Genomic DNA, 268,482 nt, shown 5'->3' with positions numbered 1-268,482 from the left:
TAATTGAAGTGCACCATAAAGGTTCAAGGAACACTGATCCGTCGGGAGTTAGGTCCTATTTTTCTTGTACACTGAAGAAGTTAATTAAGAGCATGAAGGACATGGGGTAAAGGAACCAGAATGTTATTATTTTTTTATTAATCCACCAATCCTAGCATTCTTAACGTCTGCCCTTTTCCTCAGTTATCTTGAGCAATTCTGAAGTGCCTGCAGAGGATGGTCTTTTAGGAAGGAGCTGATAGGAAGGAAAATGGAGTGAATCAGGATAGTATATAAAACCCTGTCCTTCTGGGGAAATGCAGTAAATTGGCCCATTCTGTGCAGCTCCCAAGAACCTAGGTTGAAGGAAACAATTGTATCGTTGAGTGTATTTGAAATCATGCTAAGTAGATGCTCTTTACACTGAAGGGCCAATACGAGAATAAACAAGCCCATAAAACATTCCTCGGTGAGAATGTCAAGTTCTATAGGCCAGGTATCATGTAGCCAGCAGAGCATAATACAGAGCTTCTGTGAAGGTTGGGAAGGGTCAGCATAGACCAATGGCCAGCGTTCATATTCTCCAGTCCTCAGGTTTTCAGTTTATTCAGTTCAATAAGCTTACAGAAGACCAGTTATGTGTTCGTGACAGGAGCTGATACAGGACACAAGGCAAGGGTTCCTCCTGCCGACAGCGTGGCTCTTAGTCACCTGATGAACTGAATCCTGAATTCTTCCCAATTTGACTGTCAGCCGCCCTGGGTTCACGTGGAGCCTTTTGCTTCTGAAAAGAAAAGAGATTCAGTTTTTTACCTGGCAAATGGTTTGTCTTACTCCTTTATTTGCATAATTCATTGCCGGGGGAGGCAGAACAGTTAATGAATATTTATTCTAAATATATGAGCTCATTTATTGCCATTTCGCAAGAGCAAGTTTGCTTTCCATGAGCCTCTCACCCTTAAGATGGTATCCCTGGGTTTCCCAAATCTTACATTGTTAATTTCCTTCTCTCTTGGTCCCTGGTCCTGACGCGTTTCTCTCTCCCTGTCTCCCATTTCTCATTTCCCCCTCCACATCCCTCTCTCTTTTCCCTTTCCAAAGGCAGAAGGCAAAACCTTACTGCAAAATTAAAACTAAGGCTAAAAAACATTAAAATATTTAACACACACTGTATATAAACTCGATGATATATTTGGCTAACATAATAGGAATGAAAGATTATGATACTTAAACTTCATTTGTAAGAATTCATCCCTTTAAAAAAAAAAAGAATTCATCCCTTTGAAAAACTCTAAAGTAACTGTTCAGAGAATGTGAACATGTTTGTTTCAACAGGCAGATGAGTTTTTATTTTTGCTATCCTTGGAACATTCTGATTTTCATTTGTAGATGAACCCATGTGCTCACACGACACACACATGACTTTACTGCTAGGATAAAGCAACAATTTCTTTAATGCCCTATGAAATAAAATACAAGTTCTTAACCTTAGAAATTATGGTCATCCCTAACTTTTCTGTAACTTGCCCCTCCAATCTTTTTCTCCCTACCTTCCTGGCATCTTCTGCTTCCATCTTGCTGCCTACTCACTGCTCTGCACCTTCCTGCCATTACACTTTTGTTCACCATCTTTGCCCACAACTTCATTGCCTCGAAGCCTACTCTGCCTTCAGTGTCTTTCTCATCCATGAAGCTCTGAAAACACTTCATACCTTTGAGAATGATAACAAATATTAATATTATATTATAATTGCAACCTTCTGTGCCTACTTTGCATCAGCCAATCACCATGCTAAGCGCTCTGCATATATTATCTCATCGCATCCTTCCAAGGTTGAGGAGACAGGCGTTTAAAAGCTTACTCAAATTGACCAATGTCAAAATAGAATTGGATCTCAGGTATACATCAGTCCAAGGTTCAGATTTGCAGCCTGAGGAAAGAATAACTGAAAAAAACTGAAGGAGAAACTTTAAGCAGTGAGGTTAGACGTTGACAAAAATAATCGAGGTGAAAAGTAAAGGGTGGATTAATGGCAATCGGGAAAAGGGGAAACTGGTAAAAATATTACAACAGAACTAACAGCACTTAACATTTGATTGACTATGAAGGCACAAGAAAGATCAAGAAATGTCTTGATTACCAGTGTTGGTGGCTAGAGCGAATGAGGGCTCCATGGAGCCTGGTTGGGATTGAAGCCAAGCAGAGCAAAAACATTTACTTTGAGATAATAGCTTAAATATAACCTGTCACATTTTTTTTCTCTGAGTAACTGAGATTTGTCCCTGGCAGTCCTTCTGCAAAGAAGCTTAAGACCTAAACCTGATCTTACTGCCAAAAGGTAGCAGAGGGTAGGTCCAAACAAAGAAATTGTTCAACAGTAATCATTGTTCTGCTTTGAATTTCAAAGAGAGATTTTTGAAGTCCGTAGCGAGATAATGGCTTGAAAAGAGGCCTTTTGATTTGTAAGAGCTTTCCTTTATTGGAGAGAAAGAGTTTTCTTAGAATTTCCAAAGCTAGGCTTTGAATATTAAGAGTCGTAAAAAGAGGGACTGTAGCATAAAGTTTTAATATAAATTATAGAACAAAGAGCGATGGGGCTGTGGCACGAAGGCAGTTCCTGTTAGGGAGGAAAAGGAAATAAAAATCCTTTACATGTCTAAGGAGAGAAACAGGAGTGTGAAGGGCAAAAAAGAAGGTAGAAGAAAGAAAGAGAGCACAAGAACACAATGAGGCATGAAGAGCAAGAGATGAACCAATTGGGGGATCTAGTCCATGTCCATTGCTACCTCACCAAGGCAAAGGAGGAGAGGATTTGTTGCTAGGTACTGTGGTGGAAAAACCCCAGCAGGTTTGGGAAAATCCCAAAGAAGAGGACTTGTTCCTTCTTTCCTATGGCATGGCCCCTTTGAAAAGGCCTCCATTCATCATGATCCCAGAGCAGCATGCCATCTCAAGAATACAGCAGTGAACAAAAACAGTAATTATCACTGATAAAAGGGTTTAGGTGGATGGGCCTTCTATGTCATTCCTGGCTCCCAAGGCCTGTATGTAGATTGCAAAGTATCCAGAACTTTCTATATATCTTGGAAAGGAATGGGGAAGTGGTAATAGAACCAGAAAAAACCAGGGGTCAGGAAGCAGAGGCTAAAGGATGAGAGAACAGCAGCACCAAAGGCTATTGTTGAGAAGTAACATGGGAGAGGAATGGAATCTGAAAGAACAGGACGGGCCTACCTATGCCATCTGGTGTGGATGGCAACCCACATACCATATTAGTGACCAATGGGATCAACCTAGAGCATAGAAGAGGCCACTAGGGCAAGGGGATGCTGGCACAAGTTGTACTTCCTCCCTCTTCATGCAACATAGACTGTGTGACATTAAATCATCTCTGGAGAAGCAGATAGGGGAAGGTGGAGAAACAGTTGAGGGATGAGTATTTATTCAAAATTTATTCTAGGATTTTAACTGGAAAGATGTTAATGACTTTAAATTGGCAAGCAGAAAAGGCAGGAGGTCTTGTCAGGTTATCTTCATGTTAGGCAGTGTAGATAATTTATAGAAAAATTAGTTTAAAGTTTCCTGAATCTAAATAAAAGTGGGTCCACTTTGATGTCTCCATTATAGATGATCTCAAATCAACTTTGTACTTTATGGTGTGGTGCCCAGATTTGTGTCATTAACAAACGGAGGCTATCTGGCAGCTTTCTATCTTAGCTATTTTTTTTTTCTCAATATGTAGGTGCTAAACTCAGATATTAAATTTCAAAACTAATAAAACATTCACTAAAATCTGTGTGCCTTATAACTGTGGATAGCTGGGGCAACATTCTGGTTGTCCTACCACAGTTACACAGACAAAAATAGGGAACATAAGAAAAAAATACTTGGGAGGGAAAATTATGAATTTGTTATTTTAACACTTTTATTTTAGAAGAGTTTTAGATTCACAGAAAAATTATAAAGATTTCACAGAGAGTTTTCATCTACTCACACTAAGTTTCCCTATTCTTAGCCTCTTAGTGTGGTACATTTGTCACCATTAATAATCACGTATTTATGTATTATTGTTAACTAAAGTCCACACTTTATTCAGATTTTTTTTTTTTTTTTTTAGTTTTTATCTAATGTCTTCTTTCTGTTCCAGGATCCCTTCCAGCTTACTACATAGCATCTAGTTGTAATGTCTCCTCAGGCTCCTCTCAGACCTTCCTGGTTTTTGATGATCTTGTCCATTTTGAGGAGTACTGGTCAAGTATATTGTAGAATGTCCCTCAGTTATTATTTGCCTGATGTTTTTTTATGACTTGACTAGGGTTACGACTTTTGGAAGAAAGACCACAGAGAAAAAGTACCATTTTTATCACATCATATTAGGGGTCTGTACATGGTGGTTGATCATGATTTTTCTGGCTGAGGTAGTGTTTGCCCAGCTTCTCCATTGTGAAATTATCCTTTTCCTACAATACTCTTTGGAAAGAAGTCATTATGCACAGTTCACACTTAAAGGAATGAAGAAATATGCTCCACTCCATTGAAGGATAAATTTGTACATACAATGAATTCATTTTGACACAAGAGTTTGAGATGTCTTAGAAACGAATTGTGGAAACTCTCTGGGAGGGTTGAAAATGCAAAATTGTGGCTCCATAGAAAAATAATGGTGAGAAAGAGAGAGGAAAGGCTATCAGGGTCATAGAAAGATGTTATTAAGCAGGTATCTAGAAGGTGAGAGAGAGAGAGCTGGAGGGAGAGAAGAACTAATGTAGAACAATGGACTAGAAGACAATGGAAAACAGTTTCAAAAGGAGAGAAGATTTTAAATGCTCCACAAAAGACAAGAAATTTTGTGTCCTGCTAATTAACAGAAATTGGAACATATTCTTTTGAGTTTATGTCATCATCACCTCTTAGCCATTCCAACAGTTGATGTGCCTGCCTCTTCATTAAACTCTGGTCATGTGCTATCTTGGTTTTCCAATGAATTTTTTGTTACTGTTATTACAGAATTGCATTCCACAGTATCTGATGGAAGACGGAGATTCCTGACATAGCAAACTGTCAGTATGCTTTTATATTACAATTGGGTATTGTCTTATGAAAAACGATTTTCTTAACCTTCTTTTAAGTTCAAAGGTACTTAGGAGAAATAATGGATGAGTAGAAAAATAACGTACCAAAATGAAAATGATACACTGGGAGAGCACTCCTTGGGAACTTTGCACACGAATATGCCAGCAGCAAGAGATGCAGAGGTTCAATGGGAGAGGCAGGGAAATGAGTGAGGAGAAGTGCATTTTATCCTGACCTGCATTTTTCTTCAAGCAACATGTCAAGGGAGACTCCTCATCTTTGAGTTGGCTTCCTCATTTATGAAGTGAGCAGCCTGGGTTAGCTGTACCCTACATGTCTGTTTGCATTATGTGATCTGAAGTGTACATGATTTGTTTATGAATAAACTTAAGACATAAAGAAATATTTTATTTAATATGATAGCAAACATATTTCTCCTTACTACTTTTAGGTAGAGGAGAAGAGCATAGTTAGACTTAGGTGAAAGTCATTTCTTTATAGAGTCAATACTATCCTGAGAGCCTCAAGACTTTGGCAAATATTTCAGGTAGAGCCACACTGGAATTTGGCTCGCTTAAGGTGTACTGTAGAAATGGTCAATTCTCAACCAAATATTTGTGATCCCACACAGACCAAAAATCAAAAGGAAATTAAGCATTTTAGGGCCTTGCTTTTCAAACTCTGCCCTTGAAGCGGTATTTGGTAGATGAACAGAAGGATGTTCCTAGAAATCAAAATATTGTTGGGAAGAGTAATTCAGGGCTTTAGGATATAAATTTGTCTAAGAAGACTATTCTGAGAAAAAGAAAGAGAAGAAGAAGAAAAAAGAAGAAGGAGGAGGAGGAGGAAAAGAGAAAGACGACCATTATTCTGGGGAATTCTGACAGAGATAATATATATAAATCACCCAACACCATCTCTGGCTCATGACAGTAACTCAATATATTTAACTTTTTATAAAACAAGGCTTTACTTTCACCAGGCACTAATTAATTACATTAGCAACTGGCAGCCAAAGTACATTTCTTTCTCTCCCAATGCAAGATTAAGTGATTTTTTTCTTTCAATCTTTGGCTTTCTCAGGAGAGTTATGTGTAAATCTTTTGTATTTTGAGCCATTTTTAAAACTTACCAGAGGAGATAATATCTATAGGAAACATGAGCTTTGAAAATAAACATATTATTTTTTAGAAATTGGGCTGTGGAGAAAGATTTCCTGGATCTTGTTGGATTAATGTCCAACAACCCCAATTACGGAAAGATTACCCTGCTTATTATGGATGGAAACCTGATTTCCACCTCATTTATATTTCCTTGGAAAGAATGAAGTCCAGATGAATGCTTATCACACAGCTGTACTTACTAATTTGGGGGTCTCTGTCCCTTCAACTAGACCCTGAGCTCATTGGGAACATATTGTGACTTTGCCTGACACTTGGTACAGTCCTATAAAGTACTTAATATATATTAAAAAGCCAGACATTATCTCTAGGTTCCAAACGTAAGGATAAAACCAGTTCTACAACCCAAATTTCTGAGATGCTGCTAAGGGATCCCTGAGTCAGAGACATGGGTAATGGTTGTGGTTAAACATTCTCCATAATCTTCTTCACCGCCACCATAGGCACCCTAAATAAAATCAGAGTACAGGTCAACCAAGCTTCGAAGCAAATCTGTCTGGTTCTTCCAACTAGATGGCCTCTAGGCCCCAACTACATAACGGTTTTGGAGCTGACCATGCTGAGTTTAATTTGAGTGCTTCCTCCCTCTAGCAAGTATTCCATTTATGTGAAAAATTTTATTCATAAGCTTTGTGATATATTTTCTTGAGCCTAGAGTCAATTGTGTTTTTTGAAAAACACTGGGCCTATCGCATGTTCATTTTATCCTCCTTTAGAAGTGAGCTCTTTAGAAATTAGGAATAGCAATTTTTGCTCCTTTTATCATTTATACTTCCATTTTATCTGAGTCCTTTGCATTTTATGGCTAGTATGATGCTTTTTGCATAGTGAGAGTTCAGTAACTATTTTTAGGTGAACATATATGCAAACTCACCCTAATGGAATTATAACCTCATTGCTTTGTACATAGACAAATTGTTCAAACTGCTCTGGGCTACTGAGCAGCCAGTGCACACTGTGATCTTATGTTTGTACCTGGAGAAGCCTCTGCATGTAAGACCAATAAAATGTTTAGCAAGAATGGTATTCAGACCATTACTTTCACCTTGTCTCAGTGACATACTCCTCTACCAAAATGAATAAATAAATATATGAATGAATATGAATGAATGAATAAAACCTCATAAAGCATTACACTGAGCATCTATTATGTTGAACATCCATCCACTCCATGTAGTAATCAAGCCAGGCATTTTGTATACATTATTTTTGGTTGTTTAAACAACTCTTCATTGTTATTTCCCTCTGCAGCTAAAGAAATTGAGGCTCAGAGAAGTTAAACAACTTTCTTTCAGGTCTTAGAAGGCAGACCCAGGTTTGTAATACATTGACTGCAAAACTCTCATTTTTTCTATTACACAACTAGCTTCCTATAGGGCTTAAGGGAAAAACTATTATAGCTAACTTTTTAGATGATGTTCAGTGTGATAGTTTTTTCCCTTACTAAATTAACTTATTCCTTAAAGAGAATTCCCTCAATAGGTTATATACCTTAGATGATACCTGTTCAATTTGTGTTTCTCACCTGATAAGTAGCAGTGTGCCGGGAAGCTCTCAAATATATACAGTGCACCTTTTCACTGAGATTTTAAAATAATAAATATAAAAAATAAGATGTAGAATTTAACATTTCTACAAATCATAAGTTACAGCTGATTTCAGAGATATATCATGTTATTCTGCTCTTCTCCAGAGCATCTGGCAGGTGTCTATTCATTCTGTCTTCTGGAGAGGAACATTTGAGAAGCATTGATTTCCTCTATTTCAAAAAAGTAATTCCCTGTCTTTTAGGAAGTATGCCTCTCAGTTTAGTTAGACATTCTTCATATTTTAATATTTTTTTCTTAAGCTACTAGAGTTTTGAATATATCAATTTTTTACCTTGAGTGGGGAGGAAGTGGATTTTTGGTATAGCTTTGCCACTATGGCTCATTGCTGTGCTTTTTCTTCTCACTGAGAATCAGATTCAGAAGATGTAGGACTTTTTTCACCACCATTGATTAGGACTCTGCACCATGTGTTGATTCATAATCAACTTTAATGTCCAGAGGTAGGAAAAGTTGATAGGCCCACCTGCATGATTCATCATAAGCATGGACTGAAACACTTCTGTATATAATTACACAAGACATCACATAAATGCTTCAAAAATATTCTATTTTTATTTAAGCAAAGCTTATGTGGTATGTACTAGTATCTCCACCATTTCATAAGAAAGGAAATAGAAGTTTTGTCATTTTAAGTAACTTGTCCATGGCAACATGGCCAAATGCTGAACCTGAATTTATTCTGGTGACCAAACTTCAGGGCCTGTATTTTTATTATTTATTTATTTTTCCCCATGAAGAGGTAACCATTAATACTTAGCATACAATTCTTTCTTTTTTTTAAGATTTTATTTATTTATTCATGAGACACACCCACACACACACACACACACACACACACACGAGAGAGAGAGACAGAGACACAGGCAGAGGGAGAAGCAGGGTCCGTGCAGGGAGCCTGACATGGGACCCGATCCCAGGACTCTAGGATCATGCCCTGGGCAGAAGGCAGGCTCTAAACAGCTGAGCCACCCAGGCATCCCTCATACAATTGTTTTTATTTACAATCTATTTGATATCAAACACAAGTGAGACTGAACAAGGTTAAGTATGGAATGAGGTTGAGGGAGAGAATATTTCTAGATAAAGCTTCACTATATGTGAAAGTCCTGGGGCATGACTTTGGAGGACCTATAGGAAGCCTAGGGTGTCTTAACACAAAGAGTGAGGCGGAGAGTGATATGAGGCCCACCAGAGGCAGGTATGGATCAGATGGCAGAGCACCTGAGAGGCACTGTGAAGGATTTTGGTCTTCATCCAGAGGGCAATGGGCTCATACTGAGGGTAAACAGTGATACAGAAGAATCAGATTTAAGGTTTTAAAAAGTGATATTGATTTTGGCAAAAAGTGGACTAATGAGGGAAGGACGGAGAGCATGCAGGGAGAATCATTGGCTTCTCCAGATGAATCCAGGTGAAAAGTCCAAGTAAGAGAACCGTAGCTTGGATTAGCATTATGGTAGTAGAGATCAAAGAACATGCTATTCACCAATTGGATAAACACAAGGTTTGGGAACTGGACGTGGGGAATAATGCAAAGTAGGAGTCAAATGTCACTTCTAGATTATACAATTGATTGAGTAGAAAGTGTGGCATTCCTTGAGACATTGGTGAGGGGTCAGGTGGTGGAGGGTGTAAGAGTTTGTTTAGTTTAGGGCATGTTTGTGTACCTTTAGAATCACCCCAATAGAAATGTCAAGTGAAGTTTGGAATACAGAAGAAAGAACTGAGTCTGAGTAACACAGTTAGAAATCATCGGCAAGTATGTGGCCAATTGAAGGTTGGCTCACAGATGAGACAGGGTGGGGAGAGAGGTATTAGAGCCCAGAGCGGTGCTGTGAGGCGCTCCACTTTTAATGGTTGGGACAGGAGGATCCTATTGAGGGTACCTGATTTTCTTTCAATCTAAATAATTTACCAAGTATTTACTGCGTGCTTACAATGTATTAGACACCTGTCTAGGGCCTGGAGATAAAGCAGTGCAGGAAACAGAGTCTTTGCCTTCATGGAGTGATAAAGCATCTGACAATAAATGGTGAACAAAAGTCTGAACTAGGGCAGCCCCGGTGGCTCAGTGGTTTAGCACCGCCTTCAGCCCAGGGTGTGATCCTGGAGATCTGGGATCGAGTCCCGCATGGGGCTCCCTGTGTGGAGCCTGCTTCTCCCTCTGCCTGTGTCTCTGCCTCTCTCTCTTCCTCTCTGTATCTCTCATGAATAAATACATAAAATCTTAAAAAAAAAAAAAAGTCTGAACTAACGAGACAAGTAGACCTCTCTCCCTCTGCTCAGCAAGTACTGCTTCTTGAGGCCACCAAAGTGCTCCCTTTCTCCTTGTGTTGGTTTTTCTTCTTGTGGGTCCTGTCAGAGGACCCCAATTCCCCCAAACATTGCAGGAAGTAACCATCAGATGTAACTGACGGTGACATCCTCCAAATTCAATGCAGTGGTTGGATGAGGGTGACAGGTGGCCTCACGGGGAAGAGCTGAGATAGTGGTGCACAGTGGGGATTATGGTTTTCATGATTCTTCTCTATCCACAGTGTTAGGAGGCCGGAGAAAGAGGAAGACAGATCAGCACAGATAAAAGGAATTTCATTAAGAAAAGCAGGCGGGGCAGGAGGTTTTGTCATGCTGTTTCTACATGGATATAGCTTAAAAATACACCAGACATTGGGATCCCTTCTTACACACAGAGATGCAAAAAGATGTGCATGGGTGAGGTGAGGGGAGAGTTGCCAGTATTTTCTGGGGAGCAGGGCTTTTCTTTTTCAAAGTCTCCACCCCATTCTTTGGGAAGCTGTGAGCTGTCCCCAGGGTGCGTCTCCTACTGTCCCTTTGAGGACTGCAGTCTGGTTGGCCGTGGGGAGCCTGACTACTGAGCATATCGAGCTGCCTTTTCTCCTCAGTGTCTGAGAAGGGTGGTCACTGACCCTTCTCCCAATATATTGGGGGAAATTTCTGAGCATGGTGGGATTATGGATGATTCTTATTACTTATGTATTTTTCTACACTTAATTTTCTGAAATGAAAAACGTCTATCTTTAAAATGAGAAAAAGCCTGTTATTAAAAAAATTCACCCAAAGCTTCTCACTATCTAAAAGGACAAAATGGCTAAGCTGCCATAGCTTTTCAGAGAAATCCAATCTTATATCTCAGAAGACAAAAATTGTTCCTGAGACTGATGACCAGGAAGTATCAATGACAGCATGTGACAAGAGTGCAGAGTGCATAATAGTAGCGTTTAGACTTTGAAGTCACAGGGACAGGATATAAATACCACCTCATGTCTTTATTAGCTGCACAGCCTTGGTCACTGACTCAATCTCTTTGGTTGCAGTGTCCTCTGATGTAAAAAGGAACCAGCACACAGCTTGCAGAGTTACGGTAAGATTCCACAGCATGCTCTTCGCTGAGGGCCTGTCACAGAACAGCCCTTAATAGGCAATTCATATTATAGAAATAGACTGGTTTCCTGCAGGCTTTTGATCCAGGATGTCTTGTGCTGAACACTGAAAAGAGGAAGAGATACTTATTTCACAAATAAGCCATAATGTTTTAGAAAAGTCAGAGATCTCACTGAATCTCATGCACCCTGAGGAAACAGACACAGGGAGCTTCTGTCACAGGCTAAATGGTGGCACAGCCCGGAGTACGAAGGATAGGTCTTCAGACTCCTAGGTCAGTGCTCTCCATCACAGCATTTTGTGACAAGGTGATACATGGACTTACTGTTTGCAGAGAAGCAAGGATACCTATAATTCTTTGAATTCTTTTAGTTATTAAAGTACATTAGCATAACTAGAATAAAGTAAATTAGCACAATTATAATTATGGATGCTTTTATGAAAAGAAGTTTTCTTTCAAATTGTATTTATTGAAACATTTGCTTATTTCTTTTTTTAAAGATTTTATTTATTTATTTATTTATTTATTTATTTATTTATTTATTTATGATAGAGATAGAGATAGAGAAAAAGAGAGAGAGCATGAGCAAGGGGAGTGACAGAGGAGAGGGAGAAGCAGACTCCCTGCTGAGCAGGGAGCCCAACAGGGGGCTCTATCTCGGGATCCTGAGATTCTGACCTGAGCCGAAGGTAGACACTTAAACCAGCTAAACCACCCAGACACTCACGTTTGCTTATTTCTTGAGTTTGGTTTTAATTGCGTCTCATAGTTAAAGGAATCCACAGGGGAAGTTATTAACTGAGAATATCAATAGAAATAAATGGGTGTGCATGGATTGACTGTTCAAAATAGATCCAAATATACTTGTGTTTTATATACCTAATATAGTATGGACTCTTGTTTACAAGTATTTACTCTTGTTCATGTTTACCATCATCTTTATTAAAGAAAAGTAGCACGCAAATAATACAAAAGCTGTATTTTATTTCGTAACTAATACGTCATCAATTCAAAGAAAGTGATCAGTGAAACTGGGATGTTGGACCTTATGTAAACAAACAGTAAACTGAGCCCTGACATTGTTCCCCAGGTCTAATTTAATAAACTAGTTATTAGCTTTAGTCTCTCCTTTCCCAGATGTTCATTGGTAAAGCAAATGAAGAGTAAGCACTTAGGTCTCTTATTTTATTCTGGTGTTGGGATTCAACTAAGTTTAAATAATGAAACATCAGAATAAAAAAATCTGTTGTGGTGAATATTTTTATAAATTTCATTACAGAAGGCTTTCTGGGGCACCTGGGTGGCTCAGTGGTTGAGTGTCTGCCTTTGGCTCAGGTCATGATCCCGGGGTCCTGGATTGAGTCCCACATCAGGCTCCCCATGAGGAGCCTGCTTCTCCCTCTGCCTATGTCTCTGCCTCTCTCTCTGTGTCTCTCATGAAGACGTAAATAAAATCTTTAAAAAAAGTAGGCCTTCTAAGCATGTCATAAAGCCTGGAAACAATGAAGAGAAAGTAAAAATAAATTTGGCTCATTCAAAACTTTTTTTTTTTCTGTTAACTAACTAGAATTTAAAAAGTCAAAACAAAGAAAATTCCATTTTTTCTTATGATGTACATATAAAAGCGTAGATAAGGCTGACATACACACTGGAAACATGTTTGTAATATATATGAAAGACAAAGACTTGATATCTCTGTACAAAGAGCATGTGCAAATTAATATAACAAAACTAAATCTCTGTAGGACAATTGACAATGAACGGTAACAATTCATGGGACACAAAAGACAAATATGGCTCCCAAAGAACTGAAAATAGTCAGCTTCACTAATAATATAAGAAATGTCAATTAAAAATGAAATATACTTCACTTGTCATGTTGCAAAGGTAAAAAAAGTATGAATAATACCAAGTGCTGCCCATCTGGGAAATTGGCTTTATCACATGCCCTGGTGGGATTGTAACTTGATATCACCTTTCTGGGAGCAGATAGATGATATATTTAAAAACATAAAATGCTCAGTTCTTTGAGGCGTGAGGCAATATGCATGTATATATATTCCACATATAAGAGGGATCATATAGTATTTGTCTTTCACTTAGCATAATGCCTTTGAAGTCCATCCATGTTGTCACAAATGGCAAGATTTTATTACTTTTATGGCCTAATAATATTCCAGTGTGCATATAGATACTACAGTTTCTTTATCCATTTATTCATTGATTGATTGTTTCCACATCTTGGCTATTGTAAATAATGCTGCAGTGAACATGGGGATGCATATATCTTTTTTTTTTTTTTAATTAGTGTTTTCATTTTTTTTTTTTTTTTTTTGGCTAAATACATAGAAGTAGAATTCCTGGATCATATGGTAGTTCTATTCTTAATTTTTCAAGGAGCCTCCATATTGTTTTCCAAAGTGGCTGCATCAATTTACATCCCCACCAACAGTGCAGGAGGGTTTCCTTTTTCTTCACATCCTGGCTGACACTTCTTATTTCTTGTCACTTTGATTTTAGGTATTCTAACAGGCATATAAGGATAGCTCATTGTGATTTAGATTTGCATTTCCCTGATGATTAGTGATGCTGAGAAGCTTTTCATGTATGCATTGGCCATCTGTATGTCTTCTTTGGAAATATGTATATTTAGATCTTCTGCTCATTTTTAAATTAAGTTGTTGGTCTTTTTCTTTCTTTTTCTTTCTTTCTTTCTTTCTTTCTTTCTTTCTTTCTTTCTTTCTTTCTTTCTTTCTTTCTTTTTTTTTTGGCTATTGAGTTGTAGGAGCTCTTTATTTATTTTTCGATATTAGCCCCCTACCAGATATATGATTTGTAAATATTTTCTCTCACTCAGTAGGTTGTCTTTTCATTTTGTTGATAATTTACGGGGCAGAAGCTTTTTAGTGTGATGTAGTCCCACTTGTTTATTTCTGCTTTTGCTGCTTTTGCTTTTGGTATCAGATTAAAAAATTATTGGCAAGACCTATGTCAAATGGCTTACTGTGTATGTTTTCTTTTAGGAATTTTATGGTTTCAGGTCTTACATTCAAATCTTTAATCCATTTTGAGTTAATTTTTGTGTATGGTGTATGAGAGTGGTCCTGTTTCATTCTTCTGCATGGCTGTTTTATTTTCTCAACACTATTTATTGAAGAGATTGTCCCTTCCCCATTGTTTGTTTGTTTTTTTAAGATTTTATTTGTTTATTCCTGAGAGACACACACACACAGAGGCAGAGACATAGGCAGAGGGAGAAGTAGGCTCCCTGCAAGGAGCCCGATGTGGGACTCGATCCCAGAGCCTGGGATCACGCCCTGAACCGAAGGCAGATGCTTAACTGCTGAACCACACAGGTGTCCCTGTCCTTTCTCCATTATATATTCTTGGCACCTTTGTTGTAGATATATTGACCATAGGGGTGCCTACCTGGCTCAGCTGGTAGAGCATGTGACTCTTGCTCTCTGGGTTGTAAGCTTGAGGCCCATGTCAGGTGTAGAGATTACTTTTAAAAATTAATTAATCGAATATATGTAGGCTTATTTCTGAGCTCTCTATTCTATTCTGCTGATCTTTGTGCTTGTTTTTATGCCAATACCATACTGTTTTAATTGCTAGATCTTTGTAATATCGTTTGAAACCAGGAGTGTGATGCCTCCAGCTTTCTTCTTCTTTCTCAAGATTGCTTTACCTATTCAGGGTCTTTTCTGGTTCCACATAAATTTTAGGATTATGTGTTCTGTGGAAAATGCCATTGAAATTTTGCTAGGGATTTCATTGAACCTGTAATTTTGGCTAGTATGGATATTTTAACAATATTAATTCTTCCAATCAATGAGCATGGGATATCTTTTCATTTGTGTCTTCTTTGATTTCTTTCATTAATGTCTTGTAGTTTTCAATGTATTGGTCTTTTAATTCTGTGGTAAAATTTATTCCTAGGTATTTTATTGTTTTTGATGCAATTGTAAATGGGATTGTTTTCTTTCTTTTTCTGATAGTTCATAGTTGTACAGAAATGGGACAGATTTTTGCATACAGATTTTGTATCCTACAACTTCACTGAATTTGTTAATTCATTCTAATAGTTTTTTGATGGAATCTTTAGGGTTTTCTTTATATAATACCATATCATCTGCAAATAGTGACAGTTTTACTTCTTCCTTTCCAATTTGGATGACTTTTGCTTATTTTTCTTGCCTAATTGCCCTGGCGAGGACTCCCAATAGTAGGTTGAATGAATGTAGTGAGAGGAGCATCTTTGTCTTGTTCCTGATCCTAGAGGAATAACTTTCAGCTTTTCACTGTTGAGTATATTAGGTGTGGACTTGTCATAAATGGTCTTTATTATGTTGAAGTACAGTCCTTCTATATCCGTTTTCCTGAGAGTTTTACTATAAATGGATGTCAAATTTTGTAAAATGCATATTTTGCATCTATTGAGATGACCATATAACTTTTAGCCTTCATTTTGTTTATGTGGTATATCACATCGATTTGTGGACCATGAACCATCCTTGCATCCCTATCCTACTTGATTGTGGTCTATGATCCTTTTAGTGGACTAGTGAATTAGATTTGCTAACATTTTGTTAAGGAGTTTTGCATCTGTGTTTGAAGATAATGGCCTGTAATTTTATTTTCTTATGGCATCCTTGTCTGGTTTTAGTAGTATGCTGTTTCTATGAGATAAAAATTAATTAAAAAAATCAGAGCTGTTAAGTGCAAACTGTTTGCAAACCAATATGTAGTTTCTGCCTTTTGTCACTATTTACCATATGATACACAAGCATTTAGGAAGTGTGTAGTTATATGAAAATACCAATAAAATGCTAGTCCTAGTTGAGGATTGCTATTAGAGATATGAGATGTTTTTGAGGTGTGAAAGTATGTAAATGCTTTAATGAAAAAACTTGTTATGAAGCACAAGTTAAATATTTATGGATTTTAAGTGGGATTTTAGCATCACTTTACTTTTTTACTTTTTAGAAAACTCTCTGCAAGGCAGTCTCAAAATCTTCCATGTAAAAGTATAGAGTATTTAACACAACTTTATGTCCCTGAGGCCAGAATGACTATGCACCTTTAGTCCTGAGAAATATTAGCTTTGAATTCCTGAGAATGTATTAGGACTCATGAAGTATGGAAAGCAGATGTATCAACTAAATTAGACCTTGCACAGTGGAAAGTTGGCAACATTCTAGTTTTGGCATTACATTTTGTCCAAGGTCCAGATATCATACTTTATTATATACTGTATGTACTTGACCTCAGCAAAACTAGCATGTCTGTCTTTAATTACTCGAAGGAGCCAGTTCTGGGAAAGGAGGATTAGATTGTTTTATGTGTATTTTCAAAAGCAAATTGATCAATAATTTAGAATTTTGTAATGTTTGCATTGTCAGTTTTAACTCTTTTTTATTTTCTTAGGATCCAAATGCACACATTTAGCAAGACTGTTTGTAATAAGAGCAGGTGGACATGCTGACAAGTATGTTGCAAGTTATGCCCAACAGCAGACAGATCATGCTGCTGTCAACAAAAGCAAACTCATGTTAGTTACCTCATGTGGTTTTCTATGAGGGAACAAACACCTCTTTTGGAATTACAAAGAAAGATTTTTTCTGATAGACTAAAAACATTGATAAAAATGCGTTGGTAGAATTATATCAGGTACTTCCCCAGAACTTTACGGAACCCAAACATCATTACCAATTTTAATTAACCAGATACTTCAAAAGGTGCCATTTACATTGAACAAGTAGGATAATGGAAACTCTTTTGTAAGTCATTTTTGCATTAATTAACATGTTATAGCACATTAGGAATTGATCCCAAGAATTTCAGTAAAGGATTATCAGAGACTCTATCATCACTGGGAATGGAAAACACATCTCCTTTGGCATAGTACTTCTTTATTGATTTTCATTTTCCTACAACAATTCCCTAGCATGATATTTTAGTAGCTGCTGGGTTCACTTGGAAGCTCATAAAGTAATAATGCCTATTAAGTGGATTAATATCACTCCTCCCTTGGCTTTCATTCCTGCATGAAAGAGTAGCATATATGAATGTAATCCAGATTTGGAAATGGCGGAAGCCAGAAAAAATAAGAACCCCTAAGAAAGAAGGTGAGAGGAAAAGTAAAACTTGATTAAGAAATATAGTAGTGATTTTGCTACAGAAGTTTTTACTGGAACATTTGGACAATAGTCCAAAAAATATGATTTACCTTGGGGCCCCACCACATACTGACTGTTGTCATTGTTAGAGTACCTAAGGTTTTCCTTTTCAAGTAGCAACAGACAGTGATAGGGAGGAGTTTTCAACCTATTTTGTGCGTGTATGTCTTTGGAGAAGTTTCTCAGAATGTTATTTTTAAATGTGTAAAATAGTGTACTTTTTTCCTATTGCTGCCAAAACAAATATCCACAAACTTAGTTGGCTTAAACAGCACAAATATATTATCTTAAAGTTCTGAAGGTCAGAAGTCTGATAGAGGTCTCAGTGGGTTAATATTAAGGTGTTGACAGGGCTGCACTTCTTTTTGGAGAATCTAAGGGAGAATCTGTGTTCCTTGTCTTATCCAGTTTGCAAAGCCATCCATATGCCTTGGCTGCTGGCTTCTTTTTTCCATCTTCAAACTCTGCATAAGCTAATATAGTGCTTTGTACATTCTCCTCTCTGACCACCTTGGGGAGGGTTCTCTGCATTTAAGAATGCTTCTGGTTAGATTGAGTTTACCTGATAATCCAGGAAAATCTCCCCATCTCAAAATCCTGAACCTTAATCTGGAAAGTCTCTTTTGCCACATATAGTAACATATTCACAAATTCTGGGGGTTAGGGTGTGAGCATTCTTGAAGGCCATTATTTTACCTAATTAGGGTTATGGATGAAATAGTATTAAAATACAAATTTGCAATACAATAATATATGGTTGTATTTAGTAAGACAATAATATTTAGAGCAAATCACATTATGTCCATAAATTCAAAATAATGGTAACCACAAATGACTTTTCAGTATATCAGTAACAACTGCAAAAGCTGTAATGAAGTAGGAAAACATCTGTCATTTTTATTGGTAACAGAGTCACAAGAAGCACTAGTACTACTGTGGTTTGTTGTTTATATTCATAATTGTAGGAAATGTGACATGTCTGCTAGACATTAAAATAGTAAAGACATATATTCTTTTTCTCTCACCCTAAACCATAGATTCTTTTTGGGGTTGAAAAGCTCTGTTGTAAGGAGATGTTAAGAAACGAAAGGGAGACAGAACGTAAAGACTGCTAACTCTGGGAAACGAACTAGGGGTGGTAGAAGGGGAGGAGGGCGGGGGGTGGGAGTGAATGGGTGACGGGCACTGGGGGTTATTCTGTATGTTAGTAAATTGAACACCAATAAAAAATAAATTAAAAAAAAAAAAAAAGAAAAGAAACGATAACCCTGATGTTGGCCTGACAGTGGCAGGAAGACCCTCCTGCGGCCACATAATGATCCTGAGTAGTGAGCCTGAGTGAAGATAACAGGTAAGTGAGAGTTTCAATAATGCCAGAAAAATCCTATCACCTTCAAGCTCTGCTTTCTCAACAAAGCCTTCTTGGACTTTTCTAGCTTCTCTTGGCTGCTCTCTCAATTCTGGTTCTCCATAGCACATTTCCATTGTTTCCGCACAAGGTTGCTAGCACCTTGTTCTTTCCTCTCTCATTAACTTGGCATTTTGTTATGCATGGCCTTGGGATGCTGGCCATATTTTCAAGTGCATGTTTTCTATCACCCTGAACCTCCATAAGTAAAAGTGATACACATCTTCATTCTTTGGTGTAGCAATAAGGACTTTTCACGGTAATAGTGAGTGAATATTTACGATGAGATTGACCAACTCTCCAATTAATATTCCCCACTGAACTTACATGTATATTGTGGTGAAAATGTGCAAATATCAAGAATTTGCAGAGTCTTTTTCAACTAGCCTTCAGAACAAGATACATGATAGAAAAAGATCCGTAGTCTGAGAATTGGAGGTTTGTTTTTGTTTGTTTTCTTTTTCTTTTCCTTTCCACTGATTAACCAGCTTTGTGATCCTGAGCATGTAGCTGCATTTCTCCTGGGCCTCAAGTCCAACGTTTGTAAAATGGAGGGATTGGATTAGATCATTTCTAAGGGCCTCCCATCTTTCAGAGTTTGTGAATCAAGAGTTACTGTCACTTTTTAACACTTCATTAGGACTGAATTCAAGTTTCCAGATTATTCCGTTTCCCCAAGCAGTTTAAGAATTTAAATGTCTAAAGACTGAGGCTTTCCTGAGAAGATAAGTTGTGACTTTATCAAACACACTCCTAATAAGATTTATTCCTTCTGGTCAAAAGACTCATTTGAAGTGACATGCTATCTCCGATCCTACAAAGATTTTTTCATACCCAGATGAAAGGGGGATTAGTTGGTAAGGTCCTCAGAAACCTTTTTATGAGAGCATGCTGTGAATTTTTCCAAAACTTTCTTACAAAAACTTAAGCATCCTGATAACTTACCATAAGCACTTACTGGATAGACAGTTATGACAGTAATAACCACCAGCAATTCTCCAAGCTGGAATTCAGTGACATTTCCTGTAAATTATTGAGTCTGAGTTAATGCCTTACATTTCTTCTGAAGATCTTAAAATACCTACCCCTTAACCTGCTTTCGATTTCCCTCCCCACCTTTCTCTCCCCACAGCCCTGTTCTGTCCCTTCTGCTCCACAGCACTGTCCTCCTTACGATGAACTCTATTTCACTTCCATCCTAGGTCTCTGAGATGTAAGGCATAGAGCAGGATGGATGATGATCATTAAGAGGACTGAGGCTTATACAGAGTTGGGACCTACAAGTAAATGCACATTCAACTTCAGAAAGAATAACAATAGCTTATTTAGATGGATTTAGAATTTGCTTGGGCAGCCTGGGTGGCTTAGCAGTTTAGCGTTGCCTGCAGCCCAAGGCCTGATCCTGGAGACCTGAGATCGAGCCCCATGTCGGGCTCCCTGCATGGAACCTGCTTCTCCCTCCGCCTCTCTCTCTCTCTCTCTCTCTGTGTGTCTCATGAATAAATAAATAAAATATTTAAAAAATAGAATTTGCTTAGGATTTATATAGAAGGAAAGGATTTAGACTCGAATCTATTCCATCTTTAAGAGATCGCTATCAATCTCATTGGGACAATGTGACCTATACTCACTCAGTGTGATGATATTGTTTAGCCAGTTTCTCCTTATGACTATTTTACTATAATTGAAAACAACTTATCATGCACTTTCCCACTACTATATCTTTCCTTTTATGCTTCCCCTTTGCCTTAGTTACCCACTTCATTTTATTGCAATAAGCTGCAATTCAAATGTCACCATCCCAGGGTAATGTCCTATTCTAGCTTCCCCAGTTTTGGGGGAAAATGTTAACATTTCAATAGCAATTCATGAATGTTTTCATTATGGCACTTAAAACCATGCCTCTAGGGATCCCTGGGTGGCTCAGCGGTTTGGCGCCTGCCTTTGGCCTAGGGCGCGATCCTGGAGACCCGGGATTGAGTCCCACGTCGGGCTCCCGGTGCGTGGAGCCTGCTTCTCCCTCTGCCTGTGTCTCTGCCTCTCTCTCTCTCTCTCTCTCTCTGTGACTATCATAAATAAATTTAAAAAAATTTGAAAAAAAAAACATGCCTCTAGTTATGTTTATCTGTGCACATCTGTGTCCTACATAGATTTTAAGCTCCTGAACAGCAGAGGCTTCTGATGAAACTTTGTGCCCTCAGGTTACAATAATAGAAAATAAATTACCTTATAATCTTCTTTGCTTTTTGTTCCACATAATTCTAGAGTATTTTTCAAAAGGATTACTACTATCTGATACATAAATATATGTATGAATGATATATATATAATGTATATAATATTTTATACACAAACACATATATAACAGGATGCTTTGCATTATTCTACCTGCAATGCTGCAGTACTAGGATATTTCTCAAAAATGATAGCAATAAATAATAAATTAATCTGACAGTTTTTGCTACGGTGACTTGGAATAAATTTTTTCCCAAGCTGACTGCAAAGCTCTCAGACTAATTCATTTTAAAAATACATAGAATATCAGGGGATGTTTATAAGCAGTATCTCAAGACAATATTAAAAAAGGAATCAATAGCAGGAGATTGGCAAAATGGCAGAAGAGGAGGGGTCCTCAACTCATCTGGGCCCACAAACTTACCAAGATAACTTTCAAAACATCCTGAACACCTATGAATTTGACCTGAAATGTAAAGAGAGAACAGATAGAATGCTACAGAAAGAAAAGTTTTCGCTTCTAACAAGGGTGTATTCTACTTAGGTCGTGCTTGATATTTTTGACTCAGCTTGCTCATAGAGCCACTCTGCACTGGACAAAATGACTAGAAGGAAGAATTCACCACAAAAGAAAGAACCGGAAGCAATACTCTCTGCCACAGAATTACAGAATATGGATTTCGATATATCAGAAATTCAATTCAGAAGCACAACTATAAATTACTGGTGGCTCTGGAAAAAAACATAAAGGACACTGTTAGGCAGAATTTAGATCTAATCAGGCCGAAATTAAAAATAGGTTAACTGAGATGTAATCCAAACTGGATGCTCTAACTGGGTTAATGAGGTGGAAGAGAGAGTGAGTGACATAGAAGACAAGTTGATGGAAAGGAAGCTGAGGAAAAAAAGAAAAAAACAAGTAAGTGCCACGAGGAAAGGCTTAGGGAAATAAATGATAGCTTGAGAAGTAAGAATATACATTTAATTGGCATTCCAGAAGAGGCTGAGAGAGAGAGAGGACCACAAAGTATATTTGAACAAATCATAGCTGAGAACTTCCCAAATCTGGGGAAGGAAACAGGCGTTCAGATCCAAGAGATAGAGAAGACCCCCCCCCAATCAATAAAAACCGTTCAACACCTCAACATTTAATAGTAAAACTTGCAAATTTCAAAGAAAATTCTTTTTTTTTTTTTTTTTAATTTTTATTTATTTATGATAGTCACAGAGAGAGAGAGGCAGAGACACAGGCAGAGGGAGAAGCAGGCTCCATGCTCCGGGAGCCCGATGTGGGATTCGATCCCGGGTCTCCAGGATCACGCCCTGGGCCAAAGGCAGGCGCCAAACTGCTGCGCCACCCAGGGATCCCTCAAAGAAAATTCTTAAAGCAGCTCGAGACAAGAGATTCTTAACATATATGGGGAGAAATATCAGATTAACAGAAGACCTCTCCACAGAGACCTGGCAGGCCAGAAAGGACTGGCATGATATATACAGGGTACTAAATGAGAAGAATATGTACCCAAGAATACATTATCCAGGAAGGCTTTTATTCAGAATAAAAGGAGAGATAAAGAGCTTCCAGGAGAGGCAGAAACTGAAAGAATATGTGACCACTAAACTGGCTCTGCAAGAAATGTTAAGGGGGACCCTGTAAAAGAAAGAGGGAGCCCAAAGAAACAATCCACAAAAACAGGGACTGAATAGGTAATACGATGACACTAAATTCATATTCTTCAACAGTTACTCAGAACGTGCATGGGCTAAGTGATCCCAGCAAAAGACGCAGGGTATTGGACTGGATAAAAAGGCAAGACCCATCTATTTGCTGTGTACAAGAGACTCACTTTAGACCTAAGGACACCTCCAGCCTTAAAACAAAGGGATGGAGAACAATTTACCATTCAAATGGTCCTCAAAAGAAAGCTGGGGTAGCAATCCTCATATCAGATAAATTAGAGTTTATACCAAAGTCTGTAGTAAGAGATGAAGAGGTACAGTATATCATACTTAAAGGGTCTATCCAACAAGAAGGCCTAACAGTCATGAATATTTATGCCCCTAATGTGGGAGCTGCCAAGTATATGAATAAATTAATAACAAAGTAAGGAGATACTTAGATAATAATACACTAATACTGGGAGACTTCAACACAGCACTCTCAGCAAATGACAGATCTTCTAAGCAGAACATCACCAAAGAAACAAGGGCCTTGAATGATACACTGAACCCAATAGATTTAACAGATATATGCAGAACATCCATCCAAATGCAACTGAATACACATTCTTCTCAAGTGCACATGGAACTTTCTCCAGAATAGACTACATACTGGGTCACAAATCAGATCTCAACTGATACCAAAGGATTGAAATTGTCCCCTGTATGTTTTTAGACTACAATGCTTTGAAACTAGAACTCAATCACAAGAAGAAATGTGGAAGAAATGCAAACACATAGAGGTTAAAGAACATCCTACTGAAACATGAATGGGTCAACCACAAAATTAGAGAAGAATTTTAAAAATTCATGGAAACTAATGAAAATGAAAAAATAATCATTCAAAATCTTTGGAATACAGCAAAAGCAGTCCTAAGAGGGAAATACATTGCAATACAAGCGTCCCTTAAGAAATTGGAGAAAATTCAAATACACAAGCTAACCTCACACCTAAAGGAATTGGAGAAAGAACAGCAAATAAAGCATAAACCAAGCAGAAGAAGAGAGATAAAAAGATTACTGCAGAACTCAATGAAATAGATACCAGAAGAACTGTAAAACAGATCAACAAAACAAAGAGCTGGTTATTTGAAAGAATGAGATAGATAAAACCCTAGACAGCCTTATTAAAAAGAAAAGAGAAAAGACTCAAATTAATAAAATCACCAACAAAAGAGGAAAGATCACAACCAATACCCAGGAAATACAAACAACTTTAAAAATGTTTTATGAGCAACTATATGTCAACAAATTAGGAAATCTAGAAGAAATGGATGTATTTCTGGAAAACCACAAATTACTAAAACTGGAACAGGAAGAAATAGAAAACTGAACAGGCCAATAACCAGTGAAGAAACTGAAGCAGACAAGACACAAAAGTCCAGGGCCAGACGCCTTTCCAGGGGAATTCTACCAAATGTTTAAAGAAGAAATAATAACTATTTTACTAAAGCTGTTTCAAAGGATAGAAAGGGTGGGAATACTTCCAAACTTGTTTTCTGAGGCCAGCATTACCTTGATTCCAAAACCAAAGACCCCACCAAAAATGAGAATTATAGATCAATATCCCTAACGAACATGGATGCAAAAATTCTCACCAAGATAGTAGCCAATAGGATCCAACAGTACATCAGGAGGATTATTCTCCATGGCCAAGTGGGATCTATCCCCGGGATACAAGGGTTGTTCAACACTCATAAAACAATGTGATAGATTACATCAACAAGAGAAAAAACAAGAACCATATGATTTCTATACACTAACAATGAAACTGAAGAAAGAGAAATTAAGGAATCAATCCCATTTACAATTGTACCCCAAACCATATGATATCTAGAAATAAACCTAACCGAAGATGTAAAGGATCTATACTCTAAAAATTACAGAACACATATGAAAGACATTGAAGAAGATGTAAAGAGATGGAAAAACATTCCATGCTCATGGATTGGAAGAATAAATATTGTATGCTACCCAGGGCAATTACATGTTCAATTACATGTTCAATGCAATCCCTATCAAAATACCATGGACTTTCTTCACAGAGTTGGACAAAATAATCTTAAGATTTGTAATGGAATCAGAAAAGACCCCGAATAGCCAGAGGAATGTTGAAAAAGAAAACCAATGCTGGGGGGATCACAATGCTGAATTTCGAAGCTGTATTACAAAGCTGTGATCATCAAGACAGTATGGTACTCGCACAAAAACAGGTACATAGATCAATGGAACAGAATAGAGAACCCAGAAATGGGCACTCAACTCTATGGCCAACTAATATTTGACAAAACAGGAAAGAATATCCTGGAAAAAGGACAGTCTCTTCAATAAATGGTGTTGGGAAAATTGGACAGCCATGTGCAGAAGAATGAAACTAGACCATTCTTTTACACCATACACAAAAATAAACTCAAAATGGATGAAAGATCTAAATGTGAGAAAAGAATCCAACAAAATCCTAGAGGAGAACACAGGCAACACCCTTTTTGAAGTTGGCCATAGCAACTTCTTGCAAGATACATGAATTAAGGCAAGGGAAACAAAAGCAAAAATGAACTATTGGGACTTAATCAAGATAGAAAGCTTCCACACAGCAAAAGAAACAGTCAACAAAACTCAAAGACAACCTACAGAATGGGAGAAGATATTTGCAAATGACATATCAGATAAAGGGCTAGTATCCAAGATCTATAAAGAACTTATCAAAGTCAACACTCAAACAAAAAATCCAATCATGAAATGGGCAGAAGACATGAACAGAAATTTCTCCAAAGAAGACATACACATGGCCAATAAGCACATGAAAAAATGCTCTGCATGACTTGCCATCAGGGAAATAGAAATCAAAACCAAAATGAGGTATCACCTCCCACCAGTGAGAATGGGGAAAATTAACAAGACAGGAAACAACAAATGTTGGAGAGGCTGTGGAAGGGAAAGCCTCTTGCACTGTTGGTGGGAATGTGAACTGGCACAGCCACTCTCGAAAACTGTGTGGAGGTTCCTCAAAGAGTTAAAAATAGAGTTACCCTGCGACCCAGCAATTGCACTACTGGGTATTTCACTATATACTGATGTAGTGAAATGCCGGGACACCTGCACCTCAATTTTCATAGCAGTAATGTCCACAATGGCCAAACTGGAAGGAGCCTCGATGTCCTTCCACAGATGAATGGATAAAGAAGATGTGGTCTAAATATACAATAGAATATTACTCAGCCAACAGAAAGGACGAATACCTACCATTTGCTTCAACGTGGATGGAACTGGAGGGTGTTATGCTGAGTGAAATGAGTCAATCGGAGAAGGACAATCATCATATGGTTTCACTCATATGTGGAATATAAGAAATACTATAATGGTTTATAAGAGAAAGGAGGGGAACTGAGGGGGAAAATTAGAGACAGAGACAAACCATGAGAGACTCCTAACTCTGGGAAACAAAGGGTTGCAGAAGGGGAGGTAGGGTGATGGGCAATGAGGAGGGCACTTGATGGGATGAGCACTGGGTATTATACTATATGTTGGCAAATTGAATTTAAATTAAAAAAACATAAAAAAAAAATAAATGAGTCACCGTCAAAAAAATCAATGTATTTACTCAATAGATTTACATACTCATTTATAAATGCACCTATTTTAATTCATCACTCAAAAAGACAGACATGTTTGGAGTCTTCACACATGTAGAAATAAAGTCTTCAATCATGAGGAAAACAGGGTTGGAAGATCATTCTCATATCATCCCAAAAGAAGAAAAGAAAAAGGAACCCACTGCAAAAAGAAAAAAAAAATGGATTGGTTTTATTCTGGTCATAAAGACAAATTTTAAGGGTTCAGTATACCAGTCATATTTTCTTACTGTTCTATCAGTTATTGCAATGGGTATTAAAATCTCTGATTATAATTGTGGATGTATTATTTCTCCTTGTGATTGTTAGTTTTTGCTTCATGTATTTCGAAGTTCTCTTGCTAGGCACCTAAACCCTAAGAGTTGTGATGCTCTGTTGATTAATTGACCACTTTATCATATCAAAATGACTCTCTTTATCCCTGGGAATATTCTTTGCTCTGAAATCTTTGTCAGATTTTTGCTCACTGGCGATCTTCACATGAGCAGAAATAAATTTCCTACCTAAAGGAACAGTAATTATTTTGCTGTCCTGGTCGTTGGTTTCAGCTTTATTCAAAGGGATGTATTTACTTAATTATTGAAATATTAACATAAGATATTTAGGCAATGTTTATTTATTAAATAGGATGGATGTTAGGCTTTGAGTTTTGAAACCATAATGCAAGCATGCATCTAGTTCAAACAAGAAGTGATTCAAGGACCACAGACCTCAAATGGTGTTTGTAGAAATCCAAGGATTATTCAGAGACTTGAAGAATCTTAGACCTTCAAAAGATGTTAGCTATCCAGCCCTGCCTGCTTGTGCTATCTGTGGGAAAACCAATGCTCAGAGGAGGGTCAGGAAGGGCACATGTTCTTAGTTGATAGACTATGACAACAAGAGGACCAGAAACCCAGTTTCCTGACTCAGAAAAGTACACTCTACATTATGTCACCCTATGCCCGTGGCTTAATAATCTTCACACCTTTTCTTCAGTTGCTTGTCACTGGAGCAATGGACAGAAGAAAAGAGTATATGCATGGAGAAAAAAATCAAATCAGTTCTGACTTTCCCCAAAAGTGCTCAGGTCTCAGTGGGAGCTTCTGTAATTTTAAACTTCCATCTATTTTGTCAATTCACCTATAAAAATTATCTTTCAGTTACAATTTCCTTAGACAATAATTATTTTCAATTTCAATGTAGTCTGGATATTTTGTTCCTGTTTTTAACATATACAGGTTTTTTTTCTTAAATCATTGCTGTGGGTTGAACATATTAATCTAAGAGTATGGATAGACCAGGAACACATAAGCTACCTGCAGAAAACATGTATGTTGTCACTAGGATGTGATTTGTGGATACTATAAGAATGTTCTGAGCAGGGACGCCTGGGTGGCTCAGCGGTTTAGAGCCTGCCTTCGTGACCTGGAGTCCTGGGATCAAGTTCCGCATCGGGCTCCCTGCATGGAGCCTGCTTCTCCCTCTGCCTGTATCTCTGCCTCTCTCTCTGTGTGTCTCTCATGAATATGAATATGAATATGAATAAATAAATAATCTTAAAAAAAGAGAATGTTCTGAGCACACTTGATCCTCTGTTACCCTTCATGATTTTAGCAGATAAAGAACCATGTACTTGAATTAGGAATCAAGACCCTCTAGGTAGTGTGGTTAGACTCTACTCAACATCCCAGTATTCTGAATGTTGTGGAATAACTTTTTTCAGACAAGAATGATTAGCAAATGATTTCAGAATTTTTCGATGCAATTATCATTATGGTTTTATCTCACACTACAATATTAGAAAACAGAGTTTTCTGAACATAATTAATCTTTATTTGATGATTTCAGTATTTCTTCAGTCCTCACCCAGTCATTTATTAATTTTGCTGGTTAGAGATACTTAGTCTGCATCAGGCATCACACAAAGTACTAGGGATTTGCAGATTTATTTTATTTTATTTATTTTATTTTTTATTTTTTTGGATTTGCAGATTTAAATAGCTCTCACTATTAAGGAGCTTAGCATCTTCATGAAGGGAGATTTGTATAAATAAAGCTTAACTTACATGATATGTAAAGTGAAGAGGTAAATTGTAATTTTGCCAAGTTACAGTTAGAGGGGTATAATTAGTTTTAGAAAGAAAGCATAGAAGCATGGCACCACAGACAGAACTAAATGTCCTTCCTTTTTCGTAAGGGACTCTGAATGGCCCTCATATCACAACACAAATCTCATAACTGAGGAGTCTAAAAGACAAAAAACAATTCTCTGGGTTACCAACGAAGCAAGCAATCAATTTGGTCAAGGGCGTGTTTGAGGGCATCAAAACCTTCATAGAGATACATGGATAAAGTTAATTTTTAAACATGCAAGTGGAGCCAGAGATTTTAAAGGAAATTGATAATTGAAATCATACTTTCAAAACGTTAATCTCAATTCTTTGGCAGGACTAACAGTGCCTTTATCCTCTTGCCTCCTGTCTTAGTCAGCTTGGGCTGCCATTATGAGATACCACAGATGGCGTAAGTGATGGAAATTTATTTTCTCATGGTTCCACAGGCTAGAAGACTGAGATCAAGGTGCCATCAGGGCTGTTTCTGGTGAGGCCTCTCTTTTCTGGCTGGTAGATGGCTGCCTTCTTGCTGCATCCTCACTTGACCTCTTTGTGTGCTTGGAGAGAGAGGAGGGAGGGAGAGAGTGTAAGGAGAGCGAAGAAAGAGAGTGGGGTATTTTTGTGTCTCATCCTCTTCTCATGAGACCAGTGCTATGGGACTTGGGCCCCACATTCCCTTCATCTTACTTACCTCCCGAAAGGCCCTATCTCCACAGCCATAGTGCGGGTAGGGGGTTTTCCATGAAGTTTGGCGGGACATGATTCAGTCCTAAGCACCTCTCCACCATGTAATCTCACAGTTACAACTCCTGTTCTTGATAGGCTTTCTGCCATAGCAACACTAAATTATTCAAATTTCCCTAGTTTCCTACATTTTTTTCCCTCGTGCTCTGCTTGCTTTATTTTTGCTCATTTCTCTATTTCTCTGCCTGGCAAACCTCCAGTTCTAACTCTTCTTCAAAGCCTTCCCTGATTTTTCCCAGGAAGAATTACTATGTCTTGTATATAACCTCCAATAATATAGCATTATTCTGTAAAGTTTTGACCATGGATGCTCAATACATATTAATATTTTTGAACATATGAATGATGTTAATACTTTTACAAGATCTCCTAATATTTCTGAACTAAAAAAACTAGCTCTCCAGGAAGTTATATTGTAAGTGATTGTTATACAATCATCTCTTTTCCCCCAGACCTCAAGAGATTTCTGAAAGGACAGGAGTTCTTGCTTCAGGTAGTCAGATGGAAGTTTGAGGAAATAACTAATTATAAAGATTATTGTTAATTTTATATTGATGTTCATATCTCAATCTGATTTCCTGAAGGTACAGCCTAAGGTATTTTTAAAATAAAAATACTTAAGATAAACATTGCATATTTGAAATGAAAACTGTAATGTTACTTAAAATATAAAGAATGGGAAACTCAGGTCTCCCTAAAGATGTGGGACATCCTAAAATGATATATTAATCTACTGCACCATTCAAATCCTGCTTCTCTTCTGACACAGTCCATTCACTGCTGGGCCATCAGCTCCAGAGTGTGTGTTCACCTCCTTTATTCACTGCCTAGCACCACAGTTAATTGGGACACACTGCCTAGATAACAGAAAAATCTAGCTGATACACCTCCCACTAATAATACGGATCGTGACCTTAATTATGACCCATGATGTTGATAATGTGGAGTTCACTTAGAACATCTCACTATACTCACAATAATTTAACTGATCATTCATCTAAGTGGATGATACATATTGTCTTATATAGGTAGCCTGAGATTGTAAACTTTCAGTATTAGCTGTACAGCCTCATGCACATTTATTATCTGGTGGCTATTTCCTCACCTGTAAAACAGGGACAACATAGGACCCACCTCTTAGGATCACTGGCAGGATTAAATGAATACACGTTAAATACTTCGAATGGTGCCTGGTACTTAATAAGCACCTGTTAGCTATTATTTTTTCTATTATTAAAGTACTTACTTTACTTACTTCCTTACTTGGAAATAGTCCTACTGTTCAATACCTTCCAGTGAATGAGCTTTTGGTCTTAGAATCCTATACAGACATCAGAGATTATAACCAGCCAGGTAAGCATGCCTCCATATGAGGGATGTCGTAAAATTGTGTGAACTCTTCTAACACAACTTTCTACTGGTGGAGGTTTACTTACGGTCCAAAGTAGATGATCTGATCCAATTGCTCTGATACTTAAAATGAGTAAAATTAAAAAAAAAAATGGGGATGAGTAGGGGAAGCTCTGCAGATAACCAAAACTCTTCAACTCCCAGTCAGTTATTGTTACTGCAGAGCTGAATATATATATATATATATATTTTGAGCTGAATATATTTTTAACAACACTATTAGGGTGTAAGTTTCTTTAGAAAGAATAGCATATAACCTAATTTTAATGCATACACAGTAACCTCAAATTTCTAGAAGTATAAGTCATATAGATAGATAAATAGATAGATATAGGGAGAGAGATCAATTTATATGAACACTAGGCTGCTAACTTACAAGACCTGCAGCTGGGGTCTTTTTCTTAGTGTAATCTTGAAGCCTGCATACTTCCTGGGCCATGCTAACCATGGGGACTATCCTTGGCTTCCAGCACCAGCTCAGCAGCAATTTGGTGAGACGTCTGTGACAATCATTGTAGACAGGACTTTATCTTATTTTTCTTCCTCCTCTGTCTGGACTGGCAAAACAATGTTATCAGATAGTTTTACTTGGGATAGTCTCAAGAACCTGGAAACATTATAGTTCAGCCTAAACGTTAGCAGAACTCGGCAACGATATATCCCGGTGGCAGTTAACAACTACTTTCTTTCCAGGCATTCAGGTTAGAAACTTGTGAATCAATCTTTACTCCTCCTATGCACATACCTTGTATCCAGTTTATCAGAAATACTGTGCCTCTACTTAAAAAGTAGCCAGAAACCAATGACATCCTAGTACCTCCCCTGCTACTCCTGGTCTAAGCCTTCGTATCTCAGCTTCATTATTGCAATACTGTTAACTGGTCTCCCAGCTTCCACTCTTACCCCACCTGCTGGTTTAGTCTCCTCCGCACAGTAGCAAGTATGATGATCCTTTTAAAAGTTAAGTCACAATCAGGCCACTCTTCTGTTCAAAACCTCTCAACAGATCCCCATCTTGTTCGGAGTAAAAGTCAGGTCTCTTACAAAAAGCCTGTATGTGGTCCTAAGCCTGTGGCTCCTTTCACAGCCTTCCTCACTTCTACCTCTGATCTTCCCTGTCTACCTCCCTCTGCTAGGGACTCTCTTCCTCCCTCTTCCTTCTTCAAGCAGCCACCTGTCAGTGAGGCCCATCCTGACTATACTAGTTAAAATATACAGGTCTACCACACCTACGCAGAATTTATCACTAATACAGAAACTCCTAAAGTATAATTCCCAGAACTTCCGGGCAAGTTCCCAAGTGATGCTAATGCTGGGTGTCCAGGAACCACACTGTGAACCATTGCTTCACGAGAATCTCTCCTCCCAGATTCTCATTCTTCATGATTTGGGTAGGGCTAAATTACTTCAACTTCAGGGACCCCCAGACTACCTAAAGTGTCTCTTAACTCAGAATGCTGGGCCCATTCCTTAAGAGCTTTTTCTGATTGGGTAAGACTGGGGCAAGAACCTGAGATCTGCATTTCTAACAGTTGAATATATGATACACTTTTCATTTAGTTTAACTGTTTCCTTTCCATAAGAGTATAAACTCAACGAGGCAGGATTTATTTTCCTATTTTCTGCTGTTTTCTCAGGACAATACCAGGTAAATAGTAACTGCTCAATAAATATGTTGAGTGACTAAATGAAAATCACTTATCCTATTGTTACATAAAAAAATGTCTAACTCTATCTTGCCGAATTTTATATGAAGAAATACAAAGCTAAAAATCTTTACAGTTAAATCCTCTTAGGCAAGAATGCATTTTAAAGCACTAGGCCACAGAGACAACTGAAATTTCCTGATATTTGAGAAATAAATTATTAATAATTAACATTATCATCTTTATTAACAACAATAAACATTTGTGGTCTGCTACTGGCTGCTGAGAGCATCATGTAAAGTATCTCCTAACAAATTCTGAGGGAGCCAGTGAAGTTGCTTCCATTTTATAGATAAATGCTGTTGTTACACCACAGCCCACTTATCAGTGAACTCCAGAGTTTCCACATTATCTTTTTCCTTCAATGTGCTCTCCCAATTGGGAGCAACAAAGTAGGGTGTAAAATGGGAGGTGACAATTTTCTTTCTAGTGTCCAGACATGTTAAGATCTGAATTAAAATTTGCTATATTTACCTCTTGTAACATTAAAGATCATCCTAGACTCTTTACTACTACAATAAAAGTCTAGAGAAATGCAGCAGAGCACTGGAGTTCTAGATGCAAATGCTGAACTCTATAAATGCTATAGGAATTTAGTTGTGAAAGACATGAAAATATTTTTCAGGAGGCATGGTTTGTGGGGCTTGTTTTTATTTGCAATACTTTAGAGTAGTTTATTCTGTCTGAATATTCATTCTATCAAGCCCTATGCAACAGCATTATACTTAGGCAAAGAAAAAATCGAAAGACAAATGATTATGAGTTAATGATTCATTTTTGTTCAAATAGACTATTAGAACAGGGGTCAGCAAACTTTTTCTCAAAAGGTCAAATAGTAATTATTTTAGACTTGCAGGCCATCTAATTCTGCAGTCAGGGAAAGCAACCACAGGCTAAACATAAATGAAGGGTATGGTTTTGTTTCAATAAAACTTTATTTACACAACAGGTGATCTGCCCATTGACTCTACATAGTTTGTGGACTAAGATGTTAAATGACTCCAATTTCAAGTGGGATGAACAAAATGGAAACAGATAAATTTCAGGGAAATTTGGCCAATTTTCCTCTTTCCTTTTAAAAACTGTTTTTTACTATAGAAATATCCATATTCCTGTAACTAAACATAATGACTTAAAAAAAATGACAAACTCTAGCATGCAAATTAAAACACATTTGCTTCTGTAATAAGCTGAACAAGTTAAAAGAATCCTTGTATTTATTTTTTACACAGCACAAATGCAGGTGACACACAGTAAGTCTGTAATTTCCCACAAAACGTACAAACTTAACAACTGAGAGTCTAAATTTTTATAATCTTCTGCATCGCTCCTATCTATACACCATATGGAATCCACTCCATAGCAGCAGAGGAGAACCTTCACTTCAAGCACCAAGTTTGCAGGCATTACTACAAATGTCTTTTTTTCATTCCCTAGTACATGCAGTCAAACTGCCTATGAATAAATACCAATTAACTTTAAGCTTCAATGGAAAGAGAAAGCAGCTGGGAAACCAACATTATTCTTAAGTCTAAAAAAGTGATTCTACCTCTTTACCTTGTATCTTCTTCCATAAAAATTTTAACTTTTAATGTAGTTACAGTAAACATGAACATAAATTTAATTCTGAACATAATCCCTTTTAGATTCATCTAACAGTTTAGGATGTTCATATTTGTTTTATAAACCCAGAGGAAAACAAAAACATGATCATTAATCTAATATATTCTGGCAATTTTTATTAAAGTTGAATTTAGAATTTTTATAGCAAAGTAATATAGTCTGTGTCCTAATTATGATTTTAAAAAATCCTTAATTTATTATGTATATTAAGATACAACATGAACTCCAGTAACATTTTATAGAAGCGTGTGTTCATTTTCTGAATCAGGAATCAATGGGCATTTTTAGGATTTTGCTCACATCAGCCCTATATACCCAGAGATTACTGGATCCACTAAATGGACAATGAAAACTGGTTGAGGCTGCTGCTGCTGAATGCTTCAACAGGAATCTGATACACAGACACAGATTTCATTGTTATAGTCAATGCAACTGAAGTCTTCCTTAAAACTGTGCTCCTGATAGGCTGAAGATCGAGTAATGGACTGTTAGTTCTTTAAGCCAAAAATGCATGGATCTGCTGTACAAAGGCTTCATTCTCTGCCTGTAGTTAGTAACTTGAGGGCCTTCTGTAGATTCTGCACAGCAGTGCTGACATCTTCATATTGCAAAGCACTGCCAGCATATTTGCAGTATTTCTGGGCTCTAGCAAAGTCCTCTGGTGTTAGACGGATATCCCCTAGAAGAAAAATAGAGTAATTAAGATATCTGAAAGAAGAGGTTAGGTAAATACTTACATTGAAGATTACAGAAAATATTTAATGTTACATAAAAACATAAAGGTTTTTTTTTCAACCCTAGGTGTATTTAAATAAGTTTTTTCATGCTTTTTTACTTTTTTCTTACTCATTTAAGCCATACATATGCCAATACTAATAACACTTATGAAAAGATTTTTCTTCCAGATGTAATAAATTAGAAGCCTTTGTATTTTGGTAAATTGCGAAAAAATTATATTCTGTGTAAAAAAGGACAGAAGCTTTTGTGTTTACACTAGAATTGCTGAGCCTCTCATGGAACAATACACATAGACTAAACCATTCAAACTTCATTTGAGCTAGAATATAAATACAATTCTCAATGAAAAAATAAATAACATTATTTTTTAAAAATTACAAAAGTCATTTAACTTTTATTTAAGCATGCAAATATTTTGCCCTTTTGTGCCATCCATATAAAGATCTCTACACTTCAAATAAGATTATCATTAAATTACAAAATTAAACCTGTGAACAACCTTCATAAATTATGTTCAAAATTTATTCTCAGCAAGTTTTCCAGTTCACATATGATTAATATGGGTAGAGGTCAACTAAATAATCTGGGTAAAATAAAAAACACCAAAAACATTTTATTTAATCTAAAATTTGAATATACTTGAATACATATTTCTAAAGATGAAATGAAAAGCTGACCTTTGTCTTGACTTTTGAAATACCATTTTATTTAGAATTCTTTATGGGGATATTAAGAACTGATGAGAAGGCTGGGGCACAGAATATAACAAATAATACATTCAAATTCTGTTTATAAATGAACAGATAACATATTTCAATTCTGTTTATAAGCATGTACTTATATAAGTAGACTACCTTTTGTTTAGTTGCTTTTAATTTTGCTATATATATGAATGTAGGTGTTTGTGTTATATATATGGCATGTAATGGAAACTGACATTACCTAGGTAAGGACTTCAAAGTAGGCAGTGATTCCAGATATCCAGATACTAAGTTGTGATCCAAATTATTATTTTCTAAAATTTTTGAGAGTTCTCAAACAATGTATTCTAGTTTCTAGGCCAATGCCAGGCACCCATAAGTACTGATTAACTTTAAAGAATGAATGTAAAAATGCTGTCTGTACATTATTTCCTACATTTTACAATAAAGTTCACACAGAATTAAACATTAATGAAATTCCAGATTTTAAGATAATACACATAGATGTACACCTTAATTGGCCCAGTGTGTTATGTATAAGTCTTCAAATATTTGTTGAATATTAAAGATCACAATGGTTATAGTCTTTACTGTTGTGATTATACATTCTAATTTAAACAGAACTTGTTTCAATTTTCTTGAATTTCAGCCTTGCTTAAAAAGCAAGAAATACAAATCAATAAACTAGTAAAATGCAACTATATATATAAATTTTTTTTCCTACAAACTTTTAGTATTTTAGTATTTGCCAGTAGACCTGGCATTTGTTACCCATTAAACTTCAAATACAATTATCCTGCAGTTGTTCTGTTGACAATTTAGTCAGGACATTTTAGGTTGTATTTTTTTTCTTGAAAATACCTACTAGATTCTTGAGTGGTTTTTCCACATATATTAAAAGGCTCTAGTCATCTAGAGCTCTACATCCTATCTAGGGGAGGGAGACACCTTTGAAAATTGAGTTTACCCCACTACTCATTTTGTGCTTTAATAGCCTGTCTTCTTCTCTCAGGGCAATCTTTAAATATGTAGGGTAACCATCCAGAATTTACCGGGCTTGCCAGAAGAAAGCCCCAATGCTCACAACTAATCTTATTTTTACAGCATTAGCCTTAGCACTGTTTTGCTGATTTATCACTTATTTATTAATGAGATGTATGTAGTGGAAGAACTCTGTTACTATTTTAGTTTTTGTAAACTAAACTTATCCACCAATGATAAAACTGTTTTAAACAAAAATATTGAATTTTTTCATGAAATAACAATTTAAATATTCAGAAAATGTGAATGAAAATATTTTAACAGAAAAATATTACAGATATGTAATATATATAGCTTATAAACATGTATGAAATTATATAACTATCATATAAAATATTACTAAATAATAACCGACTTACAGATTCAGATACAAAATGTAACTTATAGATTTAAATAGAGATGCTAGGTTTATTAATTAAAAATAAGAAGAATTTAAAAACCCATGTCAAATAGTACTTTTGATATTTTGTAACATTTCAGGCTTTCCTTAACAAATATCACCTAAGAGTCATAAATAATAAAATGTAATTAAAATTTTAAATTAAATAAAAAGAAAATCTGCATATAATTATGATTCTTTCAGCTTAGCATTTGTTTTAATTAAACCAGATAAGTGGAAAATACATAAGAGAACAATTATTCAATTTCATATCTGATGTTATATACAAAATAGTAAATACTACTTAATGCACACAAATAAAAGCTGTTTTTTCTATTACTAAAACTTATTAGAGGTCATAATCAGACCAGAGAGAGAGCACATAGTGGAACTAAAAGGTGTTTAAAGGATTAAAGAGGCTATCTAATAGAATAACTCTTTTCTGAATTCTATGCTAAATATGTTGCCAATGGCTTCAGAGACCATCCTCATCACAAGGCTGCTCTTCTTCACAGGGCAGTACAAGAAAGCAGAAGACAGCCGAAGCTATTAGGCAAGTTCCCTATTACAGCAGAAAGAGCCTGGCTCAGCACCGGACCAAAGATAACATTTCTAAGGTTGATTTATCTAATGTCATGATAGACAATAGAATACTTAATTGTAAACATTTCCAAAATAGGTCTTTAGATGCTCTTCCCTATTTACCCAGGTAATTTAAAAAATTCATGCCAGAGGCCTTGGACAATCTGATATGTAGTAAATATTGGGGGTAAAGTCCAGTACTGAACCCTTATATCCAGGCATTGCTAAGATATGTTCCTTAGAAATGGTAATTAGAATTAGAGGTAGAATTTGATTAGGTTAGGCACTGTGCTACATACTTTTCAGACACTCCATTTAATTCTCAAAAAAATTCATGAGGTAAGTGGTTATTCTACTACCTAATTCAGATATTCTAATACAGATATACAAGTTCAAAAAGGAAATGTTCTAATACAGATATACAAGTTCAAAAAGGAAATGTTCTACTTCAAATACTTACCATCTTTCCAATTCCATTCTCTCTACAGCCAGCCACAGATTCACTACAGGAATGTTTAATATATTAATACTAATACACATATACCCATGTGTATAAGAGGTGATAAGTACTAAGCACTAAAGAGAAAAATATAGCAGGCAAGGGACTATTAGAGGTGGTAGTAAAGACAGTGATGGCTATGATACTACTAGTTTTAGTCTGTGTATTCCGTAGAATTTTTCTATGTACTTAAGCACACAGGTACATGCAGGAAGATACAGTTTTATTTCAATTTTTATTTTCCTAAGCAGGGTCATACTATACACAGTGTTCTGCAACCTGCTTTTTAAACTTTGTATGTTTTTTAAACTCAGTATGTTTAGGAGACCTTTACACGCCACAGTTACCGTATTTTGTTTTTAATATCTGCTCAGTATTCCAATGACGAATGGACCATAATTTCCCATTAATAAGTACTTAAAAGATTATTTTCTACTATTACTATGATGTTAAAATAAAATATCCTTGCAAATTTTGTGCTCACGTCTGAGTATTTCTTTAAGTATTCCTAAAAGTGGAATATAACAAGTTCAAAAAAATTACATCTGCAATTCTGATAGTGACATAATGCTGCTGAAAAAAACTTTGCTGATGTACATTTCCTATCAGGAGCATGCAAGAGTCATTCTCTAGGTCTTCAATGATACTGTAGATTACCAGTCCTTTAAAGTATTTTTTTATCTACTGATATAAACCGAACTAATTCTAATTCTCAATTTCCCTGATTATTAATATGGTTGGGAAAGCTTTCATGTGTTCATTGCATATCTGCATTAACGTATCATATTCTCTGCCTGTTTTTTCTACTGAATTCAGTTTCAGTTAGTCATTCAGAAGAGTTCTTTATATAAGCTGTGGACATTACTCTTTATTTTTAAATTTCAATTTCCTCCTGGTGTATTAGTAGCATTCTAAAAATGTAGCGGGGAAGAGGGAGTCTTTTGTGGTATGAATTTATTATTTTTCATTATTCAAACCTGTTATGGTGAGTATTGAGAGATAATATCTAATATATATTTTTTCCTCATAGCCAATTGTTCTTTTCAAGACCTTATTTACTTGAGAAAGAGACAGAGAGAGAGAGAAAGTGAGGGGAAGGGCAAAGGAAGAGGGAAAAGCAGACTCCTGCTGAATGGAAGCTTGACATGGGGCTCTATCCTAGGACTCCAAGATCATGACCCTAAACAAAGTCAAACACTTAACTAACTGAGCCACCCAGGAGCCCCCGATAACCAACTGTTCTAACATCACTTTTGAATATATATTCTTGCACACTAATCCAATGCTGCTTTCATCATTAATTCCTGTAACATGTAGCTTGATTTCCAGATTCTCTACTTTATTTCAATGATTTATTTCAGATATTTTCACATCAGATTTTAAGAGGAGCTTTTAAAATTGGGTAGGACTATAGAAGGAAGTCTGGAAACCAAGTTTAAGAGGAATATAGTATTCATTGGGCAGGTTATCTGTCTAGCAGCATATAAATATTTTCCACTGTACTGTGGGGTAATTTGTCAGTTTATTATAGGTTCCTTTTTATTTTTGTTTTCAATTATGGTCAGTTCCGTTTTTTTTGGAAATCTAATAATTTAGTGTAAATAAGGAAGATTATAATCATAACACATGATAATTTTGAACTAAATTAAATCTAATATCAGCTTTCATGATAGTTTTAGCTTTATGTTTGTGCCACTATATCCAGCAGTATACAAAAAAAGGAACTGTAAAAAACCAAAAAGGGAATGTCTTCAAATTTAGATATTTTTGATAATATGAGACAATCTTGGTTCACTGGAGGATCTAGTGAACACAGACATTCAAAGAAATGTGTAAACATTCTAATATATAACACTTTCTTAAGGTAAAATTACAAAACAACACCCGAGGACAGGAAATACACTATATCTCAAAAAAAAAAAAAAAAAAAAAAAAAGCCAGCTGACTTACCCTGAGAAACTGTACTGAAAAGTGTGGGATCAATCGCTGGAATAGTTTGTGGAGTAGGTTGGATAGTATTACTTGCTACACCTGCATCAGAAAACCACAAATGGGTATAAAAGTTAGAATTCTTAATTATATACTAGGAATACATTTATTTATTTATTTTTTCTAAAAAGCAAATATTTATTTTTTTTAATAATAAATTTATTTTTTATTGGTGTCAATTTGCCATCATACAGAATAACACCCAGTGCTCATCCCATCAAGTTCCCCCCTCAGTGCCTGTCACCCATTCACCCCCACCCCCTGCCCTCCTCCCGTTCCACCACCCCTAGTTCGTTTCCCAGAGTTAGGAGTCTTCATGTTCTGTCTCCCTTTCTGATATTTCTAGGAATACATTTAAAAATAATCATGAAAGAATTTCATTTCTTAATTACTTTTTTGAAATTTTAAAGAATTGTAATTTGACATAGTTATTTGATGTCAGAGGCTGGTATGGAAAATATGAAGGAAAATATATTTTGAGTGTTTACACACACATGTCTAATGGAGATGGTAGTACGCCTGCATCCTATACTATTTCGTGCATTTTTCACTTAATTTTTTTTTAAGATTTAATTTATGTGATAGAGAGCATGAGCCGGGGGTGGGGGGGGTAGGGGGGGGGGGGAAGAAGGAGTGGAGAGGGGCAGAGAGGGAGAAGCCAGACACCCTGCCAAGCAGAGAGCCCAATGCAGGAGCCAAAGGCAGACGCTTAACCAACTGAGCCACCGAGGTATCCCTCACTTAATATGTTTTAGCAATAGTTCTAGATTCATTTATATATATATATATATATATATATATATATATAAACCTACACTGTTATTTTACATTGCTACATAGTGTTCCATTCCGTGTATTAATCACAATTTATAGAGCAGTCCCTACTGATGGGCATTTAGGTTGTTTCCAATCTTTTGCTACTATAGATAATACTACAGTGAATAATCTTACATATTTTGTACATAAACACACATATGTATGAATTTATTTATAGGAAAAATTTAAAGAAGTGTAACTAAAAGTCAGGTGACATACCAATTTTAAATTGACCACTTCAATGAGTATATTTTGCTTGATTTTGATAAGTGTTAACCAAATATATTGAAGTATCAACATCCAACATAACTGTCCCCACAAAAATTGCTAACTTTTAAAGACACATAATTTGATTAAAAAAAAAAAGGAATGCAAATTTGAGAGGGATTTTCAGAGACTATCTAGTCAAGTCTAGTGCTTTGAAGCAGCTGTACCTAAAGCACAGGTAGGTGATTATGTAGTTTTCACATAATATTAAGAGAAAAGGTAAGTCTATGTATAACCTGCTCACGGATCAATCTAGGTATCAATGCCATTCCTACTAAGTAATTTGTATTTTTGCCTAAATTGAAATTCTCCAAATTCCTTTCTCTATGGAGAAGGAATACTTTTACTGATCAGCATTTTGTATTAACTTTTAAATGCAAGATGTACATCTTCATACAATTTGTACATCCTCATATGATTAAGTAGGCAATATTAATTAATAAAACAAAACAATTTAATTTACAGGGAGAAAATTTAGTCATGTAGTAAAATTTTATTTGAGCAATATTAAAAAAATAAGGTAGTCTGTATTATATTAAGAACTTCTGGTCATAGTCATTCAACTAAGACTTGGACTGACAACACAGGCTGTTCAACATGCCTCAGGCAGCAGTAAGAAGATGCTGCTACCATTTGTCTTGACGCACATGAGCCAAGGCCTGTCCTTTGGACAGCCATCATGACATGTTCCCATGGGGGCCTAGTGTACATGCCCAACACAAGCTTATAAATACTTGTTAAATTAGTAAAAATAGCTTCTAATTTATGTTACTTATTTTTTGAAATGCTCAAATCTATTTTCCTTTCTTTCTGGATTTGGAAAGGTCTCATTTGTCAATTCACCAATAGACTGCAATCCTCAAGACTACAATGTCTTGGGAGTGATGTGACCATAAAAACATTCATGGGGGAAAGTAGAACTGTGTTGTAAATTTCTTCCTTTCTATTATTTATCAAAAAAGAAGTATCAACAAGTAACTTGTGGTTTTCAAGTAAGTAGATGGGTACATATAGCCTATTAAATGGGATTAATACACATTCAAGAATTAGACATTACAAGATTTCTAATTAAGTACTGAATTGTTCTATTGTCTACCTGGTCTGGGGATTCCGAAAAGGGGGAAACGGGTGTTAGTCAGAAAACCAGAGAAGATTACCCAAAATTATAAATAAACAGAACCCTTAAGGGAGTAGCCTTTGGTGAGGCAGAGAAAAAGAGAGAAAGACATGTTATCTAAAAGGAACACTAGAAGCAAAGTTAAGAAAATAGGACTGGGTTGAGTAAAATCTCAGAATAATCATGGAAAATAGCATTGATAGAAATGGTTAGGACAAAATGTTAACAACTTGGAAAGTATACAGGATAACTCAAATGCAGGACTTCTCATACGTAAAAGAACAATAAAAGAGCTAAGTTTGTGAGATGAGCTGCGTTTATAATCAAAAGGCAAGCATTAATTATAACATAACTCTAATATTTAATCTATTTAAATTACTGAGATCTTCTTCATCAGTATTTATAGGCTGTATAAGCATATGTTTCAAGAGAACGAAAAAGCTGTCCACTCTATCACATCCATCTGATAGTCCACAGTGGTTGCAGCACAAGAGGCAAACACTCTGCCTTGTTAAACAATTGTTCTAGCTGCCCTCCTTGCACCCCCTGTGCTTTTTTGTGGAAGAACTAAAAACCGTATATTAGTACATACTATTCTTTTCAGCTATCTTGAGGATTTCCCTTTGATAAAAGTGCATCCTGGATCTTTATATGAGGGAAAGTAAATCAATCTTAAAGTGAGTAAGAGGGGGAAACATCTGCTATATTTATAAACTAAAAATGTTATTTCATTTGCTATTCGCTAACTATGAACTGATTTTTTTTTTTTTACCATTTTATTTTATTTTATTTTATTTTATTTTATTTTTTTTTTACCATTTTAAATATAATAGAAAAAAAATCTGCCAGCTAGGAGGAGATTCCAATATCTCAAACCAATTTTAAGGGGCAAAATACTGTGAGAAAAGTAAATTTTGTTTTAATGGGGTTTTATTTCCTTGGAGGAAGAGACATAGAAAGGAGATGCCAAAAACATGAAATCAGAAAGACTTGAGTTCAAATTCTAGTTCTGTCACTAATAGATCTGTTTATACATTTGCATGGGAAAATTGCTTAATTTTTTTTAGTGTGTAAAGTAGTGACAGCAATATCTAATATAGTTAATATAGTTGCTGTAAGAATTAATTTATAAAACATCTATGATAATTATGTAAATGCTAAGTCTAAAAGAGTGTATATAAAAGTAACATGATAGGATCTCAACAAAGTTCCAATGTGCTCATTTGGAAGAACGAAAGGGGAAAAAAAAAATAAGGCTCATGCCAGAGTTAGGTGGATCAAGATGAACTGCTCATGCCAGAAAACTTTCTAATAGAAGACTACCTCCTTAATATCTGTGTTTATGTCTGTCAAGGATATTCTAAGCAGAAGATACTGTTAGTTTGAACATATGAAACTACTCAGATTTTATCATTTATGTTATACAGAAATAGCAATTTCATATGGTTCAACCTAATATAGCCTTCCTAGTAGAAGTAAGCTTTCTCTCTTCTATATACACACTGTATGACTATATAAAATATATGTATATATGCCTGTACCAGAACTCTGCCCTAAGATATGTTGTCTAACATGGTACCCTTTAGGCAACTTTTTTTAAGGTCAATATTCTACCCTCAAAGGTGACACTTCCCTTGATTCACAAAATGATTTTAAGTATTCATTAGCTTGCTCTTAAATACCCTGTCTTTGGCACAGAGATAGGAAGGAAGAGTATAAAAAAAAGGAAAAGGAAGCTAATTTGCTGAACACTGATTTTGTGATTAGGCACAGTAATAGTGAATTTTCAAACTTTTTCTCCTTTGATAATTAAAATCACTATGAGAAGTATGATTGATTTCATTTTAGAAAGAGGCAAAACCTAGGCTGAGAGAAGGTGAATAACATCTGAGTTTGTGGTTTAGTAAGTAGTAGGAACTAATAACCAATACCATAGGACTTCAAAATGCATTTTATTCTCACTTCATCCTTTATAAAAATGGCACATCAGAGGCTGCTGGTTGGTGTTTAAATTCACTTAGAATAGTTACAGTATTTATCTAAGGCAAATACATCTAAGTACCTGGTATTGCTTCTATTATTCTACACTGGAAATACGGAGTATTTCTAAAAGAAAATATCTCCAACAGTGTTCTGTGAAATTTTACTTACAAAACAAATTCAAATTGGTTTGTCTATTAAAATAATCATACAGACTATAAAGCAAAGTCAGAGTAAAATATACAGAATAATGACAACAGAGATCAGTGTTAAAAAGATCACATTCATCAATATTCTTCAAGACAAAAATAATAGCAGTATTGGTAGATAATATAAAGTTAAAAGTTTTAAAATAGGAGGAAAGAAACTAATAATAATTGGTGCTATAACGGTCAAATAGAAAACTTTTAAATGTTAATGCAATTCGTGCAAAATAACCTAAAATGGTTTGGGTAAACTGAGGCTGAAAAAAAAGTCAGTGAAGTAATGGTGTGTTACTTAATAGAAACAGTAGAAATTAGGGTTCCAAGGATGACTTTCATCCTATGAATTTATTATTTTGAAATGTTTGTACAGTTTACTACCACAGATTACATTTATGCTGAGATAAGGGAAATATTGTAAGAACAATTTTTGGAAAAACTTCAAGATGTAAGTTATGGCTTTAAATGCCCTTCCATTTGAAGGTAAGAGTGACACTTTGTCAACAATACAAGTAAATGGAAGAGTATCTGCCTGCAATTTTAAAAATTATCTTTCATTTACTGACACTGACTCATTACTGGAAGATTAGTGTTATTAGATCTTTTCCATGTAAACACAGACATAACAGTTCTGATTTATTCAAATACAGTAGCTATCATTTCCCCTTCTTTAGGCAACTGTTTATAATATGAAAAGAAATAACCCGCAGTTATTTCAGTTGTCTATGATTCCACTGCTACTGAGATTTTATGCCTCAATGCCCGCTCCCTTCATCAATAATATCTATGTTCAAGGCAGAGGTCGGGTCCTAAGGAAATAAGGCAAGAAAAGTTAAATCTTGCTAACACAGTGGGACACTGACCAACACATCCTATAATAGACCCGCACACCTCAGTGCTAGTCTTGAACAACAATGAAGAGCAAAGAAAAGGGGAGGAGGGAGAGAGAATAGCATCACACATGAAAAGCACAGAAGATATTCTTAGTAATAAAAAGTTAATAGTAACATATGTAACAGATTTTGTCCTTTCTCAAAACAACTAACAATTAACCTTAAAATTTCAACAAAAAAGATTTAACATTTTTTTTGTGTGGGTTCAAATAGAATTTAAAGATCTTATGTTCATGCCTTATGACCATCACTTTATGCTTTATGACCATCACTATGAGGCATAAACACAATAAAAAGTCCAGTTCATATTTATGAAAGGGGATCAAAACTTGTTAAACTTAATTTCTTACCTGTGCTATGAGGCACTTCTGCTGGCGTATTTGCTGGAGCATGTGCACCGGGAGGAATCTGTATTCCAGTGAAGCTGCTCGATGGCATGCTGCTTGGGTCATAAGTTGAAGATGATGGCTGAGGTGGCTGAGTAGGCAGGGATGTTGCTCCAGCATCTTCATTTTCTTCAACATCTATTATATAATATATATGTAAAGTTAAACAAAGTTATTTGAAATAAAAATGCCAAACATCCTTATTTTGCTATACAGATATGAGGAACAGACCCTACAATGCAATTCTATTTAAAGCAGCTTTGATAAGCAGGCCCTAGCTCTTAAAATAATAGTTTTGTTTTCTTTTCTTAAATCACTTAATTGCACCTGACAATATGATTGTCTTCTTTTAAGTTACTACAATTCTATAAAGTCTTTGCATATAGTACATTTTTCTTAAAAACAAATTTTCTTTAAACTTTTAAACTTATGAAAAACAGTATTTTTGGTAAAACATGTCACATCTATGCTATCCCTAAGAACTTAATTTTTCTGACAGCTGCCTTTTAATCAGCATTTATTGTTCACACCAGCTATTAAATGATTACCTGTGTGTTAGTTGTTCAAAGTATTAGCTTAATCAATAAAAACAAAGGAATGAAATTTCACATTGAGCTACCTGCACAGAAAGGAGTAATGAGTTTGTTTTGATAAATTTTGAAATACAGACTTAAAATACAGTATATTAGCTAAATTTGAAAGCTACTCTGGGAAAATTAAATGTTGATAGTTTATTTAAAATGACAATTAAAAAAAATAAAAAAAATAAAATGACAATTAGCCACCTTTGGGAATCTGCATAATTTAAAATGTAGGCAAATGCAACAGATTTCTGAAATTATCAAATTTTTAGATAATATTTTTGTCTGATCATAGCCATATGACACATTCAATGAAGCTAATTTTATTTATTCATTCATTTATTCATTCATTCATTCCCTGAATCATCATTTTAATATCTCAGTATTGGCAAGTAGGGATTTAAAACAGTAATAACCATTAATTCATTAGCTGATCCAATTCCAGATCCCCCTCTGCCCAGAGTATAGCAACAAGCAATTTACACACCACAACCCTTAAACATCAAATCCTTCCTTTTTTTAAAAAAAGATTTTATTTATTTATTCATGAGAGACACAGAGAGAGAGAGAGAGAGGCAGAAACACAGGAGGGAGAAGTAGGCTCCTTGCAGGGAGGCCTGATGCGGAACTCGATCCCGGGACTCCAGGATCACGCCCTGGGCCAAAAGCAGATGCTAAACTGCTGAGCCACTCAGGGATCCCTCAAATCCTTCCTTATGAGAAAAAGTCATATTTATAAGTGGAAATGACAGGGTTTATTTTTTTTTTCAACAAAGATAATTTTAAACATCAAAAAAAAAAAAAACCTACCTACTCTGAAATACACATTTTAGTAAGTAACCTTGTAGATGTATTTATATTTTACATACACTAAAGTAATTTTGCCTTATATTAGGGAATTATAACACTTACACATCTGGGGAAGGAGCCCCTCCCTCCACTGTTTAAAAGCACTAGAAGGTGACTAAAAGCTGGTAGAAACTAGAGTGAAGATGGCCCTTTTGAGAAGAAATCTCACCAAGTAAGGTTTGCTTTCATGAGGCTTTTCACTTGCAGTGCACTCAACAGTCTGTGCAAAAGAAACAGTTGCAGAGAAGTGAGCCTTGAAACCTGTGTCTAAACTGCAACTAAACACTATGATCCTGAACTATGCATGCACACTCTGGGAAGATTCTAAAGGGTAATAGTGAAAGCAACAACCTTAAAGCTGAAAGAAAGGCAGAGTTTGAGTTCAGGTATGGTTATTAACTGCCTGCTAGAACAAGAATCAAGAACTTGCGAAGAGAATAACAAAATGCAGAAGAGCTACATAACGTTATTAACGCTAAAAATTATTAGAAATAGGAGAGGGGAGAAAATTGACCAGATTTAGGCGAACAAGAGAGTCTATAGGAGACCCCCGAGACCCAGATATCAAAATTAGCAAAAAAAAAAAAAATAATAACATTAAAGTTGGTGCTATAAATATATTCAAAGCCATAGAGAAAAATGTAGCCATAATGTATGAATGAGGAAAAACCCACTAGAGAAAAAAAACTATAAGAGGGGACAAAAACAAGGCAGCCCCGGTGGCTTAGCGGTTTAGCGCCGCCTTCGGCCCAGGGAGTGATCTTGGAGACCCGGGATGGAGTCCCACGTCAGGCTCCCTGCATGGAGCCTGCTTCTCCCTCTGCCTGTCTCTCTCTCTCTCTCTCTGTCTCTAATAAATAAATAAAATCTTAAAAAAAGGGTGGGGGGGGGGACAAAAACAGATGGGACTAATGGAAAAGAAACAATAAGAATAATAGGCTTAAATTTAGCTAAAACAATGATTACATTAAGTGGACCGAAGACTATTTTGAAGACTGATGTTGACAGACTTAAAAAACAAACAAATAAAACCAAAACCAAAAAACACCTATATGCTTTAAGACTCAGGTATGTTTATACTATAAGGATAAACAGAGATATACTGTGTAAATACCAAGCAGATGAAAGCTGAAGGGTTAAATCCAATAACGGACACAACAGACTTCGTTTCAAGGAATATTAGCAGAGATATAAGGAGAGATGTTTCAAAATGATAAAAAAGGTCAAGTTATTAAAAAATTAAACAATTATAAAGGTGTATGTGCCTAATGTACATAAATAAACATAAATAACAAAGTTTCTAATGAAACAAAAACTGATAGACCCAGTAAAATCCCCACAGTTGGAGATTTTAATATGCTTCTATGATTCACATTCATGCAACACCACAAGTAATAAATGCAGAATACATTCTTTTCAAATGTACATGGAACAATCACCAAGACAGATCATACTCTGAACCATGAAACAAATCTTAGTAAACTCTGAAATACTGAAATCTTGCAAAGTGTGTTCTCTGACCAAAAGAGAATTGAATTAGAAACCAATAGTAGTAAGATAGCTAGAGAAGTCCCAAGTATTTTTAAATTAAACAATACATTTCTAAATAATCCCTCAATAAAGAAATCACAAAGGAAATAAATATTATGAATTGAATGATATAAATACTTGTGAATGCCATCAAATCAGTGCCTACAGGGGAGGAAACTGATGGCTTTAAGTGCTTACATTAATAAAAACCTAAAATAAAAAGTCTATTTCCCGTTAACAAGTTTAAAAAAAAACTAAGAGAAAATTAAACTTCAAGTACAAAGAAAGAACTAATAAGGATAAGACCAAACATAATGGAAATAGAAAATAAAGAAGAAAAATCTTGTTAAAACAACAAAAAACCTGAAAAATAACCAGACAGATTAGAAAAAGAGAGAAATGGATATTACAAATATTAGTAAGAGGTGCTATCAATACACATTCTACAGATATTAAAGGGATAATGAGGATAATAAGGAAATATTGAGCCAATAAATTGAAAAAACCTAAGGGAAATATCACTATCTTTTCAATGTCTGTGGGATTAGTATCATTATGAAACAGATATAAACTACCAAAAATTACCCCAGAAGAAAGAAAGAACCTGAGTAGTTCTATGTCTATTGAAGAAATTTAATTCATAGCAAAAAAACTCCCTACAAAGAAAATGCCTGACATAGATAAATTGAGTGGCAAGTTCTATCAAATATTTAAGAGATAATATCAACCTTATGCAAACATGTAGAGAAAACAGAAATAACCACTGTAGGTATTTAAAAAAATAGCCAGCTGGAATTAGGACTGATACTGCATTGAATTTATAGATCAATTTAGGGAGAATTTATACCTTAACAAAATTGAGTCTTTCATTACATGAATATATTATTCCATTTATTAAGCTTCCATTAATCTTCATCACCAGTATTTTGTATTTTTCAGAGTAGAGATAATTGTGCCTCTTTCATTAAATTTATTTTCAAGTATTTGGCTTATTTTCATTCCCTTGTTTACTTCTAATATATGAAATACAGTTGATTTTTGTATAATGATGTTGTATTGCACAACCTTGTTAAATTTACCTCTTCTGGTGGTTGCTTTATAGATTCCTTGGGAGTATAATCATGTTATCTGCAAAGAGAGACAGTTCTGCTCCCTTTCCAATCTTTATATCTTTTTTTTTCTTGTGTTGCACCAGCACTGATATTTACGTCCATTGTTTTGTTTTGTTTTTGGCCCTGTCTCATACTAAGGAATTGTTTGTTTGGGTTTTTTTTTCCTAGGGAGCTGGATTCTTTTGTCATAAATGAATATTAAATCTTATCAAGTGATTTTTATACATATATTGAAGTTATCATATAGTTTTTCTCCTTTATTCTATCAATATGAGTCACACTGATTTTCATATGTTAAATCAACTCTGCACTCCTTGGTAAACCTTATTTGGTCATGATGTATTAAATATCCTTATATATGGCTAGATTTTATTTGGATACTAAGGATCTTTGTGTCTCTGTTCAGGTTTATGAGGTTTTGCCATAAGAGTTACACTGACCTCATAAATTGACAGCGGTTATACAGAGACATAGGCGGAGAGAGAAGCAGGCTCCATGCAGGGAGTCCAATGTGGGACTTGATGCTGGGATTCCAGGATCATGCCCTGGGCCAGGGGCAGGCACTCTACCACTGAGCCACCCAGGCATCCCAGCAAACAGTAAGTTTAAACTGGTATCAGTAGATGCTAAAGACAGTGGAGTAATGTTTCATTCAAAATAGGATATTTACATGGTCTCAAAGGGACCTATTCCACAATAACTTATTAATAACACAAACAGCTTATTAATAACAAAGGAATATTGTTTTAAACAGTAATAAGCCAATATTTCATCCGTATTATATACTCCCATTGTGAGATAGAGGACACAATCTCATTCTGGGGTACTTCTGTTAAACATGTATAACTGTAATTATAAGGCAACATTAGACAAACCCAAGTTGAGGCACAGTCTATAACTAACTAGCCTATACTCTTCAAAAAACATTGGGCCAAGAAACACCTAGAAAGGTTGAAGAACCATTCCAGGTTAAAGGAACTAAGGAGACATGAAAGTTAGATGTAGGGGTTGATCCTGGACTATACCTTGGACAAGGGACAAAAAGCAACAAAGGAGATTATTGAATCAATTTATATTTGAATGAAGTACTTAGAAATAAAAGAGCATATTTCCAATTCATTTTCAAATACTTCAAAAAATGTATCTACGCAAAATTATATCCTTTCATAGAACCATAAACCAATTCTGAGGAAATACTGTTAAAAGTTATGACATTAACACTAGATTAGGGCACTTTAAGATTACATTTTAGATGAATAATGTATGGACTTATTTTACATATCCTATGTTCTCCAACTGCAGGTCTTAATTAGCAGCAAATATTTAATGAGAATAAAAAATGTTGAAGTTAACTGTATCTTACAGTTTCCCGAAAGAGCGAAATTTTAATCAGTAAATATGAGATAAGAAATTACTTCTTTAGTTTTTATTGAATATAGGTTAATAACAACTACTTAAAAATAATGCCATTTTCAGATACAGAATTGAGACTGACATGTGAACCCAGAGTTTGAATGTTAGAATTCCCTTCATTTGAGCCTTATTTTTTTCTTAGAACACTTCTTTTGTACTACTCATAATGGCTTCCTTATGTACTTTTTGACAATATGACTTAATTTCACAGAGCAGTATTTTCAGGAATAAGTGTATTTCTCTTTTTTCTTACTGTAAATTAACTAAGGTGTGATAACTATTATTTTTTAATGGAAATTCAATTCCAGAGTAAAAGAAAATTAGAGTTTTGTTAAACATAAGACTTTTTATACCTTGAGTTAATTTAAGAACACAAAAGAATATAATGGTATTCTGAGAAAAAAAATTAAGGTTTTAAAGACTACTTTTCTCTTATATATTCAGATTTAAGGACATCCTCTTAGACCATAACCACTTGATTAAGTTACCAGGTAATATTTTAGGTTATTTTGAAAAAGCATACAGTGAAAACATTCTCTTTTATTTTTAAAAGGATTATTGGTATTCTGTAACTCCAATTTTTTACTACCTAGAAGCTCTATAAAAACTGAATAAGGAACACAAATTATAAGCTCCACTTAAGCAAATATTTGGAAAACAAAACAAAAATTATATATATCTTTATATATATATATCTAATCATCTATTAAGTTAGTATTATAAAGAGCCTGAAATAACCATTTTACAACAAAGCATGATAATAATAAAAATGTAGTACTTTCAAGGGCAAAAGTTAAAAATGTTGATATTAAAGAAGTCACTGATACTGAATGTCTAAAAAAAACCCCACTGATTAATTAGGTACTTCAATGTCCCTAAAATGACACATCTGAAATGCTACTGAAATGTAAAATATGTTTAAAACAAAAAAGGTATTTTCATCGCATATTTAAAAATATACACATAACCATATATAAGAAGTATCTTCCAAGTCAGATGTTTAAAGGTAATGACAGATCTAACATTATTATATTTATTACAAAGATGTAAAAGTCATCTTAAATATAACCAGATAATAGAAGTGGTTCAGCTTCAGTTTCCAATGTAATGTAATTCCTAAATGTGAAAAAAGGTTTTATCTTTGGCTGTCGTTTTGTTTTTTGTTTTTTTCTAAGATTTTATTTATTTATTTATTTGTTTATTTGTTTATTTATTTATGAGAGACACAGAGAGAGGCAGAGACACAGGCACAGGCAGAGAGAGAAGCAGGCTCCATGCTGGGAGCCCAATATGGGACACAATCCCGGGACTCCAGGATCACGCCTTGAGCTGAAGGCAGGCGCTTAATCACTGAGCCACCCAGGCGATCCTGGCTGTAGTTCTTAAGCTATCCATCTTCCCTGGTTGAAGAAACATTTTACTTTGGCTTCATCTCTTGCTTTTAGGCTGACAACTCCCAAGTTCTACTTTTAGCCCAGAATTTTCTCCTGTCATCTTTGGAAGGAGACCTTGCCAGTTGGGAGTTCTACAAGTAGTAATCACAGGAGCATCTCAGTATCTTCTCTTAATTTTTCCCACCAAACTTGCTCATCTTAGTCATTTCTTTGAAGGGCTGGAAACTTAGGGACCATCTTACATTTCCTCCCTTATTAAAGTGTTCTGTGTTCTACTGATTACACTTCCTTTTCTTTATCCCATGGCCAGTGTCTCACCCAGGCTTTTGTTATTTATAATTTGGGGGGGATCCCTGGGTGGTGCAGCGGTCTGGCGCCTGCCTTTGGCCCAGGGCGTGATCCTGGAGACCCAGGATCGAGTCCCACATCGGGCTTCCGGTGCATGGAGCCTGCTTCTCCCTCTGCCTATGTCTCTGCCTCTCTCTCTCTCTCTCTCTGTGACTATCATAAATAAATAAAAATTTAAAAAATAAAAATATAATTTGGGTCATAAGGACGCCTGAGTAGCTCAGCAGTTGAGTGTCTGCCTGCCAGGAGTCTGGGGATTGAATTCCACATCAGGCTCTTCTCATGGAGCCTGCTTCACCCTCTGCATGTGTGTCTGCCTCCCTCTCTCTCTCTCTCAATCTCTCTTTGTCATGAATAAATGTATAAAATCTTTTTAAAAAAAATTGAGGTCACTAGTAGCCCCTGAATTCATCTCACAATCTACAGAATTATCTTTCTCCAATTCATTCTCAAAGATTCACTCTCCCCACACACTGACCTTCCAGTCTTAACCAGTCCTAAATCTGCCTCCCTGATGCTTTTGAAGATGTGTTTTGTTTTGAAATTGTAGCATCCTTTCTTTTTGTTTACCTGACTGAACTCAACTTCTCTTTTGAGGCTCAGCTCAGGAAAAATCTCTTACTACCATGTATTATAACTGCTTATTAAACCTATTGCTCCCCAGGAGAATATAAGTTCTTGTAAGTAAAGGATTGTGTCTTTTATTCATTCCCGGTACCCAGCTAACGCTGACAAATGATATTAAAAAAAAGTTTCTTTAAAAATGAATGAAAGACAATTACATTTTAAAAATCCAAGAAGAAAGGCATGTCCTGGGAAGTGGGAGTTCATTCCAAATTTAGGGCTCTACCATCATGTGTACAGCACAGAACTGTTCCTCATAACATTGATTCTCTGTTCTCAAGAGAATGTGAAATTATAATAGTTATGTCGACTAGTCGAGAAATTTTCTTATAATATTCAATGGGGTAGAAAATATGTATTAAGTCTTATAATCAAATGATGAACTTGTTAAAGGAAAAAAATGAATCTGTTTAAATGCAGAACAAGAACACAGACTTTAGAACTAGAAATATATGGGTTCAAATCTTGAGTTTCATGAACTAGTTATCAGCGCTTGAATAGGGATGCCCAGCTATCTTCAGAAGTTATGAGAATTAAATTAGCTAATATATATGTAAAATATTTAGTATAAAGCATAATACCAAGTACAATGCATAATACCAAGTGCTCCATAAATTATAAATATTAACATGAATTATTTAAGTGCTATATGTTTTATTATAAGATTTTATATACATACATAAAATAGCTCTGCAGAAATTCAGATGAAAGAGAAAACATCACAGATAGGCAGCATTCAGATAGGTAGAAAAAATGAACAATTTAGGAAGGGGAGATGGTTTTATAATTAAAGAAAGAGACAAAGGCACTTTCTGGCTCTTAACACCTATGACTATAATAAAGGGAATATATATATAGGTACTATGAAATGAACTGTGTCCCTCTAAAATTCATATGGTCAAGACCTAATCACCAATGTGACTGTATCTGGAGATAGGATCTTCAGAAGGTAACTAAGGTTAAATTAGTCATAAGAGTGGAGTCCTATTCTAATAAAAAATGTAGCCTTATAAGGAGGAAGAAAGATCTGTCTCTCTCTCCATTATATGAGAACAAAGAGAAAGCTGATGTCTGAAAGCCAGAAGTGGGCACTCACCAGCACTGAACAGATCTTGGACTTTCCGCCCTCTAGATCCCTGAGAAAATAAATGCTACCCCAGTCTATGGTGTTTTGTTGTGGCAGCCTTACCCACATAACACAGTATGAAACAGAAACAAAATAAAAATGGTGAGTAGGTTGATGGCACACTGTGGTGACACTTGCTTGGTAGCCTGACGACCTTGGATATTTTTTTGTGGACACTTGTTAACAGGACAGACATAAAATATTCCTGATTATGGTCAGTATTAAAGTAGGAAAGGAAGTATGTAGAAAACACATGCATTGGGTATTAAACAAACAAACAAACAAACACCCCAAACACACACAGGACTCAAGAGTAGGAGAGCCAGGACTCAAGTTCTAGTTCTCATTTGTGGTTCTATATCCTTAGGCAATCACTAAGCCACATGGAACCTCAACTTCCTCCTTTGTTCAACTGTAATGACATAATCTATTCCCAAGGGATTTCAAGGATCTGAGATATGTGAAAATGATTTGTTACTTTAAGGTGCTTTATGAATGCAAGGTATTTATTACAGAAAATGACTGTAAGAAGAATTCCATGTGAAAAAGGCTTAAAACATTAGATAAGGACATATCATGAAGTATGTTTCAGCAATAGATAGCAAAAGGTTAGCCTAAAATGCTGTATAAAAGCTTGCAACTTTAGAGGCTAAACTGCAAAATAATTTACACAGAGTATTCATATATAAAACTGCATTGTACCTTTTTCACCAAATGGCACTGTAACATTCCAAATAGTCCTCTGGTTAATAAATAAATAGAACAAAACGGTTCTCTTGTCTTCCCCACTTGTTCTCTCCTCCCATCCCCTTTGGTCTTTTAAAGGCAGGTTTACTGAGGTATAATTTACATACAGTAAATTTCATACTCCTTGGGTATACAGTTTTGACATAAAGCTTATATAATGTATAACCACTACTTCTGGCCATTCCCAAACCTTTCCCATGTTCCTTTATAGGAAATCCCTTCCTTACCCCCGAGGTTTCTGTCCCTAGAGCTATGCCTTCTCTAGAAAGTTATATAAATACAATAATATAGTATATGTAGCCTTCTGGGCCTGGCTTTTTCAGTTAGCATAATGCTTTTGAAATCGGTCCCTACCATATTGCTGCAAATATCAACAGCTGAGGGCATGTGAATTATTTCTAGTTTTTGCCAATTACAAGTAAAGCTGCTATAACAGCTATGTACAGGCCTTTGTGAGGACATATGCTTGCATTTCTCTGGGGGGTAAAAAAATACCTAGAAGTGGGGCTGCTAGATATTATGTCAAGTGTATTTTTAATTTTATGTAAAACTGCCAAACTGTTTTCCTTTTCTTTTCCCATGAGTAATGTATGAAAGTTCTAGCTACCTGGCATTCTCATCAGTACTTGGGAGTATTAGCTTATTCAATTTTAGCCCTAGATTCTAGTGGTATGATGCATCTTGCTATAATCTTAATTTATTTTTCCCTAATGACTAACAATTTCAGCATCTTTTCATGTGCTTCTTTGCTACCCATTCATTCTTAACTGATCTATGGCAACACTCAACTGTTACATTTTGTTGTGGACACTTGAACAACGCGTACATATAAATATACCACTATGCAATATAGTTGGCATTTGGAAAATAGGACAGCAGATATATGCAGAAATCACCAAAATGGCCTAAAACAACTAAAATATTTATTTCACCAGCACATTCATTCACTGGGCATTGAGAAAAAAAAAAAATCTAATAAGATTAATTCCCATAGAAGAGTAGTGCCAACAAGTCATCTCCAGTACCAGGGCTGGTGGGCTTTCACGAAAAAAAAATCTAGAAAGCATTTAAAAGAAAAGAAAATTATAAGGCAAATCAAAATGTCCCAAAGCATAAAAACAACCCACTAGAAATCTTCAGATTATACTTATGAAGGAGAACACTGACATCAAAAAATAAAACTGTAGACCAGTCTTACTTATGAATGTCAAAATACTAAATGATATAGTAGTAGTGAACTGAATCCAGCAATATAACAATAAAAAAACCAAAACAGAGCCAAGTGAGGATTACACAACGTAAAGGTGGTTCAATTTTAGGCAATCTTTTAATAGAATTCACTATAATAACAGATCTAAAGAGATGGATTAGACTGGAGTCCAGCCAATAGGTTGGCTGCCTGTTTTTGTAAGTAAAGTTTTATTGGAACAGAGACATCTCATTTGATTACATATTGCCCATGGCTACTTTTGCACTACAAAAGCAGCTGAGAAGTTGCAACAAAGACCTTTTGGTCTAGAAACCTAAAATACTTACTATCTGACCATCTGAACAAAAACTCATGCATTTAGTGATCATTTTCACAGATGTCTAAAAGTTGTATAACAAAATGCAAGGATCACCTAGAATTTTAACTTAGAATACAGTGGTTATTCTCCTAACAGTCAGTTTCCTATTTGTCTAATCAATAAAACAAGTGAAAAATATTTTTCATTTTCTTTTCAATTACATATTAACTAAAAAGTGAAGTGAAATGATGAGACACTTTTTTTCATGATACAATTTTATAAACTAATTAATGGTGAAACTTTCATGCATTTATTAAGTCAAAACAAAACTGAGGTGCAGAAGTATGTATATTACCAATTGTATAAAAAAAGGGAGGATGTGTATTCCTATTTATTTGTAAATTCAAAAAAAAAATCTGTAAAGGGACAGGAAATGCTATAGAAATAGTATTTACTTATTTGGGTTTTGGTAGAATCTGGGTAAATCAGGGATGTGGTGGAAATGAGAAATTCATTTCTTATTTTTTTATATTCTCTATAAATTTTGAACTATGTGAATGGACTACCTACCCCTCTGACAAAAAAGAAATCCACCTCAAATAGATATGTAAAAATAATAGTATTCTATTATTTTGGAAATATTTTATAAATTATAAATGGATTACCTGTTCCATATAAGAATGAAATCTGATTACAGGTAGAAGATGGCCATGCCATCTTGTTGACTAAGAGCAATTTGGCCTTAATCTCTTACTGTCCCTGAATTTATTTTACACTTAATTTTCATGGATTTTGTACCTGATGGGACAAATGAAAATATATAGTTTCTTCCAAAAACTTCAGATGATATTCTAAACAATTATGTTTCTACTAAATCATTTTACTTAAATAAATACATACCATTATCTTCTTCAATTCCAACAGGCCCTGCTTGAGGAGTCTCTCCATTCTTTAAGCAATTATGGATATATGTTGCCTTCCACCTTGCATATTTTCTGTGTTTCACATTCTAGAAAGAATATTTTCATATCAATATTACATTGCAGTATAGAAATCAAATAAAATATACACTTATGATAACCTACATGATATTTCTGAGATAAAACCCATTTCTGCATGTTATATCTCTGAAAGAAATCTGGCAACCTCCCCACTACCACTGGGTTCTACTAACTGTCCTCAAAACATATGCCTAGTTCTCTCTTACAATTTTCTATCTCAAAAAAGGTCTGCAATGGAAATACGGGAGTGTCCTTCCAGCAAAACTTGTAATTTTTATGCATAGGGGAGAACTAGACTAAATGGAATTCTAAAATTAAATATAAAAGATAGTAAGAGTAGATTGAGCTATTTCCACCAAAGAAGAAAAAAACTGATCTGTACACATCTATGAAAACACGTTTGTGAAAACAAAAGGAAAACTAAGGTAATGTAGTGGTTAAAACAAACAAACAAACAAACAAACAAACAAACACTAGACAGCTAACTAGGCAAGCCCATAGCATGCTATTTATCAGCTCTGAATGTCAGTTACCCCAATTCCAAAAAGGGGAAAATAATACCTCATGGGGTTGTTTTAGGAAATGAAAATATCAGTAAAGAATCTGCTAGAGTTGCCTCTTCTTTCCTGCCTTAAACTTTATGCTGTACACTATAAAATTAAGACAACGATTTTCTTTAAATATAAAAGTAAAATAAGTTAGAATTTTGGATAGGTTAGTAATTTTTAGTGTATATTTCAATTGACCTTTATGACACTCACAGACCAGTGGTACTGGTATCTACTGGCAGCTTGTAGAAATGCATAATCTTTAAACACATCCCAGACCTCATGTATCAGAGAATCTGCACTGTAACAAGATCCCCAGGTGATCTGCATGCACATTAGAGTTTGAAATAACACACTTTTCACTATGTTGAAAACAACTGTAATGTACCTTTGCAAAGACCAACTGACAAATACAGTATACAGCAGATACTTAGTGGAGTATTTTACAAAAAATTATCTATATACTACTACAAATAAGTATATAGGAACCTAAAAGAAGTAACCCCCAAATTACCTACTTTGTATCATATTTAATTTCCCTTTTCATATCAAACAAGCTCTTCTGTATTCCACTAAAAACAACTTTTCTACATTGATTTCCATTTTCTTCCAGGTATGATTTTAATTTATTCTACTACACAAAATGCTTTTCAAAAAAAGCATCCACATTTAATGTTTTCACTTCTTCACCAGTTAATTCACTCTAGAGAGAAAAAAGTTTCTTTCTTTTCTGTTTGGTTATTTTCATCACATAAAAGGTCAGAGAATATGAATATGCCATGCCTTTTAGTGGCAGTGAGCCCAAATGTGCCAGCCCACAGTTCACTTAGGAAGGAATGCACTCACTGTCACCAACAGCTCTTTCCACGCTGGTAAATCCAACAGACACTTGGAGGCATCATCTTACCCAAACGTCTCAGCAGCATACAAAACACTGAACCATTTCAAACTTTGTGAAATATTCTCTATTCTTATTTTTTAAAAATATTTATTTATTCCTGAGAAACAGAGACAGAGAGGCAGAGACACAGGCAGAGAGAGAAGCAGGCTCCATGCAGGGAGCCCAATGCGGAACTTGATCCTGGGATTCTGGGATCACTCCCTGAGCCAAAGGCAGACGCTCAACCGCTGAGCCACCCAGGCATCCCATATATTTCTGGTTTTTGTGACACTCTGTTCTTCTGCTTTCTTTCCTATGTTTGGCTACTAATCATCTATCTCATCTCCAAATAAATTTATGCATCCTGTTCTAACAGATACTGTAAACTTGGGAGGAGGGGAGAGGTTCAATCAATGCTGATTCATATGCAATTTTAAATATGAATTATGTTTCAGTATCATTAAATACTAGGAAAGCCATTTACTAATGAAGGCAATTTACTTCAAATTTCCAGTGATTTAAAGTTTCCCTGTTTTGGGGAAAAACCTAAGACATAAAACCTCAACATTTTTTAGGCTTCTGAAATAATGGCTATCAGGACCTTCAGACAGTCAATAGGGGAGAAGTCAGTTAATACACTGACTTCTGCCCTTAGAGAGCTGATCATCTTGTTATGGATATACATCTAAAATACAAAAGAATATTGCTATAAAAATATAGTAGGTAGAAAGTATTGAACTTGTTTTAATACTTGTGGACCAACATCTTTATATCACCCTATAAGTTATGAAGCACTTAGACATTTTTCTCGTATTTGGTCCTGACAATAACCTTGACAATGAGGCAAGTCACATTTTACTCCAAGGCTCTGAGACATTAAAAGACTGGGTCAATGTTAAATACAGTTTAGCCTGGCATTCAAGGCCTCCCACATTGTGGATTCTGCTTTAATCTACTCTACTTCCTACTACGCAGATGAGATTCTGTCCTCATCTGCAGTCTTTTCTCATGCTAGTCTTCCTCTTCTGACAAAAGTCTTAAGCTCGGTTCAAATGTTCACTCCCTTATCAACCTCCTTGACTACCATCAAGTCAATTAATCATTTATTCAAGTCAGTTACAGATGTTAAGTGCTGGGGATGAACAAGGTAGGTCTGAGCTTTGGAGTCCAAAGTGAAAGCTAGGTAATAATTTCCATCACTAAATGTGGCATCTGTACTACCTGAAGTCTATATTTTCTTCACCTTTCTCTCTTTATGATTCTACAATCCCATTATTAGAAATATGAGGAAATGGCAGTACAAAAGTAAATGACTTATCCAAAGTCACACTATTTTGCAGTGAAGCTATCCACTCAATTCAGGGCTGCCTCAATAAGCTACAATTAGCATACTACACTTTGCAACTTAGATGGGAATATATGAATTAAGGGAAAACTGGTTTAAAACTGGTTTAAATATTTAATACATATTAGTATGGGTTATAATGTGGTATACATAAAGAGGACCCTTTTGAAAGAAAATGAATAACAGATTATTCTTGGCCTGAAATAATTTAACACTGTCTAAAGACTAAGTTGGGTTAAGTTGTATTGTGGTCACTTTAAGAGGTTCCTTCATTCCTAATTTCATAATAAAAAATAGTGTAAAGATGTTTAAACCAGATTGGGTTCCTTCATTAGTATGTGAAGCTTAAAAACATGACTCTAACCTGAGATGGCTTCATTTTAGTAAATACATTTTACAAAATTTCCTCTGAGCAGATAAATCAATACAACAGTTTATTTTTTATTCCGCGCTATTTTCAAGACACCCCTGCAAACTGGAGCCTATAAAACTTCACAGAAAATTTTGGCAGTTGTAACTCAAAATTAATTCGCTTTTTAATTTTGGCCTTGAATCTTTAAAATAAAGGATGCTTGATATCCAACAATATTTTAAGAGGAAATTTTCAAGATGTCAATATTTTTAAGATCTTTTAACTCCTTTTGGCTGATTAGACATCCTTTCTGGGAAACAGGAATTACAAAAGGAACTTTTACTTTTGTCTCTGGCCTCTAAGTTCCTGTTTTGTAACTGGATTTATGAGAATCACTGACAACTGCACATTTTGGCCACTAGAGTCAGCGGTGCTAAGAATTTTCATTCGTCTTAAATTGTTTGTACTTGTTACACCGAAGAAGGATTGGTTAGCAAACACCAACCACAGGCTACACCAGGGGTTCTCAAATCTGGTGCATATAAAAATCACAGGAGGAAAAAATAATAAAAAAAATTCTTAGCACAAACTATAGGAAATCTAAACTACAAAAAAATCTATAGAAAAATCAAACTATAGAAAATCAAACCATTTTCTATTGTCATGCCAAAAAGCCACTTTGAAACAGAATGCTCCAATACTTCCTCTTAGATTTTGTCTTTTTTAAAAATATTTTATTTATTTATTCATGAGAGAGAGAGAGAGAGAGAGACAGACAGACAGAGACACAGGCAGAGGGAGAAGCAGGCTCCATGCAGGGAGCCTGACATGGGACTTGATCCCGGGACTCCATGATCGGCCCCAGGCTCAAGGCGGCGCTAAACCGTTGAGCCACTTAGGCTGCCCTTGGATTTTGTCTTGAACCTACCTAGTCAAGTTTTTATCCCCAATAAACATAATTGCTTCTGTCAGGTTGCAGATTATTTCTTTCTTGCAAAATCCAAAGCTTAGAGGTCATTTGACTTGACTTTATCAGCATGAAAAGTTGAGCACTTGCTCCTCCTTGCAAGGTCCTTTTACTTCCTTTCCCAGTAGCAAGGTCTTGTGATTTTGCCTTGTGTGGGTGCTCCTGATTCTTCCTATCGACAGGGTGGGGAATGCCACAGGCTTCAGTTCTTGGACTTCCAGTCTTCTCTTCTGACACTTCACCTGGGTGATACCATCCAGTCTAATGGCTTTAAATATCACCTTCTGCTGTCAACTCCCAATTCGTATCTTCTGCTCAGTTCTCTCTTGTGAACTTCCAACTCACCTCAATATTTCATTTGTACATCTCATAATTCAAAGCAATCAAAGTTCAACACCAACTTCTGATGTTCTCCCATTAAATTTGTTCCTCCATATGTCAGTAAATGGCAGCTTCATTGTTTAGTTGTTCAAGCCCAAACCACTGGAGTCATTTTGAGTCCTCTATTTCTCTTACAATCTACCAATGAATCTTTTAAAGTCTGTGGGCTCTCCATTCAAAATATATTCAGAGTCCAACCACTTCTCACCACCTCTTCTACTGCAAATTCTTTTTCTGAGCCAGAATTACTTCTCACTTTGATTATTTAAAAATGAACTAATGGGTCTCTCTACTTCCATCCTTGATCATTAGAATGGAAGAAATACTTATTTATGAAACATTTTAAAAACAGCATTTAAATCCCATCAATTCTGGTTGAACTCTTCTTCCTTACCCTTACCTGCTATCAATCTCTTCTCTCACTCCAGATTCAGCTACATTATCTTCATTGATACTTCTTAAACTTGAACAGACCCTCTTTACTATCTCAAAAGGTTTGCATTTTCTCTTGCCTCTTTCTGAGTATCTTTACATTTCATTCCCTTACCTTCTTCAAGGCATTGCTAAAATGTTACTTCTCAGCGAAGCCATCCCCAACCACTTTACGGAAATGAACCTTCCTATCCCTACCTTCAGTTTTGTCATGGTACTTGTCATCTGACATACTACATATTTTATTTATTAATTTGTCCACTGTCTGTCTCTACCAGAGAAATATGATTCCCACGAGGGCAGGGATTTTATTCACTGCTGCATGACTTAGGCTTAGAACCATGCTTGATATATAGTAGAGCTTAACAAATACTTGATGATGAAGGAAAGGATAGCAGATTCTGGAATCCATGTTTTATAAAATCAAATACCCCAAATGATTCTGGAGGTGGTTGTCTTGGAAGCATACTATGAAAAACACTAAGCTGGAGTAAAACATTTCTGCTAATGAATAAATGTGAATATTACATTTGAGTACACAGTTTGACTTAGACTTGCAAAGAAGGATCAGTGGCTAGGCTTGAGGGTATCTGTGAAACCTGAATTTTATGCAAAAATGTAATACATAAAATGCATGGGAGAGAATCCATAGTTTTCATAACATTTCAAAGCACTTAATGATACAGATGAAAGGAATTATCTCTAACTTGGTGATAACATCACAGATAATACTTTTATATATCTAGGCTCTCAATTCTCCCAAATATTGTATATAAACAACAAGGGCTCTATTAAGCCCCCAGAACACTAAAGAGAATATAGTGAGAAATACTTGAAAAAATACATATTCAACAAATTTACTACCACCATGACTCAAATACTAAAGTATAGTAACAAATTCCATGTATTTCCTAATGGAGATTTACTCAACATTTTAAAAATATATAAAATGTTTTATATATATACATGTATATGTATATGTATACACACACACACATACATAGTTCTGTGAAATAACTTATTTTATATAGTTTTATCAAGCTTAGAACAAAGTTTTACAAATACTACAAGTTTCTCCCATATTGCTTTCACTTATATTCCCCAGCTGTTTACATTTTTATCAACCCATTAATATACACATATGTATGCATATATTTATTAATATGCAAACTGCTTGTCTATAGATATGCATTCCTTTTCTGTACCATTTAGGAGTAAGTTGGATGTTAGGTACCCCCTACCTTTTCTTTATGCAATTTCTAAGATCAAGGACAATACCATACACAATGGTTATTAAAATCAGGAAACTTAACACTTATTCAAGAATAATCTCTGATCCGCAGTCCCAACAAATTCTGTCAATTGTACCAATAATGTCCCCAGCAACTGATTCTTGCCTGGCTTTATAGAATTTAAGAAGCTTGCATTATTTAGTGTCATGTCCTTTTAGTCTTTAATCTGGAACAGCCTTTGTTAGTTTCTTGACCTTGACATTAAAAAAAGAAAAAACCAGCCTAGTTGTAAAACATCTATTTTTTAGGATGCGCCTGATGTTTCCTCACGATAAGGTTCAGGTTATGCCTTTTTAGCAGGATTAACACTGAAGCAATGTTTATCTTTCTCATTTCATCTTATTAGAAGGCATATATGGTATTGGTTGGTCCCAATAATGGTTGTTATGTCTGATGACTTGGTTAAAGTGGTGTCAGACAGGTTTCTCCATCAGACTTAGTATTTCCCCTTTAAAATTAATAAGCAATTTGAGGGAAGATATTAGAGACTAAAGTAAATACCTACTCTTCAACCACTTTCCCACGCATTAGTTATAAACTCCAATACTGATTTCTACCTTCATCATTATTTCTATATCTATCAGAATTCTATTATAAAAGGCCTTCTCTATTTTCCCATTATGTTCACTCATTCATTCAAATATTTCACTGTATGTTTCAGTACAGACCCACTGATTTTTATTTTATTCAATGAGTTTGCATCTATTAATATCTTTCTTATTTTGATGTTCAAATTGTCCCTGGCATGGACAAGTGAAAATCCTTTCCAACTAGCTTTCTGGATCCTTTTGACATGTCCTCATGATCATATGAACATTTTACTTTCTGACACAAGCTGAAAGCCCAGCTTCATCTAGTACCTTCCCTGATCCAGTCCTAAATTCAGCCTTTTCTAAAAAAGTCCTTTAAGATTCATCCATGTTAGGGGAGGTGGGTGGGGGGGATGGGGTAACGGGGTGAAGGGCACTAAGGAGGGCACTTGATGAGATGAGCACTGGGTGTTATACTATATGTTGGCAAACATAATTTAAATTTAAAAAAAAAGATTCAACCATGTTGTAGAATGTATCAGTACTACCTTTTTAGATCTCAGTACAGCACAATTCATTTATCAAGTCCTCTGTCGGTAGACATCTGGTATGTTTCTAGCTTTGGGCTATTATGAATAAAGGTCCTATGAGCTCTCTTGAACAACTCTTTTTTCTGGACATAGGTATTCATTTCTCTTGGATAAACACCAAGGAGGAATTGCTGGGTAAAAAGGTAGGTGTATATTTAACTTCATAAAAATCTGCCAAATCTTTTCCCAAAGTGGTTATAACATTTATCATTTTCACCAAGCAATGTATGAAAGCTCTTGTTTTTCCACATTCTTGCCAATGTTTGGCTAGTCTTTATTAACTTTACTGTTTTTAAACTATTTATTCTAACTATGACTGGAGGAGTGTTAACATCTCAGACTATGATTATGAATTTTTTCTGTATTTTTATTTCTATCAATTTTTGTTTCATATAACTCAAAACTGTTATTATGTGCACATCTATAACTATAATATGTTGTTGATGAATTGAATTCTTTATTGCTAATGTCTCATTTTACCTCCACTAAAACATTTTCTTAAAGTTTTACTTTGTCTAATATTAGTACATTCACTTGAAATTTTGTTTACTTAGTATTTGCATTGAGTATTTTTTCTCTCTTCAAAATATCTGTGTTTCTGTACATAAAAGGTATCTCTTGTAAACAGGATAAAGTTATAGCTTGCTATTTTAATCTAGCCTGAAAATCTCTATTTTTAGACCATTAGTCTATTTAAATTTATAATACCTATTGATATAATTGTATTAGGCCTAAAATTTGTTGTTTCATATTAATCACATCTGTTTTTGTTACCTTCTCTTCCCTTTTCTGCCTTCTTTTGGGTCTACAAACACATATATTTAGTTACAATAATTTGTACTGAAGTAGGCATATATCTTTTAAAGAAATGAAGGAAAAAAGCAAATATATACTTTTTAAAAAAGTATATCTACCTACATACTATGTCCGGTGTACTTCACTCCTTCCTATAAATCCAAGTTGCCATATGGTATCATTTCCTTCATTCTAAAAAACTTTGTTTCTGCTGTTCTTTAGAACGGATTTGGTAGCAATGAATTCATTTGCCTGAAAACGTCTTTTATTTTACCTTCATTTTTTGAAGGATAGCTTTGATCTATATAGAATTCTGAATTGACAAGGAGTTTTTTTTTTCTTTCAGTACTTTAAATACATCAATTCCATTATCTTTTTGTCATCATCTTTTTTAAAAAATGAGAAGTCAATCACCCTTCCATGCACTGTTACCTTGTATATAATGTATTGCTTGCCAAGAGGCTCTTTTTATGTCCACATTCTCTTCCATCATTGAACTTCACTGGTTTATCATGTTCTCAGGTGTGGTTTCTTTGTATTTATTTTACTTGGGGTTCTCTGAACTTGCTGGATCCAATTTAGAAAATCTACAGTCATTATTTCCTCAAATCTTTTCTTCTATATTTTCTTTCTATTCTCTTTCTTGGGACTCCAACTGCATATGTAGGACCTCTAAATCTAATAGTAATTATATAAATAATGTCTATTTTTGAATAGATTCATCTTAAGTAAATACATAACTGAGTAGTTTAGGATAGTTTCCATTAAAGTTTTCATGTATTTGCTGATGCCTTTTGTAAATACAGTACATCATCAGAACATTATCCACCTACTAGTAAAAACAACAACTAGTGTTTTTTAAGCATTTACTATTTACTAAAGGTTTTACATACATTTCTTATTTGAAATCTAGGAGGACCTGAAGAAATAGGTAATTATAATTCTCTTTACAGACATGTGAATAGGCTTACATAAGTCAAATAACTTACTAAAGTCACAGTTATGAAGTGGCATATGGAATTTTGAGGTCAATGCCTGTAGTATTCTTAGTCACATTATCCTAACACTGCATGCAAACATACCTCACTCATTCACAATTAATTGTTAGGGCAAGACACTGTTCTTGGCAATTATTACACAGAAAGGAATTCAAAGTACGTGGAATTATTACTTTAGTATGAGAGATACTACCTTCATATTTTTCTGTTATTGTAACTGCTAAGAAAGAGATCTTCAGTGTATATATAGTAAAAGCATGAAAACCTGAGGTATGGTGTATGTCCTGAACACATGCTTTTGTAATCAGATGAATTTATCCTGCTCTGCCATGGTTTCCCTAGGTTAGCAATAAGATACTGCTTAATTCAGAACCTTCCAGTGCAAATGGATACTTGTAACAGACTACTTCCTTCCCAACCTGCTATTCATATAAATAGTCACTGCAGAGATGTTGCAAAGCTCCTGTTTTCTAACAGGGAGAATCAGATTGGGATATAAACAAGACTCCCTGGAGGCTTCCAGAGAGCCCTCTAGATCAGCGCCAATCAAAATGTGGTCCCGGGGATCCCTGGGTGGCTCAGCGGTTTAGTGCCTACCTTTGGCCTAGGGCGTGATCTTGGAGACCTGGGATCGAGTCCCACATCAGGCTCCCTGCATGGAGCCTGCTTCTCCCTCTGCCTGTGTCTCTGCCTCTCTCTCTGTCGCACATGACTAAATAAATAAAATCTTAAAAAAAAATGTGGTCCCAATCCCAGTGTGTAAACCGTTTACGAGTCTGTGACAAGACAGTACAGAAACTGAGAGTTATTTAGGAAACTTGTACCAAAATTACTCTTTTATTTTACAGATCTTAAGTTTCATTTTTCTAATAATTCAATAATTATTTTTATTCTACAAAACTATCAGTCTGCCACAGAATGGAAATGACAAAGAAAAAAAAAAGCTGGATGTTCATCACACAAGAATTTGAGAATACAGTTCTGGGGCACAGCATCTGGGGACAAGGTACTTTATTTTCCTGACTCTTGGTGTTTTTCTATTTTTGTTTCGTTTTTCGACTCTTGGTTTTCTTACTGTGTTTCAGAGTTGTAAAAGATGAAATAAGGTATATCTAAATTGTCCAAACATAGTGCCAGGCAAATTGCAGGAGTGAAACGTCTTTCCTGTATTCTATCATTACTATACCATATGTCCTTCTAATTAGTTATTTTGCTTCTCTTCCCACACGAGAACACAAGCTCTGTGAGGGCAGGAAAACATACCATATTCACTTGATTCCCCCCAAATTAGCAGAAACTCAACAGATTAACAGTATTATCATCTTTTATCTGTGATTTTTATGTTCTTCTTAAATTAGTGGAATTAAACCTAAACAAAAGACTACAAAGGCAAAAAGGCAAAATGATGTCTGCTCCTCAACATGCTAGAAGTGAAACAAATCTAAAATACAATAAAAGTCTATCATTAATATTAGCCATGAACAGAGTGTACAAGATGCCACAGTAGGAAAACAAAATATTTATGTTTTGAACATCCCCTCCTTTAAAATACAAAATTAAAAATTTTAATATATACTCTGGTGATTCTATCCCTGATCTGGGACATTGATTTCTATATAGCTACAGAAAGCTAGAAGTTTATATAACAACAAGTTTAAAAAACTGAGATGGAACTATACAAGGCACAGTTAAAAGAGTTAAATAGGTATAACTAAAACAAAGATAGTAGAATTAAAAAAACAGAACAATGGGGCAGCCAGGGTGGCTCAGCGGTTTAGCGCCACCTTTAGCCCAGGGCCTGATCCTGGAGACCAGGTATTGAGTCCCATGTCGGGCTCCCTGCATGGAGCCTGCTTCTCCCTCTGCCTCTTTCTCTCTCTCTCTCTCTCATGAATAAATAAATAAAATCTTAAGAAAACAAAACAAAATAGACAATGGCAGATAAAAATATTTTTTTAAAAAGTTGTTGACTAAAGAAAATATAGACTTTATTTTTGTGCAACTATAAATAGTGATGTGAATGTAAAAGAAAAAATATCAGGAAATAACCAAGAAAAATGCTGTGACTGAATGAGATCTAATTACATTTTAGAAGACTTAGGAAAGAAGTTCTCTGTAAAAAAGTCTGAACATTATCTCCATCTACAGACAGAAAAATGAAAAGCTGAACTGTAGCAACATCTGAAATATCACTGATCAGCCAGTTTTTTACTCTGAGATTTTACTCAGGGTGAAAATTTATACCTAATGCCGAAGAAGATATAAGAGTAGAAAGAAGCAAAGTCCCCTCTTGCGAGGACTTGCAGTATAATTTATTCCAACATATAAACAAAGTCCTCTCTTGCGAGGACTTGCAGTATAATTTATTCCAACATATAATCTATAAAACTTAAGGCAATACATCATAGTGTAATATTCATACAGTTAAGACTCTAAGGTTGGAACAGTTGAGAGATGGAGGAATTCATCTAAGGGCAAGAGTACTTCAGCTGGCCCCAAGAGAAGGTAAGGCTTAGGCAAGCAGGCTAAACACACAGTTATCCATGGTAGAAAGTGAGCAGGCAGTAAGGAGACTGGTCTGACAAACGTACACAGGATTGGTATGAAGGACCAGAAGTAGGAGCCTGGACATGCAATGCCAGGAACTGAAAAGCCCGTTATTTCTGCCAATAAACAGTAACAGAGGAAAATATGTTGTAGAGAAAAGGGGCCCCAAGTAGGAAAATTAATTAGGTAAACTGCAGTAATGTAGCTTGTGAACCAGCAGGCTTTTTAAAAAAAGACTGGCATGTTAAATTAAAAGAATTTAGTTAGAAGACTCAAAATCTTCACATACAAATGTCATACAGAAGGCCCCAGGTTTTCAGCTTGCCTACTCTCTGTGTTGCAATACTAGCTTTCTTCTCTCTTCCTCCTACTAAGAATTTGCTCTCTGCTATCACATTTTCAGTAGGTCTACTTTTTACTTTCGTTTATATAACCTCCTCTAGAGTTCTTTACCCCTCCTTTTGCTTCTAACCAACAACTATTTTTGATTCTCTCCTCTTCTTTTTCTGTTTGCTTTTTCATCTTTGTTTTTTTGTTCTCCTTTTCCCATTACCTCTCCCACATGTGGAACATATACTCATCGAGACTGGTGGAGCTGCAAAGGACCTCAGAGACCTGCTCATCTAGGCTTCCCATTCTACAGAGGAAAAGCCACATCCAAAGAAATAAAATGACTTCTTGGTTTGGAGTTGAATGGGGCTTGTCTCTGACAACCTTGATCTCTTTTCTTCTGAAATACATTTTCAGAGCTGATAGTGAAAAAATGTAGTATTTTAAAAACTTTAGAAAACATTAATATAAAAGCCACCATTCTCTTGTTTTTATAAAGATGATAAAAAGATAAAAACACAAAAATAAAAATTATGAGACATTTATAATGCCATCTCCCCTCCCCATTTTCTGTTGTCACAGATTGTAGTGTTTCTCAAAACAGCACTGAGAAGCAAGGAAAACAACTGCTTTTGAGGAAAATTTTAGATTTGTTAAAAAGTTCTGGCATATTATGTAGTTAAATGCAGCACTGCATTTAACTTACAAATGAACATATAAGTTATAGAGTCCTGAACTATACCTACAGGAATATATATTAAAAAAAAAAATCTGCCTACCTGAAATCCTTAATTCATTCTTTTCCCACCTTTGTTTCCTATCTGTGTCTCTGCTAGTGTTTTACCAGTACAGGATGTAACTATGGTGGAAATGGAAAGGAGGGAATGAGTTAAAACTGCTAATTTTATTTTTTTTTTTTTTTAGATTTTATTTATTTATTCCTGAAAGACACAGACACAGAGAGACATAGGCAAAGGGAGAAGCAGGCTCCCTGTGAGGAGCCTGATGCAGGACTCAATCCCAGGATCTTGGGATCACAACCTGAAGCAAAGGCAGCCACTCAACCACTGAGCCACTCAGGTGCCCCAGTAAATGCTTGGAGTAACTAATTTATATCCATATTTGTGAAAACAGCTCAACTTTTTTTTTTTTTTTTTAAGATTTCATTTATTTGAGAGAGAGCGAGCAAGCATGGGCATGAGCAGTGGGGAGTGGCAGTTGGAGAATCAGGCTCTGCACTGAGCAGGGAGTCTGACTCAAGGCTCCATTCCAGGGATCATGACCTGGGCGGAAGGCAGACGCTCAACCGACTGAGCCACCTAGGTGCCCCTGAAACAGCTCATCTTTTTAACAGTTATTTTGAAATAAGAAATGTTGTAAGAGTCTGTGCCTTATTTTAGGCATATCAGACTTCAATCACAGTAAGTACAAGTCCTAGATTTTCTTAAGATAACAAGAAAGACTTAGAGGAGAGCGTTGAGGTCGATCACCATTCTGCTACTCTGAAACGGTGACAAGCTGGTAAAGCCACGGCTAGGGTGGATTCCTCCTTATTCCACTCAGTGGAGCTTCTTTATTTACAATTATCTGATGTTCAAACAATCATTCTGAAAAATCTAAATCTCAGTAATGACAATGAAGATGCCATTCCTAGATACAGAAATGATGGAACAAAACAACAACATTAAACTTAAAAGAATTCATAACTAAGCTGATAAGCTGGTTGGCCTAGGGATTATGTCAGTAGCAGATGAACAGTCTCACCCATATTTTACTTTTCTTGTTGGCTGGCTTTGTGTTATTTAGTCAACCTCAGTTCATGGGCAGAAATCAGTTTCAAGTCACAGAAGGGTAAGATCACTGAATGATTATGAATAAGAAACATCAGCCCTGCATATCATGCAGTTTTTAAATTTTGATATGCACAACTTTGCTGGATGTACAAACTTTGCATGTTATAACTAACATATTAAGTTAGAGAAAAGCACCTACATATAATTACACACTAATTGTGCAGACACACATTTATTGATTTAAATCTGCACAACTTATATGATGAAGGTCCATGGAATAACCTCAGCCCCATCAAGTAACTAGGACTTCCTTTCCAGGCTGGCCTTAAAATGCCTAACTTCTTTTCTCTGTACCATTTCAGACCCCTCCTGCTAGCTGAATCATTTAACCACCAACACAGATGCTATTTCCTACTTAAGTCTAGTACCAGTGAAAGGCAAGAAGAGCTCGGGTAGCAGGTTGGGTGGTGAGACAGGAAAAGAAAACAGTGCCAACATTCTGGGAAAATGTCCCTTTACTCTGTTGCTATATATATATATATCCTTTAACATCCTCAGTCTCTAAACAATCTCTCCCACTCCTTCTGAAGCTCTCAATTTGCCCTATTCAGAGTCCCTGCCCTTGTTGCTATGTTCAAATAATTAAGGAAGCTGATCTTTGTTAAGGATACCTAAATATAAACCTATTTTTTTTCCTAAAATGCAGATGAACCTCATGCTACATGTGCAAGTATTCATGTATCTTTTAGGTTAAAAAAAAAAAAAAAAAAGCAAACCCTGCATTACTCACCCAAGACTTCTGGGATAATTTGTTTTTTCCTACATCTACTACACCTATTAACTGGGGTCCTCCCGGTTGGCATCTGTAAGTTCAAAGGACTGGTCTTCCTTCTGAGACAGGGGAGCAGCTTCTCTAAATATGGGCAAGTGGGAGGGGCAAGGAGAGTCCTCTTGGAAGCACTGGGCAAATGGATCTGCCACTCTGCCATACAATGTTCTTCTGATATCATGAGTTTCCCCACTTCCTTATTTCTGTATTCATGTCTTCCTCTTGCATTTTCAATATGAGTTTTTATGAGGATGTTTACTTGATCATCTTCTTTCAAAACTATCCTCTCACCAGACGGTGTCTAATCCAACTTGAACTGTCATGTTTTGCGCATTTATTATTTCCTAGAGTCCTGTGCTTATTTTTGGATGCCATACCTATACCACAAATTTTATAATCTGTCTGAACATATTCTTCCCCAAATAAAAAATTGACATTGTACAAAGTTCAATAATCATTAACTAGTTCTTTTGTCAAATGACTTGTAGTTCTTCCTAACCCTACATTCTACAGATTCCTATCATACAAAGCACACCACAGTATAGTTCTTTATTCAAAAAACCCACTAATTGAAGATTCCAGGTCTTCTATCATCTGTCTGATCTGTCAGATCAGACTTAATAAATATAATAAATAATAAATATAAAAATAAATATAAATATATTTATAAAATATAAATATAAAAATAAATATAAAAATAATAAATCTGACTTATTTTTTAATCTGAAATCTCATTATTCTCCTTTACCCTACCTGGTACTTTCTAAAACTATACTGAACTATCTAAAACGTTAAACTGCACTTCTCTACCATCATGTTTAAACCACTTCTGTATCCCCGAGTAGCGAGTATAGTGCTGCACACTGGAAAAATAACTCCAGGTCAGCAATAACAGAAAATGGGAGTAGAGAGGGAGCCAAACAGAGTGGATCCATAGAGCCTTCAGAATACAAAAGCGGCATACCCACTGGAAGCACTTTAGGTTTCATGATCTAGGTCTGTTTTCTCTTATACTAACTACGCTGTCTCAAGGCAACTCACAAACACTGACTTTTGATGGGCATTGCCCCATACCCTAGAGGCTGTTTTTGAAATATCTGGGGTGGTTTCCGGTTAGCGGAATGACTGGGAAATGCCGTGTGGGCAAGGCCGGGGAAGCTTGATGTTTTGAAACAAAAGGGACAGTCTCACATAATAAAAATGTTCTTAATTGAGCACAATCTTCAAATGTCCTGCACATCTCCTTTGCAGTAATGCAAAAACCTAGTTCATAATCATCAAGCCCAGAGCTTAACTTTGTTTTAAATATAAAGCCTTTTTTGCAGTTTTGCTATACTGTTTTATGAAAATGCACACCTCTCATAGATAGATTATACTTTGTTTTGTTTGGAGCTTTACTATGAGCTGCTCACCATTTAGAAAAACATGTCACAGAAAGCAATACTCTTCATAAATTTCAAATCACTATTATAACACACCTATATCAGTCTCATTTGTGGCTCTTTTACTTTTCTGTTTCTAGATTACTATCTCCCCTCCCAAAAATCACATTTTCCATGCCAATAGTAAGGTGTGCTACAGTGAAAACAACACAGAACTCACATAAACTCACAGTTTGTCACTTAGCCTCAATTTGCTCATGTATAAAATGAATATATACTCTATCTTGGAGGTTATGAAAAACAAAATGATAAAATAGAAAGTACCTCAGAAAATATCAAGTTCTATGTGTATTTTACAATGAAACAAATCATCATATTTCTGATTAGAAATTAAACAGAAAAAAAGTCCTAAAATGGCTCTGCCTCCAGTATATTTACCAAATAACAGTGCAGAAATTTAACAGCATACAGGATTAGGAATATTTAAGCCCTTAATAAAATCAAACCCTAAACTTGGGCTGCCCAACACAGTAGCTGTATATTTGCTAAACTAAAATTCATTCTAGATTTAAAGAACATACGACAAAAAATACAATTTCTTATTAAGAATTACTTCATCTTACTTTTACAAATGTGGCCAATACACTTTTTACTTACACTAGGTTTCTGATAGGCATGCTGTTCTAAGTAAGCAATGCAATTACAAAACTCATAAAGAGCAACAATACTGAGCCTCAGCTAACAAAACAATAAAAACTGTATACTTACTTCATCAGTGAGTTCTCCAAACACTGTTATGACATCTATTAAAAGACTTGCAGTATAGAAGGATTTGATCATGTTTCTAAAAAAGAGAAAGCTGATTTAGTTAAATAAAAAACATTAAGTTGCAGAATTAATCATGGAACTATGAGGAAAAAAAAATTCCAGTGTTTACAAAAGTGAAATTAATGTTTTAAATAAAATCAGATTTAAAAAAAATTTTTATTTATTTATTCATGTGAGACACAGAAAGAGAGGCAGAGGGAAAAGCAGGCGACCCATGGGGAAGTTGATGAGGGACTCAATCCTTGGACCGCAGAATCACAACCTGAGCAAAGGTAGATGCTCAACCAACTGAGCCACCCAGGTGCTCCATAAAATCAGATTTCAAGAACACAATAAAGCTACTTCTTTAATTTGTATTAGGAGAAAGCAACAACATTCATATTACAAATAAATATACTATAACAAGGTTTTATAGTATACTTTTTATTAAAAAATGCAATTATAGGGGTGCATGGGGGGCTCATTCGGTTAAGTGTCTCTTGACTTTTGCTCAGGTCATGATCTCAGGGTCGTGAGATGGAGTCCTGTGCTGCACATGGAGTCTTCTTAAGATTCTATCTCTCCATCTGCCCCTACTGTCTGCCCTAACCCCCACCAGTGTACACATAACAAAGCAACTACAGTGTTATCTCAATCTATATCAAGCCATGTGATTTCTTTGCATTTCAGCATTATTATAATGATCACAAATCATTTGAATTAGCAGGTTGTGATAATTTAAAATATCAGTATCGCACTAGGTTGTTGCTGGCTAAAATCAACTCTCAGATTTCACCAAATGTTAAAGAATGACTACTTAGGGTATAATTACTGAAAAAATAAATCTCCCCTGGCTAGTCTTCTGTCAGCCATTTTCTCTAAAAAGACAGTATTGCTTTTGTAACCTAAAATCATTCTGACATTCTACAAGGAATTACCAAAAAATCTAAATCATTTATCAAGTCTAAAAGTGTTCAATGGAAAACTGGATAATTCCAGTTACACAGTAACTAAACTTACAATTTTAATTTTTCTTTTACTTTACTTACTTGTGAAATCGTCCAGCACGATCTTCATTATCTGCATACAAAAACATTTTCAATGCATAATTCTCCAAATGAGCAGAACCAACTATTTCTTGAGTAATAGCTTCATTATCACCCAACTGTTTCTTAAGCTAAAATTAAATCAGATACAAAGCTTAAGATTTTGGACTCTCAGAAATGTATGCTTAAGTACAAATAATCCAAAAATCATTTTAAATGATTATTTAAAATTATTTTACATAATTATTTTACGTTATTTTATCATTTCAGGAAAAGATATATCAATGAAATCTTGCAAAAATTGCTCTGCTTCAACCCAAGGTTTTTTTGAATAAAACCCAATGTATACAAACTTTGAAGAAACACACTCATGATAACCTGAAAGGATAAGTTAGCTTTAAAACTCAAAATAACCAAGAATAAAATGATAACACATCCAACTATCTATATAAAGCATTAGACAAATATTCTAAAATAACAGCCAATATATCAGCAGATATCCTAAAAATGGAATTAGGAAAACTTATGATTAGGAATTCCTAATCATAATTTAAAATATAAAATCATTATATCCTAAAATAGTATCTCCCAGAGGATAATATATAAAAAAAAATTAATTCTACAGAATGAGATCACAAACTCACTAGGATTACAGAGTTTTTAAAATTTAGACAAAAATACACCTCAAGTTAACACAATTCACAACTGTAAATTTTTAGTATATCCTTTTCCCACACATATGATAATTTAAAATATTTTAAACACAGCAAATTAAGTTCCTATAGCTTACAGACTGTTGCATTGGAATGAAAGGACTCTGGAATATTAGATCTGAGTACCACACTACCATTTAGAAATGGCTTTTCTCAAAAATGTTATAAAGTAAGAAATTTAAGAAAGGCTTCAGGATTTTTCACAAAATCAGCAAAATAAATATTCTCATAATTACAACAGAATAATGTAAGTTCCAGAAGAGATTTAATGTTGGAATTTAAGGATGTGTTAGCTACATTTATCTTAAACAGAAAAAAAAATTGACATATAACACTAGTTTACTATATCCACACTATGAAGTGCTTTGATTCTAGATTCAATTCTAGGAGTGGATTTAATTCTAGAAAAAAGTAGGAGTATGTCACTTCATCTCATCTTCAACATGAAATATCTGGCAGCAAAAACATAATATACTCAGTTTTCCAACAGAGTAATCTAAACATTATAAGGTGTGATAGACTCACCATGGAATAGACGTATTCTACTGTTATTTAATTTAAATAATAATAAACTCCTGCTGAGTCCCTTTACAAATGTGATTTTATACTTTGCTTATTATAAATAACTATTTTGAGTTCTGTCTTATCCATAGCTAATGTAGTTATCATTGCTATATAGTGAAATTAATAGAGATAATTCTATATAAAATCTCTGCTAGCAATACGATTTTATAAATATATGGATATGTGTGAGACACATTCCTCCTCTCATCCCCTACCCCACCTTGCAAAAAAGGGTGCTAAAGGACTCCATGGTGGCTCAGCAGTTAAGCATCTGCCTTCGGCTCAGAGGGTGATCCTGAAGATCCGGGATCAAGTCCCGCATCGGGCTCTCTGCATGGAGCCTGCTTCTCCCTCTGCCTGTGTCTCTGCCTCTCTCTCTCTCTGTTTCTCATGAACAAATAAATAAAATCTTTAAGAAAAAAAAAAGAAAGAAAGAAAAGAGTACTCAAATTTTTCCGGTACCTACAGAAACCAAGTTAGAAATAGAAACAACAGACAGGCTTCAAGGGCAGCTGGATTCCCAACAGTGGTCCCACCAGATCTACCATAGGTAGTTAATGGTAGCAATGACAGAGACTCTGGGTCCAAAGGCCAGACACCCATATTCAGTTAGTACCCAACTGCCTATGGCTGTTTAATGTAATTAGGTTTTGATCTGAATAACTTTCAACATTTATAAAAGCTCTGAACTATTATACGTTTTGATTTTTAATATATCTAAAATTTTGTCTTTCTACACAAAATAACACAACTAGTCAAATATTTAGGTTTCTAATTCTCTTCATATCTTCAGGTCACATAACTAAATAAATAAAGAGCTACAGCTATTAAGCTTTAACTTATGCTTACAACTCCTTTCGCAGTAAGATATAAATTTAAAAAGTTGTGTCTAATTTTTCCTCTGCTGTAATGACACTGATTGTTGCTAAGGGGAAGAACTAAAATGGCAAAATATATATACAAAAATGCAATAAAATGCGACTTAAAACATTAATCAGAAAATAAATGATCAGTGTTTAACTTACAGCTTCTAACTGATCCATCAGCTTTGATAAAAATTTACGACATTCAGGAGTTTTACTATCAATCTTCATTCCAGTTTGCATTGCATATAAACGACCTACAAAGAAAAGTGAGATGACTTCAACAATTTCCATTACTAAATGTTTAAAATACATGTTCTGTCTAATAAATAATTTAAAATTTAAGTGAATTTAGAAATAAAACTCTGATTTACTATGGATTTTATTTACAAAATAAAGAACACACAAATATTAATCAAAGAATGTAACAGATTCATGGTAATACCAATTTTTCTTCTTTCTTTCTTTCTTTCTTTCTTTCTTTCTTTCTTTCTTTCTTCTCTTTCTTTCTTTCTTTCTTTCTTTCTTTCTTTCTTTCTTTCTTTCTTTCTTTCTTTCTTTCTTTCTATTTTTTTTTAACCAAGTAAGGCCCTCTCTTTTGGCATTATGTTAAAAAAAAAAAGGAAGAAAGAAAGAAAGAAACAAACAAACAGACAAACAAACAAAAGAGATTAGGTCCTAAGCTGTCAAAAAGACCTGTAATTTAATTGCAAGTTAAGGCAATCAGAAAAACCAACACATGTACAAGAGCACTCAACAAATGCTTGATAAGTGATATTGATAAAATATATAATAGGAGTTAGAGAGGAGCTACAAGACTGGTAAACATAAGTTGAGCTGTGGCTAACATTTTTATATATAGTCATTTTTTTAATATAGCCATTTTTATATATACAAAAGAATACACACCGTTTTTAAAAACTTAATAAAACATTAGAGATAAGGCTAATGCTAAAAAACTTCTGTGACACCATGACCCTAATAGTTTTCCCAGTGACAGGAGTTGTAAAAGGTTTGGTGGCTCTTGTTACCATTGGTGTGTATATATACTACCTGAAAATTTTCTTTTACATTCTCCAAATATGTTCTGGAAATCTGTGACAGTGCTGTAGACACACCACTCTAAAGAAAGCACACTTAGGTAGTTCTCAGATGTTCATTACTACAAATCATGTTGTAGTACTAGATCTTCTTGTATATACATTCAAGAGTTCCCTGAGGCAAATACCAAGAAACAGAACACTCAGGTCATAGTATGTGTATCTTTTTCATTTTTGAGAGCTACTCTTAAACTGTCCTCCAAAACAGATTATGAATATGCAGTTCTATCTCTAACAGATGTAAGCACCAGTTCCTCAAGCCCACAAAAAGTAAAAAATAACCAGTATTATTAAACTTCCTATCAGTTTCAAGATTTTAAGTGATTTTCATTTTCACTACTAAAAAAGTACTGCATATTTTACTGGATATCTCTATATCCTCTTTTACGAATCAGGAGTAGTTATCAAAATAAAAGAAAAAGATCTGCCAAATTTTCTATTGGGTTGTTTGCTTTTTAACAAATTGCCTTGCGGCAGTTCTTTACACAGCGTACACAAGGGATACGTTTTTCCCCTCAAATGGCATCTTGTGAACACTATCCCCCTTCCTTGCTTTACTTCTCTTCCTCAGCACATAATTATCTTCTACTTATTTATCCACTGCCTCCACTCAATTCAAGTTTAAACTCTGTCATGATGGTGATTTTATTGTATTTGGTTTGCTGATGTACCCTTGGCATATAGGATAGTGCTTGGCCTTCAATAAACATTTTCTGAATAGAAAAATACATGGATGAAAGAATAGCTCATTCTACGCCACTGATTTAAATGCCACTTTCATCATTCATTATCATATATTAAGCTTCCATGGGATAAAAGGGCCCAATTCTGTATACTGTCTATCCTGCTTCATTAGTCTACTGGCCTATTGCTGTTTTAATCACTAGACCTTTGTAAATGGCTTGGTATCTGTTAGTTACTCTCAGGATTTCCAATTCAATTATGTCTACTTGATGTTATCTTCTTTAAATAGGTATTAAGATACACATAATATGCAATTATTTATTCTGTGTTTTTAATTTTAAAAGCTTTCTCTGAAGAAACTGTTTTAAGATTAGGCTTTTAAGGCTATCTCATGTTATAGAGTTTGATGTTTTATTTATTAATGTATTTATTTTCATATATCAGATTTCAGGGTTTGGTCCATCTAGTTATTAACAAGAGAAAAAAATGGAGTTCCAAAAGTACTGTACAGATTCACATAGCCACACAGTATAAAAAGCACAGGGCTTTTGTTTTCACTGCATACCAGCTAGCACTGGGTATCACTTTGACCCCAAACCAAATTCTAATTTGAAAAACAAAAAACCCCACTTATTTTCAAGGTCTATTGCTTTGATAACAAATGCGATCAAATTTTCTTTTTCTTTCTTCTTTTAACTAGTCATATTTTTTTTAGCAACATGGCTAGGTTTTCCCTCTACCCATTCGTCTTTAAGGTTTTCATCATCTCTCCCCTCCCTCCACACCTCTTAAAGCATGGTTAAACAACCTCCTTTTAAACCAGTCACATCTCTTTTGAGCTATTCTAGAACTCTGCCTATCTTAGCTCCTTCTCTTCTTAAAACTGACCAGAACTCCCAAACACTTCCTCTTTGAGAGCTGTTCAGGTTTCTTCTTCCAGTGTTTTTGTTGCATTTCTTCTTCTACAGTACATCACATGAGCTCTTTGGAAAACAAACATATTGGCTGCAAATATCATGCCACCTTTCAATTTCTGAATGCTGTTTTAAAATAAAACACAGAGGCTTAAAATATTTATGTACTCAAACCAATTATTTACCTTTTTTTTTTTTTTTTTTCCTGTCAATTCCAAGCTTAGGAAAGTTCTTTTATCTCTTAAGGGACTTGATATTCACTCTCATGATTTTTCTAGTTTTTCCTTTCAAACTTAACGCTCTAACTTGTATTTCCTCTTCTCCCCAAGTGACTGCCATCTATCTCAAATACACTTAATAAATGATCCTTCCTTTCGCTAATGATTTTGTGGTTCTCTATTTTTACTTTTTTAAAAATCATTTTTAAAAAGATTTTATTTATTTATTTTAGGGAGAGAAAGAGCACACACACACAAATGGATGGAGGAGCAGAGGGAGGGAAGACAAGCAGACTGTGTTGAGCTCGGAACTTAGTACAGGGCTCATGGGTCTCACAACCCGGAGGTTGAGCTGAAATCAAGAGTCTGACACTTAACTGCCTGAGCCATCAAGGTGCCCCTGCATACTTTTACTTTTTATATTTACTGGCTATTTGATTTTTTGAGATCACAGATCAAATGCCATTTCTACACATGACAGTATCTCTAACTGATAACTGCTTTTTCTTCCTCCAAATTTAATCTTGCTATGTCTTACTGTATTACCAAAATTTTACCAAGAGTTTTAAGTGTTCTTGTTCTTATTTTTAAGAGGAAGGCTTCTGCTTGGGAATAGGGACCAATTCCATGCCAGGCTGCTCATATGTCCCCTAACAGAGTCCCTACCCTATGCTATACTGAAACTGTGGCCTTTGGGACCTAGGACCAATCCCAGGGATTGGCAAGATAACTGCCTAGAGTGTGGAAAAGAAAATCTTTAGCATTTCTACTGATGATTTTTTAATAATTCTTTAAAAATTTCTATGTTTCGGGGCACCTGGATGGCTCAGTGGTTGAATGTCTGTCCTCGGCTCAAGGTGTGATCCCAGGGTCCTGGGACTGAGACCTGCATTTGGCTCCCCGCAGGGAGCCTGCTTCTCCCTCTGCCTATGTCTTTGCCTCTCTCTCTGTGTCTCTTATGAATAAATAAATAACATCTTAAAAAAATTCTATGTTTCTACAACTTTAATAATACATGTATTTTTATAATATAGTATTTGTACATCAGTATGTAATTTGCATAATATTTGAGATTAATTTTTTAAAACTCATAGATAGGTGATCAAAAGGTTTAGAAATCACTACTAGCTACATCCTTGCTCCTCTCAATTATAAACTATATTTTCTCACCCTACCCTAGCCCATACCTCTTCCATAGAACCCCAATTCTTTTACCATAATTCCTGGAACTATGGCTTTATAATCAGCAAAATCCCCTGTGTCTCCTCAGATTCCTTCTCCCTCTTTGTCTTAACTAAATCTTAGATGTCACTTTAAGAAATTCTCTTACATTCTTCCTATGTCAGGACTGGCAAGTATGATTTGTTTGTTTTCATCCTACTGCTACTTCTAGTATTCTCTCAGTGTCTTCTAAACACACTGGTCTACAGTTCAAGTCCCTCTCTTCTTCTTGATCTTGCTAATGCTTGTAACTGACCAAGAACCTCAAGGTCCTTCCTTGTCTTTCCATCATCTTGAAAATCTGGCTGTTCACATGGATAATAAACACTTGTGGCAGAGACTACTAACTGCCTACCCACATTCTTTCTTCCTATCTTTTTTGCTAATGAGAGTCCTAATTATTAAGGGGGTTGTAATGTACCTAGCCAAAATAGTACATTTTCCCAATATTCCTCAAAGCCAGATGTGGCTGTGTAACTAAGATTGGTACCGTGTTATCAGAAGTTCTTGGGAGAGAATACTGGAAGTCACCTTAAAGGGGAAATGACAGCAGAGGAAAGATCTTACTGTCGCTTTCCCTCTTCTCCTTCCTGCTGCCTAAAACAGAAATGGTATGACTGAAACACTAGTAAGACATCTTAGATCAGAAGGCAACCTTGGAAATGGTAATCATGCACTGGTTTCCAGATGTGAAATTGGAAAGTGCTTGGGTCCTGATAACTTCATGGAACTGGCACATGCTGGGTACTGCCAACATCAGAGTTTGTTTTAAATGAGGGAGTAAGGCACCAACTCTAAACACAATTTCTTTTTCTTCCAACTTGAAATTATGCTTATTACAACAGGTGTTCAGTTCACTGGCATCTATTTCATTACAATTAGTCTTTTCTCCTTTAACTTCTCTCTGCAACCAGCTTTGAATTTATAAGATATTCTTCTAGAATTTTACTGTTCTATCTCCTTCTACTCCTTAATCATTTTACTGTATTTCTTTGGCAAAAGGACACTCATTTACAAACCCATATGCCTTTCTCTATGTCTATATAGAGATCATGGCAGATTACTGCCATTATAAATATAATTATCAACCTGAAATGAGCTTCACGCTTGCCTTTCTAACCTCCCAAATGACTATTTCAAACACATGCCAATCTCTTTAAGATAACACCTCACCCTAAAATATGCACAGAAAATTTAAAGGATGTTAATTAATTATTCACTACTTATACATACTATTGGCCAACATGATGTCATGATAATGTGAGGAAATACAGAACAGTTTTATTTTCCTACGATGTCTTTCTCCTATCTTCCTAACAGAGTAGTGAATACTATATGAATCCTACAATCCATGAAGTGTAGGTTGTAGAATGTGGTTGGTGAACCAATTTTAGGAATAATTGGCTATTCGGCATAGACAGAAAAAATGAGGTTGATTCCTATGTTCACGTTGGCTTTAGTGGCAGCCATCCAGGACTTAACCATTAAGCAAACATGCAGAAGTTAAAAAAAAAAAAAAAAAAAAAAAAAAAAAAAACATGCAGAAGTTAAATTGAGCAGTTTTCTTGTCACCATGAGAAAGTGATTTATTCATTTGTAAAAAGTACAACTCTCAGTTTTTATTATTTGTAACTATTTCTACTGTTGTTTACAATAAAAATGGAGAATATCTGTATCTCCTTTGAGACAAAAATCAAATTATTCCCAATTCATATTACCACAGACATTATCCTACTTCACAACAAAAATTAAAATATCAGCTTCTATCCTTTAAAAGTTAACCTTAACTCAGATGGTTGGTTGTTACTTGAAATACAATGTAATGATAATATAGTTTATTGGCTTCACCTGCATTTTCTTTCTTGGTTAGCACACGTACTTAAGTCTTTGCAATTACCAGGGTATTATTACATAATAACACCTTTAATTGAAGAACTGGGAAGAATCACCTCAGAATTGGAAATATTTGGATAAAACAGGTCTGGCTTTTACATTTTTGAATATTTCATACAGTTTACTTCTTAAATAACAGTTTACTTCTTAAATACAGAAAATTATCTTGTGGTACATTTTTAAACATTAATAAAAGCAAAAAAGACCTTAAATCTACTTGTGAAAATTAGCAAGTGCACCAGAAGATCTTTTTGCCATAAAGGATGAAAAAAGGAATTACTTTCACATAGAGCTTAAGACAACTAATTCATTGTAGCAGCAGCAGGATGATGAAAAATTAACGTCTAACATGGAAAATTACCTACTAAAACAGAATATGTAGCTAAAATCATCTATAAGAAAATATATTTGATTTATTTCAAGGAAATATGTTTATTTTTATGAATAAATATTATTTGAAGATGAGTAATGAGGCACATTTGCAAAAGGATTAAATACTTTCCAACCTAACTGTAATTTAATGTGAGGCATTTAGGAGATAAACAGTTAGTAATCCTGAAGGTATGTGTAATTCAAAGTTCCATAAAATCTAAACACTAACATTCTAACACATCCTTGCTTATACATGAGAACTATAAAACTACAAAATGCATGATAAAAACACAAAAAAAAAGATACATAAAGCAATTATGAAGAGTGACGCTTTGATAGGTTAAATTAACATGGCACTCAATTAGGAGTCATTATGATATATACTGTTTAAAAGATTTTATGCCAATAAATAGAATATACTACTCTATTCATAAGTATATTGTCAATACTGGCTACATGGTTAGTATTAGCTTTTATGAAGGCATTTCTGAGCCAAAGATAAAAAGGAAAGTATGAACGAGTACCTACTAATAAAAGGTATTTACTTTGTATATTCCTTCACTAAACAAATATTTTTGGAGCTCCTGTCATAATATAGTAGCTTTAAGAAAAAGTGAGCTACTCCTGAATTCTTACGAAAAGATTGTGCTGGCAAAGAGCAAAAACTAAGTGACTACTTGATTACTAAAATGAGACCAGATTCTAATCCTGGCCATGATGGAGTAACTAGACTTGACATTCCACCATAAACAACAAAAAACTAGACAAAATATATGAACCATTTTTTCACAAATGGAAACAGATGGAAAGACCATGACACCTGGAGAAAAAACAAATGAGATGACTCCACCAATGATCAGTCCAGCATTCTTCCAGGAAGCACATTCTAAACTAAGGAGTGGGGAGAGGGAGCCCTAAGCAGAATACAGTCTAGTAGAGTTGAGAAAACAGACTAAAGCTCAGATGACTGAAATAGCTCTAAGTGGAGGGGCAGAGTTCCGAAGATGCGAAGCCATGCAGAAAAGAATCCTAGAAATCTGTACTGGGATAAACTTGAGGCTAAACTGAATAGTAGGATGTGCATATGTAGATGAAACCCACAAAGTCAAGAAAAAAAAAAACAAGATCTACAGAAACTGTGAGCTGGATCATCCCTAAAGCACATTTCCAAAGCTGGGATGCATTCAAGTTCCAAAAAGGATGGAGAATCCTAAATGCTTACCCAAGATATTTAGTAGAGACCTCAAATGGGATACCCTTTGGTAGTAGGATCATCCGGTCCTTAGAACTACTTTAGACTTGCCCCAAACTAAAAACAAAGACACAAACATATCATACTTAACTGCATCTAACTTAATTGTTGGCCAGATCAAATCTGTTCAAAGGCCATAATAACCAGACATGCAAGAACTTAAACGTCCTGCAACTAATCCAAAGTTACTACAGGTGGCAATAAGCAGGAAATATGAACAGCCCAATTAAGATTGAGCAATGACAAAACAACAGAAAGAGCAGAGAGTGATATTAAATTACTGGGAAATCATGATGAAGTATTTAATGGAAACTATGAATAAAATGAGGAGAGAAAACATGCACAAATGAACACAAATGGAATGTCTGGATGAAAAATATCTGAAATGAAAAATCTGCTGGACAGAATTAATAGTAGTTGAGACATCACAGAAGATTAAATGAACTCAGAACACAGCAATAGAAACTACTTGAAGAGAGGTAAAAAGGATTGAAAAGAAAAAGAAACAGAAACCCAGAGTCTCAGTGAATTAGGAAAAAATACCAAGTGTTCTAACATATGTGTAACTGGATTCTGCAAAGAGGATAGGTGGGGAGGTGTGGCACAAAAAAAAAGAAAGAAGGAAAGAAGGAAAGAAGGAAAGAAGGAAGGAAGGAAGGAAGGAAGGAAGGAAGGAAGGAAGGAAGGAAAGAAAAGAAAGAAAGAAAGAAAGAAAGAAAGAAAGAAAGAAAGAAAGAAAGAGAGAGAGAAAGAAAGAAAGAAAGAAAGTAAGTTAGTTCTGATGAAAACTGAAAAGTTAAAATTCCTTACCCAGCAAAACTATCTTTCAAAAATAAATATGAAATAAAAGCTTGTTTCACACAATAGAAACAAAAAGAATTCACCTGCAGCAAGCCTGCATAAGAAATGATAAAACTTTTCAACAGGAAAGAAAATGATACCAGATTTAAAAGTTGGATCTAAGGAGAGGAGTAGCAAGTGTTGAGAATGGTAATTATGTGGGACAATATTTCAAAATTTTATTTCCTCATTTTATAAAATTCTTTTAAAAAATGACAACTAAAGAAATTAAAATATAGTGTAGGGTTAATGACATATTTATAAGTAATACATGCAACAACTTTAGCCAAAGGACTGGAGAAGGAAAAAAAAAAAAAAGTAAAGTTCTTACCTTGAATGTGAGGCAGTATATTATATGATAGTAGGCTATGATAAGGTTAGTAAACACTAGAGCAATCACTAAAAAAAATAAAACAAAAGGGAATATAATAAACCCCTAGTGGAGACACAATAGAATCCAAAGTGCTTCCAAAGAGAAGCAGTAACTAAGGTTTAAAAAAAAAAAAATCTAACCAAAAAACCTTGAGAACCCACAGAAAAATAAATGACAAATTGAATGAAAACAGGAACTTAAGCAATGAAACCTCTTTTATATTATAATGCACTGCTCAAGAGTTAGTTTTCACTCTGAACATCAAACATAACTGTCATAAAAATGAAACTTACAAAGATGCTTTAAACTTGCCTGGGTGCCAAACAAAGACAATGACAGTTAAGGACGAATTACTTGACACCACTGACCCCTCCCTTTAACTTCAGGGACAGGCTGAGAGTCTAAAAACTGATTTACTTCACTCAAAAAAAGGAGTAACTATTAAAATGACCACTTTTTACAAAATAAAATTCATGTTAGCAGCACGTCTACAAAAACAAACATATGGTAAATAAATGGAATGTTAATGGATAAACCAGGTATTCAACTTTGTGTGTTTTCATTATTAACCTGTCATTGCTACAGTAAAGTATACTGAGTCAGCCTATAATAAAAAATAAGTATTTAAACAACAGGACTATGGGCTTCAATTAATCACACCAGTAAAAAAGGAGAAAGAAATGTCTCATTTTTATTGGTTTGGGTAGTATGTCTCACTAGCACTAAAAGATCCAATCCCTGCATGATTAACAACAGAAAAAATAGGCAACTGATTATTAATCCTAAAATCCATCATACTTAACACATAAGTTTAAAAAATCCAATATTATTTAGTACACTAAATTAAATTTTTACACCTGTAACATCTCAGAGTTGAAACATCCATACGTATTTACAACTTCCTGAACGAGTGTATTTAATTTTCCTGTAATCATATAAACAAATTACTCTGAAAGAACACTTACACACTTTCACTGAAAGTCTGTTAATTATACACCGTCACCCCCTAGAGGAAACTTTAAAAAATCACACTTGAAACTATGCTTAACTACTTAACTAAATTTCAAGGGAAGGAATATTTATGGGTTTAACTTTATCCATAACACCAAATCTGAAAGAATCAAAATATTTACCATATGGTGTTCAATTTAGTAGAGACTCAAAAATTTTCTGGCTTCATTAAAGGGGGAGCAAAAACAGAAACACATGTTGCTCAGAGTTATGTTAATAACATCAAGCCTGTCCTCCATTTCTACTCTCCACTTATTAGAAATCTCCCAGATTACTGCATTGCCTTTCTGCCCTCCTTTCATTTTTCACCAGTATGACTAGACCCTTTACTCTCTCTCATTCACTCCATAACTAGTTTTCTAATTACTACCTGCTATCAACAATTTTACATATAACTATTTCTCATCTAGCATGCCATTCAGTTCCTGGTTCTATCACTTACTAATAGAAGAACTGGAATTATTATGGGGTTCAAATCAGATATCCTGAAAGAAAGCAAATGGGAAGAGCTACAAGAATGTTAATTGTCTTCTTTATTCAGTGACAACCCTGTGTCCCTAGTTCCCTTTAGGGAACAGAACACTGATGCCTTAAAATCCTGGTCAATTTAACAAACATTTTTTGAGCACGTTTTCTTTTTTATGTAAATATCTTTAGTGGCCTAGCACTGGGAGGCACAGTAAATAAATTAAAAAGCACCTACAAGGGTGCAAGCCTGAAGTTTAAACCCTGAAAGCACAATTAGATAAATGAAAAGCAATTAATGTAAGACACACAAGACACAGAGAGAACACAGAAAAAAAGCACCTTAGGAAGTTTAGGAGGTCTCCCTGAAAAAGTGACATTCAAGTTAGTGCCTAAGGATAAAATCCAGTGTGTTGGGAGAACGAAAGAGTTGTGAAGCCAGAGGAGAATACAATGTTGGAAGGCTCTGAAGACAACAGAAAATGAGAAAGGTTCCAGAAACAGATTAAAATCCACCTTGATTAGAACTGCTAAAGGGGTATCTTGGGTGGCTCAGTCAGTTAAGCGGCTGATTCTTGACTTCACTCAGGTCATGATCTCAGGGTCAAGGGATTGAGAGCCCCACACTGGGCTCCCGGCTCAGTAGGGACTCTGCTTGTCTCCCTCTCCCTCTGCTTTCTGTCTCTCCCTCAAGTAAATGAATCAATCTTTAGGGATAAAACAAAACAAAACAAAACAAAAAACCTGCTAAAGATGATTCAAGTTCAAATCACTAAGAGCACTCATATATGGAGTTACTATATAGGTGGCTTTCAAAAATGAATTTGTCTTTAATAAATGCTTTGTTTTTAAACTTATGGTATGGAAAAAAAAATAAACCTATGGTATGGAACATGTTCACTTATAGAACAGAAAATAAACAAAAAATACAGAAGAAAAACTCACCTTGAACCTAAATGTTACAATCTCTTTCTCCAGATATACACACAATAAAACCTCAATTCATATTGTGTGTTTGTGTATATATACACACACACATATATATATAATTTTATATCCTGCTTTTTCACATAAACTTCTTCCCATGTTACGAGATGCTCTGTAATTCTTAACTGATTATATTACCTTCCACCCAGTAAAAGTGCCAAAGTGCCATAACGAACCATTTCCACAATGACATGTATTTTGGTTGTTTTGCATTTTTCACAAATGTATAATCATCCAGAGGACTCCACATAAAGCTCTCAATATATTTGTGATTATTTCCTAAGCACAAGCTTTCTAAAACCAAAATTACTGAATTACAAATATTTTACAGCTCCATTCATTCTGCCAAAATGCTTTCCAAAACTTTGTACGAACTCACAAGGCCTTGTCAATGGGAATTTCACCATATAATCATCCGCACTGAGTTACAATTTTACAGCCAAAACAAGTGATTTTAATTTATATTACTAATTAAGCTCAATGTTAATAATTAGCATTCCTTCCTTTAGTAGTCATACATACATGTTCTTTATCCATTTATCTATGGGGATCTTAGTTTTTATGAAATAGTTTTGTATGAGTGTTTTATACCAGCCCTTTGTCTCATCTGCTGGAAAATTTTTTCCCTTGCAATGTTTTTTAAATTAATTATACTGTTGGTGTCATGCAGAACTTCTAAATGTTGATACTCAATGTTATCATTCTTTTACTTCTTTTCCTTTTTAAACTAAGCACTTAAAGCAGATCTTTCTAGTGGCTAAAGAGCTTACCTGTTTGAAGTAGAAACCAGGAAGCTCTGTCAGTAGTTTGGGTAGAGGATGAGGATATGATATACCAAAGAAACTTGAGGAGATAAGTAAATTTTTAAAAACTTACTGACTGACTGATTGTGAGAGATATGAGGGAAGCAAGAAAAGGTTAACTTTGTAATTTGGGGCATCTGGGTGGCTCAGGTATCCAACTATTGATTTGGGCTCAGGTCCTGATCTCAGGGTTGTGGGGAGTCTGCTTCCCTCTCTCTCCCACCCCCTGCCACACCCTCCCCTCACACTCTCTAATAAACCAATAAATCTCTTTAAAAATTTGTAATTTCTACCTAATACATTTGTAAATCTGACAGAAATGGGAAATATCCCAGAAAACTTTAATATATCAATACTGGTTAAAACCAAAAATATTTCAAATTGAATAAATTGATAAGTAAATAAAATAATCCCCCCCCAACAGCACAAAGTTCTGCTTTATTTATTTATTTATTTATTTATTTATTTCAGACAGAGAGAGAGAGGCAGAGACACAGGTGGAGGGAGAAGCAGACTCCATGCAGGGAGCCTGGCGCAGGACTCGATCTCGGGACCCCAGGATCACGCCCTGGGCCAAAGGCAGGCACTAAACCGCTGAACCACCCAGGGATCCCACTTTTTTATCATTTTTTAAAGATTTTATCTATTTGACAGAAAGCACAATCGGAGTGGGAGGAGGCAGCAGGCACAGGGAGAAGGAGAAGCAGGCTCTCCTCTGAGCAGAGAGCCCAATGACGGGCTCTATCCCAGACACAGGACCCAAGCTAAAGGCAGACACCCACTGACTGAGCCACCCAGAAACCTCTCAATTACTTTTCCTTAAGCTAAAGAAAGAGATAAACCTACTGTGTTTTAATCCACATCAGATACAAGGACCATCTTAACGATATTTAGTAAACTAGCATGACATCGTTTCGTTACTAAAAATCTGACAATGATAATACTTAAAAAAATTAAAAGGCTGAATCAGTATTACTTAGGAACTCTTCTTGGGAGAGAAAAACAGAACAGACTAGGATGTTAAGAAAAATACACAATAAAATACAAAGACCTGACACCAACAGCATGTATTAAGAAAAGAAAAGCTGGGGAGCACCTGGGTGGCTCAGTGGTTGAGCGTCTGCCTTTGACTTAGATTGTGATCCTGGGGTCCTGGGCTCCCCACAGGAAGCCTGCTTCTCCCTCTACCTATGCCTCTACCTCTCTGTGTCTCTCATGAATAAATAAATAAAATCTTTTTAAAAAAGAAAAGAAAAAACAATAAACTGGGCACAATCAAAATTAAAACTTTGTGAGACCCTGTGATGAAGACAAAAGAGAAACTACAGACTGGGAGAAAATACTTGAAAGCATGTATCTCAACAAGGACTAGTAACTACAATATATTAAGAACTCTCAAAACCAAATAAAGGCAAAAGGGGGGAGGGGCAAAACCAGACATTTTGCTGAAGGTGATACACAGTTAATAAGCACAAGAAAAAATATTAATTTCAGTAGCCATCAGGTAAATAAAAATTAAAGCCATAAGTATTAGAACTTTTTAAAATAAAAAAGAGTGAAACACCAAATACTAAATGATAATGTGGAGAAACTGGGTCACTCATCACTCATGTTGCTGACTGAAATGTTTAATGGTACAGCCAATCCTTTTAAAAATAGTTTGCCAATTTCTTATAAAATAAACACTATGAAGGTAGGGAGCTCTGTGTAGACTCTCCTAACAGTACTAATCCCATTCAGGAGGGCTCCACCCTTATGGCTTAATCATCTCCCAAAGGCTCACCTACTACTTTACTACTCATCACTTTTGGGGATTAGGATTTCAACATGAATGGGGAGGGAGAAGGCAAATATTCAGACCAAAGCACAAGCCAAATGTCCTTCAATGGCTGAACTGTTACTCTGATACATACATACCAAGGGATACTACTGAGCATTAAAAAAGAAACAAACTATTGATACATGTGACAACTTAGATGACTTTCCAGGCAATTATTACTTGCTGAGTGGAAAAAAAGTCAATTCCAAAAGGGTATGAAATGTATGATTTCATTAACATGGGATTTTTTTAAGTGATATAATTTTAGAAATGGAGACTAGGTTAATGGCTACCAGGGGACAGGAGTGCGGTAGGGTTGAGGAGATAGAGGTGTGGCTACAAGAAAGTAAGGAGGGTTTCTTAGGCAACTGTTGTCTATTTTGACTGGTGATATAGGAACCTATACCTGACCAACTGTTTAGAAATTAACACACACATACACACACACACACACACACACACACACACACACACACAGGAATACACATAAGACTGAGGAAGCCTGAGTAAGATTGGTGGATTTTTGTCAGTGTCAATATACTGACATAATAGTATAGTTTTGCAAGTTATTACAACTCTAAGACATGGGTTAAAAGGCAGAGGATCATTATTTCTGACAAATGCATGTGGATTTAGAATTACCTCAAAATAAAAAGTTTAATAAAAAACAAACAAACAAACAGGATTCTTACCAGGAAATGGAGGAGTGTTTCAAATAAGAGGACATTTACTATTTTATTACGCACTACATTAATAAGTTCAAAGAAGCAAGCATAAGCATATTAGCACTTGTACAAATAGTAAAAAAAAAAAAAAAAAAAAAAAAGTAATTTATCTATAGCATTCCAAATACATTCCTGATTTAAAAAGAAAACAAAAGACCAAACAGAAAATAATACAGAAATATTAAGGTAATAATTTAAAAAATGATAAAACACTAGAGTATTCACCCTAAGACTAGAGAGAAAACATTTTTAGAAATAATACTGAAATGGAGGAGGCACACACAGTAGGTATGTCCTGTGAGAACATACCTATGACAATCTAAAACATAGTAAGTTATAAAATCCAGAGCATTGGAATTCTTTCCATTACATTCCATTACTGTAATTAGAACCTGTTAAAAGACATAAATTACCATAGCTACTATAAAGTTCATTTATTCAATCACCAGACAAAATTTGCACACATCCATCACATCTTAGGCACTATCTTAAGAGTTAGAGATTCAAAGATCAACGTAAGACATACTTCTTGCTCTCACAGAGCTTACACTCTAGGGAAATATTAATAACATTTATAGAGATGGCATTTATTAAATATTTATGAATGTCAGTTATGTATCCAGTGGTGAGAGAAAATAAGACAGTAATTCCTGTCCTCTGGGAGAATCCAGAAGATCAAAAGGTAAACAGGTGTTTCTAACACAATGTAACTCAGATGAGGGGCACATAGGAACAGCTTCTAGACAACCCTTAGCAGGTAATGGAAAGCAGCTTGCAAAAACTGTAATTTGTACTGAATCAGTAAGTTAGCCAGGTTCAGAGGAAGTCAGAGATTCCAGGCAAAGAACAGCATATATAAAGCCCCAGAAGTAAAAAAGAATAATGGAGCTTTACACCAGTCAGCAAGTACTTCAGCATAATAATCTTGATTTTTCTCATCAAAAATTCTTTGCTCTAGGAATTTAGAAAACTGTTTGCACTAAGATTATAGAAATGTTTCCCTTCATCCATTTTTAAGTTGGTATCTACCACTTTTCATCAGATGGTTAAAAATGGTTAAAATGGTATAAAAGATGCAATTTCTGTATATGAAATAGACATCTAAAAATTGTATCACTTTCAACCGTATCATAACAATTTGATTATCATAATCTATTTTAGATCACATAAAGCTCTTTAAGAGTCAGAAATAATTCATTTTATTACTTTTTTTAACCTTTTCCATTTACTTATCCTATAGAATTATATTATAAAAGAATGTATTTGTATGCTCGAAAAGTTCTAACTTGATTATCATATTTCTCTGCAACAAAAAAGGCATTGAAATTGAAGTCTAAATTTATGAAAATTTCCTGTGAGATAAGATGCTAAGTACGAAAATTTTTCCTATGGATTTCCTCTAAGTGTTAAAATTACGTGATTACTGTAATGAGTAATTGATCAAAACAATGGCAACATTACATATTACAATACTCATTAAAAAAAAAAGGTAGGGCAGCCCGGGTGGCTGAGCGGTTTAGCACCACCTTCAGCCCAGGGCTTGATCCTGGAGAATGAGGGATCAAGTCCCACGTCGGGGTTCCTGCATGGAGCCTGCTTCTCCCTCTGCCTGTGGGTCTGCCTCTCTCTCTCTCTCTCTCTCTGTTGCTCATGAATAAATAAAAAAAATCTTAAAAAAATAAGAAGAAATAAAAAATAAAAAGAAAAGGTAAAATTTATTGGAAATGCACCTTATAATGAGCTAAACTGTGTATCTAGGAATCAATATGATTTACTATCATACAGAATCATTGTTTTTTTTTTAATCATTGGTTTTATTCCCACTTTAATTTTTAGAAATTTAACACAGGAGAAACTTGATTCACATAAAGCAGCAGATGAGAATGGAAGTTTCATCACTGAATTCTTTTAATTCTTTCTGGGTTATTGGCTTAAAAGCAGATAATCACTTATTATCAAATATTATTTTTAATAATCCCTTAGCTGACATTTCATATAGGTCAGCCTCAAAATTTGTTTTAAAGCTAAAAAAGAATTTGTCACCCCATCATTAAAATCATTAATTTTTTTTTAATTCTGTGAAGCATACAAAAAGAAATCTTAGAAAGATTCATCATTTTCTTTTATGACACTGAGACAGGATTATTTTAAGAATAGTGAATAAGTGAAAATAAATTTCATGAAATTAAGTCATTTCATGAAAACTTTTTTACATTTTGTGAATTCAGAACGCTGCAATACTGGCCAGGTTTTAACATGAAGCTTTACCCTTAACAGATATATTTCTAAGTGTGAGACCTCTGAAAGAGACTTTTTCATTGTAGTCCTTCCATGTCCTCGCCTCCACAACTAAAGCTTTTCACACTCCTACATGACCTGTACCAAACTGTTCCCCTGTCCACCCCTCTGGATAAAGTCCCAAAAGATCAAATAATGGCTACTAATATCTAAGGACGATTCTTCCTCTTCCCCCTTATAAAATGTTCCATCCTCATTCCCCAAATTAGAATGTTGCTTTTGACATCCCTTCTCATGCCCAGCATTTTCAAATAAAAGCTTATTCTTTGCTCTGATGTTCTTCCACACAAGACAGGGAACGACAGGAAGCTCTCCTTAACACCGTAATTAAGAGACTTCACTTCACCAGTAATTTAAATTGTCCCTTTTTTCTGGACACCCTGGAAGGTTTTTCACCTTCTTTCCCAGGGCAACATACCATAAAAATATTCATGATACATGAGAGTATGTCTTTCTTCTTTAAAGTAGAAGGGCAATTGTGAACAGGATGTGGGAAAAAAAGAAGCAGTATACTACTTTGCTACCCTGATCAAAGGAGCTTTGTCAGAGAAGAAATACAGAGGTTAAGAATTGGGGAGATGATTCCTGTAGAATTTCTTGCATACCAAAGTTTGAAGAACACTGGCTGGTATGTGTAGAGCACAAAACACAAGAAGTCACACAATGAGCAGTCTTCTGCTACATAACAGAATCAGACCCACATATATAGCAGCTACAGGAATTATGAGATAGCAAATATTAAATATTTTTAAAGTGTTTAAAGAAATAAGAGTGTTTAAAAGATAGTAACAAAAGGCTATCAGAAATGGCTAGGCTGATTTAAAAACAACAACAAAAAAAGAGAACATCCAGAAATAAAATATGAAGCTAGAAATTCAATAAATGGATATATGAAGTAAACACAGACCTAAAGAAATTATACAACAGAATGCAGCACAGAGACAAAGGGATGCAAATCATGAAAACATTAAGAGACAAAAAAGGAGAAAAGTGCAGCCCGTCTAATGAAAACTTCAGAAGAAAATTCCTCTAGAGATAATAGTAGAGAATTTTCCAGAATTTATCAAAGACACCACCTATAAATCCAAACAAGAAAACAAATCAAGTCCTAGAAAATCAGAACATAAGTCATGAAAGTGATAAATTGGCTATATTCTAAATTAAGAACTTTTGAACATCAAAGGACTTCATAAATAGAGTGAAAAGTCAAACTATGAACTTGGAGAAAGCATTTGCAAAGCATGTAACAAATGAGCAGTATCTACACTGTTAAGAAAAAACAAACACTGAAATTTTAAAAATGGACAAAAACAATAAATAGGTATTTCAAAGGAGAAATCACAAATAGTAATTAACATATGAAAAGATGCTCAACCTCATTAAGACTCAGTGAATTGCAAATTTAGCTTGAATTTCATGCTCATCAGATTGGCAAAAATTATAAAGTCTAATAACTTCAAATACGGTGGGTATCTTGATGTTCATTTTATTATTCCTTAAACTGTATATACATATTGTACTGTTCTTTAATATGCACACGTTTCATAGCAAAAATATTTTGTAAGTACCACTTGGATTTAGCAATGAAAACGTTTGTCCACGGCCCTGCTGAGAGCAGTTTCAGTGAAATAAAGGGCATGAAAAGCGTGCTGCAATGAGCTGAAAAGGCTCTATGAGATAAGGAGGTAAAGACAACACCGACAACTATTTTAAGCTAACCTTGAAGTTAGGCAGACAGGATTATAACTTTAGGAGAATGTCACAGTGAGATCTTTTTATTTTAGTCTATTTTTTAAATAAGGGAAACTGGGGCAAGTTTAGAAAGAAACAGCAAAAAGGAGAGGATGATGACACAGAAAATAAAAGTCCCTCGCTAATCACAAAGGTATATAATACTGAGCTCATGAATAGGAATTAGTTTCAGACAAGAACAAGGGTTCCTACTTCATTGTAAGAAATTACCTCTTTGACCTACTGCTCTATCCACTGTAGTTACAAAGGGCTCCTTGATCCTCCTTCAAGCCCCAGCCTTGTGACTTTTGCATGTTATTCCCTCTACAGAGAATACTCTTTTCCAATGATGCAAAGCCTGCCTTTCATGCCTTTCAAGTCCTTGCTCAGCAGTGAACTCAGTGAAGCATTCCCTGAGTACCTTGAAAGTGTAATCCCCTCCTTACTCCCTGACACCTCATTCCTAGCACTCCCTATTCTTTCCCCCTGCTTTTTCTTCAAAACTTTCTAATATTCCATATAATATACTCATTTTACTGTTAATCTCCCCCCTCCTCCCACTTGTGTATAAGGTCCATGGATGCAGGAACCGCCGCCACGGTGCCTGGTAATACTTGATACAGGAAGCAGCTCAATAAAGACAAGGTGAATACATGATTAATAGTCCCTACTTGAGGAACTGGAAAAACAAATATGGAAATAATACTGTATGTATGATTGAACAAAATGAGGTTCAGCCTAAAGATAATCAACTTACTGCCTATAAGAAGGGGTTACATCTGACTTCGATCTTGAATCATGAGGCGTTTGACAAGTGGGAAAAAAATAGTAGACATTCCAAGAAACTGAAGAACAGGGAGGTTTGAAAGGGCCTTGTACACTTGAGAAATGAAAATGGGGTCCTGGAGTATGGTAGGGAAGACAGTAGACCAGATTTTAGTGAACCTTACAATATTCGCAACGGAGGACACATTATATTGAACTTTTCGATGCTAACAACCCTTTACAGAACATTACGGATGCTTGGTCACTTGTTTATTTGCGGTCAAGTTTAAAGTTTACATAAAATTGCTGGACTTACTGCAAAGGAAAAAGTCTGAACAACCTAATCTGTTCTCCATCATCTGTGGACTGTATGTCTCATAATCAACCAAAGTGACAGTATTTCTACCAAATGTCTCCCCTCCAAGTATCATTCAGAGAAGATAAAAAATTTTCATTGGTGGGAAAATGGTCAAATTCAAGTGCTAAGTTTCGTAGCAACTACTATTTATGAGTTTTTTGATGGGCGTGCATGTTGTTACAATTAATCCGCACTTATTACTACGTTTTCAATTTAGTCTACCTTCCTTTGGTCCACATCTTTACTGTCTTGGGGACACTCACCTTCGTTTCAGCCCCAACACAATGACTTAATTACCCAGGTTATTTTCGAGACAGGAGCCTCTCTCGAGTACACACGGAAAACCTTAATTAAGATCGTGTTAGCTCATGAGCCCATTTGCCAGTTTCGGAAGTTAAGCGCAAGACCAGGAGGCGGCGAACACCAACTGTTCTTTCTACGTTTTGCTACTCTGGGGTTTGCGAGGGGGCGGAGAGCAGCTGAGGTGGGGCGATTCCTGAAAAGGGCGGGCCCCACAGTGTTCCCAGGGCAGGCGAGAGAGGTCAGAGCTCAGGTCTAAAGCTGAAGGGGCGGGGCCTGGCTTAAAAACAGGGGGTGGTGTGTGGGCCCTGGAGGGTAAGGAGGGGCACGGCGACTCGGAAAGACTCACAGTAATAAGCCACCACAGGGTCCCGCTTGTCATGCTCCTGAGCCGTCCTCAGATGATGCTGTATGCTCTTAAACTGGGGGGGCAGTGGGGGCAGCGGAGCAAGCGCGGCCATCTCTATTCCAGGAATCACCACTTCCTACTCGCGCGCCACCGACACTTCCGCTTCCGTCTGGTAGGTCGCGCGCAAGAACGCGAGGGCAAATCCCGCCCACTTTCCCGTTGCTAAGCGACGGCAAGTCAACGACGGGCTGCCAGCAGGGACAAGCTCAGCGTACCTGGCTCTTGGCGGTTAGAACCCAGACAAGGCTAAGCGGCTCTGCGGTGGTGGCGCTTGTGGCATCAGCGCTCTCTGCTGGCTGCGGGTGGGAGGGAAAAGCGTTTCTGTTTTACTTGGTAGCGCCCTTCTGGCCTTTCTTTCGTTTCTTCTTCCTTCCTTCCTTTCCCCTCCTTTCCTTCCTTCCTTCTTTCCTCCTTCCTTCCTCTCTTTCAGCGAAATGGAAGGTAGAAAGGGGGAAAACACACACACAAAAAAGAATAGTTTGTTGATTGGGAGGAAGAGTAAAGGTGTGAATTGCCTTTGACATCTTTCCGAAATTATCACTTCCAATTTCTCAGATTATCTTAATAGCATCCTTAGAAGCCTTACTGATTTTGGAAGCTTTAAATTCAGCAATTGTGGAAGATGAAAGATGGTCTGTTGAAATTTTTATATTGAATTCTTCTATCTTGACATATTGGATAAAATAACCAGAATTTTTTTCAATACTAAGCACATTAGGCTTAAAGCAAAATGAATTTTTGTTCGAACTGGATAGGTAGACACTAGTGAGTGAGTAACCTGAAGATCATTTATTTCAGGAGAATGATCAATAATTTGCCCAGGATTTGACTCATACCACTGTAAGCATCAACTTTTCCTTTCCGTCAGTGACTTCAATTCTTTTCCTCTTACATCCCATTATGCCATTTTCCAGGACTTTATTTACACTTATTAGCCGCCTCTAATAACCATCTTTATTGCTTTTTTTTTTCTCACTGACCAATTTTGAAGGTTCATCCTAAAACTAGTTTTCATTGACATCACACCGTCTCCAAGGGAAAAATATCTCAAGCTCTGAAATTTGCCCTGCCTGCTATTCCCTAATTATCAGATCGTCCTCCCCACTCCCCCCCACCCCTGCAGAAACTGCTCTATTTTTATTATTACCTCAGCTGCACATCCTTTACTTTACTCTGGGTCTGCTTTTTTTTTTTTTTTTTTTTCCACCTGACAAGAAACAGAGTCCTCTATTCTCCCCAATCTCAGGAACACATTCACTACCACTTGAGAATGTATGTGCTACAGACTGAATATTCGTGTCTCCTTAAAATTCATATGTTGAAACCTAAGGCCCGATGTGATGGTATTAGGAGGTGGGGTCCTTGAGCAGTGATCCTGGCAGGGCCTTTATACATGGGATTAATGCCTTTATGATAGAGACCCCAGAGACTCAGAGGGCCCTTTCACCCGGTGAGGATACAAGAAGAAAGCAACTTTCTTAGAAGTCTCCACCTTAGGAGAGGGGTCTCACTAGTACCTGATTTTGAACTGGAACCCGGATTTTGAACCTCCAGCCCTCCAAACTGTAAGAAATCAATTTCTATTGCTTATAAATTACCCAGTCTGTGGTATTTTGTTATAGCAGCCTGAAGGGTCAAAGACAGTATGATTTCTCTTTCCTCTTATTTTCACTATCCAAACTTCCAGTCAGAATAGTTGGATTGGTAGAGGAAATAAAGTAGAGTGGGATAACCATAAATGTCATCTCTCTGTCCTTATGACTGATCATTTATTCTTTTCCTGTTCTTTTTTTTTAATTTTTATTTATTTATGATAGTCACACACACACACACAGAGAGAGAGGCAGAGACACAGGCAGAGGGAGAAGCAGGCTCCATGCACCGGGAGCCTGATGTGGGATTCGATCCCGGGTCTCCAGGATCGCGCCCTGGGCCAAAGGCAGGCGCTGAACCGCTGCGCCACCCAGGGATCCCCTTTTCCTGTTCTTGACTGTCAACTGTGGTTGTCCTTGAAGTTCACCTAAGAAGTTGTTGTTTTTAGTCTCATATACAGGCTGCCCCGGGCACCCATATACAATTGTTCTGGGTTGGAGTCTAAATATTAGTTCTTTTAAAAAATCTTCAGGAAATATGATGGTATATCCAGGGTTGAGGACCAGTGCCCTAATACAGCATCAATATGTAGCTGATGTTTCAAGCCTTCTTCACTCTCTTTAAGTTAGATTGCCTGTCCTGATTGCCTTGACCAGAAACTGCAATTGATCACAGGCTATGAATCCTTTTACCTCACCTCTGCCACAACAAAGTAACAATAACTAGCTAGCTTTTGCTGAGTATCTATTACATGTATGTTTCTAGGAACTTTACATCAACTGATTTAATCTTTACCACAATCCTATGAAGAAGGTATTATCATTTTCATTATTTTACGCATAAGAAAAATGAGGCACTTAGAAGTTATGTAACGTCAGATCACAGTCAGTAAATACGAGTGTTTGGTATTAGAATCCGTGTGCTTTGGTTTCAGAGCCTATGAATCTAACCACTAATGCTTGACTTTAATGTCTCTCTAGACCAATATAGCCTTGTATTTTGTATTTTTCCAGTTGAATGATCCTATGTCTGAAAATCATGTGTTCCTAGTCCTAGAGAGAGCTATATCTTCCTGTTATTCTTCTGATCTTTCCTTTTGGGACTGGAGGTTTCTCAGGTCTCTTTCTCATTTGCAGATATTCTAGGAAGAAAGGGGCAAAATAAGTAAAGTGAAATAGTTAAAATTGGATTTTAGTCCATCTGCCAACACACGCTCTCTTCTTTTCGAGCCCTGTACTCCTATCAAAAGAGGAGTATTGATGTGAGGAAGAAAACTAATAGAGACCGTTAGCAAAACGGCACATTAAAATTATAGTGTAAAAGAAAATAGATATTAGTAACATGAGGTTGTTCCTTCTTGTTAATGTTTTATAATAAAGAAATTACTATGAAGAAAGACGTAAATTCTCCTCTCTCCAGCTCTGAACAATTACTGAAGGATAACACGTCATCCTCAAGGTTGGGGCTTGATCTTGGCAAGTTAGGGGAAGGCATGGATAGAATTCACCAGTGAAACTGTCTGGGTCTGTCATTTTCTTTGTGGGAAGGGCTTTTATTTTAAAGGTGATTTCTTTAATAAGTATAAAGATATTCATATTTCTGTTTAATTGTTAAGTTTTTAGTAATATGTGCCTTTCAAGGAATGTGTCCATTTTATGTAAGTATCAAACTTATTGACACAATATTGTTCCTGATGTTTCCTTATGATCATTTAAGTATTTGATTGTGATGTCTCTTTTTTTCATTTATGATGGCGGTCATTTTCATTTTTTCTTCTATCATCCCAATCTGTCTAAGCGAGAAATGTTATCAATTTTACAAATCTTTTCAAAGAACCACTTCTTGTTTCATTGATTTTTTTCCCTATTGTCATTCAGTTTTCTATTTCAGGGTTTTTGTGCTTTTATTTCTATTTTGCTTCTGTTTAATTTGTATTTAAGCTATTCTTTTCATAATTTCTTAAGGTGAGAGGTTTAAATCACTTTATAACTTATTTTTTTCTAACAGAATATTTATGCTTTCCACATATGTGCTTTCCACAAATTTTGAGAAACTGTGTTTGCATTAGCATTTGTTTATAGTGGTTTTCAATTTCCACCTAATTTCTTCCTTGATCTATGGGCCAATAGAATTGTATTGGTAGTTTCTCAAATATTTGGATATATTCCTGATATCTTATTTTTATTGACTTCTCATTTAATTCCATCAACTAACATATTCTGTATGATTTCATTCCTTCAGACTTTCCTATGACCCAGCAAAGAGTCTCTCTTGGTGAATGTTCCACATGTACATGAAAATATATAAATATATGATCTGCTGGGGTGAGGTGAAAGGTTCTGAAAATATCAATCAGTGCAAGTCAGTTATCAGTAACGTGTAAATCTCCCATATCCTCTCTGATGTTCTTTCTAATTTGTGAACTGATTAGTGAGAAAGGGGTGTTGAAATCTCTAATTGTAACTGAATGTATTTCTCTTCCGAATCTTGTCAGATTTTGTTTCATGCATTTTGCTACTCTGTAACTGGTGACAAACATTTAGAAGTGTTCTGCTTCCTGATGAAATTATACTTTAATCACTATTAAATGTCTTTTTTATACCTGCCATTCTCCCTTGTCCTGAAATCTACTTGAGTTTTCTCATATTATAGCAACTTCAGCTCTCTTATGCTTTTGCATGATATATCTTTTTCCATTTTATCTTATTATCTATTTGTAAAAATATTTGAATGGTTTAAATACTAAATCTTTAAATATTCAAAAATATTTAAAGTGGTGTTCTTGTTGTTTGGTCTAGTTTTTTAAAAAAATGCATCTGGACAATCTTTGCTTTTGTTTAGGGTGCTAATACTTTTTATATTTATTGTTACTATTGATATTTTTAGATTTAGGCCTACTGCCTTGTCATTGCTTTCAATTTTCCCTATCATTTTTTGGTTTCCTTTTCCTCTTTTCTGCCATCTTTTGGATGAATTGAATGTTAATTAATTTTATGATTTTATTTAATTTCCTTTGTTGGCTTTTAGCCCAAATTTTGTTGTTTTGTTTTACCGGTTATCTTATATGTTACAGTATACATCTTTAAATTATCACAGTCTACTTCAAGAGATAATATACAGCTTTACATATGAGAATCTTTTAATAGTATACCTCCGTACTTAATTTGATTCACCATGTTTATCTATTTTATTATTATTTTCCATTACCATTTTGTATATATTTTATAATTGTTTTCTTATATTTTCTAATTTATTACTGTACTTTCTGCCTTTTACCTTATTAAACTATTTTTGTATTTTTTAGGTTTACTTTCTAGTTCTTATTTTTACTTTTTAAATTATATTTAATATTTCTTTTTAATAATAAATATATTTTCAGCTGTCAATTTTCTGTGTACTACAGACTTGGTCCTATCTCATGGGTTTCAATATGTAGTACTCTGACTGTTGTTATTCATTTTTATTTATTTATTTTTTAAAAATATTTTATTTATTTATTCATGAGCGACAGAGAGGGGGAGAGAGAGGCAGAGACACAGGCAGAGGGAGAAGCAGGTTCCATGCAGGGAGCCTGATGTGGCATTCGATCCCAGGTCTCCGGGTTCATGTTCTGGGCTGAAGGCGGTGCTAAACCGCTGAGCCACCCAGGCTGCCCTGTTATTCATTTTTAAATACAGAAAAATTTCAGTTTAAATTACCTTGTTTGATCTATGAGCTGTTTATAAAATACTGACAGTCTTATTAATTTTACTACATTTGCATTTTGGTAGAAAAATCTTTTTTATGAATACTTTATATTTACACTGTATAAATGCCATATGTATGTTTATCATTTGTTATTCAGGAGTGTATAACTGTGTGCTAACAATCCTGATATAGTTACCAACCAAACAAAATCATAAAATAGTAGATCATTAAATAATTAAAAAGCTTATCCAAACCAACTCTCTCACTGGATCTGTATCTTGAAACATAACAATTTATACTATTTGCTGAAAAGAAGCAGAGGCAAGTAGGGTTTCTATGGTGGCTTAGAAATGCCATCACCTGTCTAGTGAGGAGATGGGGGCGGGGGGGGAGGGCAGCTGCCAAGGAGGTTAGATTTTGCAGGACAGACTACCCTAGAGGAGAGAATTGCAAAGCGAGACCGCTCCAGAGATCTGTAAAGGGTCTCCAACTGAGTCCTGCTCAGTGAAACGTCTTTAAATATGTTTCAAGGAAAAGAACGACTGAAAACATTGAAAGAAACAGTAACCAAGATACTCACAAGATTGAGACCTGTTGCTTTTCACAACAGGCAAGATAGAAAATCTCTTTACAAAGAATCATACTTTAACAATTTACTAGAGGATGAATCAGAATAAGAATAAATAGGTGTTCGCCTATGAGTGGGCAGTAACATGAAGGGGGAGCCTGTTGTTTTGTTTTGTTTTTTTCCGTTGCGGGTTGGGGGGGGGGGGTTTGAGGAAGTCTTTCCTGAGAAAAATCCTAAGAGGGAGGATGTCCTGTGCTACCCTCTCCCTTCTTTCTTTTGCTACCTCAAAGACCTGTTTCCTGTAGCCACAGCAATTTATGTAGCAATCAGAATTCAATAAACAGAATGTTTGTGCCCCTCCTCAAATTCATATTTTAGAATCCTAACATCTAATGAGATGATATTAGAAGGTTGGACCTTTGGGAGGTGATTAGGTCATGAGGGTAAAGCCCTCATGAATGGGATTAGTGCCTGATAAAAGGAACCCCAGAGAGTTCCCTCACCTTCTTTCAACCATGTGAGGACCCAGGACAAGATTGTAACTCTGGAAGACGGATCTCACCAGAACTTGACTGTGCTAGCCTCCTGGTCTCAGACTTCCAGCCTCTAGAACTGTGAGAAATAAATTTCTGTGTTTATAAGCCATCCAATCTATGATATCTTGTCAATAACAGTCTAAATGGACTAACAGGAGTCAACCCGCTTGAGGATAGAATTTTGAGTGTGGTGGAAAGATAACATTTCCAAAATACCAAAAGGTTATCTTATAGAGTACTCAGCAAAGATTTGCCTTAGTAGGGTGGCAAAATTAGCCCTTCAGAGAGAGCTACACTGGTTCTATCTAGAAAACTTAAAAGGAAGCACAGAGGATCAACCATTTGCAAGTAACGTAACTGTGCTCCAGAATAAAGTTTAAGAATCTTCATGGGAAGGGACGCCTGGGTGGCTCAGAGGTTGAGCATCTGCCTTTGGCTCAGGGCGTGATCCTGAGTCCTGGGATCTAGTCCCACATCAGGCTCTCTGCATGGAGCCTACTTCTCCCTCTGCCTATGTCTCTGCCAATCTTTCTGTGTCTCTCATAAATAAATAAATTAAATTTAAAAGAAGAATATTCATGGGGAGACAAAAATATCTTGTATCCAACAAAGTAAAACATATAATATCAGGCATCGAGTAAAAAAAATTACCAGCCTTCCAAAGGTACAGGAAAATAGATCGAAGATAAATGTGTTTGTGGGACGATTGGTGAAAGCAATCCACCCTGAGTGTAGGCAATAAAAGGTGTGTCATCTACAGAGAATTTAAAAATAATAACAAAGTGGAATAAATATTGCTGCTGTTTCTTAGCACATAGGGCCAGAGATTCTAAACAAAGAAGGTGAATCAATACTTCTTGCTTTCAGGGTAGGCTATTTCCACAGTCCCTGCTCTTTAGGGTGCCACCAGACCACTCACTAAATATCTCATAAAGGCACTAAATCTGGGTTATCTTTGTATATGAAGTCTTAATGCAGTACATGTTAAATAACAGCAAATTCTTAGCAGCTCTTTGCTAAGTGAAAATAACTTGGCTCTTCTCCTGTGCTTTCTTTGTGGAGAAAAATCTCAATGCCTTAAAATCCTAAATCTAGAAATACATGGTATTAAACATAGGCTAAATAATGCCTAAGAAAAAAATTGAAATCCTCAAGATTTGACTAACTATACTTTCTTTGCTAATAAGGCATCAATACAAGGTAGTCATACATAAAAATTTTAAATGATATCAAATAGAGGTGATTATTGGTAAGGCAGGCAGATATAAAGAATACGCTGAACTGGTACAAATTTCTCTGAGATAATTTTATAGCTCTTTAGGAAGTCTAATTCAATATAAATATAATTTTCCAGTTCAAAAATCTTGAACGTAAAAGCTATAGTTATTAGGGTATCTGTGAGAGGATTTTTTTTTTTTCAACAAGAAACAAGGAAACCATTCACAATATTTGCCATAGCATTTTTAATTTATTTGCTGGCTATATTACCATATCATTTAATGTTAAAAATTTCAAGAAAACAGTGTAATATTAAAAATGTAATTATTCCATTTCTTTAAGTTAGTGATCAAACTATAGAATGACTTTTAATGATTAATTTACAACTTTGGTGCTTAAATAAGTTACATTTTACATGAATGCAAATAGAATTAGACCCTCAAAGTTTAGCCAAAAGGGTTAGGCCTTTCTATCTAGTTCTAATGTGGTTGGATGACTTTGAGCATAAATATTAATCTCCCTGAGACTCAATTTTCCACTCTGTGTAAAAGAGATAATCAAAGTTTCTCTGGCCACAAAACACTAATTATTTAAGATGTTTCATGTGAGAAAACTCTGTAAGAGTACTATTTAAAAAAGAGTTAACATTAGTTCTGCATGTATATTCTAACATCTGACAAAATTAAAATAGAATGAAATGTTTGTTCAAGAATACCTGCCTTAGAACTTAGTATAATATTTTATATTAAACATGAAGCTCAGACACACTGAGGTAAGCTTTAGGAACAGATATTTATGCTTGAAATTGAGATATTCACTGAATAAGATGAAACTAATAAAAATGATTGATGAAGAATTGTGGCCTGACAGTAGGTAATTAACCTTTTGGTCATTGCCTGATTAGAAAGCATAATCTTCTAAATATGATCTCAAAAACTTCAGCAACACATAATACCACTGTAATCACAGTAAATGTATACATTGCAATGAGAAAAATGGTCTTCTCAAAGTGTTCTGGCACCATGCATTTTATAATAGTAAATTTTTTCCCAAGAGATCCAGCATCACACAGGTAGAGGGCTTTAACTTGGAAACCAAAGAGGTGAATCTGAAGCCAAAATGCTATCACCTCTAGACTAATTCTTAATAAAACAGAGAGGATATAAATTACAGTGTAGATAGGCTTTTGAAGAATGCATTCTTGATTGATGCTTTTACATGCAGCATAAAGATGGAAAATAGCTCCAGGAACCAGGACAATCACTAGTTGTAACGCCCAGAACACCTAAAGTATGTCAGAAATATCTTAGTCAAATCAATCAACATGTTACCAAAAACACATCAAAGAGAATGACTCTCAACAGAGGCAAACTTAACAATTCTAAGTTTCATAAGTCTCAATTCTAAAACTAATATAATGAAGATAGTCATCTTGAACATATTCAATTACTAAGATAATTTAAAATTGTCAACATCTCAGTTATCATGAAAAGATAATCCTATTTTTCTGTCATCAGCTACCAATTACTAATAATAATGAAATATTTTATTTAGTAGCTACCCAAGTTCCATTTACTAACTATAGGCCTAGAGTACAATTCTAACATCAATAAATAACAGAATTCTGGAGATGGAAGAAACTCTTGACCAACTCAAATTAATTTACCTGAAATATACAGTCAGTTAGAGAAAAAGTATATTTCTAGAAATAATACCTGTTAAAGCATTCTTCATTGTCTTATGACATTATTTACATTTAAAAAGTCAATTTTTTATCTGGTGTAGAGGAAGGTTTATGTGCACACAGAAAAACTTACTTGTGGAGTGATTGGCCTGAACTGATTGTAACAAAAGAGATTTATTTCTCTTTTGTCTGGATCACAACTGAAGTGCAAAGCCTCATTCCCATAGACTGCAAAGCCTAATACCCCAAGGAAGAACATTCTTACTGATCCAAAGAAAAGGGTGTGGAATTGACCGATCACGGTTGGAGGCTTCACCTGTTAATGGTTTTAGGAGAAAAAGATGTTTTGAAAACAAACATTAAATATGTACATTTTAAAGGATGTTTTCATTATTGTATTTAAAAATATTTAAGATTCATGAATTTTTGAGGCAAGATATAACTTTAGACCTCATCAAGTCCAATGCAAATTCTTCATCATAGATTGCTCACTCCTTTCCATTCCAAAAATATGAAATGCAACAAATAGGGACATGTTGCTAATCACATGTATAATTTTGGAAATATTTAAAAAGCTCTGCATTCAATGACTTTCCCTACCCCTGTAATCCTTTTGCAATAAAATCAAGAGAATCTTAGAATATCTAAGAGCTCTTTTAGAAAATTAGATAACAGATCTAATATTAAACTCATTGGTATGCACACTGTCTTAACAACCAAATTATGTTTATTTAATTGTCATTACAGCTTATTTTCCACTTCTTACGTATCGAATTGAGAGTGAGCTACTTTAAAACACTAACAGCTAAAAGTACTTCCTGAATTATTTTACTTATAAGTTTTAAATTCAGAATATTTTGAAGTATATGGTTGATATTTATATTATTCTCCATATATGTAGAGGTTCTTATTCATCAACATTTATGCAAATCAGGTTAAAATACAAGACAAGACTCAAACAATTGTTGGTTGTTTGCTTGTTTGTATAATACTTACACATCCTTCATAGAAGTTTCTGATGTAATTTAGAGACATGTCTCAGGAGTAGTTATCCTGGCATCCCTGTGGGTTAATTTTTGACCCACATTGCCACTTCGCCTCTGTCAGACTCAAACTCATATTCTCTCATGACTCTTACAGCAGAAAACACTTATCACTGCAAATTTCTCTCCCATCCTCCTTTTCTGCCTTTTTTTTTTCATAGATCTCTGGGGCCCCAGTCAACTTTCCTATCTCTCTCCCAAAACAAAACAAAACAAAACAAAAACAAAGAAAAGCAGAGGGCATGTGGTCAATCTAATAATCCCTTGACTTACACTGTCAGCAGAGCCAGCCAGACAGACAGGAGTGCCAGCAAAGCAAGAAGCCAATCCAACAAGGGCTCTGAGTACTCAATGCCTCTCAATTACCTGAGAATTGCCTATATGTAAATCAGTGGATTCTTAAGCTTAGAATTTTCGCCAAAATGTACAGTGATCTTTTCCCCGCATTCATTTAGGTATGTCTGAAAAGAGAAGTACATAGGAAATAGTTCTGATTATTTCTTGTTTACTTTTGCAAAATAGCTCTAATTTCTGGGACATTTAAGAAACTGCAACACAAGGACGCCTGGGTGGGTCAGCGGTTTAGCGCCGCCTTCCGCCCAGGCCGTGAACCTGGAGTCCCAGGATTGAGTCCCACATCGGGGTCCCTGCATGGAGCCTGCTTCTCTCTCTCCCTATGTCTCTGCCTTTCCCTCTCTCTGTGTCTCTCATGAATAATTAAGATCTTAAAAAAAAACTGTAACACAGATTATGATAGCTATTACAACATCAAATATTACTGATATCTTGCTATATTTGTCTTTTTGCTGAATGCTTACTATGGACATGGAAAAATCTGTAGTTAGATCTCCATTCTGAGTAAAAACATAGTGTACTGCCAACCAAGATGAGCTCAGGATCTGGCAAAAAACATGTGAATAATCCTGCCTTTTCTTTCTTTTGTCCTTCAATAAATACATCAAGTGCTAGATAGATATTGATATGGGTGTTGGGATCAGCAGGGGACAAAATAGACAAGGAGATGCCTTCCAACTAATACATCTGTAGAGTATCTTCCACCTACCCATACTTCCATAGCTAATGGCAGATCACATCTGTTTTTTCTTCACCTGCCTTTCTCATTTTTGTTTTGTTTGTGATCTGTGAAAGTTGTAACTCTAGACAACTTCACTGCTCTCCTTAGCAAGTAGAGATGTGATTGTATAACACATGCAGTTGCAACCAATGGGTAAGGGGCAGTGGCCATGTTGAATCAGAGTGTTGTACTGAATACGGAAAATAAACATGGACAATGTAATGATAACTCAGAGCTGTTGGATGAAAGAAATTGGCATATATTCTCCTCTTCTCAGAAACAGAATTCCAAGGCAGTGCCGGGTGGCTCAACGGTTTAGCACCGCCTTCAGCCCAGGGCCTGATCCTGGAGACCCGGGATAGAGTCCCATGTTGGGCTCCCTGCATGGAGCCTGCTTCTCCCTCTGCCTGCATCTCTGCCTCTCTCTCTCTCTCTCTCTCTCTGTATCTCTCATTAATAAATCGTTTTTTAAAAAAAAAAAAATCTTAAAAAAAAAAGAAACAGAATTCCAGGTTTGCTATGTATGGATCCCTATGAAAGGGCATCCAAAAACCAAAACTATCTTTTGCATGGGAGGAATTCTGCTTTGACTCCTACCATGTACAATTATGAATGTGTTTATTTAGCCCATTATATGCTAAGGTCAGACATGTAAAAATCATCAAAGTCTTCTTTGTTTTTTCAGAGAGGAACAAAATTGGCTTGAACCTTAATTGCATGTGTAAATGGGAGAAACACAGTATCATTTTTATTGTTGGGAGCTATGAAGGACCAAATGAGTAATACTTTTCTTCCCTTTATAGGTCATGATCCAATTGAGTCATAAGACAAAGGAGTAAAGCATATGGCTGCTAAAATATCACCCTTATTATACTCTTATTTCCATAAAGATTATGTTGGATGAGGGATGTGGTTTTTCTCTTTGGGAAAGTGTGATTCTTAGGTAGACACAAGTGCAGGCCTGGTTAATACTGTATCATGCCTGTCTTTACCTCCCTGCCTCTTTAAGATTTATACATGGGAAGAGCAGAGTAGAACTGCTAATCTCTGTGGACAACTGGCTTCCAAGGGGGAAAATGCTAAGAAGTAAATGATGAATTCTCAGTTTTGCCTTCCAAATATAAGGTAAACTCATCAGATAAGATAGTGACTATAGTTACTCTGGCCTCATGTGTTTGGCAATTGATGGGGCTATTAATTGGGATGACAACCCGAACTTCTTTTCATGCTAACAGTTGAGGATAACAGAAGCAGCAAAAGACGGCAATCCCCAACCTGCAAGCATTATTTAGTCCTCTGCTTGATTCATGTCTGCTAATGTTACATTAGGCAAAGCAAGTTACACGGCCAACACGGATATGAGAAAGAGCTACAACTGCTTGATGGTTCTGCAGTCACATGGGTGCAGAAATAGGAAAAATTTGTGACTAATTTTATATGCTACCACAATATGCCCTTTGATCACATATATTCATATTTCTCCCACATGTCGTCACACTCATTCCAAAATGGTGAAAGTCTCATCTAATAAGGGTTGAAATGCAATGTTCTGTGATTTGCATCATGTACAAATCTGGGTATGGCTGATATATGGCTCCTTGTGATCCAGAATCTAATGAAACAAAAGGAAACATTATCTTCCGTACAATGTTAATGCACGATAGAGATACAGGGGTAGGATGACTCTAACAGATACCTCCACTTCCAAAATGGAAGAGTAGGAGGCATACTGTTGTCACTGGTCCATAGTAATTCTGAAATTCTGCATGGAACATATTGCCAGTTCTCCCTATTCTGAAGGCAGAGAATATCCCCTGATTAAGACATAGTACTACTTCTTGAAAGATGCTCCCCAGTCTCCTATACTGTACTTCTTAATTGAAATGGTTTCCTGCTGCATTGTTGTTAATAGTCTGTGACTCCATCCTTTATGTTCTTAGCTGAAAAAAATCTGACCTTTTTCATTAAAACATGATTGCATTTGAAGCAGGATAGCTTCCTCAGACTGCTCCCTACTAGAAATTTGGAGGACCATAAGTCTTTTTTACAGTCTGACTAATATCCATTTGATTCAAACTAGTAGTTTTGTTTTGTTTTGTTTGCTGGTACAACTCTCTTAATTGCATTTTTAGTTTTCAATGTTTTGGTTTTAATGCACTTAGTTTGAATAAAAGTTATACCTACAATTATTTTAAAGAAATACCTCTTTCTACATATACATTTACTGCTATTTTAGGATTAGGCTTATTTGAGACAATGCTTTTAATGATTTTTAGAAAATTTTTGTCTAATTGAGATGGTCAATTAGTCATATATTAAATATACTGAGTTTTATCAAAGGATGTTATAGTCATACTGTTGATTTGCTTTTTAACATGTCTTGCACTAGGAATTTTTACCTGCCAGGGACACTAGAAATGAAAACAAAACAAAACAAAACAAAACAATTCTCATGTAGCAAATCCTGATCTCTCTATATTTTCCCTGAAAACTCATTTCTAGGCCCCTTAGTAGGTCATTGGTCTCCTCTTATACCTTATCAAATGTGACTAGGAGTACCAAACTGTTACTTTTAGAATTCCTTCTGGATTGCTTCTTAGCCAAGTCCAAATTTTCATTAGTACATGTTTTATCTTCCAAGTTATTTCAGATGACTTTTATGCCAATTGTCTTGGTATTATGTCATAAGAGTTACCATATTTCCAGCCTGCTACAATTGTTTTCTCAATGCTTTTCCAGCTTCCACCAATAGTTTCACATTGCTTTTCCTGCCTTTGGTACTAGTTTCTTGTTACTTTTCCACCTTCTGCCTACTGCTTGATTCCAAAGATGATGCCACATTTTTAGGTTTTTATTAGAGAAGCACCTGACCCTTGGTACCAATATCTGTATCAGTTAAGAATTTTTTCATAGCAAGCCACCCTCAAATTTAATGGCCAAAGCAAGCATTTATTTAGCACATGGTTTAGGTGGTTATTTCTCCCTATCTGGGTTGAGTAATGGTCTCTGCTGGGTTTTTGCATGCATATGTGGTCAGTCAACAGATCAGATTGGATTGATTGATCTGTTAATCCAACAGATCAGATGGATTATCTAGGATGACTTAACTCACATATCTGGAGGTGGACAGACTTGGGCCAGAGTGACTAAAGCACATATCTGTTGTCATTCTGGAAACTGGCCCAGACTTCTGCTTATGGTGGGGATTGCAGAGTTTCCAAAACAGAAAATAGTTGAAAAGGCCAATAGTGCAAGAGTTTTTCAAGCCTCTGCTTGCTTCAGAATTGCTAATGTCCCACTGGCCAAAGCAAGACTTGTGGCAATCTTGGATGGGTTCCAGCTCTGAGTAGGAAGATCTGCAGCTGCATTCCAATGGCAGGGATATAAAGAGGTGAAGAACGTGTAATGGTTTTACAATCACCCCCATGACTAAGGGCATCAAATGAAGAAATCTAATATCCAAGAGTCTTTGTTTTAAATTGCAATTTGGGAATCAAGAATATGTGTATTCTTCCTAGAGAAGCCTAGAGTCAATTAATGAAAACTAAAGTTTGGGGCCATGCTTTTATACTGTCCACTCTGCCCTTCTTTCCTGATGTGAAAAGGATGTGAGAAGAGCTAGAGCAAATGGGAAAAAAATCTCCAAAATAAAAACCCAATAATAATATATTAGCCTGTGAAATGGTTTCTATTTGCTATTAAGAATTTTAAACAAATTATCTCCCTGAATTCTTACAACTCTGTTTTAGGATATGTTCTTGTATAGGTCTATTTTACAGATGAAGCTTAGAGAGTTTAAGTAAGTTACCCAATATTACAATTAATAGGTGGCAAAACCAGGTGGTGAAAGATAGTGAATGAATTGCTTGTTGTTAGCTGGTAAACTGTAGACAGATGACAATATTATTAAGCCAATTGCTAGGACCCTGAAACATGAGGAATTAAGAGGAAATAAGTCAAGATTTTCTTATTTTCTCCTGAAAAGAGCTCAGGAGTTACTGGTGCTGTGGAGGCTGGCTATTTCCCCACACTCCTGGATCTCAATGTGAAGAGGAAAAGACAAGCAGAGAACTAACCCAATAAAATACATGCCAAGGGAGTACTTGAGAAATATGAAGGACTCCATAGAAATGAAGTCAGCTTAATTTCTCTCATTTGGTAGCCATGTGAGGAGGAAGGACCACATTGGTATCTATGATCATGGGCTCTGGAATTAGAAAACCTATCTTTGAACTCTGGTTTTACCACTTGGTTAGATCTGAGATCTCAAGAAAATTATTTACCATCTCTGAATCTCAGTTTCTCCAACTGAGGATGATTATAGTATTTATCTCACAGGGTTGTTGTACGAAGATTATTAAAGTATTTGGAAGCATGTTCCTCTTGCGCTTAATGAAATCCCTAATCACCTGTTGTTTTCTATTAATTTTTCTTTGTTATACAGACAACAGAATGTTAAATTAATAATCCTTTTTAAGCAAGGAAGAGTCACTACTTTATTCAACATAAAGAACATCTGTATTGGCCACTAAGAACATTTTTAGGAAGAATTAACAACATGAAAATCCCACAGATTTTTAAAAAACATTTTTGTTGATGTATAATTGACGTATTATATTGGTTTCAGGTATACAATATACTGATTTGATGTTTGCATCAAATGATATTGATATTGCAAAATGATCCCCATAATAAGTCTAACTAACTAATGTTTGTTACCATGCACAGTTACAAATTTTTTTTCTTGTGATAAGTACTTTTAAGATTAACTCTTTCAGTAACTTTGAAATATGCGTGTTTATTTTCAATGTTTATCCTCTATTTCTGTTTAATCCTTTTGGGATAGAGTGTCTCTTTTTCAGGATCTACTAAGATGCCAAGACATGGACTTCTTCTCAGCAAGACCAATGGGATTGAACCCCAGGGAACTTTTGAGTAAATTTAATCCCTAAAACATATCTTTGCTCTCCCAGCTCTAAAGATTTTTGAAGTGACCAGGTTGCCTCCATCAATTTCCTGAGTAAATGGCTTAAAATTTGACACAATAGTACCAGCTTGCTTGCTCAAACTTGCTCGAAGCTTTTAACTTTAGCAGAGGAGTGAAGACAGGCTTAGATCTTTTTCTGCTGCTGCTGCTGCTGCTACTACTACTACTACTGTAACTTCTACAGTAACTTCTGCTTTCACACACACACACATATACAAATGCATATACAAATTGCTGACATTTATTGATTACTATTTTCTGATACTGTTCTAAACTACAGAACTAATGTATAGTTTTTAACAGATATTCTTGGAGTCCTAAAATTTCTGAGATTGAAAACGTTTAAGACCTGTGTAGTCTAGCCCAGAAAGGGCATAAACCTCTAATTTTGCACAGAACTCAGGACAGGATTGATGAAATAACAGTGTAGAAAAGCACTAGTCAGGATAGTTAACATCCACAAATACTCTTCCTTATTATTATTTACAATCTGCTCTAAATTAATGCTTCAAATCTAATCACATGTATTGTTTTAGAGCTATGATTTTCTATGTGTTTGTGCTCATTCACTTTCATTTTTTTCGTTTCACCAATTAAATACCTACTATATCAACTGCTATGTACATTGTTGGGAATATGTGAGAATAATATAGCTCCTGCCTTCATTGGGCTTAAGGTAGAACATGTGTGTTTGTATATACATCTACAGTTACGTATATATATATGTATATATGTTACATATATATGTATAAATGTATGTAATTGACATTTATAGTGCTGACAATTTACTTAAAATAAAGCATGATTTATATTTAATCTTTCAGAGTATGGTCACAAACTATCTTGGCTTATTTTACATCTGGCAATCTCTTTTTTTTTTTTTTTTTTTGGCAATCTCTTTATAAAGTTTCCTCTCTGGCATTCTTTGATTCTTAGAATTTTGCATTTCATTACAGTAATTTACCCTCCTCTTCATGCGATATCCAATGATTGTTGAATGGGATGAAATAGAGATCAATTTAGGTACTCCCAGTAGTAGATTTCACAGAAGGACAGCTAAGATAAGGCAATCTGGACAGCTGCCCCAATTCATAAATCACAATCCTTAACCAATTCGCATCTCACTGAAATCTCTGACCTGCCAAAATTGGGTTTGTCTTTTTGTATGAATAATTTATATTCTCTGGAAAGGAACTGTGGATCCCTTAGCAGAAAGGGTCAATAACCAATCATGTTATTTTAGGCAAATGATTTAACTTGCTGAGTTGCATTTCCATTTCTCCAAAAGGAATAGACTGGATTCCACAACTGTAAATAATTTCACAATTCTCTGGTTTTATGATTCTAAGTTTTATAACCATACTTGGAGCTTTATCAATCTCATACTTGCTATGAGATTTGTTGTGAGTAATTTGTGTGCTGCCAGCAATTGCTTGATCTAATAGTTAAATTAAGTCCTCATTTTTCTTTTTTATCAATGGATTTGTACATTTCAGATATTTCCAATATGCCTATATTGCATGGTTTCTAGTTGTAAAACACATAGGTCTTATTTCTTTTCCAGATGCCTCATCCATATAGTCAAGCCCTATAGGAGATTACAGTCTATAAATCCAGAAAACCTGAATTTGTGTGTGTGTGTGTCTCTCTCTCTCTCTCTCTTTTTTTAAACCATTACTGGTTATTATTTAAGGATTCTCTGTTAACTCTACAAGTTTTAGTTTTTCTAGTGGTAAAGTGAGGAATATAATTCTTACCCAATAGATGCTGTAATTAAATGAGAGAATATGTGAGGTAATATCTAGCACACTGCCTAACACATAGGTGATTTCTCAATAAATACTATTTTTGCTCTTATTATGGAGACTAGACTCATTGTATCAAACTTGAGAGGAAGTACACCAAATAAGTAAACACTTGGCTTCTTAAATCAGTGAACATAGATTTAAATCACAGCTTGTAATGAAAATGCCTCAGGAAATTTAGCTAATAACACTAAGCCTCATTTTCCTCAACTGCTGGGATTTGTTGAGCTCTCTGGATCTGTGGATTTGTTTTCAACAAATTTGGGGGGGGGGATCAGCCATTATTTCTTCAAATATTTTTCTGTCCTTTTCCCTCTTATTCTGGGACTCCAAATACATACATGCTAGAGTGCTTGATATGGTCCCTGATCCTTCTCTCTTCTCATTGTGAGTAGTTATTATGTTAATATCACTGATACTTTCTTCTACAGTGTGTCATTTGAAGTTAATCCTACACAGGACATTTTTCATCTGTGATATTGTATATTTATCTATAGGACAAAGGTCAGTGAACCATAGCCCATGGATCAGCCACTCTTTTTATAAAACAAGGTTTTATTGCAACTTAGCAATGATCATTCATTTATGTATTGTCTGTGGTTGCTTTTGCTCTACAAGGTCAGCGTAGTTGCAACAGAGATATATGGCCCATAAACCTAAAATATTTACCATCTGGCTATTTAAGAAAAAAGTTTGTTAATCTTTCTAGAGCTAATCCGGCTCTAGAATATGAATGTGGGTCTTTTTTTTTAATCTTCCAATTTTTAAATCATCATGTTAGTATTTTTCTCTGCCATTTTAAAAGTAGATGGGATATATTTTAATAGCTGTTTAGTGTCCTTGTCTGTCTATTCTAATGATCAATTTTTTCATTATGGGTTTTATGTTTCTGTTTTCTGTATGCCTTGTAATTTTAAACTGGATTACTGACATTTTGTTGTTTGCTCTATTTTATTGATTCCCTTTCAATGGGGTCAGAATTTGTCCTGGCATACAAGTAGCTTACTTGAATCAGTTGGATACCTTTCAGGCTTGATTTCAGCATGTTAAGATGGGTTTAGATTAACTTGTAATGGGGCAAATCTAGGCTCACAACTAAAGTGGTATGTATGTATCTTCTGTATTCTACAGGATACACATTGCATTACAAAGTCTTTCTACTCTGGCTGTGGAGACACAAAATATTCTTAACTCAGTTTGCCTTGTAACTACTTGTGAGTGGTTTTTTCTCTGACTTTGGGAAGCTTCTTCTATGCTTGAGGAGATCAGTACTCAGAGCCTCAAACGGACCCTCCTGTTCTTCTCTAGGTTTCTCTTTATTTACTCTGACATCCAAATTCTAAGCCTCTTTGTCTCTTCAAGCACTGATTTCTGATTCCTCAATTCAATGAGGCCGCTGAATGATGTTAGGGTTTCCACTTTCTGAGCTAGGGACCTGAGCTGCCTCTAGGGAATAAGTTTATGCAGCCTGGGCTTGCCTGGTTTATTTCTCTCTTTGCAGTGCCTTCAGTTCTGTGCTGCTTGTTTTTCAATGGCTGCCTCATATTTTACAATGATTGTTTTCTAGTTGTTTACAGCAGAAAACAGGAAAAAAACCATCCAATTTGTATCAAACTCTTTCTACTGTAACATAAAAGTCTTTAAAACTAGTTTCACGGTTCTCAACAATATTCTGAAGAGTAAAGATCATGGGATCGCTGAATAAATATAATTCAATTTTGCAGTATTTGTAATGCGTAGATCTTACTTTACACTTAAAGCTAAAAAGTCAACAGAATTTGATCCAAGTACCAAGTAGTATAAGGTCAGCAATAAGTCAGGCTGTGTTGATAGTTTAGTACAGTCGCTTAGAATGAAAGAGTGTGAAATGCTTTAAGTTCTATGATCACTTGTGTCATTTTGGATACATTTCTGCTTTTATTCCTGTTTCAATTTCCCATCTATAACAAAAAATAATAATAATACTCACCTCACAGGGGTGCTGTTAGGATCAAATGAGATAGATTATATACTTAACATAATATCTAACACTGTAAGTACTAAATTAACATAAAGTATTATTGTGGTGTTGTTGATACGGTATTTTTGAGAAGTTGTTCATTTGTTACACTGAAGATGAGTCTGTAAGCCTTCAAGTACCCACCATGCTACAGTCCCTGGAGATTCTTTGCTTTTTATCATTTGGATGAAAGCAGACTGGTTTACTTGGCTGCAACTGCCTGGACCAGTTCTTAGGGCACCAGCCAGAGCCATTCATGAATTGGCTTGATTCAGAAAGCTTGATGAGGTCTTCTTATTTAGATGTGGTTAGCCTGACTGAATCACATCTCCCTTTCTGGTGTCATAGAGGCTATGATGCCTTTTGTATATACCATCACCCCACTGCTAGGAATATTGGCTGCTGGCAGTGCACAACTACATCCTTCACTGAGCAGAGTCCTCTGCTGCAGGGAAATTTCTCACCTGAGCATGTGTTTCTTCCCAGAGAGTGACACATGGCCAGAAACTGGCCAATGCAGAACTAAAAGGCCTGTTCCCATTCCATTTCAGAACAGCTCTGAAGGGCATTCCAGCTACTGGAATGATAGAGCCTTCAGGAGCAACCACTTTGCAGGAGCTTCTTCATCTGCTCAATCCTACTTTCCTCATTTCCTTATGGGGTCAGTTCCTAAAAGCACTCTTCAATAAACCTCCTGCATACACGTTGTCATCTCAGAATTTGTCTCTATGGAACCCAGTCTAAGACACTTGGGGAACACGAGTGTGAAACACACACAAATGAGTGGATGTTGTGTTCTCAATGCAGAAAACTCATTGCTCTGGTGCTCTCTGAGACCTGACATAGGCTTCTGAATTGAGAGCACTGAGGGCAAGGATTATTGTATGACTGCTCTGATGGTTTCCTATGCCTTTCTTCCCTGGGGTTCTTCACTATAATAATCTGCCACCCACATGAATGTGGAAATGTTTTATCCTTTTAAACTGAATGTGCACTCCTGAGTACACCTGATGCACCTGATCTTAAAGAGGAAGGAAGTATACTGAGAAAATGTAGAAAGGAAGACAGTAGTCAGACCAACTGGTCTGATGTTAAAAAAAAAAAAAAAAATTACCTTTAGGCAGCCTTGGTGTTTGTCCTTCAGATGTGCCAGAAGATGGACTATTTCTTGGTCATCAAATTCACATCAACTTCCCAAAAGCTTCTAGGCCCCCTGACACTTTTTAAATAGTCATTATATCCCCAAAGATCTTTAGATATAGGAATTTCTCCCAAGAGCGATTCCTGGATAAACCTGAAGATATATTATGGTAATTTATCAATGAATAGATTCTTCATTATGAAACAACCTGCATCTTACAAACACGATTTTGGAGGGCTCTTATCTGAACTTACCACAAATTGCCATTATCAGATGAAAAACTTTGGCATCAAGATTGATTATGTACAGATGATTAATATTCTTAGTAATAACTTGGTGAGGTCTACAAATATGAGTGTTTTAGCATAACCTTTCAACGTGTTCAAGTTTTCATGTTATTTTAAATTATTTTTTTTAAGATTTCATTTATTTATTCATGAGAGACACAGAGAAAGAGAGAGGCAGAGACACAGGCAGAGGCAGGCTCAATGCAGGGAGCCCGATATGGGACTCGATCCCGGGTCTCCAGGATCATGTCCTGGGCTGAAAGTAGCGCTAAACCACTGAGCCACCTGGCTGCCCTATTTCAAATTATTTAAATGCTAAAAGAGTTAGTGAGCATTATAGCACTGTAACTAGATGTTTTAGATTTATTGGTTGAAGGGTTATTTTCATCTTTCTGAAAAATACTGAATTTTTAAATTTGTGCATTCTAAGTTTTTAAAAAATTTTTTTTTGTGAACCAGGTGTCTGTAGGGAGGTACATATCTGACAGCAAATGGTTTTTGTAAAATTGTTTGCTGTAGAATCAAACTCAGAAAGCTCAGGCTTAGTAGTACTCTGTGTTGGTGTTTATCCCTGATTTCACTCTAATTTTCATCAACATAAGATCCATAAGTCATCAATTTGTTATAATTTTTCAGTGTTGGACATATTGAGAGATTATAAATACTTCTGTCATAAGCTTTAGTTTGGGAAAAATAAATAATTCTTCTATGTTTGATAAGGTAGTGTACTCTAACTGCTGCTTAATTTTAATATATGTTGAATCATATTTTGTATTTTTGAAATACATAGATTCCTTTAATTTCTGAAATGCTTATAGAATCAAACTTTAGTGCATATATTTAGTCTTATGTGCACAAATTCCAGATTACTGAATTTAAACCCTGTGCTAAATTGCTGGGCTTTCATTAGACTTTCCATTCCTTATTCCCTCTGTGACATGTTACCAGGGAAAATTCATTGCTTTGAATAATAATGAGCTTGAGACAAATTTAGCTTTTGAAAGCTGATTAAAACCTTTCTCTGTTTTGAACACCTCATATATAAGCCACCTTTGCTCCTTTTTATAAAAAAATTAATGGCCACTTTTCTATGAATTCCTACTTATCAAGTATTGGAATGTGGTAATTTATCTTTAAAATGTTAATATAGATCTTGGGATGGAAATGTACTGGAGCTAGTAAAATATGAAAACATATGTGAGATGACTTTATTAATATGCTACTGACTATAATTATTTGAATTTTATGTGTCATATGAACTAAAACCATTTACATATTTTCTGGTAGTTTCAGATGGAGGCATTTTTTCCAGCTTTATATGTAAGGGGTATAAACTTTTCAACCTGTGTCAAAAGATCCTATGAATATCTAGTGAACTTGTCATCATAAGCACTTTTGGACACTCCAGTGAATGGAAACCAATCCTATTTTTTATTGTTTGTTATTGAGACACAAATAGTTTAAGATGAGTTTTGTGCTGCAACTTTCTAATAGCACTTTTTATCTGTAAAACTATTATGGGACTATTTAACCTATTTTGGGTGAGGTGACAGGTTTCTAGTAATATTAATCATGATAATCTTAGAAATTAATTTATTAAAAGCAATTATGTTAAGAACAAAGATTAAAAAAAGAACAAAGATAATTATGGAGTTATTTGGGTAGCAGCAGTTAAAATTTCCAGTAACAATAAGCTGAAAGATGATTTTGTGCCAACAGGTCTGTTAAAAATATGTAATACTGAATGATGAATAGAAACTTAAGTAGATAAGAAAATAAAAGAATGTCTCCGTAATACCCAGTGAAAAATTGCTCATCAGTTATCAAATAACACAAAAAGATCTTGTGAAAAATCAGGATCCTGCTGGGGTAAATTCCCTGGAGTTCGTAGACAGAGCAATTTGGAATTGAATGATATCACAGATGTGCTATAGAGACCTTCCATTGATTGCTGATTTGTCAGAACTCAAGAGCATCAACAACCTATTAGGGTTTCAAGACTGTTAGTGGATATAAGGTTCCAGTAATTTATCCTTGAGTCCTTTATAAAATCTTCTAAATAAAGAAATCCTTGTTCTCTGTATCCAAACAAGAGTTTATTTTTTAAAGATTTTATTTTTTTATTTATTCATGAGAGACACACAAAGAGAGAGAGAGAGAGAGAGAGAGAGAGAGAGGCAGAGACACAGGCAGAGGGAGAAGCAGGCTCCATGCAGGGAGCCTGACATGGGGGTCTCCAGGATCACGCCCTAGGCTGAAGGCAGCGCCTAACTGCTGAGCCACCCGGGCTGCCCTAAACAAGATTTTAATAACTTTCAACGCCCCCTTGGAGCCAAATATTCTATGTACAGCTTCTTATAGTAAATGTAGGCTGAAGTTATATTTTTGTGTAGATATAGATATGTGTTTGGGTAAGTGTGTTTTTTGTAAGATTAAGAGATTACAGAGAGCGATGGGTATTAAAGTTATTTCTCTGATTTAACATTTCTGTGAAATCACAATTCAAGGTCTTTGGATAATTTTTCACAACCATTACCCCATGTCAAATTCCGAAAGAGCTCAGTGTTTTAACTTAATGCCTACATGAAAAATATTAGAACTAAGAACTTAAAAAATAAAGTGTTCATAGGAACAAAGAACAATGATGCATTTCTAGTGATTGATTATCTCTTCTCTCCTGTTCCTTTACTTCTACTAGTGTAGTTCAGGTCTGGTATTAATAGTTTGAGACTGTCTTCTAATTGCCATATTACTGGCTCAAACGCTTCTACACCCACTGCCAGGATAATTGCTCAATATACGGTTTGGTTGCTTCCTCCCAAAGTCATCTTTACTCTCCAAATTTTAATGATCATAGATTACACATCTTAATTTAGTATTTTGAGTATTCTCAAGTTGGCCTTTTTCAATCTGTTCTCCCATTCTAGAAAAATCTACTTTAACCATTCTAGACCATCTCCTATACCTCAAATGTGTCTTATTCCTTTTCCGTGTGTAGACCTATTGCATTTTCCAAAAATGCTTTTATTTTCCCACCATACTGTTTACTTTCCTCACTAAAATCCTACCCATTTGGGGGCTAAATTTAAATTTCTTATATCTATGAATCCATCCCTGATCAACTGAACTATCAACAATTCTTCTCTCTGAATTTTCAAAACATTTGGCAATGTACAGGGCTAAAACTAGGCCACTTGACATCTTTGAACAAATTAGAAAACCCATTCCATTTTTTTAAAGATTTTATTTATTTATTCACTAGAGACAGAGAGAGAGGGAGAGAGAAAGAGGCAGAGACACAGGCAGAGGGAGAAACAGACTCCATGCAGGGAGCCCCAAGTGGGACTCGATCCCCGGACTCCAGGATCATGCTCTGGGCCAAAGGAAGGTGCCAAACCGCTGAGCCACCCAAGCATCCCAACCCATTCCATTTGGACAGAGGGTGCCATAGGCACAAAAAATGGTGAGCAGACTATGACTCTAAGTGAATTAGGAAAAACTACCTTTTAATCCTTGCAGACGTAGCTACTTGCCAGATTTCAGTTCAGTTTTTTTGTCATTATCTAGCTGTTTGACCTTGGATATATTATTTTACCTCTCTAGATTTAGTTTTCTTGCCTGGAAAGTGGTGATAATAGTATGAAATTCATATTATTGCTAATAATAATATATAAGATAATGAATGTAGATTGTCTAGCTGGATATTTGGCATATAAACCTTAATCAGTAAATTGTCATGACCTTTATAATTATTATGTTTTATGCTACCATCATCCTTAGTTTCAGGGATGGTCTGTTTTTCTCCTTGAATTAAAGTTTCAGGTATGGAAATTAAATACATTTGTAGACACAAATGCATTTTTGGTTTTTTGACTGAAATGTTTACTGATGATCATTATCAGATCAGTATCTCTTAAATAAATATTAACAAGATTATATTTCTTGAACTAAGATGTTATTTTCTCCTGCTGTTGACATTATCTGGATACATATGGAAATATAAGACCAGAGACACAAAATAAATATGAGGAAGGTAGTAGTCTTATTAATACACTGACCTTGTTTAAAGTTATGATACATTTTGAGAAAGACATTTGTTAGTATGATCAAACATTCCCACTCAACTCATGAGAACACTTTCCATTTTCAAAAAGACAATTTGTGAAAAAATATCAGATTACTGACCACAAAAATGTCAAAACCACCTAGTTATCTGGAAAAAAAACAGCAATAGAGATGATTCTCCATACAACACTGAAGAAAAAGGCCTTAGCCTTGACCCATGGAGATTGCCTTCAAGGCGACAAAGTAATTTATTTTTCCAATGGAGGCTCATTCAAATTCTTGTCTTCTCTGGCAATATTGCTGCAGGTTATATTCCGTGGACCAAATTCATATCAGTCTTTTAACCTCTCCAGAGCACTTTGTAACTGCGTGTATCGGTTTTGAGTGGAACTTTTCCTACTTCATAATTGGGCTCTTCATGCTGAGAAACCTCTGGGGGATCTGGAGGGATAGCCAGGAAGATGTGAATGGAGGAGGGAATTGTGCCAAAGGAAGGTATCTATCTGTTAAACATTCATATATTTGCATTTGGAGAGTGTAAGTGACTTCAGTATTTCAGCTATGTTTATATTTATAAAATATGGAAGCCTCCATGTGAAAAGGAAACATTCAGGTAAAAATGACAAATACCTGAATGTTTGCAGATATTAGATGCTTCCAAATTCAGTAAGCTGCTTGTAATATAAATGGATACTGTGGATAAGAAAATAAGCAAAATAAGTATTTGTTGATTCTTCAATCCTGGTGTCTTACCTGTACTATGTATACAGTTGAAAAAAATGAGTGTAATGAATACATTTAATCAGATATATGGAATTATTTCATTTCTATTTTATTAATTGCGACTTTAATTGTTTTGTTTACTATTATTATTTTATTACTTCAGACATGATCCATAGGTAGATGGTGAAAGAACTAAAGTTTGTGAGAGGAACTTTTCTTAAATGAAATCATTCTGTTTCATAAAACTCAACAGCCATCAAAAGTCAATGTAGTTGATAACTACAGTCTTAGGTATCAGATAACTTCATGCACTTCATAACTCAGCAAAATCACAAGTTTGAATTACCAACTCCATTTTGGTTAATAAAATCTTCTTATGCATGTTTACTGTGTGAGATTCAATGCATTTTCAGAACTGAAAAATAAATACGACTGAGCTATAAGACTAATCCCTTTACTTTTTTTTTTTTTTTTTTTTTTTAATAAATGACAAGATATAAGAAAGGGGTTCCAAACCATCAAATGTAGGAAATCTCTTTCCCGGGAATTGAAATATTTAACTTTTCAAATGCTTAAATAAATGGAACCTAAAGTAGTAGCCTAGCTTGGATCATAAATTCAGCTATGGCATTTTAAAAATTTTTGAAAAAATTAAAATAAAACTGAAAATACCATTCCATTATGGATTAAATTGTATAGAGTGTTTCACATTTTTAATGTTCTGTGGTTTGCAAAGATTTTTTGCACGAATTATTTTATATAATTTGTATTATAAATTCATGACATGGGTAAGGCAGCTATGGCTTAATAACATTTGCTTTTGCCAAGGTAAAGCCTGTATTAATAAAATTAAGTATCATATTTATATAAATAAAATGTAAAGCCAATTCTTTTTTCTGATCTGAGACTGCTCTGGTTATTGCACCTATTCTCAAGTAGCACAGATGAAAAGAAAATGCTGGAGATATAATAATTCTATTGTCATTCTTTTGTTATTTTGATTTTGTTCTTTTCGCGTACAAGCAGTTGATTTGTGACTACATTTTACGAAATGTGAGCAGTACTCAGCAGGTGGCGCTAATGAGACACAAAATATTGAATCGCCAACTCCTACAGCCAGAGATTTAGTAGTGTATTAATAAGTTTGTTGGGGGTAAGGACAATCTGCTCGCATTGTTTCTCCGAGTGCTAATGCCACATGGAATGATTTTAGAGATTTATTAAGTTCCTACTTTATATTGAGTCTGAAGTTAATGTTTATTCTTTTTTGCTTACTTCATAATATTTAAAAAAAACCAGAGTACCTTCTTTCACTTGAAAACTAAGCCTGGCCATTTACCTGTATGAACTTCCATTCATATGCTGGAAGAGGGAGGGGAGTGAATCACATAGTGGTTATTCCTTTAAGGACAAAATATGGAAATCAAAAGAGATTCTTAGGAACTACTAACTCCCATGGAAATTATAATCCTATTTATCTTTGAGGGATACCTAGCAGATTATTTACCAGATCAACATTTAGGCCAAGTGTTCCAAAGTGAAAATTTTCTTTTGTTTTGTGGTTCTACTAAACATTCAGAATGAATGTTAGTAGACTGTGGCATTAAATGAAAATGAAAATGAATTTTTTGGGATAAGGGAATGTTACTTAATTAGAAAGAATAGAAGTATTTGCTTATTTTGTCAATTTAACAATTAAGCTACACAAATAACATCTGCTCATGTATTAAGAAGTGCCTTGGTGGCTTCTGAGCAAGTTATTTGAGAGGTATCTCACCAAGAAAGAAAGAGTTGCATTTTAAATGGGGAATTCAGCGGAGTTTACTAAGAATGTACTTAATGCGTGTTCTCTGAAGTCACATTTCTAGTGGACTTATATGGGCATTGACATTTCTGGTATCCTCAGTTTTTCAAAGTTCAATTTTCTTCCAATAAAATCCAATATCATCCCAATTTTATGTTTTAATTTGAATAAAGTGATCAATTTCACATTTTTGTGAATCCTACTTGAAACTAGCAATGCATAAAACTACTTCAAAAAACTTCCCTTTACATAACTAAGGTTTAAGAGACTACTACATAAGGGACAATTGAGTTTTTTTTTTATAAGTAACGTTAATGATTGGAAACTCATAGAAATCACATTATTATATAGCCAGAGCATTGTTTTCTTCTCCTTAAGAAAAGTATTTAACTTTGATTTTTATCAACAAATCAGAGATTATGACTCTTGTATTCACTGACTTTTCTCCACAGAGATGACCTCTTCCCAGGTACCAGTTTTTGTTGTACCCAGTGATGTAAACCGAAGGCCATGCATCAGTGAATTCAAACATTTTGTGCATAGGTACAGATCTTTGATCATTTTAAATGGTTTTCCAATGGGAGGAGGCTGCTGGAATAGCCAATCAACTTCTTAGCAGGATTATCTGAGAAAAAATTAATATATTTCCTGTCCCCACAAGTTTCCTAATTGAATGTGACTTATTTTGATCCATCCATAGGAGCAAAGTTGTCATGAAGATTGATGTGAACTACGTGCTCACTTTAGAAACTTCCATAATTTACAGGGTCCATAGATTTTCTATTCATGGTTAAGCATTAAACATGATAAGATAGAGTCAACTCTTCTACTTTTTCCTCTTCTTTAGTCTTCTTCCTCTTAGTACCTTTATTGATATATATTCGCACCATATAATTCATTCATTTACAGTGTACAATTAAAGTATTAATACATTCACAGTTGTGTAACCATCACCACAATTTGAAAATATCTTGTCGCCCTCAAAACAAACTGATACCTGCTAACATTTCCCCACATCTTCTTCCAGCCCCCTCCCTCTACTCCTCAGTCCTAGGCAACCACTAAAGTATTTTCTGTTCTTATAGATTTGCCCATTCTGGACATTTCACATAAATTTTGTACACTTCATTTCATGTAAGTGGACTTATATAGTATATGGTCTTTTGTGATTGGCTTCTGCACTTAGGGTAATATTATCAAGGCTCATCCATCCTGTGGCATTTATCAGTGCTTGATTCCTTTTTAATACCAAACAATACTCCATTATATGGATATATTATATTTTATTTACCCATTTATCAGTTGAGGGACATTTGTTTCCACATTTTGGCTATTATGAATAATACTGTGATCATAAAGGTTTTGTGTAATATATGATTTTGTTGAACACTTAGGAGTAGATTGCTTGGTAATATGGTACTTCTTTTTGTACCCTTTTGAGGAACAGCCTGATTGTTTTCCACTAAGGCTGTCTCATTTTTCATTTCTACTAGCAACGTATAAGCATTTGGATTTCTCCACAGCCTTGCCAACATTTGTTTTTGTCTGTCTTTTTGATTATAGCTATGTAGTAGATACAAAGTGGTATCTTATCTTATCTTCTTTTGATTTGCATTTCCCCAGTGGCTATTAATATTGAGCTTCTTTTCATGTGCTGATTAGCCATTTATATCTTCTTTGGCGATCTCTTTGGATTTATATATTTTCCTTGGATTTATTTAGATCTTTTGTACATTTCTATATTGAGTTGTCTCTACTTCTAGATAAATGTACCTTATTAGATATATGATTTATAAATTCTGTTCTGTGTATCATCTTGACACTTCCTTGATGGTGTCTGAAAAGCACAAAAATGAAGCACTTCTTTCATACTTGATTTTAGCAATTTGAGTCTTCTCTCTTGTTCTTGGTCAGTCTAGCTAAAGTGTTATCAAGTTTTTTTGATCTCTTCAAAGAATGAAGTTTTACTGTTTTTGATTTTTGTTCTCATTTTTCATTTTTTTTCATTTATTTATGATAGTCACAGAGAGAGAAGGAGAGAGAGGCAGAGACAGGCAGGGGGAGAAGCAGGCTCCATGCACCGGGAGCCCGATGTGGGATTCGATCCCGGGTCTCCAGGATCACGCCCTGGGCCAAAGGCAGGGGCCAAACCGCTCGCCACCCAGGGATCCCTGTTCTCATTTTTCTATTTTCTATTGCATTGATGTCTGCTTTAATTTTTATGATTTCTTTCCATCTGCTTGATTCAGTTGTTCTTTTCATTGCTTTAAGATGAAAGATTAGGATATTAAATTTTTCTTCCTTTTTAATATAGGTGTTTAGAGCTATAAATTTCTTTCTAAAAACTGATTTGATTGCATTCTTGTAATTTTGGTTTGTTATATCAATATTTTCATCCTAAAATATTTTCTAATTCCAATTGTGGTTTCTTATTTGACACATTAGATACTAAGGAATACGTTGTTTAATTTCCATATATTTGTGAATATCCTAAATTTCTCATTATTGATTTATAACTTTATTCCATTGTGGTCAAAAAACATTTTAATGTTTTTAATGATTTTAATAATTTTACATTCATCGAAGATTGTTTTATGGCCTAGCTTATGATCTATCCTGGAGGATGTTTCTTTTTCTTTTTAAAAATATTTTATTTATTTATTCATGAGAGACACAGAGAGGAAGAGACATAGGCAGAGGGAGAAGGAGGCTCTCTGCGGGAAGCCCGATGCAGGGCTGGATCCCAGGACCCTGGGATCATGACCTGAGCCAAAGGCAGACACTCAACCATTGAGCCACCCAAGTGTTCCATGGAGAATGTTTCACATGTACTTGAGAAGAATATGTCTTTTTCAGTTGCTGAGTAGATTGTTCTAATGATGTCTGTTAGGTCTAGTTGGTTTATAGTGTTAAGTCTCGTTACTTGTTGCCCCTTTGTCTAGTTGTTCTAGTCATTATTGAAACTGAAATATTAATATCTCTATTACTCTTGAATTGTCAGTTTTTCCCTTAAATTCTGTCAATATTGGCTTCATGTAACTTGAGATTTGGTTATTATGTACAGATGTGTTTAGTATTGTTAAATATTCTTGATGAATTGACCCTTTTATCATTACAAAATGTCTTTTATCTCTAGTAACCTCTTTGTTTTAAAGGCTATTTTGTCTGATACTATCATAGCACTACAGCTCTCTCATGGCTGCTGTTTGTATTTGTTTTTCCATTCTCTTCCTTTCAACCTACATTTACCTTTGAATCTAAAGTGTGTATCTCTTACAGAGTTAGATCTTTTTTTCTTTTTTTAAAGATTTTATTTATTTATTTGAGAGAGAGAGAGAGAGAGCACAAGCAAGAGAGGGGGGTGAAGGGAGAGGGGCCAAGGGTGAGGGAGAGGCAGACTCCTCATTGGACAGGGAGCCCAAAGTGGGGCTCCATCCTAGGACCCCGAGATCATGACCTGAGCCCAAAACAGATGCTTAACAACTGAGCTAGCCAGATGGCCTTGATCTTGTTTTTTAATGCAATCTGCTGATCTCTGCTTTTTGCTTGAATTGTTTAATCCACTCACTTTTTATGTTATTATTGATAAAGTTGGATTTTGTGTGATAATTTTCTCTGTTTTTTGCATGTCTCAAATCTTTTTTGTTCTTCTGTTCCCTTTTTATTGCCTTCTTTTGTATAAAGGAAATATTTCCTAGTTTAACATTTTAATTCTTTAGATTTATTTTTACTATATGTTTTGTGTTATTTTCTTAGTGGTTGTTCTAGGGCTTATCATATATATCTTATCAGAATCTACTTCAGATTTATACTAAATTAATACCAGTTTATGTGTGATACAAGCCCAAGAATACATTGTTATAATTTTTACTTTATATATAATTAATCCTTTTAAAAGATGCTGGGAGAAAAAGAAAGAAAGAGGAAGTATATATTTATTGTTTGTTAAAAATAACTTTCCTATTTACTATTCTTGTTTCTTTCCATTTGTTCTTCTGGATTCTCTTTATTTGTTCGTAAGGATTTGTCTAGTGTCTCTTTCTTACTCCTATGTAGTTCTGTTCCCACCTGCCTACTTTATGCATTAATTGTCAAATATTATTATATCTGTATATATTATAGGGCCAACAGTAAATTTTATATGTATTGGTTTATAACAATTGCTTTTTAAAATAAGCTAAAAGAAGAAAAAGGAAGAAATATGCATATACTGTCTTTTCTAATTAAATGTACTGACATACTTTGGTTTTTCAAAGTCGATTTGAACTACTGTCAGGGTTACTTTCATTTGTTTCATTGTTTTCAAGAGTGCCTTTCAGCCTGAACTTCCTTATACTCTCTTCCTGATTCAGTTAGTTCCCTTGCAGAGAACTTTAGAACTCTCTGTTTTCATAGCTTACCTTTTCCTTGTGCAAAATCTCTTATTGAATGCTGATTTGATTATGATATACCTTGGAACAATTCTTTTTTTAAGCCATAGGTAGATTTTATTTAAAAAACAAAAACAATCCCAAATAAGACTCCTTTTGATATTAAAATATAGAACAGATAATTCTATCAAAGAGTTCTAATAGACATAAATATCTAGGTAAAATATAGCACCTTATAACTAACTATGATTTTATCCTATTTGTCTTTTTAAAAAAAGACTTTATGGTTTAGAATAATTTTTTAAAATATTTATTTTCTTTATTTTGGAGAGAGAGTGAGAGTGTAGGGGAGGAGGGATAGAGGAAGAGGAAGAGAGACAGAGTCTCAAGCAGGCTCCCTGCTGAGTGTGGAGCCCCATGTGGGCTCTATCTCATGATCCTCGAGATCATGGCCTGTGAGATCACAACCTAAGCTGAAATCCACGGCCGGATGCACAACCAGCTGAGCCACCAAGGAGCCCCTTTTGGAGCAATTTTTAAAGTGGCATTAGGTTCACAAAAACATTTGACTGAAAACTACAGATATTTTTCTTTACATCCTCTCCCCTCATATTTAACAGTCTCACTATCAACATCTTGCATGGGCTGGTACTTTTGTTATAATTAACAAACTTATATTGGCAGATCATTATCACCCAGAGTCCATAATTTACATTAGAGTTCCCCCCTGGCCCTGTATTTTCTATGGCTTTTGACAAATGGATAATGGCATGCATCTGCCATTATAATATCACACAGAGTAGTTTCACTGTCCTAAAAAGTCTCTGTGCGCTGCCTCTTTTCCTCTGCAACCTCCCTAAGGTGACCCCTGGCAACTACTAATCTTTTAGTGTCTCTGTAGTTCTGTGTTTTCCAGAATATCATATCATTGGAATCCTATAATATGTAGCCTTTTCAGACTGGTTTCTTTCACTTTGTAACATGCATTTAAGTTTCCTCTACATCTTTTCCTGGCTTAGTAGCTTGTTTTTTTAATGCTGAATAATATTCCACTGTCTGTATTTACCAAAGTTTATATGTCTACTTACTGAAAGACATCTTGGTTACTTCCAAGTTCTGGCAATTATGAATTAAGTTGCTATAAACTTCCATATACAGGATTTTGTGTGGACATTAAGACTTCAATTCATTTGAATAAATATTAAGAAGCATAACTGATATATTTCATGATAAGAACATAGTGGGATGCCTGGGTGGCTCAGTGGTTGAGCATCTGCCTTTGGCTCAGGGCATGATTCTGGGAACTTTGTGTCTCTCATGAATAAATAAATATTTTTTCTTTTCTTTCTTTTTTTTTTTTTTTTTTAGAAAAGCACAGGTGCTTAACCGCTGAGCCACCCAGGCATCCCAATAAAATATTTTAAGAAAAGAACATATCTAGTTTTGTAAGAAAGTCCAAACTATATTCCAAAGTGGCTATATCATTTTGCACTTCTAGCAGCAATAAATGAGAATTACTGATGTTCCTTATTAGCATGTTGTAAGGCTGTTCTAATACATTCTAAAACTGTTGTTCCTCATTAGCATTTGATGTTATCAGAATTTTGGATTTTGGCCATTCTAATAGATGTGAATTGGTATCTCATTGCTGTTTTGAATTTAAGTGCTTTTTATTTTTTGACAACTACATGACATGGTTTTTTTTTTCTTAAAAACAATGACTCTGCTCCAATAAATCAAGGTCAAAATAAACGAAGAGTTCAAGATGACAACAGTCCCTTTGTTAAGTTCTGGTGCTGTGTGGATGAAAAGCAGCAGCCAGTCATGGCAATAGGTGATAACATCCAAAGTGGGACATTAATAACATCCAAATGCGTTAATACTCTTTCACACTAAACCAGCCTTCAAATAAATCACATATGAGCTCACACCATCTTCATGGTAGTCCAGGATAAAAACCATGTCATCTGGATTCATGTTTTTACCAAGAAAGAATTGGTAGTTTTTGAAATTAGCAAGCATGTGCTTGATTTTTTTCTGTAGCCCCGTCATAAAAAATTTTACTCTTTTTGATACTGTTCTTTAAGTTTCCCTTTGATTGATTTCATACAATCTTTGATGTACTACTTGTAGGCTTCTTTTATGAATTTGGTCTCTTACAAGTGATAGTTCATGACAATATCAACACCAGGGATGACTGTGTGTTGGATACCTTTCCCCCAGGGCCTTCAGTAAAGGCATTTTCAGCAATGAGTGGCTCATCAGTGTCTTACTGGCTATATTCCCCTCCATCTCCAGGCACAACCGAGCTCATCATGGCTGATGAGGTCCCAGTAGATGATCATGACAATGGCTGGAAAGAGTCAATGGTACTCTAACCTAGCAGGAACCCAGAGCTGGAAGTAAGTGGGATACAATCAGAAGGGGATGCTGGGGGATGGGGTAGTAGGTGGAAAAGCTCACTATTGTTTTAATTTGTAATTCCCTAATGACAAACGATGTTGAACATCTTTTCATATTCTTATTTGCCGGCTGTGCATGTTCTTTGGTAAGCTGCCCAGATTTTTGGCCTATTTTTTAAATGGTTTTGTTGTTGTTGTTGTTGTTGTTGTTGTTGTTGTTGTTGAGTATTAAATGTTTACATTTTTGAGTAACAGTCATTTATCAGCTATATATTTTAGAAATATTTTTTTCCCAGTTTGTGGCTTGTCTTCTCATTTTCTTGACTGTATTTTTGCAGAGCAGAAGTATATAATTTCAATCTCTTAATTTAGTCAAGTTTATCAATCCTTTATGCGTTGGGCTTTCAATAATGGATCTAAAAAACCATTACCATCCAAGGTCATCTAGGTTTTCTCCTATGTTTTTTATAAGAGATTTATTGTGTTATGTTTTACACTTATATTGATGTCTAATTTTGTGTAGAGTGTAAGGTCTGTGTCTCTATTATTATTATTATTATTATTATTATTATTATTTTGCATGTGGATGCTTTTTCTAGCACCATTTGCTAAAAGACAATCTTTGCTCCATAGTATTCTTTGCTTCCTTTTCAGAGATTAGTTGAATATATTTATGTGAGTCTATTTCTGCACTCTTTGTTCTGTCCCATTGATTTATTTGTTTATTCTTTTGCCAATACCATACTGTCCTGATCACTGTAGTTCTATAGTAAATCTTGGTCAGATAGTGTAAGTTCTCTGACTTCATTTTTTTTTTAAAGATTTTATCTATTTATTAATGAGAGACACACACAGAGAGAGGCAGAGAGAGAAGCAGGCTCCATGCAGGGAGCCCGACATGGGACTTGATCCTGGGTCTCCAGGATCACGCCCTGGGCTGAAGGCAGATGCTTAACTGCTGAGCCACCTAGGTGTCCCTGACTTCATTCTTTTTCAATATTGTGTTGGGTAGTCTGGTCTTTTGCTTTACCATATAAACTTTAGATTAACTTTGTCAATATTCACAAATAGACTTAAGATTTTGATTAATATTGCATTGTAGGTCAAATTGGGAAAATGTGATATCTTAAAAATATTAAGTCTTTCTATCCACGACTATGGATTATCTCTCCATTTATTTTATTCCTTTATTTATGTGATTTCTTTTAACAGAGTTTTATGGTTTTCCTCATATAGATCTTGTATATATTTTTTCAGATTTGTACAAGTATTTTATTATAGGAGTGTTAGTGTAAATGGTATTGTTTTTTATTTCAAATTCTACTTATTCATTGCTGGTATATAAAAAAAACAGTTAACTTTTGTAAATTAACCTCGTGTCCTGCAACCTTGCTATAATAACTTTTTAGTTGCAGGAGATTTTCTGTTGAATTTTATGGATTGTTTACATAAATAATCATGCCATGTTTTGGAACAATGACAGTTTTATTTCCTTCTTCTTAATCAGTATACCTTTCATGTCCTTTTCTTGTCCTATTGCATTGCTAGGACTTCCAGTAAAATGTGTAATAAAAGCAGTGAAAAAACATCCTTTCTTGTTTCCGATCTTACTGGGAAAGCTTCCAGTTTTCCTTCTTGGTAGAATTTTCTTCATGTTTCTTCTACCTGGGATTTGCTTTCATCAAACTTGAAAAAAATGCTAGGCCATTACTTTAATTTTTTCTTTCTCTTCTGTCCTTTAAGGACCTAATTACAGAAAGATTAGGCCATTGACTGTTTTCTACAGTGCATTGATACCCTGTTCTTTTTTTTTTGTTGTTTTCTTCAGCTTTTTCTCTGAGTATTCTATTTTGGATAATTTCTATTACTAGGGATGCCTGGGTGGCTTAGCAGTTAAGCATCTGCCTTTGGCTCAGGGCATGATCCTGGATCTGGGGATTGAGTCCCACATCAGGCTCCCTGCAAGAAGGCTGCTTTTCTCTCTGCCTATGTCTCTACCTCTCTCATGAATGAATGAATGAATGAATGAATGAATAAATAAATAAATAAATAAATAAATAAATATTTTAAAAATTTTCTATTACTATATTTCAAGCTCACTGATCTCTTCTGCAGTTAACCCTATAGTATTTGTTTCCCATCACATTGCTTTTTCCTCTGTAGAAATTCAATGTCTTTTTGTATTCACCATTTCTCTATGTTAATGCTAATATTTTCTTCTTCCTTCTTGAACACATGGTATAAGGTTTCGTTACATTTTAAGTTACAATTTTAATATCCTTATCTATTTATTGTATCATCTGTATCATTATTGGTTTAGTTTCCATTGACAATTTTTTTTCTTTTTTTTTTTTTTGGTTGTGAATGCATCTTATTTGCATGAATTTTAAACAACAAGGAATGTTTAATATACTTCTGAATAGATTTTGCTCAGCTTAGGGCAATAAAATGTATAATATGTATTTTATAAACATTGAATACTTCAATATTAAAAATGTATCTTTCAAATATATAGAAATCACATTTATGCAATTGTATTCTCCTAGAACAATGAGATACAGTAGACTGAAGTTGAATAAATTTCAAAATACAGTTTTACTAAAGTTTTTAGGAAATTAAGCAAGTTACCTTACCTCTATGAGTTTTGATCATCTCATATGTAAAATTAAGACTCAAAAATGTACCTCATAGAACACATATAAATATTAAATAACATATAACTCTAAGGAACTTAATGCAATGCATAGAGCATTGAGTATAATAAAAAAATTTATCCCTTCAGCAGATGTTTATTCTGATGGGTTGATCTTATGCAAATGAGACAATAGCTATACACTTATACGTAATTTGGTGTATATCTAAGTAATACATACATAATTATAATAACTTTATAATATTTTAATAAAAATCAGTAAGGCTATTATTATTAAAGTATTCATTATGCTCTCCAATCTCATGAACCTAAGACTTTGAGTAAATACATATGGATCCACTTAAAATGCAAAAATTCTATAATCTAGATGTCTTATTTCTATAATGCCAGGCAATTGGACATTTAGTAACTCAGTGTTCAGACTAAACATTTTTCTCATCTAAATGCTTAGCATTATCAGACACAGAGGAGAATACAGATTTTCATACAGCAATTTATTTATTTATTTTTATTTTTTAAAGACTTTATTTATTTGAGAGATACAAAGAGAGAGAAAGAGCATGAGCAGAGAGAGGGAGAAGCAGACTCCCAGCTGGGCAGGGAGTCCAACATGGGCTCCTTACCAGGACCCTGAAATTATGACCTAAACCAAAGGCAAACTAAGCCATGCAGGTGTCTCTTTGTACAACCATTTAGACTAAAATATGTTTTCATATAAAATAGGTTAGAATGGGATAGTTGCAATTTGAAAATGGGAGATTTCATAATGTAAAAGATTGCTTTCATAGTTAATTTACTTTGCATAATAAGATTGGATGTTAAAAGATAAAATTCAAAAAACTTTGAAGATAAAATTCCTAGAGACATTCTCAACTTATATGTGCTATTAATTGCCTATATATCTTATATATAAAAGTGATTTATATACATATATTCAAACTTATTTTATTTAGCCAACTGTGACCTAATAACAAATTAAATAATGAAATCAAGAAGAATATGTTAAGGACAGACTTATAATCAAGTTAATAAACATAAAATTGACTATAGAGCAAAAGTTTATCTTGTCTAATGAGCCTATGGTAATTAAATGCTGTTATTGGTCAGAAATACTTGAAACATTGCTTACATTCTAGAAATAGGTTGGCACTTTTCATCAGCTTATGCTGATCATTATAGGTAGTTCTTGACTAATTTTTTTTTTATCATGCAATTTTATCCTTAGGAACCAAGAACAAGCCTAATATTTTTCCTAATGAAGATGTTATTTGACTAACTTCAGAATTGTGCCCTTCTGAGAAGTTTACATTAAACTCAGATGGTGTTAATTTGGAAAGTCATTTTGGTTTTGGGACTACCCTATTTAAAATAGTGTATCAGGTGATGGGGATTAAAGAGTACACTTACCATGATGAGCACTGAGTAATGTATAGAATTGCTGAATCAGCAATTGTACACCTGAAACTAAAAAATAGTGCATTATTTATGTATTGAGACTATATTTAACGTTAGCATTGCTCAGTCATAGGCACTCGTATGTTCAGCCTTAGTAGATATTGTCCAGCAAGTTTCCAAAAGAAAAAAAGTTGGAATTTATTTTGGAAAATTGTCTATTTCTGCTAACACTGAACATATTCAATCATTCTTACCTAAAAATATACTGGATATATAATATATTTGGATATATAATTTATCCAAATGCACACCAGAAGACAGGCAAAGAATACTTATGGAGACATTGGCCAGATTAGCTAAAACTATCAAGACTCAAAATATCAACATTAGAAGGGAAAGTTACAGTGGTATGTTTATACTGGAATACTATATGACAATGAAAAATACCACACACAAAAATCACAAAGGGGTCTCACATATATAATGCTGAATGAAAGAAACGGGACACAAGATTAAATACTTTAAGTTTCCATTTATAGGATGCTCAAAACCAGCAAACTAATCTTAGATGATAAAAGGCAGAATAAATAGTGTCATTTCAAGGGACAGTGGTTAGATTGTAGGTTCTGAATGGTGGTTAGATTAAGCTGTACATTCAAGAATTGCATACCTTATGCGTACTGTATTCCAATAAAAAGAAGTTTAAAACTAATTTGCCAGCTGTTGGAAAGAGTTTCCATATTTGGGGTGAAAAAAATGGGTCAAGGAAGAATGAAGAGGGAATTCCATTCATTTACTCCATCCTTTGTCTCTCATTCTCTTTCCTAAATTCAGAGTTCCAGGGCCTTCCTAGCCCAGCCCCTAAATTCTGAGGTTCCAGGGCCTTCCTAGCCCAGCCCCTAAATTCTGAGGTTCGCAAACTGTCTGGGGCTCCTCCCGCTCGGAGGCGGGTAAGACTGTAACTATGTAGGGGCGCAGAGTGAGAGGAATCAGATCCCCTCCAATTCCACACGCGACAGCAGGAACTGCAGAAAGTGCCAGCCGCCCCTCCGCTGGTTCCCCAGGGTTTCAGTTGCGCTTCGTTGGGCAGCTACGGGATCACTTCCTCGCCTCCCCGGGAACTGTCCAGCAGGTACTTTTATTAATTCCGGAGGGATAAATCTTTGTTCACTAAAGGACTGTTTTCCGCTAGCTGTAAAGGAAATAAACCACTGAGGATTAGCACAAAGACGCAACTGCTTTGCCTTTTTTTCCTTTTTTTTTTTTTTTTTAATTTGGAGCCAGCAGGCGCCAATGTGCCCCTTCCAGAGATGAAGCACCAGAGCGTGGACAGACTTCTCACCAAGTCCCGGGCGTCTTTGGGATGCGGGGCAGTGTGACCACGAGCCCCCCCCAGGCGGGGAACCTGTCCCTGTGAGAGGGACATTGATTAAGCCCAAGTGTGTGTTACGCTTCAGGGCACCTGGGCGCATGAAACCCCAGCGGGCTCTCCTGGGAAGGAGACCATGCCCCCCAAGGCGCTTTGCAACCTCTCGGGGGCCGCGGGCGAGAATCAGAGCGGCTGGGTTCCGGGGGGGTCCGGCCCGGACTTTCTGCCCGCCTCGGACGGGACCGGCGCCAAGTTCGCCATCCGCTGCGTGATCCCGTCCCTCTACCTGCTCATCATCGCCGTGGGCTTGCTGGGCAACATCATGCTGGTGAAGATCTTCATCACCACCAGCGCCATGAGGAGCGTCCCCAACATCTTCATCTCTAACCTGGCCGCCGGGGACTTGCTGCTGCTGCTCACCTGCGTCCCGGTGGACGCGTCGCGCTACTTCTTTGACGAGTGGATGTTCGGGAAGGTGGGCTGCAAACTGATCCCCGTCATCCAGCTCACCTCCGTGGGGGTTTCCGTGTTCACTCTCACTGCCCTCAGCGCCGACAGGTAAGGGCGCAGGTAGTGGCGATGTGGCCTGGGAAAGAGGTGGAAGAGGGTAAGGAGCGCTCCTGGGGGGAAGAGGGAGTTTGGAAAGTCTGGGGATGGGCAAGGAGTGAAGGAGAGAGAGTGTATCTGGGATTTGGAATGAAAGGAGTTCAAACGGACCGAGCTGTGAAGCCTGAAAAAAAAAAAAAAAAAAAGAAGAAGAAAATCATTACTTTTAAAATAATTAACATTGCGTTAGTTTGATAGTAGTTTTAAGGGTGGCTCAGCAGTTGAGCATCTATCTGCCTTCAGCTCAGGGAGATCCCAGGTCTGGGGATTGAGTCCCGCATGAGGCCCCCTGCGAGGAGCCTGCTTCTCCTTCTGCCTGTGTCTCTGTGTCTCTCATGAACAAATAAGTACAATCTTAAAAAAAAAAAAAAAAAAAAAAGGAGTTTTAAAATAGCATATCCTAGTCTTCCTCCTCCCCTGCACACACTTTGGGAATCTTTATTATTTACTTCATAGAAAAGCTACAGAATAATCGGACAACAGTGCAACTATCATGTAGAGGTTTTTCTTGTGTGCCAAAAGTTTAGAAGTGCAGTTCCTTATTCAGTATTTTAATAACATGATAGGTAAGAATGTCTGAATTAATATTAGGGAAATGTTTAATTTTGAAGTTTTTTTTTCAAATATAGGGAAATACCATTTACACATATTAACTAAATTCTGTTTTATTTGAAGTCAAACAACTACAATAGTAAGTGCTCTTCAGATAGATGACTGCGCATTCTTGTTTTAATACTTCAAGTTAAGTGACACCCCTCCTCAACAGGTAGGTACCAAATTTTAGTGTCTTAAGATGCTATAAAAATACATTTTTGATATCAACTCTGCTTTTCACATATTTCAAAGGTGGGGAAGTGTCCATTATTCTACCTTAGCAGATCAGCTAAGTTCAACTATGTCATTTTCCAGGAGAAGATGTTGAGGCACTGGGGATGTAAGTCCCTCTGGCAGAGCAGAGAAGAGAATCCAGGTCTGCTGACTCCTGGTCCAGAGGTCTCAGTCTCTCTATAATCATGCTTTCAGGCATTTAAGCAGGAGGAATGTCTGGGTGGGAGTGGGGACAAAATGTCCAATTAGGCAACTGTGCATAGAGACCTGGTCTAATTCCCTTGAGGATGGGGTATGGACTTAAGCTATTTAGATAAACAATTGAACTTGGGTGATTAAGGAGGTGTTCACTCTCCTCTTTTTCAATTTATATGTTGTTATTAATGGAAAATGAGTCCATCTAAATTTCCTGGTATTTGCAATAATACCCTTCCATTACTCTGGCATTGAAGTGTTATTCTTCATTAAAGGAAAGACAACAATCACCAGCGAGTTGAGAGCTTCTGCCTTTTTAAACCTAATATTGACTTTTTGGTTTGTGTCATAGTCTCTCTAAAACCACTTTCCTATAAAAATGGGTGCCTTTGGGTAAATTATGCACCTCGTCTTGCTACTATGACACCATTTCTATTACCTTTTATGAAGTTTTCTTTGAATCCTAGATTAAAATGTGACTTTTTAATTTAGCTGACCTCCTTTATAGGCTCTATTTTAATTAGTAAGTTAAGAAATTCTACTTAATGATTAGAATGAAACTTAATGAATAATTATCACTACAATAGTTAAAATTACTATCATTGTGCTTTTATCAGTAGTAAGATCTGGGGCTTGAGTTTATTTCATGCCATTTTTCTCACTCTGTTATCAGGGAGACCCACAGGTAAGTTTGCTCTGACCAAGCTGACAGAACATGCTATACCTTATGTATTTACTGACTTTTTCAGTTTGTTATGTATGTCATGTACTTTGTAAATGCACCACAGACAACGTAACAATAAGGATAAAAAAAGGTGGGTGGCCTCTTCTACTTGGTCCAGATTCTACTCCTGCCTATTAGTGTGTGTTTTAGAAATATAAATTGAAGAATTGAAATCACTGGTGGTGAAATGACCCAATACATTCCAATATTCAGTTGAAATGGTTTGGAAATGTTTTGCTGTATATTATCTACACTTCTATTTTTCTTCCAGAACACAGTAATCAAGTGTTGATAAGTACTTGATCGCCTCACATTCTGTCTAACCAATGTTTTGACATCCTGTGAATTTGAGAACAAGTAGAAGACTAATCACCCTTAGCATTGTGCCTTTTCTGTGTAAATTTATTACCCTCACAACACTAGTAAGTAGGCATTAATATTGTTACTATTTTAAAGTTAAGAAAACTAAGTCTTGAAATAAAGCAACATTTTCATGACCTCACAATGATGGAGTCAGCATTTGAACTCAGTTCAAAGACCATACTCTTCACCATTAAGCAGCATTATTGTTTTTCTAAGTGTAAGAAAGTATTAATGATTTTTCCTACTTAATGGTAGACTAAAAATTTCAGTTTGAAATAAAGAACCCAAGAGTAAAAAAGGAAAAATGGTTGCAAAAGTTGATTCATTAGATTCAACAAAAGGAAAGAAAACCATAAAATGTGATTGCAAGATAAAAGAAACATCTCGAAATCAAAATTAAGTAGTAGTTGTAGCAATAGGAAAACTAAAACAACAAACACATACACACAAAAAAAAACCCCAAAACCCTGTTAGTAGAGTTTTTAAGCAACAAATTCATTTGTTAAACCAAATATCCTATTTTCATGAGATAGCTTAAATTTCTTTGCTTAAGAAAATAGAGAATTAGAAGTAGAGATCACAGTAATGTAGAAAAGAAACAGAAGATAATTCTATTTCAGAAAACATATCCCAATGTGATGTGGACTTCAGTGTTTTAGAACATTGATGACAGAATCACTGGAAAGCAGAGACTGAAATAAGAGATATGATTTTCATGAATCTGCCTTGAGACCTAAATCACCTTGTTCAATGTGTTCAGTACTGTATCTGTTAGGTTCAAATATGACCAAAGGGTAGTGTGGATGACACTTTTGGCACTTGAAATTATTAATCCTTGGCTTTCCAAACTTTTTCGAGAAGTTTCAACTGATACATTCTTGGAAAAGGTCATTTGTGTTTACTGTAGATGTGCCTCAGAGGCGTATCATAACCAGAGTAGGAGGAGGAGATACAGGGCATGAGATGGTGAGAGTGTTGACCTCAATTTGTTGTCTATTTTTATCTTGGCTTTTTTTTTTTTTTTGATTTTGAAAATGTCCTTGTTTGCTTGCTCACATTAAATAGCTAATTACAGGCACTTGTGTATTCTCTGAGGTATTATGTTTCTAACAGTTTTATGCACACACACACACACACACACACACTCTCACATGTGTGCTATGATACTGAATAGGTGGAGTCCCATAAACATACTTTGTGGTTGGCATGATAGATCTCTCCTTCACTATTTATTACAGTAGTTTCATTTTCAGGCTTAGAATATCATTTCTTTGATGCATGAAGACCTTTCACCCTCTAAAAGCCCCTAATTAAAATGCAAATAACTTTTAAGCATGGGTTCTTCTTTTTTCCTTTACAGGAATAAATTTCTCAGATTCCTGGTGCTGAACTGTAAAATTTATAATTTTATGTGTTTAAAAATGTAAAACTAGGTGTTAATTTTTATTCTTTTTAATGTAACTGTTAATTAAAATGCATTTATAAATTCAATATTAAAAATCTATAAGATAATAAGAGTGAAATTAATATTAATTTAATGTATTGGATTATTTTTTTTCTGATATTAAATAGACAATGCTGGATTGGATGCAAAAATAACTTTGCACCAAATCTGAATAAAGTGCTAATATAGTAATGATTTCAAGCTTTTGTTTGCCAATTAGGATAATCAGATTTAATTCCATAACTGAGCTAATTTTGTTAGGTATGAACCTTGAATCATTAGCCTTATCTGGATATTATACCAATGAAAACATATTCTCTTCAGTACAGTTATTTGCTAAAATACTGAAACAGATCAAATGTAGGACCTGGATCTAACACTCCTTAGCTGTCAAAAACATTTTTTGGTCAGTCTCAGTCCAGTGATGGGAGGAAATGCCATAATCTGTTTGCTGAGTTTTCACCAAAACTCCTGATCAAAGCTCAGGTACTGATTAACCAACTGACCCCAACTGGAGATGCTTTCTTTGGTCTGGACCCCTGGATAGTATGTTTAGAAATCTTTGCTTCTCTGTGCTGACATTACACTTAAGAGAGTGTTTCTAAACTCTTCTGGAGAGTTCAAGCTGGCTATACCTCACTAAGAGAATACTCCCCACTCCCCCTACAGATAACCCATTTTACCAGAGTGAGGACTTCTTTATTTTCAACTTGCCCCAAAAGAATTTAAAAGAGCTTATAAATAAAGATCCTAACAACATACAAAAAAAAAAAAAAAAAGAAATGAAGGAAACTCAGGTAGAGGAAAAATAAAAGTTGAAGACAATAAGGTGGCTTATACTATCACCAAATGTGAGTCACATGCTTGTGAACAATTTTTCCATAAGAAGGGCTCAGTGTTATTTTTATGTAGTCATAAAACAAGATAAATTATAACCTGCACTTAATTTGTTTTTAATTTGAATTCATATGTTTTTTTGTTAAACAAAAGTTGACTCCAATAAGTCTGATATCTTTTGCTCACTAGTCTCAAATGCTTCCAGCTTATGTCCATTTTCCTTCTCTTTAGAAGGATTCTTGCACATTGGGGGTGCTGTATAATTTTTACAATATTCACACTATTGCCATCATTTATATATTATCTTATGGTTTTTGAAGATTATTCATCCACCTTGATTTGAAACCTTTAGGACACACTATAAATAAGGAGGGGATATACTAGGCATGTCAGTGTGAGTCCTGTATCTATTGGTTCAAATGTTCTAGTTGGAGAAGATGATAAAATAGTGCAAAACACATGCTCAGAAGGCAATATTTTCTTCATTTGCAAAAGAATAATGTCTTCTACTGCAGAGCTGAGGCATTATTTTTTATTATTTTTAATGTAACTGTTAATTAAAATGCATTTATAAATTCAATATTAAAAATCTATAAGATAATAAGAGTGAAATTAATCTTAATTTAATGTATTGGATTATGTTTTTTCTGATATTAAATATTAAATATTAAATAGGATCCTATTATTTTCCTACCTGGCTATTGAGCAAAGACCAAAAGAGGAGAAGGGACACTAGAATCGTTAAGGCAGCTGGATGGTGAGTTCTGTCTCTGAGGCTCTATCTATTGCTCTACTCAATGTTGCAATGTCTCAGACAAGGCTTTCAGTTAATAATATATGCTGATTCTATTTGGCCCACTTCTCAGTGGAAACAAAGACTCTTTAAGATGTACCTGTCAGTCTTTTGCTTGTGATGCTACAGTTAACTAGGGGTCCATCTGGTCTGCCTGAGCCAGGAGGTCAGACAGTTGACATTCAACACTTTCCTTGTTAGTTGTCCCAGCAGTACAGTTCCTGTTGTGTGTCTCAAGAACAAAAATAACAATTTCTTTGTTTCTTCTAGTTGCTGATTCCTCAGAGGGGTTGACCAGTCTCCAAGGTCTTGAAAATTTTTTATTGTGTTTTTATTTTCTCCTTCTCAGCAAGTTCTTTTTAAAAAAATAAAATTTAAGTATAGTTGACATACAATGTTATGTTAGTTTCAGGTGTATGACATAGTAAGTCAACTTCTCTATGTATTATGCTATGCTCGCCACAAGTGTAGCTACCATCTGTCACTGTGCAACACTATTATAATAACATTGATTAAATTCTCTATGCTGTTTCTCTTATTCTCGTGATATTTATTGCATAACTGGAAGCCCGAATCTCCTCCTTCATCCATTTTGCTATCCCCTCACCTCCCTTCCCTTTGGTAACCACCAACTCATTCTCTGTATTTGTACATCTGATTCTTTTGTATTATTATTGTTCATTTGTTTTGTTTTTCAGGATTCATACATGAAAAAAAATCACATGGTATTTGTTTTTCTCGATCTGACTTATTTCACTTAGTGTGATACCCTTTATGTCCATCTGCGTTGTCACAAATGACATGATCTCGTCCTTTATTGTGGTTGTATAATAGTCCATTCAATAAGTTCTAACTTAAAATCTTTTAGTTAATCCTTACTTGTTTATTTATTGTATTTCTGGAAAAACTGATGTTGACATGAGGTGTAGATGATTCTCTTCTGGAAGGAGTTGATCCAATATTCAGTACAAAATAGTTATATACTATGTTTGTGCATTTACTTTCCATTATTATTTCTACTTTTGAATTAGTATGTAGGTTTTAGATAATATTTATGTAATCAGTAAATTTTTTCAGCTCTATGGAAAAATCCAACCACATCCCAAATATACTGACAACTGGTATTCAGAAAGTTCATATGTTTTTTTTCTACACAATAAGATACATATCTTCATTACATTTCCTTTTTTTATTGTTTGTTGTTTTGTTCCTGAGTTCTCATTTGTTTCTGTATGATCGAAATTATTTTCAATTTTAATTCAGGATCCAAAGTGATGAACCAGCTTGATATTGTTAGGTTCAAACTTAGTGAGCTGTCTCTTAACTTACTGTTTTAATTATTGATATTCATTGTTATTAGGTTCATAGCCTACCTTTGCGAATGTCACTGGTTTACTGAGGTTCTGGCAGTATTTTCTATTTCCAGTTAGTCATAGATCTTCAAGGGGAACAAGAATAAATGTTAACCATTTATTTATCCCTAGCCCTTCCCTTGATTCATCTGTTTGCCACTAGGTTTTGATTTTTTTCTTCTGCAGATTTTCATTAAGAATATTTTTTAAACTTTCAATTTAAATCCCCTTTACTTTTATTATTTGTGGAAATTTGGGTGGAATATTTTGAGAATGAAAATTTTAATAATTGTTATTTAATTTAAATTAATTTTTGGAAGAGAATCACATTTTAAGAGACAGCCAAGCATTAAGCATCTCATAAGAAGTAGTTTTAGATTATGAGAGCATGACCTGGAGGTGACTATAGGTATTTACATTGATTTGATGAAAATGTAGTTTTTAGAGATGACTTTAAAAATATGAAATATTACTTGCTAGTACTATTGAGGCTTAGTTACTCCCATAAAAATGATTGTTATAATTGAGAAAATGTGATTACAGACATAAGTCTTTTTTTAAAAAAATTTCATTTATTTATTCATGAGAGATACACGGAGAGAGCAGAGACACAGCAGAGGGAGAATCAGGCTCCATGTAGGGAGCCCGACGTGGGACTCAATCCCGGGTCCCCAGGATCATGCCCTGGGCGTGAAGGCAGGCGCTAAACCACTGAGCTACCCGAGAATCCCGTCTTTTCACTTAAAAATACCACTGGCTTTAAAAGGACAAGGAAGTCAAATTTCTATAAATGAGTAGAATAGATAATACACTTTCAGCTGCATTCTCTGCAATGTTCCATAAATTGAAAATATATAGACTCTGAAGTCACAAGATAGTCTTGTGTGAATCCTGAGTCATCTGCCTGCTGGCTCTGTGATCATTTCAACATCATTTAATTCCTTAATTTCAATGAACTTTTCTGCAAAATGGGTACTTTAATCAATTTTACTGCACAGGATTATTTTCTCAAATGACAATGTGAAAACATTTCTAAACAGTATGTTGCTGTGTAACTACTTATACTGTGTCAACTATGTATCAGGATAACAAATGACCCTTTCATTCAAGCCAATTTTTATTCACATATGCAGTTACTTTTTAAATAATAGGCATTGAAGTGGAAAACAAAATAAGCCTATTGTAAATTAATGAAAATGAGCTCTCTACCTTCTATAGGCCTTCTCTAATTCCTTTAATCTTAGACTGGCTAGTTCTAACCTGTTGCCTTCACCACCCTGATTTGTCATTGTCATTCTCCTTGTGACACCTTCATGTGTCATTTAAGTCATATACTTTTTTTTTTTTTTAAGTCATATACTTTAATGGGTTAAGAACAAAGTGATTTAGTGGAGGGGAGTAAAGAACAAATGGAATTGCTGAGCCCTCTGTAATCAAATTTGGTATTTCTCATCCTTTCCAAAGTGACATCCCACTCTTACATTATTTTTAAAAGATTATCGTTATAGACATTCTGTTCTATAATCATGAACAGATACTTTTAAATAATAAATTTAGTGATTTTAGTCACAATAAGTTTTATCGCTATAAGCTATAAATACTTTTAAAATATGATGTTCAGCACCTGGGTGTCTTAGACAGTTAAGTGACTGACTCTTGTATTCAGCTTAGCTCATGATCCTGGGACAGAGCCCCATGAAAGGCTCCATGCTCAGTGGGGAGTCAGCTTGAGGATTCTTTCTCTCCCCCCCCACCCCCCGCCCTTTCCCTGGCTCACACACACTCTTTCTCTAAAATAAATAAACAGATCTTAAAGAAAAATCATGTGACATATTGTATAGGTCAGGCATGTAATTTTTAATGCTGAACTTTTGCTGGATTCCAGATACTCTCCACTGCTGAATGTGTGTCCTTTGCACCAGACAAGCTCACAGGGGTCTTGTAGAAAGATGCTTATCGCCACAATCAATCTTCTTAAAAGGTGGTTTCTAAACCTGGTTTGTATTCAGAATCATTTGAAAATCTTAGTAAAATGCAGAACCTCACATTTTACATCCTAGAGACTCTGTGCCAGTGAATCTGAGGAAAAACCTACTCCTCTATCTGTTTTCAGCTCTATATGATTCCAAATTGGATCCAGCTTGGGCATCACTAGACTAGACTGAGTATCCATCTCTGACATTCATTCTAACCTTAACCTAATATTTAACGACCATCCTAGTCTACCAAAACTGCTTTTACTAAGTAATCTCCTGGCCGCTCAGATCACATTTCCTTATCAGTTCAACAAACATTCATTGAGAAATGGTTATGGGTCAAGCATTATATTATGTACTTTAGATAGAATAGTAAGCAAAAGGAGGTTTTCGTTTTCATTTTTGTCTTCAGGGAGTATTTGACACAGAGGTCTATACGTCTTTTTGAAATTTTCTCTTTCTCTCTTGCTTCCATGATACCTTTCTCTCCTTTGTCAGATTGATCACATTTAAACTCTTTGTTGGCCTCTGATAAATAAAAGTATGATAAGCCAAAAGAAAGAGAGAGAGAAAGAGATAGATAGATGATAGAAGAAACTGGATAATGTAACTAGTAGGTTTACAGAAATGTGTAGATGGAGATTTTGAGATACTGAGATGACTTTATATGAGCTAAAAATGATCCAATTTTCATGATATATTTTGTAATATGATTATATTTCATTAGCTCTTTATGTTAAATTTAGACTATACACAGAGATGGTAAGTGCAAGGTTCAAAACAGAAATTAATGAAGAAGCATATCTATTTATTGATATTTAGTACATGAATGATGATTATGTTTTTAGTTCCTTTTGATTATTTTCTAGTTTTCAATGAGGAATACCTTTCTGAGACAATCTGAAAGAAAAAAAAGATAACTTTCACACATATGTATTATGCTACTAAATTTAATGAGATGGTTTGTACATTGAGAGACTATCATTCTTACATTTTTATAAATATTTTTTTTTTTTAATATTTTATTTATTTATTCATGATAGTCACACAGAGAGAGACAGAGAGGCAGAGACACAGGCAGAGGGAGAAGCAGGCTCCATGCACCGGGAGCCCGATATGGGATTCGATCCTGGGCCTCCAGGATCACTCCCCGGGCCAAAGGCAGGCGCCAAACCGCTGCGCCACCTGGGGATCCCTTTTATAAATATTTGAAGGAAGGATGATTAAGCATTCCATATTAATTTGCACTATATTGTTTGACTTTTTATCCTTTCAAAGATGTACAGGAAACATTAATGTAAAGTTTATTATTTGGCAATTATAAGTGATATGTAAGTACTAATAATGACACTTCAGTGATCTCTTGTTTTCTTTTTCATTTTTTTAAAAAGATTTTATTTATTTATGAGAGACACAGAGAGAGAGGCAGAGACACAGGCAGAGGGAGAAGCAGGCTCCATGCCGGGAGCCCAACGTGGGACTTGATCCCGGGTCTCCAGGATCACGCCCTGAGCTGAAGGTGGCCCTAAGCCGCTGAGCCACCCGGGCTGCATCATCTCTTGTTTTAAACTGCAATTTCTGGCTTTATTGAATTGTTGATACTCCCCTTTCTGTCAAGTTTGTATCCTTTAGGGGAAGATCCAAAATCTATTTCCATTTCTTGCAGGGTATGACCAAGAATCATTCCGGTTGAAAAGGCTTCTCTACCCATGTCTTACACTCCTAATAGGTTTTTTCTCCTAAATTAAGAATTCTAGATTGGTTGCTAGCTTTACTGTGGCAATCTTGTCAGAATGAAAAAGTTACAGCTTTCATTTCTCTTTGCAGTTTCCTTAACATAATTTATGTTTAAGTGGTTAGATATGGGGTAGAATAAAGGCATGGGGAGTGAAGTTTCCTTCCCTTTTAAATCCACAAAGGAAAGACCAGAATATTCTTTGAGATTTCTGACAATCTAATAAAGAAAGGCTACTTAATTGATTAATTTTTAGTATTCATCACCCCCTAAAACTTCTCTACTCTTTTCCCATCTCCTCCCTTTACAAAAGAATTTACCATCAGCTTTTTTTTTTAAATTTATTTATTTATTCATGAGAGACACAGACTGAGAGAGAGAGAGAGGCAGAAACACAGGCAGAGGGAGAAGCAGGCTCCATACAGGGAGCCAGATGCGGGACTCGATCCCAGGACTCTAGGATCATGCCCTGGGCCAAAGGCAGGCGCCAAACCGCTGAGCCACCCAGGGATCCCCTACCATCAGCTTTGTAAACTTTAATCTTAAATATGAACTGGCAGGTGGTAGATATCTAACTTTTGGGGAGAAATTCCAACATAAAGAAACCAAATAAATAAACCTCTTTGAAGGTATTAGTTGTTTTTTTGTTTGTTTGTTTAAAATCTGCTTTAATTGTATTTCCATGAATTCCAAGAACAGCATCACAACTAATGTTTAAAAAAAAAAAAAAAAAAAAAAAAAGGAAGAGAGGGACACCTGAACATGTAAAAAGAAAAAATGGATCCACAGTGAAAATAATGTATATTGGTACTAAACTTCAGTTACTGGACTCTGTGAAGGGAATAGGCTTCTTCTAAGTAGTTATTCGCTTGGATTTTATTGTGAGAAAAAAGATTTTTTTTCCCTTGAAACTTGAGAGAAGCTGTGCTACTATTGTTAACTATTACTGAAACTATACCAGAAAGAGAAGTAAAATTTCCTGAATTAGTTCTAGATATACAATAAGACGTTATATATTTATAACATAAGAATAGGATATTATGCAAAAGAGTGACTTGAAAACTAGAAAGAACTTCTAGAAATCAAAAATATGATAGCAGAGGTTTAAAAAATCAGAAGAAAGAGTGGAAGCTAAAGCTTATAAAGTATCTCAGGTGTAAAACCAAAAAAGGTGGAGATGATCTTAATAAAGTAAAAGACTAAGAAAGAGGAATTGAGATTCAAACACTGGGACCCCAATTATTCAGCAAGGTGGCAAAAGAACATTGAAAAAAAAAGGAAATACAGGAACATGAAAAATTATACAAACAAGAAAATAATCAAGTAGCAAATGTAGGTATATTAGAGACATGTGTAAGAAAGAAAATATATTTTGTTTAATTCTGTAGTGTGAGATACTTGTTTAGTTATAATAACAATATAGTGACTATTTTATAAACATTTAATATAGCATACTAAACCAGGAAGTTAGTAATGGGAGGAATAGAGGTAGTATAAGAGAAAATCTTCAACCTCCATAACAGGATGTCAAAAGCAAATGTCTATAACATTTATTTCAAGAAATAGTGGCAAAGATACATTTCTTAGATATACGGAGGTAATGACATGACATTGGTTCGTCCCAGCCAGGAGAAGGACCTGAAATGAAATTGAGGGTTTCTATTTTTCTTTATGGGCTCTTAGTGCACGCTGATGAAAAAGAAGAAAACAAAACAAAACAAAAATAACACCTCTTTGAATGTATTAATCTAATAAAAAGTTTAAAGAAACAGAAAAAAATAGCTCATTCTAGTTACTTATTGTATTTCTTCTTTTAGCTTCTTAAGAACATGCAATTAAGCAAAATGAGGATGGAGCACATGTCTACTGTGTTCTGTGATGTGCAAAGTCTGGGTAAAATAAATGCATTATGCATGCTACTTTATTTAATTTGGTGTCGAGGCCCTTTGTTGCTACTCCACTTTAAAATTTATGTTTCTTGTTATACATGGGAAGACTCTCTAGATAAAAATACAGAACTTCTCTTCTTGAGGGCCTGGGAATGACACTTTATGCAAGTCAGGAAGGAGAAGGAGAGGCTCCCTCAGGCTGGGAGCTGTTCCTCTCCTATAGGCGATGGGAAACATCTTTACAGAACCTCAGAACACCTTACCCAGTTGTTATGGTGCTTGAAATAGTCTGAGCTTTTTAGAACACAAGACTAAATCAAACGTAAATAAGGAAAAGGTACAGAATCATAACAATTAGTATCTGCTAATTGGCAGGCACATCTGCTAATTAGGCGTTTTATTTTTGTATAATCAAAAAATTTTGAGAGAAATGTTATAAATCCTCACCCTACAGATGAAGATCTTTTTTTTTTTCAGATGAAGATCTTAAGTGATTTTCCAAAAGGTATTAGAGATGAGACAAAGGTTCAGATTTGTTTGACTAAAATCACTTTTTATTCTATCTTGCTAACAACCTAGATATGCTATAACAGAAATACTTTCAGAAAAATATAAATAATTTAATGTTCACTAACAATTTTTTTTGCATTATTATTGCCTAAAAGTGTGTGAGTAATTGGTTTGGATTGGTTAAGCCCTTAAGTTCTGGAGTGTGTTTCCTTTCACCAGTATGATGGCATTATATAGGAAGAGAGGATTTCATGAGGTCTCAACATGAAATAAATTTGATCTGCGAAGACAGAATGTTATTTCATCTTCAGTTCTTTCAGCTCTTCTGATCGAAAGAAACATGGCAGAAATCACCATCTAGATAGTCTGTAAGTTTTACTAACGTCCTTAGGGAAAAAAGTAGGAGACTCAAGCTCAAAAGCTAAAGGCAAGTATTAAGATAGAACTTAGTAAAATTATTTTGTAAACATTTTATATTTTAGAGTTATTGTCTATTCCCTGCAATTTCAGCAGTGATCTTTTCATGTTTTTTGAAAATATAATGATTTCAACAAGAAATTCAGTAACTGATGCTACTTTGTGGCATGTATGGATTTCGGAAAGAAAGAGCTTGTGAAAGAGGTAAGCAAATCAATGCAATTTGAAGAATGACAGCTTAAAATCTTTCCCTGTCTCTTCCCATCTTCTGTGCCAACAAGCAGTGGAGTGACTTGGAGACAGACAGACAGACAGACAGACATCGGAGGTACCAAGTATTCCATACACTGCAAACCAGCTAGGGAATAATAGAGTATCAGCAAGTAGGATCTTCCTCCCTCCCTCCCTCCCTGGCTCTTTCTCTTTCCCTTTCCATTTGTCTACGAGAGTAATGTGGGGCGTGTTGTTTGCCAGGTACAGAGCCATCGTCAACCCCATGGACATGCAGACGTCCGGGGCGGTGCTGTGCACCTGCGCGAAGGCGGTGGGCATCTGGGTGCTCTCGGTGCTGCTGGCCGTTCCCGAAGCCGTGTTTTCCGAAGTGAAGCGCATTGATAGTTTGGAAAATGGCAACTTCACGGCGTGTATCCCCTACCCTCAGACGGATGAATTACACCCAAAGATTCACTCAGTGCTCATCTTCTTGGTTTATTTCCTCATACCACTGGCTATTATTAGCGTTTATTATTATCATATTGCAAAGACCTTAATTAAAAGTGCACATAATCTTCCCGGAGAATACAATGAACATACGAAAAAACAGGTAGGCTTGGCAGGTGTGTGTGTGTGTGTGTGTGTGTGTGTGTGTGTGTGTGTCTTCGGGGTGTGGGGGTCAGATGCAGTCACTGCTACTTTCTGTTCCATTTCTTGGATTCTCAGTACCATGAAAGATTAGAAAAGAGCCACAGGGCACTGGGATTTGCATTTAGCCCGAACTGGAAGGGACATTGTGTTGGGAGGAGGAGGGGAGAGCATCTCTGTAGAGGTCTACTGAGGTTCCCCTTACCTGCCATCTGGGCCTGGGCTGTTAAAATTTAATATCTTTGAAAGCATTTCCTTACCTGCCAATGTTAGTGCAAAAACAACATAATAAGCCAGAAAATCATCACATTTTAAGAATAAGTTTATTTAATTATTGTCTCTTCTCCCATTAGCCCAATAAGGATGACAAAGTCTGAGACAAAGACCATCAGGAAAGACTGTAGGACATGGTCTGGGAACTGGGGGTGCAGTTTGTGTAGGATGCCAGAATTGTCTAAATATGTAGCATCATTGAAACAAAAAAAAAAATCCAAGTCATAGGCTCACTGTACTTTTTCCTTTGCCCTGTAATCCAATCTGTATCTCAGTTTGGGTATTTGACTTTTTGCTTTGGTTTCTAAAACTGAGTTTCTTTTACCCTCCCACCTCCACTTTTGTTTTTTTAAATGGCATTAGTTCTGCTTGTTTTTGTGAATTTTTCTATTGGGACTTACAGACTCTGACTTGGTAATTGGGCTTGATATCTGCTAAGAAGTAATCTCAACGCCAACAGCCAGTCTGTGCATTTGAGTCTCCAAGTATAGACTGCCATGAAATTCTTGCACCCATGCTCCACCTGCTAGGGTAGACAATGCTTCATAATATAAATTTCACAATTGAGTTCCTAAATATTGCCATCTTACTTAACTCATGCCACTAGAATACATCTGGAGTACCACATTTTGCTTTCCTCCTCTTTGCTGCACTTTTATTTGCTTCCCCCAACACTGTTCACGACTACCACCCAACATCAGATCCGTCTTAATTGGAAACCTTTCCAGTTTTCTTTGGCATGTTCTGGTTAATTATCAATAGTTTTAGCTCTGAAAATATCATTCTGCTTACTATCAGTATCTTTTGATAAATTAAATTTTCACACTCATGTTGCCTTATTTAAACATTTAAGCAAATAAGACAAATATGAGCTAAACCTTGAACTTTAGATGTTAGAAAAATAATTTTTAGACTAAATTTTGAATTTTCTCTATCACATTTCTGAAGGCTTTCTTATAAAACAGCAAATACCATATATAAAGTTTATGAAAAGAAAAAAATGTATTTTTATTTTTAAAGGTAATCTAACATAGTAAATACTTACAGATTTGATAGTTAATCAGTGATTTTGATTTATGTGAGCCAGAACTTCAAATCTCAGGTTTTGTGTTTTTGTTTGTGTGTGTAATAAGGATTTAAAAAGTCATGCTCTATTTCAATTTCCCTGATTTAAAAAAGAATCTAATCTTGAATTTATTATGTGGTTCATTAAGTCAGTGGATTTGATACAAACAGAAAAGATTTATATTTAAAGTGAACACAGTAAGACTGTAAGCAACAAGAAAGTAGTTAAAAATAAGAGAATTTTTTAGGTCACAGTTTTAACATGAAGATATAGCCATTTATTAATAGTTTATCATCTAGTCTTGTATAGGCTGTCAAATATTTTTAGATGAAAGAGTATAGTGACCAAAATAGGATTTGTCAAACTCTTGAAATCATCACTTTGTTGAAGAAAATAATTTTTGTATTTTTGGCTGCATTTGTATGCCATGGTAAGTTTTAATCTTTTTGCACCATGTTGTCTCACATGAGGATGGTTCCAGTTTCATTTTAACTGATGGGACTATTTCCTTGTACTTGCAGATGGAAACACGGAAACGCCTGGCGAAAATTGTGCTGGTCTTTGTGGGCTGCTTTGTCTTCTGTTGGTTTCCAAATCACATTCTCTACATGTATAGGTCTTTCAATTATAATGAGATTGACCCATCTCTAGGCCACATGATTGTCACCTTGGTTGCCAGGGTTCTGAGCTTTTGCAATTCTTGTGTCAATCCATTTGCTCTTTATCTACTCAGTGAAAGCTTCAGGAGGCATTTCAATAGCCAGCTCTGCTGTGGGAGGAAGTCCTATGGAGAGAGATCAACCAGCTACCTTCACAGCTCTTCTGCAGTGCCTATGACATCTCTGAAAAGCAGTGCTAAGAACATGATGACCAATTCAGTTTTATTAAATGGGCACAGCATGAAGCAGGAAATGGCATTGTGATTTAGCCCTTCTACTCACAACTTACTACATGGAAAGAATTTACTCACCTTACTATCTATTGAGCAGAGCAGAAAGAAGCAATTTCCTCATTCTTACTATTGCTTAGCTAATTCATCAGGTGATTTCATGATTGACTCAGAAAAGGCAAGACAAACAGCTAGCATTCTTCTCTGAACAGGATTTTAAATTACATTGAAAAATATATGTCTCACATTAAAAGTCATCCAAGATGCCATTTTATATGTGTATAAATTAATATTGTTTCAGGATTTAAGCTGTTGTTAGAGACAACTCTAATGTATTTATCTTAAATTTGTTTTATCTTGAAGCATGAAATGAATTCCTATATTGACTTGATGATTCAGTGAGGGTAATATTCAAACTCTCATTATTTGAAATACAAGTCATATTTTCCTGGTGAATTTTATTCATAAGCAGTGCATGTATTTATCTCTTTTGTTTAAGTAAAATAGAGAATTCAAAAGGTAGAGCTTAATCACAAGTCAATAATATTTATTGTGAATCTTTGCATGATTAATCATAATTTATAGAGACAGCTTATGTCTGTAACTTTTAGGTGTGTGATTAAAAGGAATGATGACATTCGATTATGAATAGTAAAATAGATACCATATGAATATGATCGATTTTCATTATGAATGTAAAATAGGTATCATATGCCTCGAAACTGTGGCTTAGAAAATGGCATAGCCATTTTCATATACATTGCTGAGTCTCTGAACATTTAGATGAATCTGTATAGATATGATGATTAGTGTAATTCTGGTGAGTTCAATCATTTACTCATTCTCTCTTGCAACAGCCACCTGATAAGTGTATGAAATCTCATTTAGGCAAGTTTTCTCTGCATAGTACCACAGTTTTTTCTGAATAAATATTTTAAATATTTTACCAAAATGTAAACATGGTCTTGATTAAATTCTAAACACTACCCCTTCTTAGATATGTATCAGTAAGTCTAACATTTGAATTAATATATTTCACACTATTTCTCTTTCTAACTTTGCCAAGTGGAAAACTCTATTAATATAGTAAGCTCTTTCTTAAACACCCCTAAGCCATACTATTTAAGATATGAAATATTCAATCATATGTAGCAATGAGAAAAATAAACACAAGCAAATTGTCTATGATAGTTGATAATAATGATAATGAACATTAATCAAGTGTTTTCCCTATTCTAGGCATAATCATAAAACTTTATCTTTTTTGTTTATCAAATTTAATACTCAGTATAAACCCTAAGGTGAAAAATAGAAAGATCCATTTTTGGTAGGGCATGAAGTTACACAATTTGAGGAATATCTCTATTAGAAAAATACACAATTTTGCAAATTTTACTCAATTATACCCAACCATATAAACACATTGCCAGGGCACAAACTTAAGCTTTATTCACTTCATGGTAAATTCATTTCTGAAATGTGTCCTATTATTATCTTTATTTTATAGACTAGAAAATTGAAACAGAAATATTAAGAAAGTTAAAGAGAATTTACATAGCCTTGTGGAAAATGTGAGACCTAAAACCAGATGCTTCACCATGGTACATGTACATGTACCCACTATTCCATCACAACTCAGTTGTAACTCTCTTCTATCTTGATTAGTTGTCCTAAATGCAAAAGTTGTTGATCTACTCATCGGAAAGGTGCAAAATACTATACACAAATTTTACATGGACTCTGAGTGTCTTTAAATCTTTTAAAGCTCATCTATTAAAATCTAAAGAACCAATGGTAATCCTTGGTCCATGTGGAAACTTTCTCCTTGCTAGTATTAAGATGATGGTAGAAGGTTATATAAGAGTATTGCAAGGTATATGCAAATCATATATGCAAATATACCTTGCAAGATTCTTTTAATTTCTCACATATTCTCTCACATATATTACAAAGTATATATGCTATATATATACTTGTATGAAACTATATGTGTATATACAAAGCTAAAGGGATATACAAACATCTTAGTTACAGAGTCCTGAGAATTTAAAATTTATGAAATAATGTTTTTATATAATCTGTTATTGATTTACTTTTTGGGAATGAAAAACATTTTTTCATGAGATATTTTAGATAAAATTTTTATTTATACTTATTTTGTTTAAGTATTTTATTCATGAGAGACACAGAGAGAGAGGGAGGGAGAGATACAGGCAGAAGGAGAAGCAGTCTCCACACAGGGAGCCCAATGTGGGATTCGAACCCAGGTCTCCAGGATCATACCTTGGGCCAAAGGCGGCGCCAAACCGCTGGGCCAAGGGGGCTGCCCACTTTTCCTCTTTTAAACAAAGAATTTTAACAATAGCCACATGTCTGATTATATACTATTATCAATATTATCCAAATTTGTCTGCATTTTATTTTATCTTATTTATTAAGTTTTTATTTTATTTGCTACATTTAAACATTTTCTTTCTGGTTGCTATTAATACTGAAAGTCAGACTTTCTCTTAATGTTGATCTCTGAAGTTCGGAGACTCTGTCAATTCTTAGAACCCTGTTCATAAATTAAGCTTACCACGTGGGCTTACTTGAAGATTACCTGGGCAAACTTTGTTTTGAATCAGGCTGTTACACTCTGCTGCTGGGTTATAATTCTAATTCACTCACTAACCATAATGATTTCTCATTTTCAAGAAGTCCTTTTCTCAAATATATTCTTTGGACTAGATACCTGAGAATTAATATATTAGCATATATTCTATGTACAGCATGGTGAAGGCAAATATTTAATATTTACTTTTATCATATACTTTTCAAGTCAAACAAAACTTCATGTCTAATACACACATACATACTCTCTCACACAAATGAGATTTAATTCATATTAAAGAAGAACTCAAGGTTTGGCATTGGTTAGATTTTATATTTTTGGTTTATTTATACATGCTTCAGATACTTAATTTTTGAGTTATTTATGTTTATTTCTCAGCATTTGAAGACTTTTTATTACCAGAGACTGAAAATAAAAGAAGCAAACTTTAATTTTTTAAAATTTATTTTTTAAAGATTTTATTTATCCATTCATGAGAGACACAGAGAGAGAGGCAGAGACATAGGCAGTAGGAGAAGCAGTCTCCCTGCGGGGAGACTGATGCAAGACTTGATCCCAGGATCCCTGGATTATGACGTGACCCCAAGACAGATGCTCAATCACTGAGCCACTCAGGCATCCCACTAAGCCCTAAATTTATATATGAAATCAAACTAAAGAAGGAAATCTAATTATGCATATTAGTCAGAAGTGGAACAAAAATGCGAAATTTCGAATCTGTTAAAATAAGCAGAATGAAACAGACTTTTGAAAAGGTAATAAATTTCCTGATTTATATAATTTCATCTAGTCATATCTTAATTGAAGGTAAATATCAGGAAAAAATTATATGTAGTGTGGTAAAATCTATCATAATGGAGGCAAATTCCAACCAATTATGATTTTTCATGTAGATAAATGTCCTTTTATGTTAATCTCTTCTTTAAACCAGGTGTATTTCAAAAGAAAAACAACATGACAGGATCTTTGCAGTCAATCTCTGTGACCAGAGAATGCTCTCTTTTAATCATCTTGTCTGTAAAGTGGGTTAACAGTATTGTAAGGGTTAAATTGGGTGATGTATGTAGAGTACTCACACAATTCCTGGCATAATAGTAAGTATTCAATAAGAGTAGCTTCTATGATTGTATTTAAAAGTTATCTTTCCTCATATAGTAAAGTAACACAATTTATGAAAACTTTACTATGTGCCAGATCCTGTATTTTACAGGAATGCCTTGTAAGGCAGGCATTATTCTGATTCCTGTTCTATGGGTGAGGAAACTGGAGGTTAATAAGCAAGCAGACAAAATGGAAGAGATTGGTGAACTCTCCTCTATCAGACTTTAAATTCATATATGCTATCGATGGTCAATTCTGCCAAGAATCTGGAATTTGGTTAATTTATTGGAAGATAGAAATAGGCATGAAACATTTTCTGGAATGTAGAAGTTACTTGATGATGAAGGACAAAAACACATGGATCTTTGAGTTTTACTTCATCATTCTAGGGTAAGAATAATGGCTTAAATTCAGGGTCACCCATATAAATACTTTTTTTTTCTTTTGTTTTTAAGATTTTATTTATTCATGAAAGACACAGCCAGAGGGGCAGACATATAGACAGAGGAAGAAGTAGGCTCCCAGTGGGGAGCCAGATGGCAGGACTCTATCCCAGGACCCCGGATCACAACCTGAGCTGAAGGTAGATGCTTATCCACTGAGCCACCCAGGCATCCCTTTTTTCTTTTTCTTTTTTTTAGAAAGAGAGAGAAAGAGATATAGAGAGAGAAAGAGCGATAGAGAGAAAGAACCTGGGAAAGAGGGCCAAAGGGAGAGGGAGAGAGAGGTTCTTTCTCTCTATCGCTCTTTCTCTCTCCCTATCTCTTTCTCTCTCTTTCTAAAAAGCAGGTTCTACACCTAGCGCAGAGACTGACATGGGACTCCATCTCACTACCTTGAGATCATGACCCAAGCAGAAATCAAGAGTGGGATGCTTAACCAATTGAGCCATCCGGGCGCCCCCATATGATTATTTTTATAAAATAATTTCATATGTAAAAATATGTTTCTGTAATTTCTGCCCCCAGTTTCTTTCTCTATTTTGTTCATGCTACATAAAAAGAGGAGAAATAGTAATAATTAATGGAACTTATTTTTGATACCAAAACACATATCTTATTTGACTATCTGCTTGTTATAACATGTTCTAAATGCTTATATGATTGTATAGCACTGTAAAACCCGTAAAAATACTTAATGGATTTTGAACAAGTATAATTTTTCCATCGACTAATATTTCATACTGGCTTCAATGCACACACAGGAAATGTTTCCACTAAATTTCTGAGAAATGAAATGTTTCAACCATTAAGCCTCTCTTAAAATAGAATAAGTATGTGTATTTTGACTTTGAGTAGATTAATATTTGTGCACGTTTTCCTTAGACTTTTTCAAAGTAAGGGGCAAGGTGTAAGTAAATATGGTCAACCTTAGTGCAGAAAACCATTTTTTTTGGGTAAAGTTATAAAAGAATAACAAGAGTGCTAAAGAAAGCTTGGTTATAAGTGGATCTTTAATGATTATTGGAGGAAACATATTTACACACTGTGGTTACAGCATTTTACACCATTTTGTTTTCTAAATTATTTTACCAAGCTATCCCAAGAGCTCTATTTTTTCCATATGTTGTGTCTTACCAAAATTTCAAACAAGAAATTTTCTTATATGCAGAGCCAAGTCTTAATCTGTGCGGGTAATTTGTGTTTGAAGTACTGTAGAGCAAAATTTAACCAAGATTTTATTTCTGGTAACTAATTTTTCTTTTGGGCAGTAAACAGATAATAGTTACCCTTTATTCCTCAGAGTAGAATAATATAAATGGAACCCATTTATGGACCTAAAAAGTATTTTACAAAATACTCAATGGTATTTAGAACTATTTGAAAGGAAAAACCTATAATCACTTGAGGTATTTTGGCAATTGTACATAATCACATCTGAAAATCAAATACTAGAATGTTCTGACTGTTGTTTTCATATGCTGCAAAAATTTAATTGGAAACATGACTGTGCCTAGAACTTCTAACTTTCTGCTGAATAACAGAAATGTATCTTTTCATTTTGAGCATGTCGTATTTTACTGCCTCCTTCACACCAAAAAGTGTAAGCCCTCAGCAATATGACCCACTTTTCATCAGCACATTTATTTATAAAAGAGAGCATGTAAATACGATCCAATGAGAATGCAGAAGTAGGAGGAAAAAGCCTCACAAATCATTTTAAGATAACCCTATTGTCTCTATCAGACAAACTCATTCACCTAAGTTCATGGTTTTCAATGGGTAAAGGTTCTCCATGGAACAGCAAGGAAAGTTCGGTTAAACAACTATGTAGTATTTTGCAGATACTTAATAGAATTCAATAGGAAATTAAACTTAGTGTGCACTTCAGATGTATTTTAAAAACATAAATTTACCCAAATAACAAATTACCAAGAGCAGTGTTATTTCTCCTTAAGTGTTTAATCAAATAAATCTCTTGGACTCAGCAAGGACCACATAACAGTGCATGCTGGATTTCAGGTGTGCTTGATCTGCATTAGTTTTGTATTTCAGCCTAAGCTATAATAAGCTGTCTAGAGTATTTAAAAATCAGAAACTATTTGCCCTTTCCAGGTAGTTTGCCAAGAAGCATATCAAGGAAAGTTATCACGTTTAAATAGAATGATTTGCCACATCTCACTGCACAGGGCAGGTGGATACATTTTCTTTAGGAGAATTTATTAGTGAATAAAATCAAGAAATAGGGAATAAAGATAAATGTTTGAACACTGTTAATGCTTTTTGGTTCATTTTATGTTGGTCTCAATTTTAGAATGCCATATTGTCTTCTTTTTAATTAATAAAATAAGACTTCATAAAATTAGGGTGGAAGTTACAAACGCGAGGACAAAAATCACAACGTTCTACGGTCAGGTTCTACAATTTTCCTGGAATACTATTTTGGTTTCAAGCCTGATTCCACAAGCTCCACTCCATGACCCTGAGATCATGACCTGAGCTGAAACCAAGAGTCGGGCACTTAATAGACTGGTACCCCATAAATTGCCATTTTATATATAACTTCTTTTGAAAAAGCAGAAACTAGTATTTTTTGTTATCATTTTTATTTTAGCTAAAAATATTCATAGAGTAAGACGAAAATCAAAAATATAACTAATAGTGCTTACTCTGCTAGGTATTTTTCTTTATCGGGGAACATAGTCAAAATGTTTTATTTGATAGCTTTTATGTATTTCAAAGAGCATTCTTTCATATAAACATAGACTATATGCCATCTTTAATGCATTTTTATGAAAGTTCCAGAAAATTTAAAAAACTGCCCTTTATAATTGTGGTCAATAAATAATTCATAAAATGCCCACACTTGTGAAACAAATCAAGAGGACATTGTTTATTAACTTACAGTGAAGACTTTGAAGAGGATCCTAAAAATATCAGAAAGGGAGACAGAACATGAAGACTCCTAACTCTGGGAAACGAACTAGGGGTGGTGGAAGGGGAGGAGGGCAGGGGGTGGGGGTGAATGGATGACGGGCACTGAGGGGGGCACTTGACGGGATGAGCACTGGGTGTTATTCTGTATGTTGGCAAATTGAACACCAATAAAAAATAAATGTATTATTAAAAAAAAAGAAAATGTATTGGAAAAGAAAAGAAGAGGATCCTAAGACTTAGGCAGAATCAGCCAATTAAACTAGAGATGGGGTAGGTATGTGTTTGATTTGGAAGTTGCTATCTGAAGTTTGTGCATTAAGGGTAGTCTGATGGAAGAGGACTCATCATCAGTCACTAATAAAACAGAAGTAAGAATAAACTCTTTTTTGATAGAGTGGGAATGTTTCGGATCAAATGCAGAGTCATTTAAAATTGCCAAGCTAAAGTATTTCACAAAGCTCTGTTCAATTATCAGTATCCTAGGCTGAACAGCTTAACTTTTTGGGACTAAGGAAAGGAAGATTGCCACTAAGGCTGAGAAATAAAAGAGGAGAAAATGGGAGGGGTTATGGAGTCATTGTGAAGCTGGTTTTTCCAAGAGCAAGGGACTTGAGTGCTGGGCAGGCCTGAAGAGGGCAGTGGCTATAGTCCAGGTCTGCAAATTTCACTGTCTAGGTAGACATCTGTCCTGAACATTTCAAAGTCATCCCGAAGTTGGTGTATTTGAAGCTTACTCATTACTCCCAAACTTGATCCTTCTCTTTTCAAACTTGATCCTTTTTTTTTTTTTCTGTTGTATCCTGGTAAATATCATGACTTCCCCCCTTATAGAAGGAAAATAAACCCAGGACTGTCATTCTTAATTTTTTTTCCCACTTCTCCATGTCCAATCCATCAGAACTCCTGCTGATTTTACTTCCAAAGTGTATCTTGAGTCTTTCACTCTCCTTGTTCAACTCTCAGCACATACTGTAAACAACCATTCTTTTTTGCCTAGATGAATGCAGTAAGATCTTAACTCGCTGCCCTGTTTCACTAGTCCCCACTTAAATCATTCTCCACACTGCAAACAGAAATCATGACACATTTAGATCATGTCACACCTTGGCTTTCTAATACATTTAGAATAAGTTAAAAATTCCTTGCTTGGGCTCCATAATCTGTCTCCTGACTACCTTTTTAAATTCATTTCTTACTTAGCTCACTGAACAGTATCCAACCATCACTGTATCCTCACTGGCCCTCATTTGTGCTCCTACAGCACACAGACAACTTCCCATGTCAATGCCTTTGTACTTGTGCCTTATGTCTAGAACTCTTTCTGAGATATTCATGTGGCTGACTCTTGTCAGAGAGGCAATCTGTGGTCAAAAATTTATAGTAGCCACTATCAAATTTTCTATCACATTTCTTTGTCCTTATTTATTTTCCTATAGTACTTACCTTGCTTCTTTTCTTTACTTGTTTGTATACTCTTTCTCCTTCATCTCAAGTAAAAGTCCTATAAAAGCGGCCACTTATGGATACACTTGATGTATCCCCAAGACTTAAATCAATTCTTGGAATGTAGTTTAATGTAGTTGGTATTCACCAACTAACAGTAGGCTGAGTAAATGAAGGTTTGAATGGTGCTGGGCTACAAAAAAACATAGATTTCCCCATATCAAGTGCTGACAGAACTTTATAATTTTGTCTTTGGCGTCACAAAGCTCAGAATTTCTTGCAAAATATCATTTGGATTATATATTTCAGTGAAAAATGCCAAAGGCATAAAAGAAAACTGGAATATTTTTCCTGAAAGCCATGTGGGATGCTCATGTCTTTAGAATTTACCTCAATGTTAAATGGTTTGAAGTGAAAAGAAAGCTCACAGTCAGTTATCAGGAAATAACTCTTTGTGTACCCCAAGAATCCTTCTTGCAGATGAAAGCAGCCACTTTGTGATGTAGGGACCATACTCTACTCTATCTGGATAGTAATCCACTGACTCCCATTATATCTTCATGAAAACTTTCTTCCCTTTTTAGGAACTTATAACTAAAAACTGACTGCATTCTATTTTGTTTGATGGTTCCACTGAATGAGAAATTTTTTTAAGAGTCATTGCGTGATATTATCTTAGATTATATTATTAACACTATACATAGTACAGGTAAATTAGTTTTTTTAAATAATGTATAAAATTTATGAAATGACTGTGAAATATTTTCTAATTTAAATACACATGGTTGGATACAGTCAACTGATTAGAATACAAATACCAGAGACTTTGGGTCAGGTAAGGGCATTTGCTATTGTGAATGTCTGCTTTTTTGATCTAGTCCTTGAATTAAAAATTCTGAACTTCTGAAAGCTGTAAATTCCATAGTTTGTATGAATAACCAATCTTCTATCCACCCACATTTGGTTCTTTTATTCATTGAGATGCCTGGTTCCTAAAAAGACTGAGTATAATTGAGTAACAGCACTGAGAAAGGCTAGAATTGAAATTCTTTTTTTTTCTTCAGCTGGGTGCCAGATATTCTGTTGATCAAGAGAGACTATTTCATTAACTTCTAGAAAATACAGGTGAAAATAAACATGGATGGTGTTTTTTCTTTTTTATCTTCTTATGCTTAGTAATAAAAACAAAAATAAAGTTGCCCAGAATCATACACTGGTAAAACACTAGTAAGGGGGAAAATTATCAACCTTGGGATAAATGTGAAGTCTAAAATCTCAAGATAGACAGGGACTGTCCTTTGCTGGTCTAATGTAGATTCTGATCCTACTTCCTATCCCTAAATTTTGCATAGTAAAATGGCATTTAAACTGTAGATATGATGAGAAAGCTTGAGTATGGTAGCTTTCTATAGATTCATTCTATTAGCTTCATTAGAATCATAATCTGTGTCAAAGCTTTATCTGGGTGTAAAATGACATCTAAACTACTAGTAAGACAATTGTGGTATTTTATCTTGAACATCTCCATGAGAAACAACCATACAGCTATATATTACCAAATTTTCCTCCCCTTCCCCCACCTTTTTTTTTTTTTTTTTGTAATGATTCAACTTAGAGATGAACCAACTTTTATTTTGGTAAACTTAAGGTTAAGCTTCCAAGAGATTTTTGCACTTTATTGTGATAACTACTCAACAGACCCAAATAGTAAGAAAGGCGTGTACAAACTATACAATTTAAGTCTATAAAACTCCTGTAAACGAGTTATTCTGAACAGTGGTCTATTGTGACTATTTGTATTTGATGGCATTGATTTTAATCTCACAGTTCTGAGATGATTGGGCCCCAACCAGATGGAAAATCACTGCTCTCCAGGATTTTGAGATCTCTCGCTGCCTGAGATCGGGTCTTATGGTAATTCTCTTTGCCTGAACTTGTGGAGAGAAAACCTTAAACTATATTGATTTGATTGCTTTTTTCTTTTCTTTTCTTTTCTTTTTTTTCTTTTCTTTTCTTTTTTTTTCTTTTTTGGTGGGAGGTTATAGCAACATCCTTAGATTTGTGTTTTCTACATGAAATAGCATAAAAATTTCATTTCAGCAAATATTTGTGTAGCAAAAAGTATATAATGTGTGCTCTATTTGGTCCAGGTAATATGTAAATAAAGCAGACATGATCAGAGACATCTTAACTGTCAGCAACTGACCATGGTTAACTCAAGCAGAAGGGAAATCTTGGGGAAGGATATTAAAATTTCCCCCAAATTAATGAAAAGTAGAAAACTAGGAAAGACCAAATAATTTTTACTGAATAGTCAAATAGCTAAAGTGTCGGTCTTCAGGGCCTTACAAGAAAGTGTGGGAGAAAAACAATAGCCAAGAAAACAAAAAACATCAATATATAATTATAATGTGATGCTTGTGCTTAGAAATAGAGGGCTGAGAATAATGATGTCTGGGTGAGAATAGGAAAAAAAAAACCTCTGATGTTTGATTGGAGAAGAAGGATGAAAAGAAGGCTTCCCAAATGCTTGTTTTAAAAATTATTTTATTATTAATATTATTTTATTGGATCATTCTACCTGAAGGAGATCTGACTGATACCAAGTGGTGGGTCTGAAGGGCAATGGTGATTAGGGAAGGATTCCAGATAGAGGAAATAGCGCTTGTAAGTCATCTCGGCAGAAAGAAAACCAGGATTGAGGTGCCTGGGTGGCTCAGTTTGTTGGGTCTCTGCCTCTTGGTTTTGGCTCAGGCCATGATCTCCAGGGTTGTGAAATCAAGCCCCATGTGGGGCTCTGGCTCAGTGGAGAGTCTGCTTGAGACTTTTTCTCCTTCTCCCTCTGCCCCTCCCCCTGCTCATACACTCTCTTTCTCTAAAATTAAATAAATAAAGTATTTTTTTTAAAAAAGGAAAAAAACCAGCTTTATTTGATGGGCTAAAGGAGACCAGTGTGGCTGCAGCTAAGTGGGTGAGGGAGAGGGTAAACCGAGATGAGGCTTGGGAGGTAGGCAGTGGTCTTGACCCCAGACTTTTGGAATCTATTTGAGGGGAAATTGGAAGTTTTAACCAAGCCAATGTATATTTATTATTTCTATTTATTAAAGATGATTTTGGCTGCTGCGCAGAAGATAGATCAGAGAGAAGCTGGGAGATGAGAAGTGTTACACATGACAGTGACCAATGTTGTCACTGATGTGACAATGTGTATTGGGGATATAGACATTCAAGATATAGATGAGAATATGCATGCAAGGAATTACTGATGGATTATAGACTGATTTTAGTAGAGTGACTTTCAGTTCTTGAGTGGAGAACTTTCACTTATGTGCATGATATCTATATTATTCCAGATTCTTTTGATTCCAAATGACCAAAATCTACTTAAAATTAGATTAAGGAAAAAAAAGAATTTATTGGCTGGTATGGCTGGGAGATAAAAGTGGATTAGGGCCATTAGCAAAACTGTGTCCAAGTCCTAGATTATTTTTGAATATCTCATCATCCTCTTATCTCTGTTTATTTTCCTCTTTTTAAGAAATATGTTACTCTCTCTTCTTCAAGCTTCAGGGCACATCACATGATCGCAGGGGGCACCAGGTTAAAAACATCAGAGGAATTAGAAAAACTTCCTCATTCACAATCTGCATTTTGCGTTTCTGAGAAGGATTCTAATAAGCCCTTCTTGGGTGTCCTGTGCAGCAGTAGGAAGCATTAGGTCTAGGGTTTGGTGCATATGCTTCCTTCTTAGGGAGCAGTGGCTATTACCCTGTGGAGGTGTGAGGGAAAGCTTACACTGTGTACCAAAACAAATAACAAACAAAAAAAGCCAGGGCGATCCACTGCAACTATATGGAACAACCTGTGGAAAGACAAAAAACAGCATTTGATATGCAGGAGCTGGCCTGGATTCAAGCAAGACCCTTAATGTTCTTTTGTCCAATATTAACAATTTTGAAGAACATAAACATCCATTAGGCTATGCTGTGACCATGATGGATCAAAAAATAATATCACCATGTAGTCATATCTGAACACAGATATAATATGTTCATTGTCCAAGCCACAGAGATAAAATATGTGCATTGCCCCCAAGCTATCCTGGCTAACTGAGTAACTATTGCTTCTTTACCAATTACAGTGTTAGAGTGGGTTGTTTATTATGACATCAAATCATAGAATTACCCTTGCCTCCTGAGAACATCTAATCTAGATCCCAGTCCTGCTTTCTTAGATCTTCTTCCCAAATCATCTAACATAGATGCAAATCTGTAATAAGTCCTCCCTAATACTTCCTTACTGAGGTACCCTATGGGTCCTTATGATAGGCATTTATCCTCACAGCAACAAACAAAAACTCAACCCATTCAACTATAGCTTTATTCCTGGTGATCTTTAGCTGGAGGGCATTGGCATCAGTTTTTTTTTTTTTTATCATCAATAAATACAAAACAAAAAACAATAACAACAACAACAACAACAACTTTATTCAAGTTTAAAAGGAATAACCAAGTAGCAACCAGTAAGTTTCATCCAGCCCTGCTTGGATTTCTTTCTCTGTTTATCTTTTCATTTTGGGGAATAATGCAAAACCCAGCAATAACGAGGAGCCTAGAGACAAGTAATCACCATGTCATTACTATTGTGGTGATGCACTTGATCTTGTATGAGATACCATGTCACCCCTAATGTTCTGCATATATTAACTGGCTCCACTGTGACATAAAGCCTGTCCCAATTCTTTGATGAATGAGGAAGCCATGGTGCTTCCACTTTAGCTATTAATATGATAACACAATATCATCAGGCTTCCTGTGGTTTTCTCTAATTTTAATCATTCATGTTTTTCCCCAGATTTTTCTCTAGGAGTATACCAGCCAAAAATTGGCCTTAGCCACGAAAAAGAAATCACCTTTGTTTATGTCTATTTCATGGCCATTAAAGCAGGTTGAATTTTCAGGCAAGGTAAGTATTTTTTGCCACTTGGAAGTAGGATGAACCATTTCAGAATGGTCTTTATTGGCCACTTCTTCTGTGTTCTTTCAGCAACCAACTCTCACTGAATTGTACATAGACTGCAGGATTTGTCTGAATGTCTCTTAGAGGGAATATTCATTTATTCAATCTAAGTTATTATAACTTGCTAGCATTATTCCTGACATAAAGTGGGTACTTAATAAATACTGAATGTATGAAAGGATACTATTATAAATAAACTTCACTATTTTCCCATTGCTCTTAAAACAAAGCCCACACTCTATCCATGAACTTTACAGCTTAACATGATGGAACAACTCTCCAAGTTGACCTCATACCCTTTTAAACTCTCCACCTGGACTTTTAGAAGTGCCATTGATATCTAGGACTCTGCTCTTGTGTTTTTTGAAGCAGAAATGACCATCTTGAGCACTTCATAAGCCAGTGTTTTTCTTATTCTTTATGACTCAGCTTAATTGTCTTTCTTTCAGGGCCGTCTTTTCTATTACCCTAGGTAAAATCACCTCTCACATTTATACCACCATATTTATTTCCTTTATAGACTTTGTACCAATACCAATTTCTAGGCTTCTTATTTATTTATTACCTTATATACAGTCTGTTTGCCTACCAGACTGTGAGTTCCATGAGGGTAGGTATCTTTTTGGTATGTGCATAACCCCATCCTTAGTGCCTGTCTTGGAGATTGGTGTTTAGTAGGTCTTCCACAAGTGTTTATTAACTTTATGAACAAAAGAGTGAATGAGAATTGATCTTGTAGCTGACAAAAAGGATTTATCTTTTTCCAGGGGGAACAATAAACACTATTATACTATTATAACATAATATATACCATATATAATAATATAGTATATTATGCATATATTATGGTCTATACATTATAGATCATATTATATTATATTTACACTATAATATATAATGAATAATATATTATATACTATTATACTATTATAATATTATAATTAGCATATAGTAATTATACTATTTTGAGAGCATTTAAGTAGAGTCTTAAAGACAGTTACAATGAGTAAGATCTGGGATGAGGTAATGCCATGTGGAAGGAATAATGGATGTAGGCAAGTCTCGTAAATTGTAAGTGGTCTATTTTGACTGTGGCATAAACTCCCCAGAAAGAATTGTAGAAGTGAGAGTTAGGCAGGTAAGCTGCCATCAGACTGTGCACATTTGTAAAGCGTGCCATGCCCAGATTCTGTGTTGCAAATGAAAAGCATTATTGACTTTGAGCAAAGGGATAACTTAATCAGAGTTGTGCTTTCGGGTGATTGAAAGTAACATGGAGGATGGTTTGTAGAGGGGAGGAATTGTTAGGTGAAGCTGGAGATTATTGCTGGGAAGAGTGCAGATAAACATTTGTGAAGACCTGAACTAGGTTAGTGGAAGGGAGACTACAAAAAAGATGGTGAGTGCAAAAAATAACTTAAAGATAAATCAAGGCCATAGAATATTCAATCGGATAAATAGAGTTGTGCCAGGCACTTACTCTTTACTTTCGTAATTGCCTGTATATAAGACTTCTCACTAGTACAATTAGTACTTTTATTGAGGGAAATTGTGAAATGGAAAATTACTTGATCCGGAAAGAGAGCAAAGCAAGAGTACTCTGAGACTGAAATTTCAGAGAAAGAAACTTGATGTTTATGCAGTGCAGAGAAATTGAGTAGCATCAACAATTACAGGGAAATGTCCAGTCATGAAGGGTAAACTGACCAGATGCAATTAACAATGGATCAGAGGTGGGGATTCATACTGGGACAGAATGTCACATTGATCATGGAGCCAAAACCAATGGCTAATTATAATATTTTGACTTTTCTCATAGAGGCATTATCTGGGGGTAAATGCTTTAAAGTCTCATTTTGGTATTTTTGAGCCAGTTTTACTTGAGGCAAGTGGTAGTAATTTTGTTCAAATGGAATCAATAATATTTTACTACTATTGCATAGTATAATGTTCCATAGTTATCTCAATTACTCTATTATTGATGAGCAGCTTCTAGCTCATATTTGGGACTGCCTACACATAGTCTTTAATTCATAAGTTAACGGTTTCATGGAAGCATCTTTATTTTGTGAGTCTGAAACTCCCAACTGCATTTGACTTAATCATGGAGGAATATTCTCTTTTAGGAATGGTAATATCTTATCAATATTAGAATAAGTGAATCATTTATTAAAATAATTATTTGTTGTGTCTAATACTGTAAAGAACAGATATTGCAACAATAAACATTCTGATAGAATAATATCTGTCTTACACATTTAAAGCTTAATTTACTATTATGTCTGTAATAATAAAAAGGAGGTATTGAAATATAGACTGTTTCTAATTAGATTACTCTTTACCCTCTTTAATCTTTGATTTGGCTGGCATCTTTTAACATTTTGGTCCTATTATTATTTGCTACCCACAACCAGTATTTAGTTTAAATGGTTTTATCAACTATGCATACATTTTAATCAGCTCTTGTTCCATGTTGGAGTATAGTTCAATTCTATTAAATAATTCACTATGCCATTAATGGTGCTTCCTGTTAAATATGGTGTTTTGGAGAAAATCCATATTACTGAACATTCACTGGTGACATGAATTATCTCCTGAAGATAGTGTTGTGATTCAGTGCCATAAGTTATTTGGACAGATCTTACGGTAACTCTGTTTCACTCAGTAACACCTCATAACTCACTGTTGTCAGCTGAAGAGGGTGGGAGGAAGTCCCCTGGTCCTATATGCCCTCTTCCATTAGTCTTCCCTCCATTCCTCCCTGGAGAGGAAAGCTTGGTTCAGAGTAATCACTAGTAGAATTTCCTTCTGAACCTCATGGCTTTTGCTGTGAATGGTTTTTAATCTAGAACAATTAAATAACTTCTTGAAAGAAATGGGAAAATTTTTATTCTTTTGGTTCCCAGTGCATTTATCTTCCAAATTTCTGGAACAAATATTTGCATTAAGACATCCTCACTTTTTCATGTTCCCTTTGGGACAAAAGGCTTATTTGCAACTTAATGAGGTCACCCAAGAACTGTTTGAACTGTGCCACGTCATTATGCTGTGCTAGAAATAATAGAAGGAAATACGAGAGGGGAAATCTTAAGGTTAGGAGGCAGAACTGATATAATTATCTGTCATTTCAGACGAATGCCAGAAGATGGCAGTCCTATTTATTCAGAATTTTATGAATTTTGTAAGACCCATGAGTCCTCTTTGGTTTTAACATGATCATAGTTCATGAAGAAAGCCAGAAATTAGTTTTTGTTACTATAGAAACCAAATGGAATGACTTAACTTTTTTTTTTTTTTTTTTTAAAGAAGCAGTCTAAAAACCAGGTAAAAACAGAGTACTAAGGGAAAAAAATCTAAGGAAAACAAAATATTTAATTTTTTCCGTTATGGCAGCATTGTGAAAATGCTGGGCCCTTAAACGTTCCTTTGGATAGTTTCTTTTCTTTCCTTCTTTCTTTTTTTAACAGAAATATATGCAAGTTGACTTCAAAATTGTGTATTGCTTTAAAACGACTTAATTTATGTTGTTGTAAGTGCAATAAAATATACAAGTAGGAACCTGAAATGATTAGTTTCAGTACAAGATTTCAGACCAGACTTTTCATGCTTTTTAGTTGAGTAGGAAGGAATTCAATGCAGAAATAGTCCAAAACAGCGCTAAACTTTGAGAACAAAATTCTCCTGTTTCTGCTTCCTCCTCAAGATGTTATTAATTCAGATAATTTGCAATTGCTCTTGTTGAATTTATTTATTATGAGACCTACAAGGTACAATGATCATTTTTGACTATGCCAATGGCATATTTAACATTAGGACATTCAGTGTCTCGCCTTGTGTTTAGGACTTGATGAAGCCTATGTTTTATTATATTCTAATTTTACTTGGAATCTGCTAACTATTAAGCATAAGCAATATATACAAAAACATACATAAAAACTGCATTTTAAGAAAGCACTTTTCTTCTCTATGCTGGAAGTAAATAATTGCATAGCCATGGACATGAAAGGAGGAAAGAGGTGACCTGTGGGATAATTAAAAGGGGCTAGTATAAGTAAGCTGAATAGCTATTACTCCTTCCTTGATTCTCAGCCTCTAAAAGGTGTGGATTTATCCCAGCTTTGTATAGTTCAGCATTTTCACCACATACTGGTGGTATGCCTCTGACTTGGGACACCAGTCTGGATAACTGGGTTTTTCACTTTCCTTGAAATCTACCCTCATCAAATGTCCCTCTTCTATTAGTTGGATTCTTGCCTTACACCATAGTCTTTGTTTAGGTGAGCTCCTATCTCTATTCCTCAACACTAAGTTAATGCTTTATTCTAGCTTCTGTTCTAAGGAGATCAAGAATCCTAGTCTCAACTCACAGGTAGGTCACTGCTAAGGGCATGTTATCTGATCATTGACTAACACTGTACCCGCTGAGACTCTGCCTCTTCTTTCAGGACTAGCCCTTCCACACCTCACTTCCCATATCTATTGAAACCCGTTTCTCTAATTCCTTGGTCACACATGGTCTCACCTAGACTGTGATCTGGTGTCTCAAATAGATCCTTGCCTGTAATTTGCTTGTCTGATGATAACATATAGCTGCAATTGCAACTTATTATACTCCTAGATTGTGCCCACAGCTCTAAAGTAGCACTCTTGGTTCTGGAATTTGGCTTTGTATTTATATGGTAGAAATGCGACATAATAGGTATTGCTATACACCTCTTCCCTATTCTGTGACAACACATTGGTAATTTGAAATCAGCCATTGTGGGAAAATTTACCTTATGCAAATTTGCAAGCCCTAAAAATAAGGCCTTTCCTCCCTCATCCCCCCACTCTGGACAGCAAGTGACAAACAATTACCAGAACATCACTATCCTTCAACCTTTAATTATTCAACACTGTCCTCTCCTTAGAAGTGCTTCCTTAGTGTTATTACAGAAAATGTTTCAACCATTCACCTGTATGTTCAAGTTAGAACCTCAAGAACAATTGTTGACCTTCACCTGTGAAAAACTCTTAACTCTTGGTATGTATAGGGGCCTGACAGCCTCCACACTGCTTCTTCTTCATCCGTTTTTCTACTGTATGGTAAGGGTGGGTTTTCTAAAGAGCAAGTCTCTTCCTCCATTGAAATCCTTCAGAGGTTTCTATTAAAAAGGAAGCTCTCAAAGTGTGATTTGAGGATCAACAGAATCAGCAATTCCCAGAAATTTGCAAAAAATTCAAATTCAAGGGCTCCTCCCTTAGACCTACTGTATCAGAAACCCTGGGGGTGGGGTCCGGGTGGGGGTCTGTTTAACAAACCCTCAAGGTGATTCCAATGCACAACTAAGTGTGAGAACCACTGACTTAGGGTGAACTTCAAACTCCTATAACGTTTATAGGATCTCTAAAAATCCTCTCTGGTTTACTAAGCTTCCTTCTTCTTGCTCTCCAACTTGAATCCTTTGCTTCTGCAATATAAAAATGCATTCAGTTCCTTTATTCAGAGTTCTCTTTAACTAAGTTCTCTTTGGTAACTGGCCCTTTGCATATGCCAATGGTTAGATTTATTTCCCTTTGTCTCTGTCTTCTGTTGCCTGGACATTGTTCTTCAATATTCAATGTTCTCCATTTCTTTACCAGAGGAATGTTTAAGTATTTATTTATTTTTTTAAATTAATTTTTTAGTTTTTAGAGAGAGAGAGTGAGAGCAAGAGAACAAGAGAGTGAGTGGGAGGGAAAGGGGAATGAGAGTTGGGGGAGGGGCAAAGAGAGAGAGAGAGAATCTCAAGCAGACGCCCTGCTAAGCACGGTGGGCTGGATCCCATGATCATGACCTGAGCTGAAATCAAGAGTCAGTTGCTTAACCAACTGAGCCACCCAGGCGCTCCTGCTTAACCATTTTTGTACCCAGGATTTTAAAGGCAATTGCATTTCCAAATAGAGTAACATGGAATATGACCATTTTACTTAGCACAATCCTCAAATCTTAATTTGCATTTTTCAAATAAATTGTAATTATAGCCTTATACATCATATTGATACAGAGTAATTTAAACATTGAAGCTCACTTTATTCTTAATATTGAAATAATATTTCAGTAAGGGCAGCCCCGTGGCTCAGCGGTTTAGCGCCGCCTACAGCCCAGGGCGTGATCCTGGAGACCTGGGATCGAGTCCCAAGTCGGGCTCCCTGCACGGAGCCTGCTTCTCCCTCTGCCTGTGTCTCTGCCTCTCTCTCTCTCTCTCTCTCTCTCTCTCTCTCTCTCTCTCTCCCCTCTCTGTGTATCCTCATGAATAAATAAATAAAGTCTTAAAAAATATTTCAGTAAAAATTTCTTTAAAACTTTATGATGGCTTAATATCTTTATCAATAATAAACTCAGAGATATAGAAACACAATTTCCCATTCAAAAAGTAATTATATAATGAAAGAGAATCCAATTCACGTGGAAATGTAGGCGTTGGTAACATAGTAACATAGATTCTGGATTTGTACTAAGGCATTATACTGAAAAAGAAAACATTAACTAGAAAATGAGCTTTATACTTTTGAAAATAGAGTAATCACATGCTGAAGAATTTGGTGTGTCATGTGGAGAAATGGATGGGGTTGGTCAAAAGGTAAAAACTTTCAGTTGTAAGGTAAATAAGTTCCAGAGAAATAATTTACAGCATGGTAACTATAGTTAACAACAGTGTATTCTTAAAATTAAAAAAAGAAGAAGAATTTACTATGAAGAAACAAGAAGTATAACAGAGAAAGCAGCATTGTCTCTTTATCATATTGGAAAATTTAATATAAACGAGCCTGTCAAAATTTGTTGTTTTATATTCTGGTAATGTCTTTGAGTGTTTATATCTATTTTGAATAATAAATGTTGCATGCTATTGGTAGATGGCTCAATAATTTTTTATTTCATTTTTTAAGGCAAGATTTTTGAATCCTGGAAAACATTTATATAACACCTGCAAGTTTAGTAGAAAAGAAGAACAATAAGAAGCACAGCTATTTCAAAGGTGAAAGTGTCACCAAAGGCCACTGGATGCTCTCAACATGAGCCTATTTTTATTCTCTTTCTTTGACACCTTAAAATGAGATCGTTTTAATACTCCCAACCATCTGATAGAATCTGAGAAAAGACTATACCAGCCATCAAAGTTTAAAAAAAAAACAATTCTTGATTTTTGGAGTATACACAAAATCAAGAAAGACTAAAAAGTAAAGGGAAGAAAATTTCCCTTTATCCTTTATAATCCTCGGTGATTTATGGAAAAGTTGTTTTGATTAATGGTATTGTGATAGAATTAGGTTGACCTTTCTTCTTTCTTAGCTCCAAAAGCTTATAGTTGTAGCTGTTATGTACCTCTCTCTTAAACAGCCAGCCACCTGGACCATTTCTATGGAATCCTGCATCCTGGATTTGGACTGATTCCCTGCATTTTCAAAACAAATGAGCTTAGGGGATGCAGAGAAGAACAGCTGCAGAAAATCAGGCTCCTCGTTATTTAGAAGCATTTCTAAGACACAAAGGATTCTTTTCTCTTTGTTTCCTGTGCTTTTATGCACACACAAATAAATTGCTATTTTTTTGTTAGCTTATTGTGTGGGTTAAATAAATTAATACAGGTAATACACTTAGAATAGTGCCTGGCACATAGTGTTCATTATTATTTGTATTCAAGTCAGTGACATTTATTAAATGCTTCTACTGTCAGTAAACAGACTGCACATGAAATATATGGCAGGGCTCTGCACATCCCCTGTATATAACAAACAGGACAATTACCGAAATTGTGTATGCATTGGAGAAGTATTCCTTGTGTGTGTGTGTGTTTTGTTTTGTTTTTACTTTAAACAAAACCATTTTATTATGGGAAATTTTAAGCATACACAAATTAGAGAAAATAGTATAATAAGTCTCAACTGCCCATCCTCCAGCTTTATCAATTAGGAATATTTTGCCAATCTTATATTTTTACTTATTCTCCCATCCATTTTGAGAACGTTTAAAGCAAACCCCAGACAACACATTTTCTTTTTTTAAGTATATGGATATGTATCAATAACACATAGAAAGTTTTCCTTCTGTTAATGTGAACAAAAACTCTTAGGTTTGAGTGAAAGTTAAAATTAAATGAGGAGTTCTGGAATCTCCTCAACATTTAGATTTAGGTTCACCCACAATTCCAAGTAGTTGCTGTATGTAAAGTGCTGGATAAGACAATTTCACATTTAGATGTGGCCGTGACTGCTTCAGAACAGGAAACAGAAGCTTGGGGGTGGTGTGATTTGTTCAAGATGGCACATATAAAACACAGAAGACTCTGAATTTGAACCTGGGACTTCTGACCCAGGCCTGGGGTTAGTTTCACTGTTTTTTTAGCCAGCTAAAAGCTGATCTTGTCTTGTCAGGAAGTGGTTCTTCTGGACTAACCGCTTTCTGTTTCAGCGTTTAAGTTCCTTTAGCCTTCCAGGAGATTAACCATAGGCATTAATCCAGTCTTTGAGATAAATATGGGAGTGGGGAAAGTCATAGTCACTGAATGTAGATGATCATTGTATATGTGATTGACTAGGCTATGGCAAGTTTCAGAGGGAAGATTCCTTTTCTTATAATACACTTTACAGGCTATTAAAATGTCCTATATGCTTCCTAAAAATTAATCCAGTAATCTTAAAATTTGTCAGTTGTTGATTCCTTGATATAATGAAATTTTTTCATTTTCCTTGATATAATTTTTTTGATATAATTTTTTCCTTGATATAATGAAAATTATTCTCAGATATAGTTAGTATCATAAAAGTGTCTTAAAAATGGCCTAAGAAAAAAAAGAGTCTGTTTCTGTTTCATTCTTATTAGAAGCTAATGATTTTCACACTTCAGACTTTTAATGTTCAATAAATCTCATTTTTTTGTTCTTAGATATTGGTTCATTGTCCTTTCATGGCATTCTTTTTGCCTATTCTGTATTTCTCTGAAGTATGGCTCCACAGGCCTCGTGCTACTACTAAGGGTTGGTCCCTAAGTGAAGCAAATTGGTCAGTGAAATGAATGAACTATTTATTCACTAAAGCCACCTGTCTTCAGTGAATTGAGGATGATGGATGTCATTACCTAAGATTATTTTATCATTGCCCAGATAACTGACTGTACTTAAAACTATCATCCTTAAGTATCTTTTAAAGATGAATATTTCTGATAGAACTCAATGAATGGTCTGTAAAACACTAAGCAAATATTAAACCATCAAGAAAAACTCAATGAATGATAACCAATTTTGGGGGGAAAATAGCAAAATTTTCTGTCTATAAAAGCTTATCATACACTTGAAGCATGTTAGGCCATGGGAGTATTAACTTGTTTCAAGTTAAACATGATTAATACTTTTCTGGACAACCATTTCTCTCATAATTCTTTTTAAAATTTTGTACTTTTTCTGAACTTTCTGAAACATTAATCCTTAGAATAGTTCTTGAAATATCATGGATCTCACGGACATGTGGAATTCATTACAATTAAGTGCTGTTGGTAGGAGAAGTGAGCAAAGAGGGGAGGTAATATATACAAGAGAAGACATGTATGCTGGACACCTAGTAAAGAGGATGTATTAATTCATATTACATAACATATTGGTGATGATATTTCTAGAGTTAAAATATCAATTTGTGTAGAAATTATTGAATGTAGGATTTAAGTATAGAAAGGTCTAACGACATCCCCTTCTTCCTCTTAACCTGGCCATCCTTGACTAAGGTGTTAGCCACGGATGGTGAAAACACATGAGCTATTCTCAGACTTTTGGGGTCATTATGAAAAGACGACATTCAAACAGGGAATGTGTTGAGATACCATCTTGAATGGTAGAGATTGTACTTTTTCTAACAGGCCACCTTTGTGTAGTTTGTTTTTGTTTTGTTGTTAATGAGGAAATGGAGGTTAGAAGAGGTGGCACTGAGGAAGAAAGATCTCTGTAGCAGGGTTTCCATGTCTTGGAGAAAGAAAAGTGATATCCAGACTCTGATTGACATTGTAGCTGTTGCTTTTTATGGCTAGGCCAGCAGCATGCTTGTTTGTCCTTTCTTTCCATCCCTGCCTCGTTGTGTTTCACACTGTAAACTGATAACATTCCCTTAATCAGAGAAGTTTGTCTGTTTTTATTTGTTAAGGAAGCCATCACAACTATAGATAATGCTAAATTGCCAGTGCTTCCCTTTATGTCCCTCCTTCGGGTGATATTTCTCAAAATCTGCTCCTCGAAACCGTCTGCATTCTGTCACCTGGAAGGTAAGGACTTATTCACTGTGAAAAACTATTAAGTGGGAGTCTCTGTAATCTTCATTTTTAACCTGCTCTTCTGGTAAACCTTCTCTCTGTCTCTGTCTCTTCCTTAGCAATCCAGAACCCAAACTATTGGGCCTGCCTCATAACAGCCAATTAAGGTAAAAATATCCTATATATATCAGTGTGTACTTGGTACAAACTATAGGCTACAAAGGGTTATTCTTTTTTTTTTAAATTTTATTTTAAAGTGTACTTTTCAAGTATCTTTTCTTTCTTTTTTTAAATAATAAATTTTTTTATTGGTGTTCAATTTGCCAACATACAGAACAACACCCAGTGCTCATCGCGTCAAGTGCCCCCCTCAGAGTTATTCTTTTTTTTTTTAATTTTTTTAAAATTTTTATTTATTTGTGATAGTCACAGAGAGAGAGAGAGAGAGGAAGAGACACAGGCAGAGGGAGAAGCAGGCTCCATGCACCGGGAGCCCGATGTGGGATTCGATCCCAGGTCTCCAGAATCGCGCCCTGGGCCAAAGGCAGGCGCCAAACCGCTGCACCACCCACGGATCCCTATTCTTTTTTTTTTTTTTTTTTTAAGATTTTATTTATTCATGAGAGACACACAGAGAGAAAGAGAGAAACAGAGAGAGGTTGAGAGAGAGAGAGAGAGAGAGAGAGAGAAAGGCAGAGACACAGGCAGAGGGAGAAGCAGGCTCCATGCAGGGAGCCGGACGTGGGACTTGATCCTGGGACCCCAGGATCACTCCCTGAGCCAAAGGCTGATGGTCAACTGCTGAGCCACCCAGGCGTCCCCTGCAAGGAGTTATTCTTAAAATTCTATTTTATGGATTGCATACAATCATAACAAAAGACTGATGGTAATGCAATGTTTCAACAAAAATGAATTGGGAATGATTTTAAACATACACACGCACACTTTTGTGAACCTTTGTGTTTTCTCTTCCCATCCTGTGGGTTAGAAAAGTCAAGAGAATCAGCAGCCTCAGGTGAGACAATACTTATGAACTAATTTCAGTAGAAATAGGAAAATAATTCTTGGATTTTCTTTTTTCCTCCTGTGAGACTATTCCTATGACCAAATATGAAATTATTTTAACTTGGTTGCTTTCATAAAAGATCATTAAGTTAGAAGGACAGAGTCCTGAGAAGTGGGCCCAAGCAGGGATTCAATGATGGATGCACATAAAGCTTCACAAAGTAGATGCCACTAAACAATAATAGGAAACATTCCTATGTAATATTGTATGTTATGTTGCCAGCTACTATTCTAAATGCCTTATGTATATTTAATCATTCACTCTATCATTATGGTAGCTCTACGAGGTAGGTTCAATTGTTATACTCAGGTTACAAATGTAAAACTGAGGCAGATAGAGCTCATATAATCTGCCCAAGGTTGATAGGGTTGGGAGTTTGAACCTATGCAGACTGGATTTAGAGTCAATGCTTTTAATCACTGTACAAAATAGCAACAAAAACGAGGACTTCAGTACTATCTTAAAGAACAAGAAGATGTAAAACATGCAAAACTTTGGGAAAGGAAGAATAATATGTAGGGACTAGTTCTGTAAGATAAAACTTTTTCTAAGACTAGGATAATTAAATGTGTAATTTAAATGATTAAACTATAGTAATTAGTGGGTGAAAGATAGAGTGGCCAATCAATAGAATAGAATAGATATCATGGAACTAGATCCTATAGTATAATTCATGATAAATGAGACCTGATGAATCAGGTGAACTAGATGGATCTTTCAAAATGTATTGCTGGGAGTATTAAGGAACTAGTTTAAAATATCCGTTTTGATTTTACTTCACTTTATTTCATTCAGATAAATTTAAAAAGGATGAAAGAGGAGCTAAACATAGAAATTGAAACTAAAAAAACAACAGAAAATATAGGTGAATATCAATCTCATTTGTAAATGGAGACAAGTTGTATGAATCTGAATAAATTCAAACACTTACAAATGACCAATGCTTCCTACTGTATGTATACTCCTTTATGTCAATAAAATAAAACAAAGCAAGCCTGAGTTAAATGAAAACATATGGAAATGTATTTTAAATAAAATATGACAGTTGGTTAGTATTCTTAATTTACGAAGACATTAAATCACTTCACAGGGGGAAAATGCCCTGAAAGTTAGCCACAGAGAATTGGACCAGGAACACACTTTTCACTAAAATGGAAAGGCACATGGTTAATCAACACTGGGAAGAGATTACTCTTACTAATAATGAGTAGGTGATTGATAGCTATGATATACCACTTCCAGCATATTATGAAAGATGTAACATATTAACAATTGCACTCCTCCTTGGTGCTAGTGGAGATCTAAGTTGGAAAACAACATTTTGGGAAACTGTTACTATGACCCAGACCTATGTTCACATGCTTTGACCCAGAAATTCTATTTGGGAGTACATACTTAGAGGAATATTTAAAGAGTAAGAATTAAAAATGCCTATTTTATAATGGTAAAAAATCTGCACATTCTGAATGTTCCAAACTCTACTAGGGTGTCTCTATATTGCGAAACAATATAAACTATGTTAGCATCTAATCATCACTAGAAAATAGTGGCTGCATCACAGTAAGTGCAAATTTTATGTGTGATTTCTTGTTTGCTAAACAGCTTGCAATAGTAATAGAGAAATGAATCCAAAATGTTTAGTAAAAATCTGAGTAATTTTTCTTTATTTTTCCTCTATATTTCTCAAGTATGTCTTTTTAATAGCATAGATATATTCCTTTTGCACTCAGAGAAATTTTGTTCATTTGTTTTAGATTTTTCTTTTTTAAAAAAGAGGCAAGGGGAGGATCACTGTGCTAGGGAGCAAGGGGTGGAAGAGACGGTGTGCAAAGAAGTGAAGGCTGCCTCTCCTGGGGATGATCACTTCCTGTTGGAAAAATTGTATCTAAATAAAAATTGTTACCTAGGAAAGTAGGAAATATATTGTGTATTCCTAAAGATGACCCAAAATATTTCAGAATTTTCTAACAAAGAAATAAATTTTCTTTTTTGGCTCTAAAGTTAGTGGGAACATAACCCAGTGTTTTCTTACAAATAATGCAAAGGTATGTACTTACAATTAAATTAAATATTTCTTACTAAACATTTTGCTTAAGACTACTTGGGCTGACAAAATAGGGGTGGGACACACTTAGAAAGTAAAGAGAAAATATTCTAGCACTGTCTAGTGATGGAAGAGGGCATGCTTTACTGAGGCAAGAGAGCGGGGCCGTCATACACAGCCAGTGGGCAAGAGCTGGAAGTAACTAACAAGGCCTCAGACGTAGTTCCACAAAGGTGGCAGCAGAAGGAAGAGCAGAGGGCAGCCCTGGTGGCTCAGCGGTTTAGCGTTGCCTTCAGCCCAGGGTGTGATCCTGGAGACCCGGATCGAGTCCGACGTTGGGCTCCGGGCTTGGAGCCTGCTTCTTCCTCTGCCTCTCTCTCTCTCTCTCTCTCTCTCCCTCTCTCCCTTGATAAATAAATAAATAAAATCTTAAAAAAAAAAAAAAAAAAGGAAGAGCAGAGTGGGGATTAGCTTTGAAAATAGGATGCAGGGACGCCTGGGTGGCTCAGCAGTTGAGTGTCTACCTTTGGCTCAGGGCGTGATCCTGGAGTTCTGGGATCGAGTCCCACATCGGGCTCCCTGCAGGGAGCCCGCCTCTCCCTATGTCTATGTCTCTGCCTTTCTCTCTGTGTCTCTCATGAATAAATAAATAAAGTCTTAAAAAAAAAAAGAAAAAGAAAATAGGATGCATAGAGGCAAATGTGGGCATGTTTAGAGAAACGTTTTATGATGTCTTTTAGCATTCGGGATTTCTTAGGTCATCAGGTTTTTTTTCTCTTCATTGTATCAGCTTTCAAATGCACTACAATTTCTTGTCTAAAAAAATCCCTCTCTTGGGATTTCTTTTTCTGCATTTGGCATCTCCATTTCTTAGCTCCCTTTTACCCCAAAGTCCAAGATCGGATTGTTTATGCAGTTGACTTTTGAACAACACAGGTTAAAACTGCATAGGTCCATTTATGCACAGACTTTTTTTTAATACAGTATGGTACTATAAATGTATTTTCTCTTTCTATTATTTTCTTTATTTTCTAAATAAAGATTTTTATTTCATTTAAATTATTTTTATTTGTTTAAAGAGTCAGACATTTAACTGACCAAGCCACCCAGCTACCCCTAAAGATTTTTATTTTTGAGTAATCTGTATACCCAAATTGGGGCTCGAACTCATAAGAGATCAAGCGTTGCATGCCCTACCCACTAAGCAGTCCAAGAGCCCCTCTTCCTATTATTCTCTTAAGTAACACTTAAGCTTACTTTATTGTAAGAATATAAAATACATTACATAACTACATACTTCCAGTCAACACTAGGCTATTAGTAAATTTTTGGAGAGTCAGAAGTTATATGTAGATTTTTTATAGCAAGGGAGTCGACATCCCTAACCCCTGAATTATTCAAGGGTCAATAATTTCTTAGTCCTCATCTTACTTAACCTATCCATAGCATTTGACACAGCTGATTTCTCTCTCCCTCCTTCCTGATATACTTTTCATCTGCTTGGTGGGACACCACATTTGTCTGGTTTACCTACAGTCTCTCTGGCTTTACTCCTTAGTTTCTTTCTTTTCTTTCTTTCTTTCTTTCTTTCTTTCTTTCTTTCTTTCTTTCTTTCTTTCTTTCTTTCTTCTTTCTTTCTTTCGATTTAATTTATTTATTCATGAGAGACACAGAGAAAGAGAGAGAGAGAGGCAGAGACACAGGCAGAGAGAGAAGCAGACTCCATGCAGGGAGCCTGATGCGGCACTTGATCCCGGGACTCCAGGATCACCCTGGGCTGAAGTCAGGCACTAAACCACTAAGCCACCTAGAGATCCCCTACTCCTTAGTTTCTTAACTAATTCTCTGTCTTCCTCAACTCTTTATTCTCTAACCTCACTTACTTAGGAAGTGATTTCATCCACTTTTGAGGCTTTCAATATCATTGTGGTCTGTCAAATTTATATATCCAATCCAGTCTCCCTTGAAATCTTGACTTTCTTATCCAATCATCTATTGGTCATTTCCACTGTTGCCCTTCCTGGTCAAGGCAAAATCATCTCTCAACTGGATTGCATAGTCCCCTAACTGGTAACATTCTATTCCTATCCTCTATGTTCTTTTCCATGAAGCAGAGTGAATTAATTATAAAACAGTCATATCATATGAGTCTTCTGCTCAAAATCATCCAATGGCTACCCTTCTCAGTCAGGGAAAAAACAAATCTACAGTAGCCTGAAAGATATCATCTGACTTAGCCCTAGCTGCATCTCTGTAACATCATTTTGCTTCAACCTCACTGGATTCATGGAAGATGCATGCATAGTCCTGTCCCAAAGCTTTTGCCTTTCTCCACCCTTTCTTAGACTGCTTTTCCTCAAGCAAGCTAAATGACTTACTTTCTCACATCCCTTAACTATTTCTTCATCATTTATTTTGTTCTTGATCCCTAGCATCTCTAGGCATGCCATTTACTTATTAACTCTTTCTTGTCATTATAAGATGACCTCTATGAGAATAGGGAATTTTTAGTTTGCTAATTGTATTTTTGGAGATTTCAAAATGCCTGGCATGAAGTTGGTCTACTAAATATTTGTGGAATGAATGAATGGACATGGATTCTAGCCTACTATCTCAGGATAAAAATCAAATCTTAAAGGACCCAATAAAATAATACTATTTAGAAATTTATCCTCATCATAATCTAATGATTTCATAATTAGACTGTATATTTTCATGACTTTAAATGTAAGGCAGGGTAGCCTGTGTGCCTCAGTGGTTTAGTGCCGCCCTCAGCCCAGGGCCTGATCCTGGAGACCTGGGATCAAGTCCCACATCAGGCTCCCTGCATGGAGCCTGCTTCTCCCTCTGCCTGTGTCTCTGCCTCTCTCATGTGTCTCTCATGAACAAATAAATAAAATCTTTAAAAAAAATGTAAGGCAGCAAATTATTGAACTTTTTCCTTCTCTCCCTGAAATTCAGATTGCCATTCTGCTCTTAAGATCTTTAAATTTCTTTTCTAAAAGGCATAGGGCCTTGACAAACGAAATAAGTTCTCTACAAAATGTTTTTTTTATTATGTTAATCTCTTTGTATAAAAATATGAGTCAAACACAGTTTGTAATTGTGTTCTCATTAAAAAAAAATCACCATCCTCATTGACATTAGTTAATACCCTTGGTAAGAGTCTATCATATCATTAAGTATTATCTCCTGGTGTGAATGAGAAAAGACACTCTTGCAATCTTTTTACTTTATTGTTTTACATTATAACAGGACAACCATAATTATATAACTGTAGTCTCAATTTTTTTGTGTGTGGTTCACATAATTTTAGTCAACTGATTTTTCACATCGAAGAGGTGTTGTTGGCTATGTCAAGGAAATTATTAAAAGCTAGCACTTAAAAAAGCTACTAATCAAGATTATAAAGTCAAGTTCCATTTTTGTGAGGTTTTAAGAGTTCCTGTGTCAGTTCTTGCATAATGCAAGAAGGATTTGAATTCTTTACTATTCATGCACAGATAGGAGAATATATCAGAAAGTAATAATTCATATTTATTCACAGTAAACATGTTTAGTTTTCTATCTGTCCAGTACTTTTTAGGTGCGCATGAGTCACAGTTCAGAGCTCTTCACATTATACCATCCTTTTTTTACTTTTAGCCTGTGGATGTAGGCTAGTATTATTATTATTACTGAATACCAAACCACTCCCAAAACTTTAAAATTATTTTTTACTTTTCAATGATTTATTACTTTTTCACAGTATGATTGATAAGCTAGACTTCTTCAAAATTGAATACTTCTGTTCCTCAAAACACATCATTAATAAGAGAAATGAATAGGCAAACACAGCCTAAGTGATCATATTTGCAAAACATACAACTGCAAAAAAACTTCTGGCACCCAGAATATAATGAACTCCCACAACTGAATAATGCAAAGACAAACAATCCAATTAAAAAATGGGCAACTTTTTTGGTAGACACCTCACAAAATAACATATGCAGATGTCCATTAAACATATGTAAAATTGCTCAATGACAGTAGTCATGAGGAAATAGAAATTAAAACTATAAGATACCATCATACATCCACTTGAGTAGTTAAACTCAAGAAGATTGATAACTCAAATGTTGGCCAGGATGTGCAGTAACTAAAACACTCATATGTTACTGATAGGAATGCAAAATACAGCAGCCACTTTGGGAAAATGTTGGCAGTTTCTCATAAAATGAAACATATACTTATCCTATGACTCAGAAGTTTCTCCCTTTGATATTTATTCAAAAGTGAGGAAAACAGAAAGATTTTTACAATTATACTCATACTGCTCTATTCCAAATTGCTTCAAACTGGAAAAAAAGAAACTTTGATATACATCAATAAGAGAATGGATGAACAAACTATGATGTGTTCACACAACGGAATACTAATACAGTAATAAAAAATAATGCACTGATACAAACAACAGGAAGAATGAATCTTAAAAACATGCTAAGGAAGGAAGACAAACACAAAAACACATACTGCATGGCTCCATGAATATGAAGCTCTGCAATAGGCTAATTTAATCTGTATGGGGATGGGGAGCCAACAAATAACAGCAGGCTTCTCTGGAGGTGGGCTGCAGCTTGACTAGGAAGTGGTATGAGGGAAATTCTGGGATTAAGAATAATATTCTGTCTTGATAGGAGTTTGTCAAAAAGTAGTAAATATTGCTTAAACTTTATGTATTTTGTTGTATATAAATGCAATGATTTCACAGGATTAGATAAATAAAAGATTTACAATACTTAATAGAGCATACCCACATAAAGCTTTAATCAAGACAAGGAGAATGACATAGCAAAGTGTAGGTGATTATGGGGCTGGAGAACCTCTCAGGCGCAGTTCACTAGGGATCTGGTCTGTTTGCCTCTCATAGAATGCACTTCGTCTGTGGATTATGAGTCACTGATAACTGAGTAAGAATCTTAGTTTCAAGATACCAACAGGAAAAATGACCAGCAGTGTTTTATGCCCCACTAGTCACATGGGCAAGTCAGGTTGTTTAGTAGTTATACCAGGGGTAAGCGATTAATAAACAAGTTGGTCCTGGATGTAAAGTTTAATGTTTGAAATTAAACAGCGCATTAGAAATTTTTAGTTATCTCACTTGTTCTTATCTTGGCACCAGACTTCCAGGCATCTCTGGAGATAAACACAGAGCTGTCACAGTTTAGCCACCAGATAATAGCATTTACACTGTAATTTTTACCTTTATAGAAAAAAAAATATAAAGAAGTTGAACTCTCGTTCTGCAATTGACTTCAAAATTCATCAAAAAATTAGAGAGGTTGATGGATGGATAGATGAATAAATACATGGTTAAAAAATAAATAAAATGTTAATAGTAGAATCTACTAAGTGGATAGACCAGTTTTTATATATTAAAATTCTTTCAATTTTCCTGCATATTTGAAAATTTTTATAATAAGATGTTAGGGAAAAAAACCCTAAGTGCACAGATTTATCAGGTGTGCTATAGCTTATAGTTTCAGCTTTGGAGAAGGAGATTGCCCTAGTAAGAATGTGAATTAAACAAAACACATTGTTTTCCATTTTTCCCACTCTTTATCTGCTCCTCTGTTTCTCTTGCTGCCTCCTGTCTGCTTCCAATGATTATAAGCTTTTTGCCCATCACTAAATGTCTCCATTCAAGTTTTTTTCAAGATTACTCTTTTTCCAACTCTTGAGTTTTTCATTTCCTCACTGCACTAAAACCAGTTAACTGAAAAGGCAATTTACGCTAAGGTGTGCTGGTAACTACAGACACATTTTTAAAGAGGTCTACTTCTTTCACTAGTGCTGACAACTATGTGTCTATAAGATTTTAAGGAAACTCTGTTTTCCTGAGATAATTTCAATTTAAACGTGGAAAAAATATTGTTCACATATTTTTCACAATATCACGTATCCAGGGAGGAATTTTATAAATGCAAGATTCAGTGGTATATCCAAAATTAATTTTGTCCTGGAAAAGATGAAAACTTGACTAAAGGGCAAGAAAAAGTTTCAAATTGAAGGTGGACAATAAGGAAGAGTAAACTCCCTGCCATGAAGATACTGTGGGCAAGGGGAATGAAATAAATGAAGGGATAGTGGTCTGTCGATTGCTGAATTCTTTTTGATGGATAATGCAGGGCTCATTTTGGATGACTGTGGTTTGGCAGAAGTTTCAGAATTTTATTTTGGCTATATTTGGAAGGCAAGATGTTCAATTTATTTCCAAGGAAAGTAGAACTCTTACACTGCAGCCTTGGGACCGGGATTGGAGAACTAAATGGCCCAGGTGGCATTGAGTGTGACTTCATGAGTCATACAAAAGTCCATTCCTTTGATGCACATTTTACATAGACTTGTAATGTCTTTTCATACAGCTGATTACTGAATGTGGCATTATCTCTGGGGGAGAACCATGAAAAGAGCAGGGTAAAAGTGCCCAGGAAAGAGATGAGAGATAATCTCTCAAACATAAAGGGAAGATTTCTAAGAGCACTCATCAGAGTGGTATAGTAGATAGATATTTCTAGCAAGGCAACATTTATTGACATATGCATATCAATAAATGGTACATCTAATTAAAAGACTTGGATTTTCATACTGGAGCATAAAGAAAACCTAACTCTAGATTGAAGCTGAAGTCAGTGAATAAATAATTCAGAAAATATAGTGTAAAAAGGAGCAAATGTATTCTCATGCAGTGCAAACAAAAAATAATGTGAGGATCTTGACCTAAGAGCTTAAACAAAATGCAGTTTAAGCCAACAATTATTCAAGAAGAAACAGAAGCCTCCTTTGTGATGGTACTATGAGGACTTTATAATGGAAATAAACATTACTAGTAGTTGCACCTAAAATACAAACGCTGATAAAGTTGAAAATACAGGAGATTAAAAGGAAAAACGTGCTACTTACTAGTAGTAGATGAATTTAATTTACCTCTCTCAGTCTATGATAGATCAAACTGCACAAAATTTGAGAGTATAGGTAACCCAAATAACATAATTCAGAAAGTGTCTTTGATCGTATATATCAAACTTTGAACCCTGAAGATAAAATGCCCATTCTTTTCAAGTGTTCTTGTTATACTCATGAAATTGATTATGTAAGAGATCAAAGCAACCTCAAACATTCTAAGAAGTGGAAAAGAATAGAAAATTTCTCTGATTGAAACATAATAAAAACAAGAAAATTATAACAAAATCAGAAAACAAAAGAGTTTTCTATTTGGAAATTAAACTAACAAAGCAATATATTCAAACATCTCTAGAGTCAATGTAGAATGCATACAGGCATTGCAGAATTTCTGTAAAATAGTAAAAATAAGACCATCATACATAATAGTTGACAAGATTCACTGTAGGAATGCTTAGAAGAAAATTTACAGGCTGAAATATTTATATAAAGAAAAGAGAAAATTGAAAGCAAGCATCTGAACTAGAGGTTGTAAAATGAACAGCAAACGTGTTAGAAAGCAAGTATAGGATTAATAAATACCATATCTGGTTCTTTGAGAAAAAAAAATAGATAAATTATTGTCTAATCTACTGAAGAAAGAAAGAGAAAATGCACCCATCAAGAAATGACAAGGGGTAAGAAGTCAAAGAAACAAAGGAAATTTTAAAAAACAGATATCACTTTATACATATTTTATTCAACTAGCTACCTGTTGATAATAATTTAGGGTTTTCCAGTTTTGTTGTGTTGTTGTTGTTGTTGCTATTACAATAGTGCTTCACTGAAATTTCTCGTACATATACCTTTTTACATTTTAGGTAATGAATCTCTAGGGATATATTGCTAGAATCAGGATTGCTTAATCAAAGGCCAAATGAACATGCAATTTGCTAGATATTACCAACTTCCCTTCTGTAGTTTTGTTCCCACCAGTAGTATATGAGAGTGGCACTAACATCTTTTTTGAAGACAGTAACTATACAAACCCATCCTAAATCTAATATGGAGAAATAAAAATAAATAGGAAAACTTTGAAAAAGTAAGAGCAATGAGGGTGGAGAAGACTTATAAGTTTTAAAATATAAAGATTTACTAATTAAATCACTGTGGTGCTAGTACATGAGGATTTATACAGATTAATGAAATAAAATAGAAAGTATAAAAATAAGCTCAAATTCATATGGGGATTTAATATATGGGTAAGATTAATATATGGGTAAGTCATTGGGGAAAAGGATGGGATTATCAATAAGTAGAGTCAGACACCTAAGTAATTATCTGGGGAAATAAGGTTAGATATATTTGTATCTCATTGTATCTCACAATGTGTACTTGGATAACATCCCAATCTTTTAAAGTTTAAGTGTGAAAATTTGAAATATATGTATTCAAGAATAATAAAAATATTTGTTCAAATTTTTGGAGTGGAAAACTCTTTGTAATTGAAAATCTGGATGGCATAAAAGAAAGGTTTGAAAACATAAAGATTTAAAATTAAAAATGTGTGTACTGCCCTCCAAAAAATAACATAAGCAAATTTAGAAGATAAATGACACATTTGGAAAAAGTTATTTTCAATACTCTTTGTATGTTGAAAGCGTCTAAGAAAAGGCCAACATTCGGGGCTAATTTTCCACTGGAACATGATGCCAACAGGCATGCCAGGTTACACCTGGCGTCCTTTTGAATTAGACTGGCATCCTTTGCTATTGGATGTTGATTGTGCCAAACTGATTGTTAAAATTTTTGAACATCAAACTTTCCAATAACTTGACAGAGTAAAGGACATATAACATAAGCAGTTCATAAGAATAATGCAGAATGGTTCTTTAAACATATGAGAAGATTCTCAGCCTCACTCATTATAAGAATATAATGCAGTGATGTGCAACCGTAAAAAATAAGACGTTATCTGTAACATCATGGTAAGATTACACACTGTAATGTGAAAAGTACAAGGAAGAGAACAGTGTGTGTAGTATGCTGACCTGGTGTAAAAATAGTAAATAAATGGTAGAAAAAACATATATGAGATTTTAATTGTATATGCTTGAAGGAGCTTTGGAAAGATACACAATAAATTGATGTTGGTACCTGGTGAGAACGAGGTGGGAAAAGCTGGGCAAGCAGAGGAATATGGTGTGAAAGAGGCTTTTCTTCATCCCCACGTCTCTCTATATTTTTTTGTTTGTTTTGGAACCATGTGAAATGCACTAGCTATATAAAAATTAAGTGTACACATTAAAGATAAGAAAATGAATTAAAAAGATAGCCATAGAACAAATAGAAAAACATATCTCACTGTAGAGGTCACACTCTATTTTGCTTATTCACAAGGTTAGCCCAACTTTACATCAACAGTTTAGAGGGAGAGCGATGGTATGCTTTTTCTCTCTAGTTACAGAAAAGAAGAATCTTCCCTTTGGAGAAACCATAATGATGTTATCTTTCTTGATCAGTAGAAGACATTTTCTTTTTCTTTGTGTGTGTGTGTGTTTAATGGTTTTATATTTTAATTCCAGTATAGTTAATGTACAGTGTTATAAAAGTTTCAGGTGTGCAATCTAGTGATCCAACAACTCTACACGTTACACTTGCCCCCCAAATAGAAAGCATTTTCTTATCATCAAATTGATCTTCCTTGATAGATATTTTGATATTTCTAACCACACTAAGCATGTCTTGTTCCTCCACCTCAGTTGACTGCAAGAACTGAGTATCAAAATATGATTTGTGTCTTATTGACTTGTTATGAAATAATTTGGGGCTCCTGCTCCTTTGACCTGTTTTGTTAGAGTTCATCAGTGCTGACCACTTTTACTCACTGCAGTGGCTGTTAACTCCAGTTTGTTTGTTTGTTTCTTTCTCTTTTTTCCTTCTTTCTTTTTTTAAAGACTTTACTTATTTATTCGTGAGAGACACACAGACAGAAACAGAGACATAGGCAGAGGGAGAAGCAGGCTCCCTGCGGGGAGTCCGATGCAGAACTCAATCCCAGGACCCCAGGATCACAACCAACCACTGAGCAGATGCTCAACCACTGAGCCAACACGGGTGCTCTCTCCCTCTTTATTTTTATTTTATTTTTTTCAGTTCCTTAAATTTAATGACAAAGTGTGTTTTGACTACTTGGATACTGGAATATTTTCAATTATTTGAATTTAGCTCTGATAGGCAGATCCATTCCTTTTTTTAAAAAAAAGATTTTATTTATTTATTCATGAGAAACAGAGAGAGAGAGAGAGAGAGAGAGAGAGAGAGAAACATAGGCGGAGGGAGAAGCAGGCTCCATGCAGGGAGCCCGACTGGGGACTCGATCCCAGGTCTCCAGGATCACATCCTGGGCTGAAGGTGGCGCTAAACCGCTGAGCTACCTGGGCTGCCCCAGATCTATTTCTTATATCATATGCTGCAGATCATATCAGTATATCACATCTGCATGTCATACCTACAGATAAGAAATGCCCCCACATCCATTCAGTTGAAAATCCAGTTTACACTTTCATCTTTATAATAAAATGGAGGTTGATATAATACATATTAATCTTTTCATTCAAAAGGGGTGGGCTGTTGGCACCTTTTCCATAATACTATTCCTGAAAATAATCAGGATAGATAGAAATAATAAGTGCCATGGTAAGGAGACATTTTTTCCCTTCCTATGTTTACTTATCTGAAGGGAGTGAAGGAAAATATTTTTTTTCTTCTTACAACTCCTCAGTTCTCCCAAAAGTGTGTCTTTTTATTCTTTGAAGAGATGGACTAAAATTTAGAGGACAGTCTTGATATTATGCTTGTTACTCACTTGGGAAAGTTTCCCTGAGTTCAGAGATTACATCCGCTTTTCATACAGCCTCTTAAACTTCTCCATCATGATAGTTACAATTTAGAATGTGTGACTTTATAATGCATATAAATTATCCTTTCTAGACTTTAGTTACTGTGAGGGTATGGTCCATATCTGTTGATTGACTTTTGTATGTATTTCCAGCAGAAGGCAAGTGCCCTGGCATGCAATACAAGCATGAATGAGCAAATGAAAGAAGGAAGGAAGGATAGAGGAAAGGAAGGAATCTCTGAGAATCTTTCTGGGAGAGATCCCAGATAATGATCTGAAAGTTAAAAAAAAAATATCCTCCTTTTCTTTTAAAGTTCTAATGTCTGAGCAGGTTCAGGAAGTCCAATGAGAATCTTAAAAGTTAATTGGGTTTCCAAGCAAGAGTGTGCTTCAGTCTTAAAAGGTAATTTTAGATTACTCCCACCCTGGGAAACTTTAAATTAACTGTCATATAATGGTGGTGAGCATGAAAGAACTGCATACCAAGAGAGACAAGACAAACTGGAACAACCTGGAAATACGATGTTATTTGTTTATTTACGCAAGTAAGCACATGGCTATCAAGACGATCTTTACACGTCAGTGTGTTTCAGAATCTCTTGAAGGACTCATTGACACAGATTTCAGGTCCTACTCCAGAGCTTCTGATTGACTGGCTCTGAGGTAGGGCCAAAGGATTTGCATCTCTAATAAGTTTTCTGGTGCTGCTGCTGGTGGTTCAGGTACCTATACTTTGAGAACCATTGCTTTGTTGTGTCTCTTTCTGTGAATTTTAATTGGAAAATTGAATAACTGCTTCCTCTGTGCTTTCTGTCTGGTTGGCTTCCTCTCCTGCCATTTGCTTTAGAATCTTGATTCCTGGCAAAGATTTATATATATTCTCTTCTATATATTCTATTCTCTTCTATATTCTCTCTCTATATATATTAAATATTTTATATATATATATATATATATATATATATATGGGATTCTGAAGCATTCCGTTCTTTATATACAAGAATTTAGGAAGTAGCAACATTCCAACAGGTCAGGTAAATCATCTGTCTGGATGGCATTATAGTCATTTCTCATTTTCTGAAGTCTACCTGAATGAGGATTCTTGAAAAATCTTCTTTAAGAGGATTGAGAAATCTGTTCTTGGGGCTTGACAAAACTATGGGTGTCTTCTGAAGGGAAAGCATAAAAGAAGATAATTTTCAAGTCTACCTGTTTCTGGTGTAGATTTTCTCTGACTACTACCAACTCTGCACTTTTATTTATTTACTCTACTTTTAATTTATTATTATAAACCCAATGTGTATAGGCAAATATAAGTGAGAAATAAGAAGATAGAAAAAGAGAGAGAAGAGGTTGGAGAATTGGAAGCAAAAGAATACCTAATTGTTTAATATATTGTCAAAGGATATAACTAGGAAATGGATAAGAAAAAATTCAAATAAACTTATGAAAATATGAAATAATATGAAACTCACTGATAACAAAATAAATACAAATTTAAAGAACATGAGAGACTCCTAACTCTGGGAAACGAACAAGGGGTAGTGGAAAGGGAGGTGGGGGGGCTGGGGTGACTGGATGGGGCACTGAAGGGGGTCACTTGACGGGATGAGCACTGGGTGATATGCTATGTTGGCAAATTGAATGCCAACAAAAAAAGGGGGGGGGGGAACAAATTTAAAGAAATAATAAAGTACCAGATTCTACTTAAGAAATTGACGTTTGTAACAATGATGATTTCTTGTATAGTAGAAAGTACAGCAAAATATTATTTTTAGACATTGCTGATGGAATGTGTACTATAAGAGAGTATGAAAGATTTAAAAACAGTAAATACCATACTATAATATAAGGTTTTCATGTTAGAAGGTCAATTATTCAAAAAATCTTTCTCCTATATTTCTTTACCTCTTTGTTTAGATTTCACAGTCCTTAATTACTACCACAGGGATCCCTGGGTGGCTTAGCAGTTAAGCACCTGCCTTTGGCCCAGGGCATGATCCTGGAGTCTTAGGATCAAGTCCCGTCTCAGACTCCTTGCGTGGGGCCTGCTTCTCCCTCTGCCCGTGTCTCTGCCTCTCTCTCTCTCTCTCTTTCTCTCTCTGTATCTCTCATGAATAAATAAATAAAATCTTTAAAATAAAAAAAAAATATTACCCCAGTACCTTCCTTTTCGGGTTAGATGGAAGAATATAGTTACAGAATGGTGAACTCAGATCATAGGCTTGATGTTGAGAGATAATAATTAGAGTATTTAATTTAAAAAAATGCAAGGGACTAAAATCAGAGGAGAGACTTAGATTTTTGAAGATCCAGAGATAGGTCATCCTAAGTGTGAAATATGTACATCACTGCCTGTCAGGGGGAGAATTATTTTTTTTAATATATTTTTTTAAATTTTTATTTATTTATGATAGTTACAGACAGAGAGAGAGGCAGAGACACAGGCAGAGGGAGAAGCAGGCTCCATGCACCGGGAGCCCGATGTGGGATTCGATCCCGGGTCTCCAGGATCGCGCCCCGGGCCAAAGGCAGGCGCCAAACCGCTGCGCCACCCAGGGATCCCAGGGGGAGAATTATCGATAAGCAAACATCAGAACATTTCACTAATTTAATACCAGATAACAGGAAAATCCATTTGAACCAACAAAGAAAGATAATATTTTTACAACTGCAATTCTAATGCTTTATTGTACAAATTGTAACATTCTAAGCTAATGAACTGGTGTGAATATAAGGATGATTTGACTTAGTACATTAGTTTTCTGTTATTTGTATGTTAATGAAAGTTCTAAGTACTTGAAAACAATTTATTTTAGTAAGTAGGATAAATTCTCCCTTTTGAATCCTATTTATATTATTCACTGGCTGTAGCGAAACCTTTTCTTTGGACTAAGTGAAACAGCCCCAGTCCATGTTTGAATGATACCATTTTAAACCACTAGAATCTAACTTATTTTTACTACATTGTGTATGAGAATAACTCACTAAATATGAATGATTGATTACCAAATGTGTGGTTTAAGTTTGTTATAGAAAGATCAACAAATGAGGAAATCTGTTTATGAAAATGTGGCAAAAGCTGACATGTACTTTATAGACTGTGTCTCTGTTTTCTTTGCTGTGTAACAAATTACTCCAAAATCTAGTGCCTTAAAATAACATCCTTTCTGCTCCAGATTCAATGGATCAGCAATTTGGGCTAGGTGTAGCTGGGCAGTTGCTCTTAGCTGAGCTCATTCATATGACTGTGGTGGTCACTGTGGTCAGTGACCAGGGTAGCTGAAGGCTAGTTGGTCTAACATGGCTTTAGCTCATGTCTGCCCCACATGTCTCTTACCCTTTAGTAGGCCAGCTTTGACTTGCTCACATGGTAGCAGCAGGAGTCTAAGAGACTGTGGAAATGTGCAAATGGGACAGGCTTGGTGTTCACATGAAATTATTTCACATCTGAATGGGCTATGAAAAAGTAACAAGATCATTCCATATCCAAGGGGTAGAGAATAGATTTTACTCTCTCTTTTAAGTCTATGAACTCTTGGCTCTGTTTATTCATTGTTTGTTTTTATCATTGAGTGTATGACACAAATGTAATAACACAAAATGGTGCTGCTTTTGGCTTGGTAAGGATCTTAACAGCTGCACTGTAAAGATAACAAGTGTATTTATCTTTTGAAATTGAAAGTTCCTCAGCATGGAGTTTTTTTTTTTTTTTAAGATTTTATTTATTCATGAGAGATATACAAAGAGAGAGAGAGATAGGCAGAGACATAGGCAGAGGGAGAAGCAGGCTCCTTGTAGGGAGCCTGATGTGCGACTTGATCCTGGGACTCCAGGATCACGCCCTGAGCTGAAAGCAGATGTTCAACTGCTGAGCCACCCAGGCGTCCCTGCATGGAGTTTTTTAAACTGAAGTAGAATGGTGTATTAATTTCAGGTGTACAACATGTAATTCGACATTTATATATATATATACTGCAAAATATTCACCATAATAGGTGTAGTTACCACCTACTACCATACAAATACGATAGATTATATTCCCTATTTTGTACTTTTCACTCCTATGACTTGTTTATTTTATAAGTGGAAGTTTGTACTTCTTTATCCCCTTCCCCTATTTTTGATGGTAGCCACTTGTGCAATCTGCCGCAGACTTGTAGAATATTTTTAAACACAAAATATTATTATATCAGTTGTCAAAATAAGCTATTATTTTTCTCTTTTTCATGACATAGGATGTTTGTGGGCATGGTGATTTCCAGTGAACTTAATTGTTTGGTTTAAAATATAGAATTTAATTTAATTGCATTTACCATTCTCTAGGTATTTTCTGTTCTTCAATGGCTGTTCATTATCTACAGAATAAAAGCAACTGAATCCCTTAAGAATCTGTCATTCATGACCCTCTCTACATCCTCACCCCTGGACTCCAGCCATGTTATACAGTTTGCTTTTCATGGACACCTCATGAGCCTTTTTATCTCTGCATGGACATGTGAATATTTATGCACAGGAATTAATCCACCTTCCATGAATGCCTTTTACTTGTTTATTTGCTTGATTTTTCTTCAGTTCCTCAATGTGAACTATCCTTGATGAACTCCCTTGTCCCCCCAAAATTTTTAGGAGCAGAGCCTCGATGCCCTATTACCTGTCACTGAATTAAAATTATTTGTGTTCAAGTGCAATTCTACCTTTAAAACATGAGCTTCTTGAAGGCAAAGAATGTATCCTAATTATGTTTGTGTAGGCAGACTTAACTCTGTATTTAGTATATAATAGATGCTCAATGTTTTAAATTATTAAATGAACGAAGGGGTGAATGAAGAACTAGTCATATTATTCTCCTTTTTAAAATCTCTGACAAATTTTTAAACTTCCTTTATCATCTCATATTATCTCATAATTTCAGCCATCAGTGCTCCACAGTTGATTCTTACATCCTTTTTTTCTGTTTCGTTTTGTATTTTTGTTTCTTCGTTTATCCATGACTGATTTCTTGAGTCCCAAGGCTATCACCAAATGGCCTTTTTGGTATTCACACCTGCATATCCTGCTGTTTTCTTAAATATAACATGCCATGATCTGAACACCCATTTCTCAAAGCTTGCCAGGAATCTGTGTTCCTTCCTATTATAACTACTGCAGTCAATGACATTACCATCTTCCTAAAAAATCCAAATCTTTTGCATATCTTCGTTTGAATTTCGAACAAGTTGAGTGATAATCAAATGCAATTATCATCTCTATTTTACCATCACCAAAATCAAATCTCAAGAAATTTAACGGATTTTCCCATAGCCATTTTGATCACAAATGTTAGAACTGAGACTCAAACTCAGGTCTAATTTAAAAGGATCGCATTCTTTTACCTCTGATTTCAGAGTGGTGGGAATGGGTTTGATGGGGCTTGTTAATTCATTGATCAAGGATAAAGAAAAGAAGAGAGATATTTTCAGTTCTCATTCTTCCTCAACCACCCAGTTGGTTTCCAAGTGCTTGATTTATCTCAGCAACATCTTCTCATCACCATCTCCCTTCTCCTTTCAGCTCACACTTCCTTAGTTCATCCCTAATTGCTTCTTTTAGTAATTTTTGCAAAACCTTTCTAACTTGTCTCCTTTCCCCAATATCTCTGGGGTTTTAGGGTAGGGCAATGACTATATTAATATCTTCACATGAACTAACTAACCTTGAATCTAATAGGATGCTGGATAGAATTATTTTATTTCGTTATTTAAAAATTTTTTTTTTGCTTGATAGAATTTTTGAGTTACATTTTACTACTGAACTTTTTTAAACTGTAAATATTTTTCTAGAAATAATAAATAACTATAGAATACATAATGAGCAGCAACGTGGAAATTTTTATTGGCCTAACCTAATTAAAAGAATAAATAAACAGAATTTTTCTTTTCAGAATCAGTAGCAGGTGTTGCAATTAAAACACAGACAGCATATTACAAAATATACTGATAAAATGGACACAATCCCAGTCATTTAACTGTGTTCTGCTTACCTAAGTCCACCTGCTGTTGAGACCAGATAAGTGTTAATTTGCATTTATGTGCTAACCTTTACAGACAGACATTATTTACAAAATTTTGTTTATTATATCCTGAACACATGGGTATGTATTCTGGCCATCATACACATATTTGTGGGTTTTATTTATTTTTTATTTTAAAAAAGATTTTATTTATTTATTCATGAGAGGCACAGAGAAAGGCAGAGACATAGGCAGAGGGAGAAGCAATCTCCTCACAGGGAGCCCAATGCAGGACTCGATCCCGGGACTCCAGGATCACACCCTGAGCTAAAGACAGACACTCAACCACTGAGCCACCCAGGCATCCCCGTATTTGTGTTTTTTGTTAAGCCAGGAAGGAACACTAGAGAAGGAAAGATATTTGTCTGGGATAGTGAATTAAGGTTAGCTAATGCTAATGGGTGTTTACTATATTCTAGGAGATGCACTTAAAGCTTAAAGGCATTATTTCATTTATCCTCATAATAACCTTATGAAATAGTTATTCCAATCCCCATTTTATAGATGAAGAAATATGGGCCTCAGTTAAATATCTTGCCCAAAATCATTTAGCAACGAAAATATAGAATGGGTTTTGAAATAAATCTGTGAAGCTTCAAAACTCTTATTGAAGGTAGCAGGTATCTCTTTTTACTGTAAGAGGCTGGATTCCACTGATGGGAAAGAGTCTCAGTGGTAGGACTCAGTCTATGGAAGTCTTGCTAAGTTTATTCCTGCCTTCCAAAACCATGTCCAGATATAGATGTCAAAGACTTGTAAGCTAGAAGCTAAGTACAGTCTATAACTCTCAACATAATCCTAAATTCATTAGAAATGGAGCGGGATATAAAATTAGTTACCTGTTGTATTTATCTTCTATTGTTTCAGTATAGTACTATAAACTCACCACCTGTAAACAATATGTATTTATTAGCTCAGAGTTCTATAGGTCAAAAGTATGGACTTTTAGGTCATACCCATCTAGTTACCTTTCATAAAGTCAACTAACTTAGGAGCTAATTACACCACAAAATCCTGCCACAGAATCACCTAGATTAACGTTTGATTGAATAACTTAAAGAAGTATGTATACCAGGGAGCAGGGTCTTATAGTCATCTTGGAAATCTGCTAATACCTTCCAAATTTCAGTATCTGCAATGGGTTTCTTTGCATCTATATGCCACACTCCTGGGAGCTAATAGTTTACCCAAACATTGTGTCAGGTATTACTTAATACCAAGCATTAGTTGTTAAGCACTAAGCATATATTTTTATTTTTCAGAGCCAAATTCCAGCCTATCTGCCTGATTCACCTTGCTTTTCTCAAGTGACATCGTGCCCTATGCTCTCCATAGGAACTAAACCCCCTTACCTATGCCCTTTGTTTATGCTTGATATATAGCTTTAACCTTATCACATCACCTAGAATCATTAATATCTATTGAGATTTTGCTATATGCTGGGTCTTGAGGACACAGAGATAAATAATATAGAGGGCAGAAATGGTAAATAATTATTACTATATTATTATACACTATCACAGAGATATTTACATGCTCTCTCCAGTGAGAGAAAAAGGAAGGGAGTGGCCTTGAGCAAAGTCTCTATGGATGAGTTGAAGCACCAGGTGAACTAATTGGGGCAGAGTGTTCCAGATGAGGAGCATGGCACTGCAAGATACTTGGAATGGTGGATGCATAGGGTTAGAGGAGTACCAAAGGGAAAAATACAACTAGGAAAGTAGTGAATGATCCTAAAGTTTACAAATTACTATAAAACCTATGAATATACCAAATATCACAGCAATTATTTATCAGAAGGCAGAAACTATAAGAAATGCAAAATGAAATGCATAGATACAAAGTAATATTAAGATATTTAACACACCTTTCTTAATTCAAGTCAAGAGGACAAAAAATAGAGATCTGTGACATGTACAATATCATCAAGATGGCAGATACATTTGTGTATTGAAGTTTACACCCCTGGGATCCCTGGGTGGCGCAGTGGTTTGGCGCCTGCCTTTGGCCCAGGGCGCGATCCTGGAGACCCGGGATCGAATCCCACATCAGGCTCCCGGTGCATGGAGCCTGCTTCTCCCTCTGCCTATGTCTCTGCCTCTCTCTCTTTCTCTCTCTGTGACTATCATAAATAAATAAAAATTAAAAAAAAAATGAAGTTTACACCCCAACATAAATGGCATGCTTTCTTTTCAATCAGCACAGAATTGTAAAAAACCTGACCATGTTTTAGGTCTTGACACTTCATTTTAAAACTCTTGTGTTAATACTTTGTACATTGATCTATGTAGATTTCTTTATTTAACTCTATTAATCAGTAGCAGTATATTTGATTAGTATTTTTATCTGTTTTGTGGCTTTTTTTTGGTAAACAATCTTAATATGCTACTTGTTTTTTCTGTGTTCCCTTGTAACCTTTTGGTTGTAATATATTTGGAAATATCTTATTATGGTTATTTTAAATTTTTACTTGTTAATGATGAGTTTTTCTAGATTAGCCATTAGTAAATAATTCATGGGGATAGAGTGGAGCCAGAGCTAACTGTCAGGCTGTCCAGAATAACAGGAGTGTTGTGTCTGAATAGAGTGTGGTATTACTCAATGAAGACTTTTCCTCTTTCAACTTCATGAAGATATCCCCCTTTTTTTCCAAGTTAGTATTACATATAGCTCCACTTATTTATACCTCTCAAACCTTAATGCTAAACTGAGTTTAGAGAAGAGGGTGGGGCAGAGGGACAATCAGACTCCCTGATGAGCAGAGAGCCTGATATGGTGTTCATCCCAGGACCCTGAGATCATGATCTGAGCCAAATTCATTTGCTTAACTGTCTAAGTCACCCAGGTGCCCCTAATTTTGCTATTTGAATTCCTAACACATTTCATCTGCTTTTAGATAAAATAACATTTATCACTACATGGTATTCGAGTCAAGTATTTTATTAGGTAATAAACTCTGTCTATTTTGTCTCTTTTAATTGGTAAAAACTATTTAGAAGTAAAACCCTGGGTTTAAAGTATACTGTAATACATTGAAATGTTTTGCATTTTTGCTCATAATAATTATTTTTAAATGATGAGTATGTCTTTGCCTATGCATTCAGCTGAGAACAAAATAATACCCAATTAGTATAGTCTTAAAAGTTTTATTTTAAACAAAACTATTTTGAAGCTTTCAGTAATATTTATGAATGCCAAATATTTTTCATTGAAAGGAATTTACGTTACAATAATACATTTTTAAGTGTAGATGTCACACAATACATCCCAATGTTAGACTTTGCATAATACTCATTGCACATAAAAAGAAAGTGATAATAATCGGGGAAAATTCTAATCTCTTAATGTAATCATCTACAAATCAACATTGTTGCATTTACTTAGATTGTTTTGTCACACTCAAGCTAAAATTGACTTTAAATAATTTCTGCCTATTGTAATTCTGTTATTTCTTCCTGTTATTGTATAATTTTGCAAAATATAAAATGCTTTCATTATTCAAAGATATAGTAGTAGATCATATTGGTAGATTTTAATCTCTCAGTACATTGTATGTTTTATGTGGACAAAAATTGTTTCTTTTACTTACTTTTGTACTCAGGGAACTTGACACAATCTCTGTTAGACATGTTATAAGTATTTGTTTAACAGATTGATTCTTTTTCATGATTGTAATTGCTTCTGATTCTTGTTCTTACCACTTAGTGGTTTCTTGGAGATGAGGCAAACTCCTGTCTTTACTCTGGCCTTTTATCAATATAAATTTAATCTTACTATTTGAATTTTTTCAGACTTTTTCCCCCCTAGACTATTCATATATCTCACACCCAGTTTCTCCAGTTTAACACAAGGAAGGCTCTTGTGTCCCAATTAATGAACTGACATCGTTTACTAACGTCCATACACAATTTAGATTTTCTCAGTTTTATTATCACTTAAGATAATGCCCTGAGTCCATATATGTTTAGCAAAAGGAAAGATTTAATTCAATTATTTTTTATGGCTGAATAATACTCCATTATATATGTGTATATATGAATATTATGGCTGAATAATATTCTTATATAAATGGAACAATAATATTCTATATTTTATATGAAAAAATATCTCAAAATTATATATGTATATATATGTAATTGAATTGAATATATTGAATATTGAATATAAATACATATATATTCATATAGAATAAAAGTGATAAAAAGAGTGGGCATGCTTGTCTTATTTCTGATCACAGAGAGAAAGCTTTCAGCTTTTTATTCTTGAATATGATGTTAGTGGTGGCCTTATCATATGGCTTTTATATTGGGGTAAATATATATATTTATATATTGAGGTTTTCTCTATACCCACTTTGCTGGGTTTTTATTATAAATAGATGTTGAATTTTGTTTGCATCTGTTGAGATAATCATATTATTTTTCCCTTCATTTTGTTAAAGTAGTGTACCACACTGATTCATTTATAGATATTAAACTATCCTTGCATTTCTGGAATAAATCAGGCTTGATCATGTGAATGATCGTCCTCTTAATGTATTATTGAATATGGTTTGCTAGTATTTTGTTGAGTATTTTTTGTGTCTATGTTCATAAAGGATATTCATCTGTAATTTTCCTCTGATATCTTTGTTACATATCATCATACTTTAAGATATAAGTTATAACTAGCTATTTCCTAGTTTTATTGAAGATTGAGTTCCACTTTAAAATTTTTTTTTTAATTTATATGTTGCTTTTAGTTGATTTCTGAGAGGGGTTAAGGTAATGTAAATTTTACTCTAACGTCTTCAACTAAAAACATGTAAAAGAATATAATGTACAAGCAGATTCTTTCTTATTTTGTCTTACAATGGTGGAACAGTAAGTAAAGCCTATGAAGGATATAAACAAAGATTGGCCTAAGTATGTAAAAAAGGAGTACTGTGTATTAACAATAATAAGTCCTCTGTGAATGTAGTTACCGAGACATAAAGAACTTGCCGTCATCCTTGTAAAATGGATTTAAACACACTGTAGTTTTAAAAAATAGATTATTTCTAAAATCTCACTTCCGTACTTTAATTCTATTATTTCATGATTTGTTTTTCTGCAAAAACAATTACTCACAGGAACTTTTAGGGGGGAAATTCAAAGCAGTCTGATAAGATATATTATCTTTTTAGTAATTTTTAGTAATTTTTTAGCAGAAAAAGAGAAAATATATACATACATCTTTTTTCTGTAAACTGCTTGATAATAAAAAGTTAAATAATCATTACAAATGAAGGAACAGGTAGACGTTTTTAATTTTAAAAGCGACTTTGAGATTTAAGTGATTTGTAAATACTGTGCAGATGGTAATTATATACATAATGATTATATACATATTAGCCCATATTGTTTCATCAGGCTTTTAATGATCTTTCTTCTTAAAATTTAATTAGCAAAATTTATTCATGGTACAACAGCAATTTTGTAGGTACATTTGAAGAAGATTTCTTGGGATATTTAAAGGCACCAATCTAACAAAGGGAAAGAGTAAAATGTTCAGCACTCTAATCTCAGAGGGAAGGAAATGGAGCAGAACATACTTGTGTTCAAGCTATTCTAGGGACTTCTTCAGAATATTCTATGAGCACTACTCTGTACTTCAGAATAACAAGTTGCTGGAACAGCAACATCATCATCATGATTTTGCACCTTTGGTGGATAATCATAAGGCTTCATTTTTCTGAAAGTCATAATTCACATCAGCCTGCTGCACTGAGTGAGATAACATTATTTTCTTGTTCGTGGAAATAAAATTCTACAGGTAATTTACTGAAGTGCTAATTACCATTTCCAATGATGAGCTAAGGAACACTGTGGTTTCTCAAATGGTTCCTACCCTGAAAAATGTATTTATATTTGAAAAAATCCTGAAGCATAAAATGGTATTAGTCTTGTGGATTGTTGCCAAACATGGTAGGCAATATGCTCATATATTTTTTTCAATGATTAGCTATGTTTGAGGAGGAAATGCCATAATGGTTGATTTATTTGTGTGAGTAACAATTTCTCCATAATATCAGTGATGAAAACATTTCAGCATCCATGGAGGCTTAGCAGATAGGAAGATATCTATATATCTATATATCTACATATATCTATATATCTATATCTATATCTATCTATCTATCTATCTATCTATCTATCTATCTATCTATCTATATTCTTTTTTACACAACCGATGCATTGAACTGCTAAAACCCTACAAAGGAAATAATACCTACATTGATTTAAAATTTCAAAAGATCTTTATTTTAATTGTCTGCTACCTTTAGTTCTCCCACTTACATTGCTTACTGCCATCTGGGCATGCTCCAACTTTTTATTCTCAGTCATTTCTATGGCTTTTCTGTTCGCTTTCCTGTCTCCAAATCTATATCTATATATATACAGGAAACCAATTTATCCCTCAAAGTTTATTTTACTCTTCCTCTGTGAAATATGTCCTGATTTCCCAACTGATATGTCATTTGTGCCTTATGATATCTCACTTTGTTCCTCACTTGGGGCTCTTATAATTGTGTGCCTTAATCAGGGCTCTCATTATTAGATTTGAAATATGGTAATTGATGTACTTGTCTTATGCTTTTGCTGATTTGTGGGCTTCTTGAGATCAGGAGCTTTGATTTCCTCATTTTTTGTTTGTATTTCTCCTTTCCTTACACTTAGCTCTATAACACTGTAACACTACACCTGACATATGGGCATATGGTAAATTAAATAGATATTTCTTAATTGAACTGTTGACTGAAATTTGTATCTTACCATCATTACTGCCTTCCTTGGCTTGTGGATGTTGTTCTCATTGTTTTATTTCTAATTTCTAGCTGTTGCCTTTTGTCTGCTCATTTAAATTTTTCTTCTTTTTACAGATTTCTATTATATTTCTTTTCTTTTTAAATATTTTATTGATTTGAGAGTGAGAGATAGAGAGAGAACACAAGCAGGGGGAAGGACAGAGGGAGAAGCAGACTTTCCACTGAGCCCAATGTGGGACTCCATCCCAGAACCTTAAGCTCATGACCAAGCCAAAGTCAGACATTTAACTGACTGAGACACCCAGGTGCCCCAATTGTATTTCCCTTCTATCTTTATTTTCCCCATACTGATGTCAGGGTCATACATTTATTCTCCTATCTTTACAACCCTACCCGCTTTCATCATTCCCTTCCTTAGTACAGTAGTGAGGTATGCAAATCTTAAAAGTCTTTGTATTGCCTTTCTGTACTACCTACCTGATAAAATGCTGACTCTCAACTAGTTCTGTTTCCTTTTTTTTCTATTTGTTTCCTATACCCAAATTTGCGGTTACTTGAGAAAATGTATAATCTACTGATACCTCCCTTTAGACGTAATTTAGAAATCTCAAATCTAATACACATCTCAATATCATTCCTACCCATCATTTCCTATTTCAATATTAATGGCACCAGTAATTATTTATGACAGAAAACAATATGCAAGTTTGAGCTAATGACCTCAAACACACATATACACAAACACACAGAATAAACATCAATAAATTAATAATATTTTTCCTCAAATATTTGCATTTGTATATTATTTTTCTTATATCTACTATACCTTATTTATATACTTCACAATAAGTATTTCATAATTGAAAAATTTTAAGAAATGGTACAGAAAAACCAGTAAGTTAGAACTAAACAGGAACTGGTCTAGAAATTGGAACAGGGTTCAATCTCGATTCACTATCAATGTGTGGGACAGTGAAATGTCACAAGCCACTATTTGCTTCTGTTTCATCAATCTTTAGCAAGTATTTTTTGGTATTCCTATTAAACCTGGCACTAGATTTTTGGTGGTTGGATACAAGGCCTTGTGTTTGAACCAATGGTAACCCAGTCTAGTGGAAATGACAAGCTATATAACAATATACTAATGGAAGCAACAGAGTATGAAACCAGTGGAACAGGAGCAGATACAAGAGACTAGGTGATTTTGTTTCAGATGGTCTAGAAGGGTTTGGTTAGCAAGATTCCAACATTCTTTCTAGTTATGTGATTAGAGTATTGACTATCTCAGCAATAGTGACAGTTCTTAAAAGATACTTTTTTTTTTTTAATTTGGCTCATTTACACAGAACAAAAACATTTTAAAAAGAAGAAAAATAATACAGCATTAACTTTTTATAGTGAATATATTAGCATTCTCAATAAACCATAATGCACATCTGAATGTAGAAAGTTTACTTGTATTTTTCTTCTTCAAACAAGTATGTCCTTAATCTTGCAGAGTGCTCTTTAACAAAAAAACGGGATCAATATTGCGACTGTTTTACAGGATTATAAAGGTGATTATGGAAATTAAAAGTAAGCAGTGGAAGCAGCAATAATAATTTTAAACAAGGTGATAAAAAGTCCACATTATTTAAAACAGAATAGAATACCTCTATAATACAGGAAAAGGGATCAGATCTTTTAACATTTCAGGTCAGAAAAAATATATTAGTCTGATTATATTAGCCTTATCTACACTTAAAGGTAAAAGTAGCCATTAATGGGTATGTGGAAGTCACGTTTGTAGTTCTTAGAAGTCATGCCTAACCCGTTTAAATATTAAGACATTTTTTTAAAGTCACAAAATTTCACAGATCCATATATTATAATAGTGTTAAACTCAGAATTTATCTGCATCACTTGCCATCAGGGAAATACAAATCAAAACCACAATGAGATACCACCTCACACCAGTGAGAATGGGGCAAATTAACAAGGCAGGAAACAACAAATGTTGGAGAGGATGCGGAGAAAAGGGAACCCTCTTGCACTGTTGGTGGGAATGTGAACTGGTGCAGCCACTCTGGAAAACTGTGTGGAGGTTCCTCAAAGAGTTAAAAATATACCTGGACTACGACCCAGCAATTGCACTGTTGGGGATTTACCCCAAAGATACAGATGCAGTGAAACGCCGGGACACCTGCTCCCCGATGTTTATAGCAGCAATGGCCACGATAGCCAAACTGTGGAAGGAGCCTCGGTGTCCAACGAAAGATGAATGGATAAAGAAGATGTGGTTTATGTATACAATGGAATATTACTCAGCCATTAGAAATGACAAATACCCACCATTTGCTTCAACGTGGATAGTACTGGAGGGTATTATGCTGAGTGAAGTAAGTCAGTCGGAGAAGGACAAACATTATATGTTCTCATTCATTTGGGGAATATAAATAATAGTGAAAGGGAATATAAGGAAAGGGGGAAGAAATGTGTGGGAAATATCAGAAAGGGAGACAGAACGTAAAGACTCCTAACTCTGGGAAACGAACTAGGGGTGGTAGAAGGGGAGGAGGGTGGGGGGTGGGAGTGAATGGGTGACGGGCACTGGGGGTTATTCTGTATGTTAGTAAATTGAACACCAATAAAAAATAAATTAAAAAAAAGAATTTATTTATTGAGAAAATAGCTGGGTATGGTTTTACAGGTTGCTAGAAATAATTCTATTCCTTAAATACACTACATAATTCTCACCTTTGTGTATTAGTTGTTTGTTTTTTTCACTATCAACTTTCTGCTTGATTTTTTCCATCAAATTGTGCCAATTATTTGAGGCCCATTTCAAGTTCTACATGGTACATGAAGCCTTGTTCCTCCAGTAATGTCTGCCTCCTTGAAATTTCCTTAGAATAAAAGAGCTGGAGGGAAGCTTGGAGACCACCACCACTTCTTCTATGCTACACAAGGTAACTATTTGCCCTTATGAGACCTTTCTGAAAATTAGAAAACAATGCTTCTTTTGGAATATGCTACTAGAGCATATGGCTTAGCAGGTGGATAATGAGCTGAATTTCAGCCTTTAGCAGCCCTGTGGTTGGGTATCCTTGTCCAGAGCACAACTGGCAACACACATTTTGTTTTGTTTTTCCTGATCATATCTTGCCTCAATGTTATTTGGCTTCTCAATGCCAAATAATATGCTAAGATTGATTTAACTTCTGAGGGGTGTAAAAATAAATTTTATTTGTATGACATGCTTTGTTGCCTAATCATAGGATCATAGTAGATCATCAATGAATAAGTGATATTCATAATAAAACTCCTAAAGGCAATGAGATCATATTATCAAAAAAGTCAAATCAAACTTTCAGCGCAATATTTGCACTGAGCATCAATGAAAGAAGCTTAAGCTCAGGAGGTAGGTAAAGTAGGTCATTTATTGACAAAGTGTTTATACAAAGGAAAGAAGATTTTAGAAATGTCATGGGGAAAAATAAGGAATAATCAGTTTTAGAGAGAATAGGATAGTCCAAAGAAAAAGATAATTCAGGTACTTGTTGCATGACAGTGTGATATTGATGAAGAGATAAATAAATAGACTAATGGGACAGAATGGAGAACACAAAAATAAAATAAAATAAACCCACACACCTTAGCGGATGCAAAGGTGCAAAGCAATTCAATGGGGAAAGGACAGCTCACTGAAAAAAATAGCTCTGGAGCAACTGGATATCCTTAGGGGTAATAAAGGAAATTCAACTTAAACCTCACATCTTATACAAAAAACAAAACAAAACTCAAAATGGATTCTAGACAAATGTAAGATGTAAAACTATATATATATATATATTTTTTTTTTGAAAACACATTGATCAAAATATCTAGAATCTAGGGGTAGGCAATGTTCTTCGACTTGATTTAAAAAAAAAAAAGAGAAAATTGGTAAGCAAGACCTCATCAAAATAAAATAAAACAGCAAAAACTTGCCTCTTAGAATGCAAGTCAGTCCTCTTTTTTATAACTAGGGCCACCACACACAGATTTACTATGTGTGAGTTATCAAACCTGTTATCTTTTCCCAATGAAAAGCTCATCTTAAATTTTTTTTTTTTAAGATTTCAAAACAGCTCAACATGCAAAAGACAAAATAATTTGCAACAGCTGTTAATTGGAGGAATTTTTCACAAACTTTATTATCTGCAGACAGATAAAATTGCTAATTTTAACCATTAACAGATGCCTTAGCTAATGATTTCTCCACAGTCATTGTATGAAATGTGCTCAAATGTGTATTTGATTATTTTAGTTGATCCTAATAGTTTGCTGGAATTGGTGTAATTCAGTTTCTGAAAAATCTGCAACCAACCATATGAACTACTATTATTTCAGATAAGATTGTCTTTTTAGGAGATGGCATGTAATAATATAGAACTCTCTGATTAATAGCACCCAGGCTTTCAAGTCGTTGAACATCTGATAGGAAGGATAAAAAAATTTGTAAGGAACACTTTTATGAATTTGTAATCCCATATCTTATTAAGAGAATCTGTTTTTATCTATACCACTACAAAGTGTGTTATGTTAGTGCTTCATAATGCTCTTGCTTAGTCCTGAAATGGTGCTGGTTTTCTGGCCCAGTTTTATAGATCTATGAGATTGTTGATTAATCTAGAATGGTGTGCAAAACATGACAGTGCAAGAGTCTTAAAACAACAGACAAAAAAAATTGGGTCTGAATTTTTTTCTTATGTTGTTTTCTTTTTAAAAGGGAATGTCCTTAAAAGCTTCCACACTGATAATGGAGTTCTTTATAAAACTGATGCTATTTCTCACACTCCATTAAACTACCTCTTTTATCTTGAAATTGATGTAGAAACAAAAATATTTATATTACATTGACTCCACTTTTTAAATTGCTTTTTGAAGGGAAGAAACTGATATAAAAAAAAATATTTGAGACTCAGGAAGTGGCCAAATATATCTAATTTATTTTGCAAGGATCATTAAAAGCTTGCCTCTCTGTTATATTGCAACTGTTTAGCATTTAGGGTGACAGTCTAGAATATTATAGAACATTTTAATAATCAAAAAAATTTTTTTATCATATTAAGAAAGAAAAATCTGATTTCCAAGAAGAATGAAATCCATAGAAACCTGAAAACAAAATTACCTTTCCTTTAATTATACAATTTAAAGGTTGATTTTAAGCTTGGAAATCATGAATATGCCATCAGTAATAATGAACCCCTCCAACACCTCAGAATTCACACACCTACATGGCACCTTCTAGGAGCTGTGGATCATCTTTAATTTTCCATTCTTCTTAGTATGAATATTGGTGAAATAATAAATCCTAAAAGGCCAATAGAAAACAATGTAATTGATTTAAAGTAGTCAAATGTCATCTTCAATCAAAGGAAAACTAAGGTATATATTTTTCATTCCTGAGATCATAATACGCAGTGCTTACTAAGGTTAGGCTAACTATATTATGTATAATTTAGTCAAGAAAATGGATCATTTAAAAATTCTCCTGGGGCCTAAATTTTGCTTCCTAAAAACCTCAGCGTGGCCTCTAGCTTGCAGAGCTCCATTGGAAAGAAAGGGGCTATGCAAGGAATTCTCTAAAGCCCTGATCAAAGATGGTTTGCTCTTGGCTCTGGCTTGCTCCAATATGAAAATCAATGCACCGTTCTCCAATGCACCGTTGGAGAAAGTCTTGCCCTTTCCCAACACACATGATTTAGTCAGCTGAACTAAATAGTGCACTTAGTTACATAGTTGATTTATATTCTGGCTCGGGTTCCTTGTCTAGTATCCATCTGTTAACAGACAGTTTGCAGTCAGCAGCCAGTTTGGGGTCCATACTTAGCATTGCTACCATGGCTGGTTGCCCCCAAAGCAACAAAGGTGAACTACCAGAGAAAGCAACCAGCTGGTGAGTTTCCGCCCTCTGCTGGAGAGATGAAGAAATTTCATGATTACTTGATAATTTGTCGCTCTGAAATGGATAATGTCAGAAGTCTACTGACTAATAGACTGCGCTTCTGGGTCCTTGCATGAGGCTTAGATCTGCACTTACTTCCGCGGGAGCTTCATGGGAGCAAAGTGGAGCTCATCTGATTAGTTTACTTAAAGTTACCAACGTATCTGCTACCTATAGCAAATATGTAACAATTGTGCCAGGAGCTGTCTTGCTGCAGACTGTGGCGAATATGGTGAAGTCTCTATGAGGGGAAACATTTCATTTTTAAGTAAGCAATAAAGGTTTTCTATTATTGGTAGTTTCCAGTGTGGCTGGCCCAATGGAACCAGAAGGTATCTAAGTATATGATAGTTAATGAAAACACAGAGTAAGATATTTGCAAGTTATTTTATTTTCCATTTTCACATGTGTGTGAATTTTAAGATAGTACATGTGCACAAAGGACCAAGAAGAGTCAAAATGTTTCAGTAAAAGTTTTCAGAAATGCCACATTATAGCAAGTATAAATAAACTTATAAAATTGTTCTGCACGATGCCAGCTTGCAGATATTTTAAAACCAAGAAGTTTATTGGTGGCAGCTAAGTGGTTTTTGTGGACTTATTATATATTTCATCTATTGACTATACTTTTCCAGTTGAGTTCTTATACATGCAAGTACACATTTATAATGTTGGTTCTCTGTGTTTTTCCCTATAACTACTGCTTTTTAAAAAATATTTTATTTATTTATTTATTTATTTATTTATTTATTTATTTATTTATTTATTTATTTATTCATGAGAGACACAGAGAGAGGCAGAGACATAGGCAGAGGGAGAAGCAGGCTTCCTGCAGGGAGCCTAATGCGGAACTTGATCCCAGGACCCCAGGATCATGCCCTGAGCCAAAAGCAGAAGCTCATTCACTGAGCCACCCAGGTGTCCCAATTATTCTGTTAAAACAGATGAAAATTACTTCATGAAAATTACTCTGGACTCAGTGAAGTCAGATGTGGGTTTCATGCCATGCCTTGTCATGTCACAGGATCAAGCAAATCTCAGGTTCCTTAATTGTGAAAAAAAAAAAAAAAAGAGAGAGATTGATTTAGCTGACAATCAAACCTCCCTACTGAACAATTTATTGTGTGTTTGCCTGGTCCACTGTGCTAGGTATTGGGGCTGAAAAGATAAAATTAGGGAAAAAAATTATACCCTATAAATCTTTCCTGGCCTCTAAAATAGTATAATATCCTGATATTTGTTAATGAGTCTCCATTAGACTGCACCATAGTTTCCTTATTATCCTGAGAAATTAATTAAAACCATTTCAAAGGATTCATTACTTTTTCTACTTTAATGAAAGTGTTTAGTGAAAGGGGTACTGTTTATAGAAAGCAGAGATGGAGAGGAATGATTTACTGCTAAAAAAAAAAAACCCATTAACTCATTATTGTCGTTTTTACAATTATTCAATAGCTGTAGCTTTGGAATCAGACAGGTTTGATTCCAAATCTCTTTTTCTGTTGTGACCTTGGGGGATCAGGTCTTGGGGAAGGTTCTTTCAATTTTTAATGCCTCTGTGTTCTTGTCTATGAATAGGGATGCTAACCCTGCCAGAGGAGAGTCTACAGGCAGTTGAAATGAGAGGATGTTTTGAAAAGCAGTTGGTTTGAAAAGGCCCGAGTAAGCCTGTGGGGAATATTAGTGTTGGTTGGCATTGTAGGAGTCAGGGCTCCATTTCTTGGTCCTTATTGGTTTTGTGCTTATTCCCTTTCTTTGGCTTGGTCTTCCTGTCTCTGATTTTCTCTACTTCAATCCAATTCCACACTGACAGTAGAGTTCTGAGTATGACACCATCACACCTTTTCTGAACACATTCAATGCTTTTCATCACACGGCTCAAACCTATCTTCCTAAACTCATTTCCTGAAACCACTCTCAGATGTTCCCAGACCTTATATTTCAAGAGCCCTTTGCTCCTTCCCAGGCTCTTTTGTGAACATGGCACTTCCTGCACTTCCACAGTGTTACCTGGGAGTTTCTATCCTCCTCTGCCTGCATCTCCTTTCTTTTTCCTCCCAAATCAGCTGCAATGCAGTGAAACAGTTTACTGGGGTGTACTTTGAGTTGTTGTAGGTAATGTCCGACTACCCTGTTTGAATTTGTTTCCTGAGGACAGATCAAGCCATGGTAAATACTCAGGGCTGGGAAATTTGGAGATATTTTGATGAGAAAGTACGGTATGATATATATCTCAAAAGCTCTGGAAAAGTATTCTAAAATTCAATCTAGAAATAGCTAAATATTACCAAAGGTGCTAGGATGATCTTGACTCACTAATTGGATTTCTACAAAACATTTTACTCCTTCCATTTTGTAGGAGAGGAAATTAAATCTTTGTAAGGCCTTTTGCATTTATTTATAAGTATGCATTTACTCAGATGTGAAATCAAATCATATTTTTTTGGTTACAGCTCTATGTTGTTTTGAGTCTGTAAAATAATTTATCTCACCTGTATTTCTCCATTCCTCAGAAAATAAAAAAAAAACAAATAAAAAACAAAAACAAAAACAAAAAAAAACCAAGCTATTTTTCCATTGAGGTAACCCTGTGCTCCTACTACATTACAGGGGTCCTTATGTTTGTATCTAACATTAAGTTTACCTACATTTTTCAAATTACCCACCACTATAAACTAAGTCAAAAATTCATCTTGATATTCATTGGATAGCACATTAAAAATACTTTATTTATTTATTCATGAGAGACACACGCAGAGGCAGAGACATAGGCAGAGGGAGAAGCAGGATCCCTGTGAGGAGCCTGATTCAGGACTTGATCCCAGGACTCTGGGTTATGACCTGAGCCGAAAGCAGCTGCTCAACTACTGAGCCACCTAGGTGCCCCTGGATAGTACATATTTTCCAAATACTTCAAAGAAATGGTGATAAAGGGAGCGAAACAAGTCAAGAGGAACATAGTTTCTCACAATTGTAAGCCAGGAGAACCAATGGTACAGCCAAGAAGTTGGCTGTACCTTGCTTGTGATACTCTAGCCAGGTGATCCGTGAGGCCTGCAAACAGAAACTGTTAGTCACACATTTCTGAGATTCACAGAAATAGATTTGCTTTTTTCAGCAGTCCACCAAATTTCAGCGTTGCCATGACAACCTCTGTATTCATCCTTAGGTGTGCACTGATACCACATCTTGCCAAATGAGGGGACCACATGATCCCTCTGGGTAACTACTTAAATTATCACCTTTTAAAATAGGGACAATTACAAAAATTTTCACTTCACTGTGTATTAAGGTATCAGGCAACTCTGGGCAGAAGCTAAGTGATAATTTTTGTAATTATCTATCTACAAAGTAACATGGAATACCTTCCAACTAGGAGCCATTAAGTTCTTACTGGTTCTTATTTTTATATATAAAATATATATATTATATATAATATATGATATAATACAATATAAACAATATAATATATATATATTGTTGTTTAAATATATAAACAAACCTCTTCTCTTTTGATTCCTAGAATTTTACTTTAAATTATGTGTTGAGGGGGCAGCCCTGGTGGCTCAGCAGTTTAGCGCCACCTTCGGTCCTGGCTGTGATCCTGGCAACCCAGGATTGAGTCCCACATTGGGCTCCCTGCATGGAGCCTGCTTCTCCCTCTGACTGTGTGTCTGCCTCTCTCTCTCTCTGTGCCTCCATGGTTAAGTGAATAAAATCTTAAAAAAAAAAAAAATTATGTGTGGGGTTGCCTGGCTGGCTCAGTCAGTAGAGGCTGCGGCTTGCAATCTTAGGGTCATGAGTTCAAGTCCCACATGGAATCTACTTAAAAAAATATACGTGTGGCTCATAATTTAGCTTAATAAAGGAGTAAGACATGGGGGTGGAATGGCTTATATGACTGACTTTTAGGAGAGAAGAAAAATGTTCCCCAACTGGAACTTAGGAGTTCAAGTTAAAAGATTAGTTGGAAAGGAAGTGAAAATGCTGTAGGACATTTTCTTTTTTATTTTTAAACGGTGATCACTTTCATGCTTTAACTATCTTCTCCTCATCTCTGCACAGAAAAGTTAGAGACACTAGCTTGCAAAGATAAAATGTCTTGTTACTCTTTCTATGATACCAGAAATTCCCAAGACTAGAGAGCAAATATAATTTGAAATTTTACAAACAAAAGATATTGGAGATGATAATATATTTAAATAAAAGTAATCCTTGTAAATATATTTTAAACTGTAGATTAGCTTATCTTAGAATTAGTACTTACCCCTTTTTAAGACATAGATATTTCATTAAATTAACTAATAAAGTCTATTTTCCATTTTCCAGTTGTTTTGTAAATTACAAGAGAATAAAAAATAGGGACTACTTATATGGCATTGTGCTATTTGGTTCCTTTCTCAATCACGTGTCCATTGGTAATAAAAAGCAATAATATTTTTAACTCAAAGCTTTTGTTTCTCTTATTAAAAATAACGCATTTTTATAATATGAAGCATGGAAGCCTCAGGTGGGAGAGGAAAATTTATTGACCAGTATTTTATTAACAATAAAACTTGATTTGGGGTTTTTGAGCACATTCAGAGACTAGTGCAAAAAGAAAAATACAGGAAAAGATTACTTTTACCTTGCCTTTGAAGTGTGGCTTCTGCACTTGCCTGAGATCTAATCACTCTTCCTCATGAATAACATTATGGTAAAAGAGGAAGAAGAGAGAAAATGTGTAAAACTCTTTCTGCCATCAAACCAGTGGTCAGAAATCAACACCACCAAATGCAGTGGGTGCAGTCAAAGGGAGGCAGGAAAAGACTCAGACAAGAATGGATTGCTTTGCCAAGTTAGATGAAAACATCTTGAAACATTTGAGAACAAATGATCTACATATTTACCACTATATCACAATTTGGGTATATTAAGACTAGAACCATTTACTTTCCTAAGCTACATTTTCAATGACACATTGCTTCATTTTTTTTACTGCTTTTTCAGATTTCCTCATGCTCTGTCTTGGAGATCTGGGGGTCTCCGAAGCTTTCACTTCTAGGCAGTGATTTACTTTTTGGATTTCTTTTCAGTGTACCCTCTGTTAAAATTTACCCATTCAATATTTCACTCTGCCTCCTAACATTCCCCATGTCCCATTGTGGCAACATCCTTTATATCTATCTGATATCATTCCTTAGGATGAGTTTCTAAGATTGTATATGACAAGGAATGACATACATTTATTACTCTGTATGAAGTCATTTCAGGCTTGACAGTTGACTCTTCTGTAAGGCCAGAATAAGTGAATTGCAGTGGTATTAGAGGACAGTGTTGCAATTTGTGAGGTAAATTTACAAGAGTTAAGTAAAATTAAGGAGCTTGGTAATCTAAAATAAGCTTCATACATTTACTGAAGGTTAGCCTCCCTTGTAATTATAGTATCATTTAGATGACATTGACTGAGTATTTTGCATTGGTATTGGCATAAAAAGAAATACAGAAACACTTATAAAAATAGGACTCTCTGTTGAACAGAAAAAAGATTTAGTATCTATATCTGAATCTCGTTATTTTTTTAAAAGATTTTATTTATTATTAATTAATTAATTAATTAATTAATTAATTTATGAGAGACACAGAGAGAGGTGCAGAGACATAGGCAGAGGGAGAAGCAGGCTCCCTTCATGGACCCTGGGATCATGACCTGAGCCAAAGACAGATGCTCAACCACTGAGCCACCCAGATGTCCTCTGAATCTCTTTTAAAATAGAACATATTGGGGACCCCTGGGTGGCTCAGCGATTTGGCACCTGCCTTTGGCTCAGGGCATGATCCTGGAGTCCCAGGATCGAGTACCGTATCAGGCTCTCTGCGAGGAACCTGCTTCTCCTTCTCCCTGTGTCTCTGCCCCAATCTCTCTCTGCGTCTCTCATGAATAAATAAATAAAATCTTTTAAAAAAAATAGAACATATTCACATTTGAGTGGTTTTCTTTTTGTAAAAGATTCAAGAGGACCCTGATTCATTTAAAAAAAAAAAGCACAGAGTAATTCCTAATTAATACATCCAACCTAGTGTAGATCTCTCACCAAAAACATGAGAAACAATCTTGGGAAGGGTGTAAAGTGGATGAAGGCTGCCTACAGGGACATTTTGGCTTCTGAATGCTCTCTACTCTGTGGTAGGACTATGTGTGAGGTTTTCTTGGTGTGTTTTTAGGAACTCAATTATTTTTTGATTAGTGGCAATTCAATTGAGGCCTAACAAAACATTGACTAATATTGCTGGTTTCCCAGGAAGTCAGAACTTTTGATCTCCTGATATACTTTTTCTCCTCTACCTCCTTCTTCTTCTTGCCCCTCTTCTTCAATGAATCTTTCAATGAGAAGTTGGAAGAGTTAGCTACTCATCGTCTAACCTCTAAATCGCCTTCATAATTTTATTATAATGGGTGGTGACAAAGTAAATAATCTCTGTTGGCTAAATTTACTTTACTGAAATTAGTTTGAATGTATAAACAAGTGCAGTATCCCTAGTGAACTTAATTTAACATTCTAATTAGATGTCACTACTTGCAAACCTAGAGTAATTGACTTGTGATTTCAAGGACTTTAAGCATATTTGCTTAAGGAAGCTATGACTAACGCTTCATATTTTCCTGGAAAAATTATTCATGGCCATGATTCAAGCAAGTAAAGAGAAAAGGCTTCTGTAACCTCTGTGTGAAAGACAGAAATCAGACATTTTACCAATAATGAATTTGCTAGAGTTTACGTGACCTATCAACTTTTCCCTGAGTTGTTTACTACCATGTAACAATCCTAACAAAGATCAGATAAATTGCCAGCATGACTCAATATCAATCATGTATAAATTATTAAACAATATTAAATTTATTAAAATAAAAATTCAAAATTTGAGCCCAGGAAACATGACCTTGTCCTTTGCTTTATTTTTTTTTCTGTTTTTTTCCCCCCCTGAGATATATAGCTTTGCCTGGACCTGCTTCACTTTTCTTTTCATAATATTTCTGTCTTAAACCTCTCAGCTGAGTGACACGTCTGTATAGCAAACTGTCACTGGACATTGTACTTGGGTTTCTCATTGGCTAAAATTCAGCATGTCCAAGACATGTAAGATGTCTGCTTTCATTTAGGTTTTGAGAGAGAGAGAGCACTCGAGAGAGCATGAGTGGGGGTCGAGGGGCACAGGGAGAGGGACAAGCAGGCTCAATCCCAGGACCCTGAGATCATGACCTGAGCTGAAGGCAGAGGCTTAACAGACTGAGCCACCCAGGTGCCCCAGCCCCACCATCTTTTCTCCTGCAGTATGCTTCTATATGCACCACACAAATTCACTAGTATCCATATCCCACACCTCTTACCTAACTTCTGTTTCTCATTTCCAAGAGAGACAATGCCATCCAGAGAAAGAAATATGGTATTATTTTTTTACTCGTATTCATTCTTGTACTCTTTAATCAACAAACCATCAAATACTGTCACCCATTAACTGCAGTTCAAAAGTACATGGTCTACTAAGATAAATAGACGATATGAGGGGCCATAGAACAAATCTAGTAAATTTAAAAGGGTTGAAATCATTCAGAGTATCTTTCCTGACCACCATAAAATAAAATTAGAAAATTATCAATTATATTTAATTGATAGTTGGTCAATCAAATTTCAGTAAGATATTTGGAGAAAACCCAAATTTGAAAATTAAGCAGCAAGCTTCTGAATAATTCATGAGTAAAAGATTAAGTTACATGGGAAACTAAAATAAGCATTTGAGCTGAAAGATAATGAAAACACAACTTAAGCTGTGGGCTACAGCTAAAGCAGCACATAGAGGTATATTTATAATTTTTAATGCTTTCATTAGTAACTTCCATGAAAGTAGATGTTGTTGAGCATCCAGGTGTCTGGAACATAACATAATCAAGTCCTTAACAAATATTTATTTATGGAATCAATTGGCTTATGTATTATTTCTTTTTTTCCTGACATGTTCTAACTCTCTATATTCTCTCTCATTCAACTTGTTCTTGTTTATCTCATTTACAAGATGTGTAAAAGTAAGGAGCTGCAGGGATGCCTAGGTGGTTCAGTGATTGAGCATTTGCCTTCAGCTCAGGGCGTGATCCTAGGGTCCTGAGATCCAGTCCCGCACTGGGCTCCCTGCAACGAGCCTGCTTTTCCTTCTGTCTAGGTCTCTGCCTCTCTCTCTGTGTCTCTCATAAATAAATAAATTAAAAAAAAAAAAGTAAGGAACTGCAACACAACTCTCACTTCTGGGATTGATTTTATACTTCTCAATCATGGGAGTAGTGATTTCTTTTCAAGTTTGTTTAACTCTTTTGCCCTTATGGAAATATGTTCATCTATTTCTAAATAGTTATTAACAAAAATTGCTATTTGGCTTCATTTTCATTTTATCTGCATACATTGTATGAGAAGAATATTTAAGATGCAAGGTCATACAATTTAGGGAACAGTAAAATGTTTACTAGCTTACCACAGACAACTGAATAAACATACAAGTTTTGATGATAGAATTGTTCTTAGAGAGAAGGATATGTTGCATCAGCCTAATTTTCATCTGCTATTGAAGAAGTATTTGAAACCTTAGATCCTATTTGTGGGTTAACGACATCACTCTTTTTTTTTTAAGTCATATCATATGGATGTTTGACAATGATTGTAATTTGGGCCTACCAGTTCTGTATACTTTTGTCATTGACTTTCTTTGTAGAGATGAAGTTTTCACCAATAATGATCTCAATAACTATTACTACATACTGACCCATTGGTTTGATTTCAAAATGCTTACTCTAAGGTCAGCACTTTTCACTCCCTACTCCCAGTGACGAGGATAATTTCTGGCTCCTTTCCCCAACACCTAGAATAGCACTTTGTTTAACATTTAATATTTCAGTTAAGTAAAAGAATGCCTGTTGCCTTTTTTAAAAATAAGAAAATAAAAAAATCCTGTTTAGTTTTAGTAGAGTGATGAAAACTTTGAGGAGCTCATCACATCAGTTTGTGACTCTAGCTCTACTTAATTTCTAATGAGAGCTTGGGATGACTGCGTGGCTCAGCAGTTGAGCATCTGCCTTTGGCTCAGGGCGTGATCCTGGGATCCAGGATTGAGTCCCATATTCGTCTCCCTGCATGGAGCCTGCTTCTACCTCTGCCTGTGTCTCTGCCTCTATTTCTCTCTCTGTCATGAATAAATAAATAAAATCTTAAAAAAAAAAAGCTAGATGAGGTGGATTTACAAAGCTGATCTTGCTAGAAGTGCTTGTGCTTCTACTTGCTTTTAAAGTATTCTTTCTTAAGGTCGAGAGATGTTGGCGTATGCTACCCAGGACAGTACTTAGGGATTAAAGACTCACTTTGACATTTTGACAAATAAACATGAGTGCTAATTTCTCGGAGTAGGCACAGAAGACTGATTATTTCATCAGGCACTCAATTTAAAATGATAAGTGGTGCCAAGCCAAAATTAATCAGCAATTTAAGTGACTGACATGTTGCTTAAAATCAAAGGCTATGCCATGGAACTTTATATGCTCATCCATTAGTCTCCAAATGCAAAAAGGTGATAGAGAAAGGAAATGTCATTTACTTGAAACACATTTTATTGGTGTCAGACTACTAGTTTGACACTAACAGTATGTACTATAAAGCATTTTTAGAAAAACCAAAAAAAAAAAAAAAAAAGAAAAAGGATAATATGATTATATACTGGTACTGATTATTTGAAAACAAATACTAATGATTCTTTTTCACAAATCATTTTTCAGATAATAGACTGCATCAAGCAAAAATAAAAGTAAAAACAAGAGAAACCACTATTTATAGTTGGATGAATTTTTTCAGTCTTTTGTTTGTTTAGTTACCTAGGTATTACTCTAACTATATTGGGACTACATTTTCTCAAGACAAAAAATTGGGGGACATATTCTATCTAATATTCTATAAATCATTGTTTGGATTTTTAATTAGCATCTTATTTTCTATATCTTTTCCTGATCCTTTATATAGCTCTGATTCTTTATAATAGTATGGTGTATTTCATTAATTTTTGATTCCAGCTTCTTCATGTTACAGTGGTATAATAAATATTTATGCATATAATTGAAGTGCTCCAATTCAGTGCATAAGAGATTTAAGGTTGAAAAAATTCAAACATAATTAAATAAAGACTTATAAGCAATGATTTATAAGACTATTAATTTTCAAATATGAAAGCATATGAATATACAAGTTTTTGCTACTCTATATATTGGGCCAACACTAATTATATTACCATGCCATCTTCTTTTGCATAAGCCACTATTTTTTTGCATCCAGTTTTTGTAAAAAGTTCTGTGAGAACTGAAACACATCTAAAGTGTATTTAATTACAGGACAATTTTAGATTTTTTTTCTTTTGCATGCAATTTGACAAGTATATTTTAATATCTTGTTTTTTTACAGATCTTCCCAAAACTTTCAACAAATTGTTTTTAATGGAAACAAGTGTGTCCCTTTTTCTGTTGTATATTATTCCTGGTGTGTATAATATTTAATAAAAATCACATAATTCAATTTACAGATTCAGCAGTTTTAGGAACAAGCACAACTGGTTTGTTTGGCAACTTGGTAAACTTCAAAATCATTGGTGTGAGCAAGTGTATCTAAGTATATTAGAAAGTAGCTGGCTTGCCAGCATGTGGCAAGCATGGGTATCTCTTTAAGTGGTTCATAAATGAGAAAGAGCGCCAGCTAATTTGATATGTTAGCTAAATGGAGGTCAGGAGAACTTACACTGTATATTGTTTACATGCTTTTTCTGTATAACAAAAGATTGAATCAGAGGTTTAAAGACTTTGACAATTTAAGGTTTCCATAAATATCACTAGTTTTTCCACCAAACTATCTATGCTTCCGTCAAAACTACACGAGTTTCCATTTACTGTAGATTTTTGAATGCTGGCTTTATTTTTAAGATTTATTTATTTGAGAGAGAGACAGAGAGAGCACAAGCGGGGGAGGAGCAGAGGGAGAGAGAAAGAGGGAGAAGAGAGGAAGAGAAGAAAAAGAAGACTCCTGGCTGAGTGCAGGGCTCCACTTGGGGTTTCTACCCCATTACCTCAGGTCAGGACCCATCAGAAGCCTAACCCACCAAGCCACCCAGACACCTGTATAAATACTGGGTATTATCCATTTTGTCAATATTCTTTACATAATAGACAAAAATTATACTTTGTTTATTTTGCATTTCTTTGATTTTTAGCAAGATTGAAAATATTCTTGCATCTTTTTCTGTGAACTGCTAGTTTATATATTTTTCTCATTATTACGTTGTTATACTGAGCTTAGTTTTTCATAGGAATTTTTTATGTACTCTTTTTATATATCTCAGAGGTCAGTTTACCCTTAAATATGCTGAATTAATTGGTCAATGGTAGCCTTTGGTATTGGAAATTTTTAAAAACTCGCAAGATGATACTAATATGCAGCCATAGATGAGTGTCACTGTTCAGCTTTATTCTTAGCTTTATGGTTAATATCTTCTACAGTGTAAAAGTTTCTATTACACAGCTAAACTTGTTAATGTTTTTCTTTCTTTCTTTCTTTTTTTTAAGATTTTATTTATTTATCCATGAGAGAGAGAGAGAGAGAGGTAGAGACACAGGCAGAGGGAGAAGCAGGCTCCATGCAGGGAGCCCTATATGGGACTCGATCCCAGGTCTCCAGGGTCAGGCCCTGGGCTGAAGGCAGCACTTAACCGCTGAGCCACCCGGGCTGCCCTAATATTTGTTTTTCACCCATAGTATTTTACCAAGAACTGAGTATCTCTTTTTCCAACCTATTTAAAATGTTTTTCATCCTACAAAAAAAAAAAAAATCCATTTTAATGTTTTCAAGATTATCAGTCATTTCCTCTTTGTCATCAGATTTTAAAAATCTGTAGTATTTGTATTGTCAAGGTTCCTGGGTCAGGGTCACATTAATTATTGCTCGCATATTGTAATAACTCTGCTGATTCTGCCACAGTCCATTTCCCTTTTCTGAGTGACTCAGTGAGAGCCTGAAGTGGGTCATCCCAAGCTGGTGTTGACTCCATGAGCAGGCATCTAGGAGATTATACAGGACAAGGGCAGTTGTCTGTCTCCTCTCTTCTGAGAGACAAAGAGAAACTCCATCTCCCCAGTGTAAACAAATTTTCCTTTGAACCCAAAGGGGTGGATCCTTGATTTTGTCCTTTGGAATGTAAATAAACATCTCCAGGGAGAAGGTAAGACTAGTGTCTCCCAGTTTAGAACCCATAGGATGTCTCCATGGTGCTGGGTGTCATCCCTTCCTTGAAATATGAACACATGCATTAAGGGGGATAAGTCTCTGGAGTTTTCACAGTATATTCAATCATAATATAACTTCCATACATTGTATTTTAGTCCAGAAGCTCTAATTGTGCAGAAACAAAAAATAATTTCTCTATAGTCCCATACTATGGTTTATAAACTTAGTTTTTGTTTTATATTTGAAATTTTAAGCTATCTGGAATCTTCTTTTGTGTCTAATATGAAGCAGGAAATTAATTTTATTTTATTTTTCTTGTGGGACAATCCATTGTATCATTTTAGTTTACTAATAGTTCATTCTTCACTGATTTTCAATCCTATATCTATAAATGGCAAGCTATGTACAGCCTTTTGTTTCAGTATTTCTTAGGCTTTTAGTCTACATCAGTAATACACTATTTTATTCACTAAGCTTGAATGATAAATTTTGATTAACGTTAGTTTTCTTTTCCTTCCCTCCCACCCTCCTTCTCTCCCCCTCTCTTTTCCTCTTTTCTTTCTCCTTCCTCCCTGCCTTTTTCTTTCTTCTCTTTCTTCCTTCGTCTTATATATTTCTTTCTGTCTTTCTTTCTTTTTGTGTAAATACCACCTACAAGATGATAGCTAGAAAATGACCATAAAACTTAGCAATGTAGAAATCATGTCATCACTGACATAAGCAGGTTTAGTGGCATATGGGGGTGAAAACCTGAGGAGTATGGGTTTAAGAAAGAATGGGAAGAGAGAAAACAGATGAAGCTAATCTAGACAATTTCTTTTTAGATGTTTTGCCATGAAGAGGAGTGGAGAAATGAGGTGATGTCAAGTGGGGAAAAAGAGATCAAGAAGAAAAATATGGTAGGAGAAATGAGAAAATGTTTATTGTTTAAAGAAATAATCCAGAAATTAAAACATTAAAATTAATTCCGATTTTTTACAACTTTAAAAACACAATAAAAATCAGAAATATAATCTCAACAATGTTTTTTTATTGCTTGCTTGTTTTGTTTTCCTTTCCAAAATGTGCCTCCTCTAAGCCCTTGATTCACTTCCTTGGTGCAAGTGCCTGCTAGAATCTCTCATTTTCTAATCAATCTCTGGTGCCTGCCCCAGTCTAAGCCCCTGCCCCCTCTCCACTGAGCCCACTCTCTCTCATCTGCCTGGGACTTTGGGAAGCCTTATTTTCTCTAACAGCCTAGATCTTTCCTTGATACAGAAACTACACCACAGAAGACTAAACTTGGCTTCAAGGACTCCTCTAGGAAGTGAGTGGCAGGGTCAGGGATGAACAAAAAGTAAAACTTTTTTGTTTGTGTGTGGGATGTCAGATAGTATCCTTCTGTCAACAATTTCTTTTGTTGTTGCTATTGTTTTGTTTGTCTGGAACCAGACTGGTTTCAGGCTGAAACACTGGGGAAATGTAATTAGGAAAAGATTTTTCTCTTGAAAACTGGGTCAATGCTGAACTACTTGCAAATGCAATTAATTGCAAATTAAATACTGAGAGTTCTATTTACTATCTTACTTGTTATGAATGCTGGGATTTAAAACCTGTTAAATCACATCAGTAAGATTTTATATCTTTTTTTTTGGCATGAGTAAAGTAATTTTTTTCTTAAGTAATAGTAACAAAAATCTTTATTAAGTTGTATTTTTATTTATCTGTTCCATACATTTATATTTTCTATTTAAATTCTTGCTTACTTCATAACATTAAATACAACTACTGTATTACTAATAATTGCATAATTATGACCCTAATCATCATTTTTAAAAAGATGTATTTATTTATTTGACAGAGAGAGAGAGAACAATCAGGATAGGGACAGAAGGAGAGGGAGAGAGAATCTCCAGCAGAGTCCCTGCTGAGTGTGGATCCCAATATGGGGCTTGATCTCACAACCCTGAGATCATGGCCTGAGCCAAAAATCAAGAGTTGTATAATTAACCAACTGAGCCACCCAGATGCCACAATCCTAATCATCTTTAATACTTCATTTAGAATATTTTGAAATCATCATAGCATTAAAATAATACTGTAGATCAAAGATATATCTGTATGAAATAATTTATCAGGATAATTTATAAATACTACACATATTCTTATCCCTCTTATTTAAAGTTAGAAGAAAACTTTAGATACCAAAATGTAAGCATTCATCAGAAAAATTGTTGATTCTAAGATTATCATTTTGTACTTACTCATGTCTTGGGAATGACAAGGATTTTTTTTTTTTTGCATTTGACTTATGTGCATAAAACTAAAAGTAGTAGGTTATATAAAAACTCTTCTTGACTTCTGGTTTCAGGTCCAACATTTAAAGAGCATGACAGTCATCACTTCCATCTTTGAAACAAAATAAAAGTTTAATAAACAAAAATGCATAACTCTTCTAAATCCATCAGAGAACTAAAGTAACGAGCCCACCCCCTCTCCCCCCAAATGGAAAGACAGAATCAGAGAATCACTGCTTACAGACAGCAGAAGCCACCGTGGAGGCCTGGCAGAAATGTTTCAAAAGCAATGGACTAATTGCTAACAGTCAAGTGTGGAATAGTTTGGGAGATTTAAACTCCTGGGGGTTGAACTTTTTCTGGGGAGTTAGATAGGGACCCACACTTTCTAAGTTTTACAAACTACAGGGGCCCCAACCAGTTCTTAGGGTAAAGATCATAGAAAAATCTCCTCCTGCTTCTGGCAGAAGAAGAAAAGTAACCTGTTGAAATAAGCCCAGAACACTCTGATCTCCATAACAAGGCCTTCCATCAAGGGACACTATTTCATGATTTCACGAGAGACCTAATTTGGGTTTTACCAGACCCTAACCAATCTGAGGTAAGGAAAATACCAATTCTAGCCTCTCTAGCTTTTTTTTTTTTTTTTTTTTGTCTCACTAGGTAGAGGGAAACAAAGCTGAGAAGCACTTGTGAAGATTACATTTTCTCCTGAAAGCCTGAGTTAACATAGGATTATAGAATGCCTCCTTTTCCTCACTAAGTCCCACCACATGAATATGGTTCCTACATAGATAGCAACAAGGTGTTATAGCTGAAAGAAACACAAGACTCAGAACCTATTTAAGGAGGAGTCTGAACAGAAACCCAAGGCCAAAGAGGCAACCAAAATAAAGTAATTAGAAGTTAGCCTCTAATTGCACAGCTACAGCAAACAGTAAACACAACGTAACTCTTAGCTGTAAACATAAAGCCTTACATTAAAGGCCTTGTCTCAGTTTTCATTACCTGACACATCATGTCTGGCTTTCCACAAAAAAAAATCACAAAACATGCTAAAAGGCAAGCAACATAGTCTGAAAAGGTAAAACAAGCATCAGGACCAGACTCAGGTGTGATAAAGATTTTGGAATTTTCAGACTGCGAATTTAAAGTAACTTTGATTAATATGCTAAGAGCTTTAATGTGAAAACTGAAGAATATGCAAATACAGATGGGCAAAGTAAGGAAAGAAATATAACTCAAAGAAAGAATCAAAAGAAAGTGCTGGAAATCAAAATTATTAACGGAAATAAAGAATGCCTTCTATGGACCCATTGGTGCATTAGAACATGGCCTAGTTTGCTGAGAGTTTACATCATGAATAGGTGTGGAACATCATAAAATGCTTTCTCTGCATCTATTGATATGGTTATATGATTTCTCTTGTTTAGCCTGTTGATATGATGGATTGCATTAATTGATTTTTGAATGTTGACTTGGTCTTGGATACCTGAAGTGGTTGAATTCAACTTGTTAATGCTTTCTTGAGAATTTTTAAATTTATGTTCATGAGAGATATTGGTCTTCAGCATTCCTTTGGTATGGTGTTTTTGTTCATTTTGTATGAGGATAATGCTGGACTCAAAGAAATAATTAGGGAATATTCCCTCTGCTTCTATTTTCTGAAACAGATTACAGAGAATTGGTATCCTTCTACTCTACATATTTGGTAGTTAACCAGTGAACCCTGATGCAAATAAGCACATGAAAGGATGCTTAACATCATATGTCACTAGGCAATTGCAACTCCCCCCTCCCAACACAAACAAAAGATTACACACACAAGATACCACTATATCCATTAAATGGCAAAAATCCAAAGCGCTGATGACACCAAATGCTTATGGGGATGTGGAGTTGAAAGAATTCTCATTCATTTTTGGTGGGAACACACAATGGTACAGCACTGTGAAAGGGAAATAAATCAATCAGAGAAAGACAATTACCACATGATCTCACTCATATGTGGAATTTAAGAAACAAAACAGAGGATCATAGGGGAAGAGAAGAAAAAAAATAAAACTTGACATAGAGAGGGAGACAACCATGAAAGCATCTTAATAATAGCAAACAAACTGAGGGTTGCTGGAGGAGGGGCTGGATGGGGTAACTGGGTGGTGATGAGCATTAAGGAGGGCACATGATAATAGTGAGCACTGGGTTTTATGTGAGACTGATGAATCACTGACCTCTACCTCTGAAACTAATAATACATTAAATGTTAATTAATTGAATTTAAATAATAAAAAATATGTTCAACAACAAAAATACATACATACATACTGATGAATTAAGAAAGAAAAGAAAAATAACTTGAAAGTTTCTAACAAAACTAAACATAAGCTTACCGTACAATCCTACAATTGTGTTCCTTAGTATTTAGTTGAAAATTTAGTTCACAGAAACTTGCAAACAAATGTTTATAGTGCTTTATTCATAATTACCAAACCTTAGAAGCAACCAAAATATCCTTTAGCAGGTGAATGGATAAACTGTGATAATCCATATAATAGAATATTTTTCAGTGATTAAAAAAATGAGCTGTCAAAACACAGAGGAACTTTCAGTGCATATTGCTAAGCAAAAGAAGCCAGTCTGAAAAGGCTACATACTTACTATATGATTCTAACTATAAGACTTTACAGAGGAAGCAAAACTGTAGAGAGAGTAAAGATCCATGGTTGCCAGGGGTTAGGGAGAAGGATGAATAGGTGAATTAGTAAAGATTCGTAGGGCAGTGAAACTATTCTGTATAATACTATAATGATGAATACATGACATTATGCATTTGCAGACTGAAGCCTAATGTAAACTATGGACTTCGTCAATACTAGTGTATAAATATTTGTCCATCAATTGTAACAAATGTCTCACACCAATAAAAGGGGAAAATGGGTTGGGGGAAGAAAAGGTACTGTATGGAAACTCTGTACTTTCTGCCCAGGGCTCTTATAAACCTAAAATTGCTCTAAAAATAAAAATAAAGTCTATTTAAGTTTAAAAAGTTCATATCTAATTTCTTGTTATCTTGAATAAGCTTAAATTTCATGAAGAGAATTAATAAAAGAAATAGCACTGTTATTGCATTACTTAAAAAAAAAAATCCCTGACAGTGTGTGGCAAGGTGTAGAATAACTCTCTAACCATGTACTTGAAAGAAGTGATTGCTCCTTTAGCAGCACTTAAATGACAAAGGACTGCTGATGAAGAAGAGAAGAAATTATTTTGTTGGTTGGTAGCCTATGTGAAGGCATGATTTTATAGGTAGTTGCAGTTTCTTAGACTACTTCATAGTTAATATTGGTCAAAGAAGCAATGAAAACTTCATTTGGCTTTTGTTCTCATTTTAAAGAACTCGATTACAAAGAAGATGTAATGATAGAACAAATGATGATTAGCCTTTGAAATACAAAAGATAGCGTTTTGTTCATTTTTTGTTGCTAGATAAAAAATGAATAAAGGGCACATAAATTTAGTCAAATTAACCAGAATCTTATTGAATAACTGTATCATATAACCATTTCAGAGTTTGATTTATTTTAAGTTACCAGGCACTTGATAAACGACAAGAATTTTAAATATACGTGGCTAAGTTCTGTCATTTGCTTGGGAAAATAGAAAAATGAAATCTCATATTAAATTATATTGGGTTTTATGGTAATCATTTGAACTGTAATATAATTCTAATTGGTTTACCAGTGAATTTTTTAGGGTTCTTATTTCTGGCATTTTTGATGATCAATTTCAATTTGCTTTCATGTATTTTATTTCTCCCTCCATCATCTGTCTTTTAATATTGTGAAACTTGGTAATAATATATCCATTTGAATTTTATGAGCGCAGTAAATGTCCTTTTATGATGCCTTTTTCATTTCTAGAGAAAAAGGCATTCCCAGACTTAGAAGGTTATTTCTTTAAGCTTTTTATAAAAGCTAGTCAAATTGGTTCAACTGTCCTGACCTCTTCAGTTTTAGTCAGTTTTCCATTTTACTGTTGCAACTAAAAGTCCATCTCAAGTTTTTAGTAGCTATCAGAAATTGAAGTACCAAAGATAAAAACTGGGGGCGGGGGGACCCAGCATGCTATGAAAACAAATTCTATAAAGGATATTATAGTATCATAGCACTTATATTATCCCCTTTGGATATAAAAAGGTATGAAAAGTTTTATTTTGTGACTGACTGCCCTGAAGTTTGTATTATAAAACCCTTATCCTCGAGATATTTCCACATATTTTATACATTTATAATAATAGCTTCTATCACCTGAGCACTTTGTGTGAGATACCACCAGGCTAAATGCATCAGCAAAGGAAGATTCAGTTCAGTAAGAGATAGTAATGGTTTTAGCACAGAACAAGTGCTGGGTAAGAGTCAGCTATTCTTACTACCCTTCTTAGGCCATTACATTTTTTTCTAATCTGAGATCTCTTAATTTTCTTCCTAAATTGAGATTTAATTTATGTGCAGTGAAGTGCACAAGTGCACAATCTAAATGTACAATTCGATGAATCTTGATAAATGATTACATTCATGTAACCCCATGCCCGATCAAGATCTAGAATATTTTGATCTTCCTAGAAAAAGTCGTTGCTCCTTTCCAACAAATCTCTCCCACTGAGTAGAAGTAACTTCTACTCTGACCTCTATTAGTTTAGGTAATTTGTGCATATCCCCAAGCCTCCTCGAGGGTCATTATATAGTTGTTACTCTTGTTTCTCGCTTCTTTCACTCATGTTTCTTAGCTCATCCATGTCCTTGTGCATATCAGTAGTTTGCGTCTTTTTGTTTTGAGTAATTGCTCATTTATATGAATATATCTCAATTTGTTTATTCATTCACTTGTTGATGAACATTAGCTATTTTCATCCATTCAATGAAATACAAGGAGGAACTTATTATAAGCTAGATTTTTAAAAAAGATTTTATTTACTTATTTATGAGAGACGAGACACACAGAGAGAGGCAGAGACACAGGCAGAGGGAGAAGCAGGCTCCATGCAGGGAGCCTGACGTGGGACTGGATCCCGGGACTCCAGGATCACGCCCTGGGCCAAAGGCAGGTGCTAAACTGCTGAGCCACCCATGCTAGATTTTAGAGTATGATGGAGAAGTGGTAGGATATGAAAGTGAAAGTATGGGGACACTCATTAAAGACTTTATTTTGCTAAGGAAGTTTGATTTTAATTGTCAAAAGGATAAGGGATCATTTGAGGAAACATGTCAGGTAATCATTTCAGAAATACTACTTGGGAGGACAATGAGAAAAGAACATGGCTTTCTATAAGGTCTATCTCACAGGAGAAAAAAAAATACTTCTCAGAATTAAAGTATGCTATTTCCTATGAATTGAAGCATAAAATATAGGTGTATGTTTGGGAAAGAGGGCACTGTGGCAAAGGAAATAAGCACCCTATGCATATACAGATTAGTCAACTGTAGGTTTGAGAGGATCACTTTTGCAGAACTATCCCCTCTGTGCAGCACCTTCCTCTCCATTACTCTATTACACAAATTCTAGCACCTCAACCTCCCTCCAAATTTCTAACTCCGATCTCTTTCTCTTCAATCTATGAAGACTGTCAACCTCTGTTTGAGTTCCTGCTCCCTGTACTGGAGATTGGAAACTGATTCCAGGTGGTAAGCTGATGTAGCCACAAAGCTCACCTCATTTCCCTCAGGAATTATAGTCTTACATGGCCAGTTGTACAACTAATAAAAAAAAGAGTAATTCTACATATTTGGTCTAGTTTTGCATGTCCTAACAGCAAAAACACAATTTTTATACCAGTTCATCCTTATAAGTTCATCACCATTTTCTTCCTATCACTAGTGTTTGGTTGGCTAATATATCTATTTTCACTAACATGTAAGCTTCATAAGCAGAAGAATTTATTCTTTTTAAAATTTTTTTATCCTCATTGCTACCATTTGGGACAATGAGTTTTGGTCCGGGGTCCACAGGAATCCATGCTACACTTGAGAACACAGGAGAACCTGAACATATCCACCACTTAATATTTATTTATTTATTTATTAATTATTGTAGAAACTGCCCAAGCCTGGGAAAGTTTGTCTGGAATAGTTACGAATATTCACTCATTAGGTACCAGAGACAAAGTATGTAACAGAATGAGAAGTTGTCTTCTGATTTAGTAACTTAGTGAATTGGAATTATTGGTTTCAGCACTACATGTGTATTACTCTGCAACAGGTATTAGTTTATGACATCATTTTATGCTCACCGGAATCTCATGCCCTTACAAGATATTTTTTTTCCTCAGGGTACATAGCTCATTTAGGATCATAGAGCTAGTGACAGAACCAGAACCTAAGTCTTCTTATACCTTCAAAATATTTTTCCATGAGTAGGGTACCTGGCAGTTCAGTTAGTCAAGCATCTGACTCTTAGTTTTGGCTCCAGTCATGATCTTGGAGATCATGGGATCAGGCTCCATGTTCAGTGAAGAATCTGCTTCAGATTTTCTCTCTCTTTCTCCCTCTGCCCCTCTTCCACTTTCACATATGGGCTCTCTCTCTAAAATAAATATATCAGTCTTAAAAAATCTTTTTCCATCATACAATCCACTAGCTGAAGAATTCACAAACTTTTCATTCTAGTGAAAAGCGCTGTGGTTTGATATGAATACTGTAACCATGAGAGGCACAATGATATTAGTGATTTTAATTATCATTGGTCCTCTCAAAGGGATATAGAGGGGCTCTCTTTGCTGATATTTATGTGTAATTGAGATATAATTGACATATAATATTGAATTTGTTTTAGAGGCACAACATAATGATTTGATATATGTATCTATTGAGAAATGATTACCACAATAAGTTTAGTTATATCCATTACCACACATAGTTACATATTTTTTTTTCCAGAGATGAGAACTTGTAAGAGCTCTTCTCTCAGTGATTTTTAAATATGCAATCCAGTATTGTTAACTGTAGTTACCATGTTGTGCTTATACCTCCAGGACTTATTTATCTTATAAGTGGAAATTTCTCCCTTTTGACCACTTTGGTCCATTTTACCCATCCCCCAACCCTAGAAGCAAAATGAAGTTTTAGTCATTATATATATTCAAACTTAGCACAAAATCATGCTTAGAACATAAATAAATATCTCTTGAATGAATTAATGAAGGCTACTCAAACAGAAAGCCAAACAAATGTTAAATGTCATAGAAACATCAGTAAAAACAAAACATGTAACTTGTCGCTAGGTCATTAGCCAGAACCATTTTGTGGAGTGATATTGATGAAAGCCTTACTGCATTAAGTACAAGAGGAAAAAGAAAAAGAAAACGTGGTAAAAACATAGATAGTAAAAGCAGACACATTCAGATCTGTATATTAAACAGGATTCAATTCAGGGGTGAATGCCAGAAAACAAAAGTGGCTTAATATGTGATAAATTTCTCTCACATTCAGTAATTACAAATCTAGTAAGACAGACTTTCTGTGGTGTAACCTGGTGTCAGCAATGGCCAAGATTCCCTTATCTTCAACAATACCACACACCCTCTAAATTTATTAGAAAGTATATTCATACTTAAATTTTTTATGTATGTCCTTATTTAGGCTTTATTATGAATTCTTCAATTAATCAAAATACCCTAGGTTTATAGAGAATGATTTTTTAAAGATAGAAAGGATGTGTTTACAGTCTACATGGAGTGAGCTGGAAGACACTTTGCTATGGAAATCACAGGGGGAATGGGTGAAAAATTGAAAGGTCAACTTCCCTGAGGAGATAGGATAGGATTCAGAGAACTGCTTGATGCATTATCTTTGAATACAAAAACAAATTTTCCTTTCAGACTACTGACAAGAGAAGTAAATACATAGACATAAATATACTCAGTATTCTTATAGGTGTGGGATTTAAAGCTAATGGCACTCCGTTAAGCATCAGTTTTCACTGTGAATTTGTAGGTAATTTTATTTGTTGGGACAGGGTGATTTGTTATTTCTGAAGATGGCGAAGGGCGCCCATCAAGGAATATTAAAATATAATGTGCTTAGGAATATTAATGGCCCAGAAAAAGTGGTGGTCATAAATTTGTGCTGATACCAATTTGGTCAAACTCTTAGTTTCTGCAGTTAAGTTCTATAGTTTGTGTATAAAAGAAGAGAAGGCAATCTGACTCATGACCCAGGATATTCTGGCCAAAGCACCAAGATACGTGGACAAGGGCATTGAGAGTGCAGGAAAGAGAAGTTACAGCCATAAAGTATGCAACAGTATAACAAGAAAAAGTTGTGAAGAAAGTGGATGCCAGATTGGGAGAAAAAGCAGTTATGGGGAGACTGATGTTAATAATGAGTTTGAAAAGGGATAGAAAATTGTGACCATAAATTGGCTTTTTGATTTTAAAAGGGAGCTTGTGGGTTGCTGAAGTGTAGTAAAAGTGCAGCCCATTAGCGTCTAAAAGAGTGAAGGACTTTTCAGGAGACATGTCTGATAAGTCATACATATCTATAAACCAAATCCCTACATTCTCAAAGAATAAAAAGGCATGACTGGGAGTTTTATAGACAATCTCAAGAAGGAGAAGCGGTATATAGTTGGAGCTTATAGCCAAGCAGCAACTCATTCACCAGCACTCTTTCCGCTTAGGAGCTGATAGCTTACTTTATATCAGATTGTGATTCAAATTTCAAGAGTTACTTTGATTCATAGTAATTTCTTAATATTTCAACTATAAGTGTTGTATTTATATTAAATTATAGTTCATTCTCTTTACCTTCTTCCCAATACTATGTGTTTTGCCTATTTTAACTAACTACATTGTTTAGCCCTGTTGCTCAGTACCAACTCCCTAGCCCCAAGCCATTCTTCATTTTCTCTTGGACTAGTCTAATGGACTCCTGAGCAGTCTACCAGTAAAATCATAATTAGTCTTTCCAAAGCCTCTTTTCCTAATCTATTTCTCATTATTGCTAAATTTATCTTAGTAAAGCAGAGCTTTGAGCATAGATGACATTTCCTTGTTTAAAAAATATGTCATGGTGTGCTAGGCTTTCAGTAAGTGAGGTCCATGCTCTTTAACTGGGCATTCAGTCCCTTATATTTTTCTCACCATGCCTCCCAGATTTTTAGGTATGTCTCTCACTGTATCTTTACACGGACTCTATACTGCTGGTTCCCAAATGTAGCCAATGATCAGAATATCCAAGCTGCTGAAGACTGAATCCTATGTTTGAGAGTAGGAACGAAATAAACTTTTTCACAAGAAGATACTTGGTTGATTCTGATATTTGATAGGTTCGAAAACCACTATTCTAAATGTTCCAAGATGAAACAAACACCATATGTCTTTTCTCATCCAATCCATTTCACCTGCAGAGTCCTTCATTTCTAGCTAATGAATTCCAATCAAAACTTTTCAGACCTAGCCCCCAATTTGCCTCATCCTGGAGTTCCAGATATTATGCTAAGTATTTTGCTTATAGTCTTTCATTTAATCTTCAAACAATTCTATAAGACAGACATAATTGATGCTAAGAAAGCTGTCCAAGATTATGCACACCTAGAAGTCACAGCACCAGGACTAAAACCAAAGCTGTCCGGATGTAAAATATTAGTAGGAGAAAAGCATATTTTATTGGGACTTACACCAATTACACAAGCCCAATTCACTTATTTTTTATCAGTTTTCTTACCATATGATCCTCTATAATGATAATTCCACATTGCTGACATTTGTCTGTGATATTTGTCATATTTTCAGCTGTGTTTTATTTTAGATCAGCTCCTGTGTCACTGAAATCTGCAGTGAGGAAAGGAATTATGGAACCACAACTTTTCAAGATCTGGTGATTGAATTGTGATTAACTTGATTCATCAAACATTGTTCCATCTCCTCTTAGAAACCTAAAATTATACAAAATAGCAAGATTCTGGGATAAATAATATTTACTACCAATATCAGGGGCTCAGGAAGGGGGCTCCTGGTGAAGGAAGAGGAGCCTGGAAGGTGGGCAATTCAATTCCCCAATTTATAAGGTATGAAAGTAAATGAAAACAATTTTTAAAAAGATTTTATGTATTTATTCATGAGAGACACACACAGAGAAAGGCAGAGACATAGGCAGAGGAAGAAGCAGGCTCCCTGCTGGGAACCCAATGGGGAACTTAATCCCAGGACCCCCAGATCATGATCTGAGCCAGAGACAGACATTCAACCACTGGGTCACCCAGGTGCCCCAAGTGAAATAATTTTTATCCATTTATGAAGAGCAAGAAGAAAATTTCCCCTTACCCTTTTCCTTAGACTGTTTTCTTGGACAGATATTAAACTGAGTCCTTTGGAACAGAATGATCTCTCTAGGGATTTAGCCCAGTTTCCATTTGCCGAAATAGGGCCTTGGATTATTGATGCTATTTTGGAGTTTATCTTGTTTGAGTAAAAGCATTTATTTTCTTATGGCCATAAAAATTCTTAGACTTGGAAATTGTCAAGCTAATTTTCCAGCACTGCCTTAGAAACAGATTTCTCGTCATGCCATGTTTTCTTAAATGTTATTTTCATACTTATACTGAATATTGCCTATCTGAACTTCTACATGAAACAAAAATATATTTATTTTGGAAAGCAATAACATTTTTACATATCCTCCTTTATGTCTTCATTACATGTCTACTTTTTGGTACAGCATTTTCCCATTATCACATTATTCTCAAAATGAGCTAATAAATAGCACAAAAAGATGGTACCTTCACTCCCATGTACAAATGCCAGAATGGATATATAGAGATGGTGAAGTTTGTCCATAGGCTAGACACAGGAAGAAGGACTGAGTCAGTAACAGCCCTTCTTGTGTTCAGTCCCTTTAGTCTTTCTGTTTCCTGTCAGCTTTGACAGGTGTTTTGAATATGACCGAATATGCAGAAGATCTGCTCCTCCCTGCCATAACCAAGTGAACGGGCTGACTGGCCTCCACAAGCCTCCCTCTCAATGTCTTAAACCACTTTGCAAAGAAAGTGAGTTAAAACTAATTGGGAAACAAACATGGAACACTGTGGACATCATGAAAATGAATAATCAAAGTGCCCTATGACTTGTGTATTTAGCAATTTGCTGAGTTGATAGACTGCTATTTCAGGGATTCTTATGAGTCATATGAAATAAATGAGTGTGCTGGTGACTGGGTGGCAGACGGCAGTCAATCATTTTTACTAGTTAAATCTACTGGTAATATAAGAAAAAAATAACAGACCTGTGAAAATTGCAACGAGAATTAAAATGACTGATTTTGTTAGAACACAGAATATGTGTCTTGTTTTGAAGTGTATATAATTAGAGGGTGTTTAATGAAGAGAAAAATGTAGTTTTGTATCGATCTCTTTCTTCTGAATGTTCCCTCATCTCCTCCTTTGAAATCTGATAGCACTTTGTGCAATCTTGAGTTACTTGAAATAAATTACATCATTCTAGAGTAATTTATAGTTCATTCTAAGCTATTGCTGAGTACAAGTACATTTCTCCAGGTTGCACACATGCTAGATATTCTTTTGTCTATAACACCTAGATCAGTGTTTGGCTAAAAATATCCTTGATTGTTGAATAAATTAAATGACTTTATTCAAAGTCATGATTAATAAAATCTTTCTCAAAATTCCTTCCTTTAGAACTTCGATTTCTTTGGATTTTTTCCAGGAAGAAGAAGAAATTTGCTAGCACAATCGATATAGATTTTGCAGGATTATAGGATAGAATTCACAGTTAAGCCTGTTCACCTAACATCTTTCTGTAGGATGGAGGGGGTTTGCCAGCTAGTTTTCTTTGCTTTTCTAAAATATAGCTTTAACTTTTAAAAGGTTTAATATTGTTACTAGGGTTTTTCTTTTAAATCATCATTATAAGTTTTCAAATATATCTTATAGACTGTTTTAGAGTTAACTTGAGCTGTGTGATGAAGGGGGTGGGGGTTGGAGCAAGATTCAAGAACAGTTTCTAACTTCCCAGAGAACTAAAGCAATGAAGATAGTTCTACATGAATAAATGCATGGCTGCAAAACAAAAAATGCAAGGCCTGTAGTAGGTAGATAACATTCTATGTCATTTCTTTGAAATTCTAACATTTTATCAATAAATATTCTTATGGCATGTCAAGGACAGTTATCTTAAAAATCTTTATCGAAATGTAAATATACTCATTAATCTTTTACCAACTGATACCCAAAGATAAGTTTAAATGCTAAAGAAATAAGCTTCGGAAGGACAGTGCAGGCAAAACAAATGTTTGTTCAAAGGGAGAATTTAAAAAATGTCAACAAGGAATATATTAGATCTCCATAGGGGATATGGCAAGAGGTAAAAGATCAAGTTCACTTACTCTGAAATTTTACTGTAGGCCTGCCCTGGCTAAGGGTGAGTATTTCATTAGCCATTGGCTTCCCTGTCTTAGCATTTATTCTCAGTACTTGAGAAGAGACTCTTATAATGACACTAAAGCTGCTTTTCCTCTCATGGGAGCCCTGTTAACAATAGTGCATTCCTTTAGCAATCACTGTGAGTGGCAAGGCAAGGATGCCTTCCATTCTGATGCTGTCTGGAAATGTTCTCCTGCATTCTTCAAGCTCCAGATTAATCGGAAGGCCCTGCTCACGCATTTTGCTGCTGTTAGTATTTTATCTGCTGCATGGATATGAAGAGATAATAACAAGTGATGAATATGTATTCTAAAAATACAGCCCAAAAAAGCAAGGTTGACATTTTATTATAGTACAATCTATGGAATCAAATTTACACTTGTCAAAAGATCATAAATGGCTTTTGAAAACTCATGGCAAAAGAGCTTTCCAACTATAACAGAAGTTATTTAGTGGCTGAAAAAGTCAGAAATGTCAGCCAAAGTCAAAAGATTTGAGAGAATTAAATTTTATATTTTGCTTTTCATGTGGACAATGATTCGTCCATCAGATACTCAGAAGAAAGCTGTATTTTGTATGGGTTTTAGATTAGTTGATATTATCTATGAGTTTCTATTAATTTCCTTGTTTGCTGAAATTGGACAAATCATCTCTCTGTTTAATACTGCAAAATGCTACCTAAGTTCTTTTTTATATTTATTAATCTGTAATTTTGGTTGGGTTCATGAACAGAGAAATAGAGAATTGCAATTATATATTGTTTTTTTCTTTTTTTCTGGAAGTGAAGGTCATAGCATTCATAAAATTTTCAAAGGGTTCCTATATCAATCAATGTCACAGCAGGAAACATATGGCATACACAAATTGGGATAGTCTGAGAAGATTTAAATAGGAGACTATTTATAAGTGGTGGGAGGGTATAAGAAAATCATGCTGAATAACACAATATCCTTGGGCTTGGACCATACAAGAGAACTCCCAAGGACTAAAGTGGTAAGGAGATGGAAAAGTAACTGGAAGAAGAGAATATGGGGGCTTAGTTCCACCATTAAAGCAAGATTAAGTCTTGTCTCGTTAAATAATTTTCTTCCTGCAAAGTAGAAATGTATCTCCTTGTGACATTCACATTTGTTCAAATTCTTATTCCTCGCTCTCCAGAGCATGATTTTATATCTTTTAAGTATTTGAATACATTTATTATTTTCCTTTTAACTCATCTCTTCTAGGTTTTAACTAACAAGATTCTTTATATTTTAAAGATTATTTATTTATTTATTCATGAGAGACACACAGAGAGAGGCAGAGACACAGGCAGAAGGGAGAAGTAGTCTTCATTCAGGGAACCCAAAGTGGGACTCGATCTCAGGACTCCAGGATCATGCCCTGAGCCAAAGGCAGGCTCTAAACCGCTGAGCCACCCAGGTGTCCCTAACTAACAAGATTCTCAAGAATTTCTAAGATTGTATCTTACATGGTAGCTTAGATCGAAAAATTAGCAAGAATGGTGGAAATGAGCATAGTTAAAATAAAAATACATTTGAAATCCCTTACATCATCCGTATAACATGTGTACATTCTTTAAGGCATTCAATATTGTATTGGAGAACCATGACAAAGCAACAAAAGCAAAGTCTACATGTAGTTGTCTGGGAATTCAAGCTATTTTATTTCATATGTGACTAACAAATCCACAATGTTGAATGGAGAATAAATGAAAAATTATAAAAATTCTAAAGCATTCCTAATTGCCTATTGGGTTTATGCCATTCTGTTTTATTTTTTAATTTTTAAGAAGTCTTATTTATTTATTTGAGTGAGAGAGAGCACACAAGCAGGGGAAGAGGGAGAGGAGACTCTCCACTGAGCAAGGAGCCTGATGTGGAGGTCAATCTCAGGCCCCTGGGATCATAACCTGAGTTGAAGGCAGACGCTTAACCAACTGAGCCACCCAGGTGCCCCATGTTTTAATATCAAGTTTCTCTAGGCTTAACACATCCATGTTTGTTTTTTCTTATAAGGATTAAAGAAATGAATGAAGTGACATCTTTGGGGAAGGTGAATATAAGTTAAGGGGAAGGAAAATATAAGTTAAGTATGTAGATGTTCTATTTCTACCATGTATGGTTTCTACTTACCTATCAACTCTAAAAATCTTCTTCTTGTATTTCATCAGTATTTCTTTTCTAAGATACTTAGACTTGAACATGATACCCTAGTTGTGAAATCCTTATGTAGAGGATCATGTAGGATAATACCTTAAACTTAAAACTATAGTGTATTTAATACTACTGATAATTGCATTACCATGTTGGTTAACCTATATTAAACTACAATCTTTAAAATTTTTTGAATAGGAGCTGCTATTTAATTAGGATTGATAAACTGATTTCCTATGCACTTTATAACTCAAATGCATGCCAATAGATTGATCTTTGATAAATAGTTTTTTAAGTCACATAATGAAATAAAATGGAAAGAAATGAGATATATAAGTTTTCAAATACTGGATGAATCAATATCTTTGTGAAATATTGTAGGATGGACTCCTTCATTATATAGATATTTGGCATTAATGACTACAAAGATCTTTTAATTCAATACATTCAACAGTTATTCATTGAGTATCCATTATATGACAGGCATCATAAAACAAAGTTATAATTTTTTTTTAACAAAGTTATAATTAATAAGTAAAGTATGATCCCTAGCCTCAAGGATTGTAGTTTAGTAGATTGCCAATATGTATGCCAAAGTTAGAGGTACTACCTTGAAAAGATAAATGATGATGCAAAGGAACAGTATAGTTAGTCTTCCCTGGGGATGAAGGTAAGATACACGTATGGTAGAAATTCTTCATGAAAGATATAACATTTAGGAATTTTGAAGTATTCAAGGAAGAAGTGTCAGAGAAGAAACTCCAGCATAGGGATTAGTATTAATGGAGGTTCATTAATATTAAACTAATGTCTCCTACAGAACTACAGAGATCATAGAAGTATAGAAAATATAGAGACATAACCAGAGATACAAGTACGAACAGTATTATCAAGGTCTTCTCTATGAGACTTGCATTTTATACTTCATCCTATATGCCTTAGGAGCCAATAAAATACTTTAAATAACAGTGTGACATGAACAAGTTTTTATTTTAGAAAATATTTGTCTATCACATGGATGATGAAGTAGAAACCAAAGTTTGGAAAGCAGTTAGGTAAGCATTGCCTCAGCCCTACTTTGGTCTAATGAGGTTTTGAACTAACATGATGGCGTGAATATGATGAACATTAGTTACTCAGTAAAATTTAAAGTTTTGACAAAGAAAAAGTCAGCATATCTCTTATCTGGCTTGTTAAAGTAGGTAGATTGAGTTGGGTTTACCATAGAAAGGATCAGAGGATAAGCAGATTTATAGGCAAACACTTTGGTCCTTTAACAACTTTGGTTCCTTTGAGATACATAATTTTCAAAGTAGGTGGTTTGATATATGATTCTAGAAACCAGAAAAAAAGGTATAGAATGAAGAAATAGATTACAGTCAAATAAAAAAAAAAGAAAGAAAAAAGATCACTGTTTGCAGGTCTGTTTTATACAATAGAGAAAGAGAAGGGCCAAGATTGAAATCTTTGAATATAGAAAGATTAAATTTTTTTTTAAGTGGAAAAGGAGTTACCAAAAGGCAATGTAAAGAAAAAGAGTTATCAATATTAATAAGATATCAAAGGCTGATAAAGCTAGATGACATCGCTCAACAAGTCATCAAACTTAGTGATTAAGTACTATTGGTAAACTTGTTAGAGAGGCGTCAGTGAAGAAATTGTAGAAGTTCCGCAGTGCACTGAAAAGTGACGGTGGCTGGGAAGAGGGAATATAGTCATAAGCGCAGACTGATGTGTAATCATTGAGTGTGGGCTGTTCTTTTTGGGTGGTTTGCTTTGAACAGAAGAGTGTGACAGATTTATAAGGTGGAGGAGTCTGGGTGCTATATGTAAAGAAAAGTGATCAAGAAACTCCCAAGAAGAGGGAAGAAGTTGCAAACACAAGAAAAGGACTATCAAGGGAGCAAGTTTTGACATGAGTGGGCAAAAGATCAGATCATGAACACAGGAGGAAGAATGAGCTAAAGGGAGATAATGCTTTTGAGAATGAGAGAAATAAGGGAGAGTGGCTTCAGATTTAGATGAATTTGTAGATGGGGATGTTGACAAAGTTAGCATCTGATAGATTAATTGTTCTCTGTTAGTTTTTAGACATTCAGGATAGTTGGAATTGTATTTTAGGAATGGGGAGAGTTGACTGATGAGATAGAAGAGGGCTCCTGGGGCCTCTCAGAATTCATTATGGGCTGAATTGTATATCCTGAAAAACAATAATATTGAAGTTCTAACCACAATTTTCCTAGAATGTGGCTGTATTTGGAGACAGGTTTTTCACAGAGGAGATTAAATGAAAATGAGGTCATTAAGGTAGGCATTAGGTCAATGTAACTGGTATCCTTGTAAGAAGAGAAAATTTGGTCACAGGTATATACTGAGGGAAGACCATGTGAAAATATAAGGAGAAGATGGCCATCTGTAAACCAAGGAGAGAGACCTGGGGCATACCTTCATGGCCCTCAGAAGGAACCAACCCTGCTGACACCTTGATCTTGGGTGTCTAGCCTTAAAAACTGGAAAATAATAAATTTTCATTGATTAAGCTACCTAGTCCATGGTACTTGTTACAGAAGTCCTAGAAAAATAATACAGAGATGAACTAAAACTAAACAAAAATGTAGTGATATGTTATTTTGTTTTTCAAGATTTGGTACTCCAGGAGGAAATACATAAAAGCTATATTCCACATAGTATGTAGTATACTATTTTTAAAAAGTGTATGTGTCATTACCCTCCAGGGAAAGGACAAAATATCAAAATGATGTTAAATTTGGACTGATATATATGTGTATGAGTGGTATATGATATATATCTCCAAAATCAAGGTAAAATTTAAATAACACAGGTAAGGAGGAAAGTTGGAAAAACAAGAAAGAAGATGATAGAAATGCAGTTAAGTAGGAAGAAACAACCAAATATTTATTAAGACCTACCACTGGGCAACATGTTAAATACTTTCACTTCCTCATCTAAATTTGCTCCTTAAAACAGCCTCTAGGATTAATATTGTCATTTTTACAAACAAGAGAATTGAATGTCAGAGAAGATAAATAACTCATCAAGAACATATAGCTATTATATATCAAAACCGGGATTTGAATATAACTCATCAACTCTAAAGAACAATACAAGAGGCATAACAATGGAATATAAAATGAATTGCTTGTGGAGTCATTGTTTTCATGAATTCCTTGTTTGTATTATGCAAAAACAAATGTTTGCACAATAACATTAAGTGAAAATAAACTCAGACTTTCTTTCAATTTGTTTTACTTCTTAATAGGCAATAGGAAAACCAGATGAGGCTCCTGACATACTACTTTGTATTGATTATTGGTTAAAAACTTTGACAAGATGTGATTCTCTCAAGTAGTGAAATAAAAAAATAGATTATGTTAGGTTACATTTTATATCACCTAATATGATAGTTACAGAAATATTAGTAAAAGATCAATCAAATAAAATTCCATTGTGGTTGTTAAGATGAATAATTTTATAGACCTAGAAAAAGATAAAACTTTATGACTAGAGAAACAAAAAATTATTTTTAAAGTAAATTGTTATTGTTAAACATCTATTAAATATGTTTTGAATTACAATTATAAGAGCAGCATACAATCTTAAATATTTTGAACAAATGAATAATTTAATGGTAAAGTTGCTTGTCTTCTTGTGTAATATATTCCCCACAGATAGTTTGAGGAAATTTATAGATACATACTTGAAAAGAGCCTCTAGCTTTGAAGGATAATGTGATGATCTGATTCCAATACTCCATCACACTCCCTGAAATAAACAAAACAAAGCAATAAATAAACTTGAAATCAGCAAAGACAGCAAATAAGACAGCAAATAAGACTACATACACATAGCCCTCAACTTCTCTTTCTAAGAGAAAGAGAATACCAAAACTTATCTACAAGCAGTAAAATAAAATAAATTCCAAAAGACTTCTCACTGCCTGCAGCTTCCAGTTACAGGTTCAGAGAGCCAAGGAGAGGAGACTTAAAACTCGGAGAGAAGAATACAAGGGCATAGAAGACAAAGGAAGAGCACAGGAACCCCCGCCCACTCCTATACACCCACCCTTACTTTCTCATCTAGCAAATATTTATTGAGCCTCTATCTCTCAGGAGTGAGAACTCTCACCACAGATGCTGATAGAAGAATACATTTCTCTTCCATTTCCACTCCAAGAACTAGAATCTGTGGTCCAGATGTGTCTCAAGTTTGCAGGCATGGAAATCACTAATTCTTCATGTAGGTAACAGAATGATGATAAGAAGGACCAATCCTAATCCTACCACTTTTGTCCTGGAATCATGTTTCCTAGCTCTTATGAATACAGTCCTGCCTAATTGCTCCTGGTTCAAATAATATATTCACCTTGAAAGACAATACCCTAAATCTAAAAGGGTCATCCTCAAGCTGGTGCCTTACTTATCTCTGACCTTAGAAGGCCACATAATGTATGAAATAGTAGAAACAACATACACCTGATTACTTATTATTGTTACTCCTCCTCTTCTTTAAAGTAGAACCTTTTATCCAAGGAGAAGTTTTGGCTATTTTATGATGACATATCTGATACTCTGTAAATCCCTTAACAGAGATGCTGTCCAAGATGCTATGGGAAAGAAAGGCAGTTCTAGGGACGTCCAGGTGGCTCAGCGGTTGAGTGCCTATCTTCAGCCCAAGTCGTGATCCTGGAATCCCGGGATCGAGTTCCACATCGGGCTCCCTGCAAGGAGCCAGCTTCTCCCTTTGCTTGTGTCTCTGCCTTTCTCTGTGTCTCTCATGAATAAATGAATAGAGTCTTAAAAAAAAAAGGCAGTTCTATGCCCATAATACCTATTAAGTCAGGTAAGGACAAATCACTACTTCCTCCAGGTAGAACTGGTCTGATATTTTCAACTTGCTACCCTGTGGCTCCTTGGTCACCTTGATAGGTGGTACAGAGACTAGGGCTCCACATTGGTTTCTGCCTTCAAATGGTTTGACATTCATTAGCAGTAATACCTAGTACATCTTACCAATAGAGAGAGTCCATGTTGGGAGCTCATGTATTATGCCACCACGGCTCTTTCATCCTTGGGTCCAGTGTATAAGTACTGGAGTACATGAGGAAAGAGGCTGGCTGAACTCTTACTGAGTCACCTATTCACGTGTCCTGCTAAAAGCTCTGCAAACTTGGGAGATTTCTCCTCACAATCCTTTCAGGATTGTCTCCCTGAAAGAAATGGCAGTATAATAACAGTTTGTATTTTATTCACAGCAACTATTGTGATCCATTCATGAGCCAGGCCTGGGTTTCCACCCAGCTGGTGGTTTTCCCCCACCACCTCATGAAAGGTGGTGCTAGTTGCATAGTTTATGTCCCATAGTCAGAGCACCAGTCCTTGGGCCAAATATCAGGCCAGGAGCTGGTTTGCTAATCCTGATTAGACCTGTGCTGCAGACAGCCTTGCCCCTACATCTTGGAGGTGTCTGCTCTCATTTTCCTAAGAGGCTTGCCAAAAACTCTGCATGGATTCTTTTCTACTAATGATCACTATAGAACCAGGAGATCTGCTGGGTCATATAGACCAAATGACAAGGTCAGATGGACCCCGTACTTGTACAATACTCTGAACCTGTTGGAAAGAACTTCTTTTTTGCTCTGGTTTTCCCTCTTATACTTCTATGGGATACTCAAGAAATGAGATGGAGCAGTCCTTCAAAGTGTAGAATGTACTCTTTCCAAAATCTGAAGAGGTCTTCTAACTGCTCTATCGCTTTTTTAGTTGTAGAATTTTCATTTTATTTTATTTTTTTATTCATAGACACAGAGAGATAAGGGCAAAGACACAGACAGAGGGAGAAGCAGGCTCCACGCAGGGAGCCCGATGTGGGACTCGATCCCGAGTCTCCAGGATCACAACCCAGGCTGCAGGCGGCGCCAAACCGCTGCGCCACCGGGGCTGCCCAGTTGTAGAATTTTCAAAGTGCAATAATTTCCCATTTTCTAGGGATGACATGATAGCTAAAAAAAAAAAAAAAAAAAAATCTGTGATTTTTTTGCTCTTCCTTTCACTTCCTTTCATTGAGAGGTTGAATCCAATTCCCTTTCCCCTGAATTTGGGTTGGGCTTAATTACTTACTGTATTAATATAAGGCAGCAAAACCAACTCTCTGGGGCTTTTGAGACCAAGTGATATTTGCCGCTTCTGCCCAGGACTCTTGAGGCATTCACTCTTGAAACCTAGTTATTGTGTTGTTAGAAATACCAAGAAGTCCTGAGGAGGGGTCTATGTGAAAAGGAAGTGAGGTTCCAATTGCCATTGACAATTCCAGATGAGTTCATAGGTACCAGCCAGCCTCAACTTGCTAGCTATGGGAGTGAGCCTCCAGCTCCAGCTGCTGCTGCGTGGAGCAGCAGTGAGTTCTGGCCATTTCCTGCTGAATTGCAGATTCAACCTTGGACTCAAGGATGTTGTTTTTTTAAGTCACCAAGTGTTAGATTGATTTATTATGCAGCAATAGATAATTGGAACAGAGAGATTGTCCTGTCACACCCCACATAACAGGATTGCTAAATACCTCACCAATGTGGCAGGTACCTGAATATTTTTAGGGTTTATTTCCCACACTGTGGGTCACATATGGCTAACCTTCCTGTACATAGTACTTGGCAGGTTCTGCTTACACATCTGAACAGTATAATGTCATCAATATACTGGACCAATGTGGTGCTATGAAGAATGTTACCTGGCCCAACTAGGGAAATACAGTAACTTCTTTGAAAAGAAAGAGATTATTAACTAAAAAAGGGTGTAGGACCTTCCCAATATTTTCTGGCAGCAAACAGGAGAACATGTCTTGGAACAGATTTGGGGGATACAGAAATAGGGAAGACAGAATATGAAAGTGGATATGAGAAAGTTCTTGCTATAAAGCTAACTCTTCCACACTTCGTGATTTAATATTCTGTCATTGGCACCTGAAGCTCGTCTTAGTACAGTGCTGGTATCACTTCTTGAAGCTCAGCTAAAACAATGGCCTATAGTAATGATGTGGAGATGCTGAAATATAAAACTATATGCAGTAAGTTAAATCATTTACAAATAATTCAAAATAAGACAAAGATAAATCATGATTAAGTGGATAGTTCTTGAAACTGATGGAATTGGATTTATGGATATTTAATTTTTCTACTTTTTTGAATATTATTTTCTATGTTCTCTCTGTAGTGATCTCTTTACCTGCCATATGGGAATAAGCCAATTTTTATTCTGCTGCAATTTTCCAAAGATATTATCCCTTTAATTTTGCAGGATATTTCATTCATGATCAGTTTTACTCTACAAAGTATTATAGAAAATGTATTAATATTCTGTAGACTTTAAATTTGTTCATGAGAAAGAAATATGTATTTCAGTTCAGAGTTTTGTCTCATTTCCTATCATGTATGCACTTGGACTTTAAAATGTGAAAATTATTCTATATTTAAATTATTCAGTCAATGCTTACCGATGTTCTAATTTTTATCCATTATTTGTTCATTTATTTTTAAAACCAGACATTAAATTGAAAAAAAAAAAGAAATGGATATTAGAAGGAGACAATGTAGAATCAAAAACATATGTAACATCCAGAAACACTTTATTTAGTCGAGCACCTAAAGCATGTGTTCATTCATTCATTCATTCATTCATTCATTTATACAGTTACACTTTCCTTCAATAATTACTGGGCATCTACCAGACCCTGAGAATTTGTGAATGAATAAGATCTGCATGTTCCCTACTTTCAGAAAGCTATAACCTGGCAAGAATAAATATATTACAAAGTCACGAAACAAATTAGTTACTTAAAACTGTGATTAATGGTCATAAGAAGTGAAAAGAACACAATAGCTTTCTACGCAGTCTTCCTTCTTCCACTCTTGCTCTCCAACAGCTCCTGTAGTCTTTAGTCTTTTCACAGCATAGCATAAATTAGTGATCCTTTGAAAACATGCCATTTTTCTCCTCAGATTCTTCTAATGGCTTTCTTTCTCACTTAGAAAAAACTCTTACTTTGAATACTTGTTGAAAGTAACAGACCATCTCAAAACTTAGTGGCTTAAACAACAGTTGATTATCTACTATGTTTGGGACTGATTAGGTTCAGATGCATAGTTCTTGAAGTCTTTCATGTAGTTTCAGTCTAACGCAGCTGGAGTTAGACTCATAAAAGGCTTGATGGAACTAGACATTCAAGATGACTTCTTTACTCACATGTGCATTAAATGTGAATGGCTGGAGCACTAAGGGGCTGGAAAGAATCTCTCTCAACATGCAGCTTTCCCATCTGATAGCTTGGGTTTCCTTAGAATATAGAAGTCTCAAGGTAGACTTCTTATCAGAGTTAACTTTTCCAAGAGACACAGAGAGAAGCAAGACATTCTATGACTGAGTTTGAATGCCACACTACTGCTTACATAGGTTCTAGCTTCAATGTGGAAGGGGGCTTTATAAAAGTGTGATTACTGGGAAGCCTAACTCTCACAAATTCAAAGCTCCTCAAATGAAAAGACCTTGACATCTCAAGCTTTACTTCCCTATTAAGTCCTTGTCCTAATTATTTCCTTTCCCATTCTTGATCTTTCCATTCAACTATTCTGGCTCCCTTGTTGTTCACTGAAAATGTTAGGTTGACAACCATCTCAGAGAACTTTGCACTGTTGTTTCCTTTTTCTGGAACACTCTTTCCCAGATGTTTAAATAACTCCCTCCCTCACTTTTTATATTACTGCTTAAAAGTCACCTCAATGAGATTGTTTCTAATTACCTTATTTAAAATAGCCACCAATGCTACCAAACTACGATCCTCCTATGGCAGCCTATTGTCATTTTTTGCTTCATTTTTTCCCATATAATTAGTACTTAACATTTTTTTTTTACTTAACATAAATTTTTAAATAATTTTTTGAAGTATGGCATACAGATAGCAGAGTCATAGATCATAAAAGCCTAATGCATGTCCTAAAGTGAACAAACCCATAAAACCTACACCAAAAATAAGTAACAGAATATCACTACAACCCAAGAAACTCTTCATTATCCTCTTCTGTCACCATCACCCTAAACAGTGGTAACAACTTGACTTCTAATAGCATGAATTTTTTGTGCACTTTTAAATTCTTCGTATATGGAATAAGACAGAAAGTTTATGTTTTCTTATTTCTGTCATTAAATATTATATTTGTGAGATTCATTACTATGGATGTATGTATGTAGTTGGAGTCTTTTCATCCTCACTGCTGAATGATATTTCCTTATATGAATTCACTATAATTTTCCCACTCTATTGCAGATGAGCATTAGGGATTTTTCTAGTGTTGGGCTAACCATATTGCTATAAACACTATTGTATATGTCTTTGATAATTTTGTGTGTATACATATATACATATATATATATATATATATATATATATACACACACACACACACACACACACACACACATATGATATGTACATTTCTGTTGGTTATATGTTCCAGAGTGAAACTTCTGGATTGCTGATACTCTACTTATTTGATTATTGTCTGTTTCTCCTCTTACAATGCATATAGTTTAATGAGTATAAAGGGTTTTGTCTATAATGTCAGGAGGTGGAGTAGGGAATGCTTTCATGGAGAAATAAATGAGTTGAAATGTTAAGGATGAGTGGGTACCTAATTATACAATACAGTTGGAAAAATCCTTTCTCTAGCAGAAGGAAAATCCTGTTCAAAAGCTTGGAGGTGGCAAGGAGAATGGTGCATCTGAGAAAATGAAAGACCTGCATGGAGTTTAGAGAGGGAGGAGGTTGGAAATTAACATTTTAGAAGATTTTTCACATCTTTTAGAATATTTTAAAAGTTTTCATTATTTTAAAAGCAACTGCATGTGTCTCTTACAGGATCACACCATATCATATTTTAATCTACCAAAAGAACCCTGAGCCACAACAGGATGGAGTAATGAGTAGGGAGAAAGAAGACTATTTAGGAGGATTTCCAGTAGTGTAGTCAAGAAAACAACCAAGATTTGAGAAGAAGCGGTGTTTGGGAATGTATTTAGGATTTACATAAATGATTAATTGATTATGTTGACTGAAACATTTTTTCTAGGATATCTTTAGGCTTCTTGAGAAAAAATCAGGTTGAGATATATTTAAAATATTCAAGGGAAGATGTGGATCTATACACCCCCATGAAGGATCTTAGCTGAAAGTATAACATTTACTATAATTTGCAATACAAAAGCAAATATGATGTCATATTTGAAGATGATAATGCTCAAGATCAGGACTAGAAGACTTTCAATATCTAAATTACGGCTAGGAGAACACTAGCCAGAATATGAACCTGAGAGAAAAAAAAATGGTCAGAGGTGTGAAATAAAAGCCAGATTTTAAAAATAAAGTGTTTCAAGGGAACAGAGTCATTGACAATTATTGTCATCATAGAACTTATCACTGTCTGATATTATTTTTGTTCATTGGTTTGATGTTTTTTGCCAGACTTCCACTTTCTAGAATATAAGCTCCATGAGTACAGAGACCTCCCACTTATGTTTACTTCAGTGTTGTCTCATACAGTGGTGGGTATTCAAAAGTATTTATTTAGTCAATTGCGAATGGAAGAGTTTATGTATGATGAGAACTGAAGTATGCCCATTGGATTCATAATATCGTGGTTTTAGTGACTTTTCCAAGAGTTGGGTATTAGTGTGCTTGGGCTGCCATAACAAAAATACCACAGATTACATAGCTTAAAGAACAGAAATGTATTTTGTCATACCATCCTGGGTAGAAGTCCCAGATCAAGGAGCCATCAGATTTGGTTTCTGGTGAGATCATTCTCTTTCTGCGTGGTAGACAGCCACCTTCTCGGTGTTCTTACGCCTTCCTTCTATGTGTGCAGGGAAAGAAGGAGCTCTCTGGTGTCTCTTGGCATAGAAGCCCTAATCCTATTGGGTCAAGCCCCACCCTTATGACATTATTTAAGTTAGATCACTTCCTTAGAGATTTTATTCCAAACACGGGCACACTGGGATTTAGGGATTCTACACATGAATTTTGGGGAATACAAACATTTAGTCCATGACAAGCTGTATAGTAATATTTATTGCAATGTGTTACAAGGATGGAGACAAGTAATTAGTCTTACAATTTGCTGGATACAAGACAAAGTTTACCGACATTTTGAAGAAAAAGCAATCACAAAAAAAGTAATTAAACAAGATGGTATTTAGACAAAGACACAGCATTCCACAACTACTTCTTACTCTGCGCACAGGAAATCTTCTCAGAGAGAAGTTAAGCAAAATAAAGTTTGCATTAAAAATGACATAGCATACCGTTATTATTCTATTTTACAACAAAAGGCTCTATAAAATCTCTCTGGAAGAAAAAAGTGCAACATAAAACCTGTGTAAGAAAGCAAAGTAGAAATGAAGATGCAACTATCCCTTTGAAATCTCTCATAGGAATAAACACAGCACAAGTACATTGTTTCCAACTCAGCTTGCAGTGTGCAGCTTAGAGAGTACAAACAAGCCAATGTAGGTGGTTCATTCAGAGTGGTGGCCTGTAAGTTTTTGCTTGCTTATTTTTATATGGCCATATTTTGTTTGCCACAGGTTCAAAATGAGAGGAACAGAATTAGGAGACTAGAGTAGTGGTTAAATATCTCTATGGGACTCATTTAGTTCTTGAGCTTTTCTTTTTCTTTTTTTTTTTTCAAGGGTGGAGGATGTTTGTTTTTTGTTTTTTTTTAATAAATTTATTTTTTATTGGTGTTCAATTTACCAACATACAGAATAGCACCCAGTGCTCATCCCGTCAAGTGCCCCCCTCAGTGCCCATCACCCATTCACTCCCACCCCCCGCACTCCTCCCCTTCCACCACCACTAGTTCGTTTCCCAGAGTTAGGAGTCTTTATGTTCTGTCTCCCTTTCTGATATTTCCCACACATTTCTTCTCCTTTCCCTTATATTCCCTTTCACTATTATTTATATTCCCCAAATGAATGAGACCATATAATGTTTGTCCTTCTCCGATTGACTTACTTCACTCAGCATAATACCCTCCAGTTCCATCCACGTTGAAGCAAATGGTGGGTATTTGTCGTTTCTAATGGCTGAGTAATATTCCATTGTATACATAAACCACATCTTTATCCATTCATCTTTCGATGGACACCGAGGCTCCTTCCACAGTTTGGCTATTGTGGACATTGCTGTTATAAACTGAGCTTTTCTTAAATATATTTAGGATATTAAAATTTTCTGGGAAAGAATTTTATATTGTATTTCAAAGAACACAGAATTGTTTATGGCACTCTCAAACGGGTCTTCTCTGTTATTGACTTACAGTATCTTGTTCTTTCTCTTTATGGCACTTAGCACTAACCGTATTATATATTTGTATATTTATTTGTTCAATGTCTTTATCTTCTAATAGAAGATAGCCTTATAATTGAGGGATCTGCCTCTCTTGTTTAGTTGAGCACTACTGGTACTCAATCATATTTATTGTGTTGAAAGTAATAGTTTCCCCCTGATCATTAACATAAGGGTCTGTTCATGTGTGGGGTCTCTTCTTGTTTGCTAACTTGGTTTCAAATCAGTGATTAACAAAAAGACAGTAGACTTTGAAGTCTAAGTTATGTCATACAAGTTACACGAGCTCTGAGTTTCAGTTCTCTCATTCATAGAAAGTTTCACCAGAGAAGAAGTAATGCTAGCTAAAATAAAAATGGAAAACACCTCTCTTTCAGGAAAGCAGGGGTCTAATCCAAGGGAAAGTGATTATGATAGGGTGGGTCCTATTTAGTCTTAATGAAGGAATTTGAGAAATGCAAGAATTCAATTATTCTGTACAATTATTCTGTTCAATTATTATGTACAGAATTAAGAATTTGCAAGCCATCTGCTAGTCCTCAATAGAGTTGTTTTGGCAGAATCAGATAAGAATTCAGGTAAGGGATTTGGTTGGAAGAAATGGAGCCCTGAAATTATGGTGTCAGTTATGAGTGGCAGTCATAATGCATGTCAGAGAAGTAGCAACTAATACATTACAATCAATTTTGAATTATTGCTGTTGCATTTGTAATTTCTCTTTTTTATCCAGAGACCCTGGATATGGTTTCTAGCAGCTACAATTCAAATGTGCATTTACATGTGTGTGTGATTAGTTGTACTTGTTTGAAATTGCTGATGTCATATGCATGTATCTTATGAAATCTGATTCATCTCTATTAATTCTTTCCAACACAAATGCTTTCTACATTGTTGGTTTTAGTAGTCTTTGTTTTTTTAAGATTTTATTTATTTATTCATGAGAGAAACAGAGAGAGAGAGAGGCAGAGATATAGGCAGAGGGAAAAGCAGGCTTCCTGCAGAGACCCTGATGTGGAACTTGATCCCAGGGCCCTGGGATCATGACCAGAGCCAAAGGCAGTCAACCACCCAGGTGCCCCAAATAGTCTTTGTTTTAGAGAGGAACTCAAAAGATATTTTATTTTAGTTTAAATTGTCACCCTAGGTTAGATTCTCCCCTCACTAGAATCTCCTTGGCAAAGATAGATCAGGCTGCTGGAGCTAGGCTGACCTAAAGGCAGAATTCAAGTCTCTAATGTTTCATTTTAATCCAGCCTCTTGCAGATTCTATGCACTACTCCACTGACTCTAATGAATGGATCCTCAGATGCAGTTTTGATTTCTTATGCTTTTGTGACTTTGGGATATACAAAGGAAGGCACAGATATGCCCTTCTTTTCTATTGACCCTCTCCACCCTAAATTCTTATGTTCTTACAGTTCCATAGCTAACCATTATGTTAGACAACCATGTGGTTGCATGGATCCTATGCAGAATTAATGATGTTTTAATTGTACATGATTTGACATATGTTTTCTAATTCACTCTTCTAGACTTTACCTCCTAACTGCTTGGTAAACTGAATTTTTCAGAGTGTTGGATTGAAACAGCTGTCCTGATAGATAACATCATGCATTATTTATGTTCAACCTTCATGTGAGGGACACAGATTTTGGAAACAAGTTAAATAGGCAGTTTTTGATAGGAAAATATGCTTCTGGCTACATATAACAGTAGATCTAAATTCTCATCATGTAAGATAGTCAGAATGACATTGTTGATTTAATGTGAATAGTAAATAATGAGATTATGGCATTTTAAAACATTAAAATCAAACCTGATGAGAATAATATATCGTTTAAACAAGATAAACAAGTTCTGTACATACATTAATGGGGTGGATATTGTTAGTGGTTTACCCACTATTCTCTTTCTTTTTTATAACAGAATGCTAACTTACTTTATGTATGTATTTCTCTCCCACGTGGTTTATGCTACCTTGGGGAAATATGATCCCAAACTCAATTCCAAGGATGGCTCAGATTGGACTTAAAGAAATCCCCCTTCTCTTACTAATTATCAGCTCAAGAGTAAGTTTGTGATCCAATGTTGTTCATTAGATTAGGTTTTCTGGGGTCTTTTGGGGAAGATTTTCTTTGCAAACCAGCTCTGTCTCTCCTGCTAAATATAAGCAAGGGGATATGAAGTGCTGGCCATAATTCTACAATCTGATTTTTCACTGGGTCAAACCACCATGAAGTCTGACCTACTTCTGTTCTTGTTCTCAGACAAGCTAATGGGTTTCCTTACTGTTAAGAAAGTCCACTTTAGTGAGAAAAACATCAAAGAAATCCTAATAAACACATTGTCACATAAGCATCTGCATAGTAAAAAAAAAAAAAAAAAAACCCTGATAAACATTAAGAGAAAAATCAAAGTAGTTATGATAAGAAATTTAGTTTAGGGGTCAGAAAAGGCCTCTATTTTTTAAAAAAGATTTTCTTTATTTATTCATGAGAGACACACAGAGAGACAGAGACACAGGCAGAGGGAGAAGCAGGCTTCCTGCAGGGACTTGATTCCAGGACCCTGGAATCGCGCCCTGAGCCAAAGGCAGGTGCTCAACCACTGAACGACCCAGGCATCCCCAGAGAAGGCCTCTTTATAGAGATCATGGTTAAGTGGGATCAAAAGTGTAATTTTACTAGGTGAAGAGTTAGAGAAACAATATTCCATGCAAAGGCTTTGAGGTGGGAAATCCGTTGGCACTTTAGAGGAACTTAGAGAAACTTAACATGGCTCCATCAAGGATAAGGAGGAATAAGCAGGGAACTAGAACATTGGTATGGAATGAATCTTCATATAAGCAATGTCCAGATACTTTAGGACATTAAAAGTATTAAAGGAATCCATAATACAATCAAATATCATAAGATTTTGTGAGTTGAATGCTGTCTTCTTCCTTTACATTTTCCCTGTGCTTATATTAATAACCACGATAGGAAGGGGGTCTTGGGTAGGCAAATACATGAGCAAGTGCCATACCTCCCCCTAGGCTCCCACTGTCACCTTTTTCTATTGTTGGAAACACAATGGCCACATGTTAAATTTTTTTTTCTTATATGTCCAATTTATTCAGTTCAGTTTTGAATATGAGAACAAAATTATATTGCCTAGTTTATCGTTCATATAAACCAGAGTTTGGTTGGCTCAATGAGACAAAGGTTTTTGGGTTTGCTTTTAAAATCTGTGTTCAGTTACCAGCATGGCTGTATCTTTTAGTTACATAGGAAACAATTTAGGTGTGGCTTACTAATATACCAGAGGTATCTATTTTTTTAGGAACCCCCAGAAAAACATAGAATTGAAAACAGACTGATGGTCCTTCTTTACAAATGTATTCTTGTTAGCCTCAGGTTTAATCTATCAGGAGTAAACCAGAATCTCAATGAAGTACTGGTGGCAAAGCAGAGGGAAGTAGAATTTATAAAATTGGGCTGAGAAAAATTCATATAGGTGAATTTTGAGTGAGGTGGCTAGTAGGGGTCTAAATTCTACAATCCATGGAAGAATAGCACTTTGATCTGTTAATAGCAGGCACTTCTCAATATTATAACTGGAGGATAATAATAGTTAGCATATATTTATAGAGAGGATTAAATGAGAACAATCCAAATAACTTTTTTGGTAGTGATGAATATTCTAGGACTTATATATCAGTTGTTAAATAAAAGTAATTCCTCAAATTTAAAATTCCTTTAAAAACAATAACTTAGTTTATTCATAACGGGTGTATGAGAGAAATGCAATTATTCACAAAACTGGGAAGAGGCAACCAGAATCCAATGAACTGAATAAATTGCTGATGCTGAATCCATGTCCAGGCTGTGTCTCATTTATGATTTCTATTTGCCTTGGCCTCTCTTCCTGCTCCAGCAAAGTGTGGCTTTAAAATTGTAATTGCAAATGAAGCTAATAATAACATGTTTTGCTGAAGCTTTTTCTAGCAAAGTGTAAAATCCCACATTGATCTACCCTGTTTGAGTCCATGAAAGCCAAAAGCAATCAATATGACATGAAAGATAACTACATTTCTCTTTCAAACTTGCACATTGCTGGGGAAAGAGAGTCAAAATAATTTTCACATGTTTTCTGGTTGGGCAAGTATATTTCAAGACTCTTTGCTAGAATTATATAGCAACAGTAGCAACAGTGCATACCTTAATACCTTAATTCTGCTTTGAAAAGCAGGCTTAGTGCCTTTTTGGGGTTTGATGGAATGCTCTAATTAGCTAGGGAAGGCTTCAGAAATATATTCAGTAACTGACTTGTGGACAATTGCAGATAATACCCATTAGGCATTCAGTTGTTTTCAATTGCCAAAGTTCTCTAAATATGGATATGTAGGTTATAGTAGGGGTTGAAGACAAAATATTTGACAAAAGAATTAAGAAAACTGTACATAAAATTAGGATTATTTATTTTGAATATTCATTTATTTATTTGGTGATTCCAAAAGGGCCAAAAAGCCACAAATGGATTAGTAAGGGTACACAGATTCTAATAAGTTTTATAACATGAAAAATTGAATCCTGTTTAATTTACCACTGTTCATAAAAAAATTACATAGTTTAACACTGGAAGAAATGATTCATTTTCTGCAAAAGTAGGGTCATCCTAATAACCTAACAAAGTTATGACATTATGGAACTCCTTTATCCACATATTCAGTTGAATCCTTTTAATAATTAGAGATTATTGAAGATAATGGAAATAGAGATTATCTGAAGATAATAATAAACTTTTATATTTATATTGCACATGACTCTAGTCATATACTTTAAAAATTTTAATGTTACCTCAAACAACTGGCGTAGAAAGATCCTTTTCCATTTTTGGCTTTAAAGAAATACCATTGTCCTGGTCATCACTTATCTTCCATCTGTAATCCTCACATCCACGCCCACATACAACCTGAAGCCCTTTTCTTGTGCATTTATCCTCTAAAATGAGTCTTCTTCTCTCCAATCAATATGTAACCCAGAAGATACATGTGTAACTTGGATTACCTAGGAAAGAGCCTCATTCCGTTAATAATTCCTTTTGATATTACTGATATGGAGTGAATATCTTTTGTAACAACTTTTAAACAATGTTAAATTCTTAAATTTGTATAATCTGCATCTCACATTCTGCTAGGTTTAGTTAATATTTATTTTAAAATTTGCCTGGGAAAGATATCTATGCATTTAATTCTAGAATAATTTTAGGATGGTTTGAAATGATGTCCTGATCTAATAGAATGAACTGCAAGACGGACAAGTGGAAAATCCTATATTTACAGCTTTAAAAAAATACAAATTCAGAAAAAGGTAACTTAGTAGTAATAAAGGGAAAAAGATTTAGGAATGTTTGCTTTACTGTACGCTCCATTTGAGTTAGTGTGATGGTGTTGCCAATAGCATTCATAATATCTTAGGTTATGTTTGTAGAAACAGTGTTCAGAAAAACTACAAGTTGTATTAGTTATCCTACACTTTATTGAGGAGCAGCATAGAACAGACTCTATGGGATACACTTTGAATTCATATTGCTTAGGTATGAGCTTTGGCTCTTGAATATACTAGTTGTGCAAACTTGGATAGGTTAGTCAATAACATCACCAAGGCCCAATATTCTTATCTTTGAAATTAGGATGATGCAGGATCCCTGGGTGGCGCAGCGGTTTGGCGCCTGCCTTTGGCCCAGGGCGCGATCCTGGAGATCCGGGATCGAATCCCACGTCGGGCTCCCGGTGCATGGAGCCTGCTTCTCCCTCTGCCTGTGTCTCTGCCCCCCTCTCTCTCTCTCACTGTGTGCCTATCATAAATAAAAAAAAAATGAAATTAGGATAATGTAATAGTTAATAGTACTGTCTTCAGAGTGATGTTTAAGAATTAAATGAGTTAAAATTTATTGGTATACTTATTTACTCATTAAATGCAAAAAAAATATTAACACTCAAAAAGTAAAACAGTTGCCCAGTTCACTTTCTTTTTCCCTATGGAATATCATGCTCCTATAAACAGATACCCCACATCATTAATCTATTGATGAAAATGCTTTCAGTACACTATTTTTAAAAGATTTTATTTTTTTATTCATGAAAGTCACACAGAAAGAGAGGCAGAGACATGGGCAGAGGGAGAAGCAGGCTCCCTGCAGGGAGCCTAAAGTGGGACTCAATTCCAGGACCCCAGGATCATGACCTGAGCCAAACACCGACACTCAACCACTGAGCCACCCAGGTGCCTTTTGATATACTTTTACCTTCATTTAAACTTGGCTTTTCCCTTTAGCCACCTCTAGGAGACTGTCTCGTTTTCCACCTTCCATAATGCCATGGTCTAGAATTCCCACTAAGAGCTTCCCTTACCCTTCAGCCTTCATTTAAAAACTCATATTGGAGGTTTTGCATTCTAGCTAAAGTATCTTATCCCTACTGTGCTGTAGTGATATAACCTGCTAATAACCATGTTTTCTTATCCTTTGAAGGATTCTCAATCCAGTGACGTCAGTCGTTCTGAGAAAAGTAATACAAATCCATATTTTAATTTCAAAATTATTCCTCTATTCACATTTTAAAGATACTCTTATTTATCATTTATAATTTATTTGTCATATTAAATGGTGTGTAGAAAAGGAAAAATATATTTACTAAGAATATTATTTTGATCAAGAGACTGAAATATAGTTGATTACTTATCATCAAGTGGTTAATAATAATCTATTTGTAAACAACAAGTTGGAGAGCCAGATTTATCCTTGGCTAATTCATTAGTTTGCCATTTAATGCTTCCTTTCTTGCTCCAGGATTTAATGTCATTATGACAACATATTACTTGTTAATAAAAATATGGTTCAGTCAAATATACAAAGTTACTATATCCATATTTCTTTTACATTAATATGCTTTCATATGAACCTTTAAATTTATGCTCTAAAATTTTACCATAAGTAAAATTAATAAGTGTGGCATTACCAATTAGTATTATAGAAATTAAGCTCTTTAAATACTAATAGAATTCTGGTGCTAAAAAATACATAATTTAACAAACATAATACAAAACATACAAAGTACCCTGAAAAATCTTGACCAAGATTAACATTGGAAAATGTACAACACTCTAATTTGAAAATAATTGAGTTTTCTAGGCTTAAAAACTTAATTACCCCTTGAATATTTTATATTAGTCTGAATTGCTTATACAAGCAACAAAAAAAATGTGCTCTTTGGATCCCATTTGTTAATTCTAATCAAACTTTATTTGTATATCCAATTTTCACTACTTTGAAATATCTTTACAGTGAAGATATTTAAATTGTGTAGTTAGGTATTTCTATTTTACAGTGCCTTAATACTGTGGGACCCAAGAAATTGAACAAAATCCCCCACCCCTGGACAAGCAGAGCAGGACTGACTTTATTTTGGGCTGCACCCGCCTCGTGCTGACCTGCTTATTACTTAGGGCACTGCCCCGCCCTAATCAAAGACCAGGACACACCCTAACCTGAAATCCGGCTCAGAGGACCTGCATGACTGTGCAACTTTCTGCGTATCCCATTGGCCACTGGCCCCTATAAAGCTGCTAAGCCTCTTAGTCTCGGGGTCCAAGTCCCTGCTCCGCTGTGTCGGGTGTGCTTGGACCCAGGCTCGAGCTTGTAAATAAACCCTCGTGTGATTGCATCGGTGTCGGCTCCTTGGTGGTTTCTCGGATTCGCGATCTTGGGCATAACAAATACATCATTAATATTTTCAGTAGTCTTCATGTTCCCTATTTACATTTGGAAGAAATGCATATTGTAGTCATATTTATCAAAAGTGAGTGCCCTTACATGCATTTTCTGTATCTCCAAAGCACTGAAATAGCTACACCTTTTGTTAGACGTGGTGTCTCTGATTATTAACTAAAGATTCTCCTTTTCTGCCAGTAATGATTCTTGCTCCCTTTCCGTCAGAATAAAAGAGAAAAAAATAAATCATTTTTCATAAATAAATATAGGTCTTATTATTGCTATGACCTTATTCACATATTACTAAAACAATCCCAGTTTTTCTAGCTTTTTAGTACATATATGATGTTGAAGGAAACAGCAGTAATAAAAAAGTTGTGGAATAAATGTTTACATTAGAAGACTGTGATTAGGGTGAGCACCTGGGCGGCTCTGTTGGTTAAGCGTCTGCCTTTGGCTCAGGTCATGATCCTAGGATCCTGATATTGAGCCCCCCATCTGGTTCCCTGCTCAGGGCAGAGTCTGCTTCTCCCTTTCCCTTTATCCCTCCACCCTGATTGTGCTCTCTCTGTCCCTCTGTCTGTCTCTCTCTCAAATAAATAAATAAATAAATAAATAAATAAATAAATAATATCGTAGTAAAAATATAAACTTTTAAAATTTGTTTTCTTTTTTGGATAAATACATTGTTTTGAAAAACAAAATAATGAGCAATATTGTTGTATTTTTCTGTTTTAAGTGTGGCAAAATTTAAGAAATGGTAGAAGTTTGGAACAAGACTCCAGGTTACAAAACCTCAAAACATTTAATTAAAGAGTAATTTCAGAACATTCTATGCAAACTATTGGTTCAGAAATAAGAGTCCTTGAAGAAAGAGACATTATGATAGTTTGCTGGCAATAGAGTAATTTTTTAAAAAAAATTTTATTGGAGTTCAATTTGCCAACATATAGCATATCACCCAGTGCTCATCCCATCAAGTGTCCCCCTTAGTGCCCATCACCCAGTCACCCCAACCCACCCCCCACCCACCACTACCCCTTGTTCGTTTCCCAGAGTTAGGAGTCTCTCATGTTTTGTCACCCTCTCTGATATTTCCCACTCATTTTCTCTCCTTTCTCCTTTAATCCCTTTCACTCTTTTTTATATTTCCCAAATGAATGAAACCATATAATGTTTGTCCTTCTCTGACTGACTTCCTTTACTCAGCATAATACCCTCCAGCTCCATCCACGTAATAGAGTAATAATCTTTAGAAACCTTTCTCTCTTTCCTTTTTTCCCTACGTAAAAGTATTCTCTGAGTACATATGGAATAAATATGCTGCTGTCGCTGTATGTGCTCTGATTCCTACCTTACTTCTGCACTGATTACCTTCTTCAGTTCCGTTCAAAAATCACCTCAGGGGCGCCTGGGTGGCTCACTTGGTTAAGCATCTACCATTGGCTTACATCATGATCCTGGGGTCCTGGAATCCAGTCCTACATCAGGTTCCCTCCTCACTGGGGAACCTGCTTCTCCCTCTCCCTCTGCTACTCCTCCTGCTTGTGCACTCTCTCTGTCAAATAAACAAATCAAACCTTAAAAATCTTAAACAACAACAAAAAAAGATGTTTGGTGCACTCAGTTGAGTGGTGGACTCTTGGTTTCGATTCAGGTGGTGATCTTAGGGTCCTGGGATGGAGCCCTGCATTGGTCGTGCTTAGTGCAGAGTCTGATTGAGACTTTCCCCCTTGCTCTGCCGCTTCTGCTTGTACCCCCCCTCATATAAATAAATAAAATCTTAAAAAAAAATCACCTTGTTCATGAAGTCTACATTGAGGACCCTCCCAGACACATTCCCAATCCTCCTCCTCTTTTCATATTTTCCTCTCATTTATCTCATTGTAACATACTCTATAACAGATTGGCTATTTTGTTCTTTTTTCCTCTTTCTTCACTAGATTGCTCCTCTAGGACAGGAATCCCTAGTGCCTAGAACATAGTGTTTATAAAAATATTTGTTTGAGGAGGAGGACTCCTGGAATCAGCACAGTGGAAAGCACCGGGAATCTATCTTTTCACCCATGTAACAATTGCACTGGCAGAGTCTGTCTAACATAACTATTTTAGAGCTCTGGAATTGACCGAAGGCTTGCCATTTCGACAGGAAGGCTTGGATAACAAATTGTGGTTAATTTCAGTCACTATGGGCTCTTAGCTCAGCAGCAGACACCTACCCCACACCCCAGCCCTGGGGAGTGGAGCTGCGCACATGTTCCGGAAGGAGCGTGCACCCTGTTTGCAGGGGCCGGGGTGTTCTGACTGCCCATTGCTGCTTTTCATGAGGGAAGACATAGAGGTGGGCAGCCACTGTTAGTTGTTGTGAGCCCCTCTGAAGTGATTAAAAATCCTTCTAGGGGACTTAAAAAAAGCTCCCCCCCCCCTCCGCTTTTGAAAGACAGACATTAAAGACTAGAATATTCAAAAGCAACTGCATATGCAGGGGAAATAGTTACTGTGCCTGCCCAGTAGAAAGGTACAGGCTCAGAAAAGATCTGAAAAACTTTAGGTCTATACTTCAGGCTATTCTCAGCCTACAACAATCAACAAAACAAAAAGAAAAAAAATAGAAAAACAACAACAAAAAAAGCAAATTCTAGGGAAGAGGGCAAACTTTATTTCCAGAGTTACCACATTTTTAGATTCAAATGTCCAGTTTTCAAAAACAAAAACAAAAAACAAAACACCACAAGACATACAAAAAGCCCCAGGGAAGTATGGCTCATTAAAAGGAAAAAATTAACAAACAAAAATCGTTCCTGAAAGAGACAAGATGGTAAACCTACTAAACAAAGGATTTAAAACCGCTTTTTAGAAGATGATCAAAGAACTGAAGGAAGATGTGAGAAAGTCAAGAAAATAACTTATGAACAAAATGAAAATACCAATAAAGAGAACATCTAAAAAAACCCAAAAAGTCATCCTAGAGCTGAGAAGTACAATAACTAAAATGAAAATTTCGCAAGATAGAAATAGCCTAAGTAAAAGAAAAAGAACTAATTGTAAGCTGTCTACAGAAAGAGCATGTTAAATATATGGACAGGTACATCAAAACTAAAAGGATGAGAAGATATTATCCCTAAATTAATCCAAAGAAAGCTGGGATGGAAATATTAATCTCTGACAAAGTAGGTTACAGAGTCAAAAACATTGCCAGTGTTAGAGATGGTTCCATAATGACAAGAGGCCAATTCATCAATACGACATAACAATCCTAAACATATATGTACCTAAAAACAGAGTTTCAAAATACATGCAGGAAAGACTGAGAACAGCTAGGACAAAGTGAAGAATCTTACATTATACTTGGGAATTTCAATATTTCTTTTTGAGTAATTGATTGAACAAACTGCAAGATAATCAGTACGAATATAAAAGACTTGAGAAATAATATCAACTGACTTGTCCTATGTGACATTTATAAAACACTATCCAATGATAATGAAATATACATTTTTCTTGAGAACACCTAGAATATTTATCAACATAGACTATGTTTGGGGCTGTAAAACAAGTCTCAATAAGGTTTTAAAGGATTCAAATATGTGAATTATGTTCTCTGATCATAGGAAAATGAAATTGGAAATCAAAAAGAAGTATCACTTGAAAATCTTTAAATTATATGCAAACTAAGAAAGTAACAAAATAGCCTGTGAATCAAAAAAAGAAATAAGACAAGAAATCAGAAGTGATTCTGCATGAATAAAAATGAAAGCCCAACACTGTCTAAATTTGTGAAATGTCACTAAAGTAGCTCTTCTGGGGAAATTTATAGTGCTAAACATCTATACTAGAAAATAAGAAATATGTGAAACCAAAGACCTCAGCTTCTAACTTAAGAAATTAAGAAAAATAAAACAAATTAAACTGAAAGTGAAGAAAGGGAAGGATAAGGATTAAAAAGAAGAGTAGCAATAAATAAAGTCGAAACAGAAAAGTCAATGAGAAAGTCAAAGAGGGGCACTTGGGTGGCTCAGTCAGTTAAGCATCTGACTTAGGCTCAGATCCTGATCCCAGAGTCCCAGGATGGAGCCCTGCTTGGGCTCTACACTCAGTGGAAGGTTGCTTGCCTTCTCTCTCTGCACCCCCTTGCCCCCGCTTGGTGCTCTCACTCTCAAATAAATAAATAAATAAATAAATAAATAAATACAATCTTTTTCTTCTTTTTTTTTTTAAAGAGAGAGTGAAAGAAATCAAAGGTGATTCCTTGAGATCAGCGAAATTGATTAACCTCTAGATAAACAGATTATAAAAAAGGAAGAAAACAATTTACAATTATCTGGAATGAGTTAACATGACTACAGATTCTGTAGGTATTATAATGATTGTAAAGGAATGAACGACTTTATGGCAACGATTTTGACAACTTGAATGCAATAGACAGCTCTTTGAAAGACACAATTTTCCATGGTTCACTCAAGAAGGAATAGGTAACTTAAATAGTACTATATATATTAAAGAATTCAAATTGCAGTTAAAAATTCCAGCCTGAGATGACTTTGCTGGTGCATTCTATTTGACATTTAAGGACTAAATAAAATAACTCTTCCAGGAATGAAAGAGAAAGGAATGCTTTCCAACTCACCTTATGAGTCCAAAATTACTTTGATAGCAAATAAAGATATTAAAAATACAGGTCACTATTACTTATGAGCAAAGATGCAAATTTGGCCCAAAATGATCTATACATTTAACATAACCCCAATTAAAATCTCACCAAGTATTCTTGCAAAAATTGACAGGCTGATTCTAAGACTCCTATGGAAATGCAAAGGTAGCCAAAAGAACATGAAAAAGCAAAACAAATTAGAAAGCAATACCTGTCCTTGACAAGGTCAGTCAGTCCATTAGAGAAAAATAGGCCTACTAAGTTGAATCCCTATACAGACCCTTGTTGGGGTTTTGACTATAGTCTTTTTTTTTTTTTTAATTTTTATTTATTCATTCATGAGAGACACAGAAAGAAAGAGCCAGAGACATAGGCAGAGGGAAAAGCAGGCTCCCTGCAGGGAGCCCTACACAGGACTCCATTCCAGTGCTTAACCAATGAGCCACGTGGGCATCCTTTGACTGTAGTCTTCAATCTGTCTTGTATTTTCTTTTCAGATTTCTCAGGTAGGTGCCTTTTAAATTCTGTCTAGAGATTTTGACTGTAATGAGAAGGAAAGATAGGATAATCAGTTTACTACAGCTTGGCTGGTACCAAAAGTCAGTAATTCCTTAATAGATCAAAAGTCCCTTTTGGAGTATTATTTAATATTTTCTTATTTTCTGCTTTCATATTTATTATTCGTTTTCTTCGTATTTCTTTAGATGTAATTAATCCATGACATTATGATGCTAACAAAAATTCTAGATGTAAAAATTCAATGAGAGAAGAAAGGCAAGGCCTTCAGTCCTACATGAGTTAACTTCTGAGCAAAGGCTATGCCTTTTTTCTTTTTTTGTCATTATCTTTCTAACCAAAGACATATTTTTTTCTCCTTAGTTCCTAAACTCTTTGTTGTTTGTTTGTTTTTAGTTAATTGTGGTAGGTTGTAATTTTCTGCAAAGACAGATGAATGATAATCCATGATTTAGTGATTTGATGGATTTTGCATGCCAGATATATTGCAGTATAGTGGAGTTCTGGAATAGGACCTGGATTCAAATTCAGAATCTATAATATATCAGCTGTAGGACCTTGATAAATCATTTAAACTCTCCTCAGATTCATTATCTTTAAAGTTGAGGTAGTATGCCTACTTGATATTATTAGGAGTATTAAAGGAGATTTTGTATGTAAGGTATCTTGCACATAGCTAGCATGTAGTAAGCATTAAGTTCATGATAGCTATTCATTAATCATGGTACATGAATATTTTTATTGACATACTTATTCTGATGTTTCATAACATTTCTTTAAACATTATTCATTTATTTAACATACAGTGTATTATTAGTTTCAGGGGTAGAAGTTAGTGATTTATCAGTTGCATATAATATCTAGTGCTCATTATATCAAGTACCCTCCTTAATGCCCATCATCCAGTTACCCCATCCCCCAACACTCTCCCCTTCAGCAACCTCACTTTGTTCCCTACAGTTAAGAGTCTCTTATGGTTTGCCTCCCTCTCTGTTTTTATCTTATTTTCATTTTCCTTCCCTTACCCTATGTTCATCTGTTTTGTTTCTTAAATTCCACGTATAACAAATAATTTTTATTTTTAAAAATTTTGTACTTTAATGGTTTTAATTTTGTGTGACATTTGATTGGAAAAACTAGAGGGAAATGCTTCTTTCATGATATGATACAGGAGCCTGGATTTTTCTATGCTCAGAAATGATACATGTGCTCCCATTAAGCATCAGCTGGGTTTAAGGGAGAAGTTGGCACTGGGTAACTACCTTGAAAGGCCCCACATAGAGCGTATTGTTGGATATCTTTTCCCTGCCTACGCTGTTGAGTCAAACATACCTCATCTGTGATTTCATGGCCTTGCTTCACTAGATGTTTCTCTGCATGATAAGGATTAATTTAGAAAGCTAATAAACATCACATATAGAGCATATTTATTTTGAAGCGAAACAGAAAAACTTTTTGAAGTGAATTGATTGCAAATGTACAATTTGAATTAGTGTTTGCTTCACTTAAATTCAATTATACTTTTTGAGATCACTAAATGTGAAAAATAAACTTCTTAATTCTAAGAGGAGAATGGAATAGATAAATTCAACTTTGAGCAGTCTTCATATTATCAATTTTTTCTTAAGATTTCTATTTTGTAAGTGGAAATAGTACAAAAAAAATATGAATTTTAACATTAAAGAATAATTAGCCAAAAGTTTAAGGCCTAATCTACTGTAGAAATGAAACAGTTATTTTAAACAAACAATAACTTTATGGCACTCTATTATAAAGTACTAAAATAGTATTTAAGCAGCTCAAGGAAACTAACATGGTAACCAATAATATTAAATTGAATATTCTATGATACAGTGCCTTGCCATAATGTATATTATTTGAATTTTTCCTCTTTACAATTTCAGTCCAAAATTCATAATTAATGCAACAAATCATGAGAGTTATGAAATTCA

The 268,482-nt window shown here is 35.2% G+C and overlaps 3 protein-coding genes and 2 long non-coding RNA genes across 7 annotated transcripts; 2 read left to right on the top strand and 3 right to left on the bottom strand.

The window, feature by feature from the left end:
* Positions 1-33,295: 33,295 nt before the first annotated feature.
* Positions 33,296-98,453, bottom strand: VTA1 (vesicle trafficking 1). The gene is made up of 8 exons (XM_077895262.1): positions 98,289-98,453; positions 77,973-78,067; positions 75,674-75,801; positions 74,586-74,661; positions 57,726-57,834; positions 45,558-45,731; positions 39,893-39,973; positions 33,296-34,681 (listed from the first exon to the last, which is right to left on the bottom strand). The coding sequence occupies exons 1-8, from the start codon at positions 98,398-98,400 to the stop codon at positions 34,536-34,538; spliced, it is 921 nt and encodes a 306-aa protein (XP_077751388.1). The 5' UTR covers positions 98,401-98,453; the 3' UTR covers positions 33,296-34,535.
* LOC144312511 (uncharacterized) lies at positions 71,092-138,260 on the top strand. The gene is made up of 4 exons (XR_013378004.1): positions 71,092-71,234; positions 110,762-110,877; positions 127,016-127,106; positions 138,218-138,260. It is a non-coding gene; the product is annotated as an uncharacterized LOC144312511 (long non-coding RNA).
* GJE1 (gap junction protein epsilon 1) lies at positions 106,840-108,669 on the bottom strand. The gene is made up of 3 exons (XM_077865701.1): positions 108,631-108,669; positions 107,768-107,950; positions 106,840-107,235 (listed from the first exon to the last, which is right to left on the bottom strand). Exons 1-3 carry the CDS (start codon positions 108,667-108,669, stop codon positions 106,840-106,842), a joined length of 618 nt encoding a protein of 205 aa, XP_077721827.1.
* LOC144312506 (uncharacterized) lies at positions 119,664-138,228 on the bottom strand. The gene is made up of 3 exons (XR_013378003.1): positions 138,054-138,228; positions 137,396-137,452; positions 119,664-119,837 (listed from the first exon to the last, which is right to left on the bottom strand). It is a non-coding gene; the product is annotated as an uncharacterized LOC144312506 (long non-coding RNA).
* Positions 138,261-138,262: 2 nt separating the features above from the next.
* NMBR (neuromedin B receptor) lies at positions 138,263-156,468 on the top strand. Of its 3 annotated transcripts, XM_077895248.1 has the most exons (4): positions 139,180-139,310; positions 140,034-140,124; positions 152,896-153,244; positions 155,143-156,468. In XM_077895248.1, the coding sequence occupies exons 3-4, from the start codon at positions 152,918-152,920 to the stop codon at positions 155,542-155,544; spliced, it is 729 nt and encodes a 242-aa protein (XP_077751374.1). In that variant the 5' UTR covers positions 139,180-139,310; positions 140,034-140,124; positions 152,896-152,917; the 3' UTR covers positions 155,545-156,468. The 3 variants fall into 3 exon arrangements, with proteins under 3 accessions (XP_077751369.1, XP_077751374.1, XP_077751375.1); XM_077895243.1 differs by lacking the exon at positions 140,034-140,124 and having other exon boundaries at positions 138,263-139,310; XM_077895249.1 differs by lacking the exons at positions 139,180-139,310; positions 140,034-140,124 and adding an exon at positions 150,418-152,625.
* The last annotated feature ends 112,014 nt before the right edge of the window (positions 156,469-268,482 follow it).

The sequence above is a fragment of the Canis aureus genome, chromosome 1 (assembly GCF_053574225.1).
Source record: "Canis aureus isolate CA01 chromosome 1, VMU_Caureus_v.1.0, whole genome shotgun sequence".
NCBI lineage: Eukaryota > Metazoa > Chordata > Mammalia > Carnivora > Canidae > Canis > Canis aureus.
This window is presented reverse-complemented; position numbering and strand designations above follow the sequence as displayed.

Bases quoted from the DNA above. Each gene is read 5' to 3' on its own strand.
- VTA1 (XM_077895262.1), bottom strand. From the start codon at position 98,400: ATGGCCGCGCTTGCTCCGCTGCCCCCACTGCCCCCCCAGTTTAAGAGC. The intron at 78,068-98,288 runs GTGAGTCTTTCC...TTTTCTTTGTAG, and splicing joins CCCTGTGGTGGCTTATTACT to GTCGTTTATATGCAATGCAA. The intron at 34,682-39,892 runs GTAAGTCAGCTG...TTTTTCTTCTAG, and splicing joins TTTCAGTACAGTTTCTCAGG to GGGATATCCGTCTAACACCA.
- GJE1 (XM_077865701.1), bottom strand. From the start codon at position 108,669: ATGTCTCTAAATTACATCAGAAACTTCTATGAAGGATGT. The intron at 107,951-108,630 runs GTAAGTATTATA...AACCATTAACAG, and splicing joins GAAACTTCTATGAAGGATGT to GTGAAGCCTCCAACCGTGAT. The intron at 107,236-107,767 runs GTAAGTTTTTCT...GACATACTTTAG, and splicing joins TCAGGCCAATCACTCCACAA to GTGTTCTGGGCGTTACAACT.
- NMBR (XM_077895243.1), top strand. From the start codon at position 138,889: ATGCCCCCCAAGGCGCTTTGCAACCTCTCGGGGGCCGCGGGCGAGAAT. The intron at 139,311-152,895 runs GTAAGGGCGCAG...GTTGTTTGCCAG, and splicing joins ACTGCCCTCAGCGCCGACAG to GTACAGAGCCATCGTCAACC. The intron at 153,245-155,142 runs GTAGGCTTGGCA...TTGTACTTGCAG, and splicing joins ATGAACATACGAAAAAACAG to ATGGAAACACGGAAACGCCT.